General features: G+C 42.5%; 1 protein-coding gene across 4 annotated transcripts; it reads left to right on the forward strand.

Annotated features, from left to right (window-relative positions):
- The first annotated feature begins 27,319 nt into the window (after window positions 1–27,319).
- mid2 (midline 2) lies at window positions 27,320–199,101 on the forward strand. Of its 4 annotated transcripts, XM_073486763.1 has the most exons (12): window positions 27,420–27,742; window positions 74,881–74,939; window positions 117,745–118,625; window positions 144,736–144,801; window positions 146,619–146,714; window positions 159,938–160,045; window positions 166,553–166,701; window positions 168,192–168,319; window positions 168,442–168,585; window positions 176,619–176,780; window positions 194,477–194,684; window positions 195,037–199,101. In XM_073486763.1, exons 3-12 carry the CDS (start codon window positions 117,801–117,803, stop codon window positions 195,458–195,460), a joined length of 2,310 nt encoding a protein of 769 aa, XP_073342864.1. In that variant the 5' UTR covers window positions 27,420–27,742; window positions 74,881–74,939; window positions 117,745–117,800; the 3' UTR covers window positions 195,461–199,101. The 4 variants fall into 4 exon arrangements, with proteins under 4 accessions (XP_073342866.1, XP_073342864.1, XP_073342863.1 ...); XM_073486765.1 differs by lacking the exon at window positions 144,736–144,801 and having other exon boundaries at window positions 27,320–27,742; XM_073486762.1 differs by lacking the exons at window positions 27,420–27,742; window positions 74,881–74,939 and adding an exon at window positions 93,979–94,055.
- Window positions 199,102–214,764: the final 15,663 nt, after the last annotated feature.

Genomic DNA, 214,764 nt, shown 5'->3' on the forward strand with positions numbered 1-214,764 from the left:
GTTAAATACCAGGACAATGTCATTACAAGCATACAGACAGCTCCAGAAGGAATGCACCGCTGAGCCCCCTGACCTCGACCGCTGACCAACAAGCGCACTGCATGCTGTCTACAGATGGCCGGTCATGCAAGAACACAACAACAGGATAATTACAAATAGCATGTCTTACTCGGAGGCATGCTGCTGTTTCTGCTGCAGTAAAAAATGTCACACCACGCATTGTTGGGTAGCAGTGGGATCAATTAAGCAGAGAAAATGACTGACTATTGCTTTATTGAGTGTGTAATGATGTCCTCCGGCAGGGCGGCTCCTGCAGTTTGGTTGGTGGAAGGATGGGATTGAGGGCTTATCTGGGTAGAGGCTGCACTCTAGTGGCAAAATGTTAGTATAACCATTGATGTAGAAGTCAAGTGGAATCACTGTCTGTGGGCATAACAAAGGCAAAAAGTTTTCACTTAAAAAAATATTTTAACAAATTACATTCCTCTGCCTGGAAAAACACCATAAATGAATACCTTCCCTGCTTAAAAAAAAATCAAACTTATTTTCACTGACATTGGTCCGCTGATTGCATTCACATTTTAATTCAAAATTCAAGATTTTGTTTTTAACCAAGGTCTTATTGAGCATTTAACTCTCAAGGTGTAAATCCTCTGTCCTCAACTGAACACACTTCCAATAAAGACAGGAGTCGGCCTTTCCTAGAAGCTCTTGTGAAACTGTGAAAACAATATTGGACAACAAATTTAATAATAAGGATTCTGAATCAGAAAAAACATTTTAAAAAAACAAAATAGTACAGTAACATGGAAGCTCAACAGTATATAGTAACTGTCGAATGAGTTACAGCCTGCTGTCTTTGATGCCAGGAAGAAACAAATATCACAAATGAAAGATCAACATTGGAGCAATAGTTTGACACTTGGGAAATATACTTATTTGCTTTCCTGCCAAGAGTTAGATTTGAAGATCAATAGCACTCTCATATCTGTGTTTAAAATATGAGGTAGTTAGAGCCAGCAGCCAGTTAGCGGAGACTCCAGGCAGGTCTGCAGCCAAGAAATAGTCTGGCGCATAATTCCTTGTAAAAACTGCAAATTGTTTTTGTACGAATTAAACAAACAAGTTATAAAGTGTTAATGAGTCAACTGACAGAACCAGGCTAACTGTTCCCCCTGTTTCCAGTCTTTGTTCTGGGCTGAGCTACTGGCTCCTGGCTCTAAACTCAGATTTTAACTGATGGATACGAGAGCGTATCAGTGTTTTCTTTTCCCGCTCTCCGGCAGAAAGTGAATCAACATATTACCCAAAATGTCAAGCTTAACCTTTAGAGTCTGCAAAGGAAGTATTACAGTAATTAAACTAGCAAACATACATGCAGAGTTCACAGGAGCAAAGGCCCATTAGCCTCAGACAGCTAGTATAACGGCTAGCTATATAATCATAAATCAACTGTCACACAGGGGTGTAAAAAAAGGAGAACCTGCAGATTATGGTTCAGTAACGACATGTGGAGAGCATAGACCGGACTGTGTTTCTTTGCCAGCATCTTTGATGTCTTTCCAACAGCAACGTTTAAACTGAAATAGCAATTAGTCCGAGATGTTGCTTTTGGGTGGATATCAAAGACTAGCTAACGGAGCTAAACATTACAGCACTTGAAGTAAGCACAGTGGAAACGTCAGATAGGTCGGACCACCGTGTTTAACTTCATATCCTTAAATGTCACAGTTGTGACAGATATTAACAAGTTTGATGATTTCACTTATCTCCGTCTATCCAGAAATGATTAGCATGAGGAATTGTTAGCGTGGTCACAGTGATTTGGTCCCTATAAAAGAATCTCGAAGAAAGGCTGGACGCAGCGACGCCAGTTCGACTGTAACTGCTAAGGAAATGCGCTAGTTACAGTAAACCGAAACCGACTGCTGCATATTTCAGGACGGTCACAGCTAGCTGCTGAAGTCCGAGGACACATCAACAACACTAGGACGGAGTCCAGAAGATGAGGTAACACAGGTGAGTCAGGTAATCACGCAGGTTGTAAACAAATTCCCAATTTAGATCTAGAGTTTACACCACTTGTTTGATATTGAAACCAAAGGTCAGTGTCCGTGTTAGCTGCAATCACACATAGCAAAAAGAAACTGTGTGAAAAGGTGAACTCCAATCTCAACAAAAACGAAAGAAGCCTCAATCTTTTCTGGCTAACAATAATTAATCTCTGAATAATATGTCAGCAACCTACAAATTTGTCCTTTTCTAAATCTTTTTAACATTCCCACAGAAATAAGGAGAGCGCAAACCAGGTTGACTCTCCTTGATGTAATGTTAGCTGACCGTTTATATGTTAGCCAGCTGGTTAGCTAGCATTTTGCTAACATTAGCTAACCTAAGATGTGACGATGCACAATGTGATGCGTCTGTGAGGATTGTATACTGTGACTTTAAATTGCAATGTTACCTTGAGACAAATGCAGGTGATGGTGTTGATGTTCAGCTGATGGTGTTGATGTTCAGCTGATGGTGTTGATGTTCAGCTGACGGTGAGGTCTACCGCACAGCCTAATCCACTCCTGACAAATATGTCTTCGGTGTTGGGGATGGATTGACATGCCTTCCACACGTCAGGGTGTTGAGGGTTGCTTTTACAGGTCCTCCAGGAACATCTTTTAACCATCTTCTTGACTTTCTTTTTTCTTTTCAACACAGACGAACCTAGCTCACAGCACATGTAATTTTAACAGGAAAAGGAGAAAGTTGACTGACGTTAATTCGGGTACCAAGTTTGCTCAACTGTTTTTGGAGCACAGAGTGAAAATCTGCACCACTCTATGAGCTGAAGCCAATGTCACAGCTGGTGTTGTGCCTTTGACAGCTGATGGAAACCCCTGCTTTGACATTACTGAATGTGGTGTGGCCAGAGGTGCAGAATGATTGAAAGTTTAACACCACAGAGAACTGTATAGCGACCTAACTTCAATACTGTGTGATTCTGTGAGGATTTTCCATTTTAACTTTCAAAGGCATAAAAATTGGTTTGAACAGATTTCATGCATACGTACTTAGATTCCAGCTGACAGCTGCAAATGTGTAATACATATTGGTTTTGGTTCTCTGGTAGCTTGTTTTGGATGAAAATTTTTGTCTCCAGAAATGCAGACTGCAACGAGCTAAATGATGCGGACAGTCAATATAAAATATTAATTTGAGGAGAATTGCCTTTTACAGACTAACTCCCACAGCTGTCTAAACTAGGTCAGTGAAAGTAGGATAGTGGAAGCTCAGTGCTATCAGTAGCACATTCCTAAAGTCTGTCCAAATAACGCTGATAGGTTCAGTCAGGCCGTGAAACACATAACCACATTTTGCTCTCATGTGCATTTAGCAGGCAAACAAGTGATAATGGACATGTGTTGCACGATAAAACAGCATGAAGTCATACAAATAGCTTGAAAATGTCTTTCTTCAGCATTAGGATGTGGAGTTTCTAATGTTTTCTTACTAGGGAGAGTTTGTCATATGGGCATTTTTATGAATTTCTAAATACTAAAGTGAACCACAACAATCAATAATCCAAGATTAAATATTTAACCTTTTGTTTAATTCTTGGCAATGATATTGTGGGTTCCTTTAAAAGTCCCGTGTGTAGGATGAAGGGGGATCTATTGGCAAAAAAGGCATATAATATTCATAGTTTTTATGAGTGTGTAATCGCCTGAAGCTAAGAATTGTTGTTGTTTGTGTTACCTTAGAATGAGCCTTTTATATCGCGACCAAACGCTGGTTAAAGAGTGGGCCTTTCACCTTTCACGTTTAACGTAAAACAACAGCATTATTTGTATGAACTGCTAAAATTAAAATGTAAAATCTTTATTGTCATCATACCAAGACTAAACTTTGTACTACTACTCTACTCTCTGTAGTAAAAGAAGACATTACAGGTGCTTTGTTCCCGATTCACTCATATACTGTAGGCTACTTCTGAATGCACTTAAAATGACCAGTCTGTTATTTACTGTAAGTCTGAGTATTTTTGAATATGTCATGTCTCCTCTGCTTGGTTACAGGAACCCCATGGAGTTTGAAAAATAACAACATAAGTGTGTGTGTTGGCACTAAAGGGATGCAGGTGAACTCATCAGTCCGCGCCACGAGGACAAAGTTGTGTTTGGTTCATTTCCCAGTGCCCAGTAACTAATGAGAAGTGGAATTATGGATGGCTTGTTTATTCGAAATTAGTTTTTATAGACTGCCGCTTACCAAGTTTGTCGTCAGAATGAGTAAAAAATTATAATTATAGTAATAATTTTGTATTTTTCCGTGTTCTTTTCTTTGATTATTTTATTCTGCTTGTGTCTCTACATGTGCAGAAAGAAGTCCTGAAGGCATCGGTCCAGATTTTTTGCTGTTTTATACAAGACTTTCCTGGCATTAGATGTCAAAACAAAAATCTCACTGCAACATTTTTAACCAGTCTGGGGGAAAAGAAAGTTGTAAACTGCAATAGACCAAATAGAGCTCAGAAGCTGTGTCCTGCTTTAGTGTGACACCAGAGGTGAATCTCTCGCTACATGAGGGCCGGACTGAACCGGTTCAGCACTGCAACTATAGCAGATGTTGCTGCGGGACTGAATATCAAACATTTCCTAACTTATCAGCAGAACATTTAAAGTTGCCCTTAAACAGCTGACAAACTGTAAATATCTGTGAGAAAATGGGTCAAATTTCCTGAATGCCCGAGTTTAGAGTAAACATCATGATGTTTCACTGCAGCACATTATCTAATGGCTGGCAAGAAGTGTACCAGAGTGTATGCAGGCCTACCATTAGTTGCATCCTGCAGTTGTGTTTTGATTTGTTTGTTTAACATACTGTACTTGTCTTGACATATTACATATTTATATGACATTACTAGAGCAAATACCTTGAATATGACTTCACAAGCTGAGGAGAATCCCCTGAATGCATCATTAAACTGACAAACATGCAGTTTATAAATTTGCAGGGCCATGTGCACTATTGGGGATTGAAATTCTGACACATTGATGTGAGGCTTTTCCTCAACATGGCTGTGTGAACTAGTCATATCTTTCCATTAAAACGAGAACAGGCGTAGTTGTGTGAGCAGGAACAGGTGGGAATATCTTGAGGCCAGTGTTAACTGGGTCATCTGCCTTAAATGCTCCCACAGAGTTCACCTGAGAAAACCCAGGATGATATCCAGGACTGGGTCATTCGCTCTCCTCTGCCAGAGCAAATCTCAAGTGTGACCCAAATCACGAGAATAAATGTTGGTAGTACAAAGTACACTTCTGCAAAACCGCCGATAAGGTCAAACTTTACGTTGCAACTTTACGTTTCTTTATGTTAAACTTTAACTTGTTCTATTTTGACAACGCTGTGCTTGTGCTCCAGTTAGGTTTAGGCACAAAAACCATCTGGTTAGGGTGAGGAAAACATCATGTTTTGGCTTAAAATATTTGTTTTCGTTGGCACAAACACGGCTGAAAATTGTCTTGTGGTCTCTTTCAACATACTTAGTGTTGTCGTGCTTACAAACGTTGAAAAGCCTGGTCGCTCATCAGAAATACATGCTGAAACTTACTGGTTTAGCAGCCTTGTCGCCTGTGAATTTGCAAGATTTTGGAAACGTGAGTCAGAGTTTGAGAGTGGAGTTTTGAATTTACCTAGAGGGACTGCCAGCAAGACTTCCTTACCAAAGTCATGGCTGATTATTTAACTGATTTTGACAATCTAGATGAGGCATAACTGTAACAGATTATCTCACGAGATTTCAGAGCCAGACTCCTCTCTCAGCAAGACCTATGTTTCTGGTAACAACACAGATCTTATCATTATTATTATTATTAACAAAAAGGTCTATCTCCAAAGGAATTGTTTACGTAATATTGTCAGACATTATTCCCAAACAACTGCACACTATATATATTTTTCTCTAAGTCTGCTTTGCTGGACATGATAGAGGTGACCCAGTCACTGTAATAGGTGAGGACAAAAGTGCACCTGTGACCAAGTGCACAGAACATAGTGTCCTCAAAGTATGAAATGAACTTTGATTTGTTTGCATGAGTGTTATCTTATCACAGGCGTTACAAACCAATTTGATTTCACTTATCAATTCAGCTGTAGTGTAATTGTGTTTACAAACCGATCTTCGAGCCAAAGTTACTGAACGTCTCTCTCATACTGCCCCACTTTGGACAACGCTGTCCATACATGGCGGTTATGTAGGTCAGACTGTTCGTTTTGTTGACACTGGTACATGAACATATATACAGTTTGTGTCTGTCTCATGAAGTCTAGGGCAGGGCAACAGGGCCATCATTCAGTACAAATGGACAAAACACACATTAGACCAAAGATCACACAATATTGATGCAAAGGGCATTCACACAGCTGGTAAAACCCTATAATAAAGTGCCATGATCCATATTGAGTAACCCCAAAGTACTGCCACTAGAGGGCAGTGAAAGCAAACAGAAGATTCTTCCACCTCAGTGTCACTTGAGTTTAGCACCAACCACATAGAGCTCAACAGCTTCATGAGGGGCCTGCGACTTTCTAATAGTTTGTGTGAACACAGCGATAGTGCGAGATGGCACCCTCCCCTCTGTATTGTTTGCAACACATGCTGCTTTGTTTGTGTGTGTGCGTTGGTGTAGGCTTGTTTGTTACCGTGAGTGTGAAAGTATCTTGTTTTTCTTCCACGTCTCATAGCGGTGGCAAAGAAACCATTTGTGGCTATCATCGTGCTCGACCAACCTTAGCATTTCTGCTCGCGACTATCAGTGCACTGGGTGCAGGTATTGCAGATGAAGATACGCTGTGAAATAAGGGGACAAAAAAAGGAAATGCAATAAAAAGGCAATGACAAAGGTTTTGTGGGTTTTCATAGCAGACTGAGATTATTTATTTGATTAATTCACATTTGTTTTTCAAGTGTTAGAACAAGCCTAACAGATGAAAGCCATTACGCATTCATGCCCAGCACTGACTTGACAGACGCTTGCTGGGGAAGAAAATCCAAACAAGCACAAAATGTTCTCAATATGGCATAAATATTTCATTACAATTCTTATTAACAGCTTTGAAAACTGACGTGATTACAGTTGAACAGGCTGTGGTATAAACATCTACGTCAAAATCATTGCTGGGCGTTCCACTAGAACAAAAGTGCGCCATCATTTTACAGTGAGATGGCAAAAGTAACATCATTTTTTTTTTCCTTGGATGCATTTCGTATTTTAGTGTCCTGTAAAGCAGTAAAGAGCCGATCCTGTACACCACGGCTATCATAGTGCATCATTTCTTCACTGCCGCTCTCTCCCATGTGCATTTGATCCTCTGCCTCAGGCTGTGATTGGCCAAGACATCGGGGCCAGACGGACTCCAAATCTCCCATTGGTTGCCGAGATATGGCCCGTAATCCTAAGCCTCTCTCACCCTCTGAGGATTAAATTTGCTGTCCAGTCATCTTTAAGAAGTTGGCCCCACTGGTTAGGCTCGGATTGTGGAAAAGTAAAGCACAAAACTCTTTTACAGGCAATCTCTCTTCACAGGAGCATACAGCGCCGAACCCAAGTGGTGAGCATTAGTTGGCTGTGAAGGAGATTCGGGCCATGAGTTAAGCCAGGGAAGTAATTACCGTTGTCAGGAAACAGAGGTCTGAACTGTCGAGGCTCGGTCTCATGCACTCCGGCGCTTTCCTGTACCATCTCTCTCACTGTTCAGCTTAATTCTCGGCTTTCCTTCTCTTCCTTTTTTTTCTTCAGCATGTCTTCCGTTCTGCCTCAGTCTGTCTTCCTGCTAAGGAAACCTGTACTGACTCAGTGTCAATACTTAAGCACTGTTTGCCCTCAGCTCTCTTTTAGCTTGCTTTCAATCAGACACCAAGATGTACTTACCACATATCTGTCATCCGTTCTCAGTGCTAAGACTTCCAAACCAGCCCAGTCGATTCAATCTGCGTACAGATGACACAACTTTAGACTTTCAAATTGCATGCAGTACATATGCCAAGTCCAAATTCTGTGTGCAGTTGATACACCAATCCTTCCCATTAAGTATTGTGGAAAACAGATGCATCCAATTACCACACTTAAAAAATGTCAGGTGATGTGTAAAGACCGTCAAAGTCCAAGTAGGTTGGAAGCTGGGGTTGATTGATGGGTCAGACTACAACAGGACTTTCACCCAGGTGACCGGTGTTTGTGTCCCCGTGGAACCAAAAGTCAGTGTGGACTTGTTGGACTCAATTCTGTCACGTAACGTATTTAACTTAAATTACATTACATATTTTTGGCCAAAACCATGATCTTTTCCTAAACCTAACCAAGTCGTTATGTTGACTAAACCTCGCCAAACTGCGAGAATTACTGTAATAGACCCACTGATCCACTAGAGGACAGCATGTGAAGGGAAGGTGCCGTACCAACAGTGTTTTTTTTTAACCTTTATTTATTTTGGGGGTTCACTGAGAAGGACACCCTGATCACACTCACACAGTTACACATTCACACCTGGAAGTTGCTCAGTATAGCCACAGTCTGATCTGCCATCCACCGCGGGTGGTGTTAAGGTCCCTGCTCAAGGGACACCCAGTATGCACACCCAGTGGTGGTAATGAAGGCTGCATTTCACTCTCCACTTAGATTTAACGAGCTGGTCTGGGGGGGTTTGAACCAACGATCCTCCAGTCACAAGCTCGCTTCCTCAACCTTTAGGCCACCACTGACGATAATGACAGGAGTAAAGGACGAAAAAGTCAGGGTCTGGACCGGGTGACCAGGACCGGAATCAAGTCCCATTATGACTTAATGATGACTTTTTTGAGGACATACTTATTTTAGGTAAAGCATGATGTTTTCCTAAACCTAACCAAGTAGTGTGACTTTTTTTTTAAGGAAATAGTCGTTTAAAGTCAAACCATGATTTTTCTCGAAACTGCCTTTTATTTTGATAATTCAGCTGGACGTTGCATGTTTTCGTAGGTAGGCGAGACCAAATGCGACAGTGACAAGGTTGTCCATCAGGTCTATTACATGGTTTGACATGATACAGTGTAAAACGTTTTTACAACATTAACCACATGTTTAATTTTGTTACCATGACAATGAAGGTCACCTGACTATGGATCTGCTTTGCTAAGAAGTTAATGGAAAAGGACTGCCTTATCACCTGCACACAATATTTGAAAATGTAAAGTTGTGTCATTTGTATGCAGATTGATGAGTCCGGGCCGTCCAAACATTTAGGGTAGTCACCTGAGTTTTCATTGAAATTCTGAGGAATTGCCAGAGAAGACATTATTAAGCTTTATCTGCTGCTGCCCCCTTATTAGACCTAAAGTGATTGAAGTCGGTGCACATTCTTTGATGATGCTTTTTGGCAAGCTCCCGATTTAGAAAAAGCCTTTCTGCTCTTCTCACTCACCGATGCTGGAGAAACCTTTGAGCTCAGGTTAAATACAGCATTTGGACCAAATATGCGCGGGAGTTTATATATTGAAAAAGACATGAGGATAATTGCTGATGGAACTGATTGATTACTGTGAATGTGCCATGATCTCCATGAATCCATAATGTAGGCGTGGAATATATTTCAAATGCAGGCCGTGAGCGTGAATGACATATGATATTTGAAAAGCCAAAAGCAGATAGAGAACCTGATCGTAATCCACCCCCCAAAATACATGGAAGTATTTAAGTGTTCCCATTTATGATTCACTTGCGCCTGCAGTCAGTGTTTGAAGTGCTGCTACTTTGATTTATGTGCCTGATCTCTCCACTACGTTTGTCTCCAGCTTATTTGAAGTTCAAACGGATCGGTGCTTGGCAGCCGATGTACTTTCAACAGCAGCATTTAGATATTGCTTCCAACGATCTCTCATAGAAGGCATTTTTCTGTCTTCAAGGGTCTTGTTATTTTTAGGAAACATTATAAATAATAGGAATTCCTGTTGCAGCCTCCGTAATGGTAACTTGGTAATGGACTCCACTTGACACTAAATAAGGACATGTTTTTCTGACAGAGTCTCAAGTCTAGACAGATTTTTATTTTTTTTGTTTGGGAAATGGGATCTTGTTGCTGAATTTTTATATATATATATATAATTTTCTTTGCCAGTGGAGCTTTAAAGAGTCAGAGCAACACTCCAAACACTCCTCTTACCTTAAACTAATTTACTTAAAACTGCCTGTAGTTCCAATTATGAAAGGTTTATTAATATGCATGAAAGCATGATCGCAGGGCTTAAAGCGTTTCTGGGAATAAAATTTGAGGTGTTGATTAATGTGAAAACAGTTTCACCACATCCTTATCGACATATGCACACCCAGCTGTGCCTGCGCTGCCATGCCGGTTTGATCGTGTGCGGAAGCAGAACTCGAAATGAAGCAAAATGGTAATGGCAATCAATAAAGTATTGATTATCTTTAATAGAGGCGAAATAAATGAAACGGCAGCAGCCAAACGCATGCAATAAACGACCTGCCTCATTTTGAATGTGTCTAAACCATGGGTGAGGTGCTTTAGATCTGACATCTAATCAATTTGATCATCTGCTGTTCATCCATGAGTCAGACCACACAGGCGACCTAATAAACACACTTTGAATAAACTTGTGGATTTCATGGGTTTGAACATCAAAATATGTAACAAAGACCTTGTCATTTTTAGATATTTTAATGCAGAATTCCTTCATATTATATCTTTAAAGCAGCTACAAGAAATTTTCATTCGTTTTTTGTCGATTCTGTCAAACCCTGTGGACAGAAGCGGTATGAGCACCACCTCCTGTCTTGATCGGGCTTGCATGAGCATTTGCTTTGAAAGCAAGTGAAAGAAAGATAGATTTTTTGTGCTGTACCCTACCACCAGACTGCAGAGCAGCTTCTTTCCCCAGGCTGTGAGACCCCCCTGATTCTTCTCCAACACTCCGCCATAAAAAACAAAAAAACTGTTTTCATTTTTATGTCTAACTCAACCTGGATATGCCGGAATCCAGCTCGAGACTTGTTGAATAAACACTTCAAACCTCCTTGTAATACTTTTAAATTAGAATGAATGTTCACCAAAGAACACCCACTCAGAGAAGACAATATCTATGATGAGCATTTAATTAAAACTTGAAGGACCAATGCACTTCCAGCCATTTAAGTACGTTTGCATTTAGACTGGAAATGGCTGCAGCACTCTCCCTGATTGACCAGCCTTAGTGACCTGTTCGTGACAGGAGGCTTCTGCTGCTCGCTGTCCTCCATGTGGATCAGCATTGATCGGTCCTGTCTGACTTTTACAGTCCACCTCCTTTTGGTTAATTACAGCACAGCCTTCACTAGAGCATTAGAACAATGGGCATGTTTATTTACAACTTTACAATTTTGTTTTCAATGCGAGTGATGAGGGAGACGTGGGTTTAAAAAAAGGATTTAAAAATACAGTCTGGACGGGCTGAAATGGCCGCTCGTGCCACTGAAAGCTGCCGTGTCGTGACAGTGTAGTGAGTGATTGACGCTGCTGATGAATGAGCGTTTGTTTGCTCCGGAGGCTAGATGTGGCACTCAGCATTTGTTTGGCCACTCAGAGAGGATGTGTGTCCTGCAGTGGCAGGTTGAGGGTGAACACGCCAGCGATCCATGTCCACAGGCACGGTCGAAAACCAAGCTCACTCTTACTTTTTAGGTCATTAAGATGATGACACATCAACATTTAGTCAAACTAATTGAGTCATGAAGTACTTGGTCCCACTGACTAAGCCTGTCAGTGGAAGTATTAATCCACACTTTGCAGCTCTACTTGGCCACATTCTCTGACATAGTAATACTTGACCAATTAAGACTTGGCTGTCTCTTGCATTTCCATTCTCACAAAGAAATAAATTCTGCCTTGAGTAATTCCCTAAAGCCCACAACTGAAACGCAACCTTGTGCACTTTGCAGCAGAATCCTATTTTACACGACAGCATTAAAAAAAAAAATGCTGGAGAACAGAGCGCCGCAGTGACTGGGCCCTGTCACTCACTGTTAATTGAATCCCATCGGTTGCTCCAGAGAGAGGTCCTTATCTTTTTTTTTGGACAAACACCATTCGACCGAGCACACAGTCAACAGCAGGTGGGCTCAAATCCATTCACTTGCACAGTCGCACTGCATTTCTGAAGGAATCTTCACAGTGAAATGACACATTTTTCTTGTGTGCTTTGTCGTCTCTAATGAATTCTCAGGTCATTGAAAGTGGAGAAGCAGCCTGCCTGCCGCTGTTGTTAATGGAAACAATGATCTGTATAATTTCTCTGTATTGGGAGAACGGTGATCGTGATGTGCTTTTGTACTCTGTGTATATTGTATATAAAGTGAGTAAGCTCTCATTACTCAGTTCATCCGGGGTAAAAGTAAATACCTTGTTTAATCTCGCAGCCAAAAAGAGATACAGGAGAATACAATGAAGATTCTTTAGGGAGTTATATTCGGTAACACTGAATATACAATACAGTACACAGTAGTGTAGTAGAGTAGTTGCTAAGGAACGGGTGAAGATCATGAATCATTAATATAGACCAGGGGTGCCCAAACTTTTTCCATGGAGGGCAAAAATGAAAATTAATGGCTGGCCACAGGCCAATACCAAGCACCTTATCATTGTATGGTTATGTTAAGATGGAAAATGGTACTAGAATCCCAAGTTCCTATAATTGACTGACTTCCTGCACAGTCACTCTGCTCACCATGCTAAGATAATGAGAAATTATCAACAATGAAGACAGTGTTTTTCAATCGGGACCCCCTGCCCTGCATGTTTTACATGATTCCCTGCTCCAATGCGCCTTATTCAAATGATCAGCTTGTCATCAAGCTCATGCCGGAACGGGGGGTACCCAGGACCAGGACTGAAAAACACTGAATTAAGGGTTTATCACGTTATTGTTTTTGTAATTAGATTAAACTGCTTATAACAAAAAATGTCATGTTATTTGTATTCTGTAACTGGCAACATTTCAAAGTAAGCCAACTCTGAGTACAGGCTTGGGTAGATCACGATGACTAGAGCGATACTATATTAAAGAATCATTAGACAATGATTAGCTCATGAGTGTCTGTGAATAGGAATAATGACAACTTTCTTCATCAGTCTTCCCTTGTTATTATTCAGGAGCGACTCATTAACTGTCAAATCATTCCTGATTTGTCGCCAATCTTTCTTTAGTCACTATCCTCACACTTGTGTGGAACAAGAGTGTCTATATCCTGTATTGTCAGAAGGCCTGAGTTTTTTGGCAGAGATCGGACATTAAAACTGAGAGGTAGATACATTAGTCATGGTCATTACTTGGAAGGAGTAATATAATGAAAAACTAACCGGTCTGTGTGCTTGTATGTGTATCAGACACTTCAGTATACTGGAGGTCTCCCTTGAGTCTGATTGCTAAAATGACCGGCTTCTCTAATCAAATCCTGCCCCGGATAATTTACTTCAATTTGCAATTCACTAAGTGAATTTGGAGAAGAAATATCGTGAGAGGAAAAACCAATCTTAACATGCTCTCTGGGGTGATCTAGTTTGTGTAGTGGCTATTAGTTTAAGTGCCTGGATTCAGTTTGATTTTTTTTTTATACGTTTATTCATCAAAACTTGTCATTAAAATTTCCGTGCAAGACATGCAAGACATATGGGCCTTGTTTTCAATCAGTTTTTCAGGAAAGTAGTGCATCATATCAAGAGTATGAAATGCATCCTGATAGGTGTCACAAACAAATTATCCACTTCTCTGCAATGAGGTTTGAATTTAAATGCACTAAATGGATTATATAGTTTGAAAACAACCCCGTCTTTCCTCCTTGTTTTTCATCCCTCAAGTAATATTGAATTATCCATAACTTCCATATGCTGTTAGTTAAACCTACCACTGAAATGTTATATGTCCTTAAAGGAACCCTTTGAAAGACAGGGCACAAAATCCCAAGATGATGAAAGAGTCGAAACCTCCTCACCTCTCACCTCTCTCCGTGTGGCTTGACTTCTCCTTCTCTAACTTTAGTAACAAAAAGCACTGGTGTACATTTCCACAAATGCCACATTGGCCGGGCTGTCCAGGGTTCGGTGGTGCCGGTGGGATAGAGTGACTCAGAGATCGAAGGTCAAGACAACTGTGACAGATTCCCAACTGTGATACTGTGTACGAGTGCTGGGTAAGCTGACTGTGGAAGCAAATGAATTTCTACTTCTTAGAGAGCAGGACAATAACAGATAGTTTAGGTAGTGAGTCATGGCTCGTGATCGGTGCATTAGAAAGTGTTTGTGTATTGGAATGCATTCATGAGTTTTGGGGACACGGGCTTCTCTGTGTACATATGGAGGAAGTGCAGTGCTGCTGGGTCACCCAGTGTGACAGAGAAACTATTCGAGGCCTTTGCCTTTGATGTCTGTCCAACATCGCAGCGTGATCTTCTCTGTGGGCTGTTGGGTTGCTGCTGGTGTGGTGGCAGACAACATTTCTGTGCAGCTCTCTCAGCTCCCATCGTGTTCAAACTGCAGCTCGCTATGAATCTCTGCTCTTATTGTTTTATTCTCCCTGCCGGAATTAGTTGACGGCACTTAAGTCACACTTCATTTACCGCAAATTGATGAGAAATCTACAAAAGCTAAACATCGTCCTAAAAATAGAGAGAAAAGAAGAGACCGTTACATCTCTTCATCGACTTTGTTCTTTGAAGCCCAGGGATTTAAAGGCATTCTTCATGGATTGATGAATGCCTTTCATCATACTTGCAGGGTTAACTCTTATGATAAAGATCAGCTGTATAAAGTAACTAATTAATTTACTAAAGTACTGTACTTAGGCACAGATTTGAGGTACTTGATTTTTGTCTTTTCATGCCATTTTCTCCTTATATTCCATTTCCGAGGGACTTATTGTACTGAGGTTTATTCAATTTACTCCCCCTGCCACAAGGGTTTTTGTATGCTGGGAAGTTTTTCTTCACACAAAATGAGGGTCTGAGGACACAGGATGTCATTCACTGCTCAGATTGTAAAGCCCACTGATGCAATGTGTTTGAGATTTTGGGCTGTATACATGAAATTGATTTGGTTTGTTCTTTTTACTCCCCTACAATTATCTGACAACTTTAGTTACTAGTTATGTTACAAATAAAGAGTTTTACAAACAAAACATACAAAAAGGGCCCTGATAGATGAAGTGAGTAACACTGATCATCTTGTAACGAGAGATACCTTGGAAAACCTTGAGTCCTGGCATTCATGTGGACACGAATCACCCGCCCAACACCATTGTAGATCAAGTGTAACCCCCCATGGCAACGGCACTCCTTGATGGCAGTGGGCCACCCAGCAGGACCATGAACTCTGTCAGACTACAAAAACTGCTCAGGAATTTCCAGAGGAACGTGACCCCTGATGGCAATGGCACTACCCAATGGCAGTGGACCCCCAGCAGGACCGTGACAAAGAAAGAGCTTAAGGCATCAACCTGGCCTCTGAAGACCCCAGCTCTCAATCCTATCAAGTATCCATGGGAAGTCCCGGAACAAGTCCGTGGAGGCCCCATCATGGATCGTACTTGGCTCTGACCGGTCAAGGCATGGAGACAGGACCTTCAGGAGAGTCCTGTGGTGACTAGCACCAGGGGGTTGGCGGCAGGTCCTTTGAGTCCTATGGGTTGCGAGGTTGGGCCTCTAATGATCGTCCTTGTTTAAGCTCCAGGAATTTGGAGACCAGGTCGATGCCTTGAGCTCTTTGTCACGGTCTTGCTGGGGGTCCACTGCCATTAGGGAGTGCCGTTGCCATGAGGGGTTGTACTTTGTCAGCAATGGTGTTTGGCTGGGTGATCTTTGTCAAATGACATCCACATGTAAGCCAGGACCTAAGGTTCCTGAACAGAACATTGCATTGTCACATTATTTCTTCACATTCTGTTGATCATTTTTTTGTTTTTCGCTGAAGTTCTTCCATATTGTTATATTTAATTTCATTCTCCTGATTATACTTACATATTTTTACCTTTTTTATTTTTTCGGTACAGCGCTTATACTTGTAACAGAGTATTCCTACAGTGTGGTGATAGTCATTTTACTTAAGTAAATTATCTGAATTCTCTTTCCACCACTGAAGATGTACATCTCCTTTTCTACATCTTTCTCCCTCTGCACCGTGTCTTCTAGTCATGCCCTAGGCCAGCTGAAGGCGGGGGGGTCTTTCCTGGCGGATTGACAGTTTGAGAAATTGTTTGGGAGCCATGACAACAAGCGGTCATGACCCTCAGGTTTGGCCAGTGAGAGCCGGGCTCCCCCGGAAGGCGTCATTAAGAGACCACGGAGCCGCAGAGTGGGAACAGTGTGGGGAAAAAAGAAGTCCAGAGCAGAGGAGGCAAGTCGCCAGGGAGTTCAAGTTAATGTGCTGTCGTTTTGTACCTGCCTGTCTCAAACCACTAACAACCAGGGCTCTTTTCCAGCACTGAGCGAGGCATCCTGCTGCAGCAGTGACTGTTTCACTGCACATACAGACTGCATCTTTTCACAAGCCTGTAATCACTGGCAGCATTATCTGGACGTATGGATATCCTATAAGCTCTGTGCTACACTGGAAAAAACTGCACAGCGCAATTGAGCACATACTGCCATGTCCATTTCCCTTCCTCACACCACACAATCTATCTGCTTGATGGTGTGACGCACAAAAGCACAGATGTCACATTGGCCAGTGTTTTCTCTCCACTGATGACCACTCTAATGTGCGATGCTTGCAGAGCTGCCGTGCACTCAGAAATCTGACATGCGTACGAAAGGGCATTTTTACACTGAAATAAAAGCATGGAAAAAAATAAAGTGGTTCTTGGAGAGGAGACTGGTTTTGTGTGAGAAAAAAGAGAGCAAAATCAAAGAGACACATACAGTACATGTCAAATTTGATCCTGCTTGAAGGAGGACAATACCATGGCACGCGCTTTTCTTTTCAGATTAGGTTGCAGGAACTAATCCATCGAAAATGCAGACACAGTTTGAAGTCAACATTTCGCTGTCACATGGAAGTGGATATGACTTTTCTTTGCTTTTTGCTGCTGAGCTATTTTTCCATTACTGGTGTGTTATATCTCTGAGGCTGACATTTCCTTTTTTTTCCGTTAATTTTGAAGACAATGCTCCAGTCTCACTTCCCCTTGAAGTCATTTTCTACACGAGCACCATCATCATTTCACAAATTAGCAATCACTCATTCTCCTTTCCTCTGTGGGGCACAGGTTTTGAATTAACTATTGAGTCAGATGTGTGGCAAACATGCATATTCAGTGGTTGAAGTGACTCGTGTTGATTAAATTTCTCCCCACAAGTGAATGTTTTGAAAGAAAATGTGTTTTTATGTTAGCTGGACCTTCATGTTGGAATTCAGCATTAAAAGGTGAAATCCATTCACATGTACACAAGAGTGATAGGATCAAAATTTTCTATTAGCAGCCCTCGGAGTTGCTGGGGCTTCTCACAGTCTCATTGTCGGTGATAATGGAAACAGCATGAATAGTTTCTTCAGGCTCTTCTGTCTGCTGTGTAGCAGCATGGCCGATCAACAGTGTGGCAGATGTTTTAATATTAGTTTATAGGTTTATGAATGTAATCGTTGTTTATGGAATTTTAGCCGCCACAAAATCACTAACCGAAAACGACCTTTACTTAATCACTTTGTCTCAGCTGCGTCCATTTCTTTCTCTTTATTTTCTGTCTCTTTCACTTTGCCGTCCAGCCTCCCGTCTGTCACAACTTCCTGGCATTTTCACCCCTATCTGATTCCATCACACTGAGAGCCAAAGCCTTTAAACCCATTAAATCCTTCCCAATTCAATCTCAGGATGGCGACACGGCCAACCAGGACTCTGTCGTGGACAGAGGCCCCAAGATAATCACACAGACACCCTCAAGGTTTCGTAATCTGGCGATGCTTCCTGGGCAGGCACGAGCAGATGCTTGGGTATTCTGTTCAACTCTGCCGTGACATGAGACCACCCCCTCAGGCCTCTGCAGATGGGCAAAGTTTTATCTTGTCCACATGAGGCTGCTGTCAGGTGTCTTTACGGAGCAACAGACTGGGACATTTAATCAGCTTGAGAATTAAATGGAACCACGCTAGTCTATTGCTTCACCCAGCTTTAATTCTACAGATGTAACAAACTGCAGCACTTAAAACATGAGTGTTTATAGTCACATTTCTTTTTTCCATTTGGGATACAAGGACATTTAAAAGTAGGTCATGCAGAGATGGCACACTGTGATTAAAAAGTTACATTAATTCTAGCCAAAAGTGTAAACAAAATGTGGAAAACAACATTTTCCTAGATGTTTGTGGGAAGGCAAACATCTAGGCCTCCGCGAAGGCCCAACAGCAGTGGTGGACACAGGATGTTTGGGGGCAGGGATGAAAAAACCACAAAGGGCACCAGTTGTATGCGGTGGGGCACCAGAAAGTCTTCACTTCACCATGTTTTGAGTCCCCCGGTGCCCAACAGTCCCCCCCTTTTGTACTTACTCATAGATTGCAGCCTTTTTTCATCCAGATCCATGCATTATTCCCTGAGAAATTTACAAAAATGTTGACGTCACAATGGCAAAGAAAGTGAGAAAAATTCCTGGATCAGTCTCTTTATCCAGATCTTCTGGGCGGAGACCCATCCTCCACTTGTATAATCCTGCTGAGAAGCCAACTACCCAACACATGGACATGCTTGAAAGCATAACCTCTTTGGTGGAGGTAATCAATTATCAACCTGTGTACCCTAAAGAGTGTTTATTTGCACAGGTATGTAAACTCCTGAAAAACACATGAAGTTCTTTAGTAAACAGAGACTTGGCGGCCTGCAGTCCTGAATTACATCCTTCATCTGCACGAGAATCCACTGCTGCTGCTAAAACATGTGATCAAGCGTAAATATTTATAACTTGTGACTGATTTTGCCACAAGACTTTACTTTGGGCAGAGATGCTATCACTGTTCATGCCTTCCTTCATGTCTAATGAATGAAACAAAATCAATTATGTTCATTTTTCACAGTTTTCTATGTTTGCTTCCAAGTTCAGAGGAATAAAAGCAAAATCTTCCCAGAGCCACAAGCTCGGAGGTCTATCTCTTTCACCAGCTTGTTCAGTACAAACCTTTCTGTCCTTTGCTTTTTTTTTTCTCTCATTTTTATCTTTCAGTGGTGAGAAGAGTTAAATTATTTTGTCCCTGAGCCACACCACAGTTTTAGAGCTTGTTGCCTCCCGCTGAGCATTACCTTTATCTACCTCACTGCGCCTCCCTCTAAATCCAAATTCCTGTCTGGGTCGTATCAGCTATGTCTCAGTATGCAGTGGAAAAGTAGCCTTGCAGATGTCTACAGAAAGCGAGATAACCTTTTCCCAGCTGACTAACCCCTGGGCTAATCTGATTGTGATCTGTACAATGTTCTGTACTGAACAATCCACTTTTCTAACTTCAACCTCAACTACCTAAATCTGCAAAATGTACAGAAGAAATTTTAAATGTATGCACACTCAAAAAAATAATTCGCCTAAAACAGTGACCACAAGTATTTTAATTACTAATAAGAACTGTCCAAAAAGAGCTAGGTAAAAACTACACTAGGAATAAACACTGGAACGTTTGACACTAGGGAGAAAGATGAACAGGGAACAGGGAGCATTAAATACACAAGGAGCTAGTTTGGCATGCAGGAATTGATTTAGCACAGCTGCTCTGTTGTTTTTAGTGATGCTGGCTCAGGCCTGTGTGAGCTGACCAATCAGAGCAGACTGGGTATTCTGGAAAGGGGGGGCCTTAAAGAGACAGGAGCTAACACAGAGCATTTGAGACAGAGGGTGCCGCAGCACTGGGTGGTATGAGAAAACAGATGTGTTCTTTGACCACTAAAGCATGTGAACCTATTGTAGTAGAAACCCAAAATAAAATTGTGCCCGAAAAATTTGGATTTTATGTCTCCTTTAAAAAAAAAACTTCTTCAGCTAACCTGAAAAGTTTCACAGCTGAGGAATTAAAACAGATAGAAACATTTTGCAGCACAATAGATCAGCCTACAGACACCTGCAAGTAGATGTCTTCCTGTTCAGACGTTTAGGAGCCCGGTGTGATTGCCGGAATTTATTTGGGGCTGGCTTAGTGACTGAGAGAAGCGGCTGGACAGTGAGCTGAAACACAACAGCTGGCAGCTACTTACATCAACACTGATCCTCAGATAGCCCAGACAGACAGATATACAACAAACACAGCCAAATCCCCAGAGCTGCTTAACAAAGGGATGTTTTTAAAACTTCAAATGCTAAAACACAGTTGGAGAGAAGAGATGCAGCCACTGAGATATTTACATAACGTATAATAAACACTGTTACGCCGCCCTTGAAAGCTTCCGATGTGCACGATGTTGTTGTTGCTTTAGCCTCGAGGCGTACAGCTAAGCGCTGATTAAAAGTTTCCAAGATGTTTGTGTTTCTTTGTTTCTTGCTGTTACTTTTTTGAAACTGTGAGCTAACAACTGTCCTCATTTGAAATAAAAACACGGTACCAATTCCCAAGTTAAAAACAAAAGATCAACTGAGAGAAATGCTAATTTTGTTTTACACAAAGAACATTTTGTCAGTTTAAGAAGCTCACCATTTACTGCATACTGTATGCCCATGCAACAGGGAACAATCGTGTTTTTGTTGTTGTTTGTATTTTGTGTAAGTTTGATTTCTTTTAATTGTCTTTAAACTTACTCATACTCCAACAACAACTTCAAAAATGGGTCATTCCCAGTGCCAAGATTTAATTAAGTATCCCATACTGTCCCATCTGCACCCAGCTTCATTAATAATTACTTCTCCCCAGCCTCAGTTACCCCTCTCCAATTAACTATTCATAAGCCCTGAGATGATTAACAATGTGTTTTGGGCTAATCTCTGTGTAAATTAAGGAAGCTTTGTAAGAGATAGTGCAATTTGCCACTTATCTGCACACATTACTAAATACTCTTTATCTACCTCCGAGGGTTCAGTATTGATGAGGGTGGATGTTTTATTGGGAAGACGATATCGGTTTTCTTTTCACTGTTAGACGTAAGACTATAAAGGTACCAGTCGGGGATAGCCTCGGAGATAGAAAGGTAGGCCTGTGCCTAAAGGTTTTTGTGATCCCCTGTGCTGCCTCTAGCTTCCAAGTTTCTAGAGGCAAGGTACAAAACCTGCTACTCCACACTTACATTCGGTGTTTCTCACTAAAACATTGTGTAAATCCTTGAGCTTGAACTTGTTTCCCTCCTCATAAAACATCTGCAGAGTATTTTTATCCTATATATTTAAAGAAGACATATTATGCTCATTTCCAGTCTCACAATTTTTATTTAGGGTTACTGCTAGAATAGGTTCATATGCTTTAATGCTGTAAAAAAACCAATCAGTTTTCTCATTCTGTTCAGTGCAGCAGCACTGTATCTCCCCCGCTGTCTGAGATGCTCTGTTTTAGCTCCTGTCTCTTTAAGGCCCCCCCCCCCCCGAATACCCTGTCTGCTCTGATTGGTCGGCTCACACAGGCCTGAGCCAGCACTGCCAACAACAAAACAACAACAGAGCAGCTGTGCAAAAAATCAATTCTTACATGCCAAACTAGCTGCTATAAATTAGGCAAATGTGTGGCATGATGACATAGTGTGATGTCACAATGTCACAGAATTAAAGGCGGGACTACTGAGGAGACATTTCAGAAGCAGTGTTTTCTGAGGGAGAGAGGAGCTTCTGTAGGCATGGACTTTGGCCGTTTTTTTAACTTTCAAGATCTTTTAGATGCACGTGAACATATATTTTTTAAAAAATGAAAAAGTATAATAGGTCTGCTTTAAACCTGCATTGTTCACATCCATGTTGCCTTAAAGCCTCTTCTGTATGTAAATAACTACAGGCTATGATCATGTCTGACCTTGGCACTCTCAGCAGTAACACCAGAAAAGACACTAACTGTTGACACATAAATAGAGAAATTTGTGTCTGTCAGTTTGGTCTCGTTATCTGGGATAAAACTCTTAATTCCTTCTAAAACCATGAACAGCAGGAGATCACATAAGAACGACGGCAGGAGACTGACAGCGGTGCTGCACAACGTGATGACTGTAACTTTGTCGCCATGGAGAAAAGAGCCGCACTGCACTTTCCCGTAATTGTGGCCAAGAGTTTGATAAGATGCTCGGTGCTGGAAGGATGAGTTTACTTTAGGTTGTTCATAAAAGTGCCATTATCATCAGCTTCAAATTCAGGCTTTCACAATGACACAAAGTGAGTGAGCCACTCGAGGACATATATAAGAGGGTGCAAATAATCCGAATGTGAGTGTTAATCAGGTCCATTGTTTCTTCTTGTTGTTGATTAGGAAGATAAAATGTGTTCTTTGTTTAGGCCGGAGGACATTTGCTATAATGGGGTTTTTGTACATTCACACAAGCAAGATAAAGAAGGACGAGGACATCTCGTTTTGAATTGTTAGAAAGGATCTTTGACAGTCTTTCAACTGAACAAAACATATTACTGAAAGATGCTGGGATGTGAGATGCCAGCTAGCAGAGTAGAGTGACATTGTATGTCAGTGTGACCTTAGACAGTATGTGGGATTGTCTGCATGGACTGCTTAGACATCTAAGACGGCGAGATTACAAAATAACAAACAAAGCCATGATGAGGCCAGGGGTGACTTCTGCACCTGTCATTGTGTCCTGACGCGACTTATTCCCTGACAGAGATGAAACCCGTCAAGCTTGCATTGACATGTCCTCAGGGAGGGAATGACCAGTTTTGCAGTCTTCACACGCCGGCGCAAAGATCCAGCTGCAGCCTTTGATATTCAGTCCTGCAGACACAGAGTCCCGCGGGGTTCCAGTTTATCAACGTCCTGCAAAGACATAAATGCAAGGTGGTAAGGAGTCACAGCACCCATCATCTGCTTCGAACCACCTAATCCAGAGTGGCCCCATTTCACAGATCACATGTAAATATTCATATATGCTCTCCGGGCAAGCTATGAGGAAGATTTCTGGGTTTGCCTTCAGCCTCTTTTCACTGCTGTTTCCCAGTGTGGATCCCTCCGCTGAGGGTTTACTTTGCACACTTTCTTCCTTCCAGGATGTGCTTTTACAGGCCAAATGGAGATTGATTCTTCAATAGGCCAAATTGAAAAGCCATGTTGGGAAACACTGCAATGTGCACTGAACAGAGCCGATTCAGTGTATAACAAAGTCCAATCAATAATGACGTATGTTAGGGAAAGGACGACTGGCAGTGTGGGATGGGAACTGGTGGTGGATGTGACAGAGAGAGACAGGACCACCACTCAGTCCCCCCTCCAGCATTAAGTTGTCCTCTCCGTCTGCACTGAACGAGCACCTTGTCACAGAGGAACTAATTAAGACGGCAACTTGTACGACTGTACAGCTCTGCTACTCTTAACATCTGTCACATTTGCATTTCGGGAGCCGTTTGAAGGCGGCAATTCGCCAGACAAATCCTTGTTTCTCAGCAGCACATTAGCTCACCTACGGGCCCCAAAAAGACAGCTCCTCTCATCTTCATCTTGGGGGCCCACGACCTCGTTACCAAAACGCTTCCACGCGAGCCGTGCCAAGTGACAGAAAAATTTAGGATGCGCACATTTTCCAGCCCCCTTCTTTTTAATTCAATGTGGCATGTAGGCATTGATCTGTATGATCAGAGCTGCCTGACGCAGTAATCACTTTATCCCCGTGCAAACACCATGCTGACATGAAAGAAGATGCTAAATATCACTTATTTGACTGGACTCCAGTTTTTTAAGCATCTATTCCCGGCCTTCAACATTTGTTGGACCTGACAATAATTATCTCATTACAACGCGGATCCAAGGTTTCCATCGCAGAGGCGAGTCGTTTCCATTGTGAATGCAGAGCAGCCGTCGGCAGTGACGGTGTGACAGACGTTCCCCCCTGCATGCATGAGCACAGCAGGCTAATGTTCGCACACTAGCCTGCTGTTTCCGTTCGCCCACTTTTAAACCGCGACCGCAGGTAGCTGAGGAGGTGTGTTTAGCCTGAGAGGTCTCAAGTCGCTGCCGTACTCCGTTTGAATCGGCTTGCATCTTGTTTGATGCCAGAAAACTCGGTCCCTGTCACACACTGTCAAGCACGGACAAAATGTAGAACTGACATTAATAAGAGGGGGGAACATTCGGCAGTTTGACAGCAACTTTTGTTGTACTGAGAGCTGCTTTGAGGAAAGCAGGCTCACACATAAACTGTGCCTCGCAGCAAATGCTGAGCAGATTTGTTTCTGTTTTTATAGATTTATAACGATGAATTTGACATTAAGATCACATTTTTTTCGACGCTGCTTTTATATGCACTTAATTTTGAATATGTTACATCAGACCCTTTCATTTTCTATTTAGTACATCTGTATTTAGCTGTTTGTTTTGCTCACGGCTGTTCTAACACTTCATATGGTCAAAATATCCTTCAGTTAAAGGGTAACTCCGTCAATTTTACACATCAAAGTGTGTTTACAGGTCTTGGGGAGTACTACTGCATATGTGAAAAAAGAAGTATCAAGTCTTTTGTGGCTCCAGAGGAAGCTGCATGTAAGCTGATAAATTGCCCCAAGTTATGTCGGCCAGTGTTGCATTGTGGGTAATGTAGGCACCAGGTTTTTGAAAAGGAAGAAGAATGTGTGGAATAAAAAAGCCGATATCTCTGGTTCTGCTGTATGGATTCTGATCCATAATGAGTTCAACAGCAGACTTTTTGAAACCTGGTGCCTACATTACCCACAAGGCATTTTTTTAGATTACACACAGTTTCCCCTGAAGCCACAAAATGCCTTATACTACTTTATATGACCTGTGGACACACTTAAATGCGTGCAATCGGTGAAATCACCCTTTAAACACAGACTAAAGCCTGTTACATCCTTCAATCATAACAAAAAGAAGATTAGAAGGTTTTTTTTTGTTTGGTGTTAGCCCAACTGTAGCACTACTGGTATCCTTTCTTGCTCTAAACCAATCAGCATTTATTTGATGCGGAGGGATTTTGTTCACATCAGCTCCTCTGGAAACACGCCATGCTTACTGAGAAACCCAAACTTTGCATCCCTACTTAAGAGTGTTTATCTTTCAAGAACGTGTAATGCCTCAGGATTCTGCACCGAGCAACTTTTGCGTGCTGACAAATGAGATGTTAATGTACATTTTCACAATCACCTGCATTGTCAAAAGGCCTCAAATGGAAGAAGGGGGTGTTTGGGTATGCAGTATTCTCTGACTGTCTGCTGCAGCAGTTTACATTCTGCTTTTAATGATTCAGTGCCGACTGTGGGATCAGAATGTGGAGAATTAGTGTCAGATCCAACTACAATAGAGGCCAGTGTTTGTTCTGTATTTGTGCAGGGTTAGCTGAGGATGCATGCTCATTTACAGCCACATCCTGTTTACAGATATACTTAAAAGAGTTTACTACTGTATTTTTACAAGTGAGCCAAAGAATAAGTGACATTATAATATTGACCACAGAGCAATTATCAGAATGTTCTTAAAATGCTAAAAAAAAAACAGGCTCTTGTTTTAAAAAGTGAGCCTAAGTGTTGTATTACGGGCTGTTTGTAGCCACCATGGTGCTCGGAAAGCAAGTTTCTCTGTATGTCTGCCGGCCTTCAGTGTGTCTATGAGGGTTAGTCAGCCCCAAATGTGTCTAGTAAAGCCCAGTTTAACCTACGGGGGTTTCTAGCTGACTCATGTTTTGCTGTCACTGACGAAAAACACAAGCAGAAAAGGAGGAAATAACATCTCCCGATATCTTTCTACCAGAAACGGACCAGCAAAGTGGCCAAAGATGAGGCTACACATTGGCAAGTGCTGTGTTTGATGATCATTTTGCCCCAAAGCACATGCTGCAAATGTTTCTTCTCCAGCTAACAAAACTGCCAACTGCTTCCAACAGGAGAGAGAATATTTGACTGAAAAGCAAAAGGAAGAAATGCTGTATTATTTCGAGCCAGCACAAACTCAAAAACATAATTGTAAACAGCATTTCACAAGCCAATAAAAGTTTTATAAGAATTTTTAAAAAATGGGCAGAGGTGCCCAACACACAGCCACAGAAAGTTGGGTGCCGGCCAGTTATCGACCCAGCTGTTATTTTTTACTGATTGTTTTTAAGCCTCTAGGTTTAGTTATAACATCAAAAATGAAAGCTAAATAAACAACAATCAAAGTTAAAGTCTGGATGAAACATCCTTAGGTAGGCTGTTATTTATCACGATTGAAACACTAACAATTATAGTTAATCTGCTTTATCAGGACTGTGTGGGTGTGGTTTGATCAGATTTTTTGACAGTTGCCAAATGTCGTCACATTATTATTCAAATGCTGGTAAAATCTGATGCACTGATGTGCACGGCATCTCATTCTTTCTAACAAGACCAGTGAGAAAAGAGAGACAACAAGGAGAAACTGGTCTAACTGTGTGAACATGCCCTCATGTTGGAAGTGCCCTCTCAGATACGTAGATAAAACTTGATAAAGTGCGTTCTCGGGTGCCCTTCCAGTGGAGAAAACGTGAAGAAGTTTAGTATAAATTAAATGTAGTATAAATGTATTACGGCTTTCTGTGTGTTGGTGCCCCGCCTTATACAGCTGGTGCCCTTTTTTAATTTTTTTGCCCGCCACTGGCAACGAGCGTTTTGAGACAAGGCCTCTTAAGACAGTCAACCTGAGGTGGCTGTGGCTCAGGGGTAGAGCCAGCGTCTCGTTATCGGAAGGTCGCTGGTTAGATTCCCCTGGTCTGCATGTCGAAGTGTCCTTGGGCAAGATACTGAACCCCAAAACTGCTCCTGATGTGCTGATCGGCACCTTGCATAGCAGCCACCGCCATCAGTGTATGAATTACTGATAGCTGCTTTGGACAAAAAGTGTCGAAATCCCCTAAATGTAAAATAAAACGTGTTTTTGCCCTGCTAGTTATTTGTTTTTTATATTATTGTTTTTATTTATCAAAGTTGCTGTGATTCTCTTTGAATGTAAAACGCTTTAAATGTGGTTTATCAGCATGGATTGATGTCTCCTACTTTTTAAAACTGCCTCACTTCCAACAATTTGAGCAATTTCATTTCGACACAGGTGTATTTTCATACACACATCTTAATGGCAGCGACACCTTGAGGCCACAGGGGACGGGCGCGCGGGTGGAGGAGGTGGAGGAAGAGGAGGAGGAGGAGTGTGGGTGCGCACAGCTCGGGTTTGTTGCGCGGGCACTGGAGCAGCGGTGTAAGCGATCCCAGCTGCTGCCATGGGGGAATGAGAGCTATTCCCGTCCCCCGTGGGTTGGTCACGTGTCCTTGGGGAGCGCTTCAGATTGGGGACCTCGTCGGGAGAGAGTGGGAGCGCACCGTTGCGCACAGCCGAGTTGGACAGCAACGTCTTTAGCGCGCGTTAATGATCCGGCGGTGAATCAAGCAGATCAGTTTTGTTTTGGGGCGTTGTCGTACACACTCCACGGCGGTGTGTGTGATACACAGACCTGTCAGCAGCCACTGACACAGCGTGTGTGATCCCTCAGTCACTGAGTCGTCAAAACTTCTGCGCTTACCAACTGTGATCCTTCACTGCGAGGAGCGTCACGTTGTTGCCAACCGCTGCTACAAGTCGACACACGGAGCTGTCACGGCGGACCGAGGTAGGCTGAGCTTCTTCCCTGGGGTTGTTTTTTTTTTTTTTTCTATTTGAAGGAATAGAGCAGCGTGCACCCGGGTTAAATAAAAACACTGTTAGTTTGCGCGCCGTGCAGAGCGCTTCACTGTGAGGCACCGTGGAGGTAATCAACCGTATCAGCTGTTTACGAGTGTATGAAAAGCTTTTTTTCTTAACATGCATGATGGACAAACAAAGATTATGTGACTGATCTGGTGATGTTGGGAACAGCGAGGGTGCAAAGGTGCCCCTCGCAGATCTGGTGTCTGGTGCGTCAGAATTACATCACTGACTTAATATTTATGCATTTATCTTTATTTCAAAAGGGCCTATAAATGGACGATCAGAGCCGTTCAAGAGTGCTGAAAGTGTGAGGCTGACGGCTCCTCTCTTATCTGCTGTCTGAATGCCAGAAGGGTTGCTGAGTGAGATCTTTTCATGGCATGTGAAGCGGCACTTGGTGATTTCTGAGGCTGATTGCTGAAAGTGTTTTCACGTTTCCTGCAACCATCAGTTCCGTCATTATGTTGTAGTACTATATGGATCGTAGGGATTGACCTGAGCTGACTCTCAACCACGCCCCTGATGCCAGCAGGAGCAATAGTACAGTAGATACTGTGTGTGCAAAGCGTTTTCCTTATCCGTGAGGACTTAAAAAGCCACAACAGTCACCACAGAGACAATTGGCATTGTCAAAGTCATGAATGCATATTGTTTTTCTCTCTGTATATGATTTAGAAAAATAGATGCTATAGTAGTGTTGAAGGAGACAATAGAGTGACGCACATCACCATGAACTCACTTAGAAACACAATAGGATCCCCACACAGTGCCCATGGGGAAGTCACTTCATTTTGAGGCTCTGACAGCAGTGTCAGTACGGTTATTGTGGAGACAGTGCTGCAGGTGACAGTGGAGGCACCGTGGCTGGGGAGTGTAAAATGTCAGCTCCGCATCAATAATGCAGGGTATCAAAACAATGGGGAGAAAGAAAGTGGGAGCCAGTGTTGGCAAGTGCTGGCCCCTGCCTGTCCCTTTCTCTAAACTTGCATTTAGACACTCAGATAACAAATCATCTGTTAATATTTACTTTAAACCTGCAACAAGGAACTTTTAACTGGTTATGAACCAGTGACAATTTAATACCGATGCTTCTATATGACCTACATAAACAAACAACATCATCTGGCTATTGGTCTGACATGGGTTGGATTCCAAAAGTGTAAATTAATTTGTATGGTGGAGTGCTGAGGATGAATCGAAGAGTCTCACAGCTCTGTAGTCTGGTGGTACGACAGCCGATACTTCTGTATGGCATAACATTACAAGGTAATGTTGATAACTTAAAGGAGCAATATGTGAGAAGTGACCACTTGTCAAATTTATCCTCCAGACAAATAGGGGGCAGCATATCATCAAAATAGCCACTGCTGCTAACTGTAGCTGATGCTAATAAGCTCAGTTAACCACGCAGGTAGTGGTCGTGTCAGCTGACTCTGCCCGGACTGGGAACTTGGAGCATCGAAGTGTTGGTGTTATTTATTAACAGACTATGACTCTACAAAGTGGCTAGGAGCTAGCTGGTTAGCATGCTAACTTCAGTATATATCTCTGCAACACAACACATAGATGTGTTTTACATAATTTCAAAACAGTTATTTTTTCATATTCGGTTGATTGCACCTTAGCTCAACAAAAATACTATTACCGAGCAACCTGAAATCAAATCTGGGAGTAAAAGTAACCGAGGTGTAAGAACGGCACTAAAACAAAGTTTACTTTGTTTCATGTCCAAAACAAATGCACCTGCTAGCCAGATCAATATCGCTTCTGTCCACAGGGGCCGCCACAATCAACCAAAAGAAACGTTCCTTGTAGCAGCTTTAAAGTAATTACTTAAAATCCAATAATGACTTTCTAATCCTAATATTACCCCACAATCAAACACGCGTCAACACGTGACGTGCTCAAAAGTGTGATAATCTGCCAAATTCATGTTAACCGGCAGTGAGACCACATTAAATGGACTGAGATGGCTATTATACTTTCAAAAACTGGTGGTTCTTTCATCTGATAGAAAATGATTTATTTTCCCACTCTCTCTCTCTCTCTCTCTCTCTCTCTCTCTGTGTGTGTGTGTGTGTCTCTCGCTCTCTTGTTAATGCATGATCACTGTGGTTAATGAGACAGGTCTCAGCGCATGGGGCCCGACCCTCTCGGAGACAGCGCCGCTAGTCGGGTGAATTCAGCTGACACCCTCATTCATCACGCATCTACAGGGTTCTGCCTGCTCTGGCAGTCTACCCATGCTTGCCTCTTTCTCTCTCTTTCTCTCTCCCTCACTCCCCAGTTGCACCCTTAGCTGATAATTATGAAGACATTATAAGGACGAGGGAGCAGTGGCTTCTTCTCAGGGAAAGACGGGACGTGCTGGGATGATTATAGGTGTGACAGAGGGGCTGGCATCCTGTCTTGATGTTGCAGCTGTGATGACTTAAAAATAGATGTAAACACCTACTGTACAGTGGCAAAACCTGGGTGACTGTCTGTAGCTTGAAGTGCACGGGTGAACCAAATGTTTTTAAGTAGGAACTGAGGACTTACATTTACAATCATCAACTGAAAACAAATCCAACTAAATACTCTCTTGATGCTGCAACTTCTCTTATCTTACCATAGTTAATGTGCCACAAACTGTAAATCTCACTATGTAGCAAAGCCACCATGCAATATTAAACTGTAGCAGCTGACCCACATATAGTGCAATTTAACACCCATGCATAATTAGCGGACTCTTGATTAGAATTCGTCGTTGTATGACTCAATCCGCTGCCTCCTTTTAGGTTTTAACACTGATGAGTAGTTCGTAGAGATCATTTCCTCTATGATGAAAACAGGAAATGTCTTAATCCCAGTTTTGCTGTGACTGCCTGTCAAAACAAAATGAATCCTTAAAAGATATCGGCCGTGTTCTTAGTTTATATACTCTGTACATTTTAATGTCTTTATTCTCACAGATCAGTTCGCCAGAAAGGATGCCCATCACTGGGATGTTTTTATCTCTGGGCTGTCTGTCAACAGCTGATGCCAGTTTGAGTCTGAATGAGGCATTTCTCTCAGAGTCGGCCTCTCGGCTTTCACAGGGAGCCTCTTGAAACAGCAGGGGGGGGGTGGGTTGGCATGTTGTTTCAGCTTCCTTAAGTTGAGAGAAGGATAAAACTCCAGCGTCCTCTGTAAAGAAATGCCTTGTTGTGAAACTTGGATGTTGAGGTCTGATTTGCTTGCACATTTTCATGACGGACATGATGATAGTGCAGTAGCAGTGCAAACATGACGCACTGGCAGTTAACGGTAATTTAAAAGCGGCAGACGAGTTGTTGAGGAAACACTGGGTGCATCTCTGGCTGCTGAATGTGTTTTAACTTTTGAAAAATCCAAATTTGTTACGGCACGCAAAGCTTCCTTTGAACTTCTCAAAGCGGGAGTACCTCCCCACATCATGTTCCGCCTCAGCATCCATTTCATACATCAGATTATGTAGGAAAGACTGCAGAAAAATAAAATTTCCTTCTTAAAACTCCTTGTGTCTCCTGTCACCATTTTGCTTTTTTATGCCTACGATAAACACAATTCAATTTGCTTTGCGGAGTCATGCGTTGCTCCTTAATCTTTAGTGTTTCTGTCTTCAGATTTCCCCTGCGCGTTATCCTTCTGCATGCTGCATTAAACAGGCACCGAAAATAAAAACACCAAAAGCCAAATTCAATTTCTTGACTTAACTGAACAACAGGCTCATTTCTGCAGCCCTCTCTCGCTACCACCATTTATTTAAAGCCAGCATATGTGCTTGCCAAGTACATCCATGCCTGCCTGCATCTGTGGACCCCTGTGTGAGTGTGGGTGTCTGTCTGTAGATACATTTCTTATCCAAAAGATTGAAATTATGACAGTGTGACAGTACAACCTCGGGGCAGGCATGATGCAACTGACAGCACACTGAACGGCGCCACACGCACGTATGTGGTACCGGCACATCACAGCCTCCACTCGGCATCACAGTAGTTTGCCTTGCCACTCATCGGGGGTTTAATATTCAATTATGAGGGTCCTCTAGTTCAAGCTGCGCTGGATGTCGTGTGGAACAGCCCCACTGATTGATGAGTGGGCATCTTAGCTAAATAGACTCACAGTTTGCCCCTGAAGGAGGAAGGAAATATGGCAGATGGCTTATGGGGGTGTTTTTACTGACGTGACTGGAGTTTCTTGTACTTTTGCCTTAATAGTTGTGTATACAGTAACAGGAGTGTGGTGGGAAAATACTGCACATGTGACATTCTTTAAGTGACTGACATTCCTTACATCACCTGTCAGGCCTCGAATGCTATATGGGGCAACCCTGGTCCCAATATCGACAAGGAAGCCTCCAGTGGATGAGTGTTCAGTCAGATCAAGCTGTAAAGTTTTTTATTGGTGAAACGTGCTCAGATTGTAACGCTACATGAAAAACTAGACCTTCGCCGTCTCTGTCAGTTGCATATAAAAAGCTGTGGACCATTTGTTTGAGTTGTTTAATGGAGTTGTGAAGGACTCAGCAGTCTAAAGGATGTGACTTAATGCATGTTCTCGAGTGCCTCGTCTCAGTGCCTCTCTCCGGTCCGCTTACAAAGAGCAACAGTAGCTACGTCCTCGAACATAAAATAACAGCCGGCTTCCAGCACAACAAGTGCACAACAAGATGTTGCACAGAGCTCCTTTAACTAAAAGTGTCAACAGAATGTGAAGAAATAACAGTTTTGATCTTATGATCGTATTGTTATGCAGAGATATCTACTGAATTTAACATGCTAGTGCTCCGAGCTCCCAGGCTGAACCGCTAGCTGGACTGCTAAGTGAGCTAACAGCAGCAACTAGCATCAGTTAGCAGTTACCCTGGTGATATGCTGCCCCCTATTTGTTTTGAGTTTGAATTAGTCAGGTGGTCTTTTCTTACAAATTGCACCTTTTTAAGTAAAATGTGTTTTAAGTGTAATTCACCAATATCGACTTGTATATTATTTATATGAGCATGACTTTGAATCGCTTTGTTTTCCCTTTAAAATAATGCAAAAAAGTGCATTTTAATGTGTGTACAGAATGTATAGTTTGAACACAAAAATGAAGCATCAAGGGCAAAAGTTTAAAGGTGTCCTTTCAAAATGCCTGCAGAAGACTAATGTGACAGTGTCAGCGCACTGCCTTTTACTTTGCTGCTGTGACAGTCTGTCAAACTGTCACATCCAGCTGAGTCCGGAAAAGTGAAGGTCTAACAGTGTTGCGCTGACAAACAACGAGCAGTCAGACAAAGAGGCGGAGGGTGAGACAGGATCTTCAGCATTTTCTTGGGAACAGTGCGGGGAGAGCAGCTTCCCCCCTGTCATCTCATGGCAGATAAGATTCTTCAGCAGGTACTTGGACCTTGCTGGTGGGCTGCTTCTTGGCTGAAAGATGGACCAAGCTGTCAGTCAGATTAGCGCTGTTACCATGTGGGAGTGTAGCTCAAGAGAAAGTCAGGTAAACTCTCCTTCAGATGACATGAAGAGGCAGGAGGCAGGTGTGCAAAACAAAGTAAACTTTAATTGCGGCCAGGCCTGAGCAAAACCAAATACAAACTAAGGGAAAAATGGCTGAAAAAAAAAACACACAAACTTAAAGGGGGAGAGCTGGCTGGTCATCACCCTCCTGGCAAGAGCGAGCTCCTTGTGAACTGGGGCCTTATATAAGCTGTGGAAGCCCCGCCCCACCATTTAACAATCAACCCAGCTGATTCCAATATGCTACTCAGTGCAGGCCTCCTTCAGGGCCTGACTACAGGTCTCTGTTCCTGTTGAGACAGACACAGTTACATTAATGGGCGGTCCAGTCAAACAGGCTGTGCACCGCCTACTTGACTGGAACACATCAAAATACAATTACAGAGGTTTTAGACACAACAATACAGAGGTTACATTACAACAAATACAGAGGCTACCTTCACTCTGTCACATTTCTTCCCTCCTCTCCCTCTGGGTTGTACATACCTGGTACACGTGACAAGTAGTCGGCTATGAGGTTACGCCTACCTGGACAATACTCAAGGACAAAGTGGTATGGCTGAAGAGCCAGACACCAGCGCAGTATTCTCGCGTTTTGGCTCTGCATGGACTGCATCCACTTCAGGGCTCGATGGTCTGTTTGAAGGATGAACTCTCGTCCGAGAAGATAATACCTCAGGGAGTCCACCGCCCACTTGATGGCAAGTCCCTCCTTCTCAATGGTCGAGTACTTCCTTTCTCGGTCGAAGAGCTTCCGGCTCAGAAACAAGATGGGCCTCTCCTCTCCAGATTCTCCTTGGGCCAAGACCGCACCCAAGCCAACATCAGAGGCGTCCACTTGTACAAGAAACTTCTTGGTGAAGTCGGGGCTCTGCAAAACAGGATCTCGACACAACAGTTCCTTTAACTTGTTAAAGGCCTCCTCACATTCTTCAGTCCATGGAAGACGGGAAGAATTAGTCTTCCGAGTGAGATTAGTTAGTGGAGCAGCTAAGGTGGCAAAATGGGGCACAAATCTTCGGTACCACCCTATTAGGCCAAGAAAAGACCGTACTTGCCTTTTGGTCTGCGGTCTGGGTATCCGTCGGATCGTCCCCAGCTTCTCCACCAGTGGCTTGATCTCTCCATGCCCGATGCAGTACCCCAGGTACGTCACCTCCTCCTGGGCCCAGGAGCACTTCTTCTGGTTGATGGTTAATCCAGCTTCCTGAAGTCTCCGGAGGACCTGCTCAAGATGACAGCAATGCTCCTGCCAAGACTCGCTATAGATGATAACATCATCTAGGTAGGCGGCTGCATACTGACCACAATCAGCTAAAACAATGTCCATGAGTCTTTGAAAGGTAGCAGGTGCCCCGTGCAGACCAAATGGCATCACTGTATACTGATACAAGCCGGTAGGTGTTCGGAAGGCTGTGTATGGTCTACAAGCAGTGGTAAGTGGGACCTGCCAGTACCCCTTGCATAGATCTAATGTGGTCATGTATTTAGCTCTACCTAACCTTTCCAACAGTTCATCGATTCTGGGCATCGGATAAGAGTCAAAACAGGAAACACTGTTTAACTTACGGAAGTCGGTGCAGAATCGAAGACTTCCATCTTTTTTCGGAACCAGAAGAACAGGGCTGGACCATTCACTTCTTGAGGGCTCTATGACCCCCATCTCTAACATAGTGGCGACCTCCTTCTTCAGTGGCTCCACCATCCTCTCAGGAACACGGTAAGGTCTCTGTCGGATTGGTGTTGAATCCTTCAACACAACGTCATGACTGATGACCTTTGTGTGACCCGGTCTCTCCTGGAAGAGCGAAGGGAAGGACACTTGTACCTGGGTCAGCTGAGCTTGTTGCTCCTTACTCAGATGCTCAGGTGACTCCACGGCCACTCCTTGAGGTCGAGCTGGTTCCATGTCCGGTTCCTCATCTCCATCCTCTGCCACACGCACCATCATCACTGGTTTTGCCGCTGAGGTTACGTCTCTCTCCTTGAACTCTCGCAGCAGGTTAACGTGCAGGATCTGCTTCTGGCGCTTCTTATCTGGGCACAAGATTTCAAATGTTACAGGTCCAACTTTTCTGGTGACAACATAGGGCCCTTGCCATTTGGCAAGCAACTTACAGGTGCCTGAAGGCAGCAGTACTAACACCTTCTGCCCTGGTTTCAGTTCTCTGTCTCTAGCATGGATGTCATACCACACCTTCTGCTTGGTTTGTGCCTCCCGCAGGTGCTCCTGGGCCAGATGTCGCATCTTCTCCAGCTGGTCCCGCATTTGGAGGATGTAGGAGGCGATACTGCACTGGGCTGACTCACCCGCCACCCAACTCTCCCTGAGTACGTCCAGGGGCCCCCTAACCTGCCGGCCATAAACCAACTCAAAAGGAGAAAACCCTGTTGAGGCCTGTGGAACCTCTCTATAAGCAAAAAGGAGGAAAGGAATCCATCTATCCCAATCTCTCCCTGTCTCATCCACAAACTTTCTTAGCATGCTTTTAAGTGTACCATTAAAGCGCTCGACCAACCCATCAGTTTGTGGATGATATGGTGTAGTTCTGATGCCTGTGATGCCCAACTGCTGGTACAAGGTTTTCATAAGCTTGGACATGAAATTAGTACCTTGGTCTGTAATTATTTCAGTAGGAACACCAACTCTGGAAATCAGATCGATCAGGCACCGAACTATATGCTTAACCTGGATGGAGCGCAGTGGATATACTTCGGGATACCTCGTAGCATAATCACAGATTACCAGAGCAAATCGATGCCCCGAGCTGCTTTTCACTAAAGGGCCGATGATATCCATACCAAGGCGCTCGAATGGTGTGCCGATTATAGGTAAGGGTTGCAAAGGACCTCGATCTGATTTGCGAACTGGTGCTACTTGCTGACACTCTGTACATGTTCTACAGTACTCCTGAACATCCTGATAGAGTCTAGGCCAATAGAACCTCTGACTGATTCTATCATAGCTTTTCTGTTGGCCCAGATGTCCTGCCCATGGAATGTGGTGTCCCAAATGTAAAATTAGCTGATGGAAGGATTTAGGAACAACCAATCTGGGAATCTCCGTGTCTGCGATGTACAAGAGGTTATCTTTGAGGATGTATTTGTCACCAATAAGAGTAGCTTGTTTAACCGGTACACCATCTATCTCACATACCTTGGCAAAAAGAGGTTGAAGCAAAGGATCTGATCTTTGCAGCTCCTTAAAGTTGTCAGGGACTTGCCACTGTGGGTCCAGCAAAGTGGTCTCTGGATCTGGAGAAACTGGAACTGGATCCTGCACCCTGGCCTTCCCCACATGCTTGTCCCAACGACGCTGCTTTTTACCCTTCTTAACCTTTGTACCCCCTTCAAAAAGGTCTGCATGGAGGTTAGGAAGGGGTTGCAAGCCTGTGGCTTGAGACCTAGTAACCACAGCACATGACTCGGAAACAGACTGAACAAGGTTAGACAGAACCGGTAAGTCATCCCCCAACACAACATCATGGGACAGTTGACCCACTACACCCACCTTCATCCTATACACTTGACCTTTGATCACAACATTCACGTTAGCAGTAGGATACATTCGTTCATCCCCATGTACACATCCCAAACCCACTAGGTCCCCAGAGTTCAAAGCCCAATTGTCTACAAACTTAGCTTTCACCAATGTCTGGGAACTACCTGTATCTAACAGTGCTTCAGCAGGTTGCCCATTAACAAGAACTGAGGTAGTATATCGGGATTTAGCTTGAAAAGTTTGCACTCTGGGCTGAAGCTCGGGCTCAGGAACATAGCACATGTTGGCCTCTTTAGGCTTTTTAAGTGGACACAAGGCTGCCTTGTGACCTGGTTGCTGGCAATTAAAGCAGATAAGCCCCCCGGTACTAAAATTGGGCCTTGCTCCACCCCCTGCATCCTGCTTAGCTATACCCTCATCATATTTTGACCACTCTGGTTTACCCCTCCCCACAGTCACCTTGTAGGGCCGAGGTGGTTCCCGGTGTGCCGCCAGGTACCTCTCGGCCAGTCTTGCAGCCTCCTCCCCCGTCTGTGGCTGATGTTCTTTTACCCATGTTCGAACATCTGGGCGGAGAACGCGCAGGTACTGCTCGAGGATCAAGGTCTCGGCCATCTCCTCTGTGGTCTTGGTCTCTGGTCGCATCCACCGTCGGTAGAGTCCCTTCAACCTGTTGTAGGTCTCCCTCGCCGTCTCTCCCACTGGTACGATGCTTGACCGGAATCGTTGGCGATAGGTCTCTTCTGTAACATTATATTTGGCAAGGACAGCCGCTTTGATGTCCTCATAGATGTGTGACCGCTGTTCGTCCATGCCAGCATAGGCCTCCAAAGCTTTACCGGTGAGGAGGGTGACGACCCGGGCTGCCCACTCCTCTTGACCCCAGCCCCAGGTCCTGGCGATACGCTCGAAGCGGATAAAAAAACTTTCAACATCCTCACCCTCGCTGAAGGTTGGGATCCTTGCCCCGTCGTACCGGCCGATGGGCCGCACTGTCGGGTGGCCAGGCTGTGGCCCGGATGGACCGACGTCTGGCCCGGAGGAGTGGAGGTCTGGTGGCGCTATGCAGGGGCTGGGCAGCGGGCGGCGCTGCGCTGGAGTAGGCAGGGCATAAGGATTCTGCGGATTAGCTGCGTCATCAGTCACACGGTCTTGGCTGGGTTTTCGATAAACAATGTCTTTTAAATCTTCCAGTCCATCAAATAACAGTTTTTCATTTCTTTGTTGTCTGTACATGAACTCTCTTATTTCATTCATGAATTGTTGTCCCACACCAATACTCTCATGTGAAGGCTGCGGAGTACTTAGCTTTTGCTTTACTGCTGGATATTCCATTTCTGGCTCCTGCTCCTGTTGCCAGTCCTCCAATGCCTGGGCTCCAGCAGCCAGCCCCGGTTCCGTGTCCTCCGCTTCTCCCAACTCAATGGCCTTCTCCTCCACTTGCTCCTCACCCCACTTTGCCAGTGGGTTTTTCCGGGTAACTCGGCCACGCCCTCGTCCTCGTTCAGACATCTCAGGTGCTTTACTGACTACTTCTCACTGGAGACTTCACACATCCCACCACTGCCACCATTTGTTACCATGTGGGAGTGTAGCTCAAGAGAAAGTCAGGTAAACTCTCCTTCAGATGACATGAAGAGGCAGGAGGCAGGTGTGCAAAACAAAGTAAACTTTAATTGCGGCCAGGCCTGAGCAAAACCAAATACAAACTAAGGGAAAAATGGCTGAAAAAAAAAACACACAAACTTAAAGGGGGAGAGCTGGCTGGTCATCACCCTCCTGGCAAGAGCGAGCTCCTTGTGAACTGGGGCCTTATATAAGCTGTGGAAGCCCCGCCCCACCATTTAACAATCAACCCAGCTGATTCCAATATGCTACTCAGTGCAGGCCTCCTTCAGGGCCTGACTACAGGTCTCTGTTCCTGTTGAGACAGACACAGTTACATTAATGGGCGGTCCAGTCAAACAGGCTGTGCACCGCCTACTTGACTGGAACACATCAAAATACAATTACAGAGGTTATAGACACAACAATACAGAGGTTACATTACAACAAATACAGAGGCTACCTTCACTCTGTCACAAGCGCTATGAGCCATTGGTTGTAGTGCAGTCCTATCCTCGGGGGGGACAGCCGTTAGAAAGATCCGCAAATCCCCCACCACTGAGCATGCACACACATGCACACAGATACACACACACACAAACACATATGCACGCACAACCCCCACCGAAGAATGAACCGTCGAGATCAAGCCAGGTCATGGGAGGCTCTTTTCAAATAAATTCCTCATTCGGGAGACCGCTGCCTCCTCCGTGCCCTTCATGCACATGTGCATGCATTTACCCACAAACACACAGAGACACCCACCCACACACACACACACACACTGAGACATCCTGTCCCCTCCTCCAAGGAGGGACAGCAAAAACAAAAAAAGCTTGGCTATCCAGTTTGTACAGTTCACTGATCTGAACTGCAGTTGGTTTGTGCTACAGTGTGCTACTGCTTTTATAGAACATTATAGTGCATTATGGTGAGCTATTAAAGATTTTCCTATAGTTCATAGTGTAAAGTACAATCTCCGTCCCTGACACCAGGATATACAAAACACAGGACTGGAACATAGGTGGGCTGAATGATTATCTTCTGACTTGGTATATTTCTTAGAGCCCAAGGTGGTGTCATCACATTTCTCCTTTAAGAAATTAAACCACTGATCAATTATCAAAATAGGCACCAAATTATTTTCAGTCGATTGACTAATCGATAAACCAACTAATCATTGCAGAACATACCAGTTCCAAATTAATTTGCAGTCTTTTCGTGACAAAATCTCAAGTTATCAGTCTTCCTGTGGGTGTGTTTACACTGATAATGTTTATAAACACTGCAATAAGAAATATTTTCACATTTTTTACATCGAATAGTATACATGTGAGTATGTATCACTGACTCAGCTTTTATAATACTATGTCATAAAATCATATTTCCAGCTGAAATATGAGCTGAGTTAAGATTAAATTTAGTTGTAATGTAAATATTATGAAGTGTATATTAATGCATTATGAAAACAAAAGAGGTTGAACCATATATATATATATATATCTAAATTACAACATAACTCCAAACAACTAAATAGTTACAGTACACATGCCCACGGGTAGGTGTAAATCATAAAATGTCACTTAATTATATTCAATAAAGTAGCAGTTTATCTGTCACACATGTTTTTTTCATTAAAAATAAATGCCATTTTGCAACACCATAATCCAGTAGAAACCTTTTTTTTTTAAATATATGTATATATGTGTATATATAAATATATATATGTGCGTGTATATATATATATACATATATATATATATATATTTGTAATTTACTTAGTTACTTAGTTAAGAAATACTCATAATTGAGTACTCAGTACAATTTGAATTAATATCTAAACCTTTCATCTGCATTTTCATAGCAAATAAGGCTCGGTCAGTGAAAACCCTGAAATACAGACAAAAACACAAAACTCTGCAGCAGGTGCAGGTTTGGAGAGGTGACCGTGACCACTGAGCAGAACAGAGCAGGAGTTTGGAATAATTTAGACTGGACTCCTTGCATTAATGCATTAAACATCAACAGTTAATAAGGTAATTTATACTCTGAGTCGTAGTTTTACTTGTAATTGACTTGTAACTGGTCCAACCCAGTGCTGATGTATTGACATTTGATAATGTTTCCAGTATATAGTGGAATATTACAGATAAAATAATTAACATATTTTGAAAATGTATCTGGCATTGCATCTTTTCATATGCCGTGAATTATCATCAACTTACGTAAATTTGCCGTAAGTTCTGTATCTAAATGCAAAAATGTTTCCATACCTGTATCTTTACTTCTTAAAATGATCCATTTTAACATGACATTTAATAATGCTAGCTTTTCTCATTGTCTAGGTCTCTATTGTCTCTGCATTCACAGAACCATGATAATATCTCGGGGCATGACACAAAGTCGAGCCGCGTGATATTATCACCATCTCTCCCCGGGAGTAATTTTATTAAAGGCAGATTGCATGACCGAGGCGACATGTCCTGCATTTAGAACAGGTGAAGCTCTGTATAACTGAGTGATCTAACACAACGGGGGCAGAGATGTTGACTGATGCTGCGATTCTCAGAGGAGACCTGGTTGAAATAATCCTTAACATGTCCAAATTGTGTTTACCCGGGGGAGGGAACAGCTTCCAGCTATTCTTATAATAAATACTCTGTGGCTTTTAGCTGCATATGCAAGGAGTGTTTGATTCCTGACTGCTTCTGTACCTGATGATTGCTTTGCTTTATTCTACAATAACCCGGCTTATCCACTCCTGTGAAATGCCAGGGTTCTGTGGCCAAATGTCCTTTCATAGCTGTAGATTTAAATGTTCCATCCTGAGTTCATGCATTTTCCCTCTGACAGCGCACAGATTTGGAACAAACCTCAAAATACAGCGTGCTTGGATGAAGCTTAATCCGATGTTTACACCCTGCTTTTACCTACTTCAGCGCAAGTGGAATTTGTTTGTTAAATCATCACCCACTGTATGTACGTCATGAGGATTTGAAGAAATACGTTTTTATTTCATCCTGCATCTGCAGAGAAACGATGATGACATGCATTCAAAGCTACTTGATTAAAATGTGATTCCGAGCGCTCCTCTCTTTTCTATATGCGATGATATTAACAGCTGATGATCACACACTGTATTAGTGGCTCTCTCTGCAGAGGGTGTAGTAGTTAGAGCGGGAGCAGAATCGAAGATGACAGCGACCTCCGGTTGTCCTCTGTCGCCAGTTGTTCTATCACAGCAGGGGAGGAGGAGGCAGTGCAACCGTGAGATGGTCTTTAGTTAATTCACTGTGATAAATTACTCCTAACCTCTCACTCTCAGGCTGACCTCTGCTGCCAAACCGCAATGTAAGGATTTCAACATACATGCATAAGCATACTCAATTCCCCTTCCTGCCCCCCTCTCCGTCTCCTTCTCCCCCGCTTTCTGTGTACCTCTCTTTTGCATTCAGATTCATTCGACACAGACACACACCGCCTACAAACATGATCTAAATCTTTCCTTTGTAGTTTCTAATCATCTCCCTAGCAGCCCCCTATCCGTTCTCCACGCACTGTTGCCAGTCTCCAGCCAGATTATCTGTTACGTGTCCTCTGCTGTGTTGATAGGAATGTTAATTAATGGGTTTATAGAGAGAAGAAACTATTTGTCACAAGCATACGGCGCAAAGTTAGAAGGTCGCGCATGTTTTTTTCCACGACCCGCGCTAATTGTCAGCCTATTCAGCTGCCAGAACAGCTGACCAACCAATCATCCTCATTTAAGTGGCACCCTTCTGAGTCTCCGGAGGCGTAGGCAGCTCTAATCAACATGTCTTGTAAATTTACATTAATGAATAATGGCCTGCGTTCCACGGTTACACAGAATATTGAGCCATAAGTAAGGTGATAAACTGGGCTGTTGTGTGTCGTATAATTGCGATCTGCTATCTGAGTTCTCCGTCTGCATTCCACGTAAACAAATGAATATACTTGCATAATTATAGTTGCATGAATGTATTTAGAGGGACTCTCATTTCACATTCCATGTTCACCGCTTTATAATTTCCGAGATGCAAAAGCACCTCGTTAGTGAAGCGGTCACAAACATTATAAATCAGTGTATGTTATGCTCGCACATGCTTCGAACTCACTGTATTCAGGAATTTAAAGGCAAGAATGATTGAAACAGTCAGTGGAGTTTTCAGTGGAGTAATAACTGACAGACTTTCCATGGGGAGCGTTTTTGCATGGCGTGACCTGCTGACAAAAATAGAGCTTTTGCTTTAAAAATACAGTGAAGAGAGTCTCCCTCCATAACCTAATGTGACATCTTTTCACAGTGACTGCCAAGCTCAACCTGAGAGTGCTGAAAGCTTCGATGCCGAGTGGTAGGATCATATGATCACAGTCAGATACAGTAACTCCATAAAACTCAATAGGACTCAAGGGCTGTACTAGTCAGATTATCGCTTTTATTTTAGGAGTAAAAGTGACCCTGGGTTTGAGGAGTTAGCCGCTTGTTCAAAAATAAGTTACAAGGAGGCAGATGAATAGTTTGGATGGCATAAAGTTGTGTGAAACTTTGATCCGTGTTGAAAAACGTTCAAACTCTGAACGTTAGAAATCAAAGATGACAGTGCTTGAAAAAGAGAGGCTTTGGAGGATCTCCCCCAAGACTGGTCGGGTCAGCTGTGATCATAGAGGCAGGCTCTGATGATCTTGAATCAGCCCTCCATGCTCCAGCATTCTGGCCCTCCTCCATCTCCACCACCACCATTTGGGGTTTTCACACTCAAAATAAAGACTCTTATTGTTGCACAATGGTGGAATGCAGCTAAGTACATTTACTCAAGTACTGATTGTGGCGAGGGGCACTAAGGGGGGAAAATTCAGGGGGAAGCTGAACAACGCCACCTGGGGACTTGCAACCCCAAGAAATCTTTGAACCTCTGAGATGGGTTGGGAAATAGAAGAGGACACACAGGCTCGTTACTGAATAGGCAGAGATATGAGCAACCCAGTTGGTTTATGAAAAGCTTGGTCCTGATTAGGGCATTTGTTGGGGGAGGAGTTGAGTCAAGGCTGCATTCACCAGCACTGTACTAGGGGAGTATACCCCACCACATGTACTTAAGGCATAATTTCCAGGATTTGTCTGTTGCCGTTTGTAAACACATAATTCAAAGCTAGCTCCTCCTCCCCGGCTCGAAGGGTGAGATGGGGAGAGAAAGAGAGAGCAGTCGTGGTCAAGCAAGCTAGAGGGGGAATGAAGAGCAAGAGAGAGAGTGGCGTTGGTGAGAACGAAGCAGTGAATCAAAGAAATGAAACGTTTTTTTCGGATTGTTAAACAGCGGTTACGTTCGATAACATAAATTATCATGCCAACACCTCCGCACAACCCTCCAGATTTTGTGTGAATGCAGCCAGAGTGCACACTGTTTGCCTCTCCGCTCTACCGGTGTGTGTATGTAGGCAGCTCCGCCCTCAGTCAAACAGACACACCAACCTGCAGCTCTTTATGGCAGACCAAGAGCAGAGGAGAGAGATGGAAACAGCGATGTGACATGGTTTCTTACGTTTTTATAGAACCCCAACCTCGTGCTGTTATTGGCTGCCCAAAGGCTGATGCTCAAAAACCTTACAAACACAGCAACAAACTAGGAAAATAAGAGAATACAGGCAGAGTATCTACAGATTTAGACACGGCCATACACTTTCAGTAGGTCACAAAGGGATTACTTTTCTATGCTTTATTTCTTTAGGAAATTCCTCCATGTTATTCCTACTACTTCTACTTTTACATGCTTACTCTTACGTTCTTTCCTTGTGTTTTTCCATTTAGTGCTACTTTATACTTCTACTCCAATGCATTCCAGAGGCAAATATAAGTACTTTTTACTGATACGTTACTGAGCTACTTATCCACCCAGATTATATAAAGTTGGCTCCACTTTGATGAAGTGCAACATTAACATTCACTTACAAATACAACACATTTGTTATTGATATCAACAGAATAATGTTATTTAATAGCATAACACATAACAGGTGCCATTTTGCATACTAAGTACTCTTACTTTTGATACTTCAATATATTTTGCCGATAATGCTCCTGTACTTTTATCTAAGTAACATTTTTACTTCTAAAAGTCTATTTTTTTTTTTTTTTTTTTTTCAGAAAAAAGGATTAGAGAATTTCCTCTACCACTGCTGTTGCATCATGGCTTGTTCAGATCCGATGGTTAAATTCCTCGACTGATGAGAGAGGAGGAAACCTATCCTTAGAAAACCCTTACAAAAGCAAACTCACATAACCCGTGCAGCCTGAGCATCCTGGGAAAATGGAGGCAGCCCACACCCCACCACATTACCCCCACCACCCTCCGGCATTCTGCATTCTGCATCTGACTTGAGGATGTGATCTAAGATAACATAAAAAATGAAAAAAAAGCTTTCATTCTAGCAGTGTGTTTGTGTATTGGTTATCAGTAAAATGCCATACACCAGTCTGAATGTGGCAGGGTGTTGTCTCTCTTTCATATGTGCTGAAATACAAATCTATGATGATTGCGTTTGAATGGGTTGAGATAATGAAGTGGAGCCTTTATGGTAAAATGTTATCACCGCTGCCTGTGTGACTACATAATCTCACCCTTTACACATTCACATCTGAGTTGAGAGACCCACGTGGATTGGTTAAAGGCTATTTTCCTTGTGATATTCTTTGATACCCATATAGATTTTACGCATTCCAGTTCATCTCATCTCCTGCAGGCAGTGGAAGAAAGAAACTCCTTTTTTTCTTTCCTCTTTTTTTTACTTCTTCTTGCTCAGAGTGGTTTGAACTGAGTTTCTCTGACTGGATCTAAGACCCTTCTCACTCTGCAGAGAGACATTTTTGACCAAACATTGCATCAGCATTGACACATTTATGTGTATTTGATTGCCACAAAAATATGGTACTTGATGTTAATCTTGGTATTGTTGGCTTTATTGTTGTGTTTTTCTATATATTCCAGATTAGCTCGATTTGAGGTAATAAAACCACTGTATAAATCCACAATAACAGTCACATAATATTGGATTGGCCAGTCAGACTCAGAGCAGCTTGACTGTCAATCATCAAAAAATTCCTGCCTGCTCTCATATGCCAGTAATTACATATTGTACGCCCTGGAGCAATTCTTTGTAATTTGCACTAAATCATGTTAAAGGAATAGAGCTAAAAATAATAATTATGTCAATTAACGTCAGAATAATTGAGCCTGGAATCAATCATACTTATTCATTGATTGGTCCATATACGGTCATAAAATTACGAAACCTGCCGATCACAATTGCTCAGAACCTGAGATGTTGATTTCAGATTGCTTGTGTTGTCCAAAACCTCCAAATATTCAATTTACTACGATATAAAAGCAGCAAAGTTTAGTATTATGAGAAGCTTGAACCAGCGTGCATTTGGAATCTTTGCTTGATAAATTACTTCAGTGATTTATCAATTATCAAATTAGTTCCTCAATCGTCTAATCACATAATCGACTAAGTAATTCGGCACAGGAAGCAGAGCAGCTATTATGCTCTGCATCGGACCATTTGACAAAAAGACCATAACTGTGAAAAGTAGGATCTTTTACCACATGAAGTGCAGCTTTGCCTCATAAACACATTGAAGAAATACTAAAAAGAACTATTAATTGTGCTTGTTTGTATTGATTTCTCCTCGTATAATTTTTGTTCAGCCATTTTCCTGTTCCAGCTGTGAGAAACCCAATCTGATTTTTTGCTTATGTTGCAGTGCGCATAATAAAAACTCAAATACAACAAACAGTATAAAAGTTTCATGTAGAATTTAAGCAGGTGTGCGTCAGCAAGTTTATGAGTGATTTTCCCCAATCGCCGTATCAAGCCACCAATTCTTCCGGACAGGAAATCTCTTCAGAATGACAGCATGTGAAAGAGGAGTGGACAGCACATCGAGCATGAGTTTCTCTCGTCTCTCCCGAGGGATCTTGTCTGTGCCCTCAGATGGAGCCTGGCATACAGTATGTAGCCTCGCTCTGCCTGGTAATTAGATCCTTGCTGCTTTGAATTAAACTGTGGACCAGAGGCGGCATGATCTATCTGCCCCCTCACTGAGTAGTGGTGGTACATTTCTCACAGAAGCATCACTTGTTAGTCTTTGCCTTCAAAGACATGTTCCAAGTCGCTACTGTATTTCTCTCTTCCCCAGAGCTAGATGGGTAGATTGATGCCACTCTCGACTGTAAAGTAAATATGAAGCTGTTGACGGCAGCAGGTCGAGCATAACAAAATGACGGGGCGAGGCTAGCTAGTTAGCATGCTAACTAAAGTCTAATATCTCTAATAGCTCATTTAAAGCTGTAGCTGTAGAGGTGCTGATAGGTGGATTGGTTATCTTTGAACAGAACAAGGCTAGCTGTGTCACCCTGTTAGCATTCTTCATGCAAAGCTATGCTAACAGTCTCCTGGCTGTAGCTTCATTTCGTTGTGGCCTACAGATTTCAGATTGGTATCATTGAAGGCAGGGTGATGTCTACTGGATTGGCAGTCCTGTCAGAGTTGCCGTCAGCAGGAGTTGCTTGTTAGCAAACCTCTGTAGTCACTTCTGTTTCCTAGAAGTGACGCTTTGACAGCAACATCCGACTGTCTCATGCAGCACAGAGAGCTGTCTCCCGCCACCAGCAAAGGGAGTCAGATCACCCCTCACATCCCTGCCTGGCAAGCTTCCGACATACACCCTCCCCCAGTCAGGTTTAAAAGGGTGTTCATCTCCACGCTACACGGGTGTAACATGTTCATCCTGAGAAGCTTGAAACAATTTAGCTGTCAAGTTGACTGTCAGCCATCGGCAATGGACTGTGGCATCACACATCGGCCTATCCCTATACTGTAATGCTATAATATTCTCATTAACTCATCTAACTAAGCATACGTGTATCCCAAAATTTCAAAGTATTCCTTTGAGCACAGAATATGCACTTTCTGCCACTAGGGTCTCTCAATCAAATCAAAACAAAAGATGTAACCAGTGTGGGATCCTGGGAGTTGCTCAGACTCAGGCAAAAATGTTCGCAGATGATGTAATGTTTTAAAGTTGTATTCACATGTTTGCCCACTCCCTTCCTCACACACTGACATATCTAATGTTTTCCCAGAAGTCATAGTGCCAAGCGACCAAATGAAACACACTTTTACCTTGAATAAAATGACAGATTTCTCTGGGTTTTAGCAGTCTATTCGTTTTTAGATGTTTTAATGCCGAAATGTTAAATCAAGCTTTGACTAATGTTGGATTTTGATCTAAAGGTTAAACTAATCAGTGACTGAGGAGGATTTTGTAAGCCATGTCTGGCCCTGAAGTTTGTCACAATGAATGAATTATGAAAGAAATATTTTTAAAACTTCTCACATGAAAGAGAACAGGGTCTCAGATAGTGCAGGGTCGATTGCTAGGCAACTAACCAACAGCTTTAGTTAGCTAACCTCAGGTAACAATGGAGATAACAGTGCTAACAAAATCTACCTGGAGAATAAGCTGCTGTTCTAAGCTGCTGTACTACTCGTGATGTTTCGATGAAGAGCCCATACACAAACTAACATACAATGTATAGGAGGAGCGTGTCAGTGCTACTTCAGCAGCCAACAAGGTGCTCAAGTAACAACAGACTGAATATGAAAAAACGGCTCTGCTGATGATTTAAAAAAATCTTTTTTTTTCAGAATATGCAAAATGTTGAGTCTGTGCGTCTTTCTTGGGAAGAAAATGGTGGAATGAGTCTCTTGTTACAAAAGACTTAAAAGAGTTTGATGTTTTAATACTTTTCAAGGTGATTCAACCTGAATGAATCAAAACACATTTCCTTCCCGGTGTTTTCCTCTCCTGCAGTTGTTCGTTGCCTCCCTCGGAGTATGAAAGTTTGATGTAATATTCAGTTAATGTTTTCACACATTTCCTCACCAGCCTCTTTTTGAAGCATGTTTTCGCCTCAGTTCTCTCGCAGTGACAGAGTGAAATATCCCCCCGGTGCGCCGAGTTACTTTTATTCTTGAATTAGGGTAGAGGTTTTATGTTTACGAATCACTGCCAACACACAGGAGATGCAGACCTATTCTCTATCTCTCACAGAGAGATGAAGTCTGCTGACGAGGGAGATGCTAATAATTAATGACATTTTTTGAAATCTCTTTCAAGATGCTCTAGGAAACTGCACAATGGGGGAAAAGGAGGAACATAAAATGGCTTGGAGCTTGAAGCAAAAACACAAATTCAGCAAGAGAATCAAATGGGAATTTTTCAGCTGGAGAATCAAATTGGAGGATTTATTCCACTAAAAAACATCTTTGTGACCCATTTTGGGTTCCAGCTCATGATTGAAGAGACACTAGCATAAATCAAATCCATGAAAGATGTTGTTACGGGAAATGGAAGAGACACTTAATCTAATTGAAAGAATTAAAATATTTTCCTATCAAAAGAAAAGCAGACAAATATCACTTGTTTATTTGAGATATCAGCATTGATAACGTGGCTATCCAATGTGTGTATCGATGCCCACTGGATAGCCACTTTATCTTTAAAGGAGACCTATTCTGCTTTTATGCCTTTTCCCTTTCCTTCAGTGTTTTCTATAGGTTTTTTGTGCATATACAAGATCTTGAAAGTTAAAAAGGAAAGCTCTCTTCCACAGAAAACACTACTCCTGAAACGCCTCGTCAGTAGTCCCGCCTGTAATTCCGTGACTTCATGGCATCACACTATGTCACCATGTCACATATTTGCATAATGTATGCCTAGCAACTAGTTTGGCACATAAAGATTAATTTAGCACACCTGCTCTGTTGTTAGCGGTGCAGGGTCAGGCGTGTGTGAGCTGACCAATCAGAGGAGACTGGGTATTCAGGAAGGGTGGCCTTAAAGAGACACTGATGTGTTTTTGAGTACTAAAGCATGTAAACCTATTCTAGTAGTAACCCAAAAAAGCATAATATGTGTCCTTTAAGTATATATTCAGGCCAGATACTCTAATTAACAGTGATTAAAATCAAGTCTATAAAGACTATAAAGAAAAAAAGCTACGAGATAACTTAAATCTCATGCAGGTCATACACAGTATGTGCAAGACGCCTTTTAATTTAGCTGAAAACAGTCCAGCCATCAAAGTCATTTAAATCCTGGAGGGACCGGTGAAGTCGAGCGGAGGAGACGCTTGAGAGTGACGCAGCCTGGAGGAAAGCGGAGAGATGAAACAGATGGAGGGAGAAGCAGATGACCAGGGACAACACTGATAGGAAGACAGAGAGGGGACTCTGGGGAATACGGGACAGTTTGGTACACAGTGAGTGACCCCTTGAGCCCAATGTCCTCACCAGCAATTATATACACCCACACACCCACACACACATGCAAAGCTGTGGCCTTTGTTCTCCCAAGTAAAGGCCTGTTTCATAATGGATTTGCAGCTCCTGCCAGCCCGAGTATATTGAATTTCAGATGCAACAGCAAACAACAGCTCCTATAGCACCGCTACTCAATACTGCAGCAGAATAAAGCAGAACGTGGTCCATTTTATCGGTTTCTCTGCTCTACCAGGACAATGTATTTTTCTTTTACCGCCATCGGTGACATGTTTATGTCACTCCTCTCTTTAGCACACGCTGGAGATGATACAAACGCGCGCGGGCATGTTTGTTTTGATGCATGGCTCTAAAATGTAGGTCGACACTGTAGGATAATAATTTCAAAGATCATATCTGAGAGTATCATGTCCAAATGTAATTGGAAATTAATTTTTCATGGTCTCTCTAGTGTAGCTGGAAACCCTTCCTCAGTCTCATGGTGTTTTAATTATGGAGGGATTCGTGTCTATTTCTGTGCACATGTGAAAAGTTAATACTTTGTAACTACAACACAGTCACACAGTGTCAGCCTGTAAGAGACATGAGCTGCTGGACAGGTATTCACATACACCTTTAAGTTCTTGGTGTTTTAGCAGTGACAATACGATGAAGTGGTCACAACTAAATATGTTTTGCTGCTTTCTACTGCTGAGGATTACATCATACAACATACATTTGATTTATAGCGGTTTTTACTCCTCTTAACACCTGTTAGGGCGTCTGTATTTTATTTAAGTACAAAAGGACCAACTCATTTTCATTCAATTATGGGAGACGGCTCTAAAATATTTAAACGATGCCCTTAACTTGACATAAATTATCAGCGTAATTATCATTATCGCACACGGATCAAATAACAAGACATAATTGCTGTCATAATGAGGCTCTATGCCTTGTTATAAATCATTTTACCAATATGTGCCAGTTAATTATTTGTGTTAATTTGTAATTCATCTCTTATGAGGGCCGTTGATGACCTCCCTCTTTAAAGTCACTACAGCTGCTCTCCATGTCTGCTCCTTTTAGTTTTACCTCAATTTTTCTCTCATTCATTTTGTGCATAAAGACGTAATATATAGACTTGTTGTCTGCTCTCACAAAGCCTTAGTAAGATACTAGTGAAGGAATAGGGAAATTATTAAAGAACAAAGGGAATATCCACTATTAAGAAATTAAATGGCAGCATCTGTAATGTGCTGCATGAAAAGCCGTACTTTAGAAACAGTCCACTGTCCGTGCATATACTGTAATCACAGCTGGAATCTCTTGTGTGTTTGTGTGTGTTTTTCCAGGAGACACTAGATGGCACTATGGATATATAATCCCTGAGAAATCTTAGAGCCTCTCTCTCCCTCTCGCTCTCTCTCTCTCTCTCTCTCTCTCACACACACACACACACATACACACAAAATCACAATGATATTGTTGTGTCATATATAAAGAGGACAATTAGAAAGCATTTTCATTTGTTTTATAGAGGGGGGTTAGAGTCTGTAACCATCTGTCTGTGTTTCTTTGTCTGTGTGTGTGTGTGTGTGTGTGTGTGTGTGTGTGTGTGTGTGTGTGGTCATGTGTATTTATGTCCATGTTTTTGTCTCCAGTCTGGCTCCTAATTTCTGTATTTGATTTACTTTTAAATGTACCTGCGTCACAGCGTTACTGGTTTTGTAAAACATGTAATGTTTTATTCATTCTCCAGGAGGCACATACTCATTTATTAATGTTTTCACTCCAGCAGCAAGAGCTTTGGACATTTTACAATTGGCTGTTTTGCCTTGGTATGATGTTACCAGAGGTTGAGGTTGTGTTTGTGTGATGAAAGTCTGACGAACTGTCTCTCTATAGCCTTAAAATTTGGTTTGGAGTGCTGGAGACACAGACGTCTGGTCAGGGATGAGGCATTGAATGGTTCTAGAGTATTTATTGAATACTGTCACGTTGCACTTGTCCTCGACTTTTCAGCTTTTGGTTCTGTACAAAAAAATAACAGAAAAGCTGAAATATTCAGCTCAAAGTAAATGAACCCTAACAATGAGCAAATCTCCATATGACTAGATAAACATAATCTACAGCAAATTAACTGATAACTAGCTGGATTTTCAATTTAACATGTCTTCTGTCACTTACTTGTATTAGCAGCAATGGGTTATATGAAATGTTGGAATGGAATTAATGCAGCACACGCTCAGAACGGATCACTGTGTTCTTATTTAAACTACAGAACTGGGAGGAACGGCATAATAAACATTATTAGCTCTCTGAAACAGATAATAAACCATCCAATTACTAATAGAAAGGCTTGGCACAAAAAGTCGAACTGCTCTGCTCAAAGAATCCTGGAAATGCTCCAATCTGATTGGTAGTAGTAGTTAATAAGACTGACAAAGGCCAGTGAATGACCATATCAGGGAAATTAGGAGACTTTTACACAGTCTGAGTGCTATCTTCATAACGCTGTGGACACAAAATCTGTGTGTGTGTGTCTGCTCTCGATCCCTTTCAGCAGATTGTTCCTCAGCTGAGAGCTGCGCCTCATAAACATGCATTTTGTGTCATGCACTTAATCTGCTCCATGTTTGGGATTAGCCCTCCCATCCACAGAGAGGTCGCCCTCTCCTCCACTCTGCACATCTCATCTCATTTCCTCTCCATGTATCTCTTTTCTCTCTCTCTCTCGCTCGCTCTCTCTCTCTCTCTCTCTCTCTCTCTCTCTATCTCCTGTGTTTTCTTCTTTACATATAAATCTCACTTTTCATTCCATGTGCTGTCCTCATCTATTACCCCCTCTCCTCCTCTATTTTCTCTTTTTTTTGCCTCCTGCTCTCCTCTCCTCTCCTCTCCTCTCTCCCATATGCTTCCCCTCAGTAATAATCAATGCAATCTAGCAGGCCCTGCCTCGATGCAACTGTAAGCACTCCGAGCTTCAATATATTTTAAAATATGCAGTGGCTGGCCAAATTGCGCTGAAAAATCTATCTGATGAACAATTGTGCAGGAAGAAATGATAAAAAGCAAAGCTTTTAGGCATGGAATATTTTGACGATACTAAACACTGAGTCGTGGCTTGAAGCGTTTTGCTCAGCTTGATTTTTGATATACGGGATTAGAATGCATGAAAATTGCACCACCTGCAGTGTGTGTCAGTAAATTTCATACCGTGTTACTTTCACATTTTGGTAGAGCAATTAGGGCTTTTCTTCAGACAGCAAAAACTGTAGCAGGCACACTTTAAAGGAAACATCGATCAAGGCCACGACTAGGGGATAGACCCAGCATCCTTTTTGCTAACGATCCAACTGCTCTCCCCTTGTATCCTCTGGTGATGTGTGCAGCTACTGTCTTGTTTTTATTCACACAGAACAGGAAAAAAGTGGCTTAGTGGAGTCGATTAGGTATGGATAGTGTAGTCCGTGACAAGCTCAATACTTTTACTTTGGAAGGATCTTTTTTTGTTCAAGATCATTATGCTGTCTATCTCAATTGACATCAAAAATGGGGCCAGATAAAAAAGTACAAGTTGACATGCAGTTTTGACTGAAGTGTCCTGTAACGGTCATCGAGGTGGTGACATAACAGTACCCACAGCTCCCAGCCCACCTCATGTTAGTCAGCCGTGTGACTCTTTTTTCTGTGAAATAAGTAATAAAGCCAACTTGCTTTTTGAGATTGTTTAAAGTTGGGAGTGTTGGAAGCCTCGACACAACCACAAATTTGATAAAACACTTGAATATCATGCAAAGGAATATGAAAATCTCAGAGCGACAAGCGTGATGTTTATGCAGAAGAAAAGGTTGTTTGAACCACAGAAGAAGCAGCGTGAGAAATTTCCTCCAGACAACAACAAAACAAAACCGATAATAGAGGAAATTGTGAAATTTACTATGGATGTCCGACCCTTCTTCATGGTTGAAACTGTTGTGTTTCAACTCTCAGTTGAACATCTCAAGCCTCGCTACACACTGCCAAGCCAACAGGAAAAGGCTGCCTCACATCTGTTTATCCTAGATAGCGGATTCCTTCTAAATGTTGAATTTTAACATCTGACATTTGGATCTCAAACATGCTTCCTATGACATTACAAGGTCTGACAGCCTGTGTATTGTAAAAGCTAAACATGTTTAACATTTAACTTCTTAATTGTCGTTTTTAGGCAGCAGTGTTGCTCTAGGCAGTGTCTGTCACTTGGGTCCAGACTCAAATTTCTCTACAACTGTAGACTAGATAGCCATGAAAGACACTCATGGTCTCCAAAGAAGAGTGGCGGAGTCAGGACTTAGAGGGGCAGGGGGGTGAAAAAAATTAAAAGGGCACCACACGTATGCAGCACGCAGAAAGTTGTGATATATATATATATGTGTATGATGAAGACAGAGCACTTCACCATTTTGTCCACTGGAAGGGCATCCTAGTGGACACTTTGTTATGTTTTATCTACCAGAGGGGCATCCAAGAGGGCACTCCACCCCTGAGGGGGAATGAGGGAATTTTTTCAGCTGTAACCTGGGTAATGTTCCTGATTACCCTGCGCTCAACCTGAAAGGAGAAACTTCTGTAGCTTTTGGGTGGAGTGAATGCCAACATTTGCCTGATATTAGCCAGAATTGTCAACTTGTTGCACTTCACGCATCTCTGTTTCCTTCACTCATGCCGATTACTGTAGGGAAGGGGGTTCGATTTCCTAATCAGTCGCTAGAGATCAACATACCCTCCTGAATGTGTTGTCATTTTAAGGCGACACTGATGCGTAGCCATGCCGGCATACTGGTTTTGCCAGGGTATGGTTGGAGTTAGAGCAGAGCGGAGCGAAGTAAAGGTATGATATTGGGTGATATCGCGAACATATGCCATCTATTTAGAAACAGCATCTATCTTTTTTTACACATCCTTGGTTTGGGTGCAAAGCTTGAAAATACTTGACAACGGCCTTAGTCCTGCACATGGCACCGATTAGCTGATCCCCACTAGACGAGAACCCTCTAACCCTAACCCTTGGTGGAGTGGATTGAGTCACAGGTCTGGACCCCGGCAGTGCTAACACTGTCCTCACCCTCCATAGCGCCAAAGATACAAAACTATGTCAGAGTAAACATTTTGTGATTAACCTATTGATTCGTACGTCACCCGTACTGGTCATTCACACTGCATCTGCCAGAACTGTTGTTTCTTGTCTAGGTGACCTTTTCCTCAAACAAAGCTAACAGATCAATCGCAGAGGAAACTCTTATTGGCTTTAACAAGCGCACTGTTATCAACTCCACTGTTTATCCACACTAATTAGAGCACTTCATAGTCGAGAGAGTCGTCTGCCAGTGTGTATGTCTGCGTCTGCCTGTGTGTGTGGACGGATGATGCCCGTTAAGCCCACAACAAGGCCACGAGAACTGTTACAACAACAGAGGCACTGCTTATCCTCTCTCCGCAGAAAGTAGAAAAAGCAGTAATTGATTTTATTTCAGTCAATGATGACTCACAACAAAGAACTTCATACTCCGATTAGTAACAGAGAGACTTGTTAGTAAGTGGCTATTAGAAGTGTGCTTGAGGCAGCTCCGCTCTTCAAGGTGTCTAGGAGTAAAGTTGCCAGCACAGCAATATTTTAAAGATGAGAGAATTGGGGGGGGGGGGGGGGGGGGGGGAGGCCTTGGAGAAAAACTATGACATGGCAACTTCTCCCCTCCTAACAAGGAGTGAAAATTGCACCTAATGTAAGGCTCCACTGGGCGTGATTTTTAATGCGAGCACGGAATTCAATCCCCCCGGTAAAAAAAGCCAAAGATTAGATTTGGTGAACGGAAACTTTAAAGTGAATTTAAAGAGCAGAGAATGCTCAACAGCAATAATGGCTGAACCCTTTCATCATGTTCACCCTTTCCAGATGAAAAAATGTTAGGTACAAGGGTTGTGCGGTTTACTCGTATTCGATTCTTGACTCAGCTTTTAGATCTCACGTTGTTCCTCTGATGGTCTGGGACAGTCCAGCTCAATAGTTGCGATCATGAACAAATCTCTCTTAAATCCAGACACCAGAGAACCAAGACTGGATGCTGTGAGCCAATCATCCTGCCTTTGAGATGTCCATGGTCATCATTCTGGATGAGGTAACCATAGCTAGTATTGTACTGAGTTATGAATTTGATGCTTTTGGTGGTTTTTTTGTAAGTTGTATATTATTATGTTTATGTACTGTTGTCAGTTCTAACTTTAGTTGTAACCAGGGGTTAAATTGTGCTGCTGCTGTCCAGGGCTCTTTCCCAGCACACAGCATAGACCAACCCCGAGCGAGCGAGATTCGTCGTCAGCCCACTTTGATTAAGAATCAGCAAGGGTCCGAAATTAACAAGTAAATCCTGGAAGGCTATCTGCCACACTGATAGTCACGGTAATAAAAAACTATGCTCAGAGTCTCTTCTGCATTTTGGTGTCATTTATGGGCGTGCTGCTCTCGGTCCTCTGCTGTCTGTCTGTGTCTGACTTCATGGTGCATTCAAGTGCACCCCATAAACTCAGAAATCTATACTTGAATGGCCACGATGGTTGCTGTAAATGTATTTTCTTTTGTTGAAATACATAGACAGACTATATCTGTGAGGGAATATTACTTTTTTGCTCTTTCACCGAAACATTTTTAAGAATTAGATGCTAAAATCATTACAATATCCCATTAATTTCTACGTGTGTAGATTTTAAAACTTCTATTTAATAAATCTTATCAAAATTGTTAGCAGCAAACTCTCCCATAGTCTCGCACAGCAGGTCCACAAGTGCCTCTGTGATCATTTTCAAGTGGTTTTACTGCAGCTTTTTAAAATTATTATCAGCCGTGACAGTGTCGGCTAGTCATGTTTTCAGTTTGTGAGACTCTGTGAGACTCTGTGTGTGTGTGTGTGTGTGTGTGTGTGTGTGTGTGTGTGTGTGTGTGTGTGTGTGTGTGTGTGTGTGTGTGTGTGTGACATCATGGCAGAATGTGGTCCTGGAGACACCTCTTGTAGTGGGAGCTACCACAGAAGTGGTTTTGAGTTGTTTGGCAGGACAGATGGTGGACAGATTTTTGTCAGCACCGTGGCGTCACAGCCGTGCAAGATACAGTCACGCAACGAAACAAAACAGGTGTGTAGTTGAGATCAAAATGAAGGCTGGGTTCAAAAGTGGCTGAGTGGATCAGCACATGAACATGATGGGTGTGGCGGCAGGTGTGATCCCATTGCAAGATGGTCTCTAGTTAAACACCCACTATGCATTTTGGACGGTAAAGAATATTCTTGATTTTCTCATCAACCACTCCCATCCCACTGAGCCCCTCGGCCCAGTTTAACCCCCTAACAAGATGTTTCTTTGCTGTTCCTTTGCAATAGCCTAGTTAGTGCCTGTGGGACCTGTGTGTAGTGTCCTTGATTACAGTAACATAATCACGGTTTCATGGCACCCTAGAGGCACTGTGTTACAGAAAATCTTCCCAAGATGGCTGTAACCTCAAGTAAGTCAAAACCATTGTGCCTGCAGAGGAGCTTCACCGTCCCATTGCGTGATGTGGACGCCCAGTCAGGCTCCGTGAAGCAGAGACACATCAGTATTAATGGGGAGAAATGGCTTCCAACACTTTCAACATACGACACTGGCATGTTAAGACTAACAGCCCAATTGGAGTGGGGGGAAAAAAAACCTGTGGGAAATGAATGAGAACATGTTCTTCGATTTTGTCATCCATTGTGTAGCCTATACGAAATGCTTTAAGCATTTAACTCTAAGTGGACAGACGGTTCCAGTGATCTATTCACTTCTAAGCATACAAGACAGCACTTTCTAAAAAGCTGCAGCGTTCGAATCAAATATTAATTTCCCGCTCTGAAAGACCCCTTTTTTCAAAATCTCTCCATGGTCTGGGTCTTTGGTGATGTCCATTTGGTTTGCTGTAGTTTGGATGGACAGAAGAGACTTTTTGTTGGATCTGATACATAGAGAAATGTGTGTGGCTGGTACTAAACTGTGCTCTCTGTGCATGCATTCACCACACGCTTGTGCAAATACATGTGGGCTTGGACATGCGTGCGCGTAGAAACCACTTCAAATGAGCCATAGTTGTAGCTGTGGCCGTTTTTTTTTTTTCAAAAGGCCCTTTGATAATGGATGTAAGATCTCCTGCTTGGGTCGTTTGGCTGCTCTCCTCGTGCTGCTATGAAGGACAGTCCATTTATTCATGTCCTTTCCCAGAGCCCCAGCAGCCCGACTCCCCAACACTTCGTCAAAGAGCACGAACAAAGGGCATATTCTGTACCAAGAGAGTGGAAGGGAGTGAAAAAGTGTGTGTGCATGTGTGTGAGTGAGAGTACATTAAAGCTGAAGTAAAGAGAAAGTCTGTGCATGCATCCAGTTGAATGGCCTTGTGTGTTTGCGTCCTTTTGTCCGTGTCTGTGTGTGAGTCTGTGTGTGTCATATGTTGCATCCCCCGACTGAAGGGGAATACCCACCAGATATTATGCCACTGTTCTCTGTAAAACTTTGTTCTGCACAAAGGACCCGTTTTATGCTCGGCTCTTTAGAAACTTGTACATCAAAAATGCGACTGGGTGGGTAATGGGTTGCATTGTGTCAGATTCGCTCGGGGCTCTTTGTCCTTGGTTTGACTCATGGGAACCAGGTACTGTTGTGACTTGTGAGTCTCAAATGTCTGGTGACAATCATATCATAGTATAAAATCCCATATTATGAACAGGCAGCATATGTGTGAAGTCATTGCAGGTCTTGCAGTCATAGCATTGTCTTGATTGCTTCATGTCCCAAAGGGGGGAGATATGTGTTGCACCTGAGTTTTGACACTCCAGCTGAAACTACAGTCGATGTGGGTGACGCAGTCCCAGGGCACCATGATACCTTGACTGAAACCACTACATCTTCAAATGTCCGAAAACACTGACTTCACAATACAGGAGCAACAGGAGCTGTTCCCTCCCAGAGTGTGTGAGACATTTCATAGATCAAAGATTTTTTTCTGACATCGGTCTGTGCAATATCTAGCGGCATGCCTATCTTTATGTTTTTCATCCTTAACGGAGCAAAAGTAGCCGATGCAAGATTCCAACCTTGACTGAAGTCATGACAAAATCTATTATCTTTGTTCAAACGAAACTGTAGGAAGCGTAGCAGAAGAAAAGAAACCGACTGACTGTTAGCTTTCGTCGCTCTGCTGTAATGCCTTGTAACACCAAAGGGAGGGCTGCGACTGACTTTTTTCAATATCAATCTTTCTTTTAATCAATGAACATAAAGTGTTCAGAAAGTGCAAAGTATACCAAAAAAATTGCAGGCATTTTCATAAAGCCCACGGTGACATTTTCAAGGGCAACCATTCCAAACCCAGAAAACATCCTGTTTACTGCCATAGAAGATTCAGAAAACCAGCAAATATTAAAAAGTGTTATGGATTATTTTTGGATCATTTTTATGCCTCCGCGCCAGCAACAGTCATGGCAGGAAGCGTTATGTTTTTAGGTTGACCATCTGTCCCATTCGTGTGAACACAATATCTCAAAAAACACACAAAACGCATTTTTGGCCATAACTCAAGAATTCACATATTAATAACGATAAAATTTTACACAGTTGTAGAAGAGAATATTCAAAGCCATTATTCAACGGCATGGCTCAGGAACAGCAACTTGACCGGAGCGCGGCGGTATACAAGTTTAGTTTGATGCATGAACTGATTCGGCCAAAGAATTTCAGAAAATACAGAGCCCAAAGTCACATCTTTCAAAAAAATGTTTTATATTTGACAGTTCAAAACCCAAACATATTCAGTTTACTAATAACTAATCCTTCAGATACAAGGTGATACAGAGGCTTTCAGAACCGTGATTGATCAATTTTAGGATTCACTTTTTTTTTTTCTTGAATGTTGATAGAGAAGACGCTATAAGGAAAATTGTTTACTTTTCAATAACTCTAGACATCTTATGTGATCTGCTATTAAATCATCGTGCTGTACTAAATAAGTAGCCAGACAAGGCAAATCTTCACATCATTGTTTTACATCAAAACGTGAATTAAAGTGTGTAATTTTTTTGCGAGGGTGGAATCAGACATGATAATTTACGGGATTTATTATTACTTTGATGTTCTGACGATCAGTGGGTGAAATCCAACACTGAACTATAAACCAATTCCTATGCTGGAGGTATCTTTGGGCGTTTATACACCTTAGCACAGACGCCATCCATTTTATATTTCGGGAATCAGCCTTGGCTCTGCCACATTGCCAAAAAAGTCTTTCTCCATGTCTTGTTAAAAGAGCAACTCTGGTCTTTACCTCTTGGGGACTTAACAAAAACAAAAAGTTTCAACTCGACTGGTGGCCTCTTGAGATCCATGCTCGTGTTTTCGAAATCTACATCAAACCCAATCGTAGTGAGAACATGAAATCTGTCTCTGAAGGGAAGATTTTATCCTAAAACTTTCGATTAGACTTAATACCATCCTGCTGGGATTCTAACTCCACTGGGTCGATTTCAACTGAACTTCTGTTAACACGTGTAAAGAAATGGGACACTAGTTAAAAATAGCTTGCCCCTATAATTTATGCCCATTTTGAAGGCGCCATTACGCTACCACTTCCCAATTTCTCAGTCCATTTACTGAACCCCATCCTTTTTTCATTTTTTAAAATTTAATTTTGGTACGCTCTATGGTATCCGGCGCTTTCCTTTTTATCTGTGCCATGGCGGAATTAAAATTTAAACTTACTCTGAATTTTTGTAATAAATCCTAAAACCATGACCCATTACAGCTCATTTAAAAGGACAATCCGGTGGAGAAGCTCAGGTTGCATTCACAGATCAAAGTATCCAAAGCATTGTGACGTGCATCACTGTCTGTGCATGCACGAGTGCTCCAGCAAACACGCCGTCCTTCTTTCTCTCCGTGCCAGAGATTATCAGCCGCCTCTCCAGACGCCAGTCACGTCTTCTTTTCTGCCTGCATGTCCACAATGCTCGGCCTTCCCCTCTACATCCACCACATGGCTCCATGCTTCATTCTGACCCTTCACAGGCTGCGTGCCCATGGATAAAGGGAGAAAATTACACTGAAATGAGCCTGAAAACATGCTCAAGCACCCCTACACAAAGCCAGCCATCTGTAATCTTCTACTTGGCATTGTTCGGCACTGTAGTGGCCCTCTCTTTTTCATCCTTTCTTTCCCCCGCGTCTCCCTTGTGCTGTTTTCGCAACACCACACTGAGAAAATTTAAATGTGTGCCACTCGTGACTCTGTTTCACTCGAGTCGTTTTTCGCTCGAGGTTGGAGTAAGTCGTTTGAATAGCAGTCATGTTCCGGAAGAATTGCAGAAAATGTTCACATCGGCCCCTCCACCCCGGCGAGTGACTGTAAATTGGGGGATTTTTCAAGGACACGCAGAGCAGCATTCGTATTCATGCATGGTGATCAAATGTAAACGATTACCCATAGGATTATGGCAGCGGCGACGTTTCCTCTCACTCGCAGATTTTAGTCCCCGTTTTTAGAACACTTTTTTCCTGGCTGTGCAGGCCTCGCAGTTTCAACATCAAAGCCAGAGCGACAGTGGGTTTTGGCTCAGTAATGCAACAAGAGCTGATATGATTTTGTAGTGTACCGCTCATCTTCCCTGACTCAGAAAGCTGTCCTTGTGTAATTACTGCTGCATTCGCTATTTGATTTTTTAGCTTTTCCAAAGAGAACTTTCAACATGCACAATGCTGGGTGTTGAACTTTAAAAGCAATACGTATTTATGTATTCAGCATGTATACAAGAAGCTATTTACAGCAACGAAGCTTCCAAGTTCGAGACACAAATTGCAATCTCGTGTACACACAAATTGGAGTAACACTCATTTTACTGGTGGCAACAGTACGTAATGGTGGGACTGCACTGTATCGGGCTTTTAATGATTGATAAAACAGCCGAAGACAAGCTGATGATGCATTATTTATTGATCTGCTTTTGTTCAGCGAGCCTGTCTTCATTGCCTTTTCCTCTGTGATGAAGCAGTCAATGCCGTACTCCGCTCCAGTAACAAATCAATGGCAGTCTGCCTGATCAAAGAGCGGGACACATCCCTAACACAACATCAGGCTACATATAAAATATTTAGATGGCGCAGAGGAAGACAGTAGAGCGAGAACAGAGCAAAACGGGAGCCGCAGGAAGCACTGCAGAAGGAACATAGAGGGAGATGACTCCCACTCAGCAAACCTTCTTTTCTTCACCCCTCCTGGTGCTGTATTTGATGTTGGCTCATGTATGCTGTTTAAATAGGTTTCTTTTCCTCCCCTTTTCCTTTTGAGCTTCCATCCTCTTATACTTACTCTCCATCTCTCTCACTAATATTAGACATCTGTCCATCCCATAAGTCATCTTGGCCCAAATATGACTCTCATGCTCAAGTGTGATGGCTCACAAATCTTTTTTTTTTTTTTTTTAGGTCTAGTCCTGTGCTATTTTTTTTAAAGTAGCACACTCGCATTAGATTTTTTTCGGAAGATGAGAAAGAAGTGATTTATTTTGCTGCACAACGTCTGGTTTGCACATCAAAAAAGGAGGGCTATTAGATGTTCTTTACAAATAAGAAGCTTATTAATAATGTAACAGAGCCGAGCCAGTGTTAGCATGTTGCATTCAGGCTATGCTTTCATCTGTGATGAGATACTGTTCACTAGAGCTGTTTGCTCCCAGACTTGAGGAAATAATACTACATTTACATGAAACTGTTAAATGGTAAAATAAAAGTGTAGATCCTGAATGCTATCTGTTTTAATTGATAAGGTGGCATGTGGTTACTAGAGATCTGTGAAAGCTGACTGTGAGGAATCAGTATCTAATCTACTTTAGCTTCATTAGAAGAAAAACTCTCTCAACTCTAAACAAAGCAGAAGGATATAATCACAAAATTGGAGCACACTGAGAACATGTGTTTAATTTAAAACCTAATCCAGCAGCTGAAGATGAGCCAGTGGCATTTTCTTTTGAGACAGATCCCATTTGAAAGACACAGTAATCTAGTTCAGCAGCCCAGCAGCTAACAAGGCTCAGCTACCGATTGGCAACTGACTATCTGAGCTGCGGCTTAATGATTGTCTGACACAGCGGTAAGGGGGAGAACAGCCAATGGCTCAAAGACGCCGATCCAGCTGGGTTACCTTCTAAATAAAACATCGACTGACCCAGCAAGAATATCTGCCAAACACTTGTTGCGCTGCCAGTTTACCCATCCTGGTTCACTGTCTCCCCATAACCTGCACTGCTTCCAAACATGCCACTGACCCAGTTATTAAAATGTATTTTCGGTAAGTGAGAGTGAGGATGAGTTTTCGCAGGTTTGTTTTTCTAATACGCAACGCAGAGGGAAAAAAATGACATCTCTGAGACGACTGCGTTCTCTCCACGACCTCCCAAAGTGATTGCATGAGAAATGTGCATCAGCGTGAGCATGAAAGACTAATTGAACGAATGACAGAATGAGAGACACGTTGGCTTTTTATTAGGTTGTTTGGCGTTGACAGGAAAAAATGTTACAAAAATTGCCGGATGCTGACAGAAACTTACTAAGCCATTAGATTGTCACCAGAGTGCATCTTCTTATGTCACTTCAAATTACATTTTACAGCCTTGACAGATCAAACCACAGAGGAAGACGGCTGAGATGGCATGAGATGCTGACATGTTTTAAAATCAATAAATCATGAGGCAAGATAGTCACTATACTATGTGCGTACACACAAAAACACGGGGTAATTACCAGCAGGAGAGGAATGAGTAACTTTTAGCACCTAGCATGCTACTTTAGCTATTGATACAGGAATTGTTTTCTTCTGTGTCAGTTTGTGTGTTGGTTTGTCAACAGTCTTACACAAAAACTACTGAACAGATTTCCATAAAACTTGGATGGAGGATGGGTCACAGCCTAAAATAGACCCCATTAACTTTTGGTGCCGAGGAATTTTCGGATCCAGGCATTGTCGTTTCCTTCCTCGAGGCTAGTGTTAGCTAGCAGGGCCACGACAGGGGGCAAACACCAGGTCAGTTGTCCGGGGACCTGGGTCATGAAAGGGCCTAAAAGGGCACTCTAACCCTAAAAAATAATATGCTGGGGGGACCCTTAGGAGATCTTGTCCTGGGCACAAGCAAGACTGTCTGCTGCCCTGTTGGCTAGCATACTGCTGTTGAAAGAAACCTTAAAATCTCACTTCTAGTTCTCGCTGAAGAATAAAAAACATATGTTGACCGCGTCTCTCCCACTCAACCAGACTCGTTTAACCTTCTGCTTTTTGTTTCTTTTATCTCACTGCAATGCGTTACTATAGCAGGTTGTTTTGCGACACCCTAACCTCCATTTAGTTTACGTCTGCTTTCCCGTGTGAGCCCAGCTTGAGTCTGCAGAGCCATGAAGCCAGAGTGCTGAAGCCAAGTCCTTGCTTTATAGTTACAGTAGATACATCAAGCTCTACTGAGTGCTATTCTAGTTACTATATGCATTTGTTGCACAGGTACGGCGCAACCCACCACGGACAGTGTCAAATAACACACCGAGCATCATTTACAGAACATGCACACCATGAAAAGAAGGTTAGAATATGTACTGTGTGTGATATTCTTCACAATTGTTCATATTGTGGGCATTTAAAGAAGATATTTTTGCTCATTTAGGAGTATGACAGTTGAATTGGAGAAGCACTTCTATAAAATGATGCTTCATTCGAAAGCTGATGAAGGAAAATGTGCTCTGGTATAATGATGCCCCAGTGAGAGTTTCAGCAGGGAGAGAGAAACAGCTGCTTGGTAGAAAGCCGTTTTCGCTGTCTGTTTGGATGAACAACAGAAATAGGCTAAATATGCACATTCTGCAGCGGGGTAACAACAACACTCTGTTTGTGCAGTCTGATTACACTTGTGTTTGTCTCGAGGAAGTCCTCTGCCCATGACTGACGCATCAGATTCTGATAAAATCTGTCACATGTATTATTATCTCATTGTTGACTCAAACAGGCCGTCTGCCCATGCGGTAAGTTTCCATATTCCAGGAGAATCTGGGATGTAGGTACAGAATGTTTTCAGAGGCTGATGCTCACATGATTTTTGATTTTTAGAGCCAATTTTGCATTAACGCTGCTCTCCCAGCAGACCTTTCAAGGTCATACTGTTCTAAGACAGAATAACAAATATGGAAGAGGATTTTCCCCTCAGTATTAAAAATGTGTGTACAGAAACCTAAACCGGGAAAATGTCTACTCAAGTTTAGATCAAGGCTGTCGTTACCTGTCACAGGTTGTTGGCTTTGTCAGGGCACTCTGCTCCTCGTAAAATAAAAGCCAGCTCAGCAGATGTGCATGTTATTAGTTTAGCAGCCAGGCTAGAGATGACACTACCATGAAAGGGTTACTGCAGCTCTGCTGCTGTGTGGCTCAATTCAGCAATGCTAACAGATTTCGGGGCTGACTTTGAGCCAACTCTGTAAAGTTGGAGGCTCTTAGTTAAAAGGCAGGCTCTGTCCTCTGAGTGAAGATGCTACGGAGAGCCTTGAAGCCGATAATTAAAAGTGCATCCGACTGAGGCAAAAAGTCGACAGTCATTAAGGTGAGAGGTTCAGCCTTACTGAACAGTCTACAGAGGGACTGAGACCCGGCCGTAGCTGGCACCCCATTACAGAGACTGTTGGTTATGAGCCACGAGTGCACACCACAGTACAAGATCCTTAAATCACTCGAGTCCCTCGCATTAATTTCACAATGCTAAACTTGTAATGCAATTTAGAGCAAATGTCAAACTGAAGTGCCGTGTTCGCCCGCAGCAGACACGGTTTCACAAATGCACAGGATGAGATGCTGACCCTAACAGAGGTATTACTACATTTACTGCTCCAAGACAGCTCTTTTTTCCATGAGTGCTCAGCCACTTGGCAATAAATCTCTCATTAACCTCTATTTGTCATGGTCCTGTCATTTCAGCTTCATTTAATTCGTGTTTTATGTCTTTTCTTGTTTTTTTGGTGTTTCCCTCCTGTGTTCCTCCCCAGCCTGCTTTTCGCTCCACACCTGTCCCGCATCGGTCTCATCAGCTCCTTCCCTGCTCTCTTGTTCGCTCCACTCATTCCCCTCACCTGTGTTTCTCCACCTCTCTCCACCTGCACGTCATCCCCTCATTAGTTCAGTTTGTAATCAAGTCCAGTCTTTACCTCATTCTTTGCCGAGTCGTCTGTTGTGTTTGCTTGGTCCGGCTGTTCTGTTAACCTGTTCCCGAGGTTTGTTTTGTAATAAAGCCCTGTCATTGATTTGATTCTCTTGCATTTGGGTCCAACTCCTCTGCTCCAAGGTGACACCACAGCTCCAAAGGGAAGAAAAAAAGCTTTGTAGGGTGGTATTCAGTCTGTTGAGGTGAATCATCAAAGTGGCCAACAATCTGATTTCACAACTTTGCTTCATGTTGATCCAGGTCCATAAGTTAAGTCACCATGGCTCATGTTAATAGGTATTAGAGACAGTAGTGGAAAATAACTGAGTACATTAACTCAAGTACTCAAGTACAAACTGGAGGTACTTGTACTTTAAAGCTGGAGTATGGATCTTTTGTCTCCCCCTTGTGGCAGTCAGGTTTCTCTGCCGTGAGCTCTGCGTAGCAACCCCCTTCTTCAGTTCTATGATTTTAACGAAAAATGCAGCTACGAGCGAGACGGTGCACGTTTAAAAACCCCAGTATAATACAAAATACAGAGACATTTTTTCTTGAAGGGTTTAGGCTTAACGAGCAATGTGTGAACTCGTTTGGCAATGGCTTGAATATAAAAGATTTTCATTTGGATGTAAAAGTTCCATATTACAGCTTCAGTTGAGTTTTATAGAACAGTATGTGTATTTTACTCCACTACATTTGTCCAATAGCTTGAGTTAATTTTCATATTGCAGTTTCTCATACCCTTCCAGTTCCAGTAAAAACTATTTATCTCCAAATTTGATGATTTTGTGTTCCTTCATGTGTACAGAAAATTCTCTGACTCATTAAGCTCAATAAACAATTAGAAAACCCTCTCGGATTAGCTGACAACAGGGCTGTTATTTGGAGCTCGTGAAGACTCAGACGCTACAAAAATATGTGACTGTATTAGAATATGATGCATTGCTGTAGATTAAACAGTATATAAAGTAGTTACATTATCTCAACCTTAAAGCAACATTGTGTAGGAATTGGCATTTTGTGCGATTTGGCGCCCCCCACAGTTTCTGAGTGCAACACCACTGTCGTAAATACATTCCCAGGTCTGTAACACGTAATGTAGGCGCTAACTACAAACAAAACTCATAACATCATAACAATGTGTTGAAAACGTGTATGTTGAAGTAAACATGTATGTAACACTGTGATCCTACCGTCTCACTGTAGTTACACAGTGCAGAAACAAGTGAAAATACATATATACTTTTAATTAAGCAAGGTTGTGAAGCAGGACTTTAATAGTAGTGGAGTATTTTCACAGTGTAGTATTAGTAAGGATCTGAATACTTCTTTCACCACTGACTAGAGAGCATTGTTAGTGTCTAGACAAGACGGGAGGAAATGTCTTCAGTTCAGGCATTTTGTCCTTTAAATAAATTGGGACCCACACAGCGGGCCGAAAAATACAGTCCACTTCCACCTGCTGTTTGTAGATAAAGCACAGTCTGATAAAGTCTGTGATTCCAGAAGGTGTTATAACTGTAGGGGAAAGCAGTAATTGAACAAAATGACTGAATGAAAACGTAGTCCATAATAGTGTCATTTCTTTTTAATGGCGGGGTTCAAAGAAGTCCTGTTGATTGCTTTCCTCATGCTGGGAAAAACGCTGATGGTTGACGTGCAACGTTTGTATTCTGCTGCGAGTGAGGTCATACCAGGAAACGCGGCGGGGATGTGTGAGTTTCCCTGGCGGTACAAAGTGACTCCTGTGTGTTGTGGTGTAGCTGATAATGAGCAGAGATCTGTGTGTGTGTGTGTGTGTGTGTGTGTGTGTGTGTGTGTGTGTGTGTGTGTGTGTGTGAGTGAGTGTGTGTGCTGAGCTAATTTTGGAAGAGGCAACCAACGCCCTCTCCCTCTCATAAAATGGTCGCCTCAAGACTTGAAAAAAGTTTCGTTCTTCTCAACAGAGTTCCCACCAGAACTATTTCCAGCTCCTCTTTTGTGTAACGCAAAACAACGAGGCAGCGATCTGGTTTCTTGCATTATCCTCAACCGCATGTGAAGTTGGCGGTGAACTTGCACGAGTGCTTATCTTGAGGAATATTGATAATGTTTGTAGCTTTTGCCGTGCTCTGTTCCATCAAAGCCTTGACAGTTAATTTACTCTCTTTATTTGAAAATGAATGAGTTGACCGAGCACGGCGATGGCCTCTGTGCGGGCAGGATAATTGAATATAGTGAACTAGTCATCACTCTTGTCCTTTTTGTTTTATTTCAGCCAAACAGTGTCAGCGGCGTTCAAAACTCATTAGCCTGTGGATATTACACCACTGACATTCATCTGCGTGTGATTCTCCCTTTTGGCATATTAATAGTTGATTTGTGATGGCCGAGAAAAGGTAGACATTTTAATATGATCAAGATGGATAGGGTGTTGGTGGAATATCTAATGGTATTTGTCGGGTATTAAGTGGGTTTGCGACCAGAAAGTTGTCACCTTCAGCCTGAAGACCTGCTAGAATAATGTGGGCAGGAAAAGTGAAGGAAGGCTTATATCGAGGTGCATTTGTGAGATTTGTGCGGTACAGTAGAGGACTGTGGTTGTACTGGGTGAATCCCAGTGGAAACTGTGGTTGTGGGTAAAGAACAAGAGTTAACAAGAGTCAAGATGGAAATAAATATACTGTATAACACACAATCAGGGATATAAATCAATAACAATGTTGTAAATTCAGTTGGGTCTGTTTGTGTTTAATCCTTTCAGACATGCCTCCACGATGGACTTTTTGAATACACCTGACAGGCCTTGATAAAAATGTTGACATGCCCACAGGATCAGGGTCAAAGAGACCTAATTCACAAACACCCTCTTGAGATTTTATGGTGACGTCTTATCTGTTTGCCAGACCAGTTTGTGGGTCTTGAAAGAGGCCTTTTATCCACATCAAAGGCCCGTTGCTGCTCGACACATGTTGCTCACACAAGGTTAGCTTTATTTTCTCTCAATAATCGGCAGCTAATGTGAAAAAAAACCATCAATTTTCTGAAACTAATTTAGCGTTCTCCTTTTGACGCAGTGCTTCTGCCCGACTACTAGTGAAATTGGAGTGTAAACTGTGGACAAATGACTGAAAAACACAAAACAAGTGTCGAAGAAAAAGGGGATTTATTTTACCGGCTCAATTATTGCATCTGTGCTTTTATCCACATGAATCCCTTCCCGTTTTGACTCATGCTGCATCTTCAATTATCACAATCACCCACTTTTGTCGATCAGATTTTTTCGGCAGGCAAAGTGGCAGAAGCAAATATATCAACAAGCTGAAATGAGATGTCTGGATTTTAACAGGGTAATCTCATCAAGGTAAAATCACTGTTTCTTCCCAGAGGACCTGTGAAAGAGGGGCAGAATTCCTGAGTTATTTATATTCACAAGTTGAATATTTTTCTCTCTGTGTCCTGCTGATTGTCTACCTTTTATGACTCACGCAGGAAAAGAATTGCAGACTGATACCACATTTTTTTGCAACAGCTTAAAAATAAAGTGAAAGAGGAAGAGAAACGCAGGTGGAAGAAGGGAGTGGTGACCGAGTAAGGATAGCATGTTGTAATTCTTTTCACAGGCTGATGACAAACCTTTTTCCTAGTTACAGGCAGTATTTTTCCTTTTAAGCGAGAGGGACCTCTTTGGCATCACCAGCCTTGTATGAATGTGCTGACCCCGGGTTTTCACCACCACACCTGTTTCTATTCAGAGGATCTGAATGTTCCACTCAGAGTAAAGAGCTTCCTTTTGTAACAGCATTGTAAAAATTAAAGGATACATCCACATTTTAGATTGTAAGTGAGCAGTGACGCCACCAAGGCGTGGCCAGGAGGGGACACGGCTACACTGAAACTATATTTTACTTTAGGTGCCATTCATTCAAATTGATAATGTATATTTTTTCCCCAATAGTTAATGGGACAGAAAAGTATGCATGCATAACTAGCCTGTCGCTTTTGAAAGTCCATCATTGTGTCACGCCCGACCCCTTCCCCAGATAACTCTAACCCAATTATGGCTTTTGGTTTTGGCCAGTGGTCTCTTCTGGTCACCCCTACAAAACACCTGGGGCGCCACTGTTAGTAAGATGTAACCAATATATCCATTATGACCATTTCCCCGTGTTCTTTTGGTGGTTGCTGTGGCCGTTTGGCAGTCTGGGGCATTGCTACCAGTCTTTCTGTCCTACTCTGACTCAGAGGATGTTGGTATAAGCCTGCAATTGGGCACCTATTTCAAGCTGCGTTCTCTTCCCTTCCGCTATTTGTATATTACAGTTTTCAGTATTCCTTGTCGCTACAGGAAACAACAACAACCTCCAAGTTAGCAACCTACACGCTGAAAATGGCAAGTTACTACAAATGTAAACAAGCTAGCAGCGTGGAGAGTGCCAAGTTTGGGGACCTCAGAATCACTTTGCTCACTCTGCTCTTTGCAGATGATGTGGTTCTGTATTATCAGGCCATGACCTTCAGCGCACACTGGGTCAGTTTGCAGCCACATGCAAAGCATTTGAGTTGGGAGTGAGCACCTCCGAGTCTTGGGTCATGGTTTTCCGCTGGAAAGCAGTGGATTGCTCCAGCAATTTGGGCGATGTTTATCTATATGGTGACAAGGAAGTTGAGTCAGTACACAGAGCCCTCAATTTACAGTTCAGTCTACCTTCCCTCCCTGACCAGTGGTCATGAGCTTTGGGTAATGACCAAAAGAAACAAGCAGAAGAAATTAATTTCCTCTGTGGAGTGGCAGGGCTCACCCTGAGAGAAAGGGCAAGGAGTTCAGACATCCGGAATGAGCTCGGAGTAAAGCTGCTGATCTTTCATATCAAAAAATTATAAGGATGCCTCTTGGGTGCCCTTTGGATGGTTTTCCTGGCACGTCCAACTGTTAGAAGCCCTGCAGTAGAGCCAGAACACACTAGAGGAATTATATATCTCATCATGTTTGGGGATGTCTAAGGATCCCCCAGGAGGAGCTGGAAGACGTTCCTGGGAAGAAGGACGTTGCATACCTGCTGCCATTGCAACCTTGCCACAGATAAAATGTGTAAATTGGATGGAAGTCATGAATCGGTGATGCACTACAGGATGTAGTTAATGTAATGTTAGATATAAATCATCGTATAGGTTGTGTAGTAGAGAGGACTTCTCATAAATCATTTTGTTATCTCGTTGAAGAACCAACCCATTTAACCTGGGCCTAGTGCTGACGTTTCTGTGATGGCAGTCTTTGATGTGTGCACGGTGATGTAACTAGGCTTCTGATTTCATTTCACGTCTTGTCTGCTTATATCTGTTTTTGTCTCTACATCTGCCAAAATGCCTTTCTGCAGCTCCCGGAGAATGACTGTGACCTTGTCACTTTCACCAATGATTGGTCTAAATATAACTCCTTAGCCACATATATTTGTGAAAATTCTGGCATCAGTGATCACAGGCATTACCCCTATTAAAACTTTTCTTCTGGTCTGTTGAGGGAGGTGGTGATGGGGTTTTTCCTCGCATCAGCACAGGTGCATATTGGCTGCTCTGCAAAGGACCTGAAATTTTACTGTTGACTTTTAATTGAAAAGTATTCCAACCGAATCTCCAGAAAAAAATCGTAGCAAAGTACGTTTCTGCAAAACCGCAGATGAGTTGGTTAGGTTTAGGCACAAAACCACTTGGCCCCCGAAACGCTGACTCAAACTGTGGTCACCAGTTTGGCGGCCTTGTCGCCAGTAACTCCACCACAGTCGCCTCCATCTCCTGATGTGAAAGTAAGGTAATGGATATCTCATGTGAATCTGATATAGTAGAACATCACATTGTCACTTGATCTCATCGCTTTATTTTGACATAAGACCATTTTTAACAGTTTCTTCTTATAATTTTTATTATTAAACTGTGAAGAAAATTGTCATTTAGTCATTAAAAAAGGACATCGGTCGTAATTCTCACAGGCAAATTAAAACTGTACTATATGCTGTCACCAACATACTGTATACTTAATCCATGTCATCTGTGCAACACTTTAAGATTTGTTGTTCAGTACTGGGTCATCACATTTTCTTTTTATGACTGCTAATTGATATTGCAGCTAAAATAGACTATTAGCTGTGATCATTATTTATCGGAGAGAATGAGTAATTTGTGCTGGCATAGACACTAATCTCACATTTACATTTGGACATTAGACGGTAACAGTCACTGACATCAAGACTGAGAGAAAATGAGTGCAGCTTAAATTATTACTATTTATCATTAAAAAAAAACACTGATAAAACATTGTTAGAATGAATTAACAGTTGAATACACACATTTTTCATAAGAGATACATATTGTATATTTGAATGTTTTTGGTAGGCGTTTTTTCATTGCTATTCAAATTGGCTTCCTTTCACAGTAAGTATGTCTCTGCAGATGTTACGTGATGTTTAAGTGAACTGAAAGTGGGTAAAATGGATTTGAATTCAAAGGTTTTGCCTCTCTTTCTATTTCTGTGGTGGCTACTCACTTACTTGGCATTCAGAGGAGATGAAAACTTGTTGCACCGCCCATTGACAGGCCCATTCTCCTCTCATTGTCTCTTATTAGGCAGTCATTACGGTGAATTGTGGCACGTAGATGCACATCAGTGATGAGGAGACAGTGATGGCGGACGACAGCGGGAGGGGAGATCGGCAGCATGCAGCCACTTTTTTCCATAATTAACCATGGCTTTGTAAGCACACCTCATGTGAATTAGTTAATATACTAAATAATGGGCTGTACTGAAAATTAATGAATGCTTTGAGAGTGATTTATAAGCATAATTCATTATTCAGTGCGCAGCAAATAAACCTAATTGTAAAACGTGAATTAAGTGATCACACAAGTGTACTCGGTTTATTGTTAGTTTATTGTTAGCTTGTAACTGTGATTCTCATTATTTCAGTGCCAGAGACCGTAAAATCAATTCAGAACTCAGCATGGTGAGTCATAAATAATAAATAACTTTAATATTTTAACAAAGCAGCCATATTTTGATAAACCAGACAGGTGACTGCTGTTGATTTTATCATGTTGCCTTTGTTTTTCTTTTAACTGAATTCAGGCTGTTGAGGCTTTAGAAAATGTGGATTACATCAACAATTTCACAGGATCCAAGTAATGTCCAAGCAGCCAAGACTTTGATATGCACAAGCAGAAAAAGCCTCAAGTGTAGCAAACATTTTCTTCACTTTTATCGAAGACCACAAAATCCCGAGTATCCAGGTATTAAGCTTTAAAATCTGGAGGTATTTTCAACGCAGCTGCTCGGCACAGTCCCTCTTGCCAAGTCCTCCTCTCTGACGGTCGTGGATGACTCACTGGAATCCCTCCTGAACCGGCTGGGAACAATAGCTTATTAGGAACCAAATGATGGGCCATGTGTTCTGTTCGCTCAGATTATTTAACGCAGACGGAAAAGTAGCTCTGCACCTGGCTGGCCCTCCAGTAAACAATGCACTGATTGTCCACGGAGGGGCTTCTTGTTGCTGCCTCCTGTTGCCTCTGTGTGGCTGCCTTCTGGTGACAATATTTAATGTCTGAGGCTAAATCTCACATGAATTGCTGTCATTCATAATAGAAAATCTAAGATATTCTTTGAAACGGTGTATGATTCCCTCTAGATTTTTGGAAATGGAAGTGTTGAAGGTTTCTTTTGTTGCTCTTGGCTTAACATGTGTCTGATATGCAAAGCAGCTGAATTGTTTGTTGAGATGAAAGGCTGATTTCTTTCTTTCTTTTTAACAGCTAGTTGTCACTAATGTTGAATCCAGAAGTGTGGACTGCAGTTCCCATGTTTAAGATAAAGGTTTTATACTGCGTCTGTGTGGCTAGAGCCTGGATTAACAGTCAACTCTGAATGTCTTTGTCGCCCTCCACTATTTTATCTTTGGTAACTGATATAAAACGTAAAATCAGCTAATTTAATGTGGAAAAGTTACCGCCTCCCAGTCAGCCATCCCTACCAAGCCTTCAGAGAACTTCCCCCCGGAAAAAAAAAAGCATCCCTCTCCGTGAGTGAGAGCCAGACAGGCCCCCACTATTTACTGATGGCCATTATGTGATGCAATTACAAGCAAAAAAAACGCTTTCCAGGATGCATGGTGGGTCGGGATCTCAATCACAACACAATATAACGGCATCCATATAATTATAAACAGTTTGCTGAGACTTTTTTGGATTTACAGGTGGAAACAGGGTGAAAACCGCTGAAGCAGACCGCTAAATGAACACAGTGAAACATGGTGTGAAAAATATTGTATAAACAAGGAAGCGATTGACTATGAGAGTGCCTTCATCTTAAATTGGAGTCAAACAAAATAACGTGGGAGGTCTTTTTATGAATGACTAGTTCTCACATAGTAACATGACGTGACAAAATATGTTATTTCTTATGGCTGTTTTGTCTCCATAGGCTTAGCTGTTTTTTTATGGAATCCCCACCTCTTGAATCAACAATATAACACTAAGTGCGTGCGTGTGTGTGTTTGTACGTGCAGCATGTGCATCTGTCGCGGACTATTGCTAGTCATTGCTGCAGCCTACTGTGAAATTATTGTCTGTTTTCGTCTCAAACATGGAGTTTCATGGTAATCTGACTTGTTTTCTCATTAACTCGCCCCTCCAACCCAACCCTTCCCCTTCTCTGTCTTTCGGCTCATTATACATCGTCTGGTTGGTTTTCGGCTCACTTTATCCTCATCCTTTTCTCATATGTCTCCATCCCTCTCTCCCTCTCTCTCTCTCTCTCTCTCTCTCTCTCTCTCTCTCTCTCTCTCTCTCGCTCTCTCGCTGTCTCCTTCTCCAGCCCATCGTCGTCCACAGTGGTGCTGCTCGTTGCTAACTAGGCTGCCTCCGAGCCCACAGGTACGTCCCCTCCCCCTCCTCCACTCCGTGCTCTATTTTTAACTCCACTCTGCAGGATCCTTCCCCACCATTCTCCCTCTCCAGCCCCAACTTGCATCCCCGTCAGCACCTCTCTACCATTCCAGCCAAGTGGTGGGAGACTGTAGACCAATACCTCTTTATTAATTTATGCCCATGCTTGCTTTTCTTTTTTTTTCTCTTGTTGAAGAAGTGCTGCCTCAAATGAATTTTGACTATCTATGGGAATTGAGTGGCAAGGTGCACACTTTGTTTCCACAGATGCTAGTTTCAGCTCTTTTTTTAGATTATATTATAGGTGTAAATTACATGTATAAATTAGGAAGGATGTGTAAAATGATAGGATGAATTAGTAGAGAGAGGATAGGATGGCTGAGGATCATGATTACGACTCAAACCCACAATGTTTAAGGCAAATGTAATGCATCAAAACCTGCTGAGACTAAAATTACTGGCTTACACCAATGTGTATAATCAGTGAATACCCTCATTCATGTCTAAAATGGTTTGCTTTGTTAAGCTGCCACCTTGCCTCACATGGAGCCTGGCAGCCGTCTCAGCCCCCCCACTGAGCGGAAACGTAATGCACTTGTTGGACTGTATAGCTGAGGTCTGGAGCCCCGTCAGCCTCTTGTCTTTTAAGGCTGCTCCACTGGCTTTTCCCTCGTGCACATCCTCCTGACAACAGCTTACAGCACATTGCCTCCTCCAGTGGATGAGTACCACGCTCTCGAAGCTCCCTGTGTTTGTGTGGGAAAAGAGTGTTGACTTTCCTGAATACAGGCGGAGTGGGTGGCAGGTCTCTCATGTAAACAGTTGTTTACGATCCTGTGATGGTAAAGAAGAGCTTCCAATGGATTGAACTATTAGCATAGCACTGGTAGCTAGACTTTTTGACCTTAGTAATGTCTCATTGTAGAGACTTCAGTATATAAATTATTATCGAAAAGAATATGATTCTTTTTGCAAAAAAAATGGGTCAAAAGAGAGAGAATCCAGAGAAGCACTTTATTACCATTGCAAACAAGATATCTTATCAGTTCGATGCTGCTTACAGATGCAGCTCTGCAGGTTTCCAGGTGGCACAGGTGGTTCAAATTTTGTCTCATCCCATCATTAAGTGATCCTGTAATAGACATAATGTTAGATAAAGGTGCAATATGTAAGAATTGGCTACCTATCTGAGGTCATTCCAAACAAAGCCGCATTTTACATGAGTAACCGCTAACTGTAGTAGCCGTTACGAGACAGGACAGGCCGGGGCTAGCTGGTTAGCATGCTAACTTTATTATAAAAGTCTCTGCAACACAATACATGGACGTCTTTGATATAACATCAAACCTATTCTGATGATAATTTAAGGTAATTTTTAAATGTTTTTAATCATAATTCCCGCATATTGTGCCTTTAATTCATGCATTAATTAATTCTCAGTGATGTGCTTTCTATTCAGTGGTTGCCACATTTAGGCTTGTCAGACTTAATGGAGAACAAAAGACACACTAAAAAAAACAATCTATTTTTCTTAATGAGGGGTTTGGTTCCCATGGCTACACTGTTTGTGTTTGATGTGAAGCATTTACATCTAATATGAACTTGATCAAGGTTGTCTTTGATACAAAAGGGAGGAGGGACAGAGAGGGAAAAAAATAGGATAAAAAGGCTTGATTGAGGCACATTTAAATGTCATTGAAGCCAGGCTCCCGCCTATTGGCAAGCATTGTTTGCTTTTAACGATGGCCTCTCAGGAACAGATTACACTTTAAATACCTGCTGACTTAAACGACGCATTTCCATTTTTCTGTTGTGTGATACAGACAATCGAGAGGGCTGGCCGTGACTGAGATAAACAACACTTTGTCAGTCTTAAGCACACGGTCTGACTCCGTAATGACCCTCGTCTGCGTTCCCAGACATGGCATTTAGGGCTAAGGACAGACCTGCCTTGCAGCATTCCTCCCTGATTTTCCCATGCAGAACGTGCGCAGGTAGACGGCTGTGAGAGAATCCATTTGTCAAACTCACAGTCCTTCACGGCTATAGACAGCCGCTGTCAATGGGAGGGTTTTGAGTTATTATGTGCCTTACCAAAAGAAGCATGCAGCCTGTTTTTTAGAGAGAGAGAGGTATTTTATACACATAAGCACTCACACACACACACATACATTACTTTTCCCTTCTTCCAGCCAGCCTCCTGTCGAGACACATCACACAATTTCCAAGTCCTCAGTCTTTGCCTGTCAAGGAGGCACACTCTGCAGCAGATGCAATAGGCCAAGCAGTGGCCCGCTGAGATAATGTACACAGTAACGCCGCCAAAGTTGTGATGTTCCATGCAGCAATGATTATCGGCTTTGAATGCATCTTAGTGCATTTCCATGCTTTAGCCTAGTGTTTACAGCAGCTTTCAGATTTTAGAAATTGCTCAGTCATGTCACACCAACATGCCCAACATAAAGGAGACATATTATGCTTATTTTCAGGTTCATAATTTTGTTTTTGGTTACTACTAGAATAGGTGTACATGCCCTCTGTCTGAAACACTCTGTTTTAGCTCCTGTCTCTTTAAGGCCCCCTCTTCCCGAATACCCAGTCTGCTCTGATTGGTCAGCTCACACATGCCTGACCCAGCACCTCTAACAACAACAGAGCAGCTGTGCTTAATCAATTCTCACGTGCCAAACTAGCTGCTATGCATAAATTATGCAAATGTGCGACATAGTGACGTAGTGTGATGTCACAAAGTCATGGAGTTAAAGTCGGGGCTACTGACGAGGCGTTTGAGGAGCAGTGTTTTCTGTGGGAGAGAGGAACTTTTGTTGGTCTGGACTTTGACCTTTTCAACTTTCAAGATCTTTCACATGCACAAGAACCTATAAAAAATTGAAAGAGCACAACAGGTCTCCTTTAATGATTTCTGACTGATTTGGGCATATTTTAGGTGAAAGCAGGAGACACAAGTAGCTGCAACAGCAGGAGCTTTGTAAACTGGATCTCCTCTATGAGCCACAAGGGTCTTTCCGTCTCTCATCTTTCTGCTCTACTTCTGCTTCTCCCTTCCCTTCTTTTCCTCTGATGTCTGTTTCTCACTCATCTTCATTTACTCCCTCTGTTCTGGGGTTGGCAAAAGCATAAATAGATTATTCATACTAGAGAGGGAAGGGTGGGTTTGGTCTGGCCCTTTTCTCTTTCCCACTCGTTGCATTTCATTTCCCTTCCTCTCCTCTTGTCTCATCCCTCCTCTGGTGTATGCCTCCTGACAGCCGAGCTACCCTGCAGCCTGCCTTGGCCAGGTATAGCATCAGATGAAAGGTTTTTGCAGCCAGAGCTCTCGCTTTCAAAGATGCCTTCTGCTGCATCCCTGCTCTCCATGGGCACTCGGTTGTCCCTGCCAGGCAGATAGAGAGAAAGAGGGCATGGGAAGGAGACTGAGGAGGGAAGTAAGAGAAGAAGAGTGAAGGAAGAGACAAACAGCCACAGAAAGTAAGGAGCGAGATCTTGAGGCGTGCCTTACTCCAGATCCGGAAGTTGCACCTGGCCTCTGTGGATGATCAAAGTAGCTCAGCTTCCAGGTGAGTGCAGCCAGGGGGAAGTGCTGCGCCCCTGCTTCCAGTTTGAAGCTCCTCTTTTAGTCAGTCTGGAGGCCGCCACAGGACATGAGGGAGTTTTTGAAAGGGTTCCTGACATGTTTTTCATCATCCGATGTCTTGGAGTCACACTGAGGTCTGAGTTTCGTTGAAGAAGAAACATCTTATGCCTTCAACAAAATCCATTGAACTTTATCCCCTCAAGGTAAAATTTAAATGGCTTGTTTAGCCTCAGTGCCCATTCAAGTCAGAACTGATGTTCTCATTTTTAGTCTGGATTTTGTTTTATCGGTTCACGCCAGTGTAAGCAAGCTGCTCCGTCGCATCGAAACAAATTACACATTACGTAACATTAACAATACAATACACAACATTTTGTCTCTGTAAAAGAGAAGTTTGATGTCAAGAGAAAACATCTTCACATTTTGAGACGTTTCACGTATTAAAGCATGTTGTTTGGGGATCAATTCTAAATTCAAACCAATCAATAGGACATGCTGAGTCCCCTACTTAAAATGATACTGGCTTGCCACAAAAGGAAATATGTCTTGCCAGTGCTCCGCTATGTGGCAGAGCTCCAGAGTTACCATTTCATTCCACTCAAAATAGTCTGCTGCCTCAGCTCCCAAACTGTTTTACAAGCCGTTACTTGACCGAATCAAAACACAGCATCCCGCTTACAAGTCCAAACAGCCATTTATTAGCTTCTGTCAGAAAAGTCATTGCCTGGGAATAATTGAAAACTTTAAGCGTAAAAGAGATATTGTGTGTGCTGCTTGAAAGCAAACGATTGGTTTCCTTAAAACAACCATCCTCGATAGCGTTCTCCTCTGTGATTGGAGGGAGGACGGGCAGGCTCTACGGTGTACCTGCATAAATCTTATCTGAAGACAAGCTAGATAATGCACCGTAGGCCCGAGCTGAGAGATTTAGCCTCTCGATGCTGCGGTGACAGGAGATACTGAGGGGAGGCAGTGCGGGCAGTAAAACAACTGACAGTTGGTCATTACGAAAGACGCAGGTGGGCAAAAAAATCAATCACGCCGAGACCGGCCTGGACTCTGACAGATGCCTGACGTCTGCTTGATGAAGAACTCTGCTGTTCCTCTGAGTGATGATGAGGAGGAGGAGGAGAGGGGAATGAAAGGGGGAAGACGGGCCAGGGAACTAGAACGAGTTGGACGATAAGCAAGAGGAAGAGCTGCAGAGGAGGAGGTGTGAAGACGGTAATGAACCACTGCATCAGAGAATCAGCAGGAAAGAACTCAAAGGGTTGAGGTGCTGTTTATGTATAATGAATAGATTGTGGGGAGAAGTGGAGGAAACAGGAGGAGGTCAGCATTTCAAAAAGCGGAAGGGGAAAGGAGATGAAGATAAAAGAGAAGATAAGAAAGGGCAGCTCGGAACAAGGCTGGAGAACATTTTTGCCTACACCTGATGTCAAGCTGTCACTTAAATGTGGCTACAGTTAGCGTAACAGCACTTTTACAACACTGCAAGCAGGTTTTAGAGCCGGCCACAGTCACCTGTTTTGACAACACCTTTATAGGCTATTTCATGGTGTCTGCTCAAACTGTATGAGAAAATATCTCAAGTGTGAAATGCCACCGCATTACTGGTCCGCACCCAATAACTGGGAGCACTTGATTTAATTTTTTTGTGTCGATTTTCTACTCATTTAAAAATGTAAATACCAAGGGAAATTTTCTACTTTGGGGTTGCGTCTGAGTTGTACACTAAATGTAGTTTTAAAGGTCGACCAAAGTCCAATGAGAATTGTTTCTAACAAGCTCTGCTGCTGCAATAGTTTCTGGTGAGATTACAGTGAAATGGGCCTAACTGGGATCAAACAGCATTTCTTTTATCATTCATACAGCTTCGTCTGCTCAACTAGACTAGTTTATGGCTTATGAGTGAAAGAATGGAGTCAGCAAGTAGTGATGTTCTTTGACATTTGATGACATTTCATCTGTGACTTAAGTTAAATACGTCCAACTGCTGACTGGAGCTCCAATAACATAGGGGGCAGCATATCACCAGAGTATTCACTCAGTGCTGCTCACTGTAGACTTTGCATTAGCTGTTTTTGGCATTAGCAACTAGCTGCCTTCAGCTAGTTAGCTCAGTTAGCCGTGCAGCTAAGGGGCCCTATTAGCCATGCACAGCCTCCAAGACCGACCGATGCCAATTTGAAGCAAGGGGATACAGTACAGAGGCGATTTACAGCAGCTCTGACTCCAGGGACGAGAAGACACAGCAGGCGGGGAAAGGAGAGAGGTGAAGGAATGACTCGGACATCTGCAGTGGGCAAAACTGGCTTATAGGGCTGGAATATTTTGACATCCTACTCGGTGAACTTTATTTCAACCAGAGGTGATTGTGGAAAGACAAGCCGAGACTGTTGTGGTGAGTTTTATTTTGTTTCCATGGAGTTTAAATGAAGTGCATTTCATGGTGAGTTAATGAGGCGGTTAACCTCGTCTTAGTGTGGTAAAAGAGTGAAAGTTGAATTCAGAGGCTTGTTGTTCTGGCCATATCTTTCATATTACGCCTTTTAAGTTACAGATGTAAGTTGAATACATCAACACTGACTTTTGGTTTCAAACGGTACACAAACACAGGTCTCCTGGGTGAAAGTCCTGTGTTTGTTTGAACCATTCATCACCACCCAGAAACTAGCACGCTCAGAATCTGAAAGTCGATAGTCGTGTTGTTTGTACACGGATGCAAGCGGCTGTTTTTTTCCAGTCCTTCTTTCATTTAAACCACTATCTCTGAGTCCAGGTAGCACTATACAAAACATATCCTCGCTCATGCTAATATCCTCTGCTGCAATCTGTCTCAGCTGATAGAGAATCTGTGTAATATAAAAGATACATTGTTGAGCTCATATCTGTGCTGCTCCCTCTTTCCTTTTCTGTAGCACAATGAAATGAAACTGGCTACAGATGGCGGGAAATGAAGTGTTGCAGCGAGTAACAATCCTGTTGCATGCTTACAGAGCGTTTAGAGTACTTATCCATTGCATCAGTGTCAGTCCTAAGGATTTCAGCACACAACATATGAGCAAACAACAAGTTTCACATTAGTGTTTGGCCTGTCAGGGTAGAAAAGAAAAGCCTTGCTACTGTCATGGTGCTGCTGTCCTGAAACATCATTCTACCAAACAGGCTACTGCCGTGCATTCCCAGAAAGTCCATTCAGCAGTTAATTTGTCGAGTTATTGATTTTGACAATCTTTGTTCACGCCCTCCTGTCAAAGCTCCTTAAGACCAAGTGACTAGGTAGGACCACACCTTTACAACTCAGGGCAGCTGGAAGAGAAATGTTCAGGCGAAGCAGAATTATTGCTGGTTTTCTCTCACGAACAACCCCGCACGTGCAGTACGATGTGCATGTCAAGACAAGAAGCCTTAAAGCCCAGATTAACCTGACATCTTTTTAAAAAGTCATGGGGTCGTTTGCTGCTGAACCGAGAATTATGCAGTTTGAAGAAAGTGAGTAGGACATGCAATCAGTGCTGCGTATGAATAATAAATTCAGGGGAAGATTGTGGGGGTTTTCAGTTGCTTATCCCTGCATAAATCATCTTTTTACTACTACTACTACTACTACTACTGTACTTTACAGTTGATACTTTCTTGTTGGCACTTCTCTTCTTACAGGAAATTACAGGGCAAACTTGACAAGTGCTGATTAGCGCCTTTTGATCTTAAGTTATAAATATGTTCTCAGAGGTGAGAGGGGATGGATGAAGTGCAAGTTTGACTCTGATTTGGTTACAACCATTGTATTCCTGGCATATGCATGGTAGAAAATGAGAGGCTATCAATTACAGGCGGTCATGGTTTGCTTAAAGGAGACCTATTATGCTTTTTCATTTTTTTTCCCCTTTCCCTCAGTGTTTAATTTATTATGTAAGAGATCTTGAAAGTTAAAAAGGTCAAAGTCCGCACCAACAGATGCTCCACTCTCCCACAGAAAACACTGCTCCTGAAACGCCTCATCAGTAGTCCCACGCTTAATTCAGTGTCTTTGTGACATCACACTTAATCACCATGTCACACATTTGCAATACTAATGCCTAGCGGCTAGTTTTGAGAACTGATTTAGCACAGTTGCTCTTTTGTTGTTAGTGGTATTGGCTCAGGCGTGTGTGAGCTAACGAATCAGAGAAGACTGGGTATTCGGGGGGGGGGGGGGGGCCTTAAAGAGACAGGAGCTAAAACAGAGCGTTTCAGACAGAGGGGGAATATAGGGGGTATGAGGAAACCAATGTGTTGTTTGAGCATTCATAATTTCATTTTGGGTTACTACTCGAATAGGGTTACATGCTTAAAAAACTTTTCTGGTGGTTACACAAAATAAAATTATTAACCTGAAAATGAGCATAATATGTCTCCTTGAAATTGGTTTTTGCTATTTGTCCCCATTATGCAGTAATGGTGTTGTTTTACAGGCATCATTTTGACAGTTTTAACATGAATTTCTTTGATAGTCATTTGTACAGAAGAAATTATAATTACATGATTAACACTCACATCCGCATACAGTAGCCCACACGTACTTTCAATGGTCTCACATATGAGCATGTGTTGCAGAGAAGGTATTATCCTCATGCGCTATGCGATTTCATTTAAGCTCTCGGTTTGTTTTAATATGCTGCAGATACTTTTTCATTTTGCCATCCCTCTCTGTTTATGTTAATGAGTGCTGCACAGCTCCTTGCATACAAAACACTGTGTAGAGTCTCGACTGCACATGTTGCCTGATCCATACTATCTCTCGATCTCTATTTATTTCTTCTCTCCAGGATACTCAATCCATCTTTTGAAGCGGCCCGTATCTCCTACCCCTGCCTCCTACCTCTATGTCCTCTACCTCTTGTCTTTTATCTCCTGCTTTAATCAAGCATCTGATCACAGGCCCAGGAGGATGAGGGATAATTAGATTAGGCCTGTACATGTTTACACGTTCTGGTTTACATTGAGCTTCCCCTGTCTTTCTCTGTCTGACCCATATTTCCTCTATATGCCTCCTCCGTGTTTTTGCTCTTTATGTCTTCCTATCAGGTTCTCTGTTGCCTGCCTTTTGCTGCAGCAGCAGCAGTGTGGATACACACACTTTGTTCCCCAACAACCAGTAGTGTCATCTTCTCTGCACCAGTTAGGTTTTTTTTCCAACACAGCAGTGTCACGAGTAATTATTTCAGCTCACTTGATGGTAATCTGCCATTCTCGTTGTTTTTGTTTGTTTTGCATGCACTGCAGTTGTGTCGTGGGTTATGTCATAACATGTACTTTTTTTATGGTGGACCCAATGCCATTTAAAAGGTGTGTGTGACTGTGTGTGTGTGTGTGTGTGTGTGTGTGTGTGTGTGTGTGTGTGTGTGTGTGTGTGTGTGACACACTGACTGATCATCATGTTGAGCACTCCTCCTCCAGTCATCTTGTCATCGAAACTGTCCTTAGTGTAGCCTCCCTTCATGCCACCTGATAGTCTGAGAACCACTCCGTTTTCAACAGTAGAGCTATTCATGCATAGAAAAAATGCTATTGAGGCTACAACTAATGCAGTGTGCACAATCCCAGGTTTTAGCAGTGAATGCTTAAGAGGAAGCATAAGGTCTTTGCAATAGGGGAAATGAAATCATAAGTGCTTAGTAGGACCTATTGATCCACTGTGACAGAGATAAGGTGAGTGAGCCAATTCCAGATGTCTGCGATCCTAAACGACTCCTGTGGTACCCAGGGGATGTGAGATACTCATTTTACATAATTGACCAATACTAAGCAGCGCTTTAATTTGTGTCTTTCAAAGGCCTGATCCAAATGTAATCAAAAGTGAGGCGCAAACAGCACCCGTCAAAAAACTGAAGCCTGCTGTCATTCTCAGATTGACTGAAGTTTTAATCCAGTTTTTTCACGCAAGTTTGTTTACATCAGTTTTATCTTATTAACAGAAGATTAAATCACAATCATCATCAGCTGCATAACAAATAATGTGATTTTCCATCTCTGTAAATGTGTAGTTTAGCAAATACAGACTGTCCTATAAGAGAAGTTCTCAAAAGTTTGTTGATGAATGGTTCTCTCAAAGTGGGGTCAGGAGACCTCCATCACCGTAACTCCATCCATAAGTAACAAAAAGTAGTGTTTGACTATTCTGGTCATGGTTTTCATGCATTTTCTGTAATGAAACATCTAAATGCAAAAGTCTTATCAGATGAGACAAAATCTTCTTCAAATGGGGGTCAGTTTAGAAGTCCTTTATGTGAAAAAGTTTGAGAACCACTGGCTTAATCTAAAGTAATGCATCATATTCTATAAGATCATCTTTTGTTTCGTAGCATCGCTGTCCTGTGAGAACCATGTAGCTCTAATAAGTGACCTTTTCAACAGCCTGTATGTATTTTTTAGCTAATCCAAGAGGGCTTTTAAATAGGTTATTAGACTTAAATAGTACTCATCAAGGAACACTTAATCCTCCATTTTATGACAGACATTTGCAAGCACCAAATTAGGGGACACATCATTTTCAATGGACAGGAAGGGTAAGAAAATTGTAATCTGAAAAGTAACCAGTAACAATAACTGTCAAAAGGACAACAAGTATAACATTTGCCTCTGAGATGTACCGAAATAGAAGTAAAAGTAGCATTACAATGAAATACCCAAGAACAAGTACCTGTACTTCTTCACCACTGCATAGAAGAAGAATGAATATAAGTAATGATGTGAACTCCGATTGCCCTCCCTCTTGACTGCATGTCTGGTTCAGAAAAACTAAAAAAGGTTCGTTCCTGTACGTCTTTTTCTTCACACTCCTGTTTGAGCCATTTTAAATCCTTCTCTGCAGCTCATTGAGTCACTGTAAAGTAAAAAAATATAACATTAGAGGCCTTGTGACAGACACCAGCAGCAGAGTAATGTAGCAGCAATGTGGGACCCGCTCACATTAAAGAACTAATGTGTATATGTGTCCCTGTCGGGCTGTTTTTCAAACTTAACTGCAGCACACACAACAAGTCATCCTCTGGCCTCTGGAAACAAACTACTCTGCCAGCCCAGCACTGTTGTAGTAAACCAAAACTCAACTTGTTGCATCGTTATAATGAAAAAAGAAGCAGCTCCAGTGATCTTACATGCTCTGACAGCTGACAACGAGCTGCGTGTTCCCAAGCTGGGCAACTACTCAAGCAGAAAACATGAACGTGACATTATGGAACCAAGCTGCATAGGATTCCTCATAAAGGTTTCAGACGCCGTGTTAATATGGAAGCCTATCAGACGAAGTTACATAAGTGTAACAGTGTCGTCATGAAGCATTGGTTTGACTTAGAAAAGAGAGTGCTTGGTGTTATGTGTTGGCTGTTTTAGAATTTCTTGTTACGAATAATGTCGTCCATCTGCCCTTGTCTGATTTCATTTTGTAACATCTGTTTAATGGCTCTGGTAATTTTTTTCTAGATTGTGTCAGTAACAAATGAAAACATATGTCATCACTTATCGTGAAGTACACGGGCTGTACGGAAAATACAGATTGACTTTGTGTCTGAAGCTCGAGGTTCCATCAGACGTTCAACTATTTCTGTCAAAATGGTCGCGCATGGTTTTAGTCCGCTAATCCTAATGAGTTACCCCAAAGCCCCTAATTGCATCTGAGTTCTATAATGTCCCAATATTATCTAATATAAATTATGGTGCAGATATGCTGCTGGCTAGATAAGCACTGTAATTATGACAAATAGTGTTAGGGGGCTGTAAAAGCTATTAAACTCTCTGTTAATATCTGTCAATGGGCCTTTTCACACCAGAAAGTCCAAACCAAAACAACTGTCTACATTTCACCTGCGCCACGTAGCACTAGTTTTCATTTTTCAATTGCTGAATCTGTGATTTGAAGATGGGTGCGGGCGTACCTTGTGCCCTTATGCTGAGCTCAGATTATATGCAGCTATCAAAAGTGAAGGTAGACACTGCCTAAATGCACTTGGTCCAGGCATTTTTGGACCATGCGATATAGATTGTTTAAATAGGGCAGTTAGTGTGCTCCTCTTCCTCGATTTTATCTGGAACGAGACCTCCTCTTTTCGTCAGAGCAAGATTGACTGTTTGGTCCAGACCTTGAGCCATGGGAGTTTTAACATCTGTTATTTTAATTCAGATTAGGCTGAAAAGTCCAAAAGTCCAGACTAAACAATGTAGGTGAAAGGGCCCAATGTGTAAGTCCTGGCTCGGAGTTCAGCTGCAAAGGTCAAATGCAGTCAGCCAGATCATCCTGTCTGAATACACTTAAATATTTCATTTGAAATTCTCATGTTGTACTGTACTGTGTCTCATCTTTCAAAAAATAGGTTTTATGCTTCGAATAACAAACACGCACATGGATCACTGTCCATCCAACTCACCGTATAAAGAAAGTGTGAACAGGTGGAAAGTTGACATTTTATTTTCTCTCTCTGATTGTTGGTAGGAACAAACAGAGAAGTAGTCACTCTTTGCATTTGGCTCTGTGTCTGCGGACAGCCTGTGTTCGGCTCCAGCCTGTCTTGGTCTGAAGCCAGAGGGTGAAGAAGCCAATGTGACTATGATAAGAAAGTCTGGGCTTTCCCTCTGCTGAGCACACACACACACACACACAGTCAGAGGACACAGCATTATTTCATCAGACATGGGTCACCATGAATTCAGTTTAGTTACACCGCCAGCTCCAATTTAGTTTTCTCATACCGACTATACATCTGATCCAGTCATCAGCGTGACACCGATATGACCCCTCTACTGTCTAAATATATGCACCACTACACAGTTAAGCTTCCCCTCAGTATGTATTTCAAACTAATGCTGCATTCACATGCTCCTCGGATGGCCCTGTTTACCGAGTTGTCATTCTTCCTACTTTGGTGCGTTCATGTGCGTCATGTTGGAATGTGGGAGCGACTTGGACGCCAAAAAAAGTTGCTTTGCATTTAATCAGTCAGAGCATTTAAACAACACTTTGACGGCTGTTTCAAGTATTTAAATACCAAAGAAGAGCAAAGGAAGCGATACGATACAAAGTTTCTTACCATCAACCCAATGTTTACGTCAATGTCATATGACGACGACTCGGCAACACGTGTTTCCAAATTTCTTTTGACTTTCCGAGTTGTTGTTCCAACTTCACTTGAATTTTCCCGGTCCCAAAAATGTTTCTGTGATTATTCCGACACCACATGAACGCACATTAAGTCCAAGAGGAGCTGAATTTCCACTTAAAGCAGTATAGCTACAGTGACAGCGCAGACACTTGTAGCAACAGTATTTTATATCCAGCTAAGTGGCGAGTTGACTGTGACTTTAAAGGTCCAGTGTCTCGGATTTAGTGGCTTCTAGCTGTGTGATTGCTGATTGCAACCAACTGGATATCCCTCGATTCCCTCCCCTGGGAGCTTGAGACGAGGGCTCTAGAAACATGGCGACAGGACCTGCTTCCTCTGTCATTCTAAGGTGACAAAAACACAATGAGCACATCCCTTAAGTTGTATAGAGGTGAACATGGCAACATTCAACAGCCCACAGTGCCCTCCATTCTCCACTTGAAGCAGTTTTGAACATCTGAACCAGTCTTTTCTCAAAATGTAAAAAACAAACAGCAATCATGCTTGACTCTATTGGTGAAAAATATCAACTTTGGGGTGGCGAGACTAATGGAAAGCTGATGGACCGACGCCACACCCAGCAACTTTATACCCTCCGAGTGTTTTATTGATCTGTTTATCGGGGCATCAATTTTAAATGGAGGAAAGGATAGCCTGCAGGAAGCCAACTTTAACTACATTAAAAAATATTTATGACTACCAACCTGTGGCTTTCTATAAAACAAAGAAATATACATACGTTAGTTGAGTTACAAGCTGTTATTTTTCTGCTCAGTGAAGCAGATTTCTGGTGCATTTGTTGCTACATTAAATGAAAATGTTCACGGTACCATATTACATCTCCAAGCTAGCTCAATAGGTAACAAAAGGTGATTGTAATCAAAGAAATGATGATTGTAATTCAGTGAAATGAAATGATGGCTACAGCCACTGAGTGAGTGTATATTATGGCGTGACAACAGTAGAAAACGCATTGCAGGCACAGAATATTAACGACACCAGATCACTCTCTTGAGGTTTCTGCACTCGCCCAAAAATTCTTATGTTGTGAAAGGAACAGAGGTTTTTTTTATGTCACTGCAATGAGTGGTTTTCCCGATCACTTCATGTTGCTGTGGTACACAGACAGACTGCTGCCGTACAATAAGTCTCTGATGAGCTGTGGGCTGAGTGCTGGGAGAGGAAAGAGGAAGAGAGGAGCTGATGCGTTTCCTCTGGATACACTCTGTTTGGTGGTGTTTGGGATTTATCATGCAAGTGTGCGCTTCGAAGTGCACAGACACACAGACTGGCGCTGATGGTAATTTGATATGTAATGTGCCCCATGCCCAGGCCACAGTAACACAATAGTGAGGCCGAGTCTCCAGTGGCCAGTCTGTTTACTGTCCACAGCAGCCTCAGTCCTCCAGACTGTCCTCATTCTGTCAGGCCCTTTGTCTTTCATATGTATCATCACACTTTTCATCACGTCCTCTGTTTTCTAAGTCGAGCTTTTTATTTCAATACAAAGAAATGCTGCTTGAACACCATTTTACAGTTATATCAGTGGCATCAGGTGGTTGTGCTCGTGGCACATATTAGCATTTCTATTTATAAGAGGTGTCCCAGCAACATGTGCCGAAGTAAATCCATCGTTTCCAGATTAACTTTTTATCGAAAGAATCACTTTGAGTGCTGTGAGTGTTGTAAGCAAAATTGATATTCCAAACTAAATAGGGAATTCCGCTATTTTTAAAACCTGGGCCCTATGTTTACATATTCTGTCTGTGCACACTGTCAACCGTCCTACTCGCTCCTTTTAAAGGTTTATTTCTACCAAACCAGAGTTGGAACAGTGGAAAGACAAATCAAGGACAGTTTTGGTGAGTGTCATTTGGTTTCTGTCGAGTTTGAATCGAGTGAGTTTTACACTGCTAAAATGACTGTTTTGTAAATGGAGTTTGGTTTAAAGGTTGAGAGCGATACAGCGTCTGTTTCACAAAAAGGATTTCGCTCACTTATAAAAAGGTCTGTCTCTGTGGGGATCCTTTCCGTGACACTTTTAGTGGACGTACTATGACATTTGAAGTTGCCCTCAAGGATTATGTTGCAGGCATTGCAGCCCGTGTGACGGAGGCAATCTGCTGGACCAATTCCAAAAATGTGTGTACCAATTAGTCTTTTACACACCAAAATATGCAAACACAGGGTCCAGGTTTAAAAATACCAGCATCCCCCTTAAAGCAACTGTAAGCGTCGTTTTAGCTAACTTTATTGGTTATCTCATTGGTATCGCTGGAATTGGTAGCTTTCCCTGTTCTGCCATTGAGACATAGGTCACTGACTAAACACTCATAGCAGTGATTACTGTTGGAATATAGAATTACTTAACACTTAATACAAATATATCACTTACAGCACTTTAAGGGTTTATCTCTGCCAAACTAGAGTTGGTGATTGTTGGAACAGTTGAAAGATGAACCAAGGCAGTTTTGGCGGGTTTCATTTGGTTTCTGTCAAGTTTGAGTGAAGTGAGTTTTAAGCTGTTAAAATGACTGTTTTGTAAATGGAGTCTGGGGAATAAGCGAGATCGATAAAGCGACTGTTTCTTGTTAATCTCAATGGATTTTACTCACTAATTAAATGGTCTGTCTCTGTAGGGATCCTTTCTATAATGTTGTCTGACACTTAGAATTAGCGATTGTGAACAATGTGCAATGACAGCTTAAGTACCTCTCCATAATCAGAAGGCAGCACTGGATATGACTACCTGAACCAGTTCGCAGGCTTTTTCTTTATTAATGAAATGCTACAACAGTAATAAACTTGTATCAGTTGTATATTTGCTCTAGTGTCTCATGGGAGTGGTGAGATAGCCAGCTCGCTCTCACTGGATTAAGCTGAGTGAGCTTAAGTGAGAGACAATCCTCCAGCCAATCACAGCGCAGCAGCAAGTGGTTGCTCCCTATAAACTATGAGTACACATACATTAGTGCTGTCCAGCCCACAAATTGCTGAGTCCATTTAGAGTTCTGGAAGACGAAGCTGCCCTCAGCGGAGACGACTGCCAGTCACGAAAAAATTCAGACCTCCACGTGGTCAGTGAGGATTTCTGAGTGAAGACAGCACTGATGGATGCCTGGGGCTGGATCCAGGCTAACTCTGTGCAGTCAACCATTCCGTCAGGCTCAAAGGGTAAAAGACCTATCAGGCACTAAAATACGTCTGCTGGAAATTCAAGTGTAATATTCACTTGTGGCTCGCTCGAACCGTGTATTAAAGAAAGTGTTCTTTTAATAAATTCTAATCACATTCAGAAAATATGTTTGAAGACGCTGTGGAGTGTAGATGAGAATAAAAAGCAAAACAACAACTGACTGTTTGTATTTAGGTCAACAGGCACGATATTAAACTCAACAGTACCGACATCTACACTCCTCGAGTTTGCACGCAATTTTCAATGTGTTTACGTCTGTGACTGTACCTGCTGGTAACGCCACCGTGGCTTCAGATTTTCCAGTGGTGGAAAGAAAAGCAGAGCAGATATACAAAGAGATCACCGGAACGATTTGCACGCACGTCGCCGCTGACAGGAAGGCAGGGTTTAGCAAAGAGGAGGTCCACAAACAGTTATCAAGACATGAAAAAGGCCCGGCTGCTTTTGTAGATGTATTCAATGCAGACCGGCAGGTAAATATAGTAAACACGGAGGTTGACGCAACAGACAGGCTCTCAGGCGATTTGTGGTGGCTCTTGTTGACAGTCGTGGAGCACACCTGCACGTCAGGCCGCACCTTGTCTGGCACTGTTTACCCACAGCAGGGTGACTGACTATTGTGTGACGCCTTCATGCCGCTGAAGGTGCATTTGGCTGTGTGTGGTAATCTAATACATACTTGTTTTTCATATTTTGGTATGACCTCAGCGTCAGCCAACAATCCTGCCTACTTTTTAACTCTTAAAACTATCAATGATGCTACGATGTTTTGAGGCTGACTTCAATAAATGTTGGTTTATTGGAAATATGTGGGCTGAAGTATGTAGGCTGCTGCAGACTTACTGAAATAAGTCTTCAAAGCATCCTTTTAACTTGGCCTTTAAAGGCACAATATGTAAGAATTGGCCACCTGTTGAATTCATACTCAAACAAGACTCACTGTAAGTGCAGCTGCCATTAGCTCAGCTAGCCATGCAGCTAGCAGTGCGGACGGTGAGTTTGGAGCATCGATAAGTAAGTAAGTGTTGGTGCTTATGAATGAGCGTGGGAGCTGTGGACCGAGAGGGGCCGGGGCTAGCTGGTTAGCGTGCTAACTTCAGTAAACGTCAAAACTGTTATTCCTTCACATTCTGTGGGAAATTTTAGCTATTTTTTTGTTTTCAACTAAAATTCTTACATATTACATTTTTTTCAACGCAACTTATACAGTGTTAAAATGTCAAATACACTTATGCTGAAGTCTAAATGAGTCTAAACTAAATGCCATTTTAGTTTAGTTTAAAGGAAAAGTTCACCCAAAAAACGAAAATTCAGTCATCATCCACTCAACCCGTGCCCTAGTCCACAAAACATTTCTGGGGCTTCACAGCAAAACAGAGTTGCCGCATTCCCCTGAACAACTGAAGCAGAGGACTACAACTGAAAAAGCTAAAAACGTTAGCTCGCACCTCGTCTAAAGTGGGTGCATGAGCTTGACTGTGCCTTGAGGATGTAAATATTGTTTTTTCTAATCAATTTTGGATCTCAGGGCATCCGGAGACTTGGATTACACCGGACGAGCTGTATGGAGCCATTGTATGTTTTTATTTTGGTTACTTTGGTCTGTATTTGGTCCCCATCTACTTCAATTGTTCAGGAGAATGCTGCAACACTGTTTTGCTGTGAAGCTCCAGAAATGTTTCGTGGACTATGGCACTTCACTCTTCTGTCCATCGCCACAGGTGTGACTGGATCATGACTGGATTAAAATTTTTGGGTGAACTTATCCTTTTAAAGCAGGATCAGTTCTGAGTAACATTTGCATCTATACTACACTACTCTGACTACTTCTTTCTATCTGTGTGTTACTATGAGGCGTGTGGCCCTCATGCCGAGAACAATGCACTGGGAAGAAACAGTATTAACAAGCAGTGCTGGGTCAGACAGGTGCAGTCTGAAAGGAAAGCTCTGCAGAAGCCCTTAACCTCTGCACACACACATCAAAGCAGCAGGACACACACAGGCGGACACAGACAGCAGCCACACCGCCTCAGAACAAAGTTAGAGTGATTCCTCTGACAGATTTTCGAGGTGCGTGTCTCCAGTGTGTGCAATACCCTGCAGAAACATGAAGGGTGACATGTAAATCTCCATTACAGACAGACAAACGGTCAGACAGCTATAGGAGTAAAAACACTCAGGCATTACATTGCACACACACGCACAGAATCAAGTAATTAATCCAGGAAATTAAAGTGTGATATCGCCATTATTATAAACCACTTTCTCTCAAGTTTAGATCTATGAATATTCTAATTGCTGCCTTTGGGGCCTTTTTCTTTTCCCCGCGATCGAGCGTGGTATTACCTCCCTGTTTTTACTTATTGGTAGTAATGAACAACGCAGGACTTTTTCATATCTGAGGCCTGCTTGCTTTATTACCCGGGCTTGCATCATTTTCCAGGAGGAGAAAATGAAGAGCGATTGCGGCCTTTCGTTCGTTCGTCATCCGGGGGCTGGAAAACTGCTGTCATCTACTCCTGACTGCCCCTGTTGAGGTGGGATGGAGTGTTTGTGACCTCAGTGTCTGACCCTTTACTGGGCGGTTGAGGGAACACAGTTGTTATCACCCCTTTAATTCTTAAGATTTATTTGATGAAGTCACTGTGAATCAGTGAGAGGTGCCTGCCTGCTGCTGCTGCTGCTGCTGCTGCTGACGTGCACATTAAATGAGTTATTAGGTTTTAGTTACAGCTGGAGCGACGTGCCCCGCTCATGTTCAGCTGAACGCACTGAAGCCTCTGTATCTGCTGGCTCTTGCTTTTTGTATTGTATGAGTAGGAGGAGCCGCTTTCCTGTGATTGTCTGGCTGCTCTCTCTCTCTCTCTCTCTCTCTCTCTCTCTCTCTCTCTCGCTCTCTCAGTGTGCCTCTTTCCCTCTCTCATTTTTCCAAACTTGAATATTCCGCCTGCCTGGGAGCTGTCGCCAGCGGAGCGCTGCGCCGGGCTGCTTATTTTTCTTTTTTTCTGCTTTGCGCCGCGCTGCTGCTGCTGCGCCGTGCCGTGCCGTGCCGTGCCGTGCCGTGTGGAGCAGACTTGGGGAGGAGAAGGACTCATCTCTGCGTTTTTCTTCTAACTTCATTCCGGGCTACTTTCAAGATGACAGAAGAAAAGAGCGTTCGGCATGTAAAGCTGGTAGGTGTCTGAAACCTCCTCCCCCCCCTCCGCGCACAGAGGTGTCTGGCTCGGTGTTGCCCGCGCTGCCTCCTGCTGTGTGCGGTTCAGCGCGCAGACACGCCGGAGGGCGAGAGAGGCGCCCGGGAATAGAAAAACGAGACCCGGTGGTTATATTTTCCACCATCCGTTGGGGATCCTCATGATGTGTTCTCTGTGTGCTCTCTCATGTATGGACCAGAATACAACCTCTGAAGCGCAGGCTGCTGGTATACTGCTGGAAAACTTAAAGACACTTGGTGCCTTACGTGTTGACATGTATGGATAGACCCAGTCTGATGATATGCCATGTGTGGACAGATGTGCGTTGTTGGTTTTAGTTGACTGCGATGATTCCAGTGATTTGAGTGGGATTTAGAGCAGAAAGCAGACCCGGACCCTACTTTGGGCACCCCCGCTGCGCAGAGCCTCGCAGACTCTTGTTGTTAGAATGATTCAGCAGCAGCAGAGAGATTCATGTGTTGCTGCCATCTGAAGCATGTGGAACAGTTTAAACAAGCACGTGTGTCCCTCTGCTTATTTCAGGGGTCTTTATAGGCTCATATGGGGAGCTGCCGGCTTTCTGTTCTGTGCCATGACGCACACACACTTTGGTTATTAACATATTATCTCGTTTTTGTTTAGAGTGTTAAACACAAGGGTCCTTATGGCATCCTCATGCTGTGTGGCTTGTGCTTCCATCAGAGGAGCTGAACAGTAGAATTGTAAAAGATGCTCCTTTAATAATCCTTTTCCTGACTTCCTGTGATTTTTCTGCATTATCTTCTGACATCAGTGAAACCTTAATTCATGTTCCATCTCATGACTGCTGCAGAGAATGACAGTCCCACTCAGTGACAGGTTGACAGATCTGTATATGATGGATGAAGCCATAGCGTTCCCCTCTCTGATTTCACCGATGAGCAGTGACGCCAGAATCAAAAACAAAATCTGCCTCTGGGCAACGGCGAAGTAAGCCGGTGCCCGAGAAATTAATACCCCCGTCAGACTGTGATGAAATGCGCAAAGTTGTCAGCGGAGTGTTGGAAGTGTCACTGCACATAATTCAGCTCATGCGGCGCTGAATGCCAAGCACTGAACTCGGCTGTGTTCTGATGATCCTGCTGAGCTCAGCTGACAGTATGAGGGAGCGTGTTTGTTGTTGGGGCTGCTTTGAATGCCTCTGTATGCTGAAGTGTTGTGGAAGGTCGCCACCGTTGTTATGAGATGAATGTCTTGCAGGCAGTTCGCTGCTCGAACCTGTGCTGAAATGAGCGGCTCTCTGCTGAATCTTAAATACTGTTTCCGGATTGACACACTGCCTCTTTCTCTCTCTGTGCCATCTGTCTGAGCGATGAGGATAACTAAGGGCACAAATCCAAACAGCCTTATGTCCTATAAGTGCACTGTAGTTGTAGTTTACCCACTTCTGCTGTTTTCTTGCCATAAAGCCTCAGAGCTGCCCTGTCTCATACCATTACACAACATGCCTCATCAGGCCGATTACACATCGGCACACTCATGTACCCTTCCATCTCAGATAGGCAAGAACACGGTCAATGCTCCGGGCTGCCACTTATACCTTCAAAAGCCATACATCCTCTTCCCTGGCTGTCTGTCTTTAGGCTTTGTTTTCCTACCTCTCTCATCCTCCCTCTTGTTCTTCTCTCTCCTGGTTTATCCATGCATCAATCACCCGTCTCTGTCATTCTGCTTCCATTCAACTCCCACGGGTGCTGTTCCCTGCCACTGCTCCAAGGCGCAGTGCAAAGCTCACCGTTCACCTGCTGTTAGCCTATTTTGTTTGGTGTTTTGTCCATCGACTTGCAGAGGACAGCAAGGGGATTATGGGGAATGTGTTAGCTTTAAAGAAACCTGTATGCTGTCGGGCTAAGTCGAATGGATCGAGGAGGATTCTTTTAACATAGTTTATTGATAGGTTTTAATTTGGTCTGCAACTAACAATCGTTTTCACTGCCGATTACTTTGTTAAGCTATAAAACAGGGCTGCAGACTGACTTTTTACGCTGGTTGTAGAGGTGCGCCTTACTTTTTCATTTAGGTGAACACGATAACACATTTTGACTTAATTTCTAAGTTTATAGATTGTTAAAATAAAATATTTGACACCTTTTTTTAATCTGACCTGCTGGAGAACAACCAATGAAAATGTCAAGTCACACGTGACAGAGTATTCTGCTCTCACGTGCGGCCAAAAGTCTGAGTCCCGTGAAATGTCAAAAATTGTGAAAAATGCTCACATTCACAGTTTCAAAGTGACATCTTCAAATCGCTTCTGTTGTTCAGCAGGCAGTCCAAAAGCCAAAGACTCTTCTTTTATTGTCGTAAGTGACAAAGAAAAGCAGAAAAACCTCATATTTAAGAAGCTGGAACCAGCATATGTTTGATATTTTTGCTCGAAAAATGACTGAAATGATTAAATGATTATAAATGTAGTTGGCAACTAACCAAACAATCAACTTACTAATTTTGCAGCTCTAGTTTTTAGAGCCGAACTGATATATCGGTTGGCCAGTACTATCGGCTGATAGAGGCATCTCATAGATATATCAGTATCGGCACAAATGTTGCCCAATATAAATTGTCATCGGAATATTTTACTTAATATCGGTATTGGCCCCAAAAGTCGAGTATCGGTTGGGTCAAAGGGTGTTTGGATGGCAAAAGGTGAAAAGAGTAGTGAAACAGAAGAGGATTATAATACTGATGATAATTATAACTTGACTTTTTGTGCTGTGAAAGCAACAATCTGGCCATAAGAGGGGTTACCACAGTTCACTAAACAGAGGGAAACAGCAGCAGACATGTAATTGGTCTCATTTCGTCCCCCCGCTGCTCATTGTCTGAGAAAATATCTCTGATTGCCCTCCGCCCATTTCCACATGAAATGACTTGAAGTGACATTTAGCTGATTTATCAAGGTGCTTGCGAGTACTTATCAGATCATAAATTATATTGTGTTCCTCACCTTTACTCAAGTCCTCAGAAGTCCTTGAAGACTTTTAATTCAAGCCTAGTGTTCAGCCGCTCAGAAATAAGCCCAGCTAAGAAGAGCTGTGCTCTGAGGGGAATTTTTCTCATCTTCATTTCAGAGGTGACACAAGTCATACATCTAATTCCAAGTGGCATTAAAAAGGTCTTGAAAGTCTTCCGTTTTCCTTGATGAAACTTTGAAACGGACAATCTGAAGTGCTGCCATATTCTTATTAGTGCATCGCATCATCTGACCTTCATGACAGAGAGCAGATAGAAGAACTCGGGTGTGTGCTCGCTGAGGTGGTCGTGCAGCTGACACGCATACCGAGAGAAGCCATGAATCTGAACCCCCGATGTTTTAAAATCCCTGCCCTCTGCTCCGCGACTTACCATTCGTCACAGCGTGCCAGCTCCCTGCTACAAATCTGGACCACAGCAATTCCGCAAATTCTACTTAACAGTTCAGCTAAATCATCTCGGCAAGCAGACACGGTCCCTTTAATGATCTGTGTGCTCCTGAGTTTTCACCCTCGGCCATATTGTCTGTGCACATACGGGTAGTAAATGAGCTGAGGAGGCCCTTCTGTATTGGCAAATGTTGGGCCTAAATCATCGGAAGAGTGCTCTAAATGTGCTGTTAGGTCTCAGTGTTTGTGTTTTTCTGGTGGGATGAAAGAGCGTTATTAGTCTCTTTTGTAATAGCAAGAGGACATGCTTTTATGGTGGGTGCAAAATTGATGTGTTGGGAGCATTGAAGCAAACATAATCACAGTATCGAATACTTCTTGTGCTGTTGTGAGTTGGATACTGCGGCTGACAGAAAGCTCTTTCTTAAAGGGTGGAAGGTATAAAAAATGTGCAGCAAAACCGCGGGAATGTGTAACACGCTTCATTTTAGCCATCGGAGTTGGCACAGCGAAGAAGAAAAGCGCGGCTAGTTATGTTAAATGGGAAGTGTCAAAACAGGTGGAACAGCTGTTACATTCCTGGGCTCTAACCAGCCACACACACACACACATCCTGTTGAAATCAGATACAGTGGAAAGTAGTGACCACGTCTGTCGGGGTAAAATTGATCACCATGAGCGGTTTCCACTCGCCTCTTCCACTCTTCTGCTCCATTAAACTTCCTTCCTGCGACAGACTGAGGTGCGTCACAAAAGAATAAGCGGTAACTGGCAACTCGGATAAATCTTGTTCGCAGTGGAACTTTATAGTCACCGTAATGATTAGTGCGATGGAGGTAAAATTATGCATGAAATGTGTCTGTAAGAACAACGATTAGTTATGGAATGTGCAAAAAGTGAATGCAGCCACCAGATTGCCAAGTCTTGCCGGGGAGCTTTCTTTTGATAGAGGAAAGCGGTTTCCATGTGATATAGGACTGATCAAGGGAACGAGCGCTGGTGTCGAGGCAGATGTAGCAATGGATGGATGTATGGTGTGACAGACTCTCTCCTGTTTTTTGTCTCCAGACTCCTTTGATCTCTTCATTGCTCTGAGTGCAATGAAGGTCCCTGCCAAGAGAGGCATAGTCTGCCTCTCAGATACATTTCGCGCTGTATGTAGATCAGCAAAGAGCAGTCACGCACGGCACGATGCTTAACTTTCTCCTCATGGCCACAAACAATGTTGTTGTGATTTTATGCGCGGGCGTAAGTCCCAGGTGGGGCGAGGGGGACACGACCCTCATATCCTGGGAAAAATATAATTGGTCCCGTCCTCCAATAAATCTTACCACGCAATACGACCGAGCAACCATCAGCGATCTTCATTTCCTCTGTGCCTAATTACAGGTGACTCTTGTGTTAGTTAGCGGTTAGCTAGCTAGCACAATGACATCCAATATTTTCAGCTGTTTGAATTTGAGTCAATGAGAGAATCTGGCAATGCAGTATAGTGTTCCTTGGCTGGGTGACAGAGTGTTCGTTAGCAGAGTCACTATCAAGGATAAGGACCCAGATGCAAGACACACAAAGGCAGGCAGGTAACAGAACAAAAGACAAGCTTTCATTAGTAAGCTGTAATCCATGAAGTCTAAAAAAGCAAGAAACACAAAGGCAGGCGACAAAAGCTTTTGGTCCCCCCCTCAGGAATTGCTCTTGATATGATTTTATACAGTCGTCCCCTCCAAAACTGATATTGGATTTTCGCCCCTGATTTTATGGGTGTGCTGGTGGAGCATTGAATATCTACCTGACTGCTGTTTGAACTCAAGTTCAGACTGATACTGAGCAGTTGCACCCAGCTGGTCATCTGGCACGCAATGCGCTCAGAGCACAACAGAGCACACACTAATCAGGAAAAGTGAATACATGCTCTCTCCTCCCAAACCGAAAACTGGTTGTACGTTTTTTGAATTTCTCAGACTTTAATAGTTGAACTCAAAGGTATTGGCTTGTACACAAGCTATCAGCCTTTCAAAGCCATCCTTGAAGGTTCACTTCGCTCACTGTGGGCTGGAAAGGATCAATAAATGCTTGCTTTGGCTGGAGGTATCATCGACCTATATTACTTTGCATTCAATTTTGGCCTGGTATTTAACCAGTGAGAGCTGTAAACCACACGTGGTGCTCATTCCCATCATCATCTTAATCCACCTCCCATAGTTTGCTGAGTGGTCTGTCTTATAGCTGTTCCCTTCAATCAATCCTTAGTGGAGGTTTTCCAGACTGAAAGCAAAAATGAGCTTGCAAGAAAGCAGCCAGTTTTTCTGCTCTTCACAAAAATTGAACCTATTTTGTGAAGGGAACTTGGGACTTGTTGTAGTACTACTCTTGACCACCGGGAGGATAAAGGCATCAGGTTGCTTACTAATGCGAAACATATTTTAGAGCCGAATCCTATATGCTGTGCCAGGAATGAATCACATGATATGAACCGTTGCTTATAAGGTTGTAACTTTACATGCACTGAGGCAGGGCGCAGCTCATATGACAAACTGGAAGTGGCAGAGAACATGTCATGGTCCAGTCTCTAAAGGTGAACCAGTGAACGCCAGTAAACTGTAGGCAGAGGCCCAGGCTATAGATCAGGGCTGTCCAGATTCAACAACACTTTTTCTTAGGAAAGAGACGTTTGGCAACAAATAATCTGAAACACATGAAGACTCAAATATACTAGAAGATTGAAGGAGAACAAGTATCGCTATAACTTATTTCACTCCCTTTTTTGCTACATATTTGTCCTTCTGCTGGCAGCTTCTTTCCTCTTTTTATCTTCCTGTCTATCTCTGTTATCTAACGTTGACATTAAAGACAGTGTTGATCCACACAGGTGTTGTACACATTGATATCAGACTACACAGTTCCAGAGTACTAAATAAATGATCTTGTGGAGTAAGTCTGCAACAGACTACAAGCTTTACTCTGTCACACAGATCTGTCACAATAGCAGGGGAATTGTTTAGACATTTTCACTTCATTAAGGGTGTGCCGGCTGCGGTCCCCTTGGGTAAAGGCTGAATGTCCAGAGAGTTTGGAGAACATTGCATGCCATCAGTCTGCACTGGAATCCCAGGAGGCTAAAAATCGAATTGTCACTGCCACTGCTCCTGCTGCAGCTTAAGTCTATTGGCTTGAAAGCAGTGCCATTTGAAAGTTAATTAGCCAGGAAGCTCTCTAGATTGCGCCTTATTGGACAGATGCATCAGCCACACTGACAATCTCTTATTTTAAAGATGCATTTACACCTAGAAGATGTTCCTCCCCGATTGCAGTTTGTTTTGAGAGGTGAGGAGCATTTAGTTTAAATTCAGACGGCTTAAAATGTGACTCTGAGTTAGGTAGCAGTGCATTTTAGAAAGGAGTGTAGACCCTCGGTTCAGTAAGGAGACATCAATTTGAAATGGACATTAATATTTACAGTGAATTAGACTAACATATTTGCTTTATACAGTCGTTTTGGGCAGATAGATGTTGGTTGGTGTTGTGGGGGATGTGTGAATGAGAGGGGTTTTGAAAGCGTGGGAATGCAGAGATGACTGATCTTAAATTTGAGCATGCTGTTTGACAGAGTGGGTAAGATTAACATTTATCAGGAGAATATTAGAGTGCAAACATGAAGAAAAATCTATGTTGAGCTGTAGTATAAAAAAGAAAATGTAAATGCAGATATTTATTTTGACTTCCTGCCTGCCGATACTTTCAACCATGCAAAACTATGTCTTAGGTCTGCAGCTAACGATTTTTTTCATTGTCGATTAATCTGTTGATTATTTTCTCAAGTAGTCGATAAGGTGTTTGGTGTATAAAATGTCAGGAAACGGTGAATATTGTCCCAAAGCTCAAGGTGACGTCCTCAAATGCCTTGTTTTGTCCACAACCTAACTGTGATCTTGATATTCAGTTTACTGTCACAGAGGAGTGAAGAAACGTGAAAATACTGTACAGAAATAATTCTGGCCCCCCCTACAAAGAATTTCTGGTGGCACCCCTGGCTCTATTATGTCTATTATCAAATCAACTTTATTGTCCTTTTGTTCACAAAATATTACTCACGTTGAGTCCAAAGCTGAGCTGAAACAACTAAATACAAAAATCTAGGTGAGGCAATTTAGGAATGCGATCTCCCCCCAAAAAATCTGTAGGTGTGATCGCAGGCTCAGCTTGTCCTGTTTCTGTTACTTGTGCGAAAAAACCTCAAAAAGACTCACTTCCAAATCCCAAATAATCCACCCAGACAGGAAGAGAGAGGTGGCTTTTCCACCCCGGCCCAAAAGTAGCAGCTGAGCTGAGGAGGCGGCCAACCTCCCAACACGCTAGTTAACAGCCAGCTGCTTGTGTATACTCCTGCAGCTGCGCACGTGTTTCCCATGATCTCACCTGCTGGCACCACGGAGCTTGGGATCGGGCCCGGTTCTGCCATCTTGCTGCCCACTCCGGCAGCCTCCCTGTTGGTTAGAATGAACCACACCTCCTCTCTCTGGGATGCAGGAGCTGTGAAGGTAGTGGAGGTAGGGAGTAGGGTATGATGTTGTCACCCGGCTGTGTTATAAACTTTCGACTTAATGGTTTATCTGAGGATGTTACGGACGATTAATGCATAACAAAAAGCAGCAAAGAAGAATAAAATCTCCAACTTGCTTCACACGTCGCTGCATCAGAAGATTGTTTTCATAAAGATTTCTAACTATAGTGGAAACCCTGTTACCAACTCTCACTCTCTTTATTTCAGGGCCATTTAACAGAGTAGCTCGCAGTAATGAGCACCTCTGCACTAATGCCAGCGCAGGGCTATGCTGCAGTTGCGGTAAAAATAGTGGGATTGGGCACGGGAAAACGGTGGCAAAGAGAGTGAAACAACTATAAAGAGACAGATCGAGAGGGTAGGTGTAAACAGGAGGAGGCGTGAAAGAAGATTTTGGAGCTTCGAGGATGTTTGGAGGATTCTGCGGAGGGTTAATAGCCACACAGAGCAGAGAGCAAAGATAAGAAGTCATGGGGGTAGAGAAGAGAAAAAAATCCTTCCTCGACTTACTCATGCACTCGCATACAGACACGTACATGCTTTCATCATACACACTCATCCGCCCAGCAGGCATTTTTAAGGAACACCTTCTCTCTAAAAGTAGCTCTTTTCCTCTCCTGCTTAGCTACAGTGTTCTCTTAAAATCTCGGATATTCTCCCCTTAAAGACCTTCTGCTAAACATAGAGCATCTGTCAGTGCCTTGCAGGAACACTATTAGCTCCTTAGAATATGAAATTGCTCTACTGCAGCTGACCATTTTATCCAACCTGTCATTATGACTTCTTGTGAGCTTGCCTCCAGCGAGAAAAGCCCTCAGACCGGGACCCTTTTTTTTCAGTCTCAAGGCCATCAGTTCAGTTCAATATTGATATAGCAGTAGGCATTGTTAACCGTCACAATTATTCTCTTTAGTTTTGCCGTGCCCTGGGGGACGGCTATTTTTAAAAAGCCGGCAATGTTGGGCAGCTATTGTTCAACTAACAACCAATTGATTTGAGTCGGCTTCAGTTGCAGGGCCACAGCGAGGTGGGGGGCAGTCACAATAACATCACTCAGAATGGCTCAGAGAGCGTGTACTGTACTGTAAGAGCTAACTCCATCGTAGCCTTTTTTTTCTATAGGCTATCACATTAGAATTTTAGATGCGTACATTTACATATTTCTGTGATTCTACACCGTCTGTGTTCCTCCGCGTCAGTGAAGTTTCGAGGGGCTCCTCTGCGCCGCAAATGACTGTGTTCCCAGTGATTATGTGTTCCTTGCAACATCAGTTGCTTCTGCAGCTGCAGTCAGCGAGCTCAGATCTGCCTTTTGGACAGCTGTGTCGTGATGCGGTTGCCTCAGTTTTGGGAAGGAGATTACTAGGGACCTTGTTATAAATGAAATACCTAATGTAACTATTGTAATTAATCAAAGTAATGAGATTTATTGCATTTTGTTAAGTTTTGATTACTTTTCTAAGAGAACTGTGCAATAAGCTTAATGAAACTCTACACAGCCAACTAGATGCACCAACAAATAAGGAATAAATTAAGTCTTGCAGATACATAAATAACTTGGTCGGACGGGAGGCAATTTATATTATGAGACTGATTGCCGTTTCATGAACTTCTTGTGGATGTTTTTCTTCAGGTTTCTCCAGTGCCAAACAATCTTTTTCTAATGTTAAAGTCATTTTCTGATTTCATGAGGAAATAATTGCCTTGATGCGGTCCGCTGGTGCCCATCGTTGGTCCTTTTTGTGCCTGAGAACACCAAATGGCAAGCCAAATTCTCAAGGCACACTTGTATTCAAATCTGTGCAAAATAGCCTCTATAACATGTGTCATCCAATCACTCCGTACACCTATATTGCTCAAGAAATATTGTACAATATATATGTATATGTACAAAAAGACTTGTAAAATTGCATGAAAGCAGGAACACACGGATTCAAATGAGACAGGTCACAGGATTTGAAATGAGGTGAACTGCTCCACATAAGAGCGATCCATTTTTAATTCAATTCAAACCTTTATTTAAACCTCGAAAAGTCGTTTGCAATGATGTCGAGATTCCCCAAAATATGCATCTTTCCAGAATAACTCAATTGTGAAAACAGTTGCGCACTGAGGTGAAGTGTTTTGAGATCATCGCCTTGAATTTTATGAACATTTCATGACTCCCCCTTCCTTTGTTATCTTCCTTCTCACTGACTGTCAATCAGGGCCTTTGAAGTGTCACACTCTAATAATTCCCACCACCCGACAAGTGCGTGAGCAGAGAAGTGCTGGAGTTCCCTTGAAAGTTTTTAAAGAATTACAATTACAGTTTGCCTCTGTATCTGGAAATGAGTGCGCACAAAGTATTAATAAAGCAAATAAAAATCTTATCATTAATTGTATGGTGGTATATTGCAATAATAATGGATGGTTGTGACAAAATCCCACCCCACACCTGGACTTGCCTCAAGGCACGCCATTTGGGAACCACTGGCCAAGAGCGATGCGCATTGATTGATTTGACTGACAGATGAGAGGCAGTGTATTTTCAAACAAGCTAATCAATCACACACGACGCTCAAAACTTGGGCATATACTGCCCAGTGTGTGAAGCCTGTGTCGATGTAGAGACAGGTCCTTGTAGGCCAAGATGCAAAGCAACAGAATGAATGTAACTGCTTTCTCCACAACATTGCCCAGGATGCACCGTCGAGCTAAAAACATGTCTGATATCAATATTTTCAAAAGAGTCGAGAGAGAAAAAGTTAAATCCATCAAACGGCTGTCTGCGCTCATCCATCGTGCCTTTCCACCTCCGACGATAACAAGATATTCCATCCCGAGAAGGAACAAATGATTGTTTATCAGCGATAAACAAAACTAATCGAACAAATAGAGCTCAAAGCCGCTGACATTTCGGTGCGTGCAGCCTGCTGAGCCAATCGAACAGCAGCCGAAGGAAAACAATGGCTCACACGCTCCCCCCTCGAAGGAAATGCCAAACATTACAGCGCTGTATAAATAGAAGGCTCTGACTTTGTAGAGCGAGAGCATGAGATAGAGGACAGGAACCCCCTCCCTGGGGTCACAGCGATGGCAAGGTCTCCCACCTCTCCACTTTATTGCTCTTTTTGTTTTTCTCTTTCTGGGCGTGTGATCTATTTTTGAGTGGTTTTCTCTTGACCTCCCTGTGTGTTTTTCATTTTCTTCTGGTTTACTTGTGTATTTTTCATCACTTTCTGACACCTTCCCTGACACCCAGTCATAATGAATAACTAAAAAGCCTAGTAGCGCACCACAAACACCTCCTGCTTTATTAATGGCACATCTACTACAGTTGAAGTGGCAAATGGCCCTCCTGGATGTATTATGTTGGCGGCGAGTGTTCGGACTTTGACCCAAGGTGAATGCTGTACTTTGTAGCTGGAAAGCTTGTGTGTAATGGCTTCTGGTCAAGCAGACTATCGTCACGGCTGACAGCTCAGTGCAGTTTAGGTTAATATAATGGTTAGGAGAAATTTCCCCATTGCATCTGGATAAATGCAGCCCTTGTGCATCCAGGCGCACGTGGTCCCACAACGTGCGGCATGAGGTGTGGCCTTGTGCACCGAGGGCACCGGCAATGGAACGGAAAATCTCATCCAGGGTTTAAAGTATTGAATCACTGATTTCATTTTGTCATTTCACACTGTTTTAAGGGAGGGAGGGAGGGAGATGGAGTCGTCCCCAAAAAACGAGGTTAGTTGCTGCGACTGTGTGTAATGAGGTTACGGATGATTCAGCCGAGACAACTCCAACAAGTCTTTCATCTGTACTATCTTTTGTATCAGGCATATAAATGTATTTCCCTCGGCTGGCAGGCTGTGCAGACACTTTGGAAGATTGAGCCCCAGCTGCTGGTGTATTTAGGAAACAGCATGCACATGAGGAAGCACGCACACATTTACACGAGGACACACACAATCGCCACCAAGACGTTCTCTCTGTGACTCTTTGTCTTCCTTTATCTCGATCTTATCACCACACAAGCAGAATTTGTGGCTGCAAGAGCGTAGTTTTTGTCTTCCTCAAACTTTTGTAAGCGTCGTTTTCAAGTGGGCAACTCCATTGTCGCTCAGTCGCACAGCGGCCTATTTATTCTCAGAAATGTTTCTTAATAAGGACAGCTGTCACATGAGCTGTCATGCTTCTGAGACATTACTATTGACCTGAGTATCCGCCTCCTCTAGAATCAATACCGGCAGCTTGGACGACATTATTTGCTAATACAATTTGACGGGCTATTGATGAAGTAGCACCGTACAGATCAGTTAGCCTGCTCATTTGGAGCACGGACACGATGGATTTAAAGTTGTCAGCTGTTTCTCACAATGGGTTAGACTTTTCAGGAATATATCGTCAATCTTCATACAGAGGGCTATTGTTTTCTTGACAGTCTTGCCAGGCTAATATAGGTGTACACGGGCCAGGAATGCAATTTTCCACTGAAAAGAGCCTCTTTTCGGAAGCTGAAAGTGTCGTTTATGCGGTGCGTAGATTGCTTTCTCACACGATGTGGAGTAAATTTGCATATATATGGAAAATACCAGTAAAAGGTAAGCCATTAACTTGGCACTGTGCTTCTGTACACATACACACACACACAGTCACAGTCACATGAAAATATAGTATAATTGAAGCTAAATTGGTGTCAACTGTCAATACAAGCAAGTTTGTTTTCTGCAAGGCAAGACAGTAGATTTCTCAAGTTCTGCAGCGTGTGCTTTTTCACCCTATTTTATCTCATTTCAGTTTCATCAATGCACGTATGAGAACCTTTTGTCTCCAAAACATCAGTCATCTGTAGAGCTTTGTCAAAGAAAATACAACAGAATCATAGTCGGGGCTCGTCGATGAGCGCAAACTCGATGGGCTTCAGCGGCCAAATTGAGTCTTGAGCAGCAAAGTAAAGGAGAGAGAAGAGCCTGAAGTGAGATTGAACTGAAAGAAAATCATTTTTATTTGTCTCTAAGAGCAACTAACATGAATCTGGATGTATCTGTACTTGCCCTGGTCAGTTTTAAACTTGTAGGATTGTTCAAGTCTTATGAGCAAGCTCTAGAAAATAAAATATTTGAAGGGAGGAATAACATGGTAATGTCCAGTTATTCACCGCCTGATTTCCAGGGTCATCAGTTCAAATCCCTATCACCAACCACTGGGCTGGAAGCCAGCTTACCAGTGACATTTTTGCCATTGTTGACAGCGAGCAGCGGCTCTGTCCTCCCTCGTTCTTCATCCTTTCTCCCCTCCAGCAAGCTCAGCCGCGTCTAAATATCTAATAAGCTGTTCTGCCTACTTCTGATCCCGGGTTTGTTCTCACCTGGGCAAATGCACATGAATAATGGAAGCGGCACGAAGTGAGGCAGGGGCACGGTTGCTTCTCAGTGTTGTGTTGAGGCATGATAAGGCTCTCCACCGCAGCAAAAGAGCCTCAGAGAGCTGATGAGACGACGTCTGACAGCATTAACTTTATTACCCACAGGCTGCCAAGCCACAACAGGCAGAAGTATTAAGTGGAGGCTAAAAGAGAGGAGGTGTGTTCCACTCACTGTCACAACCCTGTGAAAATCTCATTTCAGTCTGCTTTCATGTATAAATGTATTAAACCAATTAGCAAGTCTGGCTGGGCCTTGTGCTTGACAAGAATTGATTGTTTATTTTATTTTCAGTGTCTTGCATCAGTAAATGTCCTTCACACAATAGAGCCCTCATCAGCACTGCTGACAGCCTGCTGCACAAAGAGTATAGGAAACAAACATGGCTGTGAAAATGAGTGTGGGTGTATGCAAACACACACCCGACTGCACGACAGTGACAAGCCTGCAGAGTCATATGAGTCTGTAATACTGCGAGACACCCGCATGTAAACATATAGACAAAACAAGCACTGCGCTTGTAAGAAAAGCACACATATACTCAGGAGAGCACAAAGCACACTGCACATACTGACACTTGCTCTATTTTTAATGCACTTCATATGTGTCAGAGAGATGTAAGCAAACAGGTTTTCCCAAATGCACAAGCACAGCTCATTACCTCCACCGAGGAGTTTGTCCAGTTTGTTTGTTTGTCAGCAGGATTATGGAAGAAATAATACCGGCCCAATTTATGGAAATTGGTGAAAGAATGAAGCATGAAGAACCCATTACATTTTGAAGATCTGAATCACATGTTGGTTACGTGGATTATTTTTTACTTTCAGCATTTCAAGATAGGTAATTTGGCCCTGTGGGAATGACAAACAGATGTGTATCTCTACAATACACCAACCAACTAATTGGTTGGTTGTTTGTTTGGTTGGTTGGTTGGTTGGTTGGTTGGTTATTTGGTTGGTTGTTTGGTTGTTTGGTTATTTGGTTGGTTGGTTGTTTGGTTGTTCGGTTGTTTGGTTGTTTGGTTGGTTATTTGGTTATTTGGTTGGTTGTTTGTTTGGTTGTTTGGTTATTTGGTTGGTTGGTTGGTTGGTTGTTTGTCAGCAGGCTTGCACAAAACCTACTGAATGGAGCATGCGTCTCGGCCCTGAATAGACCTTATTACCTTTGGTAAGGAGTTTCTCAGGATCTGCATGGATCTTGATGAAAAATATCTGGCATAATTAGGTGGCTGGTATCTATTGGGCCTTACCGAGTGCCATTCTAGTTTTATAAAGAACGGGGCCATGGCAATATATATTTGCAGCTCCAAAACACAAGATTCAGTACCAAGACATGCAGAACATCCTCTGTTTCATATAGTTGGGCGATGTGAACACAGTTTTGAGTCATGTAAAAACTTGCCTCGGATGACATCCAGTACATCAATAACTGGACCAACACACCAGTACCCTACTGTGCCAGTCTCATCATACAGAATTTCATGCTCTGTTATGTGTTACATAATACTGGGTGTTTCTGTGAGGCACAACGAGGCGAACAGAGATAGTTCGTCCCCAGAGACCCGGCCTATGTTTTCCCCATCAAGAGCTACTGTAACACTGGTAACCAGGGACTGGGACAGTGAGTCACAGCTCTGCCTGCTGCCTTTGTCATACTCCACTGATGTTGTGGAAGAGGGCAAGCTGACCTTGAAGACTGTCAGATGCTTGCTGGGTAATTGGAAAAGTGACTTTTGTTGAAATAAAAAAAAAAAAAGTGAAATATTTCCATTAAAAGAGTATTGCAGGCCGCCTGAGACTGAATTATTTGAAACTCATACATAACATAATCAGCATTTGCAGATGTACTGATGCAACATATCATTCTAGATTTATATAAAAATTGGTTATGTAATTGGAGCCGTCTCCAGTGTAAGCGGTGAGAGGGTTAAGCATATAAGCCAGCCAGCTCAACTGCACTGGATGTGAAATGGAAACACCGGCTTGGCTGCATTGGTGTTTACATTCTATGAATAGGAATCACATGTTCGGTGAAACCAGCCCCGCTCTGAGGGCTGCTGGGGAGAAAGAGAGAGCGGAGGGAGGCAGGAAGAAGAGTGAGAGTAGAGGAAGAAGAGAGGAAGAGATGAAGGAAAAACAGTGGGAATGACGGGGGTGGCCAAAGGAACCCTGGCCAGTTGCTAATATGCTGAAGAATTCCCTTTTTATCCCGTGAAGCAGCTGGGACACATGGCTCCTGTCAAAGACTTGCCCGGAAATGTACAACAGCAAGTTAAATGTGCAGCTTGATCCCACTTATATAATCACATGTACAGTTTGGTGTGTTCTGGTCATTTGGAGGGCTCTCATTTTGGGGGCAGCTGCATTTCCGTTTTCCAAAACCATAGCAGTAAATAACTATATAACTCAGTGTCTGGCAAATCTCAGCGTTGCCTGGTCCTGACATGTGTCTTATGCTTGTGGGTATTTTTAACCCCAATTGCTGAAATAAATCCCCCCCCAAGAAAATGCCAGCATTTCAATCAACTAATGCGACCGAATTCCTCTGAATGTGCTCGAACAATGTCCCATTTATTTCTGGTATTAATGCTCAGCTGAGGTGATTAGGCTAAATGGCATTTTTAGGGCCAGGGCTTTAGAGCTATGTTTGCCAACACAGCCACTAATGAAAGAGTTCATGCAGCAGTGCCGCGTTAGGGTGTTTTTATTAGTCTCTTTAATGTGTGCACCATTGATTCGTACCCGTGCCTCGCCAGAATGTGTGTAAGGTCTGTTGGCCGGCTTTTCTCTGTGAAAAAAACATGTGTTGACTCAAGGTTTGGTATTTGATTCACCTCATGAGGTGCCAAATGAAAGCACCTTGTTTTGGAAAAGATGGAGCGCGAGCTACAGAGAGAAGCCGCCATTTTGAAGTGCCGTGTTTGAACATTTTTCTTGCTCCATAAAAATTTCAAGCTTCATTTTTCTGTTTTCTCCCAGGCAGCCTTTTAATTAGTAATGTGTTAGTGTTTCACATGAGCGAGCTAGCAGGGAAAGCCCTTAATTTGTTATTAGAAGCTTTAACCTTTTGCCTGTTTAGAGATATTTGTGGAATGCTCACTGCAAAAAAAACAGGTCCACAGCAGATTGAGGTCACAGACTACAGGCTGGGCTTGTCAGTTGAATAGCATCTACCTTTGTTCGGCCCCAAACCACACCGGAGAGTCAACACGATGGCTAGTGTGAATGCAGCTGGCCTCCAGCAGACCCAAAGCAAACAACTGTTGTACTCGTTCGTACTGGTGTTAAACATTGAAGCGCAAAACGTTTTATGTTTTTGTCTGGTATGTCATTTGAAACACCAATGGAGTAGTCACTGGATGTAGACTGTTGATATAAGTCCATGTATATCTATATATCTTTATCTATCTGTCTATATAGCGATACAAACTTGTCGCTAGCGGTACGAACTGGAACAAGCTAGCAACTCTTTCTCTCAACCAATTAAGTCAAGCTAGCACTGCCCATTTTCAGCTGTGTCTGTAACGCGTTAGCAGTTAGCAAATGGGTTATTAGCGTACTGTTTTAAGGAATAGTTCAACATTTTGGGAAATGCTCTTTTCTTGCTTTCTTGCCAAAAGTCAGATGAGAGGATTGATATGCACGGTAAAAGAGAAGTACACCCAGAGGTTAGGTAGCCTAGCTTAGCTTAGTTTCAAGACTGGAAGCAAGGGAAAACACCTGTAAAGGCCTATAACGCGTTAGGCCTATATCTAGTTTGTTTAATTCATTCAGCGCCGAACTCTCAGCAAGAAAGCTTTGTCCAGAGCAATACAGGTGATGGGCAAATGGGCTGTTGGAGTTCTGACGAGTACTTTAATCTCCAGGAATGTTTTGCAGGATATTGGAAGCTTCTTGAAAACGGTTTGTTTAAACTGTTACATAAGTGATGTCTCATTTATGTTTAACCCACTCCCTTATAAGCACTTTGCTCCCAGAAACCAATTTCAGTAGTGACAAGTGGGAGCATTTCCCCCATTATAAGATTATGTGTGTTTTTCCACCGGCTTTATGCCCCACAGGTATAAACATGGCAATGTCTCAGGGTGTGTTTTCCAAAGCCCTTGCAAAAGGCAGTTCCCAACCCCCTGCTGCTGTTGTTTACTGTTGTCTTGCTCTCTGCTGCCTTTAAAAGCTCAACTATGTGATTTTCTGCTCTTCCTCCTCCACTGTGATAAGCCTGTGATTGACAGTGTCCAGTGAGATGGATTGATTCCAGGTACACTTAGGGGAGATTGAGTGGTGGGAGTGCGGGTGGAGGGATCGGGCGGTGGTCAGGGGGGGGATGAGCGATGGCAGATACACTGTCGACCTGACAACGACAACTGGTGATTCACTGTAGGTCCTGGCAGTGTTGAGATTGAGTCACTTCCCACTGATGAAGGCCACTGATACTGGAGGAGTGACCAAGGGACAAGTCAGTGTGTGTGTGTGTCAGTGTGTGTTTTTTTAGGTTAGGAATCCGCATGTGGATACATGCATGCGCCTTGTTAACATCCGTATGATCTACCTTGCACTAGCCTTTCCTGCAAGTGATCTTTTATTCTGCTTTTCACACCGGGAACATGTCCGTTTGATAGATGTCGGACATCTGGCTCTGGTTGCACCTCAGCATGTCCTCGCTTCGTACCTTTGAAGTGAAATGCTTTCAGTATAGAAAGAAGGATTTAGTGCTTTCGTCCATCACATTATGTGTTCTGTATTTTCAGCTTCTCAGGGTTAAAAAGAAAAAAGTGTTTCTGTGTTTTGTTTTATCTGGAGTAGATCAGATAAGATACCAGTTAGGGAAAATAGCGTAGAGATAGTGTGTATTATACAGTTTATCATTGATATTCAGTATATAAAAATGCAGTGTAGAAAATTGGATATAGTCCAAGATTTTAAACACTTTGACTCAGCTGAGAATTAATTTAAAGGATAAAATGGGCACAATATGTCTCCTTTTAGTGCACATATAGGACGAACATTAGTAACCAGGAACACAAGAATTACAGCTTTTGTGCTCCTGACAATGCTCCTTTGAAAACATATAAATATAACTGCCGCGGTGGGAGTGCACTTGTATCTTTAGTTCAGAGGTCTAGGTGTGGTGATTCGTTTCGACTGCTGCGCCTTCATCCCAGCATCATCAAGTGTCCATTAAGCTCCCGTTTTTGGCTCCGCAGCTGTGCCACTACAACTCAGGGGGGAGCAATTTGGTTTTTTACAAGTGGATTGTTTATACGAGGATAATCATCTTTGTTCCACAAATGCGTTTCCTCTAGACTGATGCATGCGTCAACACAGCATATTCATACACATGCAACCCTACGCCCAGGGGACTGTGACTGTGCTTTTAAATAAACAGCCTCCTTTATTGTTTGAGTGTTTGCAGCATTATGAAATGACAGAAACCGTGACATCAGTGTTTTCTATTTTTGGGGGAATTCCCCAAGGTCATGTCTCATAAACTGCTGGTGGAATTCAGTACCACTGCCACATTTATTGGATCTAATTGAAGCATAAAACTGCCTCTACACACATACACTGGGTTGCATTTGGCTCATTTATTTTTATCCATACACAGCACTTCACCCAAAGGCTGTAAATATTTAAAATTCATGAAATGTTTTTTGACAGCAATTTATCTTCTTCTCCATTTTGAACTGTTGACCTCCACAGTAGCTTGATTGATATTGAACTGTTTCCTATTGAACCCCACTGACACATAGTCCTGCCTCGTTCCAAATGCGCAAATTCCCAAACATGTATTTCACTTGGGCGGTCCACCCAGGTATATCGACGACCCTTTGAAGCATTTTATACTTTTTTTACTATAACCCCCACAATCATCCGTCTTTCTCCAGAATTGCCTACTAAGACCAGGCATCAGATGCATGGTTGTATGCTGCCCTGCTGCATAAGGCTCATGCAAGTCCTCTGTGGGTCCCTATTGGCAAAGCAAAAAACGGAAAAGGGATTTACTCAAAGAATGGTGCCTCAGTAAGTTATCAAAGCCATTCACAGTAGCAACAAAGCTGAAATGTCTTTCTGCTTATAAATGTGTCCTAGCACCCTGTTAAAAGTGTGTCTGAGTGTGTGCACCAAAGGATATTATTTATCTGGCTCTTTTTATTCAGACAGGACTAATAATGAATCATCAATGATGTCCCTGTTTTCGTTTTTGTATTTTCATGTGTGAGTGAGACCTAAACATGCTGCTACAGTGTGTGTGTGTGTGTGTGTGTGTGTGTGTGTGTGTGTTTTTCTTCAAGCACCAGCTCAAGCTGTTCTCCGTCCAGATGGGACACTTCACCTTAACAAGAATGGAAGATGAACAGAGACAACGAGACAGAAAGAGTTTGTGCCTGTAAATGCGCAGCTCTGGCTGTGTGTATGTATTTTTATGTGAGTGTGTGTGTGTGTCAGCCTGTCTGCAGAACAAACGCCTTAACCATGAAGCTAGCGATCCGGTCCCTAAGTGGCTCCCGTCATAGCCGCCGCTGTTTCCCCAGAGTGACATAGCTAAAGCTTAATGGGCCTGGTGATGGTGTGTTAAAGCTTGGTGTTAATTATAACGGCATGCTCCATTAAACACAGTCACATTAACATCAGCATAAGCAGCACTGTGAGGCTCTGTCCTCAGGAATAAAGTCAGACTGCTGATTCAATCAACATTTGAACTGGACAGTTGCACAAATCCAGGATATGGATCGTGGCCTTGTCTATATTGGTATGACGGGCTTAATAATTGAGAGATTTGATTCTGTTTCGGTCTGTGTATATGTAGCGTTGATTGTGTTCTTGTTCGGATACCGCTGTCTAGACAGATGTACAATCTCACAGCATATTTGTCGTGATGACATATGGTTTATTTATGTGAGGGAGACGAGAACTGAGGGATTTGTGTGACTTCCCGTGTTTTATTTGCCAAACAGTGATGAACAGAGAGGCAGAAAATCATTTTTCTGGAGTGCAGTAACAAAGTATTGATTGAGTTATTTTTTTCTTTCTTGGCGTTCATTTGCTGCGACGTGATGAAAAAGACATTGTTTTTCCCTGTTGCATCAGTTTCTCCTGATTCCAGAGCAAAGTTCAACAGTACTCGCACAATGACCCCATGATCTTGAATCAATGTGTATCCTGAGGAGCTTAATGAATGTGTGCCTTGTTTCCTGTTGTTGACGTGTTTTAAAGAAACAGCCGAAACAGCCATCGTATGGAGCTGAACTGTGTCTCAGCCTCAAGCTGCACCGTGACAGAGAACTTCATCATCATCATTTATTCGTTTAATTTTACAGATTGTTTTACAAAGCAGTACAATTTGGGAATTACAAGTATTTAAGGTGTGATATGTAAGAATTTTGCTTGAAAAAGTCTTTGTATTGTGTGACAAGGCATATTTAGCATGCCAAACAGCTAGGTCCTGGTGCAAAGCTCCTGTGCTAGCAGCGTAAACACAAACACTTCCTTGTCACTACGAGCTCCAGGTCTGGACTGCTGGTGTCATGTTCGTACCTTGAGTCCACAAACTGGCCTTGCTTGTCATCAAAAGGTCTTGAAGGTTGCTCTCGCCTCCCCTCATCACCTCCCCCCCTCCACATCCTGTTTCCATTCGTCCGCCCCTGGTTATCGGCTATCTGATACAGTGGAGATAAATTAGACCTATTGTTGGTGTGATGAAGCAGAACCTAATGCTCGCTCACTCTGTGGTGGCTCGCCTCAGAACTCTCTCTCTCTGTTTATCCCTTACACAGTCAGGCTGTGTGATAACAACCACATAAAACATCTGATAAATAGCAACCAAGGTGAATATTGGAGGAGGACATTATACCTCTATCGACCCTCACACACACACACACACATACACGGTTATTTGCACACCCGCACAATGCCCGTTGCCTTTTATCAGCGTAATATCTGCATGATTGGCTGCGAGCGGTTATTTATTTCTTTTCCAGATAATGAATTTTGTAACAAAGCTGCCGCATGCATATAACTACTTTCTTCAGTTGAGTGCCTTTCCCAAGCATTTAGCTGCTGCTCAAATCATGTTTGCTTTGAACACAGCTCAGTGTCTGGGCTCAGTTTCTGGAGCAGCAGAAGGGAGGAGACTTTTGTTAGTGCAAATGAGTTTGAGCCTTTGAGCTCCGCTTCTGTCTTTATATAGTCCTGTCTTCAGCTTGTCCTTAGATTATGGGTGCTTGTGTATTGCTCACTTCTCAGTGTGGCTGAATTCACACCACCGAGTCAGGGAAGTGTCACAGCACAATAAGTTGTTACAAATGGGCTGTGGATGGCAGAGCTAACTCAATATAGCTAAATGTGAGCAATTTAATAGATTCAGTAGGAGGACAAGGCTGCACTTCAACACGTTTTGACAACAAGTTGTGAATTTTATTGTCCAAATGGAGTCAGGCGTAACTGATTATGGTTCAGCTTCGACACATGTCAGCTGCAACGTGCAGAGCTGCAACCATTTGTAATAGATTGTTTTGGTAATTGACTTATGGCTCCTATGATGCTTTTCGATTTTCTTTCCTTTCCTTCAGGGTTTTATATATGTTCTTGTGTAAAAGATCTTGAAAGGTCAAAAGGTCAAAGTCCGCACCTATCGAAGCTCCTCTCTCCCACAGAAAACACTGCTCCTGAAACGCCACATCAGTAGCCCCGCCTTTAATTCAGGGACTTTGTGACATCGCACTACATCACCATGTCACACATTTGCATAATTCAATGTCTAGCAGCTAGTTTGGCACGTAAGAATTGATTTAGCACAGCTGCTCTGTTGTTGTTAGGGGTGCTGGCTCAGGCGTGTGTGAGCTGACCAATCAGAGGGCCTTAGAGAGACAGGAGCTAAAACAGAGCGTTTCAGACAGAGGGGACTGTGCTGGACAGTATGAGAAAACTGATGTGTTTTTTGAGCATTAAAGCATTTAAACCTGTTCTAGTAGTAACCGAAAGAGAATCTATGAACCTGAAAATGAGCATAATATGTCTTCTTCAAGCTTTTCGACTGTTGGTCGGTCAAAAACAATTGAAGACATGGGTGCTCTGAGAAAATGTGCAGATTAAAATACACTCGGGACAGTTTTTGGGACTAAAGTGAAATGCCGGTTTGGACAGACTTTGTTTAAAGTTGCTTTATGTTGAGTACTAGGTGTTGAACCGATGTGAATGTGAACGTACGGGTGGATAAACCTACTGATAAACACTCGTTATGGACAGTCATGCTCACTCATTTCATGCTCAGCACATCCTCACTTTGTACCCTTGAAGGAAGCCTTATCTTAAGCCTTTTTCCTGATAACATGTTTTCACCTGTGAGTTAAATGTTTTGCTAGTGTCTGAACATCAGCATCTCTTTGTACACACTGACCTAAGCTTCAGAAAGGTCACTCATAGGAGTTTAAGCCCTGTCCGGAAGGTGAAAAGCACTTTTTGATTAGTCATAAACGGTAAAACACAGTCATCAGTAAATCCTGCTTGACTTGCACAGAGCGAGATGAGGGCAGTCTGTCAGGAACAACTCCACCTAAGGAAATTGTCACTGTCAGCTATTCAGGGTCGTCTGGTTTAATACTGTAGTTTCACGGTGTCTGCTTTGTTTCTCTTAAAGGATAGTGAGCCACTGGGAGCTGCGCTGCTCGCCACTGAATCAGCGCAGCTGGGGGCAGGTTATTGGTGATTTCTCATGTCACTGGTTTTAAGGCCACCCGGGGGAGACAGCTTGATGTGCAGCCTGTGAGGTGCTGAGATTTGAAGGGCTTGGAGACAAAGGGGGAGGATCTGAAATCAATTTTCTAGTTCAGCTCAGGTCTTGTTCCTGCTGTCCCACTTGGAATTGTTGTTGGGATGATGCTTAAAAAGTTGAAATGTCCTTGGAGTTAAGTGTTTATTGCTTTAGTCAAGTTGAAATTACCATAGAAATGGTAAAAAACAAAGGCAAAGTCAGTGGTGCGCTGGAGAAAGAAAGTAAGAAAGAAAGAAAATGAAGAGTTGAGCTGTCCAAGAGTCAGTCAAAGGTCCTTTGTTTTTCAAGTTCCTCCTCCTCTGCTCTGCATCTTTCTCTTCACTCCGTTGAATTTTACTTCTTCCCCTCCGGTCAGCCAGTGTCTGTTTTTTTCCTCACAGTCATTCCTGTCCTTCTCCTGCAGCTCTACAGAGGGATCATGTGTTTGAAGGCTTCAACAAGGAGGCCCAGTCCACTGTTGAGCTGAACCGATATATAAAAGTTGTTATGTGTTTATTGTAAATACTCACACATTTCTTGTTTTCTTCTTCGTGCAGGTGATTGGCCAGCTTCCGTGGGATTTGATGTCACCTCTAGATTGGTTCAACTGAAGATGGAAACACTGGAGTCTGAGCTGACCTGCCCGATCTGCCTGGAGTTGTTTGAAGATCCCCTCCTCTTGCCCTGCGCTCACAGCCTGTGTTTTAACTGCGCCCACCGCATCCTGGTGTCTCACTGCTCCACCAGCAAGCCCCTCGAATCTATCTCGGCCTTTCAGTGCCCCACCTGTCGTTACGTCATCACGCTGAATCACCGCGGCCTGGAGGGCCTTAAGCGCAATGTGACGCTGCAGAACATCATTGACCGCTTTCAAAAGGCCTCCCTTAGCGGCCCCAACTCCCCCACCGAGAGCCGCCGCCTGCAGCAGCAGCGGCCCTACACCGCCACCATTAGCGGCACAATAGCTGGAACAATTGGCGGCGGCGGTGGTGGCGGCAGTGGAAGCAGCGCCCGCGGCAGCCCGGCCACTTCCAGCCACTCCCACTCACACGCCAACCACACCAATCACACCAACCACACCAACGCAAACCACAGCCCGGCTGTCGTTGCTAAAATGGATCCTCGCATCAGCTGCCAGTTCTGCGAGCAGGATCCGCCGCGTGAGGCCGTCAAGACGTGTGTCACGTGCGAGGTGTCGTACTGCGACCGATGCCTGCGCGCGACACACCCCAACAAGAAGCCGTTCACCAGCCACCGCCTGGTGGAGCCGCTGCCCGACACGCACATCCGCGGCCTGACTTGCCTGGAGCACGAGAACGAGAAGGTCAACATGTACTGCCTGGTGGACGACCAGCTCATTTGTGCCCTCTGCAAGCTGGTGGGGCGCCACCGAGAGCACCAGGTGTCCTCGCTCACTGAGCGCTTCGATAAACTCAAGGTTAGTCGTCCGTGTCCTTTTCAGTTTGCAAAGCATGCGATAAGATCATATCAGCAAGAATTTCTGCTTCTTTTGTATGTCGTTGACCAGGGCAAGGTAAGTCACCATCTGCAAGAATTGATTGAGAAATACTGACGATTTACTGTCGAGCTTCGGAGCTCCTGCCATTCTCACAAAGAGGCTCTCGTATTATAGCCTGCAGCATTCATTATGATATCTTTGTCTGCAGTTTGCCAAACAGCAAAATCTTTAATCCATCCATTCCCACCTTGGGGATGTTCATTCTGTGCATTTCTGTTGACTGTGAACTTTCAGTGCTGCCCCAGTTGCATCATACAGACTCACGCCAGCCTTTGTTCAGCAAGAAAGACAGAGAGACAGATCGCCAACAGAAAGAGTGAGAAAGAGAGAGGGAGAGAGAGAGAGAGAGAGGGGGGGGAGAGACAATTGGGATGGTGTGCTGGTGAGAAGGGCAGAGAGAGGCGGAGAGCAATTGGGAGGCCGTCATTATAATAGTCGATGAGCTGGCATTCCCTGTGGCCACTGAGCTTTCAGTGGCTCTGCGTAAAGTCCAGGACTGCTGAATCAGGGTGAAAAACAACAGAGAGAGGCACTAGCTGGAGCTAATTCCACCACTAAAGACAGAAAGCAGCATGCCGCATCCGCTGGCCTAAAAACTTTGACCATGTATGTGTTTATCTTTTGACTGATTTTAAATGAGCGTAAGTCAAATTTATAGAATATTTTTGTTGGATTAATGTGTCCAGTTTGTTACCTCTCACTTGTTGTTTACCGGCAAACAAGAACCCACTTATTACTGTACTCTGGTTTAGCCTTTCTGACAGTCACCTTGCAAATGAGCATTCATATTGCTGCAATTAACAGTTTAAATCTGTGCACCAGAGAAGGTCGCTACACTGACACAATGCTCAAGCAAAGGTAATATACTGGGGATGATATGATAGTGATTATAGCAAATACTTCTTGATTCAGTTTGTTTTCTATAATCATGTGTCTGCACAGGCAGCAAAACCCAAGAGTGAGCAGCTGTAAAATGTTAATCTGTGCTTGTTAAGACACTAAAAATTCACATACTGCCCTGACATGAATTTCAGATGTAGAGACGCAGGCTCTGGTATTTGCCCCGCAGTCTGCAAGAGATATCTTTAAGAAGAAGAAGAAGAGGAAGACATAGTTTATTAATCCTCTTAGGAAATTCCATTTTTTCACCCACTGTTGTTATTTTGCAGTCACACATAGGCCCGAAGTACGCACACACATGCACAGACAGGACCAATACGTATGCATTAATGTATGGAGAGATGTCATGGAGAGGTGGCTGCCACATAGTCAGGTGCCCCAAGCAGTTATGGGTCCGTGCTGGTCCCGAACCATCCGCCCTCAGGTTCCCGTGCCAAGTCCCAACTGAATGTGCTACTGCTGTGACTATCTGCAGATGTAATGGGTGAAAGCTGACACTGCATAATCATTATGTAGATCATCTACCTTTTAAAAAGTGCATCTCCAACTTGAAGTGACGATCCTGTGCGTTTCATACAGTAAATCTCCAAAATCATCCAGATCAAGCAACCTGCATTGGTGTTTTCTGTCTCCAGGGTGCAAGGATGTTTCCTTGGTGTAGCACTCAGTGATACATGGACACCTGAGAAAGCACTACAACGGATGTTTTTAAACTGTAGAAAGGTGCATGATTGTGGTTTCCTGTCCCATTTCTGGGAGATAGTACATTTTAATGGTCTCACATTTGGGCTATGTGGATGTAAGAATCTGTTAGCGACACTGTTAACAATTCATGTGCAACAAAAACCCATCTTGTTGGGTTTCAAAGCGAGCACAACAACAGCAGTGATGTTCTCGACATACAACATCAGTTTTATTTCAGTTAAGAAAACACATTCTGTATTATTGATGATTTGCGCTCCCAAAACTCCGGCTCTCGTTTTGAGCTTTGCATCAACATGTCAGCGAAATTCCACCTGCTCAGCACCTCTCGGCGAATTAACCCACAGGAGCGCGCGGCTTATTTTCACTAGCATTTACCCTTTTTTTTTTTTTACAACCCCCTCCTCCTCTTTCTGCCACCACATTCTGTGCAGACTGTGGGAGAGTTTACTGTAAGTAGCTAGCTCTCCCCCTCCTTTCCTCTCCCACTTCATGGCTGGCTGTGGTTCTTTTGAACGTTCCCCAGCCAAGGCTTTGAACTTTCTTGACTTTGAAATCCCCAATCTACCCCCAAATCTGGGAGGAGACCAGCCCCAGTCCAAGCTCCAGTTCAGCTTGCCAGTGGCAGGGGCAGCTAAGTTATAATCTTCTTCTCGCTCATGGCAAGACGGAGGAGAGGAAGTCCTATTTGTGCATAGCTAATCATGGACGATGTAGGTCAAACGGATGTGTGTGTGTTGCACTGCATTACCCTCTGTTTCTTTTTCTACTATTCACTGCAACACTGGTTGAAATGTATGACACTAATGTTCATATTGACTGGTCTTCTGTAATGCGTCAGTCAACTCTTCTAATTGGCCACAACATGATCGCACTCAGTTTGAACCCCTGCCTCACCCCATTTGATCTTTGACCTCTGGATTACCCTTTCTCATTATTTCCTCTGTCTGCTGTGTACGCTGAGAGCTCCTCCGTCACAAAATGATTTCTCACACATTACGGGGAAAGGTAAGCTTCCCTTGGGCAAGGAGAGTGGATATTTCGGGAGAGAAAATGCCGACAAGTGCCAGCACTGTAAAAGACAGAATGTGGCACAGCTGAAACTGCAGGGAAGAGAGTTAATTCCCTAGGCAGCCGTTAAGCAGAGCTCTTTGCTCAGAAGCAAAGGCATTCGTGTCTTATAATTGGCAGACCTTGGTAATAGTGTTTTACTTTGATTTTCTTACAAGACTGCAGCTTTGAGGTACTACACTCTAGATTTATATTTGTCTTTACACAATCAGATGTTCGAACTGAAATGTCTTCCACCTCGGGTACAGTCTGTTGTAGCAGTGAATGTTTCATCACCTGCTGCTTTCGAGGTGTGTATTGCAGCTCATTAGTGTGTAATTTAGGTAAATTTGTGACAGTCTAACATCCCCTTGTAGAGACAAAATTAAGAAGCTGGAATGCGTGTTGCACAGGATTTTTGTCTTACATCAGGGTGTGTAACATCAGCTATGACTGACTTGGTGAGGTGAATGAACTTGCTTTGATACACGCTTATTCATGCCAAGAGTTGGATGAGAATATCTCTGTCACATCTGTATGGTAAATACTGAGCTGGAGCCAGCAGCCGGTTAGCTTAGCTTAAGCTAAGCTATAGAGTTTATTGGCTGGAAGCAGATGCAAGGCAGACACAGTATTTCATTTCTGCTGCTAGGGGTCATGGGACAAAGTAATGAATTAAATTTGTAGTCACGTTATATGTAGTTACAATCGCCGACATAACCAGATGAAACTCACTATTACCTTGAGTAAAATGACATATTTCACTTGGCTTTACTCCACAAAATAAATCGCAAAGATCAAGTGGCTTTTCGATATTATAAATGTTGGAATGTTACATATTATATACTTAAAGGTGCAGTATGTAAGAATTGGCCACCTGTTGAGCAAATAGGGGGCAGCATAATAGAGTAACTGCTAACTGTAGCCGTTAGCTCTGTTAGCTCGAAGGGTTGGCGCTTTGGACCGGGACAGGCAGGGGCTAACTGGTTAGCATGCTGAACAGGCTTTGCAGCACTGAGCCTACATAGACATCAAAACGTCAAAACTGTTTTTCCTTCACCTTCTATTCACCAAAAATTCTTACATATTGCACCTCTAAAAGCAAATCATCAGTTTTACACTTCTGTTTTTGTACAGATAAAAACAAATGAGATATAACGCGTTAATTAGCTTCAGCGGTGCTGCTCTGTGGATTTTGAGCCAGACTAGCTGTTTCCCCCTTTCCAGTCTTTATGCTAAGCTAAGCTAACCTGCTGCTGGCTCCAGCTTCATATTTCTCGTACAGACCCGAGAGCGTTATCAATCTTCTTATCTAACTCTAGATAAGACAGTGAATGAGTCATTCTTATGGCGACTCGAGGCTTTTTTGCTCTTATCTAGATGGTTCTCTTGTGATATTTGCAATTTCACTTAATTTTGTCGTTAACGATGTGTCTGGCTGTGTGTACTTACAGTCTGCTCTATCATGAGACCGTCTGTAAAGTCACCTTGCAGCCCTTGTGCCTACATGTTTGCGTTCCAGTGTGTGTTTCTGTCTTTAACTAATAGCTCCCCAGCACCTGAAGAGCGCACAGCCGTCAGTGTTTGATTAAAGAAACACTCCTGAATAAAAATAAGTGGTAAGCGATACCCCAGAAGAAGAGACTGCAAGGACAAAGAGCAAAGGAAACGGAGAGATGGTGATAAATGGATCACATCACATGGATGAGAAGTATTTCTCTTCTCTTCTGCATTGCTGGCAGTTAATTTACTGACTCTGGTTCTGGAGGGTTTGAAGTGTGTGTGCTTTAGCGTCAAGTGCTAATGAGCTGACATGGAGGCAAAGCCTATAGCGGAGCTGCTGACATTTGTGACACTCAGAGCGACACTTGAAATAAGCGGCAGATAAACTTAAAGACTCTGGCTCTCCAGCTCTGTGTGGCATCACATGTGCAGTATAACCCTACAGCAATGGGATTTGTCTTCCTGTGTGTGTGCGTGTCTCAGGGGTCCTGACAGGTCTCACGTATACTTGTACCAGTTGATGGTCTGTTATGTGCATGAGAAGAATGAAGAAATATGCAAAACATTTCCAAGCGATTATTGGATTAATTCCTGTTTTGGAAGAGGCAAGTCATAGCATACTGACACCACCACCCGCTCTTTTTCCTCTCTAACTCTCCCCTCTCTTCATTTCCTTCAGTCCCTCCAGCCCTGCTTCTTTTCCCTTTATCCCCACCGATTTCCTCCCTCACCCCCCTCACCCCCTCGCATCTTCCACTTTTCCCCCATCTAAGCTCCTTAAGGCACTGTCTAACTCTTTTTCCTTTCTTTCGCGTCTGCTCCTGCTGCTGACTCCACTCCTGCTGTATTTACACCCGTTTGCTTTGCTAAATCCAGAGGCGAGCCTGTGCATGTGTGCATGAGCGCTCACCGACACACGGATTCATGTGCGTTTAATCACATCCCAAAAACTCCAACTCTTGTACTTTCTGACGCTCTTCGCACACAGGCGGGTACACAAAAGTGGAGTTCGGCTCACCTAATCAGATTGTGCGCTAAAACTGACAGCAAGGATTTTAAGAGGAAATTAAAAGGCTGCAGTGTGAAGCACTCAGCCAAGTTGGTTCCTAATGCACTCCCGACTCTTTCTTTCTTTTAGTGGGGTAAATTTCTCATCCTTTTCCCCTCCCTCCCTCTCTCCCACTATATTTCACGCTATCTCTGTTTTGCGTGAAGATGCACAAAAACCATCCTTTCCGCCTGCTTTCTGTCACTCTGCTTCTCACCCTACTCCCTTTACCTCATTTGGCCTCCAGCCAGTCCGTCTTGATTTTTTTAGGTTACACCACTCCTCTCCTCCCGCAGTCGCCCACAAACCCACATCCACTGCAGCAGCACATCGCTGGTGAGAGGTAGACTCACAGCCCTCCAGCGTGTTTGTGTGTAGGAGGGTATATGATTGCCTTCAAATATGTGTGCCCTTGCTGTGTGTAGTATTTACAGGTGTGTGTGCGTGTGTGTGTGTGTGTGGCTGCGAGCACATGTGGGTGTGCATGTGTGTCGGAGCAGATGCTATTAGGTCTGACATGTGTGGAGTGATTGGGAGCTGAGTGTGTGATGCCAGGGGAAATCATGGCTCTATCTGGAGAACAGTGTGAGATAGAACACACTTAGTCATGCTGACGGAACCACCAAGGATGTGGAAAGCTTTTATGGTCTGTGTGCGGCACTTCCCTGCCTTGCGCGCGTTAACGCATCTATCAGGAAGCCTCGGCGAGCGCGCGCGTCCGTGCGTGAGCGAGCGCTTATGTCGGCGCTGTCAATGCATCATGCATGTGTTGTGAAAATATGTCATGCCAGCCCATCATGAAATTTAGTGGGTCATGAAAAAAAAAAAAGGAAAAAAGCTTATCAAATCACTCGCAGCCTCTGCATCATGCATATGCACAATTTATGCAGAAAGAAAATGGAAAGCTTTTAAGAGCTTCGGTGTCAGCGCTGATACAATGAAACGCAGAGAGAGGGATATAACCGACATTACTCGTCTCTGAGTTTTTGTGTGTACGTTGGAGAGCGATGTACAAATGTATCCTTCCCCATTTATCCATTATCCATTGATGCCTCTCCTCACTTCCCTTCCATAAAGTGAGTGCAGGGTTTCCTTCTGTGGTTGGATGTTTGTTCAGGCAGCTATAGCGTGATTCTGATATTCTATAGGATGCGCTATAATTCTTTTAAGAGCATCGGGGCGAGGTATATATATCTGCAAATCAGTGTTGTTCATCGTGGTTCAGGGCTCAGCACAGCAACATAAAAACGGTTTGTGAAGTCTGCAATTAAACTTTATTGTGATTGTAATTTATACTTTATAATCGACTTATTCCACAACATTTATCTTGAATAACTTGGTCATTTAACCCTTTGAACTCTGCATTAGAAATAAATAAACCGCCAGTGCCTACATTAGTATTTTTCCCTCACTGTGATGTCATTTATTGGAGTATCATCAAGATAATTTTATCAGCGATCTCGGAGCCTCCATTGGTAGTATTTTGGCTTATTGTGATGTCACTTCCTAGATTATCTCAAAAGGCTTAATATCCCAACAATCTCTACAATCTAAGCTAAAAGGCTGCATTAGTCAATTAATCATAATGGCTGATAAAGTTATTAAAACTGTGAAAACCCACCAGCTTCTCTGCTCTACTGGCGCCAATTCATGCATTGCACTGCACGTAATGTAATGACATCTTTGCGAGTTTACAATGTGTTGACCAGAAAGACATAAAAATGAATGCTCCAGCTATCACGGCTTATATTTTTAGATCGATTTAAACAGGATCATGTCAACATCGATCTCTTGCAGCCAGTTCTGGCCCGTCTACGGGGTTAAAGGTCCACGTTATCCCACAGTCTCATGAAATATAAGTATGTGCTTGGTTTGCCAACCTTAAAGAGCTTCCTTGTCTTTTTGTTTTCACGCTCCTGAGGATAAAACTGCTGCGTAAACTCTTCTTCAATTTTCCGCTACAAGAAAATGGTCAAAAACACTGAATATCCACACAAAATATTTAGCACCATCATCCTCAGCCCGTATCCTAATATTTGCCTTCTAAATCCATCGTGGATGAACCCTGCTAGATTTGCCGTCCCGTCTTTTTCTCTTTCATCTGCTTTTTTTTGGCCCTTTTTACAAGGCTTAAAACTGGAATTCAGGCACTTGAAGGCTTGTGCTGTGTGTATTTTAGCGTAAAGCCGTAAGAAGCTGCCAACATAGCAAAGCTTTGCTGAGCCTCTGACACTTTTGACACTCAAGGAAAAATCATTTTAACTAAGAAGCTGATAAATACAAGTTTTGTATCTCTGCTGCGTCGACCATACATGTATAGTTACAATGCGTTCATGAGAACAGTTTGGTGTATGTTCTTCAGTGATATACTTCTTTTTTTCTTTTACAGTAGCTGTGTTCACGTATATACAACGTGACGTGTCATAATGCATGGCAGGGCAGATCATAAACTTATTACTGTGTATGTATTTTAGTCAGATGGCTGGCAGCGACACACCACAACCTAAGAGGATTTACACATTAATCAACAGTGGAAACTCATCTTGCTACGCTGATGTTATTTTCCACTGGCTTCCAAGCATTCTGATCCAGACCTTTCATATAGTGCCACATTAGTGCCTGTGATATCTGATGAGTAAGCACTTCCTTGTATTAATCTGCAACAATCCGTGGCGCAGATCACATTTATATGAGGGGAAGGGAGGGGCTCTGTTTGAGGAAACTGATGACTCCTGCAGTCTTTGAACATAACTTTGAGGCTTGATTTAGAAATTACATTTCAGAAATGTAAAGGCTCTTTAAAATCTTCTTTAAATCAAGTTTTAATCACCCGAGAGAGATCACACGTCTTCCAGAAACTATTTTTGGTTTGTGGCTCAGTGTCGGTGGTCAAGACAATGAAGCATAACAGGAATATTTACTCTGAGTCTGGAATGTAAGTCAGCATCCAACTTCTGCATATCTCGATCCCATACAAGTATTTATGTGTGCATGTATACGAAACAAGGCTGACGGCCCACTGAAGGAACTTTTTCTCCTTTGTAGCATGTTTGTGTACGCGCTTCCTTTTTGTGTGATGACTTCTTCGTCCTGTTGTGAGGCTGCCAGGCAGGAAAATTGTGTCGCCACTGGGAAGATACTTAGTTTGAACTAATGACACCAGTGTGAGATGAACAGCACGTCTTCACTGGCCCGAGGACAACACGGACCTCTGATTCATCCACAAACTTATATAATAGCTGGTGGTTAGTATTCTCTGAGCTCCACCCAAGGAACAATAACCATGGTTTTATAATTGTTTTGAGCATATAACCACAGAGTGAATTTAATGAATTAGTCCTATTCTTACTTTTTCCAGAGTTCTCGACTTCACCTTCACTTAATGACTTTTAAAGTTTGTTTTTAAAGCTGCTTTAATCCTTATTTTTACTTTAACAATGGCTGAAATTACTATGAATGATGTGAAAGGTGTCACAAATTGACAGTTTTGTTTTTAACTATGGTTTTTGGTTTAGTTTTTGTTCACTCTCACCGCTTTCATGACAAACTCACTGGATACGCTAACCCGCTAAGATACAGATACAAAGTTAACGACTAGCTGGTGAACATAGTGGAGCAGGAAGCAGCTAAAGAGCCAAACATTTCCCTCAAGAGTTGGTGGAGACCAAAACAGAGCTAAAAGGATTCAGAATGTATGATAATGTTGCAGTTCCTCTCCTATGGAACGTCTTTCAGCTCATTGTTTTGGTTTTAGGGCCTCAAATTTGTTGTTTTTTTTCACTCTCACCACTCTGTTCTCGACGAAAAAAACAAAAAATAGACAACAAAAAAAAGCTCTCATGACTTTAGTGTTAGCAAAAACAACTCACTGTATGCTAACTACTAAGCACCAAACAGCAGACATGCAAAGTTAGTGACCAGCTGGTGAACATAGTGAAGCAGGAAGCAGCTAAAGAGCCCTTAGGAGTTGGTGGAGACCAAAACAGAGCTAAAAGGACCATGCACCATGTCTGCTATATGAGCTACTATTTGCCAACACTGCCGCCACCACAACTTTAGAAAGTGGTAATATATCAGTGTTCACAGCTTAAGGATTTGATTCACCAGAAAATAATAGGACTAGAAGCTAACTGATTCTACATTGCTAGCTAAGCCCATGAAAATGTGCTTCATTGATAGAAGTGTGATTCGTCCTGGAGGATTGAAACTTCAAACCACTAATTTAGCTCCTTTGTCTTCATCTATTGACGGGAACTTTACATCGTGCTGTCAAATTAGGTGAAAAGCTTTGGAGGATTTTGGAGTTTTTTCGTTGTAGGTACAGGACTGAACTACGTGGACAGCAGCTGATAACTGGTGACGAACGAGCCTCATTATTTTCTAAGAAATACAATGTTTCACTGAGTGGAAGTCACTTCGTACAGGACATTCTCATTATGATGTGCTGTTCATTTTTTCAAGGCACGTTTGGCTCCAAGACAGCTGGTTCCCTTTTGAGATGTAAAACACATCATCTCCTTTTCAGCACAGAAACGAAGCGTTCAATGACACTGGGTGTTAAGAGAAGCAAATGACCAAAAGGTGGAGGTAGGCCATTTTATCCACAGCTACGTAAGTTTGCGAGAAATGTTCATCTGATTGCAATCACACTTCACAAACGCACAATCGTCTCAGAAATTCTGGCATGTCTTTCTTTGGCTTTCATTTCACTGAAGCTGCATTTCCTCTACTTCAACAGCACTTCAGATTTCAACCAGCGTAAGCAATCCCATTACGGTATCAGTGAAAAATATTTTTCTCTGTGAAGGCCAGTCAGTCAGCAATCAATTGGCTTCGTTCAAAATCACAAGAGTTGGAAGAGAAAAACAAGTCAATTTGGAAAGAATATTGGCAGGTAGACTCATGAATTCCTTTGAAAAAGCCCCAACTTGTTTTATTGTTATCCGTCGATCTCTCCATGGGCTGTCATTTTTAGATTTTATTCAGCTGTATAACCGCAGCACACAAGATTAAAAGGGAGAAATGGAGGGGAAAGTGATTGAGAAAGTTTTGCCACGATTTAAAAAGTTTAATCATTATTCTTTTGTTGTGGCTGTAGGACTGTAAAATGAAGAGACACACGGGGAAACCCTGCTGATCGAGTTTAAGCTTTACGCAAAAATGTTTCCGAAAATGTGAGAATTATTTATCTTAACTTAACTTTTCCTAGATTATTTATTTCGATCCCATGTTTTCTTCATCATCATTGTCCGAGTGAGGAGGAGAATCACTTCCTCCGGTCATTGTGAGGGGAGAGCGATGGATTCCTAAGCATGTGTGTGTTGTTTTGGCTACCGAGGAGTATTTCACTCTCCCACACTCCTCTTAAGCATCTCGCCCTGCCTCAGACACAGCTGCCTTGGACAGAAATGTTCTTCAGTGCATTCCGTTCCCATGAATCTCTTGCCTCCTGAAACATGCACATTCGCCTTCAAAATACTCGCACACAACCGCGAGGAATCATTATCTAGCTCAGTGAACCTGATGTGTACGTAGCGGCTGTAATTTTTCTTATTTAACGAGCTGTTGTGTTGCCGATGATCTGAAAGTTTCTTGGCCGTCTAAACCTCTATATATTTTTTGATTTGATGTGTAGTTCACGCAGTTATATCTGTATTGTTTGTATCGTTGAAGCGGCTACAGGCAGCTTTCATTTATGTGATTATGGCGTCCACAGTAACAGTATGACAAACAGTATGAGCGTCACCGCCTCATGTCTAAAGATCTTGTAAACACAGCTGGGAATATATCTATTTGTGGATATGTAAGATTAATAACTGTAATATGACAATGGTGAAACAAGTACACTTTGTTTCCGTGCCTCTTTGAGACCCCTCACTCCATCCTTAACTCTCCGCCATAGAAAGTAGTTTTAATTTTATGACTTATCCCACCCTGATAAGTGGGAATCCGACCCGGTCACAAGCATTAAGAACAACTCTAACAATCAACTCTTCTTTCTGATGGTCTTGTTTGCTTATGTAGGTCATTATAGAGATTTGTATAAAATTCAGACTGTTTCATAACCAGTTGAGTTTTGATTTAAGAAACAGGAGAAAAGTTGGAAAGTTCATTCTCTGAATGTCTTTTCCGATTTCTAATTACTCATCTACAGTGATTATTGTGTTCCCAACATGTCCGTTTTGGAGCTGAACCAGAAAATAAAAGTCAATCTGTGTTTAAAATACAACCATTGTTTTTGGCACACAATAAACAAAATGGATTTGGGTGCCTTTAGCTTATACATAAAAAAAAAAAAAACAGCCTCAGCCTCCCCTCTAATTCAGGGCTGTATTTCTCCACAGCCTGAACTCTTGACCTGAACCTGGGTCTGTTGCGAGAGGCACCACACACCCAGCAGTCAGCCGGAGCTGCTGCAGTGTTAGTCCAAGAAGTTATTTAGGTTTACAAGATTTTAGACAGGGCTCTCCCTCGGGAGCTGGGAAGAGAGGAACAGCAGGGCGGTATGACTGTGAATTGACTTTGCAAACTTGAGTTCGCTGGGAGCTTGTTTCATTTCATGTGACAGAGAGATTGAGAACACAGGTTAACGGCGCTGTGCTCCGATGTCCCCCTCTTAAAGCCGATGAGAAAGGGGCGCGCTGATGCATACTTAATAGCAAGAAGGGCTTCTTTTATGGTTTCTAAAAAAAGGGACACATCACCTATCCTTTATGGCCACCGTGGTGGTGACAGCAGCAGGCAGCACCCTGTCCACTAAAGCTCCATCAAGCAGCACGGACACTGCACATATGAGATCATACATACAGGTCAAACATGGAGACCCTATCCATATATTTATGTAGAGTCAGAGGCGTAAAGATGACTTTCGCATGCATGAAATATTCACAAACACACCAGAGACACAGATCACAGTCCATGCTTTGAAAATGGCCTTTTTAAGTGTTAAAAAAATGACAAAAAAAGGTGGAAAAGTCAATCCACAAACAGTATATACACACACACAAACAGAAATATGCACAAGCCTTCTCTGTATTTCATAGCACTGAGTGTTTGCCAGGCAGCTCTCTGCACCTTCTTCAGAGATTTCCCTTTGGAATACAACAGCCAACAGCGCTCGTAAAAGCCATCAAGCTAATGCAATTACTTTTTTCTTTTTTATTACTTCGTCCCTCATTGTCGTATAATCCAACCTCAGCAAGATGTCAGGGAAGGAAAAAAACCTGTTGTGTGGTTTTGTTTCTGCAGGTGGCTGCTTAATTTTAATTATGTAAGATGTCAGATCTTTGACAATTGCGTATTTATTAAGCCAAACTCCTCCGCTGAAAATCACAACAGAGAGTATTGTTCTCTCAGATCAGCTTTTAAAATAATAATTAAAAACATCTACATCCACTGTACTTCATCCTCCCAATTCTGACAATCACTGACCAGTAAGAACATCCCTGGAAGTTTGAGTTTAGCTCGGGTTACGCAGAGGAAGTTCATCTCCCCAGGGAGTCGTACAGTGGGGAATGTCTGTTCCAGATATCGACGCCAGAAAGCCAACCACGTAGAATCGCAGGAACGCAGGGAATGTGTCTTTCCTATTTGCGGCGAGCCCCGTTACCATCGCGGAGACGCTGTCCAGAGCTCTGGTGCCAGGAATGCTGAGCCACAGCTCGGGTTATGTGAGTCTGAGGATGTCATATTTATCTGTGACAGTCATGATCACAATCCTACTTCCTGTTGTCATTGTCTCGGCCTCTCACATTTGTTTTTCGCTTCTCTTTGGTGTCCATTTCATTTTTTTTGGGGGGGGGGGGATCCTGCCAGCAGCTGGCATGGTAACAGGTGTCATATATAGATGTCATGTAGCTGCCATCAGCACCAGTGTTACATGAGCTCATCTATAAATACATGATAGTGACATGATTTACCGGCCTGCTCCCTGGGCACGGTCGGGCCAATTAGATAAGGCAAAGTACAGTAGAGATAGAGTAAATCACTTCGGCCACCTCGGAGGAAGCAAAGCCATCTGTTAGGGTGGACAGAGCCACTTTGATACTAATGGAGACACTCTGTCTTGTCGCTGACCGCTGCCACCGTGTGTGAACGGGAGGAGGGGAGCGTTTGTGTGTGTGTGTGTGTGTAAATTTGTCTGATTTGTTCTGTTGCCCGATGCAGCCCGGGCAGACAAGAGTATGGGTCTTTTTTTTATGTTCTACATCTGTATGCCTGCAGGGCCCAGTAGGGGGTCACACTGGTGTGGGCAAGATAAAGTGCTTCAGGGTGGAAATCTCAAACTCCGCGCTGCATTATCTACTACAACATTTAAACACGCTGAAACAGCAGCAAATGTAAAGCTGCTGTTTCCCTTTATAACTCCAATTCTGTTGTGTTTTTTTTTTTCCTCCGCTTGGCCTTTTATGTACTGCAAGTGAATGTGAAACATTTATTCCCTGAAGCACAGACCTCAGGGAAGCCATTCAATAAGGCAATGAAATCACACAATTTACTGCTGGAAATATCAGAGTTGTGCAAAAGTGAGTTTTTTTAATCTGAAAGGCAAGGAAAGAGAGGAGCGTATTTGTGGGGCAGATTGAGTTAAAACCATGCTGAGATGTGTCGAGATAAGCAAAAGAAGTTTTTTTCAGATTGCAGTAAAAGCATCTTGGAATCACAGTTGCTTTACGTCAGAGCCTTCTGTGCCTCCTTTTCCCCACAGATCATGAGTCAGTTTGATACATTACTTCTGCATTAAGATGTCCTTGAGCAGGCGGCGACACCTCAAGTTAAATTCTGACACACGTCATGACATGTGCTCCTCGGTGTGTCTTCAGGCGTTTTTACCCCCCGCTGGTCGCACCAGTTTCATACGCTCGCAGAAAACGAGCCGCGCGCTGCCTCCGAACCCTCTCAACCCGAAAGAAATCAACAAACTGAGTTGCTCATAACCTTATCGCACTCTTGCAGAGCCGACCCCCATTTCTGTAGTCCATGAGCTCAGATGAACTTCTCGGGGAGGTTTTACTAGAAGCTGACAAGTGTAAAGCTTTTAGCTTTGGAAAGTGTCAATCACACCAGATTATTGTTCCTGTTATGTGGCTGGAGGTTTTAAAAAAGACGACGTGCGCAGCAGCATCAGGCTTCGACCTGACAAGAAGAATCCAAACAGAGAGGAGATTCATTTGTGGAACTTCAATTATTAAAGATCAGATAAAACATGTCATTTCCAGTCGCTGAGAGCTGAGGCTGTTCTGTTACGTCTGTGTCTTCAGGCAACTGTCCCATTAAAACATGTTAAATTTAAACGACAAGTAGAGATAGCACTAAGCGTGAGAGACGTGACCCTTATTGTCACAGCTGCTTAGTTTTTACAGTTAAAAAGTAAAGGCAGAAGGAAGAAGTGAAGGCCAAAAAGATGGAGGTGATGGTTCAGGAAGAAACGAGGAGAGGGCGACAGCTGACAGCGTGGAAGAGCGAGAATGAGAGATCAGAAGTGACAGGAAGGCAGACGCAAATGGAGGAAAGAGAAAGAGAAGCTATTGGGATTCCACGATGTCGACATCCGGGGTGATTCGCTCATCATGGCTCAAGGTTTAAACGACAAGCCCTCGTTTCTACCAAACCTGCCTTCAGCAAACCCACAGGTGAGGCCTCAGCTGTCAACACAGTCGATTTAACCAGAAAATAGGTGAATAGTGTAAAAGTGAGGTCCAAGAAATAGTCTTGTCTAAGTGTTTTTTGCGGATTAAACAAACAATGTGTTGATTAGTGAGTTTAGGAGATGATTTTAGGCAAATTTAGTTCCCTCTGGATATAAATTGTTTAGCTCACTCGCTCCTGGCTCCAGCTACATTTGTGGGAGTTGATATTCTCACCTAACTCTCAGGAAGAGAAGTGAATAAGCACATTTCCCTTTTGCTTTAAACAGCAATTTGTCTGGAGAAATTGAATTAGCTGCATTTTGGGATTCAAAATCTATAGTCATATTTTCTAATTGCCACTCTTTTGTTTGTGTCTGGCCAATTTAGTTCATTATCTGCATCAAATGCTTTGGAGGATTGTAGGATGTAACTAAGAGAAGTGAGTCCTAAAAGAGCAATAACAAGTCGAGCACACTCTTTAAACTGCAATCAGCCTTCTTGGGGAGGAGAGGGGGAACAGAGAGAGGAGCCGACAGTCACGGTGTAAATGTCGATGCATCTAGATTCACAGAGAGACGGATTATAACGATGGTGTTAGTGATACCGCTCCCTAGAAAATGACAACCAGGAAGCCGTCTCTCAGAGGGGAAAGTGCACCAGCTCAACCAGAAAACCCAAAGCATATCCTGAGTTCGTAAAGTGCACATGAATTTTCCACAAGCGCAAATGTGCTGCGGTCCGTGTCTCGGATGTGAGATTATCTGCTGTGTCACTTTGCCACAAGTGATGTGGCAAAACACCGTCAAGGACTCTCAAAGCTTTGGGGCCGTGATGAAAACTTCACAACTGTCATGTCAGTTATTCATCGCGCTTTCACAGGCAAACTGGACGCAGCTCTGCATCTCAGTACCTTCAGGGAATACAGCATCGATTGTTCTCTATCAGTCTTTCCCAATGGCTTTCAATAGCTTTTCCTTAGAGATCAAGTCTAATGAGAGACAGCAAACGTAATGGTGAGGTGACAAACCAGAGAGTGCCGAGTTGGCGCAAAGCATTCACAGTATGTATTTGGGTTCTGATTTCTCAAAATGTGACAGCGTCTCGAGTGTTGTTTGTGGCATCATTTCAACACCCATCCAATGTCAAGCTGTCAACCAAGAGTTGTGATAGTGAGGCAGCTGGATTTGCAAGATCACATGATCATGTGATCTTAAAACGACTTGCCAGGCTTCAAGCTATCGGCGTCCTATGAGGGCCTACTGGCAGCCATAGATGGCAGCTACAGGCTTGGTTTAGATGTGTCAACCATCAAGAGAAGCAACTGTTCGTTTGAAAACAACAACGGCGTTCTGTGGATGTGTGCTACCGATCGTGACATGCGACTTACCACACCTCGTGTAGGTTAGGGCAAGGAGGAGGGGTAGTGCTATCAATTTGCCTTAAGCTAGTTTTTTTTTGCAGAAATAGTCAGAGTAGATACATGTAGCTGCTCTAGCAGTTGAAGCAAGAGCAAAGAACGGATTTCGTAGGCTTTTTTTGATGGAAAAGAAGCTTCGGTGAAAGCTATCTGCTGATAGCGCTCTCCTGCTGTTGATCTTTTAGGTTGAAGGTAGCAGATGGCTCGTTCAATCACGCGTCAAGGACTTTTTGAAAGGGCCTGTACTCTTCCAAAAAGTTTCTAAGGGCGACTTCCGAGACGGTTCTGTGTAAAACAACATCTGGCGTGTCGGGTTAAGTGTCCTTGTTGTTTAATAGTAAAACACAGCAAAAATGAATTTGAGTCTGAGAATATAAAATATGTATCAGCCTCAAAAGTCCCCAGTCAACATCTGTTATCTCCACGTAAATGTGACTTCCTCGACGTCTCCACAACTCTCTCTCCTCCTGGATGCCTTGATGCTTAAAGGCTTAAGAGGAGGTTTAGGGAAAACATCTAGGTTTCAGCAAAGCATTTCTTTTTGGATCAACTAACCAGGCACCACTGACGGCTCTGCTTATCTCGCTTCTGTGGTAACTTTTTTTTGCGCAACCCTTGGTGTGGCTGAGATGAAATAGGATTATAGTATTTAATCAGAAGCACATCCTGATTGTAGTTATTAAAGCAAAAAGATGCCGGTGTGAGATTCACGCAGCCGGTGTTGAGTTGCAAAGCTGACATGAAATTGCCTCTGAAATCTCCAGCAAGCGAATGACATGAGGTAGTTTAATGCTTGTGCACGCACCGGCATTATTTATAAATACAAAACATACAAAACCTCCATACTTCATCTTGGGATTTTCTGCACTCACGGCACCCAGCTAACCAATCAGGTTGCCTGTTTTTTTTTTTCCTCTTGGCAAACATCTTCTGCAGGAGCCGCTTGTTTCTGTGTGCCAGCTGCGGATCTCATTACGCTGTTATATATGTGAGGGTGTACACGGCACGTCTCTGTGACCTCCTGTGGGTGCTGCCACTGCTTTGGAGCTTCGCACTTCTAGTTCATCTATAATATAATAGATTCTTCTTCTCCACTTAACTCCACACAACATGTTGCTGGCCGGTAATAGATGTATTTCTGCTTACTAATGAGTTTGCTCTATAACACTGGGAAGAGTTTTAGAAATTGTCTTCAATAACTTTATCATCCAATCACAAGTGGACAGATTTAAGCCCTTCTGTTCACATCTGGCATTAAATGCACGTCGACATGTGTCCTGAGTGACTTCTTGCCATCAGATCTCACGTCCCTTTTTCACACAAAGAAATAAATATCTTAATGTATAACGTTTGCATCAATATGTTTTATCCTTGAATAAATTTGGTGTAAATGGTGAAATCATTGAAAGCGTGTGTTCAGTACGTCGCACTTCAGAAACGGAAGCAGACAGGGCGCACTTTAGACATGACAACAGGCAGGCAGGGCTGCTGCAGCAAACAAGGAAAGAAACATCTTAATGTGTTGTATGTAATGCCGAATTTACAAGAAGGCACCAATGACTTAGAATTTACCATAGACGTTTCATAAAGGTTGTTAAGTTTCTCCAAATGCAGCACCTCTTAAAATCACACGATTTGTTGAGGGAGTCTGGGGATGTTGCTGTTACTAGTTCAGTAGTAACTTGTAACAGCTGGCTCGTTCACAAAATTCTGCTGCTTACATTGGCAGGTTAAGAGAGCCCAAACATGTCATTACACTACAGCGAACTACATGGAAGTCAGGCAGCATGTAATCCATTATGATTGTTGTTGTGGCTTCTTCATGTTGTTTCGATGAGGACTTCAGGACCCAGGACACATGTCCATACACACTACTGAAGGAATGTGGCCACGTGTGTCCCAGACCACGTCCAAATAATGTCTGAGTGGCCAGACCTCAAATGCGAATGCGTCTTAGGGTCATTCACACCTACACTTAGAGCTGTGTGTTGATACCAGGTCCGAACAGCCTCAAACAGTATGAAGTCATTCTGTGTGTCCTCTGTGTTTGTCCAGTCTTCTGGTACTTAATTGGTAGGAATTTATAGCAGCACTGTTGTTGATATTATGATGTTTTTTTGCTGAAAACTTTTCATTGTAGCAATGAGTCAGAGTTTAGGAAAAAAAATACAGCCTCTAGGTTCCCATCAGTCAGAATGACTCAGACCCAACTCACTGCAGTCTCTGTTATTCCATTTTAGTAAATAAGGCGAAATGAATAACCGTGTCATATGAATATACCAACGAGCCGGCAGCTAGATAATTGTATTACAGCCAATGAAATGTGGCTGCCTGTCTCTCTTGCTGTTCGGCACTCCTTCTCTCTCTCTCTCTCTCTCTCTCTCTCTCTGTTTCTATTCTGTACCTCGTCTGGTTTTTCCACACAGGAGCTAAGCGGGCATTTTTGTCCAAATTAATTTGCAAATAATATGAAATCCATGTGCAATGGAAACCAATCAGAAGGAGGAGAGGGCAGTCTGCAGCATGATGGACTTGGAGCTGGTGCCATGGGAGGTGCATGTAAAGGACAGGTGGTTAGTAACAAGCCATGGAAATCCTGCCTAATGAGCTGGGCTGTGTCCTTACCGTCACACACCGCATCCTCTACATCTCCAAGACTCTGTCTACTCTACATGTTTAGGAAGTTATTTATTTATTCAACAGGAACTTTGCACAATAATAACCCATTTTTTTTTTAATTTGCAAAACTTTTCCCAAAAGCTTGTTTACATGCAATAAAAATCCCTTTCCTGCCGAGGAAATCTCAGAATCCTGTGGCTTATAGGAGATTGTCAAAAGCATAACAATGTCCTGTTGTATACTGTTGAACCGATTTGTCTGTCACGGCAAAAACAACAAGCCAGGTTTTTGTAGATAAGGCTGTGAGAGCTGAACTGTTTCCACTGTGCAAATGGTGCCAAGACTGATGGTGAAGAAAGAAAGAAAGAAAGAAAGAAAGAAAGAAAGAAAGAAAGAAAGAAAGAAAGAAAGAATCATTCACTGTCAGTTTCCCAGAGAGGTCAGAGGTTAAGGTCAGCTTCAGCATGGTGTCTTTGGAGGCAGCAGGGATTCACCGTCGCTGAAGGACACTTCAGTGGAGGTGCTCATTAACTCGAGAGACTTAACCTGGATTATCTGGTGGGAGGGCAGCCTCCCCGCAGATTGGGTCACTCGATAGCCCACCACTTTATTTGAAGGGGATGTGCATAAGACTGACATGACACCATCAGAACCATGACATGACTTGGTTAGGGTAAGAGTTAATTGGCCGAATGACACCTACAGTAACGGCAACAATCAGATTCCTTTATGTTGATGACAGTGTCATGTCAGTCTTATGCAACCCCCTTAAAATAAAAGTGTTACCGGCCACACTGCTGCTGATCAAAGACTAAATGTAAGGTATGAAAGTGATGTGACCCTTCTGAGCATCAAAGGAATTCTCCAGCTTTTTGAGAAATTCACTTATTTGCCGGTCTACCCCAGGGTTAGACGAGTAGATCAATATCAATTTCACATCTGTGCATTCAATATGGAGAAAATACTGAGACACGTTAAGCCTAGCTTATCATATTATCATTGTCAGTGTTCCTCTACTGCAAATATCTTGAATTAATTCAAAATAGTCATTGGTTGGACACTTGTCTCTGTAAATAAAGCATACCAAGTAATTGTTTATGACCATGCTGTTTTTTACTGGTATCTTGCCATCTAGACCCTCTGAGCTACAGACTGTGAAACATCAGATGCCGGTTACGGATTAAGAGAAACACATTGCCACAGCTGATTTAAATCAGAAGCAGAGTTGCACTCTGTGTTTCTCTGGACATTACTATCAATATTGCAGATGAGCTTGTCCACACAATAAATTATGTTTTGCTCAGAACCCTGTTGCTCCTCTATCAAAGCTCTCCCATATCACTAATCTGCACAAAGCAGCCAAACAGAGCCACTATGATGATAATGTCTTAAGTCAGGAGTCACAGTCGGTGGCTACAGCTTATGCCTTGAAGACAGGAATATTTCTTATCCAGCCCCCAGCTTGTGGCACCAGACTAATGATATCATCTACTGGACGTGGATAACAAGGATTTGTTATGAGCGGCACAGCATACAACTCGAATGATGAAACTGTTTTCCAGATCCACTTGTACCTGCTTATGTTTAAGGCTATTAATATATTTAGACTCCATTATGTCCAACAAGCTGTTGATACATTTCAGTCACAGTCCATACATACGCGTTATCTAAAATACCACACCACATGTTTTGGCATCAACACAAACTCTGTGTTATCTGTCGCTGATCAGTCTCCTTTTGCTCTTCGATGGGAAATCCTGTGTCAGCTTTGTGAAACCAATTCTACATGATTGATGAGACATTAGTTCAATTAGGCTTCTGTGTATCACGAGATCATCATCGAACTTGAATGCGTCTCACTAGAGTACAAGCATAATTTGCAATATATACACTGTATAAGAGTCAACACGTCCTCATACCTTAACGACTGAATAGTTTGATTGTCGGCGTCTCCAAAAACAGTAGTCACCTGTTTTTATCAGCACTCTTCTTTCGTATGGATTCCAATGGAGTGTTGGTCAGAGATTACTTTTGCATCACAACATCATTCTCGAGGGGGAAACATAGACAGGCACTTGGAGTTGTGGTTATAAGCGGTGCGGTTTGTTCGTCAGTTACCGTGACTTGAATTGTTATCAAGCGATTGACAGCTAATTGTTTGGTTTGCAAGAAGCCGGCATCCAGTGTGAATTCACCTAAGTGTGTTTAAGAGGAAACAGATGCTCTTGATTGATATACTGAATGCCAAACTAATCATTTGAGTGCTGTATAGTAAAGGGGCACTTTGTAGTTTGGGAGAAGAAAAACAAAGTCCAAATTTTAATATTTACAGTATTTATGAGGTAATAAAACAAACTCAGAAATATTTATTTGTCCATAACTGAATAAACGCGCTGTTCTCAGAGGAAAATGAGGTCAACAGAACAGAACATAGAAAGAAAAACAGTTTTTCCTTTAAGCTCAGTGCTTCCTTACTTTTGCTTATTGATCTGCTGGTCCTCTATCCTCATTCGTAAATCGCACTCAATTAAAACAACATGATTAGTGTATCAGCGGTTACGGAAAAGGACTGATAAAACAGTTGCCGTCTCTCTTCAGCAGAGATATCGATCATCTTGAATAACAGCCGAGCCGACTCGTATGCATGTTTTTCTTTTTTACTGTCTCATTATTAATCCATGAAACTGAATCGCACTGTTCCAAGAAGAATCCGGCGTAGGCCGATTGAAATGAAAAAGAAAGATCCTTTAAGCCCATTCAACCATATCACTGTTTTCTGCTAACCCCACTTCATCTCAGTCCAAGCCCCCCTTAATCCTCAGTATTAAATTCCCATCTCTTCACATTCAAATATCACAGTATCCTCAGTCTGTAATCTGATATGAAATTGTCTAATAAAGGCCTCAAGAAAGTTGGGAAATAGTCTGTGATGTGGCTTCATGTAACATCTATTTCTGCGTTTGCCTTTTCATATTCATTCATGTTCTCTTTTCTTGTTTTTAGCAGTCGTGGGTCAGTCCGTCCCTGACCCAAACAAATAATTGCGAAGCGGGGAGCACGCGCAGGCCCGTGGGATAGCCAAGAGTCTTATAAACAAAATGGTATGCCAGCTTGTGTCTGGCCTCCTCGCTGCTGTTCAGTAGTCATGACGATTCATTATTCCCTTTCAAACCCACAGAGAAATTTCTTGATCCTAATCCCCTCATGTGGCTAAAAACTTGAATTACTATTGGATTTGTGTCCATTTAAGATGGCTCTTTCTCATAATAAGCCTTAAGGGAAAAAGGCAATTGGGATTCATAAAGCTGAGTACTAAGTAGTTGACTATGGCAGCACACTTTTTCCTTCCCGCACACTTCCCTGCGTCCTTCTCCTGCTCTCTCGCAGCAACTTCTTTTAAATTCTCCCACAAGACTTGTAAATGAAAGCAAGCATCTTCTAGCTGTCTGCTCCCATTTACAGCCGCGCCCCCACCGTTTTCAGATCCCTTGATCGTTTACGCGGTTCGCTTATAGCTTGAAGGTCACCCGAGTTCATTCAGAGTTGAGACGTACGTACTGAAAATTTCTGTTGCATATTTAAGTTGAATTGCCTTGAATGACCCAGGAGTCAAAATGCACAAATGAACTGCTTTTGGTCGTGAGATACAAACATAAAGTAACTTTTAGGTAGTCTTTAGGCATCGCTGTTGGTCTCATGGCAAATGCGGCACAAGGGGATCGGCTCGAACACACCAGGGTGTCGCCACATGTGACTATTTTAGCATATATTTCCTTTTAATTGGGCCCCAGTCAGCGGGTTATGAGACAAGCGTGACTCCCCGTTTGTTATACCCCGGCCTCAAGAGTTCTGCCCTATGGAATATTATCCTCAGACAAAAAACCCGGTTTCCCAGAAGGCTTGTGTTACTGACACGTCCAGACTCTGAAAAGCCTCTTGTTAACAACAGCTGTAAAGTGAGCTTGTTCTATTCTATTGCTCTTTCTCCAGTTTAATCTCTCCCTCTTTCTCTCGCTTTCATTTCTGTTTCTCGAACTGTCTCCGCGTCTCTCTTGTGCACGAGGGAGGATCCCGAATTAATTAAAAGAAAAAGACTTTGAAGTTGGATACTTGGCCTCGGGGCATTCTGTTCCATTTTTTGTTGTCGCGGCGGTTGAATTGTTGTTGTCGCGACGTCGTAATGACCCTGAGATTCAGCTACTGGACAAAGTCATCTAATTAGCCATCTGAACATTAAAGTGTACATTTTCTCCCTATAGCTCGGCACTTCTTAATGCTTAGGAGACAGTCTCCTGTCTGATATGTGGGATTTCATAACACCGTGTCCTCTTCTCGTCTCTTCCCTCACTGTCTCGCACCTTTATCTGTTCTCGAACTTGAATCTGACCTCAGATAAAAAGTCCTTTAATGTTCCTGTAGCGAAGTGACAATGAGCTCTGCCGATGCCTCAGGTTGAGGAGTAATAACACTGTAATTGGATTACCGTGCCGTGATTTCAGAAATTGTTAATTTGTCACAGTTACTGTCACAGTTTGTACCGAAGCACAACACAGACGCTTTTGAAGAAATTAGTGATTAGCTTGTTCAATTTCTCAGAAACACGAGTATTTGGATTGTCGTCTTGTAGACACAAATCATTTCTTATTTTCATGATGTAATTCTGTGTAATTTCATGGTTTAGCAGCAATGTGAATGGAGCCACAGCTTCAGACTCTGAACAGTGATGGCTATAGAGATTAAACTGTGACAGGAGAGTCAAACTTAAGTCGAATGTGTGTTCAATAAACCTTTCATCATGCGCGAGTCTCCTGTAAGACAGGTATCATTTTTTATTTCTCCCAGAATCCCTCTCTCCAGTCTCTGTAGCTACTGTAATATAAATAGGGATCTTTTTTTCTTTCAAAGAGATATGGGATCATCTGTAAAGAAATGAGACCCAGGAGCCCCTCAACACAATGAAGTCATATGAGGGGGTGGTGATCTAAACCAAAATGATGGGCTGTCAGCAGCTGCAGCCGTAACTGTGCCGAGAAGGACAGAATAAGGACTGAAGTAGCGAGACGAAGAGCAAGGGAGGAGACACACAGTCAGGTTAGAGGGAGAGGAGACGCACGGTGTGAAAGAGAGAAAGGTAGAGAATGACAGAAAGACAGATAACAAGGGGAAAAGAGAGGCGCAGAAGAGACAGAAGCCTGAATTAGAGGGCAGGCTAGACTGGAGATACTCTGCCAGGCTGCCCCTCTCAGCGTGGGTCTTGTGCCTATTTCCATCCCATCAACCCCCTCCAACTCTGTCGCACTCTCTCTGATCACTCTCATGACATGCCACGTCCAAAGCAGAATCAGTGAATGAATGATACTACCTTATGCTAATAACCCCGTCTACCCCAGCAAGCCCCAATCGTGTGCCTCAAGCAATGGAAATGCAATTCTTCACTCATTTCTTTTATATCCTCATCTCCATTTCTTCCCTATTCTTTCACTCCTGTGCTTATAAACTTTGTTCTCTCTCTCCGTCTCTGTTATTGTCCTTTTTGTATTCGTCTTTCTGGATTCCCGGCCTACTTTCGATACACATACGCGATAAATCAATATATTCCATAAATGCAGGGCTGAAATAGAAGTCCAGGTGACACCCAAGCTGTGGCCCTTTGTAAGGTTAACGGTTAGTTTTTACACCCAGTAGCTAAGTGTCAGGTAAAACTAAGTAAAGCTACTGGACAAAGTCTGCTACGTAGCTATCTGAACCGACTGACAAAGCTAACATAAACATTAAATTAGACTTAACAAAAATAAGCCCTCACATTGCAAAACATTAGCCTGACAGTTAGCATAATGGGATATTTCCTTCTTATTTTAAACCGCATCAATACAACTAACTCTGAAATATATCTCCATAGATATATGTAGCTTAAAAATCACCTATCACCTACATTTGATTTGCAGTTTAGTTTAATACATTTTTTTGGAACCCCCCAAAATTGTATTTTTGGAAGTTAAATTGCAGCGTGTGATGCTGTCGTGACTTTTCGACTACTTCGGCCTATTTGCCTGCTTCTGATTCGATGCTGCCATAAATTAGCAATCGCTTTACACATTAGGACCCATATTGCTTTTCACTAGTTAAGACATGGAGTTTTAATGGTGCGACCTGGTTCCTTAAGACACTAGGGGACAAACTTAGTGATGTATTTCCAAACTAGTGCAACCGAAGTCTTGCCATAGCTGCTCTTGACAGAATAAACCGTCATATGATAAAAATGTTGTCCTTGTTCGGGTTGACGTTTAATTTTGCCAACCCCTGCATGTCACCAACACTTGCTGGCACTTTCTCCCACCCATCACATCCTTTTTCTGCCTCCGTTTCTCCATTTACCCGTGTTTTCCTCTGCTCTCTCGCTCCATCTCTGAATCCGTCTTTGATGTCTGTTGTGTGTTTTAATGAGTTTGTTGTTGACGGGTTCCTCTGCCTCTCCCCTCTCTCTCTGCCACTCGTCCTGCCTGCTGGGCTGAAGCCTCAGAGTGCCAACACAAGTCAGGCAGCACCCTAAACACACACACACACACACACACACACACAACAGACTTTGTGTGGTCACTTATGGAGGGGATAGAGGAAGTATTAGCAGAAGTGATCTCCGACAACATGCACGCTCAAATGTGTGCAGGTACACCTTCTACTGAGTCGCACAACACAGGCAGAAACACACACATGCATGTATGTAGAGGGCAGAGGAGTTCGTTACACTGGCGTCTCATGGGAGGCAGCTGTGTTCTGATGTATTAATCATCTTCGTCTCCAGCTTGCTAATTAATGACCCATCTGTCCCCTCTCACTGATGTTCCACTTCAAACTCCCTCACACAAAAACACACTCACACAGGGCTGCGACACAACAACCGAATGCTCGTTCCAGTGATGTAACTCCAGCGCCAGCTTCAGGGAAACAACCATTCACAGACACTCTGTGTGCCACACTGTCTCACATGCATTCAAAAAGCATTTATTAGAGCATAAGAAGAGTGTTTGTGGCGACTCTTAAGGAAGGAGCTCCCCTCTTCAGCTACTGTGCGTTTAGGTGGCGGACGTTGTGCGACCAGGCTTGTCTGTGTGTGCGTTTATGTGTGCACTTATGTGGGTGTATGTGTGTGTGTGTTCGTAGGCTTATCAGGTGAGCCCGGGCAGAGTGTCAGATGCGGTAATGGAGGCTTCAAAGACAAGCGCTGCGGTGAGTTCCCTGGCTGCCTTTTACCAACCCCCATATCCCCTCCTCCTCCCCCCCATCCTCCCCCAGTCCCTGCTGCTTGGACGTAAAGAGGCACACAGGTAGACACCTGGATGGATAAGGAAGGGATGCAGGGAGCGAGATAAGCAGGCAGATAAATAATTAAGTGGGTGCAAAGTCAAACAGACAGAAGGCAGACAAAGTGAATCAGGCTGAGCGGCAGGCAGGTGAGATATTGGAAAGAAGGGAGGCTGCCTGACAGACAGACAGACAGACAGGTACAGTGAAGACAGTCAGAGTCGTTGCCCAGGTGCTCGTCCAGCCCACCTCCCTTTCACTTGCATGAGTAGAGCTACTTCAAACACCCGCCGCTTGTCTGTTGTGCTGTTCTCTCTGCAGCTGTGGTTTGTTGTTGTTGTTTTGATGCTCGTCGTCGTCGTCGCCGCCGCCGCTGCCGCCGTCGTTGATTTGCTCCCTTTGAACGGCACTTCTATTTCTGGCTCACTGTTTGCCTGTTACCATTTTCATCTTTTGTACTGTATATGTGTTTGAGTGAGTTTATTTATGTGCGTGCATTTCTTTTTGTTTTGCATCGACAACAGTCACTCTTAAGGGGCAGTAATTGAGTGTTTGATTATTTAAATTGCCAGTGGAGGTTGATCGGTTTAATTTCCCAGGGATGATGCTGTTGTTTTTTTTAGTCTTGAAAGTCAGAGTCAGGCACTTGAATCGTCGCGTTACAGTCAGTAGGTTAGCAAATGAAACTGCTGTAGGCATTTGTAGTCGTTAAAGAGCTATAAATTGCATTATCACTGAGTTTTTCATTTGTTTTCTTAACGGCAGTAATAAATACTATATTTTGTTTTAAATGCTGACTTCAAGGTGTTGACTAACTTTGTAAGTCTGACATTTACTCAACCCTATAAATAATCTTAAAGCAACATTGTGCAGAAATGGCCTTTTTGTGCGATTTGATCTTTCATGTCAGAAAAATACATATTAGCCCATTTTTCACCGCATTGTTTAACGACCACTTTGGTAGAAAACTCACCATCCTGCACTCATCCCTGCATATTTCTTACCCGGACCTTAGCAGATCTTTTCCATCTCACAGACCTTCATAACATTTGGACCCATTTGCTGAACTATTTTAAAAGACTGGTTGCTTAACAACAGCAGTTACACACATTTGTAAGGAAACTGTTTTGCATGACTTTTTATTATAAAGCAACCCTCAGGCCGTAATCAAAGTTAGAACACGGAACGGCAGGAGGCAACAGTAATACAGTGTGATAATATATACACAAAAAGCACATCCTGACAGCGACTTTTCAGTACCACACATTTATCATTTATGAGTTGGAGGTGATCCAAAGTTCAAGTTCAAGAAGTGACTGAGGTTAGGGCACAACCTGACAGTGCAGTCACAACACTCACAATCCTTGTGCTTTTCAGTATAAATGTATAAATGTATGAATACGAGCGTATGAACCGCTACTTAGTGGGTATTAGGTTGAAGACAGGGCACGAGACATCAGCAGAAATGTTATGCTAGAAACCAGATTCAGTGTCTTATTTATTCTTTAACAAAAAAACACAATTTTATGTTAATACGTTGTAATGATTAATCAGCCAGATTTTGGATAGTGTCTGGCTAGTTGAATGCTGAATGAACATTTGAATAGACAATTACGTTGGTGGTGTTTTTGCATCCATTAGCTGTCTAGTCAGTGAACACTGCGCTACATGCTAATGTTCAGTCTTGTCTCCCTGCTCCTGGTCTTCCTCCTCCGACCCTTTGTCCTTCTCCCTCCCAACAGCAAACTCTGGAGAACAACCTGACCAACCTGGTGAAGAGGAACAGTGAACTGGAGAACCAAATGGCCAAGCTGATCCAGATCTGTCAGCAGGTTGAGGTATGCAACATGTTTCTGTGTCTTTTGTAAAGTCTGCAAGTTACAAAATTATGTTGGATACTCAATTGGTTTCCACAGAGAAGATGTCTCTGATGGTGTCATTATGGTAGTCAGAGTTAAGTTCAGCTGCAGGGCAGCAGCCTTGGAGTTGATCCAGATTCTTAAGGTCAGACACTACAGGTGAAAACATTCTGATAATTTTGAGTTTTCAGGCCATTTCGCTGACATAACATGTATTCTGTCGGGCAAAATACACACTGAGGCTTTTATTTTAAGTTATCAACTGGGGATGTGTCATGGTGATATCTATTATTTAAACTTTTCACCCTATTATGACCCATTTTTGTCTGAAAAATGTTTTTACAATCCCCATCTGTTCGGTTTGTACAGCAGGGTTTGTTCATCAAGCCTGATTTTATAACATTTTTTTCCTCAGGCATACCCAAAAAATAGCTGTTTTATGCCTGTCGACAGTATTTTCTGTTTTTGTAGTGATAAACAGAGATATCCTAAACACCCTCTTGACACCAGTATGTCAACAAAATAAAAACAGGAATTTTATCAGCTTTATTCATTGTTCAGATTTCTGTTCTGTAAATTGTACATTTATTAGATAATGCATCAACTACATGGTTAAATGTTACAGAAATAACCGTCTCAATGTAAGAAATCAACTGGGGAAGTTTAACAGTTACATTTTGTTACCCTGTGCACCTGTAGTGTCTCCTGAGGTGAACTTTAGCTGGCTGGAAATTGGCAGGAGACTCTAGAGCCCCAGGTGATGGGTTGACATAACTAAGCCCCCCCTGCCACACCACTAAAGCCACCCTGGATTTTGGTTAAAGTCGATGCAGTCCCTCATCCAGCACTATCAATGCGTCAAGCTTCAGAAACAATCTCACGAGAAGACAGGGTCTCACTGTTTGGTTCCAGGCCTACAAAAAAACTCAACAGAAAATGTTTCGAGGGGTTAGGCGAAGGCCTCAGCCCGCATGATTTTTTTTTCTCTCTCTTTATCTCTGAGACACATTAACACCCAAGTCTGTCACTGTTATTGATTGTGTACAGCTTAATGCCTTTGCTATTGACGACTGCTCACTCTGTCTCTCGCTGAGATTGAAGAAGTACAGTGATATAAATTGGACTTTCATGCCTTTCTTTCTTGATTTTATTTTTTAAAACATCTCTCACTCCCTCTGGATCGTGGCTGTGCTTGTCCTCGTGATATTTTCAGCTCTCCATTCTCTCAGTTGCCCTCACTAGCTGTGTCAAATATTGATTAATCTCAGCATTGAAAGTGAAATCCAGATCGTGGGTTCATAGACGGTCAGCACTGTTTTCAGACAAACCGTATAAAAGAATTATAACTTGGAGGCCAAAGACAAGAGGAAATTATACCAAGGGGAAAAAAGCAGATAAATTAATGATTGTATGGATGGATGTGTTTTATATTTAATCACTTTCTCTAAAATGTATTTGTGAAGAACAATCTTGTTATCGGTCGTTTGATCCAGTGACTGATGCAGCGCACTGCCTTGAAAATGAAAACACCAGATAGCAGTGAGGCTCTCAGTGACCTCTTGTACTTTGCCGATGGTGGCTCTCCAAGCAGTCTGACTCAAACCATGACTCAAGACCAGTGGATAAGCTGGAGTAGCTCTCAGCAACCATTCACTCTCGAAACGTTTAAAGGGCCGGTTATGTAATTCAGTCAACTTCAAACACGACCACTTCACTGTGGGCAAAGCAACTACCAAAAGCTCTTCTTCGATATTACCTAGCTTTAGTGTAATGCTTTTACCAGCGCTACAAAAGTAACCCGTTACAGTGACATATTGCTTTAAGCAGTAACGGAGTTATATAACTTGTTTCTAATAGGGTTTGTGGTAATATTATTACAGTTAGTAAGTCCGGTACTGCCTTAGCACAATTCAGTTTTCAGTTCATTTTACAGAAACCATAAGAACCGATGAGTAATTGATCTAGATTGGCAGGCATGGTCAGCAAAAGAGACAGAAAAAAGTGGTGAGCCCCTACCTTTGAAGCAATTTCTTATTTTTAGCAATTTTTTATCATAAAATGTATTCAAGTTGGGATTGTTCTGTGAATCCCATCTCTTACCATCTGCCAACTTTGTTCGTCAAACTAAATCATAAATTCCTCCGGTGTTGTGGGGTATGTTGTTTTTATTATATTTCTGACTAAAACATGAAAGTGTACCTCAGGACGGCCTCCGGAGGAGTGCAAGCGCTCCCAGTTTGGAAGCCCAGTCGGTTCTGGTCAGACAGAAGGTAGTTTTTGCAGGAAGAGGCTTGTTTTTTAGCCCTTTTCTAAATGCAGCTTAACGCAAAACATAAGGAAAATGGCAATAAGCGATAAGTTTTGAATGCTAGCAAAAAGTTTTAGAGTCAATAGAGACTGACACTGTATCCAATCGTCTTCTGCAGTTTTGGTGAAAAGTAACAAAAGTAGTGCAACACAGACAGTAATATTGTAAAGAAACGTATTATTTTCAAATGATAGTGAAGAGTTATATGTAATATATTACCTTTTAGAAGTAACTTGCCCAACACTGGCTGTCATAAATTCAGATTTTGTGCCTTTTCAGGGCCATTGTGTCAACTGTACCTTAAAATAAAGTTAAGTCTGGTAATCATTGGATGAATTACTGCTGCAGCACTCAACAGTTTAATTCCCTCTGGTGTCGCCCTTACCAGAAATGTATGCGTCAAAGTCAAAGCAGATGAGATTATCTGTAGAGTGGCATATATCATCAAAGTTTAAACGTTATTTGACTTGTCACGAGACGATGTTTTTTCACAGCTCATCTGGCTCAATTTGTTTGCACTCTGGTGTCCTCGCATGAACCCGTACATGTCTGCAGATTATACCTCAGCCAGTCTGGTCACCGTTGACCTCCTCCATTTGCGCTCATGCTGTGATTTAATGGAGGTGGTGTGTGAATCCAGCCAAAGAGCACTAATGCTGAGTGTTGCCTGTGCTGCATTGCAAACACGCGCATGCACAAACACACACACACACACACATACTTTATGTCTTAACTCACTTGCTCTTAATATAACGCCATCATTTCTCTGTGAGAGTTGACATTAATGGCCACAGAGGACAAATGCACTTTGGTGCCGCCATCACTCTGTTTTGCACTTCATTTCTTATTAGCCGGGCCCGACTCCATTTTCTCTGAGTTGCTCTGAGGTCCATGAAACACAACTCTTGCTGCCGCTCACCCAATCAAAATTAAATGATCGCTGCGTGATTCATTAAATGCAGACAAACTGTTCGTCAACGGCGCACGGAGAGAGAGAGAAAAAAGTCTGTCTTCTTTTGTCTCTGTCTGCATACCAATGTTGTGCCAGCCGCCAAACAACAGCAGCAGAATCTCATCACTTATTCATCAAAAAGAAATGAGAAGCGATTGCATGGTGAGGGAAACATGCTCCATTGACTCTTTAGCAAATTATTAAAAGAAACTATATGTTTTCTCACCCTGTTTGTGCCCATTCGGAGCTATTCTCCTGTGCGATGTCAATGTCAAAATGATTATTTAATTATTGAGGTGAGGGAGCGTAATGTTTTCAGGTGAGTTCATATTAATGTGTAGCTGCTCTTTAGGTTGGAGAGGAGAGGGGAAATGTCAGGAACGTAGAGGAGCAGCAAAGGAACGAGGAAAAGGGAAGAGAAAAAGAAGGGTTGAGAGGGCAAGCAGAGTAAAAAAAGGATGGCAGTGTTAGCGTGACAACCAGTGATATCTTTTTTCGAAACAGGTACAGGCAGCGTGCGGTAGAAAGCGCACAACAATAATGCAATACAACACAGACGGGGCGACAGAGTGAAATTTGGTGGAGTGAGAGACGCTTGTGCAAAGTAAGAAATCTCTGAAGGGCTTTGTACATGACCTGGATTCCTCTCCTACTTGTTTGCATCATATTGTATCGGTGCCAAAGACACAGACGATCAAACACAGCGTGAATCAGCTCTCAGTGTGTCGGCGCACACAGCAGCGTCGCAGCCCCGTTCTCCCAGGGTTCCCTTTGGGGAGTTATCTTTTCTTCAGTCTTCGAAAAAGATGACTTGATGATGTGTAGGGTGTTTCTTTCTTGACGCAATATTTGCTGTGCTTAATGACGTTCAGAGTCATCTTAAGCTTTCTTGAAAATGTTGAGTGAATGGCGTGATTCTTGAACGTTGGAGTGATTGTTGTGGAGCATCACTGTTATCCAGGTAGCTGGCTGGATATGAGTAGGCTGCAGAGAAGAGAGGAGAAACTTTCCCCAAAAGCGGCTTCGATATTGAATAGATGCTGATACAATGGCAACTGAAACTAAATGTAAAACCAAAGAAGAAGCTGAGGATGATTTTTTGTGTATTTTATCTGCGCTTCTATGCCCGCCCTAGAGCCTACGACAGCCAATGAGTGATCATGTAGACAAGTGACCCACCCCCCACTGCAGAATCTTTCTTTCTTTCCTCTCTCACAACAGTCAGCTAGCCGTTTATCCATGTGCACGTGTTGCCTCATTGCTTGTACTTAAAAAGAGTAAAACTTTCAAAATGTGTCCCAAGCACTCGTTTTGAAGCAGCATATGTTTTCCCACTGTGGTTCAAATGGACATCTCAGAGGATGCACATTTTTGTTGCTATTGTAAAAGTTTTGAGCAGATTTTCATGCAATTCCCATGAGCCTCCTCTTTCATACTTACATAATATCTCCTTAAAGGCTTGTGCACTCGAGACTTGGAACTATGTTAGGCTTGTGAAGTTCTTGATTTTGCGTCTACCATCGCCCTCGTCTGAATTCATCTTGCAGCTTGACAGTTGATCAGATTTTCTGTCTTTTCCATCTTGCTCTGTCCCACGTTATCACACTCTCTGTGTTTGTGCTCACTCAGACAATGGTTCAGCTAACCCTCCTGAAATGGAGATTGGGTTGTGACAAGGAATGTTCGCCGGCTGCTTTTTAATGAGGGCACTCCCTAGTAAGGCGTAGGACGGTGACGGTGGGGAACACATCATCTAGAGAGAGCTAATGTGGAGTAGGTATTGTGTGAGGACGCAGTCAAAGCGGCGGCAAATTTTTCTAAACCCCTGGAATTGTGCTGCCAGGTGGGAGGAAACTAAATTACTGTTAAGTTTGTGATTGTGTGTGCGCATCAGGACTGATGGAAAAAGGAAAGAATCGAATCGGACAGAAGCCCAGTGGGTTTTAAATCTTCAGACATGTATGTCTGCTGGTTAAACAATGAGCTTTAAGTCATTAGCCGGGACCTGTCTAGGTTTATGTACACTGTAGCTGATCACACTGTGTGCAGAATATGAATCAGCTGTGTGGAGATGGCTGTAATGCTGCCTAATCCTTGGTATCAGGTCTCATCTCGCCTCTCTTTACCTTTCTACTGCAGTATCAGTGAGATCGAACAGTCCAGTGGTGTTGTTTGTCTTTGTTGTATTTCTAAAGCCATTTGCGGCTCCACTTTCAGGCGTAGATGAGGACATCGATGCAGTGGGGTAATGGCATGTAATTAGATAAAATTGTTGCCTTCGTCGCTGTATAAGGTCTTTATGTGAGTGTCACTCCTTCCATCTGTCCATTCTTTTATATTTACAACATTTTAGCAAAAGGGCAGATAATCTGTCAAGGAACAAAAAACACCAACAGAAGTCTACAGCTTCACTAACAGCTCTGTGAGGCAGCGGTGCTTTAAGCCAAATAACATCAGCATGCTGTAACATACTCACATGCAAAGATTAGTATGTATGATGTTTTATATTTTAAACAAACATGGTGAACATGGTAAACTACCAAGTAGTGTGCGGATTGAAATTTGGACTGATGATGTCTGAAGACATCTGGTCTTATGGGAACTATGAGTGTACACAAGTTTGTGCCAGTTTATCAAGTAGATGCTGATATATTTAACAGATTAAGTGCAAATTTTAGCATTTTAGTATATTTGGCGACCCGTTTTAGCATTTTAAACTTTTATTTTCTTTTTCAAACAAAAACAAGCTGCCCTCCATATCACTCTCTCCTTGAGTTAGCGCTCAGTTACAAAAAGGTTGGAGACTCCTGCTATTCGAGTGAATACTAAGACTATTCATTTTGTTTCGCCCACTTATCTAACACCTTGAAAGTGCCTCCAGTGTGTTAGTTGTTATAATACTGTCACAATAAGTTCCCCAGTAACCTCTTCGATGGCCTCCCGAGGAAGCTCATTGATAAAAATTCAAACGTTTTCAGCTTAAAAAGCCGGTCTTCAAATTCATTACCACTGAAGCGTTTCCAATTATCACCTCTCTCCGACGTAACATCCATTATATGTGTCTTGCCGTTGCGTTTTCTTTTCTTTTCTTTTCCAACTCCGTTGCATCCATAAAGTCATTCTTCCCTGTTTCAGATCAAGGTGCTACTCAGGTGTCGTAAATCTCTGGGAACTATCCCAGAATCTGTGGACAGCATCGGAGATAAAGCTGTCAGACTGAGTCCTTGCATCTGTTTTGGAAGATCATGTCTGAGACAAAGAGGAAGGAGGGAGTGGGGTCAGTGAGAAGCAGACAGAATGGGGACCAGACAGACGGAGGTAGAATAGAAAGAAGAGGAGAAAAGTGGAGCGGGACGGGAGGCGGCAGGGGCTGATGGGAGTGGAATGAGCACAGAATTGATTTAAGATGGGAGGGTTTTAGTGTCAGCAAGAGGTTAACAGTTGTTGTGAACCTGGATCACTCCTCACAAACTTTGAATGGAAGCCACTGTGGCTGGACTGGATCATTTTGGGAGCCATACATTGTTCAGTTATCTGCAATTTGAACCCCAGAGGCCCACAACCTGGAGTTTGTGTGTATGTGCTGCAAGAATATATCACAAATGCATCCAAAATTACATCTTAAATTATAATGTTCAATTTTATTTTATGTATTATTAATTTATGGACAGTATAAAATGATTTTAGAGTAGTTGTATGATCATGTCATCTAGATACAATTCCACTGAAAGTCAGTAGCAGCTAATCTTGAGTTATCTTCCAGCCCCAGTATGACTGTAGATTTAACTGGACCAGTTACTGTAATAACAATGATCTACTTTAGGGAGCCCTGGTGGTGTAAGTGTTAAAGTGTTGAGTGTGAAACATACTTTAACACTTAGACCACCAGGGGGACCACATCATCCCAGATGGGACCTTTGTTGTGTGTCATTCCCCATCCTGTCTACTTTTAACTACCTAATAAAGACCCCTAAATAATTAAAATGACAATTTTTGTGAACTCGAGTCATCGTGACTTGGACTCGAGTTGACTCAAGTCACTGTTTTCCAGACTTGCAACTTGATTCCAGACTTGACTTGAGATATAATGAGTCAAATTACTTCAGTTTAATTTAAAAAATCTTGTCAAGTGTTGACATTACAAGTGTCCTTGACTGGATGAATAACAAGGTTTGATGTTGCAGTCTGGCTGGAAGCCAATCTCACAACTGTTTCTGTTTTCTGTTGTTTTTTTTGTTTTAAATGTATTTAATCTGCTTCAATGGTAGGCAAACAGTGGACAGGAACAAGAAATCTGCACAAATATGCAGCCTAAGAGCCTGAATCTGTTCATAACTGAGATATTGTGCAAACACTGCATTATTTAAAACCTTGACTGGACTGAGCTGCCCAACAGAAAATGACTTGGGACATGCTGGAGACCTAATGACTTGAGTCGCATGTCTGATTTGTACAAATGCAAAATGTTGAAATGTCACAAAATTCCAGGGCTGTTTTAAAGCCTGATACCTCAAACGACAGAGGTCTGATTTTGGTAAAACTGAGAAATGTTATAATGATGTTTTTGGGAAACATAACTAAGCCTCAGCTGAATGGATGTGACATCTTATGTGATCATACCTGGCAGGCTCAGTGCTGCCTTCAGATTTCTCATTGTGTTTTTCTTACACCTACTGAGATCGTTAGGCAGCCATTGACCTCTTGAACTCTTTGTTTTTCACTAAAATCTCCTCCCCATCCTCTTAGAAATATCACACTGTACAAAAATATTGCATATATATTCTGTTTCTGCTCAGTCCATCACGTCCTTGGACCTGCAGTATATTCTGTATAATGCATACACTGAATGAACTATTCAAATTCAAGGCTTTAAGTAAAACATCTTGTAAATTACATTATATGCCGTAGTTGCAATGTTTGGTTGATACTTAAAATAAAGTTGTGTGAGTTTGAACAATGCTGTAAACACAACATTCACCACAGTTTAAGAAAATAAATGGGGATTTGTTATGTCAGGGTTCATTTATCAGCGTTTGCCAGGGTTATTATGGTGTTGCAGCTGTTACACACACACACATCGCATTATCAAGACTGAGCTAGCATTGCATCATCATTAACACACACACACACACACACACACACACACACACACACGGTTCAGCTCATTTATCTGGAGACAACAGATTTTTTTTTTCAAAATCCCGCCATAGCGAGAGATTAAATTGTGATGTTGAATAAAAACATCGGGGCAATTCAAGACTTTACTTCTGGTCCTGAGTTCAGCTCACCTCGGTATGATTGACAGCAGCTGATTGACTGGCACTCTGCTTTGCCACACGCACACATCGGCCCCGTCATTATTTGCTGAAACGGCACAGAGTGGGTGGTGAATGGTGACTGTCTGTCATTTGAAACTGCGTCGCTCACCTTTATTTCATTCTGGGGCGTAAGTAATACAGAGCTCATTTCCACAGTATAAAAATATGGGTGAATAGATTTAGTCTTGACATAACGCGGGAGCCGATCCCAACCTAATGATGTATGGGGGCATATATGCTCGCTGTGGCCCTCTAATAAGAGAACCAGAGGTGGAAGTTATTCCTCCTGATTTCAGGTTTCTCATGGACGACTACTTTTGATTTCATGATTCTGCTGTCAGATCGCACTCTGTGGGCAACACACTCATCCTAATGGTCTAGATAGGCTTATTCATAACTATTCAGTTGCTAATTAAGTCTGCATTTCATCTTCTTACCTAATCGAGGGTTATTATGACTGCTGATGCTACCATGTGCTTGTGATATTTAATTTTTATTCTATTTTACTTGGCCTCATGAGATAATGAGTGGAGGCCGCTGAATAGGGTGTACTTAAATGTCAGCAGCATTACGTTATATAATCCAAATTAGTTTGCAAAAAATTGTAATCGTAAATTATTCTTGACTTTTATTTTTTATTAAACTTCTCTGGCATCTTTTAATTAGCATGACTGGGGATGTTTTTTCCTTCTGTCCATCTGTGGTGGTGATTTCACAACCTTTTCTTGAGCTGGAGCAGCTGGAAAGTCTCTGACACTAAAAGTGTTTCAATCTCGCTGTAGTTGTTCTTCTCATATTCCAATAATAGACCTATACTTTAACACGGAGGTGGCACTGTGATTTCAGCGCACCTGCAGAGGAGCCTGATGAATAGGGAGATGCTCAGCAGGTGACGGTGTTTGTGTAGCAGGGAGTGGATAATAAAGTCAGGAGCTGGCAGAGAAGCAGGAGGGAAGAGGAGGTTTTTGAGTGAGGTGAAAGAGGAGGAGGATGGAGATGAAGATTGTTTCCGTACATCTAAGCTGCCAAGTTGTAGTTGTAATTCACAGTGGTCCTGGGCGGCTGCATTTATCCTGCTTAATTACTAACCTGCAGTCATAAGATGGCTCTTTGCAGAATTAATGTGCGTGTGCGTATGTGTGTCTGCGTGTCTGTATGTCTGTGTGTGTGAATAATGAGGCTTAAGTGGATCGGCGCGTCGTAATGAGCTTTGTGGAGTGATGAGTGGAACTTGGATGTTGGGGTAAGTAGTTTGATAGTCTGCGGCACGACAGAAAGTCACAACCCCGTAAAAGTTATGGATCGGGAAGTAATCAAAAGGAGATAAATCTCTCTGCTGGTTTATAGTTTCATACTGTAATCAGTGTGAGAATGCTCTGCACTCTGCAAGATATTAAAGGACCTTATTTTTATTGGTTAAAAGTAGTAGTAAGGACGAAATCCAAAAGTGGTAAAACATTTTACATAGCCTGCCAAAAGCCCGAAGAATTCTGTTAAGATGCTGCGGAAGATAAAACAATGTTGTTAATACATTCGGGAAGCTTCGAGAGGCAAGTGGAAAAAACGATTTTGGCGATCCAGTCTGATCTAAGGTGTTTTCTCTCCCGTGGTAATAAATCAAGAACAGGTTAAAAAAGTTTTGCCAGTTTCGAAGTTCCTGAAGTTTTTTTTTCATCTATGAACAGGTGTAAAAAGTGAAAAAAAATCATCTGAAGGATCATTTTTGTTTATTCTTTTTTTATTGATTTATTTAAAACAGTGAGAGAAGTGTAAAATAAGATGTCGCACAATGTGTCATTGTCATCTGTTGTTCCTGGATGTGTATGCAATGCACATAGTATAATTAATAATAATAATTATAATAATAATAAACACTAATTATTGCTCCATTATCAGACATTGATTAGAACAAGTGTTGTCAAAAATATTAAAAATATCAATAAGTACTGATACTGACTACTTGACACTATTTCAATACTCATTTTCAACATTATGGATACTTATAGCAGCAGTTATTTCTTGCTCCCTCTTGTTTCCGACAGCGCGTCGATACACACACCGCTGCAGTCGGGCCGCCTCCTCCCACTATGTCCAAGTAATTTATCTTAAACGCTGTCATGCTGCACAGACAGCACACAAGCCTCGTTATACTTCAGTCCTTCACTGTTGCGTCAATTTTTCGCTGTGGTTTCAAATATGGTATTGAGCATCGTTATTTTTCAAGGTGTTGTGTCAAAGTAAGAAATGCCAGCATTGTGACAGCACTAATGAGAACACAACTGTCTGCCATTCAGTCATTTTTTAACATTAGTTTTAAACTGATTAAGACAAATACATTCTCTACTTTCTCCATTGTTGATAATGTTGTTTGGCTCGTTTTGAGCTGTTAGAATAAATTGTTTAAGAGGTGAGGGAGCTAACAAACCTTGGGCATAAACACAAAAGTGTCAAAGCTCGATAAGTTGTATTTTTTTATTATATTAGCGAACAAAGCACGGTAAAATGTAGGCTATTTTTGATAACATTACAATAATGGTTTTATCATTGACTTTCATCTGTTTCAGAGATGAAAAATATGAAGATTATCCGCTTAAAAACCGGATCACCAGATTTGTTTTTCTCTTTAGCCTCTTTGGGCTGCAGTACAATAGTCATGATTTATAAGCGAAACTCATAAGAGACAATCAAGGAGATATTTAACTACTGACGAGTGGCAATGAAATCAACTCCCTTTATCCCCTTATTATTATCTTTCCTGGAATCTTATTCTTTTCATTTTGCCTCATTCACTCTTTATTTACTGTCTCAAATGTCAATACAGGAGTTTGTCTATGTGCTTAAAGAGGTTTTATGAATTCATTGGGACAAGGCTGATGTGATGTTTGATTTGAATGTAATATCTGCGTCACTAAAAGGCTCTGACCGACACATCAGAGTCAGTCCGAGCAGTGAAAGGGTCTTTCCTCACAATGCGTTCTATGTGTTCTGTATGAGGCTCAGCAGCACTCTTGCTACAGTCAACTGCACTGCAGAAAACACTCACAACAAAAGCTCCAGCATCGAGTGAAGCCGTTGAAGTGTTGTTGTTTGTTGGTCTTAAAGGCCAGCCTTGATGGGGAGCCTCTATTTGATGTGTGTTAGTGGAATCCCTCCTCTCTCTTTTCTGGCTTTTCTGGATTGTTCTGAAGTTGCCAGTCTGAGTGAAAGCTTCCCGCAGCCGTCGTGCTGGGTTGAGTGTATTCTGGAGTAAATCTGTAATTTCTTTGATTTGGTATGATTTGGCTCCCGCAGACAAAACAGTGGTGGCTCCTGTCATTACTAGTAGAAGAGTTGCACTCACAGTGTGTGGGTACAACTTTGTGGCAACTTTATCTCGGATGGCGCACGGGAACTTTTTTAACATCCTTACATCAGAGCACAGTAACTTCTCTTTGGAGCAGGCGAGGCAGTGAAAAGGCTTCTCCCTGTGCACACAGTGAAGTGTGAAGTTTTTGCCTCGCTCAGAGTGATGCGCTCTCTAACTCACATGTTTGTGTTTGCAGACCTGTTGAAATAGGAATCCCAGCCAACTCACCGTCAGTCCCAGAGTGCCACAAACCTTTTTCATTTAAACTCCAGGCCTTCGCCGTAGGTGTAGGTGTAATCATAATTGTACGTTTACAGCTGGCAAACTGTTGGTAGTGGTTCAGCGTTCCAATTCAGCAAACACCCTCAGTGTCTGAGTAACACCCATCCACCCACACAAGTTTGAAAATTGGCTGTTCATTTAGTGTTGGCCTGAGATGTTGAACTGATGATGAGTTGCCTTGGCAACTTTACTCCTGAAATAATCACAGAATCTATTAAATTGGCATGGTGTAAGCAAATTCTGTCTTTGAATTAATGAGTGTCGACAGAGGCTCCTTTTCTGGAGCTTTTTTAATGACGACCCTCAACCCATCTCTTGTTCGTAATGAGTGAAATAAGCATGTTTTAGATAAAAGGTGTAACTTTTCTCAGCATATTATAGCTTTTTCTGTACGAGAAGATATTACTGTTACACACAAGAATAAGAGGTGGTGTAAATCCAGCAGCAATGTACCCATTTTTACGAGCTGTGATCGACTTTTCCTCCAGCAAGAAACAGAACATTCAACGTAAGAATAATGAAAGTCCAACGACTTACATTTTTTGCCTCTTTTCTTATCACCAAATATCCCCAGTAAATGGGTGACTGCGGCACTATCACTCTATCTAATCTCTGTTTTATTTCCCACTGGATCAATCTTTTCTTCCCAGTGACATAACTAAAGAGCTGATAATCACTTATCTCAGTTCGCCACAAGTTAATTCTTATCCAAGCGCACATTTTTGTTGGTTTCCTTGTGTGCAGAATGCATAACGAAATGGGCAAAAAAAACAAATGACGTGCTCCGTGAGTAAGTGATGATGTGATTCATCAGGGCTGTCAATCCAGACATTTAAAAAGCTCCCTACAAGCAAACACTCTCTACACTCTACACAGATATGATAAAGTGTAACATATGGCCAGGTTAGTGTAAAAATGTGTTGTAATAAATCTGTGTTAGCAAATTTATTTTGGCCTGGCTCAGTCATGTTCACATGTACCTGCTTCTGTTTCCAGGTGAACACAGCCATGCATGAAGCCAAACTGGTGGAGGAGTGCGATGAGCTGGTGGAGATCATCCGCCAGAGAAAACAGGTCATCGCTGTGAAGATCAAAGAGTCCAAGGTAAAGAATTCCCCTTATACTTTTTTTAGTTCCTCACCCTGTTGGAGTCACCCAATTAATGAAAATCAATAAATTTACTGACCTTCTAGCTCTGCTTTTGTCTCCACCAACTACAAAGAAGAATACAGGGGTCATTCTTTTGGTCCAAGGGTCCTATGTTCCCAAGATTACTATGACAAATAATGGGAAGATGACAAGGGGTAATTTGTTCCCAAGGCCTTTATTTTTTCTTTATAGCTCATAATGGAAACCTGAAAACATGTTCCCCAGCTCTGTATTCACTTAATATCATATGGGCTTTTGTGGGAACTTGTCAAAGGGTTTTCTGTTCCCCAGCACGGCCAAATGTCTCTCAGTAAAATTAGGTTTATACTCGAGGGAACTTATTAAAAGTATTTGGGTCATGGAGTCAACAAAGGTCATTGCTTAATGCTTCCTTAGGGTTAGGGTTAATGGGTGTCAACAGAATATTAAACTGGGGATCCAGAGGCATCGGGAAGATAAGAACCTGGGAAAATAGGACTTTGGGAACTTCGGACTCTGAGAACAAAGGACCTTGTGAACATAGATACACTATGTACCTTAAGCTTGCGAGGTGTTTCCCTGTCTTCACCAGCTCAGTACTAGCTTTGTTCGCCTGTAGTTTGGTGGTTGGCAGGTCGTGTTCAGTGGGTTTTTCAACTAAACAACAACACAACAATGACTTTTTAATATGGCTAAACAGCTCCATAGATCTGCAAGGGTGAAATATAATCATTTGAACAATTGGACATTACATTACAGAAGCCAAATGGCCAAAGACATCTTAAAGAAATCTCAGCTCGGGGTCACTGTCCACAGTTTGGACAAGAGGATGAATATGAGAGCAGCTATGCTATGGACAGAATAAAGTCGCCAAAGTGTCTCAGCGTTGTTTCATATTAGGCTGCATCTGTAGTTGCCCGCTTGTTTACTAAAACACACATCACATGGAAATGGAAAAAGACAAGTGAGGAAAAGGAGAGAGAAAGTGAGAGAGAGAGCAGAAACAGCCTCTCCCACATGCAGGCAGCCAACCTGAATGTGTGTGGAAAGAATCTGCGATGGCAGCAGAGACTCTCATCTAAACCGTTCCCTGTTGTTTCAAAGGCAGTCCAGGACTTAGGCTACTGTACAGGCATCTGTGTGTGTGTATATGTGTGTGTGTGTGTGTGTGGACACGTGCCCATGCGTATGTCAGCGGTTGTCTCCCCATGAGATCCGAGGGTTTCAAGACAGAGGCAAACTCTGAATCTCACACTACCAGTCGTGAAATTTTAAGTACTTGTGGAAAATCCTCCGAGGCGGCAAAAGAGCTTTGTCAAGAGATGAAAGATTTCCAAACACTAAACACAAGGTCTGAAGTAGGCGTGTGTGTTGTGTGTGTGTGTGTACGAGTGTGTCCGCAGTGATTGCAGACAAAGAGCACTGCTTGTTCTCCTGAGAGTCTGGGTCTGTAAAAGGCTGTCTAGCGGAGGCTAGAGGAGTAAACTGCAGCAGACGGAGGTACCGGAGGAAGAACACACAAAAGACCAGAGGAGCGATTGATTGATGTCAGCCTGCAGGTGATGTGTTAATATTGGAGGCTGTTTACGGGTCAAGAAAGATTAATGAAATGCACCTTGAGTAATTCAAATAATCATAGGTGTGTTAAGATTGATGTTGTTTGCCTGAGTGAGGAGGAGAGGAGGGGAGACCGTGAAGGGTCAGGTAAACGGAGGTCGTTCGAGGAAACAGTCACGGTGTGGTTTTTCCTGTTAAGGACAGTGTAGGAGAGGAAAACGCTCAGAGGTGACTCTGCAACAGAATAACAGGATTATGCAGGCGTGATCATGGTGAGCAGAGCTGTGCAAGGTGCTCCCAATCTCTGTCTCTCTCTCACCTCCTCTTAATGAGCTCTGTCTCTCTCTGAGGAGACTCTGCAGTCACGCCTAATCTCTCCGTGCCCAAACAAACACACACTATTCCCATATGTTCTGGTGTGTGCAAGAGGGTGTCTTTATCATATGGTTGCTTGCCTTCCCCCTCTCTCTCGTTCTGAAAACTCTTAACTCTGTAAGAGCATTAAGGATTAACAATTCAAATCTGTTGAAGTCACTTCATTTTTAAAAACAGCCATTATGTCATTCTTACCTTCAGTTTACAAGTCTGTGGCTGTTTCTCGCCAGAAACAACAGCATTAGGCATGCATAAAACAAGCTGTTAGCATTTTTTTTTTTTTTAATGGCTGTGGCAATAATGGCTGCTGTCTCTCAGAAGGAATAGCAGAAGTAGCTAGCGTGACATCGTTTTGTGGCCAGGAACGTCTTATGGTGGAGGTCAAGGTAGCCTAGATGGTTGGGTTTGAAACACAAGATTGCTGTTCACTATAAGTTTTACTTACAATTTCTTTTAACCAATTTTTCCCCAAATTATTTAAAGCAATTGTTTGACATTTTGGGAAACGTGTTTGTTTGCTCTCTTGCTGAGAGTTACAGGGGCACTATGTCGTTTTGCAGCAGAAATTCAAACTCAGAATTTTAATGCATACACAGAAATATTTATTTTTTCCACAACTGATAAAATAAGCTGTTCTTAGAGTAAATTTAAGGTCCCCAGAACACTGTTTGAAACCAGGAAGGTGGCAGGGTCCGCCAAATATAAACAGTATGAAATTGTGTTGTCCTTTAATGTCAGTTTATTTATTCAGTCATGAAAAAAAGAGGGTTTGTTTATTTACTTTGTTTAGGCATAAACAAATCAAAATATCTTCCCTTCTGATTAGAATTTCTTCCCCAGAACTACATAGTGCACCTTTAAATAAGTTAAATGATGCTGATGATACCACTATCATGTCTGTGTAGCTGGTGTCAGCAGCTGGTTGCTGGTTAGCTTATCTAAGCATGAATAATGGAGACAAGGGGAAACAGCAACCCTGTTTTTTTTGTTAGGTAACAAACAGTACCTATAGCATGATAAAGCTCACTTATTAACAAATTATATCTTATTTGTTTAGTTGTCAGTGTCAGTGACCCTAAGTCAAGAAAGCGAACAAGCATGTTTCCAAAATGTTTGAGTACGTTTTTGTGGCTAAATCGAACTGAGCTAACCAGCTACCTTAATTAGCGACTGCTTATCTGAAGTTAGAAGTTAGCTACTTATGACGATAGCTAGTTTTAGGACAGACTAATTACCGTAAACTGTTTTTTCATAAAGGTAACCAAAACTGTACACGGCTACATTTTCTGACACTCCACTTCCTGTGCTATCCTAGGATTATGAGAGAAGGATGAGTCAGACTTGTCACACTCTGCAGCACTGTTTGAGGTTTAGCTGCGAACTTGAGAGTGCAGGAGTGTTAAGAGAGGATAAATAAGAGGCTTTTATTGTGCACTTACACGGGTGATAGCACAAAATATATTCATTGAGCGCAGAACAACTTAACCGACAATTATATTTATAAAAAAATATCCTCACAACCATTCAGCACTATTATTCTGTAAATTCATTACTCATTAGAGCACAAAGTTTCAATCAACGACCTTCAAATCAAATATTTAAAGAGATTAATCAGCCTCAGCAGAAGGTTTCAGCCTTGTTTCATGACCTCAAACAGCACTGAGAAAACACACCACAACTGACAGGCTAGAATTACTATATTTAAGCTCGGATTAAATAGACTATAATATTTCAGCTTTAGAAGAGGCAGTTCTTTACACGAGGTGACACGCTCACATGCGCGCACACACACACACACTGACTCTGCCATATTGTCCATTATTCTGAGAGAGAAGGAGTAATCATCTCTAAAATTGTTGTTTGCGGCGTATGTTGCCAAATAATAACCCATCCATTAAACCCGTCTCGCTTGTCCTCTCCTCCGTGCGGTCAACAACCTGCTCAAATGTCATTTATAGTGACAGCAGATTACAGTGGACTCGGTGGTGGAGCGGCTAATACGTCAACTAAAAACACAATTAAGTCGCCCAGCTTAGAGACGTTTTTCAAAGCAGGAGCAGCTTTCCCCCAGCAGTAGAGAGCGAGATACTGTTTTGATTCTTTGAGAGCTTTTGATGACAAGCTCTTAACCGGTTGCCACCCAGTGTGTGTTTTTTTCTTAATTCGTATTTGCATAATGCAAGCCCTGCAAGCAAAAATGTGTTGCTGAAAATATAGATGACTAATCCTTTAAGGGCACTCGTCATTCGAAATGTTTCTGTTTTATTTAGTGTTTTGAGACTCGAGTTGTTTGCCGTAACTGGAAGTGTGCCGTTTTTAGACGGAGAAGCGACTTTACTTTGCCGTTTGCCATTTAAAAGTTCGGCGAGGTTGCATTTAATCATCATTGCCGAGACGCACGGTGTACTAAAGCGGGTGTTTTTCATTCACGCGGCTCACCTTTCGCTGCCAGTCTCACTGCTGCCAGCCTGTGTAACTTCCTGTAGAGGGTTTCATCAGACTAAGTTCATTTAAGGGATCAGGATGCGAGCCGTAATGAAGATAAATGGATTACTTTGATTTCAAATTAGCGCAGAATGGCCTCCTTATGGTCAGTAGGAAATTGTATTACAGTACACCCACTCACAAATTACAGTCAAAACAAACTCAATTGCAGAACATGTCTGTGTGTGTTTGGGTATAAAGAGTTTGAACTCTGATCTGATCGACTGACCTTCCTCTTGTTGTGTGCAGAAAGCAGTTTTTTGTGATTCAGACGAAGCAGTTTACTATGTTCTTTTATGGTCTGCTCTTTTCTTGCTGTGTTTTTCAGGGTTTTCCTCCATCTGCCTTTGCTGGCACATATGAAACATGCTTCACTAAGTTATTGCCATACTTGCCAGCCTTGAGACCTCAAAAATAGGGAGGGTTTCGAAACCCAAAGCGGGGTTCTGGGGGTCTTATTCCTGCATTCTGGTGACATTTAAAGAATGAAAATAGCCTAACAAAATAATAAGTAAATTGTAACGGCATTTTTATGTCAAATACTTTTAATTTGACCTTTAATTCTCAGAAAACATTGCAGAATAATTTGCCCTCTAGCTGCTGCTGCCCTGTGTTTGTCAGCCTCTTGACACGGTGCGACCCCTGTGGTTGACAGAAAAATCAAGTGGCAGATATTACAGCCCCTTTCCTTCAAAATTCTTCAATCACTGAGGAGGAGCAACAGTAGATCATACTATAGAATGTACAGAGCCAGAAACAGGTAACGATAACTTAAAGGGGGAACCAGTAGAGGGCAAAGAAAAACAGGAGTCTCCCTGGAAAATCGGTGGTGTTGGCAAGTATGGTGTGTGGGGATAGATACGTGTTTACAAGGCTGCAGCAATGTGGTTGGGCCTATTTCTCAGTGGACAAACACAGACACATTCTCATGTATGACAAAGTAGCATGCTGCACTCCTTGCCCTGACTGTTATCAAATCAGATAACAATGCATTATTCTGTTCACCTCTGCCCTTCTGTTACGCAAAACATGTTCATCAGGCCAGCGTGAGAATAAAGAGCCAATGAGTTCGCTTCAACTCCGACCCCGTTACCAGGACTCGGTCCGCTCCGCTGCGCTCTCGGTGTCTTCCTGTCTTTGTGTCTTCCTGTCTGTGTTTGTCCACAACTTTATTGTTGAGTGTGATAGAACAGCCAGTATTTTTCAGAGCAAGGGTCTCATTTTTTTGCCTGAACTCAGCGCAGAATGAGATTCTAATGCAGATTGTTTATTTCTCCTTTCAGCAGTTCTACCAATGCGTTAATGTCCTCAACACTGTTTGTACGAGTTCAATTAATTACACAAAATTCAAAGATTCCTCCTGACAAAATAATATTTGATCAGCGGCCAAGGCATTCAATATCTATCCAAGACTCCCGCTGGGGGTTTGTGTTTGTTATAGTGTTGTTGCTCCTCTCACAGTTATTAAACTTCAGCTATATCAATAGTCTGCCATGTGGCAACTTGTTGGTTTCCACCTAGCGGGAATCCTCTCAGGGAGCCCGACCAGTGCCGGCTGTTTTACAGCAATTTGGCAGCAAAGCTTAATTAGATTTCCTGCAAGTGTTGAACATATTTGTGGAACGGTAGCTGTCAGTGATGAATACCTCATCGTGAAATCATTCAACCATATTTCAGATGCATTTTTGAGCTGTATTGAGCTCTGAGGCACTTTTCTTTCCACCAAATTTGTGCAGTGGAGGGAGCGTGAGTTTGCCATGAGCAAAGTTATTTTCAGCCACAGGAGATGAGCATAAAAGATCAATAACACCAGAGAACTACTTTTGTCTGAGTTTTGGAAGTGGTGGAGCACAGTGTGTGGCTGAGAATTCATGCATATGAGAAAAAAAAAATGGTGGTTGGATTTGGACTGGATCAGGAAATGTGCAGTTGGTATTCTCGTCTGTTTTCTCATTACTAACAGTCTAGCCAACAAAACAGTGTTCCTTCAAGGCTCAGATTGGGCGAATGAATATAAATCAGTGTGTCGCTACATAACAACATGTTCTGTATTTGTGTGTCTTCCAGGTGATGAAACTGCGTAAGCTGGCTCAGCAGATTGCAAACTGTCGCCAGTGTTTGGAGCGCTCCAGCGCCCTCATCACCCAAGCCGAACAGAGCCTGAAGGAGAACGACCACGCTCGCTTCCTCCAGACCGCCCGAAATGTAGCAGAAAGGTGGGTGATGGCAGTGCATGGACGTACACACATCTCCATATGCACAGTGAGGAAGAAAAAAAAAAGCTTTGCTAATTAGAGAGCTGTACAAATGCACACCGACAGACTACTGAGAAACAATAAAGGATCAGGGCCACTGTAAAAAAAAAATCTGTTCTAGTTTTTTGTCACAATTCTGACCTTAAAGGTGCACTATGTTGTTGGGGGGGCTGATATTTTTGGCTAAACAAACTAAATAAACAAACCCTCTTTGTTTTAATGACTGAAAAAACTGAATATTTTACTTTGTTTATATTTGGCGGACCCTGCCACCTTTCTAGCTTGTGTTCTAGGGACCTTATTTTCCTCTGAGAACAGCTTGTTTATTCAGTTATGGAAAAGATAAGTAGTTTTAGTTGTATTATTACCTCATTAACATTGTAAATAATTCTGAGTTTGGATTTAGTGCCCCCTTGAACATGCGACATGCACTCTGAACCTGTGTGCTGCAGAAAAGACTGATTTCAATTAATTCATTAGACGTAAGCTCAAAAAGAAAGTTTCTGAAATCGATCTGATTGCAGCTTTTATCTGTCTTTCTTTCTTTCTTGTATAAACAGTCATGTTGTCTTGTTGCAGGACACACACCAAAACGTTATTTAATAATGCAAAATGTGTTTAGATAAATCCTAAAATCCCTGCTCTACAATAAGTTTCCTTTTATTAACGTTTTTCCATCTTAGAGTAACTCTGCTGGTGAAAGTAGCATTATATCAAACCTCTGTAGCTCCTGTGATCAATTCCAGGCCTCTGTTGAAAATCATCTGTCATCTGAAGGGCCGGCTCTGCAGTTTCTCTTTTCACCAGCATGCTTCTGTAATATCTCCAACCCTTCCTCCCATCTTTCTCTTGTATACAAAGGTCAGTGCAAAATATGCACCACGGGTAGCACCTTTTAAGCTGCTGTTTTCCAGCACTTGGCCCGGGTGCTTTATTGACCGACTGTTTCTCTTCGCTGAGGAGCAAAAGTCTAGTGCCGGGTCTGTGCTCGGCTCTGTAACCCTGCCAGCACTGTGGTAGTTTAGCCTGGCTCCTGCCACTGACAGCTCAATGATGCTCAAAGCAGAAGTGTGCACAAGTTTCCACAAAGCTGTACAGACTGTGGAGTCAGTGTGTCTGTGTGTGTCAGCGTTAATGACGGGGCAGGTTGCAGACACTGTTAGATGTTATATTGTATTATATTTTTATGTTACATTCTGTCGCTTTATATTTTCTTTCCCCCTCTCTCTGTTTTCTTTTTCATTCACACAAACTACGCCCTGTCTACCACCTCTCCTCACATTTTTTGACCTCTTCATCACCTATCGTCTTCTCTTGCTCCTCCTCCTTGTTTTTCCTCTCATCGCCTCGTGTGACGTCTCGGCCCCCCTCTGCTCCCTCACCTTTGTGCCGTTCTCCTGACATTTCCTTTCTCTCGCTCCCTCCATGTCCCGACTGCTTGCTCTAAAAAGGGTTGCCATGGCGACGGCCTCCTCCCAGGTACTCATCCCTGACGTCAACCTGAACGAGGCGTTCGACAACTTTGCCCTGGACTTTTCCCGAGAGAAGAAGATCCTGGAAGGACTAGATTACCTAACGGGTAAGAGCGTATATTTGTTATTTCTTCTCCACTGTATTTAAAGACGTTCTTTACTTTATAAAATCTCGATTTATAACTTTTTTTTCCACGCTGGATCATGTTGTTGTTTCCTCCACATGTAGCTCCAAACCCGCCATCCATAAGAGACGAGCTGTGCACCGCCTCCCATGACACCATCACTGTCCACTGGACATCAGAGGATGAGTTCAGTGTCACCTCCTACGAGCTGCAGTACACCATCTACACCGGCCAGACAAATTTCATCAGTGAGTCATGTGCGCACACACACACACACACACACACACACACACACACACACACACACACACACACACACACACACACACACACACACACACACACACACACACACACACACACACACACACACACACACACACACACACATACACAGGTATGTTAATACAAAAAAAATTAGATCAGTGCTGAAGCTCACAAACATTACTTGTGCCTAGAAGGAAGTTCATGTTCACACAATTGGCAACAGCCAGGGGCAATCTAGGCTTATTTAAAATGAGGTTTGGCCAAGAAGAATCAAATACTTTGTTGACCTGTGTTTAATTACCCTACAATTTGAATTTGGTGAATAAGGCTGGATATATTTTATTTATTTTAGAGGAGCACAAACAAAGTCATTCCTGACATAATATGTATGTCAAACTGTCTGAAAGAATCCCAGCTGAGTAACACAGATAATATTTGATTCAAGCTGCACTCTTTGAGGCCACTAATGCGAGGGCTCCTGCCATATCGTTAGAGGAAAAATACCTGCATGGTAACTTCAAAGACTAGAGATCAATGCATCTCTCTGGCATCATTAGCGTTTTAATCACCTTGAGTGTTTATATCGAACGCTGTCATATTTAAAGAGCTTTTTAAGAGAGACTATGGACCATCAGCAATAAAACACCTTCTCTCTCCATTTAAGATACTCAGTTTGACATGGTCTGACACAACACTTCCTTCTCACTTCCTCTTTTGCAGCCGTAAGAAGTACTACAGCCGGAAAAGGTCACCGCCTAATAAGAAGCATAAATATGGGTCGTAATAAGCTGCTTACACAGTCGTCCTATACGGGCTGTCTGGTATGATCACTAGCTTACGGTGGCTATTGTTAGCTGACATCAGTAAGATACTGCTGCATAAAAAAAAACTTTGCTGAATCAGTTCTCGTACTTAACGACTCTTCCCTACTTGTGCTGCTGTTATTTAGCATTGAAGCATTGACCAGTTTCCTGTATTTGTGACGTGTGGTCACAGTCTCAGATACCATTTATAAACACAAGCACGATGGAAAGCTGTAGAGGGCAGTTTTATTAGTAGCATTCACCATAATAAGAATTCCCCGGCCACTATAAAGATACTTATCACTCATGCACAAGGCCAAAAGAAACAAAAAAACGCAACACACCTCTTTCACTGACCTCTTAAAGAGAAAATAAACTGGAGCACCGCAATACTTTTAGTATTGCTCAGTCTTATTTTCATATGTTCAATATTTAATCGGACCGTGTTGCATAACCTAGATTTTTTTGTCCAGCTTTAGTCTTTGTTGTCCTCCCTGCTTGTATTTATAGAGAAATAGAGCTGAGTTATCAGGACTACTTGTTTTAAAAATAGGACATACAGTACATATCATGAGGGAATGCTTTAAAAAGATTCACTATTGAGTGTCTGGATTTGTTTAAGCAGTGTGAAAGATGCAGAAACAAGAGAGGAGAATATAAAAACACAGGCTGGCCTCGTTACAAATCTCCCATAGAGACCAAGACTATCATTTTTGGTAAAAGTTTTTTTATTCAGTGCAAATTTATGAGCAACTGATTCGCTTTTTCAGCCAGATTGGATCAAATATCACCATCATTTGGCTGTCAATGCTGCTTTTAATATTTTGGCTCATAACTCCAGAACATGAGGCTCAGGATTTATCCTGAACTACTTGCTTCAATCAAACCCACCACCCACCATAGGGTTTTGCCATTGCAGTATATCTAATTTTGCCCATTTTTTGTACACTGAATGAGCCGTATTTGTTTTCCCATCACTGTAACCACATTGAGATGACACTCGCACAGTCTAAAAGGACATATTCTGCAAAAATATATAAGATTTTGCGTTACACTTTCTATGAAGCCTCGTCTAAAATGCATTACAAGGCATTGTGAACATACTTAGGATGCGCTATAATGCAACTATAGTGCTGTATAATCATAGTTACAAGCACTCATGAATATTCCTAATGATTTATAACCATAATCACAGTTCAATGTGACACAGACGCTATAATGCAGCTATAATGGATTATACCAATGGAGTAATACGTTCATTGTACAGTATGTTATAGAGGAAGAAACAAGGTTTGAGTTTCGTGTGTATACAATTATAAGTATGTTCATAATGCGTTAGAATACAATAAATAGACTTCATAGAAAGACTTCATTCAACAGTTGCACTTATGTAACTGTGTATTTAAATGAGCTCAGTAGTCACAGGTGTTATTCTCTCAAAATTCAGCAAAATTCAGCCTTATTCAGCGTCCCAACATACCTGGACAGGATTTACACATTCACCAAACATCTGGCCACCATTAGCTAATCAGCATCACAGCTGATTGTCTATAACTACACAAATGAAGGGAAAGAGAGAGTCCTGTGGAGGAGGAGAGAACAGGTGAAAATCAGAGTGGATAATGGTCACATGGAGGTAAAAATTACCACTCACCGATGATATGAGGAGGATATGATTAATGTACATAATCGTGCACAGTCAAGCGCGTGCACACACACACACCTGTGCCTCTCTCCACTTTCCCTCGTCGCTTTGATCCTTTCACCATCTCATCTACTCTCGTCTGTGTAGCCTGACATTTCTCCATCTCAAGTGCCCCAGCCATTTGAAACACCGGGATACATTTCAGCTGTGATAAACTGAGTGACTCAGATATTCAGCGGTGTGCTGCCACAGAGTCCTCCGAGATTCACGGGAGAAACCGAGAAAGAGAGAAACCCATTTAGCCCGCCACGCCACTTGAGTTTTTACCGTAGCATTTTTCTCTAACTTTCCAAGTGGCTAAATGCTCCCACTCGAGCGCCATCCTGTCGCTCTCTTTTTGCTCTCGCCTGGCCTCATCCTCAGCCTCGGCCTTCCCATGAGAAGGCGAAGAGGGCTTGTGCGGTCCTGTCTCTGCAGGATCCATCCAAGCACAGCGGCAGAAAATAGAATCAGCGAGTGAAAGCTGCTACCTGTGGCCCTTTGCAAGTTACAAGTGTCTTGTATCAGTGACTCATTTGTTTATCTGCCAACCAACACTTAACACTGTGCATCCACTCCTCTGTAAATATGTTTGTCTTTGTAATCACATGTAATTGATATCCAATCCTCTATCCTCTTCATTACACTCACACTCAGACGTGCACTATTATCGTTAGGATTAACTTTTTTTTATGTGATGTCGCCTCCTGCGACGACGAGCAAGAAATAAAGATCAACAAAAATGTCAGGTATCGAAAGAACAAGAGAGAAATTAAAACAGGAAAGCCGAGTGTAATTGCTGATGGTTTGATGTCGAAATAAAACAGTGTAGGATTTCCATTTGAGCCTCCAGCGTTTGATTCACACTCTCTTGAGGTCGTTCTTTTATGTCAGACAGTAACGCTGATGTAAACGCTGTCTTTATATACTGTACATCCTCGTTAATTAAGTGCTTCACCCTAATCGTTCCATCGATAACACAACACCAGGATATAATGATGGCTGTAAAGGAGACGTCACTTTTTGCTGATACAGAGACGATGTAAGGGTTCCTCCCAGCATGTGCTTTTCTGTTTTAATGGTGTTAAGGAACATGCATTCAAAATATAGTAATTTTAGACAAACAGTTCAATGTTTTGGGAAATATGCTAATGTAGTGGAGGGTCCAGTGGTCGCCAGGTAGCCTCACAGTGAAGTCGCTGCACCCAGCCAAGAAATAATCTGGCACAGAATCCTTACCCAATGAGGTAATGTTTTAAAGTTTTATTCACCTTAACTTTAGTCTAATTAGCTGACTACTTATCACTTATAATGGGATGGGATTTTATTTGGTCTCTACAGTCTTACCAACCCCAGCTTTAAGAGGATATGTTGCGCCTGTCAAAATGGAACTGCATCAACATCATGGCCTCCCGTTAAAAATATAAAAATCTTCCCACTCTCCATCCACAGCACCATTTTTGGCTCCAGGACCTTTTTTTTATATATATATATTCTCTCCCCTCTTGGCCTGTAGCTACCACAGGGATGACTTTTACCCTGTAAGACCAACAAGGTTAGGAGGCCAAATAGCCTCACTAGTTCCATACAGTTTCCCTGCATCGCTCAGCTGAAGTAAATTTACTGTAACAGTCCGCACTTATAAAAGTACATACCCCTGCTCCCACCTCCTCACGACTTCAACCACTTTTTCCCATTTTTTTTTTTTTTTTTTTTGCCAATTTGTACATTTTCGTAGGAGGCCTGCATGTTAACCACGCTGGCCTCTACCTGCTGACTGCAGCTGACAGCTTCATCTGTCTTTCATGTGTATTCATGAGCACAGGCCTGTGGTGAGGTATTAATATGATTATCGCAGGTGAACAGCAGAGTCGCGGTGGGCGTGAGGACAGCCCGGAGTTGCGGTAAAATCTCCCTTTCTGTGTATCTCGACAGGGCATCTTTCAGCGGACCAGCAGGTTCAGCCTTCGATCAGCGTGTCATGAAATGGTAATGAGGTTTCAGTCATTGCAGGAAACTAGTCTGACAACAATACACTTATTAAAGTTATGTAGAGGCACGGAGAGAGAGAGAGGCAGGTGAGCGCGATGTGTTTTTATTGATGTGCAGCTGCTCATACACACACACACACACACTAACACACAGTCTGTCTCTCCAGAGTACTTGAACTTATAAACTCATGCAGACACACATACACACACACACACACACACACACACACACACACACAGTCAACATTAACTCTATGTTGCATCATCAAAGACAGACCCTCTTCCATTTCCAGGATACTTTGTTTTTGCCTTTCCCTTCTCATCTGTCTGCGTCTGTCTGCTTCTGAGCAAGACAGAAACAGACACTCACACACACACACACACTCACACACACTGTACATACACATACACACACTTGTCTGGATGCAAGACACAGGTCGATCTATTCCCTCTCCGTTTCCTTTCCGTTTCTCCTCTCACAATGACACATTCAGTTACTGCTCCGCACTTTGAAGTCGCAGTGCTCTCCAAAGCAGCTTGGCGAGTGTCAGAGAGCCCCTTTTCACTACTGGCAAAAGTAGCGATAGCGTATTGCTGTGTACTGACCTAATTTGATTTAGCGAAAAGGGAGAGGTGCTATGGAGATCAAAAGCTTTAAAAATGGAAAGCAGCGTGAAGTCCTTCTCCCTCGTCTTTCCCCTGTATCTCTTTCTGAAAGCCCGCATAACGCTGTGGCCTCCCTAATTTCCGCAGGACGCGGTTGAAAGGACAGGTAGGAGGCATAATTTCCAGGACGACAAGGGACAGCTGTCTCAGTGGAACTTGCTTTTTTTGTGAGGGATAACAGCAGTAGGATTTCATTGTTGACAGTGCACGCATATTTGTAAGACCAGGCTGAGATGAAATGCAGATGAATGAGAGGTGTAGAGAAGAACTCGCTCACTTCTTTCTGTCTCATTCATCTTAAAAAGGATGATGAAAGCTGTTTTTCTTTGTCTGAGAAAAGCTCGTGGAAGTCGGCAGATATGTAAAGACGCAGCCTTCACTAACTTTAAGAGTCTCCTCCCCTCATTCATTGTTAAAGCCGCCTCGCTTTTTAAAGGCCTTATTTGCGTCCTGTGAAGTATTTATATTTACAAGCAGACTCCCGGCCATTACTTATGCATGCTGTTGCCATCTTGTTCAATAATTCACAACGCATCCTCACCAGAAGGGACAAGGCAGGCATGGCCCTGAGAGCTCTCTCCCTTTCAGGATTTTTATTTGCAGGAGGGAGAGGGGGGGAGACGAGACAATGAAAAGGATTGTTATTCTACTTTCAGCTCTACAAACATTAACCTCAGCTACAGTGCTACTAAACAAGATGCTTTGTTTGTTTTGGCGAGGCTTTATTTAAATGTGTTCAGAATTTTTTTAGGGTGGGTGAAAAGAAACGTTTTCCCCAGCAGTCACTGACTCTGCTCTCTTTTCTGTCTGGTCTCCTGTTGGCACGGCATCGGGGTGTTACTCATACTGTTAGTGAAGGTCAAGGTTAAGCTAGCAGTTTAAATATCACTGTTGTTACACAGACTTACATATTACAGCCGGCCAAAAGCTTCATTCTATGACGCCGTACGTACCCCACTAGTAGGGCTGCACGATATTAGAAAAAACTCACTTTGCATTATTTTGGTTTTCTGCGATATTAACAAACACAGGATTTTTTTTATCTGATAACTCAATATAGGCTATGCAGATGAAGTCAGAGTAGGCGGAAGTCACCATGATTACAAGCACTGAGTGGCAGAAAGATTTGTGATACTTATCAAGTGCTGCAATCTTAATGTTGAGCTAGAATTCCACCAAAAAACACAAAAAAACATCTACTGACTACCGCAGAAGCACACATTGTGTTGTTGATGCTGAAACAATATATAGCTCAGCAAAAGAGAGAAAAGGGCACAATCCCAATACACCCCTTGCCGCACCACTTAGCCCTGACCCCCCATTCTGCACGTTCACGTCAGGGGGATTGTGTCCCAGTTCTGTTATGATTGGATGTTATTACATGTTTGACCGCTAGGCGGCAATACTGGTTTGTAGTCAACTTACCGTACCAAAGGGAAAGGGAGTCATTAAAATAAGTTACTTGATAACAACACGGCCTCATCCTTGGAACACGAACATGACAGGTTCTTGTTGGGATAGAGGGTTAGGGTGAAGTGTCAGGGTTATACGGCCCTCCAATTTTTCAGAGGCATCCTTCAGACCCAGGGTTTCGAGATCTCTGCCATTTTAATGTACTGTGGATCTTTTCTTTATAACAAGCACGAAACAATCACAACCAGTTTGCGGATTTCTTGGTAGCTAACAAGCTAGCTCAGCATTATTTCAATCTTGCATTCCCTGTCTTTGATGGCATGTAGCTAAAGTCCAGCAGTGAAGTTGCATGTGAATTGTTTGACAGCAAGCTTTATTTTGAAAGTCTACCATATTTATTATTGCTTCACCACGGAGCCCATGACGTGCAAAACTGATGCTAGAAGACTTAATAGAGGGCCATAGTTTGAAGCTTCGGGCTGCTGAGTTTGAAGTGAGAACATGTTGCATATTTACCGTGGTAAGAGATGTTTATTCATTCTCTGCACCTGTCCTTTGTTACAATGCCAATAAAATCTGTGCAAAACACAGCCAACGCACTGGAAGTGGCAAATTTCACACCAGGTTTGTTTTTTTCACACATAAACCAGAAGCATAAGCGCAGTATATGCATAAGTTACGGTAGCAACATTGTCCAAGTTTTGCAAAAGCTGAGTCACATAAACAGCTTCCACTTTGGCAAATGCAGAAATAGCACCAATGTCAACTTGTCAGTGTATCCCCGTTATTTCATACAGGACAAGAGGCCTAAAGAGCACCCCGTCGTAGCTGCTCCTCTCCTCAGCCCTGAGCTGTGATTTCCTTTTTCTTCTTCACAGTCGGCTGCAGCTGAGAGACTGAACAGACTGTGTTTAGAGGCAGGTGACTGCAGAGCTAACCCAGCCATTACTAAACCTCTGCCGCAAGCCACGCCGAATCAAAGCGCCCACCACCTGGGGTGATGTTGGCAATGCCCACGTTTCCATACATTTGAACATTAAAGGCTATCACGCTCTTTTGCCCTCAGGCGCTTACTACACACACTCACTTGTCAGGTTGTGTAAGCACCTTGTCCTTAATGGGTTATAGATTTACCCTTACAAACACACATCGCCTGAGGGGAACATGCCACGATAAACCTGATGGGTTGTAATGGGACGGACCAGTACGTACACATAAATGTTGTGTAACACCATGGAGGACTGGATGATCGCTGAGCTTCTGACTGCGTGATGACTCACATGAGGTTTAGAGAAAAAATAACACACCGGTCAGATTTCAAGGGAGAATTGTTTTTTTTTGCTTTCTTGAAGATTCTCAGCAGGGCTCGCTCCAGCTCTGCTTCCCCCTGAAAACATTGGCAGAACTTGGTTACTCATGCTGTGTGTGTGTGTCTTTGTGCGTGTGTCTGTGGACAGGTTTGTACAACTCGGCAGACAGCTGGATGATCGTACCGAACATCAAGCAGAACCACTACACGGTGCACGGCTTGCAGAGTGGCACCCGTTATATCTTCTTTGTCAAGGCTATCAACCAGGCAGGAAGCCGCAACAGTGAGCCGGCCCGCCTCAAAACCAACAGTAAGTGAAGGCTCATTTGACACTTGTGCCTGCTTTTCTATGAATATTTACAAGCCTTGTTAATTTTGTTTTTGATATTTGATGCAATTTATTATGATCTTCCTTCTGCATCATTTCTGCAACATAAGTTACAAGCTGTCATTGTTCAAAGATATTCCCAGTGGGTTGTCGTCTTTGATTTATAAATGAGCGAAGCATAAGTAGCAGATTTAGAACTCATTTAGATCAGATTTTGATTAGGAAAACATATTTATGCGCTGCTTTTAGTTTCCAGCACTGAAAGTTTCTATCAGAATGCATAAAGGTGTAAATGAAACGGAGGAAACCGACACAAGCGCCTGAAGTGTTTGACAGATTTCTGTCACAAACACTCACAAACATTTCATGGCATGTTCCATGAAGGGCTCCCCCAAATGATTTGAGTCTTTAGGTAAAGAAGTATAACATTCATAAATGTGTTTTGTGCTACTGCTCCACTACATCTCAGAGGCAAAAGTTGTACTTTTTTCTCAACTACATTTGTCTGACATCAGCTGCTAGTTGCTCTTCAGATTACAGATTTTCAATACTATGTTCAGTGTAAAGTGTTCCTTCATTGGTTGAGGAAATTCTCCTGCTTCATAGACTCAATAAACTCTTTAAAAACCCTCTTGGATTGGCTGGAAAATGCAACGTCCTGGAGCTGAAAACAGGCTGTTTGTCTGAGTTCATGAAAAGTTGACTTTTTAGAGTTATGCAGTTCTCACATAAACATACAGTGATCTTATAGAATATGGTGCAGATTGCTGTAGGTTAAACAGAAGAATATAAAAAGTTATTCAAGTTAGCTGAAACAACTACAGCAGTGAAACGTAACGTGCAAACAAGCAATGCACCAGATTTTGAAAAGGAAGAAATATGCATGGAAGCAGTGTTATAGGGGAGCTATGCAGATCAGCGGACTGCTTTTCAAAACTCGGTGCCTACGTTACCCACAATGCAACTTAGCTACTGAGTGACATCACTGGAGGCAGTTTGTCAGATTACATGCATCTTCCTCAGGAGCCACAGAAGGCTTTATACTACTTTTTTCACATATGCAGTCAAAACCTGTTAACACACTTTAATGTGTAGAATTGGTGGAGTTACCCTTTAAGTAAAGGATCTGCATACTTCCTTCAACCACCGTCAGTCAGATTGTTTAAGGTATCAGGCAGAGCATGCTCATTAACCAAATTATCTTTCACAACATTTGCGTATCGCGTGCACTGAGCTTTGTTACAGCCCGCGCTTTATCCCCTCAGAGTATGCAGGAGGCCCAACTGGCTTATGGGAAAGCGTCTGTGCCAAAAGTTTGGTCGTAATCATGATTCACGAGAACTCAGTACATATAAGATATTCCTGTTCCTTCATTCTCCTCCATACTGCACATTTGTCAGCTTGTATTGACTTGTACCGAAGCTTCACTTTCAGACTCAACTCGTACCGCAGCAGATGTTACAGAGATTAAACTTCTCCAACTCTCCAAACACCACTCTGCAGCTTGACTTTTAGAAAACTCTCGGCTGTTTGCCCCCGGACTGAAAGTTTTGCGGTATGTAGCAAAGGACAAGTGGAGAATATTAATAAGGAGCATTACACTCCCCATTTATCACATACTTCTCTTTTTCTGTTCATTCTGTTGATTATGCCTCTCTCGCTCTCTCTTTATCCGTCTCAGTTACTTAGTTTCTTGTTCAGCAGAGAGTTTCTTGTCTTTTTGACCTCTTCTGTTCCTCGGCAGTCACACTCTTCTTGTCCCTGGCACAGATACAGTTGTTGTGTCTCTAATTAGGTGAAAGCAGTTTTTTCGCCGTGTAAAGATTTTGTTTAATCGACACCTTCCCTGCCCCGCTTCCGTCTGTTTATTTTTCTTGTCCTGTCCATGAACTCTGTTTTTGTTTTACTTGCCTCTCCTTTCCCATAACAGCTCACGGTAAATAAAAATAAAGAAAGCAAGTAAATAAAGTAAAAGGTGAACAAAAATGTGAGTAAATAAACAGTGACGCTGGTTGGGGCATGTGAAGTTACAGCTTCTGTGAAAAACTAAGGTACAGACATAACAAACAGATCCGATAATCCCAATAACGAGGTACATAAACATTCCTCAACAGGATCTCAGGCTCAGCTTTGGCACATAAAGGTGTAAAACGTCGGTGATATAGCTAATTTAGGAGATGGCTCAAGGGTTCTCCATAAAATTTTAAAATCAGTCTTTAATTGCGGCGGCAGTGCAGTTGATATGCCAGCTCCTCTTAGCTGCTATCAGGAGTCTGGCTGTGGCATTTAGGATTAACTGTAATCTGGATACACACCGCTGGGTGAAATAGGTGTGTGGGAAACTGCAGTAGTCAGCCGATGATCTCTCGTTCTCTCCAACATACACCGTCTCCCTCACACTCTACTCTTGCTCTCTAGGGGTCCAGGGATGGCACTAGTTAGCTCATTGTTCAGCTGTCCAGCTCTCATTGTTTTCAGCAAACAGCAGGCAGCAATTTTTCAGGAAAAAGCATCTATTAAAACCCACTGTATACTAGCTCCTCAGCAGCAAACGGTAGACACACACAGTTAGTGAATAGCTGGACAACACTGTGGAGTATTAAGCAGCTAAAGAGCCAGATATTTCCCTCAGGTGTTGGCAGAGACTATGGCTGCCCTGAATACCAGTTCTGGGGCTTTGAAGCTTCAGCGAGAGTCACCCATGAATATTCAAAGCTTCGACAGGGGGGGCTATCATGCTTTCCACAAACTTGCAGTCATTATTTACTTATATGCTTGGCTATTATTGTAATTATGAGTGTGACTGGAGACGAGGACAGGAGACATCAGCCACTGTCTAGACGAGCAAGCATCGAGCAGTCGTGAGTGCGTAGGGAGGCTGGTGCTCGCTCTTGTCACAGCCTCGTGCTCATGGGACTGCATTTGTGCATGCTGAGCAGATATGCTGGCTCACAGAGATTGTTCTTTGCAGTCCTAGAACGTGCACACGCCTGGTTTTTACATGCATTGGTTATAAGGGCTCCTTGTCTTGGTCTTTATCAGTCTTTTGCCTCTTTTTCGGTGCAGCTGACGCAACGTTAAATGGATAGATTACACCAGACAGACTGTATTTGTATTAAGTAGATAAAAGAGATGAGTTAGCTGCCACATGATTATTATCACACTTTTATTATTATCACACTTTTATTTTATTTTTATTTATTTATTTATTTTATATTTTATGGCATTCATATGCGATTGGTAAGTCATCATGTTGTAGGAAAAGTATAGCCTTGTAATACAGTTTCATTTATATGCATTTCATTTTAATGTGTCTCTATGTTTTCACATTTAGATATCTGAATGGTAAACTTACATTCACAGATACATGCTCCTGACAAAAATTAACAAATGCATTAACATTAAAATAAAGTTTTAAAAAAGTTTTCTTATATATTTGACATCATTAAAATCTTTTATAGTATCTGTTAAACATTATTTCATGTAGGCAGTTGATGCTCTTTTCCTCTCTGTCTGGGCCCCCTAGTGGCAAGAAGACCCTCAGCATGTGCCCTGAATTTGGATGTCAAATACCATGGCAACGGCGGAAGCTTTGACGCTGTGAAATGAAACTTAAAGAGTAAATATTCGACTTTTGTTCATCAGGTGGACACAAACATGTCTCTAAATGAATGATAATGTTGCCTCATAACTGCTTGTTTGCCAACAAGTTCCCCTAGATCACCTTCCGTTGCCCAGAGTGGGCAAAAACCAGTCTGTATGTGCAGCCCGCACAGCTGCTGATGTACTTATACTTTATTGGACCAAATTTGATTTAGACCCAAGTAGCTGCTGGTGTTAAGGAGCTGATATAAACTGTTAAAGTGTGGATCTACAGTGTAGTGTTGCTGTTCTAATATGTGTGTTTTACCATGTTGTTAGTCCCAGTGTGTTTTTGTTAGATTTTGACATATTATGTTTTACAGTTGTCCTTAAAAGTGCTATTACTGGTGGAAATGTTCTCTCCTTGAATAACTTGAAGCAGAATGTTCCATGCTAATAGGACTCCGAGGCATACTTTGGAGCCTGTCCACTTTTTATGTTCATATTACCAATTAAAAATATTTTATAGTTAATGGCATGAAGGGGCCTCTGAAGAGAGCTCTACCTCCTCACCACCCCTGTATTTGATACTGCCATCTGGCACTTTGAAGTGAACCCTTTATCCATCAAATATCACCAGGCCCTCTTATCTGAATCTCTGCCCCCCCAAGTCAGAATCTTCCAGACGCGCCGCCTGTGGGACGTGGAGCATGTCAGTACTTTCTCTCTTTTCTTAAGGCATTAGAGTGGATTACTGCCTCAGTGTGATGTGGGCGCGGCATGCAGCCGGGGAGCGTCTGGAGGTGAAGTGCAGGGTATCTGCAGCTGGCAGTCAGCTCGCTGTCACCGATGCTCATGACTCTTTCTGGGCACAATATAAATAACACTTAGTAGCCCTTCAATGTATAATGTCCTCCCCTGACACAGATAAGTGGGACGAGTGTTTATAGGTGTCATCTTTCATCGTCAGTCGCACTCCTCTATCCCTCACTCTGTCTCTGTCTCTGTCTCTCACTATAGTTCAGCTCATTGACACTTTATTGCCTTTTTCGACTTTTTTATAGTTTAAGAAATATGTTGCCATGTACATAAACATATTAAAGTGAATAATGCATGCATTAATGAATATAAATCCATAAAAATTGTTTTGTACACATTGTCAAATTATCTAAAATTATAAATAAAAAGTATATGATGTAACATAAAAAGCAGGTTTAGATTGTTCTTTAGCCACTTAACAGTTTTACCAAAGAGGATGTCTTGTTTTGGAAATGACAGGTGCTCTCAAACTGTACCACTTCTCTGTATTCCAGAGAATACAGAGCAAGAAAATAGTAGACAAAGGAGAAAAATATAAAAACATTATTATGAGCAATGGATACTGTGAACATCTTACATGTACAGTATGTACAATGTCTTCCAAAGTGACCCTTGTTAAGCCCTGCCCATTTTCGCTCTGTGCTCCAATAACAGTTGAGGAAGCTTGGTAGTCAACCATCCATGTTAATCTTGTGTTGTATATAACCACAGTACAGTATGTCATGTCCAGTGTTGGTGTGGTACAATGTGCTTAAATATAATCCCCCTCCTCTCTCTCTCTCTCCTCTTTCACTCCCACTACTCTGTCAGTCCTCCTCTTCGCTGGCAGCCAGTGGCATCATGGGGGAAGCTTGTCCACCCACAGCCAAGTTTGGTTGAGATCCTGAACCTTTGATTGGCAACCGGCGTCTTTCTCTGCTGGAATGGTTTAGACAAGCCATCAAAATAACAAAAACATTCAATATTTTTATCCATGATTGATTGAGGTCTTGTGGTTTCCATCATGGAGTCCACATCATGTGTGTTTGTGCATGTGTCTGTCAGTCCGCTCACACGTCTTTGTCCCTCTGTCTTTCTCTTATCTCCCACTCTCTCCTCCCTTCTTTTACTCAGAGGAATTCAGATTAAAGTGCCTCAATCATCTGTTGGTGTGAAGCCGAGCAGTGTTGTTGGACTTAAATGGGTCACAACAAAACCGATCACAAATATCTCACTCCGACAGGCTTATTAGGTTTCTGCTGTACGAGCTCCAGTAGGAAGCTTTAGAGCCAGGAACCACAAGTTCTTCGCTCGCACTCGAAGTCTCTCTTTCTGTCTGTGGCTATATTGGAGGGTTAAGCTGTCACATTTTTTATTTAAGATGAGAAGCTCTAGAGGCTTTTAGCCTAAGCTCATCACATTTAAGGCAGAGGCTTGCAAAGCAAAGAGTGCAGTGACAAGTTGCAGAGATACTCGAAAGCCATGCATCACATTTCTGTCTGCTTAAAAGAGTAACTCCTACGTACACATAAAAATGATGCAATGCGTGTGTGTACAACAAGTTTAAATGCAGCAGACTGTGTCAATCTGGCACCGCAGCTGCTGACCTGTTGATTTACACCTCATTTGACCAGTTAAGAGCTTCTATGCCCGTCACGTAGCCTGCAACAGCCAACGAGTGATTTCACGGACAGGGGACCCACTCCTTGTTCCATCCTCTCTCTCTCCTGAGCCACTAACACGCCAGCCTCCGGTTGATTGACACATCAAGTAGCCAATGAAATTCGAAATCTGAAAATATATAATTTAAAAAGGGTTTTAAAGCCCTAAATTTGGAAATTATTAAGTTAAGTTTGTGACCATTTTATATGCATGAAGTTAGCGTAAATAAGGAAATAAAGAACTGTAACGAGTTTAATGATGTGGACCCATTGTATTTTCCAGCTAATAGGGGCAGTTACAGTTTAGCTGATTTAGCTTATTTTTGCATTAAAAAATTCAAGCAAGACAAATAAATGAATAATTCAGTGTGTTCAAACTCCCATAGATCGATGACGGAAGCACTTTTGACTGTTTGGGGGGGATAGAAATCAAACTGCAACCTCTCAAACGACCGAAAATCCATGCCTGCGCTCCAAAATTGTTCCACGACAGCTTTGAATTTACTTTGGGCTCGACTGGGATAAGTGTTTTAAGATGATTTCACACACATTTCCAGGAATGGTAAAATCTGAATAGTTTTCATAGTAATCACAATTGTTGCAAGATAAGACAAGATAAGATAAACTGATAAATCGCTGATCCCACACAGGGGAAATTCACTCGCTACAGCAGCTCAAGAGTCACAAGTAGAAGAAAACAGTGATTGAGTGAAATAGAAATTAAACTCAGAGGACATCATTTGCAATTGAAAACAGAGCATACAATCCTCAAGAAAAATTCATACAAGCACCTGTCGTTCTGCATCACAACACGTCTCCAGCTCTGCTTAAGAAATACTGAAGGAAAGTTTGTTGCAACAGCATGTCGGAAGGAAATCAAGGAATTTCACGCAGGCTTGATTTTTTTTTTTCCTGGACTTCCTTGTTAAAGACTGTTCTCTTATGCAATGTCTTTTCTTGGCCTCAAACTGTCCATGTTCCTCCCTCATGTCCCTCTCTAACCCCTCTCTTGGCACACTGTCCTCTGTTACCCCCCTGGCTATGGCATATGATCTCGTCTTCTGGTGCCCTTTCCTCAATTTTTAAGCCATCTGTCGATTCATCCCAGGGGGAAAGCTTCTCCTCTCTAGATGCCATAACTTTTGGTCTCACGGCGCAGGACAGGCCAGACATGCTTACTGTAATCTCACACAGATGTATACAAGCCCTGACTTTGTATACATAGTTATGTGTGTGTATGTGTAGAGGAAACTAACAAGACAATGCTTTGCTGTTAGAGTTTCTGCCTTCAAGGACCCTACTCAGCATCGCTATGAAGACACCTGGAATACATTTTGCTTCAAGCTATTTGTGCAAATGTGTGAGAAAAGGTCAAATGTTGCAATTTATGTGGAGTCGATTACATTTTACACGAGAAAAGACAGCCAAATTAACCCAGACGACCTCGAACACTGGTTTAAATGTGTTCTCCTTATTCAGCCCTGTCTCCTTGAAATTACGTTATTATATTACTAGATTGTTTTCATGATTACATTGCGGTGACAAACGTAACCACCGACTGGATAATGTTCAGAGACATTTCTTTTGACTGTGAAACCAGGGTTCACATCCAGGCTCCTGTCTGTGGTAAGGCACAGGCAACAAATGCAAGATAAGGTAAAGATTGCAATTTTGGATAAATTTCATGTCACTTTTTCAGTATTAAAACAACCTTAAAGCCCCGCCAGTGCCTAAACATAACCATAAATAGGTTTAATAATGCTGTAGTAATTTTGTAGTTATTTGGTCAGCATTACATTTGCCTCAACACGTGTTTGCTGTAATTTATAGGAGACATGGCTACCTTATCCAATGGTGTCCAAATAACATAAACATTAAAGGAAACTAACACTGCATATAGTCAGCATCGGTCGGGACTAAATAATATAAATTGGAAAAATTCTGGGGGGATGGAGGCCGTAGCCTGACACGCACCTCCCCAGAAATGCTACTGCACATCACAGTGACACAGACCACAACGACTGTGATTGGCCTGCTTGATAGCATCTCATTCCCGGCTTCTCCTCCGGTGCTTCAGGGCGGTGCTAATACAGGGGATTGTGAGCTGTAGTTTCCCCAGCAAACACACAGAAAGTACAACTGGCAATCTCCTTGGATTATACTTCTCTTCCAGAGCCGCTCTTTGCTGCCCAAGCGTCTCTGGAAGAGAAGTATAATCCAAGAAGATTGCCAGTGGCTGAGAGAGCCGACAGGAAGGATGTCAGAAGGGCTGGCTGTCTCTCCACGAGCAGCCAGGTGGCAAACACCACCTTGCCAAACCAAAGTAACACTGTCCAAGCTCGGTATGTATGGACTGTGCCCAGAGGTACAGCTGCAAGCCGAAGAGGTTGGTGTGTTTACCAGGGAAAGTACAGCTGTCAGTCTGCTGTACTTTCACCAACTGCAGCACAAAGATACGCCAGCGCACATGTATACATGCTCACAGCATCGTAGGCTACTTGCGTAGGTTACTGCGTAGGCTTTGACTACGTGCAACCATAAATCAGTCTTTAGATAGAAGTGAGCTGATCAGACCTCTGTATTCCGCTCCTCATCTCTGCTTCAGGCTAAGCGGCTCGAGGCTACATTAGCATAACACATCCAAATCTCCACCCAACATTTCAGAGGCTGAGTTGCATTGTGGGTAGTCTAGGCACCAGGTTTTAAGGAAGAATATCTCTATAATAATATGTCTAGTTCTGCTGCATCGATTTCTATCCCTTTTGCTTTTAACCGTCCACTATGAATCCTACAACGCTCCTGGAGTATGTTACTGAATCGGTGCAGTATTCTTTTAATGGATTCACGCCTCTGCGGTGGTCCTGTCTTGTGCAGTCAAGTCGGCTTGGTGGAAACAGCATTTAAAACCCTGTTGTGAAGTCTTAAAGCTTTCACATGCTTTCTAGGTCACTCCAATCACACTCCGATGAAACCACTCATCGAACCCTGAGTGGCTCAAAGTGAACAGTAGTGCTAATGCTGTAGTATATCCTGCAGACATATCACTGTTAGATGCTCATGGCTAACACGTGAAGAAGCTCACAGCCTCGTGAAATAGGTATGAATTAAGTATGGCGTAGAAGAAGGCAGTTAAGAGAGTGTGTGTGCATGAGCGCGTGTGTGTGACCTTTTATTGCTGTGACCATACCTCTGCATTTACCTGAAAGCGAACTGTAACCAGGTTTCTACACAACCGTCTTCTGCAAAGAGAGAGAGAGTATGAAAGTAGATGAAAAGTGACAGATTGAGAGTGAGAGAGGGAGAGTGTTGAGCGAACAGAAGACACCAAATAGCTCTTTGCAGGGATGAGTGTCTGCAGACATGAGTGCCCTCAATCCACTGCTTTTTACCCATTAATACAGTCCAGGCCTGAGCGATGCACACAAGATGGAATTACACTGTGTCGGTCCCATTACAGTTTCTGAATCATAAGTCAACTGGCAAGATGTTGCAGTAAAATACAGAATAAAAGCGTTTGTTTTCTCTTCATAAGATTTTTCTCCGATGTCAGATTTCCGTCCCTTTTTAATATTTACAATAAATATAGATACATTCCGAGACTCTTCTAGTATGAAAAACAGAAATAATGAAGCCTATCTAATTAATTCAGATCCAAGCATGTATCCAGTGATTTTAAAATTAAAAAGTCAAAGCCACATCCTCTGTCTGACAACATAATAATCATTATATTTGCGTTTAAAGCTCCATATTTTTAGGCATTCATGAGCATGAAATTGTGTTGCATCTGAGTTTGGTCACAACTCGGCTGACAGAACAGGATCCCACATTAATTTAGACAGCTTTTATTAGGCTGTGCTCTGTTTATGCTTTTTAATTGGCTGTCTGTCTCAGTAATGAATTCACACCAGCAAGAAATAAGTTGCATTAGAAGAAGAAGAAGGCAGTTTGTGAATTTAGGACAGAGGGAAGAGTTTGCGACAGTGGTTTTACAGTATTATCGTGCAGCTTGTATCGGTATTGGAGTTGTCTCTTCTCTAAGCTTAGTGTGGCAGATTGCAGAGAATCAGTGAGAGAAAGCGGTCTGGACCGTTCATGGTGTCTGATTTGATTGCACTCACGCAGGTGGAGGTCAACTCCAGGATGTGATTTCCTCAGCTAAAAATTCAGCACATGTACAGAGAGCAACAGCAACCTTTTCTAAGGCTGTAAATGTGGATTTCTTTCTTTTTTTTTTACTTACATTCTCGCTGATATTTGCTTTCCTCAAGGGTTATTAAATGTCATTTTATAGGAAGGTATAACATGATTAATGTACCTGATTTTAAATATGGGAATGGTGTACTTGAAAATTCGCCAACTCTTGTTAAATCCTAGTTTCTCCAATATATTCCCCCGCACTCTGACGAGGTGATGAACGGCTCAGTGGAGGTACGATTGTGTGGTTACACAATGACCAGCAGTGGTGGAGGAAGTATTCAGATCCTTTACTTAACAGTGCTAATACCATGCTATACAAATACTGTTACATGAAAGTCCTACTCAAATAAATGTAAGCATAATCAGGAAAAATTGTTGGACAACATTATCCCCACAGAGATAGAAATTATTTTACTCTTTAACAAAAAGGTCTAATTAACCAGAAACAGCCACTCGAAGAAGCCACCAGACTCCAGTTGCGGAAACGGTAGCCTAATTTTATTGTTGTAAAACTTATTCTTCCAATATTTTCACATCCAACGCAAATAATTAAGGATTTACTTCAACCAAGCCAGAGATGCTGATTGTTTTTACAGTGGAAAGACTTACAAGATGGTTTTATGAGTAAAGAAGCTGTTTCTGGATCCTTTCCATCATGGTGTCAGACAGAATAACAATTTGATCTGGTTTTGCTAGTCCAAACCTCAAAATTATTTTAAAATAGATTAAAACTAGAATGTAGAGTGCATACCTCAGTCCCTTCTTACCCATGGTAACAGCAGAACATCAAGGAAAAAATAACCACATCAACGAAATCTGAGCAAGTCAACAAAATCCATCGAAACCCGCTCGCAGATGTGACATCACAGGACCGTGCCCGGTGGAATCAAGATGTTATATTCCACCACTGACCAGCTGCACGGAGAGTCCAGCCGCCTGGTTTGACGTTTGCACCTGTCCCACAGTGTAAAGCCTCCAAACATCAACATCCACTTCTCTCATTTTGTAGCACAAAGCTGCAGGATGGTGTGAAGTGGGACATAAATCCAGGCTTAAATGTGTCTTTATTTAGCAGCGCTATTGTTTACAAGTGAAGACTAGGTGCTATTTTGAGTGAGCATATTGTGTGTGTGAAAACAAAAGCTAATCTGAATGCATGCTGGTCTTCCTTTTAGTCAGCTACTGTGCTGACAGTCAAACACTGGACTGTTGACTTGATGATGTTCGTCATTTTGTTGGTAAACTATTCTGGGCGTCCATATTGTGTTTACGAAGCAGGGAGTCGGCAAACACCCCACAGAGTGTGTACGTGTGTATATACATGCATATATTTATACGTGTGTGCATGTATAGTACTGTAAATGTGTATTTCAACTCAATGTGTCGAGTATGCTGAAAATATCACATGTGAAGGTGCCCCAGGGGTGCTCATACCTTTTTCGATCTGTTAAAAGACCTGTGATAATATTTACCCAGCATGCATCTCTGATGACAGGCCTCAAGCTACCACACAGCTCCAACAGTAAACAGTGGGAGGTAGAGAAGAGACAAGGGAGGAGGAGAGAGAAGGAGGAGAGAGAGATGTCACCGTGTGGTATATAATGCATATTGTGTGATTATGTCCTCGGTTTGATTCCAGCGGGGAGACCTCTGCTCTCTGCCCATCTTTCCTGTCTGTCTCTGCTGTGAACTGTCAAATAAAGGCAGAAAATGGTGAAAGATATCTGCAGTAAAGAACAAGAGTGGAAAAATAAAGTGGTTTTTAAATATTTCAGTGTCAAGGATCAGAAGGTTCTGCTTTAAAGATGATTGAATTGTCTTAACCAAAACTACATAACGCACCTTAATCAGAAGAGAAAAAGTTCATTGACTGATTTATTTTATGCCTACACAAACTAAATAAACAAAGTCATGACTAAAAAAAACAAACTGACCTTAAAAGGACAACACAACCTCATTTTGTTTTACTTTGTTTATATTTGGAGGACCCTGCCACCTTTTCTAGCTTCAAACAGTGTTCTGGGGACCTTATTTTCCTCTCCAGAACAGTTTTGTTTATCAGTTATAGGATAAAATAAATATTTCTTAGTTTGTTTTATTACCTCATTAATATTGTAATGCACCATACACCTCTATTGTCGTCCACTGCTGAAAAGAGGCCGATTACAAACGCACTATCTATTCCTGTTTGAGTAAGAATGCTAAAAATTGTACTTCTATAGGAACCAGTGGCCTTGGGGCTGGAGTGAAGCAGCCAGGTTAGAACAGTAGGAAATTATTGAGAGATGACTCATTGTTGGATTTGGTCTTTTCAATATAGTTGTTGACAGTGCAGTCTGGAAAATAGAGAATAGCACCAGCCTTTCCGCATGTTGTCCTCCTCCGCCTGCAGCAAAGATGGATGCGTATTTGGTGTAACTACTGTCTCAGTTCTTTGGTGCTGATATCTAGCGATGTCTGTTAATGCCTGACTGTACTATAAACATTTTTGCTCTATTAGAAGGGCAATCTGACAAACCAGTCAGTTTTCCTCATTAGCAGAATATGCAGCAGCTACACCACTGTTTTTAAAAGGTGCCCTGTGGAGGTTATCTTTACCTTTAGAGCTGATTTTTAGAAGACTGACAACAGATTGACAGCAGATATTTTGGGGGTTTTAATGAAGACGTCTACAGGAGGACTGAAGGCATCATTCAGGATCATTAAGGCGAACAGGGGCTGAGTTTTCATGAATGAATGCATTTTACATACAGAACCAATAGTTCAGCAAATCCCTCACAGAAACTCTTTCCAAACGTGGCCTCTTAATCACAGTGAAATTCTGAGCAGACCCAGAAGCCTGACTGAAAATTATTTTTCTAGCACTGGTCTCTGAAGACTCTGCCGAGTTCATTAAAGGGTGAAGTTGGGGAACATCACTGACTTCTGTTTGTCTTTGCTCTTCACTGCACAAAGACAGTTTTTGTAGAAGTTGAGCACAAAAGATAAAAAAAGAAAATGCCCAGTAAGAGTTGAGAAGACAAAGATGTGAACTCCCTGCTGTGCACCTCATACAGTATGCCCGCTGCGCTACTGGGCGTCCCCAGACATGTTACATGACCGATGCATCTTTAATTTTACTTGTGTTCGTCTTATGTTTCTGCGCCGGCTTGTGAAAGTACATACCACATTACATTTGGGTCAGTCAATTACAAACCAAGTCACGCATTTAATCGACATGGAATGATTCGAAAAGAAATAAGGTTGTGTTCAACCTCTGATGTGTCTAAAGAGCTCCCCCGTGTCCCTGACGCTGTTGTTTCTGCTGCAGTAATTGTTTAGTTATGCAGTAAAATGGATCTTTTTTTTTCAATCTGCCTCATTACAGAGGCAGCTCAATCTAACCCTCAGCAAAATGTGAGCCAGGGAAAAAAAAAAAAAAAGAAGTAGTGAGTGAAATTGACTGAATTGAAATAAAGTCGATTACCCAGATGCTATCCCACTGCAAGTATTTCAACAAGCAGCAAATGAAATTGGAATGAAATTGCTTTTTATAAATGCTCCCTGAACAGTAGCTCCTTTTATTCCTCTCCTTCTTTTTCTCCTTGACACTGTTTCCTTTTTGTGTGTTTTACAAGTTTCCATTGAAGACTTCCCAGTTCATAACAATGCGCTGCTTCCAGGCAGTCAGACGGAGAGCAGTTATCACCTCAACAGACAGTCGGAAACATCTCTAATTACTGCTGTACAGAGAGGGAGCAGGCTAATCACAGACACTGCTAAGAAGCCCAGTCTGTGGGATATACTCTATTATCCTGTCTTTGTATTTTTGGAAAATCGAATCCGACTGCATGGAGGTGTGCGTGTGTGTGTATGTGTGTAGTGAGATGGGATCTTTAGTAACAGTTTCATCTCTATTTTTTAATTGAACATGTGTGTGTTGCCTCTACATGCAGCTAATGTCAACATATTCTGATCTACACAGACTTCCACTTTCTTTTTTGGAATTGGTCTTCTAGCTGATATATTTCACCACACACTGGTTCTTTACGCCTTTAGGGCCGGCAGTGTAGCACTCCAGAATAAAATCACATTTGGCATATTCTCTGAGTGCTGCCAGCAAGCCCACTGTACTCAGTGTGACTTCGGGTCTATTCATTTCATGGTGACTCTGCATCATGAATGGTCTTCAGCAGTGGAAGAAGAAATCGGCTTGTTTACTGAAGTAAAAGTAGAAATTCTATACTGTAGACTAAAAGTACAGCAGAATTAGCAGCAAAAGTGTCAAAATAAATTCAGAATAATCTCTTTCATAATGTAATTTTATTATTTTTGAAGCTTTTACATGTAAGCAGCATTTTAATGTCGGAGCTGATCAAATGTTTTGTAAAATCTTAATCGGCAAAGTAATTCGTAACATCGACAGATGGCAAATTCTTACATATTACAACTTTAAGTAAAGTACTTAAGTAAATGTACTTAGTTACTTTCCACCACTGATGAGTTTGTGGTGACATGGCGTGCATGTTCCTCAAAACAGAAAATGAAAATTATACATCAGATGACGGAGTTGCTGTTGCAGACAATGATGCATTTGAGGCTGTGGAAAAATTAGGAACAATTTGCCTTCCCAGCCTGCCAACAGAATGGCAATTAAAACCCAATGCAGCAGTTATTTTAATGGTACACCTGCAGTCTTGGCTGCTCAAACCTCCAAATTCACTTTCATTTTGAGTTTCTTCCACACATTCTCACATACGAAGAATTCACCATTAAAACAGAAGCTCATTATGCATGACCTTTTCCATTTACAAGAATCCTGCTGGCATTGGTTGGAAACATTTCCACTCGGCCACTTACTGTATGTCTGCTTGTGTGGAGGCCGGAGTTGATGCTCCGTGTGCGTGTCTGCTTGTCCTCTACCGTCACGTGCATCTCCCCTTCCCGAACCTCAGGCCCAGCCTGGGCTCTCAGGAGTCATCCCCTGGAAAGGCATGACAGAGCCCCAGTGTTTGGAAATGGCTGCGCTGGCAGCGATAAGCAGTTCAAAGAAGAGAGCGCATTAATGTAATTGGCTGCCAGCAGCACATTGGCCTCGTCGTCTCATATCCACGCGCAGTAACACACACTCACCACGCGGATTATTGAGGGGGGAGTGTGTGAGAGAGGAGAGAGGATAGAGAGGATGAGAATGAGAGAATGGGGGAAGAGAGATGAAGGAAAGGACAGATAGAGAGAGGGGAGGAGGTCTTCATTGTGTCACTCATTAAGCTGTGGGAGGCTCAGGGAGGCTGAGAGATGAGATGAGAGGTGTCAGAGTTAAATGTCAGGTCTGGAAGGGACGAGGCTGACCTCCATGAAGCCTCCACGCACACATCCATGGACACAGAGAGGTAGAGAGGGGATCCTCGGCCCAATTTTCAGCCTCATATTATCCCCTCAACTTCTCCTCTCCTCCTCACCCCTTAACCTCCCCTCTCTCTGTCACTCACCTAGTTTTACCCTCTCAATTTTCCACCCATTTACACCCAAATTACTGGTGTCATTGCAAATTGAATTGTTGCAACCGGATAGCAGCATATCCCCTGAATTGCCCCGACCACTACCTACTGCAGTGGAAGTGAAGGCTATTTCCTTCAGCTAATTTCCAAGTCTGTGTGATGGGAGGCAAAGACGAGAATGCCGGGTGGCTTCCTCCACTGTTGTGAAATGTTTTCACCAAAGGCTGTGAGGAGCTTTGAAGTTTAGACTCTCGCCCTTGTATTTCAAACATTCTCCTCTTCTGTCTCTGCCTGTGAGTTTTTCTCTGTGCGTACTTCTCAACCCCTGCTTTCTATTTATTTTCTTCTTTTGCTGCCAAGTTAAAATCTCGCTCTAATTTTCATTCTCACTCGCAGCTCTTTCACCTTCTGATATTGTCGTATCTTGTAGCCTTTTTCCAAAGTCAAAATAGTGAGAAAACATGAGTTAGATGTAAATGTCGGAAGCTTCAATGTCAAAAAGGGGCATTATATTACCGTTTCCTCAAGCTGCGCTGTTGTTTTAGTGCCTGTCTCTTTAAGGCCCCCCTCTTGAATTGTCCAGTCTACTCTGATTGGTCAGCCCTCACAGGCCAGAGCAGGCACCACCGACCATGTTTCCACATAAGCTCTGCTGGTGTTTTTGCAACCACGCTTGTGCTGGGGGCATTGCCGATGGCGGATACAAGTGTTTTCATACTTTCACAGTTGTATATAGCACCAAGACCTGCTTTGTAATCAAAAAAGACATGGGAATCTCACTTTCTAAAATGAGCTACCTTCAACAATGGATCAAAAGCGCTAATTAGCATTTTTCTGCTCATTGTTTTGGTTCTGAAAGCCCACAACTTTATTGTCTTGATTCACTCTCCAGCTATAGCAGGCAGCTGTTTTTAATGAAAAAGCTCAAGAAACTCAATGTATGCTACCTGCCCAGAAGCAAACCACAAGACAAACAAAGTAAGCGACTAGCTAGTGGAGATCATAGTGGAGCATTTAGCAGCTTTCCCTCGGGGGTTGGTGGAGACCAAAACAGAGCTGAAAGGAGAGTTATTATTGGACTTAAATTTGTCAGGTTTTCATTAAAACGACTTCAGTTCAATGCTATGTTATTCTACTTGACATAAATTGGCAACTGTATGCTAAAGCGGCTGCCACATCAACTTTGTAGGGTGATAATACTGTATGTCAGTGTTTTGTTTACAGTCAAGTGACCACAAAAATGAGTTAATGCTGCTGTAGAATTAAGACTACATTCAACATGACCCCTTTGCATCCTGTTGGCAAAAGGATATACAACTTTAGGACGAATTGCAGCATAATTATCGTTAATGTTTTTAGTTTAATCAGGAAAGCCATCACTGTGACTGAGAAGCAGACGTCATTTTGCCTCAGATTATGTAGTGTGTGATGATTACTTCTTTTTGTTGACCGGTCCGGACTGTTGTTTTCAGATTTTTAAAAAAAAATTTTGCAGTAGGTTTGATATAAATAAATACAGAAGCTATGTAGCCAGGAAATATTTTTGTTCAAACAAATAATTGACACAAGTTTGATCAATACACAAGCCGAGACGACACAGTTCAAGCTAAAAGTTACACAATGACTACTTTTAGTTGCTCCTGTCTTCTGTACAGTTTCTCCTAATACTCAGACATAAACAAGAAAATATCATGATGATGATGATCAAGATGATGATCAAGGGAATGCATTTAATTTTTATTTGATATGTTTTGTTATTGTAGTTATTTCAGTAATTTCTTTCCCCTCCATGTGTGTTTCATCATGTGTTTGACAGGAGGTGCTATTTTGCCACAAAACATGAGGATCATGATCATGATGTTGGTGATAATGATGATTATGTGATCATTATCATTAGCGACATACGCCGCCAAAACAGAGTAACAGTCTTTCTAAAGCACACATTATTGTCTCTTTCTAGGTCAACCCTTCAAGTTGGACCCAAAGACGGCCCACAAGAAGCTGCGTCTGTCCAACGACTGTCTGACCATGGAGAAGGACGAGAGCTCGCTGAAGAAGAGCCACACCCCGGAGCGGTTCAGCGGGACGGGCTCCTATGGTGCAGCTGGTAATGTCTTCATTGACAGCGGTTGCCACTACTGGGAGGTTCTGCTGGGAGCATCCACATGGTAAGAAACACAGATGCACCAGAGTGCTTTATATAAGCCTGCAAGGAGGCCTGATAAACTGAAATATCTTTCTTTAGGGAGTTTAAATCTAGGCTGTTATGCAAACCCACACAAATGCATGCATACACAAAACAGACACACACTCGGCACACACAGTGTATACTCTTATGCTATTTATAATCTTTTTACTAATTGGCTCTGAAGTAGACCTCTTCATGCAGGAAAGACCCACAGGGCCTGTGCCGATCTTGTGTGTCCTCAGCATGAGGTAGCCTGACTGTGCAAGTAAAGTCATTAAGGAGGACACTAGTTGCCGATCACTAATGCATTCCAAAACGTTCCTTCCCTGCAGGTATGCCATCGGCGTGGCTTACAAATCAGCCCCGAAAAACGAATGGAGTGGCAAGAACTCGTCCTCATGGGTGTTCTCACGCTGCAACAACAACTTTATGGTGCGCCACGACGGCAAGGAGATGCTGGTGGAGGCGAGCCTGCAGCTGAGGCGGTTGGGTGTCCTGCTGGACTATGACAACAATTCATTGTCCTTCCATGATGCCATGAACTCCCAGCACATTCACACCTTCGAAATCTCCTTCCTCCTGCCCGTTGTACCCACTTTCATGATCTGGAACAAGTCGGTCATGATCCTCTCAGGGCTACCCGTCCCCGACTTTGTCGATGGTGTGGCCTCAGATCTTCAAGAGCAGCAACAGCAGCAGATGGGCCTGTGCCGACAAGAGTCACCGTACTTGACGGGGATGAAGACCTGCCACTGAGAAAGGCCCAGAAATGGCCGAGCAGAGTCCACTCAGGCCCGGGGACTGAAAGGTTGATTGGGGACTGAAAGACATTGACAGTGTGACTGAGTTCTGCTCTATCCTCTGCATTAAGAGTGGACCAGTTACTTTCTTATTGATTTAGAAAGTGTTGGAAATATGCACACCAGTCTGGAAAAATGTCAGTCCTGTTAGTTTGTAGCCACCCAATGCTTTGCAAATCCATCAGTGAATGGAAACAAGGTCTGTTGACTGCAAACATAGGTAGACCTAAAATTCATCTGATGCCCTAGAGTCACTGAGGACAGGGCTGGACGTCTGGTTTTCTTTGATTTTGATTTATTTTCATCCTGATTGGACCCTAGGCAGGAGAGGGAATAATGTTCTCATCAGCCATTTACAGTTTGAAGTTACAACATGTGAACAGAAAGATTGCATAATGTCTCACCTGACGTTGATTTAGAGAAAAAACACAGCAAAATTGAAAAAAGAAAGAAGAATCCACTGACTATAGACATTTTAACTTTATTTTCAACATCCATATGTGTCTCTTTTAAGCTAAGTGAACTACATTTGATGAAAACGAAATTAAATTTGACATATATTAGATTTAATCAGAATTAGCAGTTAAGGAAGTAACTTAAACTTATGGTATTAGTTCTTTTGGCCAGAGATAGATGAGAAGACGGATACCACTCTCATGTCTGTACGCTAAATATAAAGCAAGAGACAGCAGCCACGTTAGCTTAGCGTAGCCTAGCGTTAAGACTGGTAGGTCTCCAACCTGAAAGTTTTAGCACATTTCTTCTTCTGAAACTACAAAGTGTTGATACTTTTCTCTTTTTTATGGATTAAACAAACAAGATATAACTTGTACATCTGTGAACTTTAGAGGTTGCTGGTTTTTTCACCTTTAGACGGAGCAAGGCTGCTTCCCCTTGTTCCCAGTGTGCTGTTTATTCTAAGCTAAGCTAGCCGCTTCCGGATACAGCATGAGAGTAGTATTGATGTTCATAAAACACGAGTATGTCCCAAAGCATTTATCCCTTTTCGATGTGGATGTGTTTTCTTTGGAGTCCACTTTATCGTATGGGCTGGACGCTAACGCAAATACATGCTAGCCGCTAACTTTTCCGTGTTGCATTTCAACGGGGAGCATCACAAATCTTCTGCCGTCACTGTTCATGTGTTGTACCGTCAGTCGCTGTAAGTGGTCGTGGGTAAAGTCTTTGACGCAGCGGTCCCGTTTGTATTGCCGTGTCGTAGCTTCCGATGTTTCAGGAAGCATTAACGTTGCTCCCAGATATTCACGAGATCGCAGGGGGTAGATGAGCATCATGTGACTACTCAACTTGTATAATAAGAGGTTTATTGAATATCAGAGGAAAAAAAGTGTTATTTATGACAAAAGAAGACGGTTTACTTTTATTATTAATCTCAACATATTCATGATGCACTTTTTTTGATTAACACTATTTCCCCTTTATGAGTATGAAAGTGGATGGAGCGAGGTGGCAGGGACGTCAGTGGGGAGGGAAAGTGACAACTAGCACTACTGCTGGTTGTGTTCACGCTTCAGAAAATCTCACCTTATTTTCCTACAGGTCAATAATTAATGGCGGTTACTTTATATTAACCATAATAAATAAAGTTTATTGCAATAAACCAGTAAAAAAAAGGGGGTTTTTTTGTTCTTCTAGCAGCAACTCCGGTAACTCAAAGTACTTTGCAATAAAACAGACAGACCCCTGATGTAAGCTGAACACAACCAGTGACTTTCCCTCCCCATGGCTCTTCTCGATAGCTTATAGTAACTTTATCTTGTTCAGAAAAGGGACATGATTATGATGATGTTTATGCGATTTTTATCATGATGAAATAACGACAAACTAATAGCTGTTTTAAAAAAAAAAGTTCACTCTGTTGTCGACTATTCAGGGAAGGAGGGGGTTAACACGTTAACTTGCTGTCTGTCGCAATGTCATGGCATGATTGTGTTTTCTCTGTGATTTGTTAATTCACATGCACATACACACACAAACCAACACACACACACACACACACACACACACACACCACATCATGTTTCGTTTAGGTTGGCCTTGTCGTGATAAATGCATGAAACATTGTAGGATCCCACACCTGTTCACCGGGTTTTGGTAGCTCACCAAATCTTGTTTTTCATCAGAAACTGACTCACCTGTCCGTTTGCTTACATCAGACGTGACCTTGGACTCTTTTTTTTGTCGACCGTCGCTATTCAAATAACAGCTGTCGCCGGATCCATTGTTTGCTTTGGATTCGGTTTGAAGGTCTAGTGCGGGTGACAGTTTCTCTCTGGATTGATATTCAGGTAGCGGCTCTGATTCAGACAATCAAATATGTATCATAGTTTATGCAGATTTGAGAGGTTGTGTAGCAGGAAACAGCAGGTAGGGATTGTGACAAAGTGACGCTTGAGGTTGTGTTGAAAAAAGCAGATGTTTTACGTACCATCTCAATAAGATTTCACATGACACCTCGTGGCCATTTTCACTCTTTTTGCACATCACCAGGTATGTACTAAATGTTGAATGTCATGTAACATTTATAATCACAGGCTATGATTTGCTTGAACACACTCTGATTTCTATCATTTGCTCAAAAACGTGGTTAAAGCAAAGCCCCGGTTATTTAAAACTCTCAGCTATGGAAAGATGGTGACAAATCTGACATTTCGTGCCCTCCAAGTGCACCTTTCAACCTGCAGGGCTCCTTCAGGGCGACTGTGTGATGCATCACGATTGTTTGATGGAGGTATTGATTGCCTGAGCGCTACAGCCGACATTGGAGATAATCCACCGGTCAAAGGTAACACAGGAGGGAGCCCACTGTATGAGGAGAGGGTTATTTTCTTTCTGTCAAGGAGATTAGTGAATGTTACCTGACTTCCAGATTTCCACCCATCTTTTTGAATAATGCCGGTCACAGGCTCGAGACGGCCATGTGTTGATTTGTGATCCAGACTGACAGGCTCAACTCATCTGTGCAAGTGTGCTTGGCTGGGTCACTGCATGATTACGTGACCTTGCTGCAGGTTCATAACTCTTATCTTCACGATGAGGTTTCTTATCTTGTGTCAAACATATTCTCTCTTTTTTTTTTTTTTTGGTTGCAAAAAATAAAAAATAAACCATGACAAGAACACTCAGACAGGAAATGTTCATTGCCATGCATATCAGATAGTTTGCAGTGCTCTTTCTTTCTTTGTGTCACAAGTCAATACCGTAAAATATATACAGTGAATGATTTTCAATAGCTACCCACTCCTTGTAGTGCAGTGTAATACCCTAGAGACAATGCAATAGATTCCTCCTTTTCGCTTTTCTGTTTGTGTAACTTTGGGAAATTATTTTTTACAACTCATGAGAAACGCGCTCCTCTCCTTTTGGCGTTTGGACCTTGATAAACAGCACAAAAAGAGCAGCGTTGCATTCATGCAAGGCTTTCTGTTTCCATAGATACGAGAGATAATTTTAGCCAGAGAGGAATGTAAATCATAGGGGGAAATATATATTATATAAAGTTGTATAATATACAAAATATATATGAACCAATGTTATTTATGTGAATTTAAGTCCGATTAAAAGTCTGATCCCAAATGTGTCCGAGTCATTCTTTGCTACCTCCGCGAAGGAGGTAACGTTTTCACCCGTGTCCGTTTGTTGGTTGGTTTGTCAGCAGGATTACACAAAAACTACAGAACAGATTTCCACAAAACTTGGATGGAGGATGGGTATCGGCCCAAAATATTTCCCATTGACCTTTGGTGCAGATTCAGATAAAGGGACGGATCCAAGAACACTGGTGGACCTGCAGCTGGTGCTGCCATGTTCGAAAAAAATGCAGCAAAAGTGCCCACTTGGATGCCCCTATGGTAGATAAAACATGATTAAGTGCCCTCTAGGGTGCCCTTCCAGTGGACTAAGTGTGGTGAAGTGCCCCCTCTTCACTATAAATATATTACGACTTTCTTCATGCTGGTGCCTCCCTACATACAGGTGGTGCCCTTGTTATTTTGTTCACCCCTGCCCCTTAAACATCCACCACTGTCCAGGGATCTTTTCTCACTTCCTTTGACATCGTGAGCATTTTTCAACATTTTCATACATTTCTGAGGGAATAATGCGTGAAAAGAACCTGCCGTATTTCAGTGGCTGATATCTGTGAGTGAGTATATGTGGAACAAATAAAAATCCAGATCTAGCAGATTTAATATAAAAGTTTTATTTGATATCATTATACTTGATTAAAGAGGACTGTTCAAGCTTTGTCGGAGGCATGCCTACCCTACTGAGTGCCGTTCTAGTTTCAGTTGTGTTGCCTTAAACTCTGATTTTGTTTTTTAATTGATTTCCTTGGCTACTACAGTACCGCATGTGTACTCTAATCTTGTAAACTGGCTCCTGAAACCAGAAATATCTTTACTAAATTTCCTTTTGAGAGGCTTATCATACAAAATCACTGCATCTGAATTCTGGTATGTAGTTTGGACACCAATTAAAAATGCAGCCCAAAGCCTCCAAACGGGCTGAGCCTCAGGACGGTTAAAAGCAGAGGAAGACTGCCAGGCTGGCAGGTCATCCAGAGCTCAGGGTGCGGTTAGTGGGGCTATACCCTTTTAGACCTCATCTGCCATCACTGGCACGAGTGCCTCATTACTACAACAGTACTGTAGTGCATGGGTCCCAGCACTGCCTGCGAGCATGGCGCATGGCACACACACACACTTACCCTGAAACGATGAACAATATGCTCACTTATTTCCTGTGAGGCGGGATTGTTCTCACAATATCATGAGGGAACCAGGGGAATCTCAGTCACTTAAACCATTCAGATTATATTTATCACCATGAGTATAGAATCATACAAACAATACGGTGGTATCGTGCGTATGACCTCGTGTTTGCCCTGCAATATCCCAGAGCGAGGCAGTGAAACGATACCAGCTCCAAGGTTACCGTGGAGCACCTGACCCCACACTGCTGCCCCTGCTGGAAAGATGAATTATCTCCCTCAGGGATCAATATGGCATCACACGCGTACATCATATCCAATGACCTTGGATAGTTTGAACCAAATTGTGCAAATGTCTAACCTAAAGCTAAAAAATACCAGACAACAAATTGTTAGTCCGAAACAGTCCAGGACCCTGGAATAGTTTATTGTATTCCTGTTTTTAATGGATTATTGGATGGATTATTTGACTTTATCATCAAAAGGGTCTGAAATTCTTTCAAGTTCATCTTGGCATAGTGAGTATAATATCAAACTTGGTGGCACACATTTGGTAACAAAAACAAACTCTCAGTACAGGTACCCACTTGTTGGGTCGTATACTCAGTGTTTTGCACACTGGATGCCAGGGAAAAACGGTGATGCTTTAATTTACTGTTGTTAATTCCAGGAAATGTCTTGGCAAGAACTATGTAACCCATCTAATGAGGGGTCAAATGGAAACTGAGTACAGTTCCAATTCATTAATTCCAAAAAAAAAAAAGAAAAAGATAGCATAACCTTTACTCAGTCAGTCAGTCAGTGCACAGCAGGTCACCCGAAAATGCAAAATGTGAAAATCGTCTGCAGGCAACAGGATTCACCATGATTAATTAATTCATGTTTACTGTGGTGGAAATGAAACATTCATTTGTGGGGACATTCCACTGAAAATCAACGAATGCTTTCAAACTCAACATACTGTAACTGACTACATCAATTAAAATAACAACCTCAGAACTTCTTTTTTTCCCTATAATTAGCACCAAATTACAGTTCTCTGTGAAAGCAATTATCCGCAAATAACAGGCCTGTAACATCACAAAGAGCCATTAATAGTCATTTGATTGGCTGAAGCTGCCAACCTTCATAAGCAGCACCACTGTGTACAAACATCAACGACATTGGCAAAAGACTTAAACGGGCAATTTGGAGGATATGGTCTGAATTTTACACATTCAAAAAGTGAACTGACATTATCAACAGTCTGTAGAAACAGTGTTGACATTATGTCAAAAACGTCCGTGTACTGTGCCGCAGGGATGTCTACTGAAGTTATTGTGCTAGCCAGATCGCTCGGGCCCATCCAGTCTCATAATATCCCCTTCGGCGAGTTTGCTACTTGGTCTAATAAATGAACATAATAAACCCGCAAAATGACAAGAAAGGAGATATTTTAACACCTATTTTCCTCACTAAAAAGGAAAATACAACATCTGAAGTCAAGATTCTCTCTTCAAAACGTACAATAGGTCACTTCTGCCACAAGGGGGCTCTCTAGCAAAACAAACCTGAAACTGAACTGCGTTTTCGGGTGTTTATGTGCTGTAATGTACTGAACACACTGCCTGCGTGAATGAATGGACGTAATGTTTTAAAGTTTTATTCACAGATTTAGTCTTGTTCGCCAACTTCGCTATCGTGGAAGTAGCAGCGGCCCCGATTGAAATGCACCGCTAACTTGTGGATTTCTCTGGGTTGCAACATTATTGAACAGTTTTGGGGATAATCTAAGTACACAACTGAACAAATTATATGACAAAGGTCCAATCGGCTTTATACATTTTAATGCAGAATACTTACATACACTTTTAACAAACTAAGACAAGCTTGAGTGCCTCGTTAACTCATCATAAAAACACACTGCAGTCAAACATTAAAGAATTTAAACTCATGTCAACAGTCTGGTCTGGTTCATCTTTCCACAATCACAGAATAAGATGTGAATTGTAGAGTTTTCACCCGTTGCTGATGCCCGTGTCTCACTACATTACTACTTCAGGCCTCTCCAGTCCCTACAGCCACAACAAAGATTAGCAGCTGCAGTTGAGCAGCAGTAAGCAGTTAGTTTTGGAGCTCCCTTGGAAATCTGTCCAGTTCTTTCTTCAGCAGCTCACCATGTAGTGTCGGATGTACATTCGCTTATCAACCTAATAAGTACTAACTAAATACTGAGGCTGAGGGAAATTACATATTACAACCCAGTGCCTGCCTCAAGACAACACTTTACAACTAATTACTAGTTGAACAGTATTTTGTGCCTTTCTTCCAGAGTGGGTGCTCAGTGATGGATTACACAACTCGGTGCCCTAACTCAGTCCAGAACCGTCCACAAGTTTAAGTCCAGGCTGCGATTGGAGGCCTCTCTACCTTTCCGTGTGTGACAGATTAGCCGGCGGTTAAATGTGATGCTCACTCCGTCTCTGCTCCCTCGCACCACTAGCCAGCCAGCGAGCAAGCCGTTGGAGCAACCCGTAATTACATTTCTAATTGCAGAATAATTAGGACTCCCCGTGTAGCTCGTTAAGTCATTTGTCACCGTAGCTTCTAATGTGGCGTACAACAACTCTCTAATTACACCGAATGAAAAGCCTGCATGGTGGGGAGCAATTCACCACGACCAGTGTCCTGAGTTCTGCTTGATAAAGCAGATTTTGTCAATTCACATCTCGATGTGTTATTTGTTATTATCATTAATTCTTTGAGCTACTTTCTAAATTGTTTTTTTTTTGTCGACGGCAGATATCTACCAGCAAGGTTTAAATCAAAACCTTCAAATCACTAAATGCTGTTAAAGCGCGCGTGGTCTCGGCTTAAATCCGCTCAGCACGTTAGAGATGTGGTCAAACTGCTTTCTCTCACCTTTGAAATACGGCAAGGTCAGATAATTTATCCCTCCAGAGAACAGTGAAAGACTAACGTATGCTTTTATCACCAGCAGGCATTAGATTAATGTAATGTGCTCCCCGCTGCTCTCCTAAAAAAGACTCCTATCCTCCTAAAAAACAATCCTACGTATCTGCTGGACTCCACAGTAGTACAGATGTGGGATGGGTTGCAGTCAATACAAATGTGTTAACTTACTGTCTGGTCAGCAGTCGAGCTAGCCAGATAACCTTCACCTCCAGCCCTTGTGCCGGGCTAACATGTCCATACTGTCCATATTAAGCAATACAAGCGCTAGAGGGAGTCGAATTGGTGCTGAACAGACTTCCACTCTTCCTTCGCCGCCGTCCAGCTCACATTTAAATCCCGTCCAGCTGTTCTTGTCTCAAAGGGGCGAAGTAACTGCCCCCTACAACTAATGGTATCCGTAAGCTTTCAAAAAACATGCAAAAATACAGACAAAATGAACGCAGAGTACGAACAGGAGGCTCCGTCCGTATCTAACTCTGAGCATAATGAATCACATCACTGTAACGATTTCGTAAGTAGTGCATTCCTTCAGAACACAAATCATCAAGCACCACCTGTGTTACGACTTCTGAGGATCCACAAATGAATCCATCACCCACTTTCTGGTCCGTCTGGGGCTTTGTGTTGTCTGATTTTTGACATTAATTCACTGTGAGGCAAACTGAAACATGGAATTACTGTTTCTGTTGCGGCTGCTGCAGAGTCTCAGGCCTAGTTAGTACGAAATTATGTACTTTTGATGGCTCAGTCTAAGCAGTAAGTTTGACAGCTCTACAAATAGCATCTGCACATCAATCACGCAGACTGCTGCCCTCCCCGGCAGAGTCAGCCTTCGATGTCTACAACATCAAGTTTAATAGCATCTCCTCGAAACTCATCAATAGCCTAATAAATTGTGCAAACAATTATTGGCAGCGCAATACACAGCCACCATTCCATTAGCCTTTAGATGACTTTTCGATACTTTACTTCTTATGTGGGAAATGAAAGTCCGGGATCAATCACTGTTGCATTTGTACAACTCAGGGTTTTTTCTCTCCAACATTAAAATGCAGCATTTCTATTTACGTCAGTCCTTCCCGAAATCCACCCAGACTTCTCATCAGCTGTGGACGGCCATCTGTCAGCAAGGTGTCCTTGCAGCTACGGATGCACAGCTGGATATAATGAACTACAAATCTGCATCAACCTCCTGGCCCCGATTCCCCCAATGCACACCTGCTGCAGCTGCACCTTCCTGGCCAGCGGAGGTAGTGGAGCGATACCCTTAAAAAGAAAAGCCTAATTTTATTACCATCTGCTTTGGGGAAAGTCATTTAAATCCGTCTAAATTAAAGGCTGATCTGCTTTAAAATGGGAGAGTTTAACGTGGTGAGTAGGAGTACAAGTGTGTTTTCTGTTTGCCTGCTTGCATGTGGGTGGTTGCACGTGTCTAATTGAGGTTGTTTTCCTGCCTTGGCTACACTTTCACCTATTTAACCTTTGCTTAAGCAAATTCTTCAGAGACCGAGGCTCCTTTTTCTTTTTCCGGCGAGTACGTGAAGCATAAAAACAAGAAGATCAGCGCCGCACAATCCACATAATAAATCAAGGATGAGAAATACAGAGAGAACGCAAAGATCAAAGTGAAGTGATAAAAATGAGTTGCCTTTGGACCTGTTGAGGCAGACAGAGGAAGCCTTTACCTTTCCTAAGTGAGGATGAATTAGACCACCGCTGAGGAGAGAGCAAAGGCTTGGCTCCCTGCCTGCGGGTTGATGGAAGAGAGCTATGAACTCTGGGAAATGACGATCTAAACAGGCCGTAGATCACCGAGCCCACTGGCTCTGTCTCTATCAGACACAGTCTCTCTCCCTGACTGAGACACACACACACACACACCAACACTCACACCGCACACAGTCAATATCTAGATTAATCTCAGAGGCTGGAATCAATCAACCGGCCCGGTGGCGTCTCGGAGAGCCCTGGAGGCTTGATGGTCCTGCTGAAAGAGAGCGATACGTCCAGGTGCTTCACAGAAATCTCAGCAGGAATCTCTACCTTTCCATCTTTCTCTATGGAGATGACAGGATGTTAGCTTCATAGAGATATTGTTATCGTCACTGACATATTGATTTACAGTTTTGGGAGAAAACCTCAGGAATTATGTTGGCAGGATCGGTGTTAATGGGTTCATTCTCTATCCTCTTGACCGTTAGATAATCCACCTCCTCCAAACACTAATTATCCAATCATAGCTTAACACCACTCCATTTTCTTAGGGTTTTGTCCTCTTTTAGTCTTTCCCAAACCAAAAAACGAGAAAAAGTGCAGGAATAGATCTGTAGTCGTTAGCATGTCCGGCTAACTAGGTCACTTCACCTACAGTAGCCTTCAAATTGACGATGTCGGGTTTTAGCATTGTATTATTTATGTTTGTAAGATTAGATAAGTGAATACGTAAAACACCTTTAGTAAAAGTTCACAAAGTCAGCTGTAAACAAAAAAGTCACTATTTTCAATTGACTCAACGTTAGCGTAATTAGCTTGCTAGCTACAGCTGTTTAAATCAGCCAGTGGAAAAAAAAAACGTAGTTTCTGGATAATTGAGAAGCCTTCTTTTGTCGGATTGCAATCAAGGACCCATTGTTTTAAAAATGTACTAGGAATTTTGGACAGGCACAGCAAAACAAGGCCCTTTTTCATATTCTCTGTCTACTTTTTGCTGCTGTTTATCAAACCCTTCAATTTGTAGGTATGCGATACACCTGACTGCCAAAAAATGTCTTTTTTGGTTTACATAAGAGGTCTGGAGAAGATAAAATGATTCGGGTATCAGTTCCACACCATTTTCTGTAAAAGTGTATCTAAAGCACTTATTGGTGACCCACACTTACTGTGAGTGTGCCACGTCGCTTTTGACCAAGCTGTCCGTAAGATTGAGTGTTTCTATTTGGATGAAACAGTCCAGAAGAGGTTTTGGTTTCACCAGAGGGATTTGTCTCATAGGAGCTCTTCATCATCCCCTACAGCCACTTTCACAGGTTAATGGATTAAGAAAATACACTCAGGACTTTTTTTACTGAGGAGTTGTGGGGGTTGGAGTTTACGGTGCATTCTAAAATTGATGGTTGGTGATAAAGGTAGGTGAGATTAGTATTTGTGAGCATGTCCCACTTTATCATTGCAGTCAGACAGTGACAGAAAATGGGATACCTTTGTTGAAATAGCGTATGTAGATCACCAAATGAAAATGTCAGAACTTCTGTGAACAAGCTGTTTTTGAAGAATACATTTCCCTTGAGCGACCGTGGTGCAGAGTGTGAATGCGGACCGACATCAGGCGTTTGCCTCAAAGAAGCGAGCTTTGTTGCAGCAGTGTAACCATGGGAAATGAGAAGCAGTCCTTTTGTTGGGTTGCTGCAGCCTACAAGCTCATAAACATAGCATAAGCGATTATGATTGATTATCTAAACTCTTGACATGACTCATTCTCTGGGAAGAGATCGTAATCAGAAGAAAACGCAGCTTGATAATTGTTAAGTGAACCGTGTTGACTCTTTGATCCACGCGTCCTATGATCCTCTATTATCAATAATATCAAGCCGTCTCCTCTCTTGTATGCTCGCGTTTGATATTTATCAAGCCATCTTTCGGGGCTGATGGAAGCCCATTAGCTGCAGAGGGTTTCAGGATGACATGTTGACTTAATTGGATACAGCTCATGATATAAATAACTGTCCTTGACCCACGTGTCTGCCTTGGTAGAGAGGTTCACTAATAGGGATGTGCTGTGAGGGCAGAGGAATAATAAAAACGGCACAGGCATATCGTGATGCCAAACATTATTTATCCTTTGATGCAATCAGATTAAATATTGCAAATTGTAGAAAGTTGGTAAAGATGGTTCATATGTTGTGTTGCACGTCTTTAATTTGTGGGCTGTACATCTGCCCTACATATCGCTGTGTGTGTGCATTCCCCAAACTAGAAACTGAAGTAAGGATTAAACTAAAAAGCTTTGTTTCCTCCATGACAGTGAACGAATTGCCAATTTGTCACAATAGTGGAGAAAGACTTGTACAGTGCTGCAGCAGTCAGACATTACATGTGGATCTTCTGTTTCGGAGATGTTTTGACAGGATTTTAATAACAGAATTCAAAATTTGACAGTTTCTTTTTACATACGTCTGTTTCGTATTTACAGAAGAATGCATTTCATCTGACGCAGTCTTTTCCCATCTGCTTCTTTCCACACCGTGTGTGGATTTCCGCTGAGGTTGGGATGCAAACAACAAACATGTGACAGTAAGAATCACACACGCAGTCTGCCAGCGCTGGCATCGTTATAGTAGAATGTGAATCGGTGATCACATGAATGGACAAACATTCCTACCTGTGCATTGTTAGGATGCCCTCACTGCTTCGTTCTCCCTCTCTGCCAAGACACAAACAGCAGGAGGCCTCGGAGGGGAAACGTTGTTGTTATCCTCAGGCTTGCGGCGCCACACACAACTTCACATCAATACCCCCACGCACACACATCCACCTTTGATGTCCTATAAATAGCGAAGCCTCTCATTCTGATCATAATGAACCTGGTCGTGAAGATTCTTTCTGCCTGCTGCATTTCTGAGTCTATCGACTCTGAGTCAACTGGAGCTTGAATAAAGATTTCTTACAGCGGGGTACAGTAGCTTTATGGACAGCTACTGTCATCTCTCCGGCCGCATACAAAGTACCGCTATGATGATAAAATATCACCGTGTAATGTACACTGGGTGTGGACAAAAGGCCAGCGGGTCACATATGGTTCAGCTGGCTTTGAACCAGTTCTGAATATGCCGTCCTTTCCTCTCACGAACACCTCCACAGGGCAGAGAACTGGCCTCTTTCATCAGTGAGATGACATTTCACCAAAGCCAATATTAAAATGTCGCCATATGAGGCATCCGAGTGTGTCATGTATCTTATATGGCTCATTCTGGAGTAAACACTGATTGCACAGTGTAAAGGCTGTAAAAAAAAAAAAATGAAACCATCGGTCTATAGGTTGGTTCTCTATAAACCTCGCTTTCACCTTGCCAGTCAGTCTGCCACTGGGCTTGATTTTTCCCCGCAAAAATCATGTCTGCCATTGTGCAACCAAAACAGGAAGAGGTATTGTTTTCCCAGGTCGCTAACGGCGGAAAAACTGTGGAAAGTCTACACTGCAAAAGATAAAGAACACCACGCAGGAGGTTTACAGGAGGCAAAGAGAGAGTTAAAACAAGAGTGAACGGACAGGCATTCATTCGATGGAGAGTGCTGGTGTCAATGTTACCCTGCTATTATGTGTTACCCCTTACCAGCACGGTTCAAAACTGGCATTCTTTCTACATGATCAGCAAAGTAGCACAACCTGCCAACGCTTGGAGGGGGGGGATTTGAAAAGTTGTTTTTTTCTGCTCTAAAGCTCCTGTTGGAAAGATAGTAACACTGTAGCTTTTGGTTTCCCAACTCCTCAAATACTGATGCTTTGGGATTGTAGGTCGGGTCGGCTGCCATCTGAAAGCATCAATATTTGACGAGTTGGGAATGAGACTCAAAAATCAACTCTCTTACTAACAGGAGTTTTAAGCTTTAAGCTTTAAGCTTGTTTTGTTTTCAAATTCCAGGTGGTGCTTGACATTGGCTAAATACTGTGTCACTTTGATCATGTCAAGGACGAAATCCAGTCTTCGAACAGCACTAGTCAAAAGGCTGTAAAATATGGTTTTTCCTCTGCAGTTTTTCTGAAGTCTTCATGTCTCGGGTGGCCCCAGGGTTTAGCAGAGCATTTGGTTTTGTTCTACCAATTCTGGCCGGTTAAGCCCAGCTGCCTCCCATCAGTTTGCTGTGCTGTTTGCTCGTCTTGTCAGACCTTTCCCCCCTTTTGGGAGGGACTCTGAGGCTCTTCTGTTCTCCTTTGTTTCAACAGAAACTGCAGATGGTTGATTGAGAATTTTCCAGCCGGTTCTGTCTGATTGTCCGCAGCAGCTGGTAGAAGAGGTGCCAGATGAACGTATACCACTGCAGAAAAAAAATTGGAAAACACAGCATGCAGCAGTGCAAACAGTCAAAACAAACAGGCAGTTCATTTTCAAACCGGACACATGCAGGCATCCAAATACTGTATACACACTGTGGATGCACTGTGAAGTACATCAACTCTGAGTCTATAACATATAATTTTATCACCGTGCATAGTTGCAATAAATGACTTAAACGGAAACATCAGTCATCCCTTCTACATTCATATCAATGTACCGTGGTGATGCTCAGTCTCCGGTGAACTGATGCTAGAGATGGATTATACAATAACACTAGTGGTCCTGTGGGATCCGCCTCTTGTAGGATGAGATGATGATTATACTGAGTCAGTTACAGCCATTTATTGGCTCCACATGCTGTAATGTTAGGAAATCAGTTGCATATATATGGCGAATTGAAGTTAGATCAGATCAATACAAATGAGAGCAACATCCTCCCTTTACATTTAAAAGGGTTCTCCTATTATGTTTACATCTACCAACGTTTTTTAACAGGATATTAAGACCAGGAACATTTTCACCTCGTGAAGTGGGTGTTTGTATTTTGTGTCAAGCTGTCCATGGTTGTCTGTCATTTGACTTGAACATTATGTTTGTTCTGGGGGCAGACTTCTGTCACTCCGCAAGAAAAGCAAATTTGAGTTTATACAACTGTGACTTCAGTTTTCTTTACAACAGCATGATTCAAATTGATTGTCGGTGAGTGAGTCAGTGGATGATGAGTGAGTAAGCTCATCAGTGCGTCTATCTGTGCTCATGTCCATGTCCTGCAAGTGCTTTCACGCGTGCATGAGTATGACTTCACTTCATGCATTCCTTCAGGAAAAGTGACAGTAATATTGTCCATCTCCATGGTAACGCAGCCTCCAATAACCTGATTTGCACAATGCATAATGCAGACTGTGGTTTTTTTTTTCCCATACAGCTGAGCAAAACACAGTTTCCCATGCAGCTGGCTGGATGGCGTGTGCAGCAATCACTCCCCACAGGATGCAAAGGCTATTTTGGGAGAGGGGTCAGGTTAAAGACGAGTCCCCAAGGACACGGATATCACGCAGGGGATACGCGAACATCACGCATGCACGAAAGCTAAAGAGAGGGGTAATGTCATGTGCTGACTTTGCATGAAAAAAAGAAGATTCTAGTATACTGAACTGTTTATTTTTCATCTTTAGTTCAGTTTTAAGTTCATTTATAATCTTTAGAAACAGTCAAACAAAGGAGATGTGAAGTTCTCGGTGTCCTCCAGGCACTTTACCCGAAGTTTAAGCTGTAGACATTGCAGGCCAACCAGTGAAACAATATCAGATTTTTATTGCCAATAGCAAAGCATCCAAGCGCACAACAAAGAAAAATAGTTAATCACACAGAGATTCAGAAAAATAATTGAAAACGTTGTTACATAAATCCTCTTTGCAGACCATAACTCACATTAATGTAATGTAATTCCTGCCCAGTCGGGGAAAATTAGCTCTATTATTGTATTCATGGAGGGCAACATGTGCCATTAGTACTGCAGAGAAAACAGCCTGAGGTGAGGTCATTTTCGATGCACTTTGCCTCAGGGCCGTACTAAGATAGGTCAGGTTTGTTTAATGTTGTTATCGTGTGTACTCATGTGTGCATGCACCTGTTTATATAACAATCCAATCAGCTAACAAGATGTTAGCCCATGTAGTAGCCTGAGGATAAAGCCCTATTTTCAGTTACTGTCCGTTTGATGCATCAAAGATACATCTTCTCTCCTCCACCCAACTCCTGCATGCATTCTGTAAAAGGATTCACGACCTGATGCCTCAAGGTCACGGTCCAGTCTTACATGTCCACCTTATGTCCTGCACTGAAGCTGTTTACTCTTCTCTCCATCTAATTCCAAAAAATCTATCTCCCATCTCCTCTACCTTCCTGGCCTCTGTAAATCTCATATCATGGCATTTTCTTGCCTCACAAAAGGCTTTGTTTCTTTTTCTATGCTCTTATTTTAAGTGCAGATTGTCTCATTTTGACCATGTCAAGAATGTCAGACACTGAAGTAAACACCAAGTGGCATCTTTCAGTTGAACATCACAGAGAAGAAGATGCAATCTTTTTACTTTTGATTCTGTGAATCAAGATTTCTGCACATCTTGCCAGCTTTAGAAAAAGCAAGGGACAGAAGCTAGCAATCATCCGAGTGACATATAGTGTGTAGGAAGAAGCCAGGGGATTCAAATCAGTGAGCTCACGATGCAATCACCACGGACACAGAGAGAGGTCAATCAAAAACCAAGAATGGCCCTCAACTCCAATGTCCAAAGTTTAGGAATAAATAAAAAAAAGTCACAAGTTCAAAAAACATCTTTGTAGCAACAATTCATGAAAATAACCTGCAAAGAAAAATATCTAAACATACAATATAGAGGAATGTAAAGCAAACATTATACAATAGAAAAACATTTGGGTGCATGTAGAGCATCTCACGCTCAAAACGTGAAAAACACAAAAGGCTACAGCCAGTGTTTGGTTTTTAAGCTGTACATTTCTTTATAATGCAAACCTTAAGTTTGTTTAGGTTCAGTTTTCCTTTCTTTCTTGTCACAACAGCATGCTTATGCTCTGGGTTAGGGTTAGGAAAACATCATGGTTTGGCTTAAAATACCTGCTTTGGTCGCCACAAACACTGCTGGAATTGTCCCAAGTTCTCCTTCAAAATATCTTGTGGCGTCACCCTTACAAATATTGAAACTCTGTGGTCCCGTGTCACATATATCCAGTCGTTTCACACTTACAAATACCAAAACGCAGACTCGAACTGCGGTCGCCCATTTGGCAGCATCCTGGATTGTTACTTCACCTCTGTCACTTCCACCTCATGATGTGAAGTTCAGATAATAAACATAATGTCAACATTATGTCACCTTTTGTACAAATGTAATTATGGTACAAAGCCAAGGCCAAATATAAATTTGCAGGAACGCTTACTGCAAACATTTTATCCTGGCCACTGGGCTGAAAGTGGGCTCCTGTACAGATGCAGGGGGCCTTCATGTCCATTACTGACTTCTGTATGGGCTCTATTTCTATGTTCATGTTGATTGACATGATTGACCTGTCCTATGAATTACATCACTCAGATGATAAGTGGCAGTTAGTATCCTGAAAAAGGTCACAGTCTCCAAAATGCTGATTCACTGGAATGAAAATAGAAAAATTGTATACATACAGACAGACAGACAGACAGACAGACAGACAGACACTGCAAGTCAGTAACTTTAATCTTTTAAGGTGAAGATTCTGGACAGAACCTTTGAAAACTTCTGTGCATTTCAAGATGTGTCGAAACCTAACTTTATTTCACAGGAAGTCTGTCGATCATATCACATAACAAGAAGCGAGCTTTGATGATAAGCTGATGGCCAAAGTTCAAAATCCAAATGGCAGGCAAAGGAAAGTCCAAGGATAAAGCTAAAGAGACATACAAAACTGACGACAAACCAGAAGCCGAGGAGAACAAAGCGGGGAAATAGAGGACACACGAGGACTGGGGAGCAGGGTTAGGGTTAGGGACACAGGGTTAGGGGTCAATTAGACAAAAGACGAAAACAGACAAACCAACGGAAAGTAAAACGTAAAAAATACAGGTATAAATACACAAAGCCGATGAACGAATGAAACACAGGTTTACACAGAAAAAGGACTTGGAAAACAGACAAAGACAGGAAGTGGAAGGTAAAACAGGAAACAACTAACCAAAAACCCAAACCATGACGTCTGCAAGTGTGCGTCACTCAACATAGATATGTTGTGTTTGGGAGTAACGTCACCACTATGGGACAAACTCTGCCCCAAAACTGCTGCATTGACCCACCTGTACGGAAAAATAAAAAAAATGATGCAACTGATAAATGAATCTGGCAAACACAGATACCACGCAACATTAGCCCGGAGCACAACTGTTTACTTTGCTCCAAAAAGCCTCAAATAATGATTTATTGAAACGCTCTGCAGACCTCTGCAAGCATGGCTGAAGATCTGGGAGAACATTTATTCCTTTGATTCGGAAGAGATTATTTTCTCACATTAATGGGGATTCTTTGTCACGCAGTCAAGCAGTTATCATGTCTCATAATAAGCTGCAATTACTACACATTATTCTGAGCGTTTTCTGATGTTATGTGTATAATTTATGAGACAATTTCTAAAGTATTCCCTCATGATCTGTTTTGTGTCCATACTTTTAGATCTATCTCTGCTCTGACCAGCACGTGTCTGAGGCTGTATCTAACTGCTGTTGTTGAACTGAGGAAATGTGCCACAGGCCAGAAGACCCATATAGCATCGCGAAATTGAGCTAACACTGATGATTAATGCAGTTCGGGACATCATACGGCATGATGTGGAAAAGTGTGTTGCAGAAGGCAGTGCAAAGACGATGATGGTTACAAATGTCAGTGGCAGTCTGGAATATATAAGCGAGGAGCAAGGAAATACTGAGTAAGAGAGAGTAATAAAAAGAAAACACTTCAATGCAAAGTGTTTCCAGAGAAAGGCAGAGAAAAATGAGGAAAGAGTGACGCACAAAATCCTTAAAGCTCAATCTGCCAAGGCAACATTTAGGTTGTGAATGTGGAATATGTTGTCATCTCCGCTGTGTCTATATGTTGCGTTTCATGAGGCAAAGGCTGCAAGATTAAAATGACAAGTTCTGCTGGAGCAACAGGAGTTGATATATAGGCACCAACTACGAAAACATTTAGTCATTTTTAAATGCAATTTCCATATGACACGGCTGGGAAAGGAAGGTAGGTAACCAAAAAGTGTGGTTTCGTGCAAAAAAGACTCAAAAGCAGTCGGGTAAAATTAACCAAATAACAAAAAGCAAAACTATGACTTCCACACAAAAAAAAAAAAAACGTGCTTTGAAGGTATTTTTGACTAAAGTTTCAACTAAAAACTGGGTGTCTTCAAAGGAGGTGTGTGGATTTCTTTCTCAATATTACACAATAACACATTATCTTCATTGACCCACACCTGATGATACCTCTTTTGTGAAAATACAACCCAAACAGACAACAACACGACTTTCAAAGAACTGAAAGAGTAATAGAGGTGATTGATTTTCTGCTCAACACAATACTTCAAAACAGAAGGTCCTCTAAATGTGGGGTAGGATGGGACAAGGTGGTTGTGCCAAATAAACAGAAATTATTACAACAAAACAAGATCTGACTAAGTCTACCTTTGAAAAGCACAAGAAAAGAGCCAACTTATCTAAAAGAGACACAGTAAGGCTCAGGCAGCTTTTCTAGTGATCTTAACAATTTTGCTCCAACAATGCAACACAGCTCAGGCAGGCAAAGAGCCTGAAAGCTGAAGGACCCTTTTTATTTGAAGCCCTGAATGTTGATTGGCCAGCTCTACCTCTGAGGGAGCCTATGGGCAGGATGGCCAGACTGCACAGGTGGAAACCAATCAGGTAGTTTGTGGCAGTACTGGCTGTAAATTGCCTACAGGACAGCCCAACCTACATAAAAATATAAA

This window comes from Pagrus major, chromosome 18 (assembly GCF_040436345.1).
Source record: "Pagrus major chromosome 18, Pma_NU_1.0".
In the NCBI taxonomy this organism is placed as follows: Eukaryota; Metazoa; Chordata; class Actinopteri; order Spariformes; family Sparidae; genus Pagrus; species Pagrus major.

Coding starts and splice junctions, on each gene's coding strand:
- mid2 (XM_073486763.1), top strand. CDS start 117,801: ATGGAAACACTGGAGTCTGAGCTGACCTGCCCGATCTGCCTGGAGTTG. Junction 160,046..166,552: donor TGAAGATCAAAGAGTCCAAG/GTAAAGAATTCC, acceptor TGTGTCTTCCAG/GTGATGAAACTGCGTAAGCT. Junction 168,320..168,441: donor AGGACTAGATTACCTAACGG/GTAAGAGCGTAT, acceptor CTCCACATGTAG/CTCCAAACCCGCCATCCATA.